Source organism: Danio aesculapii, chromosome 10 (genome assembly GCF_903798145.1).
Source record: "Danio aesculapii chromosome 10, fDanAes4.1, whole genome shotgun sequence".
NCBI classification, from domain to species: domain Eukaryota; kingdom Metazoa; phylum Chordata; class Actinopteri; order Cypriniformes; family Danionidae; genus Danio; species Danio aesculapii.
Genome location: NC_079444.1, coordinates 20,667,748 through 20,956,105, shown reverse-complemented (window position 1 = coordinate 20,956,105; position 288,358 = coordinate 20,667,748). Strand labels below are relative to the sequence as shown.

The 288,358-nt window shown below is 35.4% G+C and overlaps 12 protein-coding genes across 17 annotated transcripts in view; 9 read left to right on the top strand and 3 right to left on the bottom strand.

Annotated features, from left to right (window-relative positions):
- Positions 1-48,297: 48,297 nt before the first annotated feature.
- Positions 48,298-86,606, top strand: kcnip3b (Kv channel interacting protein 3b, calsenilin). 4 transcript variants are annotated; one of them, XM_056467541.1, is made up of 9 exons: positions 48,298-48,434; positions 57,926-58,106; positions 77,616-77,740; positions 77,820-77,889; positions 81,132-81,202; positions 81,458-81,565; positions 82,299-82,403; positions 82,487-82,549; positions 86,286-86,606. In XM_056467541.1, exons 1-9 carry the CDS (start codon positions 48,429-48,431, stop codon positions 86,331-86,333), a joined length of 777 nt encoding a protein of 258 aa, XP_056323516.1. In that variant the 5' UTR covers positions 48,298-48,428; the 3' UTR covers positions 86,334-86,606. The 4 variants fall into 4 exon arrangements, with proteins under 4 accessions (XP_056323516.1, XP_056323515.1, XP_056323514.1 ...); XM_056467540.1 differs by having other exon boundaries at positions 82,475-82,549; XM_056467539.1 differs by having other exon boundaries at positions 82,266-82,403.
- Positions 86,607-91,105: 4,499 nt separating this feature from the next.
- rassf2b (Ras association domain family member 2b) lies at positions 91,106-109,964 on the top strand. Its single transcript, XM_056466951.1, has 11 exons — positions 91,106-91,421; positions 94,881-94,982; positions 95,082-95,157; positions 95,236-95,387; positions 97,593-97,684; positions 97,777-97,925; positions 98,004-98,114; positions 107,656-107,698; positions 108,148-108,269; positions 109,368-109,465; positions 109,567-109,964. The coding sequence occupies exons 2-11, from the start codon at positions 94,927-94,929 to the stop codon at positions 109,631-109,633; spliced, it is 966 nt and encodes a 321-aa protein (XP_056322926.1). The 5' UTR covers positions 91,106-91,421; positions 94,881-94,926; the 3' UTR covers positions 109,634-109,964.
- A 1,909-nt stretch (positions 109,965-111,873) lies between these two features.
- sprn2 (shadow of prion protein 2) lies at positions 111,874-115,377 on the top strand. Its single transcript, XM_056467001.1, has 2 exons — positions 111,874-112,045; positions 113,899-115,377. Exon 2 carries the CDS (start codon positions 113,911-113,913, stop codon positions 114,319-114,321), a length of 411 nt encoding a protein of 136 aa, XP_056322976.1. The 5' UTR covers positions 111,874-112,045; positions 113,899-113,910; the 3' UTR covers positions 114,322-115,377.
- A 2,095-nt stretch (positions 115,378-117,472) lies between these two features.
- Positions 117,473-121,173, bottom strand: prnpb (prion protein b). Its single transcript, XM_056466702.1, has 2 exons — positions 121,078-121,173; positions 117,473-119,457 (listed from the first exon to the last, which is right to left on the bottom strand). Exon 2 carries the CDS (start codon positions 119,448-119,450, stop codon positions 117,801-117,803), a length of 1,650 nt encoding a protein of 549 aa, XP_056322677.1. The 5' UTR covers positions 119,451-119,457; positions 121,078-121,173; the 3' UTR covers positions 117,473-117,800.
- A 160-nt stretch (positions 121,174-121,333) lies between these two features.
- On the bottom strand, positions 121,334-141,697 carry si:dkey-81j8.6 (serine/threonine-protein kinase 10). Its single transcript, XM_056467319.1, has 17 exons — positions 141,414-141,697; positions 138,194-138,358; positions 137,867-137,915; positions 137,390-137,539; positions 137,215-137,287; positions 134,780-134,974; positions 134,527-134,701; positions 131,092-132,771; positions 130,872-131,002; positions 130,263-130,386; positions 127,601-127,780; positions 127,393-127,522; positions 124,794-124,918; positions 124,526-124,711; positions 124,296-124,421; positions 123,115-123,228; positions 121,334-123,032 (listed from the first exon to the last, which is right to left on the bottom strand). Exons 1-17 carry the CDS (start codon positions 141,561-141,563, stop codon positions 122,907-122,909), a joined length of 3,879 nt encoding a protein of 1,292 aa, XP_056323294.1. The 5' UTR covers positions 141,564-141,697; the 3' UTR covers positions 121,334-122,906.
- Positions 141,698-145,738: 4,041 nt separating this feature from the next.
- On the bottom strand, positions 145,739-162,115 carry letm2 (leucine zipper-EF-hand containing transmembrane protein 2). Its single transcript, XM_056466590.1, has 11 exons — positions 161,785-162,115; positions 160,398-160,467; positions 159,522-159,960; positions 157,386-157,529; positions 156,379-156,516; positions 154,706-154,909; positions 152,264-152,383; positions 151,842-151,961; positions 148,841-148,948; positions 148,630-148,695; positions 145,739-147,104 (listed from the first exon to the last, which is right to left on the bottom strand). The coding sequence occupies exons 2-11, from the start codon at positions 160,442-160,444 to the stop codon at positions 147,051-147,053; spliced, it is 1,440 nt and encodes a 479-aa protein (XP_056322565.1). The 5' UTR covers positions 160,445-160,467; positions 161,785-162,115; the 3' UTR covers positions 145,739-147,050.
- A 1,238-nt stretch (positions 162,116-163,353) lies between these two features.
- LOC130236316 (histone-lysine N-methyltransferase NSD3-like) lies at positions 163,354-196,077 on the top strand. The gene is given in 24 exon segments (XM_056466991.1): positions 163,354-163,682; positions 164,852-165,897; positions 165,990-166,149; positions 167,124-167,278; positions 167,357-167,986; positions 172,597-172,705; positions 172,812-172,903; positions 174,497-174,542; positions 174,746-174,876; positions 174,999-175,124; positions 175,553-175,679; positions 175,851-176,048; positions 177,696-177,875; positions 182,292-182,315; positions 185,456-185,612; positions 187,148-187,350; positions 187,452-187,564; positions 187,864-188,133; positions 190,590-190,706; positions 190,794-190,935; positions 191,015-191,121; positions 192,751-192,955; positions 195,707-195,784; positions 195,787-196,077. Coding segments are annotated over 23 exon segments (4,566 nt in total). The 5' UTR covers positions 163,354-163,682; positions 164,852-164,898; the 3' UTR covers positions 195,984-196,077.
- A 6,899-nt stretch (positions 196,078-202,976) lies between these two features.
- Positions 202,977-212,913, top strand: LOC130236748 (phospholipid phosphatase 5-like). The gene is given in 11 exon segments (XM_056467505.1): positions 202,977-203,215; positions 203,218-203,228; positions 205,005-205,117; positions 207,078-207,102; positions 207,104-207,187; positions 207,311-207,401; positions 208,263-208,326; positions 208,563-208,687; positions 209,909-210,103; positions 210,979-211,143; positions 212,891-212,913. Coding segments are annotated over 11 exon segments (1,116 nt in total). The 5' UTR covers positions 202,977-202,995.
- Positions 212,914-213,567: 654 nt separating this feature from the next.
- On the top strand, positions 213,568-240,338 carry LOC130236747 (histone-lysine N-methyltransferase NSD3-like). The gene is given in 24 exon segments (XM_056467503.1): positions 213,568-213,697; positions 213,804-213,895; positions 215,487-215,532; positions 215,731-215,799; positions 215,802-215,857; positions 215,980-216,105; positions 216,532-216,658; positions 216,830-217,025; positions 218,669-218,850; positions 223,136-223,170; positions 223,172-223,286; positions 226,442-226,498; positions 226,501-226,575; positions 226,578-226,596; positions 228,135-228,337; positions 228,439-228,551; positions 228,851-228,865; positions 228,867-229,121; positions 231,578-231,694; positions 231,783-231,803; positions 231,805-231,925; positions 232,005-232,111; positions 233,735-233,939; positions 236,688-240,338. Coding segments are annotated over 24 exon segments (2,760 nt in total). The 3' UTR covers positions 236,966-240,338.
- Positions 240,339-243,961: 3,623 nt separating this feature from the next.
- Positions 243,962-252,505, top strand: plpp5 (phospholipid phosphatase 5). 3 transcript variants are annotated; one of them, XM_056467517.1, is made up of 8 exons: positions 243,962-244,214; positions 245,991-246,103; positions 248,070-248,178; positions 248,302-248,392; positions 249,257-249,320; positions 249,557-249,681; positions 250,932-251,102; positions 251,983-252,505. In XM_056467517.1, the coding sequence occupies exons 1-8, from the start codon at positions 243,981-243,983 to the stop codon at positions 252,150-252,152; spliced, it is 1,077 nt and encodes a 358-aa protein (XP_056323492.1). In that variant the 5' UTR covers positions 243,962-243,980; the 3' UTR covers positions 252,153-252,505. The 3 variants fall into 3 exon arrangements, with proteins under 3 accessions (XP_056323492.1, XP_056323494.1, XP_056323493.1); XM_056467519.1 differs by having other exon boundaries at positions 244,061-244,149; XM_056467518.1 differs by having other exon boundaries at positions 244,102-244,218.
- A 3,042-nt stretch (positions 252,506-255,547) lies between these two features.
- ddhd2 (DDHD domain containing 2) lies at positions 255,548-271,368 on the top strand. Its single transcript, XM_056467383.1, has 17 exons — positions 255,548-255,677; positions 258,043-258,204; positions 258,305-258,498; positions 260,656-260,745; positions 260,833-260,947; positions 263,424-263,513; positions 263,635-263,776; positions 265,035-265,243; positions 265,344-265,408; positions 266,659-266,787; positions 266,872-266,958; positions 267,116-267,253; positions 268,577-268,732; positions 269,324-269,429; positions 269,530-269,670; positions 269,751-269,892; positions 270,914-271,368. The coding sequence occupies exons 2-17, from the start codon at positions 258,075-258,077 to the stop codon at positions 270,987-270,989; spliced, it is 2,010 nt and encodes a 669-aa protein (XP_056323358.1). The 5' UTR covers positions 255,548-255,677; positions 258,043-258,074; the 3' UTR covers positions 270,990-271,368.
- Positions 271,369-279,654: 8,286 nt separating this feature from the next.
- The window catches only part of tacc1 (transforming, acidic coiled-coil containing protein 1), a 37,091-nt gene continuing 28,387 nt past the window's right edge, over positions 279,655-288,358 (top strand). Inside the window, exon 1 of the mRNA XM_056466231.1 lies at positions 279,655-279,832. Within this exon, the coding sequence (XP_056322206.1) occupies positions 279,768-279,832 (65 nt within the window). The 5' untranslated portion in view covers positions 279,655-279,767. The remainder of the gene's footprint in view (positions 279,833-288,358) is intronic.

The window sequence follows — 288,358 nt, the reverse complement described above, 5'->3', positions numbered from 1 at the left end:
AAAAACTCTGGTTATTCATAATGCTTCCTTAATTATCTGATGGGTCGCATTACGGAGCTAATGAGGAGCCAGCCGTGTTGATCATAAGCACGTGATCCTCTCGAAATGAGTTTATAAATAAACCACACATACTGATATATGCTAAGCAAGTTCATTCACTTAATAATTTTAAGGCAACAGGTGTACATTTTTCTTTTTAAGTAAAGTCAACCAATCGCTTTAAAAGCATCAGGTTTAGTCATCTTTTTAAAGTAAAGTCAACTAATCACTTTTCACAGTGACGCCGGTTCAGAAACAGATCTTTTCGGTGAAGCCTTTCTTCTCTTTATCTTTATCTTATAATATTCACTTTTCTCTTTCGATGGTCAGCTGAAGCCTCTTTTGTAACATGAGCAATTTCTACCTCATCCTTTTGTTGATCTGCCACACTCCTGACACTCTCATAGCCGTTTCATTGGCCGCTGCGGTGAGTTTTATTGATTTGAAGTGTGCTTTCAGCATTATACGAGTGGAGAAACTCAATGCAAAGCTCATACGTTTGGAGTCCTCCATATGCGCTTGATTATAGCCTTTCATTCAGGCCTTCATCAGCAGCGCTATTATATGTGACCGAAACACCAAGCAGCTCCATAAAGCCGCGCACTCTTGCTTTCATTGCACGTTGTTGTCAGGGCATGATGTTATATTTCTGTATATTGTGAGATGATTGCATGTGCCGCCTGACCTAGATTTTAATATTGCCAAGAAGTTTCTACTTACTGTATGCCTGTCAAACATGCAGGCAAAGTTAGATTGCCTTCCAAGCGCTGAGAGAACTTTATTGAGAATTATGAAAGCCACAAGGCTTGCTTTATTTTATGCTACACTATGTTGGTTTAATTGTGGGTTTGAAATGTCTAAATGTCTAAACAAAAAAGGCCCTTTTTCCCTCACTATCAGCAACGCAAGAAGTTTCTGAACAGTGGCGTGAGTTTTGATGTTTGTTGTTTTTCAGTGTTGCTTTCTGTCCTTTGGATGTTTTCTTTTAGTTTGAGGCTTTTGTGTTTGGAAAAGAGAGACTGGAAGATCACAGAGCTCCAGTCTGCACCTAAATGGTCCAAAAATGTGACTTTCATTTAAAATCTGGCTTTTGTTTGGAGTTTTTTGTGTGCAGCAGTGTTTTTTTTTAAGTACAAGAACGGATGCAGTGTGGGATTTTGCAAACAAATTACTCAGATGCTTTTTTAGAAGTCAGAAAAAAATTACAATATGACGACAATGTTAACATGAAAGATATTTGTGTACTGATGATAGTAGTGTAACATCTCTGTTGACCCGAATCCACAAAAAGATCTTAAAATACTGTATTATTCAGGCCAATCATTATAAATGCTGTTCATCTGTAAATCTGAAATAAAAAAACTTCCCGAAGCTATGAACTAAAACACAGTGTTAAAGTACCTGGTGTACTTGGAACAGTGTCAGTTCTTGTACTTGGAACAGTGTCAGTTCAGTTTTTAGTGTTTAAGTTCAGTTCAGTTTAGCTCAGTTCAGTGTGGTTTAATAATCACTACTGAGAGTCCAAATACTGAAGAGCAAATCCAACGATGCGCAGCTCTACAGATCCCGAACCATGCAAGCCAGTGGCGACAGCGGAGAGGGAAAAAAAACTTCACTAATTGACGAAAGTGAAGAAAAAAAAAACCTTGAGAGAAACCAGACTCAGTTGGGCACGACCATTTTAATTTCTCCGCTGCCCAAAGGTCTTGTGCAGAGCTGCAGTCTCAGCGGCGGAGGCTGGAAGCTGGCCTCAGTGAAGACTCGTCTGTCCCTGGAGCGTCACAGGAATCAGTCTCATGTTCTCCACTCCTCCATGACCACCACAGTAGCTGCTCAGGATATGGCCCGGTCCAGGATATGAAAACCTTGGGATCATCTCGTCGTTGGTCTTGGATTGAATCAGTGACTCTGCATAGTCTGAGGGCCTCGGGAAGAGTATCCCCAGGTGGAAATGGAGAATAAAGAGAATAATTAGCGTAGCTGCTGTTCATAGTGTATATAAACAAGATGCAGAACCTGTGTGGAAGCCCGCTAAGTGGTGCACTGAGTGTATGCTTTATTAACAGATAGGTCTTTAATCTAGTTTTGAATTGGGAGAGTGTGTCTGAGCCTCGGACGTTATCAGGAAGGCTATTCCATAGTTTAGGAGCCATAAATGAGAAGGCTCGACTTCCTTTACTCGACTTTGCTATTCTAGGTACTACCAGAAGCCCTGAGTTTTGATTGTTTGAAACAAATGATTGTTTGTATCCGAAATAAGAATGCTTTTATTCTTTAAGTTGAGAACTTTTTAATGTACAGGTCTAACTCAAAATATCTGTTGTGGATGATGCTTAAAGACCCCCTATTTTGCATTATAAAAGGTCATATTTTGGTTTTGGGGGTCTCCAAAAACAGGCTGACATGCATGCAAGGTCAAAAAACACTTTCATTGTCTTATAATATGCATTTATTTGTACCTAATTATCACAACGACTCCAATATGATTTGTCCAGCGATTCATTTGTTCCCAGACCTCTCCTTGCGCTGACTGGTCGATGACCTAGTCTGTTGTTATTGGTCCACTGTGTTCAGCGCGAGACAGAGAGAAACACCCACCACGGCGATGAAGTAGCACAGAGTATGTGAGAGCCCAATGCAGGAGTGCAATAAAGCAATGCACCAGCATGTTACTCTACTCTTAACCCTAACCCCAAGTAATAACAACGACACACATTCAGTATTTATTCACACAGTGGCAAAAGTTGAACTATTTTGAAAATTGACCATGCCACACATGTGTAGGAACACAGAAACACATTTAACACTAAATCGGTAAAGGAAGAGGCACGCGTCGCATTTTTAACACAACATGAATAGCCCTATACAGATTTAACCTGAGAGATACAGTACAAGCACTGATCTATAATAGATAAGTGAAAACAAGCCACATGGAGTGATTACAAGTTACAACACATATTTTGCAAACTACAGAAGACGAGGCAACAATTTTAATTGCATTTACATGTTATGATCCAGTGGAAGAGGAAACTGGTCCATATGAAGTTTAACAGTTACTGACAAAGTCCCATAGTCTTTGCTGATCCTTCCTTTAATAATAAATAGCCGGCTAATCCCACGTTGCGGGGTAGGTTATTGTATCAATCATCATTATTATGACAGGAACAAACACAGCACTAGGTTGGCTATACTGTAGTATTGTTTTGAAAATGAACTTTAACCCTTTATTCCCCACAACCGAATCTTCATCTCTCAGTGATCATCATCTTCGCGTCTTGATCAGTCATGTGATCCCTCGCACTCTGCTAATGTCTGAAGGGAAAGGTGCGTTCACATTTTACTGGATCTGGCACTTCATATTTTGATATGTCTCAAATCTACAACAAAAGACAAAATATTCAAACACGACACAATTCATGTACTTGACTGTTTCCTTAAAGAATCAATAGTTTTAAACGCGGTACACTTTCAGATTTAAACCTTAGCTGGATATTTTCATTTACTTAGAGCTGTCACATACTGCATGGATGTCCACTTAATTTGCCTATATATCTGCTCACTTGAAAATCTTTGGCCTCGCTGCTGCATTTAACTGCGCCATTTTTAGTTATGAACCAGAAACCTAATATAATGCTCATACTCTTTTTACAATAAATACATTTGGCTGTTATTTTTGACTGTTTTTGAAGATATTTTGAAGATATTTTTTTCGTTTCTTTTTTGTCTTTATGGAGCGAATCCATAATTTAATTTTAGAAGCCAGTAGCTTTTCTCATCGCTTTTATTTTTGCCTGGAGCTCAGAGACCTTGCACGTCCTTCTCTTCTGTCTTGTCTTCTCCTCGACTTCCTCCTGTTTACTCCTTGTTCATCTTTAATCTCTCCCATCCCGCGTTCCTGCCTAAAGTGCCCTGAAAACTCTGTAAGTTTCTTGCCTCCGAAATGACCATGGCCTTCTTTGCTGTAATTGCTGGAAATGCTAATTGGACTGTGAGCGCAATCCCCAGTGATGCATCTGGGATTTCCCAGAGTCTAGAGACCAAAATAACAAGCCAAAAAAAGCTTTTAAATTCCAATTGCCACTAGACATCTGGATGGCCTTGCCCTGAATGCATTTTCATAATTAATACAAAGTCTAGAGGAAGGTGCCTTTCCTTGATTGAAAGGTCCTTATGCATTCCCCTGGCTAAATATGCAATGGAAAGTGTAAACTTGGCATGCAAGGAAGATGACATTTGAAAAAGAGCATGCAATATTCATTTAAATTCAAAGTAAGGCCTTAACACAATTTCTCTGCAAAGCTTCCAGCTGAATATGAAGGACCTGGTGCCCTTTTGGAAGCTGCGCACTTCTCGATTTGCCTGAATGTATGCGATATTTAGCTTTATTGTGCCGTTCAGAAAAAATTCACCCCAAATTAAGCCTCCTGGCTTTCAGGAATTTCAAACTAACAAAACCCTCTACAATCCTAACTACCGCCTTTACAAAACCCCCACAATCCTGCTGAAGACTGCATTTGGTGAGGGAATGAATGCAGGTCCTGACTCAGAAGAAATCATTTTTAATGGAATGATTCTGCAAACAAAGGAACTGGCAAATGTCTCAATGAGTCATTTATGTAAGAGAGTTGGTTTTCATTTGATTCATTCAAACAGCTGATTCATTCGGGAATTTTCTGAATGGGCAATTGAATCATTGGTTCACTCTATTCATTCAAAACTCATTCATTCAGAAATGAATTATCACTGTGCTGATCGCTGTCCTGCTGTTTCTTGATCATTCTGTTAGCAAAATTTTAAAAAACAGGAAATATTTTGTCAAAAATATCAATTTCTTATTTACAGAGCTGTTGTATAAGATCAATATCACATTTTCACTCATGATACAGAACTAAAAAGCACTTGCTTGGTATTGACCTTGCTGCTCAAGTCTATCATGTATAAATATGTGACAAAATCCTCATTCTGGTTCATTTTTGCCCCAGTATCTTGAATTTTAGGGCCATAGAACTGCATTCTACATCATGTTAGTACTAATCAACTATGAATGTAAGATAACCTATATATTGTAGGTCTGAAGGTGTGGCAGGGTTTAATTGGGTTAATATAAAAAAATAACTCGAAGAAATAAATCACCCTAAATTAAACTAGAATTTTAATGAAACAAACTCCACCACAATGCTAACTACAGCCTCTGCAAAGACCCATAAACCTGCACATACGATATCATGTATTGTAAAATTATGGATTTGATGTATTTACCTTTGTCATTCCAAACCCCTGAAACCTTTGTTTGTCTTCAGAAGGCAAATTAAGATATTTTAGGTGAAATCTGAGCCCTTCCTCATCTTCCGTAGACAGCAATGTTCCAGACTTTTTCAAATTCTAGAAATTGCGTGCAGGCATCTGGGCTTAGGGCAGAAATAGGGGGGTACATGTGTTATTGCATCATCACAAACATATGTGGTTAATCTTATAATATACAAGTTAAGCCTCATTCACACTACGAGCAACAAGCAACAGTTAATTTTAACAGAGAGTGAGGGACTTCCAGCGACCTCCGTCTTCACGAGCGACAGCGACCTTTGGCAATCAGGTGGGTGTGTTGAGTGCCGTGGCAAAGTTGCGAATCCTTCAAATTTATGCAAATAAAAAGCAACTTTTTTGAGCGACAGCTAATAGGAACACCATTAGAGCTCATGTGATCCTCTCTCAGCTCGCTCAGAAGGCGGTTGTATTCATGCTGTATATACCTACACAGACCTGCGTTTGCAGCAGGTCGCCACCCAGAGCGACAGGCATCAACAAAGTCGCTGTTAGTGTAAATGAGGCATTAAACTAAACAGAAGTGCTGAATAAGTTCAAAATATATCCCGCATTTTGTGTTCTGATGCACTGTGAACAGATAGCTGGCTAATATCTGCTCCTAAAAGCCCATCGCACATTGGACATAAGCGTGGCACAGCCAAATGGCTTCTACTCTCCCTGCCTTTCATTTTCAAAATAAGAGTCCTACATATATATTAAATTTAATAAGTTTAGACAAAAATAAGGGGGAAATGATCATAGTTGTAAACTTACTAGGAAATGTTGTAGCTGATCAAATGCAGCCTCGGGTGTGCATATTAATGATCCCGTGTGCAAGGTCATAGTCATCTGATTTTAAGCTGTGTTTGCATCAGAATAAATCACGATATTCCGGGGTGGGCAAACTCAGTCCTGGAGGGCCGGTGTCCTGCACAGTTTAGCTCCAACACTAATCAAACACACCTGAACATGCTAATCAATGTCTTCAAGAAACCTATATGCAGGTGTGTTTGATTAGAATTGGAGCTAAACTGTGCAGGACACTGGCCCTCCAGGACTGAGTTTGCCCACCCCTATGCTATTTGCACGTAAATAGACGCGTGAACATTTTGAGTTCACTCGCTTCATTCGCGTGTCAAATTCACTTCACAATAGACGCAGATTAGCATCACAGGCAGGGTTTCTGTCTGCCCGGTGACTCTAGCTTCATTGCTAAATGGCTAACATGGATTTTATTGAGAGAATAGCTGTGTTTATGTGCTTTAGGAAGGCTGATAAACAGCGTTGATTCCTTTGGAGCGTGTCTGAGTCCACTGGATCCATTCAAAGATGTACCCAGCTATGTGAGTTCATCAACTCCAGAAACTCTACCTGGATGATGGAAGCTTTCAGTGGTGCTTCCGACTGAGCCGAGCCCAGTTTGATGAACTCTTGTCCGATGTCGACAAGAGGATTTTACCCCAGGACACCAACAACAGCTACATCTAATCACTCCCCTGCCAGAACAAGCTCCTGATTGGTTAACGCGCCACAAATGTCCGATGAAGTTCAGATTTTCTGACTCAATCGATTTGTGCGTCAATCACACAAAACGTCTAACTCGCCACTTTATTCGCACAAATCATGTCATTTGCGCCACCTCATTCGCGCATATCACACCGCAGGATGTCTATGCACGTCTTTGCATTGATTTAACATGTAAAACGCTCAAGTTTATTCATGTTTATTTATATAGCACTTTTCACAATGTAGATTGTGTCTCGTGCTTGACGCGTTATCCGCGTCTGGTGTTCATGCAGCATCACACTCATGGGTTTAACACAATAATGAGGAAACAATGGTGTTTGAGGCTCACGGTATGCCATTTTCTATTGACTTTTTATTATTTACTATTTATTTAACTCTTATAAGCTATGCCTAGGTATACCCAGATTTTCACTATATGGCACCTTTAAAGCAGACCTATTATATAAATCACTTATAAAGAGATTTAGCACAGTTGTGTGGTTACAATGTAAATATAGCCAGCCTCCAATGGTTCAAATTAAATATATTTTTATAATCCCACTTCATAAAAACAGTCTGCATAAACAATAGTGACTAAACAGCCCTAAGTGAGAGGCAGCCGTTCGCCATTAGAATTTTTGAGTTGTACCTGCCGAAGATAATGTCAGAGATTAAGAGGCATTATAAATGTTGAGTTTATGTTGAGAAATGTTGAGAAAAAAAAAAGTTTCAGCGTAGTTTATCCTTTTCTGAGCCAGTTCTTTTGACATTTTCAGTTTTTCACAGAGATAATGTTCATCCTGTTATTGAAACTGCCGCTATGCTGACACATAGGCATTTGTAGCTCCACCCACTTTTGAAAAGAGGGCTGGGAGCACAATCTCATTTGAATTTAAAGTGACAGTCACCAAAACAGCACAATTTGGATCAAAGCCTAAAAGGAACTGTTTCAAAGAGTTATTCAAAATTAGTTGTGGGGTATTTTAAGCTGAAACGTCACATACACACTCTATGGACATCAGAGACCTATTTTATATCTTGTAAGAAGAGGCATAATAGGTCTCCTTTAAGATTAGGCAATGAGGTCTACCCTGTTTGATCACTTCAACATTGCTGGCCACACCACTGCATTTAACAGTGAGACATTTTCAGTTTTAAAAAATATTATTGGGTATTACTTTTGACTGTAATATATATTTTCCCTCTATTTTATGTAGTCTGATTATAAATAAGGATATATGTCTTATATAATCAGAAACAAAATTCACCCTATAACCCAAGACTTTCCAGAAAAAAACAAAATCCACCACAATGCTAACAACCAGCTTCAAAATAAAAAGCTCCACAATCCTGCTTTAGACTGTGGGAATGCATTGGTGAGGGAATAAACGCAGGTCTGGACTGCAGAGACTCAGCAGATGTCTGTACGGTTAAGGCAGAGCGTGTTTGGCTGTCATAAGGGACGGTGGCGTAACAAAGTGGGACCAGAGGTACAGTCGGCAACACAGTCTCAGCCGTCAGAGCCCCGGTGCTGATGGAGAGCGGATCTGTCCGCTTATACACCATCTGCCTGTTTGCTCGGAGCCGCTGGCAGCCTCATCTGCTGGATGGAGACCCGAGGCCCAGGCGGACGGGTCCCATAGTGTCGCCCACGAATGCTTCTGATTGAACTATTTAGAGCAGGAACAGGCACAGAGCCGTGTGTGTGTGTGCGTGTATGTGTGTGATTGTGATTTTAGCAGGAGAGTCTAAAGCAGAGGTGGATGGTTTGCAGCTTGTTTTGCTTCATGGAAGAGTTGGTTTCACAGACAGTGCTTTGATTTGAGAAGGATGGGATGTTCTTTGAAGGGGTTTCAACTTGTGCAGTTGTTGAATGAATGGAAATGGGGTCAGTGGTATAATACTGTGGATTGTTAAAAGATATTTTAAAATGAAAATTGGTCTTTTATGGTGAGCGTGTTTATTGTTTTTACAATGTAAAATTGCCTGGGTATTAAAGCTGCACGATATTAGAAAAATCAGACATTGCGATATTTTGTTTTCATGCGATATATATATTGCAATATAAATACAATTTCACCAGATATATTGAATTTGGAAACAGTTTATTAATTTTCAATCCATGGGTATGATTTTGTAGGAGAACAAATAATGCTTGAAATGTAATATAGAAATATTGACCTTACGTACGAGCGGGCTCATCTATTTGAATCTTTTTGGCTCAAGACTTCCAGTCACATTCACTTCCATTCATTTTTAGACATTAAAAACAGCTCTTTCTGCTGCTTGATGTTGCAAACTGATATTTGCTTATTATGATTCTGCTTTGTCTGTATAATCATGCAAACATTTGTTTGTAGAGCAAATAGTTTTACTGTTTTTTTTTTTTTGTTAGTTTTTTTTTTTTTTTGCGGTTTATTATTCCTAGTCATTTCTCCCATAATCAACTGAATTGGAAGTACTAAAACAATCAAAAATGAGCACACTTCCGCATTAAAGAATAAGATCAGTAAGAGTGTAATAAATAGTGATTTATGGTTTTCAGGGTCTAGTCAAATCGGGTACAGAATCAGGTACAGAAATTGAAAAAAAAAAGCCAAACCAAAAAATTATACTGCAAAGACTTTACTGTTTACATTTCAAGAAAATTATTTTCTATAAAATATTGTGTCTGAATGCTTTTAGCGCTTAAAATTATGTGCAAACGATAAACTTTTACCCCATTAAAGTTAAACTCAGCAGTAAATCCACAATGTCATGTATTTTGAACTGTGGTATAATTCTAATATAACAATATATATCTAATCCAAAACTATACAATCCCAACTCAACATTGCAGATCCTGCAATGTGACTATTGCAAATGAGCACACAATGCTGAAACGATATATTGTTCAGCTCTACTGGGATTTTAGAAAATAATGTTTATTTGAAGGGTACCAACAATTTTGTCCTCATCTGTGTATGTTTTTTAATTACGTTAATCTTTAATACCATATAACAGACACAAAAGTCTTTTTCGCTTAATATTCTTGTTCATTGGTTATATTGTACATTGTCATTCATTGCCAGTGCTGTAATGTAAGCTTATGTGTGCTATTTGTGCAGTTTCATAAATCAATTCCTGTAACTCATAGTGTCATTTACCATACCTGCACTCTGCACTCATAAATAATCAGAGGTCGTTGTTAATGCATTATGCAGGTAAGATCAATGCAGTGGTTAATGTTCAGAAGTATAAATGGGTTTTTTTTTTGGCCATGGTTCATTAGCTTGCCATGTTCATTGTTCTGCTACTTCTTTTTCCTCTGTTAATTATCTTATTCTCATTGAAATAATAAAAAAATAATAATAATACCAAGACAAATATTATCAAGATCATTATCAACATTAGTATCTCAAGCTGTTATAGAGCTAATTAACAAATTCAGTTCAGGCAAGTGAATCTGATGTTAGAAACGGTTTTGTAACGAGCCTTAATATAGGTGAAGGTGTAATATAATCATTAAAATGTTAAGACTCTTTCTCCCATCTCAGATTTAATATGCAGAGATAATCGTAAGCCATTCTCAGTCTGATTCTCCTGAAAACTGGAAACAGGCTGACAAAACCTTGCTTTGTTTTAACAGCCCAACGTGGTAACAAAGCCTCCGCCATTAGCATGAGTTTGGGGTAGATCTTTGTGCTTGGCTGACCAATAGCAGACAGGAAGTGTTGAGGAAACCTGTCTGAAAACCATCAGTATTTTATAAATTATGTTTGATAGTTTTGCCTTTTACTGCAGGACAGTTGAAATGCATTAGTGTTTTACAATTACAGATTGAATTCTTGGATCTATATATTGCACCCTTCTAGGACCCGTGATTTGCAATATATATGGAAATGCATTCTGCAATGATTTCTCAAACATCTTTCTTTGGTTTATTGTTTAGAGTAATTTGCCTTGTCCTGTTGACATATATCATTTTGAAGTAATTTTACATGCTCACATTTAATTACACATTTTACATATTTAACTTAACTTGGCAGGTTCAATAATAAAATTATAGAATTCAACTGGAACCAATCTTAAATTTAATGCAAGCCAAAAATTAAGAGGTCCAAAATGAAGACTTAATTGTTCTTAAACGTTGTACAGGTTTTGAATGACATAAAGAACAGTAATATATATATACCGTGTCTCAAAAAAAACAACAATAATATATCATACAAAAATAAGACTCCTTATACTATAGGAATAAGAGTGACTAAATTCCATACAGCAATAACAGCGCAATCTGTGCATTAGAATAATCGTTTTATTTACTTTCCTTAGTGATGACGTAACGATGCCGTAATAATGGCGTATTTATTTTTAGCTGCGTACAGTATACGAATGAATACGAGTTTGATCAAAGGTTTACGAGAACTGAAATCTACAGTGCTTCACGTTTTCTTCATGAATTTCCGACTAAAAACTGGACAAAAAGTGGATTGGATAAATTGTTGGTGAAAACTGATCGCACTGGATCAGTGTGTTGTGTGGCAGGGAGTGGTCGTCCATGCACTGCCCATACTGTTGAAAATATCACCACTGTTGACATGGTACTGAGACAAAAAGACACAGAAGAAGAAGGTAATGAAGTGATATAAATCAGGTGAGATGGAAAACATATACATATAATTATAGATGGGCGGATGGACAGAAGGACAGACAGATGGATGGATGGATGGATGGATGGATGGATGGATGGATGGATGGATGAATGGATGGATAGATAGATTTTTGTACTATACATGTTTTATTAAACATATAATTAACATATAACTTATAAAATTATAATCTTATATAACTATAATATACAGTATTACATATTTGAATTTGATTTCATCAATAGTTATTTTTAATTTAGTAAAAAAAGAACATCCCTAAAGACTGTAATATGTCACCCTGTTTACATGTTCATCGCAAAGTAATTTTACATGCTCCAAAGTAAACAAAATTTTAGCTGGCAGGTTCAGTTGTGGTCCAAATTTGCATCGTTCATGCAGTGTAAGCGAATGAGGTCCAAAACCAAAGCAGCTATAAAAACATCATTTGAGGTTCCAAGAAGAAATAAAGTCATTTAAGAACAACATGCAGGTGAGTAAATAAAAAAATTTGTGAAACCCTATTTTAAGATTTGGATTTTCTAAATGTATAATTTATTAAAAGCCTAAGTGGGAAAAAAGCTTGTGTGTTGTGAAATAAATTCTAATGCTCAAAGCCACTTTAAATTGCATCTGTTGGGTAAAATAAAGGAAGAAAAAAGCTTTATTAAAGTAAAATACTTCTGATAGGTGACATTTCTAGGTTTCGATTATATATATATTTTTAATTACTATTATTTTTTATTTTCTCTACTAAGACACACTATCATATGGAATGACTGTTTTAATTTCATGATATCAATATTTGCCTTTTATCTTTTATTATAATTTCCCCGCCGTGAACTTCAAGCACTTTGCATGTAGAAATCCAAGCCAGTTTCACATGCAATTTACTCCAACTCGTAATCTCTCTTTACAGTGAGTGCAGAAATTTCCCCAGTCTATTTGGGATTTTCAGACCCCACGTTTCCTTTCAGTGGGAGAAAAACAGCACACAGAAAAGGCTGGTCAAAATGTGTCGATTTTTCAGTCCCTTTCCAAACAGGGCGACTCCATGAAACATTGATGTTGCCTAATTCCTTGGCAGAAAGCTTTGAGTGGTAATAACGTGTTTCTTTCTGCTCTGCCGTGCCTGACCAGCGACAGGAAGACTGCAGGCCATAATTATCCTGTTTGTTCACAGGCCGACGGTTTTTATTATTTAAATCTCTTTGGGCGAGAAAGAGAGCTGGGAGGCGCAAGTCTCTACCATTTTCTTGTCATGTTGTGTTCGTCACTGTTAATGTCCCTCTCTGTAATTTGTCGCCGTTTTGTCCTCTTTACGCTCCTGAATGAAGGGAAGCATGCATTTCCCCGAGTGAGGGAAGCGACGCTTTGGTGTAAAAGTTGAAATTTGAGCAAATTGTTGGATCTCGCGGCCATGGAAGACCGGCGGTTTGGGCTGGGGAATAAAATCTAGTGTGCTTCAGAAACTAACAGGCTGTTTTGCCGTACCAGCAGCTCCCATGGGGAGTAATTGTGGGAAGTCCGGCCCAGTGCTCATTCAACTCTTCTGTTTCATTTCACCGCGGTGTTCAGATCTTGCACAGAGCGTGCCTTATATATTCTCTGCGTCATTACTTTGCTCCTGAAATGGTGGAAATGCTACATACATTGAACCATTTCATCATTTCTACACACCTCGTGAGGCAGTCAATAACCTCAGCAGACTAACATATACTGCTTGGTGCAATTTTGATCTCTCTTGCCAAGAAGGCCTGCCCTTCTGATGAATGTATATTTAATATTTAATTTGTTGGTGTGTGAAATAGATGTGCACATGTGTCATTACTATTCGCATGTGCTCAAAAACAAGTGAGCTGCTTACAGACAGAGGGTTTAGAGACATTGCATTCATTAGAAGCATTTCTTACATTTTAAATGAAACAGTTTAATATGTGGGAATGTGCAGTGTGTTAGGGATACACCATAATACAGGAGAGTGAGCAATCACAAGAAATCAACTACCTTTCAATTACCCTTTAAACTGTACAAATTGAAATTGAAAAGTTAAAATACATCCAATGGAATTGCACGAGGTGGTTCTTCAGGCAATTTGAGAAAAGTAGCATTTCACAAAAATGCATTGAAATCAGTTCACATTTACAGGTCACCTGCAGCAGAAGTAAAAAAAATCATTCTTTAAAACATTCTTATTCATTCTTTAAAAGGCTCCACTTTATAAAAATGGCTCATTTTACAACTCCCCTAGAGTTAAATAGATGAGTTTTACTTTTTTTTTTAAATCCATTCAGCCAATCTCAGGGTCTTGCAGAAGCACTATTAGCTTAGCTTAGCATATATCATTGAATCAGATTAGACCATTAGCATCTCACTCAAAAATGATCCAAGAGTTTGGATAATTTTCCAAGTGTTTCCAAAGGTCAAACTAGCAGACACTAAGACTAAAAAATGAATTTGTTCATCTAAATATTCTGAATCCACAGTTGTTCTGTAAAATTGCATATAACCTCTAAAGCTGCGGTCACACTGCATTTTTCTCCCCATAGACTTCCATTCATACGCACTCGAATTCGTCAGACAGGAAATGCAAGGTCGAGTTTCGCAGATTACTGCGTTGGAAAGTTCAAGCTTGGTGAACTGTTACCTGTGAAATCGCATCACTTGACTGCGTGAGACCAACTGAGGATCAAAACATGACATCTCTGGCAGAAATTTAAAACAAGGAGTTTTTTTTTCTAATCATCTTGTTTAATCCTGACCCTTTTCACAGTGCTGTACGACAGAATTTCGCACTCACAAACTCTAGTGTGACCGCAGCTTAAAACCCCTCATACATGGCTGCTCACAAGTTTATTTGATTAAAAGCATTGTTATTGGAGACACTCACTTTCCTTTAGATTAGTCCTTGGTTTTTCAGGGATCTCCACAGTGAGTGGAATGAACCGCCAAATACTCTGACGTATGTTTTTATTTAGCATATGCCCTTTCAGCCACAACTAAGCACTGTGGGAAAAAAAACAAAAAACAAATATATATATATATATATATACATTTATATACACAGAATGGGTACGGAAGCTATTCAGAAAAGTATTCAAATTTTTCACTCTTTCTTATATTGCAGCCATTTGCTAAAATCATTTAAGTATTTTCTTTCCTCAATGTAGAAACAGCACCACATATTGACAGAAAAACACAGAATTGCTGACTTTTTTGCAGATTTATTTAAAAAAAAAAAGATGAAATATCACATGGTCCTAAGTATTCAGACCCTTTGCTCAGTATTTAGTAGAAGCACCCTCTATTCAGCCATGAGTCTTTTTAGAAAAGATGCCACAAGTTTTCCCTTCTGGATTTGGGGATCCTCCGCCATTCCTTCTTGCAGATCATCTCCAGTTCTGTCTGTTTGGATGGTAAACGTTGGTGTATAGCCATTTTTAGGTCTCTCTAGAGATGCTCAATTGGGTTTAAGCCATTCAAGAACAGTCACAGAGTTGTTGTGAAAGCCCCCTTCGTTATGTTAGCTGTGTGCTTAGGGTCCTTGTCTTGTTGGGAGGTAAACCTTTGGCCCAATTTGTGGTCCTGAGCACTCTGGAGAAGGTTTTCATCCAGGATATCGCTGTACATGGCTGCATTCATATTTCCCTCGATTGCAACTAGTTGTCCAGTTCCTACAGCTGAAAAACACTTCCGCAGCATGATGCTGCCACCGCCATGCTTCACTGTTGGGACTGTATTGGACAGATGATGAGCAGTGCCTGATTTATTTTTCCATACATACTGCTTAGAATTAAGGCCAAAAAGTCCTATATTGGTCACATCAGACCAGAGAATTTTATTTCTCACCATTTTGAAGTCCCTCAGGTGTTTTTTTAGCAAACTCCATGTGGGCTTTCATGTGTCGGACCACTCTGCCATAAAGCCCCGACTGGTGGAGGGCTGCAGTGATGGTTGACACTCTACAACGTTCTCCCATCTCCCGACAGCATCTCTGGAGCTCAGCCACAGTGATCTTTGGGTTCTTCTGCCCTGATAGCTCAGTTTGGCCAGACAGCCAGCTCTAGAAAGGATTCTGGTCATCCTAAACATGTTCCATTTGAGGATTATGGAGGCCACTGTGCTCTTAGAAACCTTAAGTGCAGCAGAATTTTTTTGTAACCATGGCCAGATCTTTGCCTTTCCACAGGTCCGTTTCTGAGCTCTTCAGTTCCTTTGACCTCATGATTCTCATTTGTTCTGACATGCACTATGAGCTGTAAGCTCTTATATACACACAGGTGTGTTGCTTTCCTAATCATGTCCAATCAGTATAATCAAACACAGCTGGACTCAAGTGACGGTGTAGAACCATCTTAAGGATGATCAGAAGAAATGGAGAGCACCTAAGTTAAATATATGGCTGTTTCTCAATATGTGGCCCTCAGCGATCTTGCGTCCTTGTGTTCTTGTGTAACGTCATCATCAACTGCCAAAGTTCAGTTCCAAAACTCAAGGCAGCAAGAACGGACACCTGAAAGTGTGTCCCAGATGTGTTCCATCTCATTTTTTGTTTCCACATTACGAACTGCTTCCTTCTGGTAGAAGATATAGAGTCCCAAAGTGTAGGTTAAACCGTTATAAGAAATCCTTTGTACCGGTTTCAGTGGGTTTATTTAATAAGAGTCTATCTTAATTAGCATTATACATTTTGTAACTGTTGTATTTTGTATTGTTTTTATTGCTTGCTTTTAGTGAATGTCTGCAGCAATATGGCGATGCCCAAAACAAATTTCCTGTCAAGGACAATAAAGTTTTACTACTGCTACTAGAAGTCATTGTGACTAGTGGTGGAAAGTGCAGCATTTTATATATTTTTTATTAAAGTTCAGAGATTTGACTTATTTATCTCAGGAGTTTCCCTAAATGAGATGGTAAAAGTAAACATTCACATAAAAATCTCGATAAAGGCATAAACACATTTAGGGTGTTTATTTGCTGAAATTTCGTTTCAAAAATCTGTGTTATTTGTATTGTAAAAGTATATTTGTAAAGTGTTTATGCATAGTATACACTATATTGTGAAAAGGGGAAAAACAATAAATCATTGTATGAATGCTGTACTGTTTAAATATGTTGCTGTTAAAAACATGCGAAGGTCATGTAACCATTGGGAAGAATACAGCATTGCACTTCTCAGAGGATGCGTTCTCTGTTCTCATGGTCTCCAGTGTTCGTTCTTCCGAGATGACCTGGCAAGACCGGTCTCTGCATTCTTGGAATTGAGAAACAGCCTATGAGTGTCATCGCAAAATGTCTGAATACTTAGGACCATGACATTTCAGTTTTGCTTTTTTAATAAATCAACAATTCTGTGTTTCTCTGTCAATATGGGGAGCTTTCTGTACATTAATGAGGAAAAAGTGTCTCAAGGAAGAACTTAAATAATTTTAGTAAATGGCTGCAATATAACAAAGAGTGAACAATTTAAGGGGGTCTGAATACTTTCCGTACCACTGTGATTTTTTTTCAACATATTTCTAAACATAATAGTTTTAATAACTCATTTCTAATAACTGATTTATTTTATCTTTGCCATGATGACAATAAATAATGTTTTATTAGATATTTTTCAAGATTTTTAAGCTTCTATACAGCTTAAAGTGACATTTAAAAGCTTAACTAGGTTCATAAGGTTAACTAGGCAGGTTAGAGTAATTAAGCAAGTTATTGTATAATGATGGTTTGTTCTGTAGACTATCAAAAAAAATCTAGCTTTAAGGGGATAAAAATTTTAACCTTAAAATGGTTTTAAAAAAATTTAAAAACTGCTTTAGGTGAAATAAAACAAATGAGACTTTCTCCAGAAGAAAAAACATTATCAGACATACTTTGAAAATTTCCTGAATTTGTTATTCATCCTTTGGGAAATACTTAAAAAAGAAAAAAAAAATCATAGGGGGGCTAATAATAATTTTGACTTCAACTGTATATACAGGGTATACTTACAATTTTATGCACTCGCACAAATGCATCCAAATATATTTTGAGGTCGCATAGATAAAATTTTTGGCACAACCAAAACGATTGCAATTTCAAGCCTTTATATATATATATATATATATATATATATATATATATATATATATATATATATATATATATATATATATATATATATATATATATTACACACAGTTAATTAAAAAAATTGTATGATCACTTTTTTCTATTCTATATTTTATTTCAATATCTTAAGTACATATTGATTAAAATAAGTTTATTTCAAAACAAATATATCTGTAACAGAATGGCAGTGTAACAATTGCATTTTTATTTTGACATTTTATTCTCACAAATGTAATTTCGACACCTTGCATTTGGTATGCCGTTTAAATAAAATCCCTTGTGTAACCAAAATAATACTTTTTGGTACAAATTACATCTCATCTTCAGCCCATAAATATATATTTACACCACATGTATTGTATGCCTATTAGACCATCATGTCAATATATCAAACTATTAAAAATAATAAAGAAATATTCCACATATGTCACTTTTAAAATAAGATAATGCCACCCTATAAGTCAGCTCCGAGTCAATGCACACTATAGTAAGCATACCAGGGCTAATGCTTATCTAAAAACTGAAATACAGTGCAAGTTAAACCCATAAAATGTGTTGTCCCCAAAAAAAAAACACAGACTCTGTGTATTGTTTACAGCTAAACAGTATGAAATTGCCTCTCTTATTTGTATTCAGAATAGCAACATGAAAGCGAGTGTCTTTTAGGCAAAGAGAGGGAAAATATACTCAAATATTTACTGCACTGCGGTTGCCATCAGCTCTTGTTGCTAGGGAACTATATGAGTGTATTTTATAAAAGAAACATGGCTTTAACCAAAGCTGCTAAGTGTGACACCTTCGATAAATAAAGGCAGTTATATTTTGTCACGCCCACACACGAGCAACTTCAAAATATGATAAATTATTTTGTAAAACAAACTTCCACGAGACACTTTCCACCAATTTCCCCCCTTAATATGGTGTTATTAATCTTTAATAATCTCATACCTATAGCCTGCCAGAGCTCACGCGGTTTATAATTCCCCCGTTTTCGGATATGAAGATCACTGTTAAATAAGATTAAACGTTTGTATTACAGTTTTTCTGCTAAGCACTACAACTATGAGCAATATAATAGGCAATATGGGCTGCGGTTTTCTGACCTGGAGTAATTTATTTCATGCTGATGGCCGTGTAAATCTTTTAAGTTGTCAGACGCACCTGATGCAGTCAAAATGCTCAATGCAAATGGAGGAGCAACAGGATTTCTCCCCTCACACGGTCAACCTGCTTACACTGCCATCAAGCGATTCATGATGGAACTGCAGGCGTGTTTATGACGAAAAATTCAAGTATGCTGGTGTCTATAGAGATTTGTTCAGTGGATTGTTATTATTTGGTTTCTCAAATCTATTCAAGCAAAAGGGGGACGTCTCTCATTTAAAAATGCTATTAAAATAGTTTTATATTAAAAGTTTTAGTATACTGTTGAAGTCAGAATTATTAGCCCCCCTGAATTATTACCCCCCCCCCCCTTTTTTTTTTCAGAATTTTGTTTAACGGGGAGAAGATTTCTAAACAAATAGTTTTAATAACTCATTTCTAATAACTGATTTATTTAATCTTTGCCATGATGACAATAAATAATATTTTACTACATATTTTTCAAGACTATAGTATTTAGCTTAAAGTGACATTTAAAGGCTTAACTAAGTTAATTAGGTTAACTAGGCAGGTTGGAGTAATTAGGCAAGTTATTGTATAATGATGGTTTGTTCTGTAGACTATCGAAAAATATTGCTTAAAGGGGCTAATGATTTTGACCTTAAAATTAAAAACTGCTTTTATTCTAGCCGAAATGAAACAAATAAGACTTTCTCCAGAGGAAAAAATATCAGACATACTGTGAAAATTTCCTTGCTCTGTTAAACATCATTTGGAAAATATTTAAAAAAGGAAAAATAATTCAAAGGGGGGCTAATAATTCTTCAGCTGTATATAGGTTAAGATTGTAAAATTTCACAATAGACCCTTGCTTACAAATGCATTTCTCCCCCTAGAACAGAGATGCCCAGATAGGGCCTGCAGGCCAATGTTGGTCAATGGTATCCTTTGATGTGGCCTACCAACCAATCAGAGAAGAGATGAGGAAGGTTGGGGCGAATCCCTCAATCAGAGTTCGTTATTTCTAATTTTACATAACCTTTTGTTTATTTGTTTAATTGCTAAGCTAAAAAAAAAGAAATCAAATCAAATTAAATGTGAATTCATCAGATTAAAGGGTCATTGGTCATAAAACCCTAAAACATCTTTTTTTAGATGTTGACAGAGATATATATATATATATATATATATATATATATATATATATATATATATATATATATATGTGTGTGTGTGTGTGTGTGCGTGTGTGTGTGTGTGTGTGTGTGTGTGTGTGTGTGTGTGTGTGTGTGTGTGTGTGTGTGTGTGTGTGTGTGTGTGTGTGTGTGTGTGTGGCATGTTGTAAAACACTATTTGGACACGGATATTTCACTAGTCATTCTTTATTATAAATAAAAAAAACATTGAACTCCATTGTGTTATAAATGAGATTTATTATAAAAAGTACATTATAAAATGTAAAAAAAAAATAAATGTATAATTTTTGATTCGATTTTATATATATATATATATATATATATATATATATATATATATATATATATATATATATATATATATATACATACATACAAGAAGAACTCTGACCTTGCTGTGATGCGATCAAGCTACCCACTGCACCACCGCATCACCCATACTGTATATATATTTCTAAATACTATTAAATTAGGAAGTTTAACTGTATTACTTTATGGCAATTTGTTACATTTAGCTTTGGCCCACCACCCTCAATCAAGTTTGGTTTATGGCCCTTCAGTTGAAAATGTTTGGGCACCCCTGCCCTAGAAGATACCTTGTTTGGAAGAGTAAATATATTTTATATGAAAAGTATTATAATTTTAGTTTTTTAATGTCATATTTATAGATCTTTTTTATTCAATTAATAGTGTAAATTGGTGCAATAAATTAAATAAAACTTACGAATCCCAATATAACCTTGCAATAGCCAAAATTTTCTCAAAATTGGTTGTTTAAATTATTCCTAAAACACTTTGCTTTCATTGTTATAATTGTACTGTTTTCTCAGTTGTAATTTTGCTTATTTTTTATATTGTGCTTTAATGTTTCTTCAGCATTTATTCTATATAATAGAATCAATAAAATAAAATTTAAAAAAAAAAATTTTTGCCCTAAAATATACCTTTAAAATACTTAACAGTGGTTAGGTTAAAAGTTTTGCTCATTTTCACTCCCTTTCCCCTTTCTTTGGCTTTTCTTGTTATCATTGTATTGATTTATATCTTGTACTTTTTTTCTTGTGTATTATGTTATACTTTAAAGTAGAAGTTTCTTTTGTATTGATCTTACTATAGCATAAAAAAGAAAAAATGGACAAATCTCAAAATAGCCTTAAAATACTCCGAAAACATCTTGAAAGCGATTAATAAAAAAATAAAGAAACACACTTGTGTCTAAGTTGCACACAGAGCATGGCTTTCTGACAGACATGGATTTAATTAAGCAGGTCATAGCAGTGTATTAAAACCTTTAATGGTCCCTGTCCTCATATTCATCTGTCAGAGATCAAGGCGTTCTCATTCCCTGTCTAAATATCACAAAGGCCTCTGTTGGAATAAGACAGCATGAACGCCTCCGTCCTCTCGAACACTGGAAATGTCAGAATGGTGGTGCTCTGGGGTTTTGCAGAAAGGGGGAAAGGTCACCCACTGTAGTTTGCAGCTGCTGGATGATATTTGGAGATGAGCGAATGCAGCTGCAGATTGCCGGAGCTCAAAGGACTAATGAGGCCGTACTTCTGTCTCATTCTGATTAGCAGAATTATCTTAAGATGATCACAGGATTATTTGCTGGTGTTTGTAAAGCCGACGTTGAGGAAATCGATGATGCATTTGATATGATTTAGGATAAATTTATGTAATATTTAGGAAAAGAAAATCAGACTTTTTACTTTTTACTAGCAGTAAACGGATCACAAAAGTCATGGTTTGGAACTCATTTTGGTTTAGGAAAAAAATGTGATAAAAACAATTATTGTTTCCTTTACAATCAATTACAAGAGCAGGTTTTAATAAATAAAATAAAAAAATTAACAAATAATCTGCTTGATAAATAAAATGTCAAGTTAAAATATGCTAATACAAAACAACAGCAAAATAGATATACTAAGGACATTCGCTTTCATGTTGCCATTCTGAATACAAATAAGAGGCAATTTCATGCTGTAAACAATACACTGAGTGTGTGTTGTTTTTTGTTATAGGAGTAATATATATATATATTTATTGCTAATTTATTTCAGATTTATTTTATTTTCATACATATACATTTAAATATTACTATATATACTATTTTATATACTATTCATATAATTTATGCACACTGTAGTAAGCATACAGGGAGTTCATGCTTATCTAAAAACTGAAACCTATAAAATGTGTTTTATGGGACGACACATTTTCAAAAAATATTTAAAAAAATAAAAATAATGAAAATACTATTTAACAAAAGAAATCAAAGTGATTCCCTGTTTGCATTTGGTTGGCATTGGGTTTAAGACTTAAAATCAGATTTCAAAAGATGTTTTTATTGTTATAGAAATATTCTTTATATTTATTTCTTTGGGCATCTGCTGCGTAAAACATATGCTGGACAAGTTGGTGGTTCATTCCGCTGTGGCGACCCCTGATTATTAAAGAAATCTCTGATCATGTCTAATCATGTCTGATTAATAAAGAAAATGAATGGATGATAAGCAAATAAATAAATAGCCTAAATAAAATTAAATAAATAAATAAAAGGAAAAATTATTCAATAATAAAATTATTTTTCAATAAACATTCTTCTGGATAAATAAAATGTTAAGATTAAATAGGTTGTTAACAGCAACAACAACCAAAATAATAAAGGGCAAATAACGGAATAAAATACTATTTAACATTTTAACAATAAAATAATATTTATAAACTATTTATACATTGAAGATAAAATTAATAAAAATAAATAAATCTAATGAAATCAAACATATTCCTGTGGCACTACTACACTTGATTTTGGTTTTACTGGATAAAAAACAAGAAAACATCTTAAACAAGAATCTAAACATTTTATGGCATACTTCAAAAAATAAAGATGATTTGGTATTCAGAAATGTTTTATTTTGAATATTTACACTTAATATTTTTCATAGAAAATGTATTTATTCCAGTACTTTTACCATAAACCATTTGGTAGAGGCTGATATTTTTGAAATTATGGGATGTGTTTGCATTGAGTGTGTTTACTAATTAGGAGTTAAGAAATGCAATCCAAACATTTTTCTCTTGGTGGGGTAGTTAAAAGAATAATGTGTTACACATCTGATATTTCCCCCAAATTTGTATTAATGTATGTGTTCAATGTATTTCTTTATTTACAAAACAACAAAAACATTACATTATTTTGTACAGTATTCCAACTTTTATCTGCATCACAGATGAACATGGATCAACTACAATCTGCTTAAGCCTATACAACTATTTAGAAACCATAAACAAATTGCAGAATCAGACTAAAGAAATACTCCCAACACCTTAAAGAAGGCACAGCAATATCTTGGCCACCATTTTCCCTCAAACAAACTAGCATTGTGCCTTCAACTTACTTTTAAAAAGGGCTATCACCTCCCACGTTGTTTTCAGAAAACCTAAAAGATCCATTTGCAGCACTGTTACTTCAATATGTACAAACTTCACACCTCAGCCGAGTGTGATTTTAGCCTGATATTCTGGGAAGATTTGTTCAAGGTTGTTCAGGTTAGTCAGACACTGATTGTGCACCGTACATTTCAGACACTGCCTTGAATTCTCAATTGGGTTTAGATCAGAGCTTTGATTGGGCCTCGTTGGACTTTCGGCTTTTTGTTCTTCGGTGTTCATTCCACCTTGTTTTTGGGATCTGTGCCCAGTTTAAAGATGACCTTCTTTACTAGCTTAAGCTATTTAAGCCAACTGTTCTCAGTTCTTCCCTAAAGTATATTTTGGCACACCAATACCTCATTAAAGAATCTTCTAAAGAAACCCACTGTATCACTGTGTTTTAAAACCAGTGGTAAAAAAAAAATATTTCATTGCTGTACTTAAGTAAATTTGTATTTTCATGTTTAGTTTAGGAAATTTTTACTTTACTACATTCCAAAGCAAAATTCTGTAGTACTCCTTCATTTACATTTCATAAATAAGTTGTTTTGAACTGGAGAAATTGTCAACCGCTCAGAAATAGGAGTGTTTGACTTGTGAATAAAGTCTTGTCACTTAATCTGTTAAACAAGTTTACAAATTGAACTGATTAATGGGGCAGATCTGAACATCCAGTGCGTCAAAAACGAGTCTACTGTAAACATCTCGCTGATTCAAATTATTTATTCAAAGGAGATACTACTGTTAGCACCTCACCGATTCAAATGATCCATTCAGAGAAGAGACTACTGTTAACATCTCACTGATTCAAATGATCTATTCACAGGAGAGTCAAGTCTACTGTTAACATCTCACTGATTCAAATGATCCATTCAGAGGAGAGACTACTGTTAACATCTCACTGATTCAAATGATCCATTCAGAGGAGAGTCAAGTCTACTGTTAACATCTCACAGATTCAAATGATCCATTCAGAGGAGAGACTACTGTTAACATCTCACTGAATGAAATGATCCATTCAGAAGACAGTCTACTGCTAACATCTCACTGATTCAAATGATCCATTTAGAGGAGAGTCTACTGTTAGCATTTCACAGATTCAAATGATCCATTCCGACTGAGGTCTAAGGGAGCGCGGGTCACAAAGTAATGTAAAATAAAACACAGAGTTTTAAGGTATTTGCTCAGGGCTAACCATGGCATGCTTCCAAGGTTTTCACCTCAGTGTCTGCAGATGTCTTCCTGCCAATTATTGAAAAAGTTTGGCGAAATTTGGATGAGAAACACAGGAGAAACCATTTTTTGCAGCATAAAAGTATTTTTGATAATATATATTATATATATATATATATATTATTAATTATAGTTTATTATAGTTTTTTTTTTAATCTGTGAAAGTATATATGTTAAATCTTAAATTGCTGTGATCACCGTCTTCTAGGCTAAAAGATGAAACCATTTTGAAAGATGTAAAAAACACACATTGACTGCTAGTCAGTTTTGTAGTAAACACGACACAGCGGGATTACAGGGTGTTACAATTAAGCCACACACTGTTGGACACCAATTAAATGAACAAAAAAAAATTTTATTTTGACTGTAATGTTAAAAAAAATGTAAATAAAAAATGTTTTTTTTTTTTTTTTTTTTTAATAGAAAAAAATAATTTTATTGCTAATAATGCAAATAAATGCATTGTATAATAATGGATAATGATGCAAATGAATCAAATTGTGTTTATCCAATAGATAAATAAATAAATAAACATACTGTGCTATGTAGAATAAAAAATAAATTGAGGACTGAGGAAATATAGCTACTATTTAAAGTAAACCGAAATTAAATTAACTGTGTGAAATCTGCCTTTTTAAGCATGAGTTACAACTAACCCTCTGTGTGTTACAACCTGCCCCACTGGTGGGGTAAATAGTTACATTTTTACTCCTGGCACTTTTGGCAATACTGCACAGAAACCATAGGTCCAGCAATCATACAACCAGTGCTCATTTGTAGGAGAGGCTTGTGTGTTGTTGGTTAAAAAAAAATATGGTCTGTCTAACCCCATTACTTCGTTCATTATTTGGCCAAAACCAAAAAGTGTTACTTTGTGTCCCGCTCTCCCTTACTGTTAACACAACATCACTGATTCAAATGATCCATTCAGAGGAGAGTGTACTGCTAACAATTCACTGATTCAAATAATCCATTTAGAGCAGAGTCTACTGCTAACATCTCACTGATTCAAATGATCCATTTAGAGCAGAGTCTACTGCTAACATCTCACTGATTCAAATTATTTATTCGGAATAAATCTACTGTTAGCAATTAACTGATTCGAATTATCGATTCAGAGGATAATCTGCTGTAAACATCTCATTGATTTAAATGATCCATTTAGAGAAAAAACTACTGTTAACATCTCACTAGTTCAAATGATTCATTCAGTGAGTTCAATGTTAGCAATTAATTGGTTCAAATGATCCATTCAGAGGAGACACAAGTCTACTGTTAACATCTCACTGATTCAAATGATCAATTCTGGGTGAGTCTACTGTTATCAATTAACTGATTCAATTGATCCATTCAGAGGCGAGTCAAGTCTACTGTTAACATCTTACTGATTCAATTGATCCATGCAGTGAGAATCGATTAACATCTCACCAATTCAAATGATCCATTCAGAGTGTGTCTACTGCAATTAATTGATTCAAATGATCCATTCAGAGGAGAGTCACATCTACTGTTAACATCTCACTAATTCAAATGATCCATTCAGAGTGAGTCTACTGTTAACAATTCACTGATTCAGATGATCCACTTAGAGGAGAGTCTACAGTTAAATACTCAATAATTCAATTTGAGTCTCTAACCGACAATTCACTAAATGATCCAGTCATAACTCAACAATTCACTGATTCAAATTATCTGGTTAGAGCGAATGTCCAATTAATAACTTACTGATTTAAATGATCAGTTCTCAGTAAACAATTCACTGACTCAAAATGAGTGAAAATGAGAGATCTCCTCAGCTTCAGAGACTGCATGTGACTAATGGTGCACCGTAAAATGGCTAGTGCTAAAATTTAGGATTTATTGTTGTAAATAAAAATTGTATTTTGGTCATGACAGCTGCCATAAAAGGTCTATTTAAGCCCACTATAAAATGCATGAATGTGGATTTTCCAAATGTGTGCATTGCTTTCTGAATGAAGTAGGTTTGATTTAAAAAATGAATGATAGTCAACACAAATTAACACACACATTTTTTCCCCACTGCTGTAGCAATTAATAGATATAAAAAATAAAATGCTTACATAATGTTCTTGTTAAAATCATTACACATATGCCTGCTTATGTCTTTTTATGTTGTATGTTTATGTTAATTAGCACATATTTACACACATTTTGTGATGCACACTTGAATTATCATTAAGTATCATAAATGGAAAATATTCTGGCACAGTCATACATTCAAAGATGAAAACGTATTACTTTCAATGCTTAGGTACTTTCAAAATTTTATACTTGCAGAATCTGTATAGGTTGGACAAACTATTGACCAATCACCATTAAGGGTCAAAATTTCTCATTTTATAAAAATCAAAATAAACTTCCTCACTCAAAATGTTTCAACCACTAAAAATTATTATAAATATAGGCCAATTATATGTGTAGATGCAGCCACGCTTTGTTCTTTGGAAGCAGAAGTTTAGCGAATTAATAAACACCCACTTGGGTGTAATATGAACAAGCTAATATCTTCCAAAAACTTTGCTGAGTTGCTGGTTGCAATTTGCCAGAATTGCTGCAGCCTCCTCTTCCTGCTAATTGAACAAACACTGGGACATTCAAGCACTTCAATATTGCTTTGAACCTTTTCTCTTATTCATGCATTAACTGAGGCTCGGCTTCCCTGGAACAGTTTTAGTCTTCATTTTCACAGCTCTCCTTAATTCTCAACATGATTAATGAACACATAACGGTGGGATGTTTATCCGGAAAATGCACTAGTGATTAACAACTACAGCCCAATTGTGGGGTCATTGTGTACTTGTTAGTGTGATTGTTTTTCTTCTGAGTAAACTTCCGTGTGTATATATAATGGAATAGCTATGAAAAAACAAAATGCACCATATATTTTATGTACTCAGAATTAGAGTAATATAGAGCTTTGTTCTGTTGCTAAAATAATCACAGATATGACTATTTTCATTCCATGTAGAACCATCAGACTAACCAAAACATTGGCCTGCTTGCTAACTTTGGTTGTTGACATAACAATAATCAATATACTGTATAGATATATATGTGTGTATATGTACATGTGTGTGATGATGTTTATTATTTAATATGCTAATAAGTTCCAGCTATAAGTCCAAATTAGTATAAATAATTTTACAAAATGTTGTATGTGATATAGTTGACTGTTTTGGAAGTAATATAACCTTATTTTCGATTGTCATATACTCAGAAGTCCTTTCATCACAGCAGTTGTTGCAAAAATATAAGCAAGCTTCTCTCAATAAACTGAAAACACTTTTGAACAACCATCTTTATCAAACGATCCTATAATTTGACATCAAAATGTCATTTAGCTCCTAAATGCTTTATTTTAGAAAGCAATTGCTCCCTACAGTCATGTTTTGGAGGCTGGAGTTTCAAAATAATGCAACAAAAGTGTCTCAGCTCTTAGAAATAAAAATATCACAGGGAATATATTGTATGATGTATATGATGTGTAATTGGGTGTAATGAAACTAAGCTCTGTATATTTGCAAGGCTCTGAAAAAATCCACAGTGGACGGACAGACAGAGAGACAGACAGACAGACAGATAGACAGACAGACAGATAGACAGACAGACAGACAGACAGACAGACAGACAGACAGACAGACAGACAGACAGATAGATAGATAGATAGATAGATAGATAGATAGATAGATAGATAGATAGATAGATAGATAGATAGATAGATAGATAGATAGATAGATAGATAGATAGATAGATAGATAGATTATATATAACTTGGGTCTGATAAAACAGTTGTCAAGATACTGTATTGTTTGATCTGTTGTCGTGTGACCTGAATTATTATGGGATGTAGGCCTATTTGTATTTCTGACATGCAGGTCAGTGGCTGGACTCCTGAGAGAGAGTGTCCTCAACACAGCTCAGCTCCGCTCCTCCACATGACATTTGCAGCAGTTTGTTTAATGGTGGCCCTGTGGCAGTGGCTCCACTTCACCCTGCAGCTCCAGGCCTCACACAAATGTCACTGGGCTTGAATCCAGAGGCCACATCAGAATATAGCATATAGAAGCTTCCAGCCAATCAGGTGAGAGAGCGGGGGGCAGGAGCCAATCATACAATACGGCGGATGAAGTGCTGCCCGCAGCTGAAGATGATAAATAGCAATCATGCTAATGTCCTGAACACTCCTGCTCATCACGTTCACTTCAGCTCCTCAAATAGAAACCGACTTAATTACAACTTAATGTGCAACTGTTTAGCAATATTACAAGCGATTCTCCAAACATTTAAACATTAACCTCACTGATTATACCAGGGTGAGATCTCTTTACCTCTTGTTCACCTTTTATAATGAGTTTTTAAAACAAATTACGGTCCACGATCAAAGGTTTCATATCAATTTTTGGCTTTTTTTTCGACTCACAATGTTTCTGCTGATTCGATTTTAATGAATACATTAGTTTGAAAGCCAACAAATTTAATGCTGTCAGATGTTATTACTTTTTGCTTTGTACGTTTTTAAAAACTATTTAATGTATCCATGTTGCTCCCCTCCCATGTTGTCTTTTCTCGTCTGAAGTAATAAGCATTATAATGTAATTCGCCTTAATACATTTAATACATTCAGTGTTCTCATAGGCCTACTACTTTTGGTTTAATCATTTTTCAAGATTTAGAAATGATTTGTTCCTGCAGTCCAGCAGAGGGCACCAGTGCACTGATCATTTTATCTGCAAACATCTTTTTTTCTGTAAAAACTACAACGTGCTTAATTAGATCAGGCGTGCCCAAACCTTTTCTTATGAAGGGCCAAAAACCAAGGTAAAGTCTAGATTGATACACTTGCGGATATGCACATCCATATAGCAGCATTTTTATGACACTGGATAACAGTAATTAATATGTTTACAGTAGGGTAGGGGCAGACGTTAATAAAAAAAAAAACAATTAATGGGAAATTTAATTAATAATATAATTTTTTTTCATTAACTTCTGGCCACAACCGAATCTGGTCTAGCAATAACCAAAAACCTAACTTGATTGAGGCTAGTGGGCCGAAGGCAAAACATAGTTGCCATAGGTAATTTCCACATTTTTTAAAATAATATTTAAAAATAACTTTATATTAACTACAGCCTATTTTTACATTTAAAATGAACTTATTACAGTTAAAACAACAAACAATCTCATTTACAACAGAATGGAGTTACACTAGTTTTTACCTTGATTTGCTCACCGACGTCTTCTGCATAGTCCTTTATCCGTTGAGTGACATTAACATTTTTTAAAAATCTGATTTATTTACATTTTAATTAATTTCAGTTTGCTTTTTTGTAGCTCAGCAATAAAACAAACAAACAAAAAAAGGTTTCGTCAAATTACATGTCATGATCTATTTTAAAGACGTGCACCACCACCCTCTCCATCCTTCTCACCCTCTTCCCAGATGGAATGGTCGGCCAAATCTAAGGTTACAGTGGGCCTACTTTGGGCATTTCTGATATAGATAATCAAGCAGATCGTTTATGTAAAGAAATATCTTTATTTCAATAGAACTCTTTGTATCAAAACTACAGAAAAGATCAACAATATTAAGTTTTACATTTAAGTAGGCTGTAAAATGTGGTAACATTATTATTATTATTATTATTATTATTACTAATATTATTATCAGGGATTAACCGATACCACTTTTTACAAACCGATATGAGTATGGGTATTTTATCTTGTGGACTCACCGTTACCGAATACCAATTCCGATACTTATTTTGCCTGTAGCAAGGATGAACACAAAAATCTTTAACAAAAGGCTATTTCAAGCCAAAAATATTGTTGATAACCCTGTAAATCAATAGATCTTCTCGATCACCGATTAAGCATGGACATTTAAATGACGATGAAATTGAGCACTAGCTTGTTTCGCTGTGATCATTATGCAAGGATCATATTGCGTATTCGGTTTATTCTTCAGTAGCCTGTAGATTCGTTTATAATGTATTTTATAAACCGATATAACCTGTTTATAAGGACTAAGCTTTTAATATATAATACATTAATTAATACATTAGGAAATTGAAGTGAGGTAGGACAACAAATGCCATCCACATTACAGTGAATTATTGTTAAGTGGTATCCGTCCGTAGAATCAGTATTTCATGTACGATACAAGTATTTTAACCAAGTATCGACCTGATACTGGTATCGGTGCATTAGTATCCTATTATTATTATTATTATTATTATTATTATTATTATTATTATACATTAACATCAAACCAATTACAATAAATCCACATCTAAGTGAGTTAATTAGTCTCAAACGAACAATAGTAATTGGTAAAATAAGAAAGATTACAAAAACAAATCAAGAGAACTATATTTGATAATGCACAATTTACTTGAGGGCTAAATTACTTTTTATTAAATTAATCAGATATTTATAAATGTCCTGAGGGAAACCTTTGTCGTGGAAGGATTAATTAAGTTCCAGATTTTTTTTTTTTTTAATTAAAGGGTGACACAATGGCTTTATCATGAGTTTCTGGAAAGTGCAATGAAAGTCTCATATCTGTCATTAAGGCTTTCTATTTGATTTTCACCCTAGAATGAACACAGACGCACACAGGACTCTCACTTGTTAACTACAATCTTATTTACAGCACTTCAGAATGGTTCCAACTTCATAAAAATGTAAATATGTATGTGTTCTTAATTGGTTGCGAGAGACATTCTGGTAAATCATTTGTTCGTGCCTTTTTCTGGGTGGAACGTGTTCAGGCTGTTTAAAATGATTTTTTCCAAGCAAGTGTTTCATTTTGGCTGAATCTATAATAAGGTTTCCGATAAACTGAGCAAAGGATTGTACTTGACATTCATTTATTACCTTCAGACAGCGTGTTCTGTTATGCTCCTGCATCAGTAATAATAAAATAAGCAGCAAGGGGAAAACACATTTTTATGCCTCTTTCAAGCAAATCTAAATGAAAACTCTGTTGCACTTTAGAAAGGAAGTCCATGTTCTACATCTCTAGTATTAAGTGTTTGTAGGTCTGTGCAGAGTTAATCCTGTTCTAATTAAAAATAAGCAAAGTGTTGGAATCTCACATGCAGTGTTACAGCATTGACCTACAGCATGTGTAGATTTGTTATCACTCCAGTACATACTCTTTAATTAGTTAATTAGCATGGTGCCTCATTAACCTTTCACCATGAAGTCATAAATAGCACATGCACATGAACATTTTAATCACTAAATATACAGTAAGTACAGTTTTAGTTTCATATTCAACATTTATTCGGTGTGGGTAATTTTGACATTGTCACAGTTCATTTGAAATATGAATCGCATATTTATCAAGCTAAATATGGAGAATAATGTTTCCTTGCTGCATATGTGGTTTATATGTGTGGGGAAATACACTGCAATAAGCTCCAGAAAATCTAGCGTTAAGGTAGAAAGTATAAAAACTATAAATCACACTCATGCAAACACACACTTACTGGCTTACTAGTACCGTGTTGGACCCCCTTTTGCTTTCAGACTACCTTAATCCTTAGTGCCGTAGATTCAACAAGGTACTGAATATATTCCTCTGAGATTTTGGTCTATATTGACTTGATAGCATCACACAGTTGCTGCAGATTTTGTTGTCTGCACATCCATGATCCAAATTTTTTGTTCCACTACATCCCAAAGGGTTGAGATCTGGTGATTTTGGTGGCCATTTAAAAACACAGTGAACTCATTATGTTCAAGAAACCAGTCTGAGATGATTCACACTTTATAACATGGCGGTATCCTGCTGCAAGTACCATCAGAAAATGTGCACACTGTGGTCATAAAGGGATGGACATGGTCAGCAACAATCCTCAGGTAGGCTGTGGTGTTGAAATGATGCATAATTGGTACTAATGGGCCCAAAGTATGGCAAAAAGATATCCTCACAGCATTATACCACCACCACCAGCCTGAACTGCTGATACAAGGCAGGATGGATCCATGCTCTTATGGTGTTGACCATATTCTGACCCTACCATCCGAATGTTGCAGAAGAAATCGAGACCCATTAGACCAGACAATTTCCAATCCAATTTTGGTAAGCCTGTGCAAATTGTAGCCTCAGTTTCATGTTCTTAGCTGACAGGAGTGGTACCCGGCATGGTCTCCCGCTGTTGTAGCCCATCTACGTCAAGGTTCGACGTGTTGTGTGTTCAGAGATGCTCTTCTGCATACCACGGTTGTAAAAAGTGGTTATTTGAGTCATTGTTGCCTTTCTATTAGCTTGAAACAGTCTTGGCCATTCTCCTTGGACCTCTGGCATCAACAAGGTATTTGTGCCCACAGAACTGCCTCACTGGATTTTTTTCTCTTTTTCGGCCTATTCTCCATAAACCCTAGAGATGGTTGTGTGTGAAAATCCCAGTACATTAGCAGTTTCTGAAATACTCAAACCAGCCCGTCTGGCACCAACAACCATGCCCAGTTCAAAGTCACTTAAATCACCTTTCTTCCCCGCTGTGATGCTTGGTTTTAACTTGTCTACATGCCTAAATGCACTAAGATGCATTAACAAGCAGTTGGACAGGTGTACCTAATAAAGTGGCCGGTGAGTGTACGGTAGTTCTGTTTACTAGAATTCATAACAATAATACATTTATATAGCACCTTTCCAGTGTTCAAGGACACTTTACAAATAAAAAAAGTAGGAGAATAAAAACAAAACATAAAATGGTAGAGAAAATAGCAGATTTAAAAATGCATAAAAAGGAATAGCAAAGACAAGAAAATGAATGGCAAAAAAAAGACAAGCAACAGCTACAGAAAACAATGACTGTAACATTCAGAAAAATAAGTGAGTTTTAAGAAATTACTTTAAATATTATTAAAAAATTTAAAATAATAATAAAAATTAAATATTTTTGATGCAGCGAAGTGGGTGTGGGAGAGTTCCAGAGCTTTGGTGTAACAACACTGAATGATCTGCCTTCCTAGGCGATGTCGAGAGACAACAAGAAGGCCAGAGTCAGAGGATCACAAAGACTGGGTTGGAGTGAAGCAATATATAAAGGTATGAGGAAGAAAAGCCATGTAGTGTTTTTGAAGATAAGATAATTTTTAATTTAATGCAATGTGCTACTGGAAGCCAGTGGGGAGTGTGTAAGATTGGGGTGATATAAAATTGAATTCTAGCAGCAGTTTTGAATTTATTGTAATTTGAAAATAGGGTTGGCAGGTAAACCAATGAAGAGAGCGTTGCGCAATAAATGCACAAGCTCATTAAAGAAGAGTGAATTCTGATTGGTTGTTGTGTGTGTGTGTGTGTGTGTGTGTGTGTTTTTGTTTTTTTTTTTTCTTTTCTTTCTCTTGTGAAAAAATCCTTTAACAAACAACTGGTTGACCTTTTGTTGCCATTAAAACATAAGCTGTAAAGATGTTCAGTGTGGTGTCAGGAACACAATTTGTGCTTCCCCCAAAAAGGTAATTAATAGAGACCAGGTGTATGCATGCTTTTTATTGCGTGTCTCTAACCCCACCCCTCACAGTGACGTCATTAGGTCTATTGAGTGCATTTCTGAGATTGCACGTGCAAATCTACAGCCAGATACTGTTGAATAAATAATACAGTACTGTGGAAAAGTCTTAGTCTATGAATATTTTCACTAACAAAAATGCTTTGCTCTTAATTGTAACAATCCAGTCAGATTTTTGTACATGCAAATGTTCCACAGAAATCTAACCTCACCATCATCCAGTCCACTTGGAAAAACAAAGAAAAAACAAAGACTGATTGAATTTAGAGAAGTCAAGATTTTAACGTCACTTCAATAAATGTATGCCTGGAAAAATGCATGAGTACTTAGGACAAATTCCATGCATATCTATCTATCGTCAACATATGAAGTGGATTGAAAAAGTTTTTCAAAATTGTCAAATGAGAAAGGGTTGTTGAACAGCTTTAAGACAAATTTGATAATTTTTGACCACTTCAAATGTTGACTTAATCATGCTAAATATGCACTTTATTATTATTATTTCATTATTTCAAGATATTATTTCGATATTACAATTATTTCATATCACACTTAGATATTGCTTGATGATGATAATAACAGGTTTGGCATGCTGTCCCAGGAGAGAACCCTAAGCTCGGAGATAATTGAGCCCAGGGCTCCAGCCTGGTCAACGAGCATGAGATCAGGTAGTTCTTGAGAGCTCCCACTGGAAAAGGAGGAATAGGGGGGGATTCTTCAAAAAACTGAGATAAGGGAGTAATGCTAGACGGGCTATTTATAGTGAATTTGGAAAAATCAGATTGGCTTACTAATGATTACAGGTGAGAGACCGGCCATGGTAAATCATATTAAGTGCTCCTCTTGAAATTACTTTGTGAAACTTCACATATTACTATTTAATATTGAGAACTGGTGCTTAAATGTAATCTTTATGTACAGTAGCAAGCAGTCTTTTTTTTTTAAACCCACCTGTGTTGAAGAAACCATTTTTGCCATTCTCCATGATAATCTGACATCTTATTATAAGACAAATTTAGTTGTCAACCCCTGCTCTTCACATTTTCCTTACAGGCCTAAATTTGGAAATCTAATACCACTTCACCTTCCTCTAAAGATACTGACAGCCTAAAAAAGCACTTGGGTCCAGTTAAGCCGCCTATTGATCAGACTTGAAGTAAAAATCCATTTAATGGCCTGAAACGTGATCATACATCGAAAAACACCAGCATAAGATCCGCAAAACATTGCCAAAAGCAGTTTTAGAGAGTGAAAAGTGAGAATGAAGATTTCAGCTAAAGGTGATAAATGGTGATGTTAATGGTGCAGAACAGAAGGGGCTCAAGTTTTCAACCCCATTACATTAGCAGTCCAAGGCTAACTCGACCTACCAGCCATACAAATTGATTGAGTAATTTTGTCCACGAAAGGATCTCACCTTCAAGCCAACCTCCAGCAACCAAAAATAAACTAAAAAACCTAATTTATCTTCTAACTCTCGCTCTCACGCTTCACATACGCTGATTGTGGAGAGACTTAAGAGTGTTGCTCCTGCAGTCACGTTAAAGCACAGGGTGGTGAACTCATCTGGAAATGATTAATTAAGCCGGAGAAGCAGCGGGGGAATGGAGGAGATAAAAGCTCTTTTGTACAATCAGAAACAGAATGAGTTTAACGAGGAGACTTACACAGATTGGACCTTTCTCCTCCACTGAGTTAATTAGCCAATCAAATGAAGACGCCGTCTACCACTTTCTTAAACTCTTTTTCACCTTTTTTTAACACGCATGAAAATAACCGAGAATTACCGAGCACCTGGTTACCATTCATTTAATAGACTTAATCATTATCTGAGTTTGTACTTAAAAAGGTCGTGATATGGGGAAAAAAAATCTTTCCTCTTTTTCACTTATAGTTAGAGGTAATTGTACTCACAAAAAAAAGCACATTAGGATTTGTGATGTCATGAGCGACTGTATTTTGCATTTGATTTATTGTTGTTTTCATTCATTCATTTACTCTTCAGCTTGGTCCCTTTATTAATCTGTGCTCGCCACAACGGAATGTACCGCCAACTCATCCAACACGTTTTACGCTGCGGATGCCCTTCCAGCTGCAACCCATCACTGGGAAACACCCTTATACACTCATTCACACATACTACGGATTTAGCCTATGCCCAATTCACCTATATCATGTTTTTGGACTTGTGGGGGAAACCGGAGCACCCGAAGTTACTTCAACTTAAATGAAGTAAGTTTACAGTGCTCAGATTAGTTTTTTTTTTTAACTCAAATGGTTTGTAGCAATCGGTTTCCTCAAACGGTTTGAGTTGCCTTAATTTGAGTTTCACAGTACTCTGTTGGTTTCAGTTCTCTTCATTTATTGGGTTTTACAGTGTACATGGTGAACTCAACAATGGAAAAAGAGCAACAATGCACAATTAAGTCCATCCTGAATCTTACAAAGTATAACAAAAATACATCACAGAGTCATATAATTAATTTTTATTTTAAAATGCTTATTTTAAGCATTTTCTTATCTGCCATAAATATTGTTTTATATAGAGATGATAAAAGACATTTTAGAAAATGTTTATGATTTATCATTATGACTCAAACCATGCAATTGGACCGTTATCGCAAGTTTTGTTAGATAAGCTGCAGATTTGGCTTCAGTACTGACTAATCAAATGTACATACACAAATATAATATTGTATAGCTGCCTATTAAAAATATTAATTTAAAAGAGATTTGTGAGGGGTGTACTTATGTATGCTGAGCACTGTATGTTTTTCTCAGTATTTAATGTAGCAAATGTTATTAATATAAGACACAATCAGGAAGAACAACTTAGCTTATGAATGAAATCAGTATCAACAAAATGTGTCATGGAGTGGCATTTAGGTAGTTAAATGCTTTTAAATGCAAAATGACACCGTGTAACAACATACGTGATTTACTATTTTAAATAGTTTTGAAAATAAAATGTTAAAATAAAATATATTTATCTTTAAATTAAAACTATAGATTGCAGCTAGTCACAAGCTTTCACTGATTCATTAATTCAATTGTTTCATTCAAACAGCAGATTCATTAAAACCAATCACTTTACTGTAAATATGAATGGGCCCAACCACTTTGAATGTTATTACTCAATTGAATGGACATTATCAGTGATTGTTAGCTGACGGATATGGGCCAGTAGGGGCCTTCTACACCTACTAGTTCGGAAGGCTGTTATCATCCATCCACATGGTTAGTCAGCTATACTAATAAAGAAGTCTCCAGATCGTGATCTGTTTTTACATTAATGTGATGGTTGGGTTTAGGGTTGCGGTAGGGGTAGACATTAATAAAATACAACTAATGGGAAATGTAATAAATAATTATTGTTGTTAATCAGCTATACTAATAGAGAAGACTCTAGATCTGTTTTTACATTACTTTGATGGTTGGGTTTAGGGTTGGGGTAGAGGTAGTCATTAATAAAGTAAATGATATAAATAATTCTCTGTAACCTATACGCCCGCAGCTGTATGTAATCTATAGCTGACTAAGCATAGAATGGATAACAGCCTTCTGAGCCTCCTAGCAGATGCAGAACACCCCTTTTGGCCCATATTTATCAGCTGATAACGGCCATTCAATCAAGTGATGACCATTGAGTCGGCCGATGGGCCATTGGGCTATTGAGTCATTGATTAATTTGATTCATTCAAAACTTAAGATTCATTCATTAATGAATACTGTTATTGACTGAATTTCACACAGTACTGCATACATAATTTTGTCAGAACACCTTATTGTTACAGTGTTAATTCAATATAATTTGTAAAATAGTATTGTTAATTGACTTTCTAAAAATTTGGTTTGCATTACAACAAAATTGTGACTCTTACATTTTCTGTCAGAAACTGATTTCTACTGTATTGTCTATATGTTTGTAATTATCTTGTGCACTGAAGATGAGTGAGATACCTTTTACATCAACAGGACCCACCAACTTGTTTAATCTACATATAGTTTATACACTATATGCTTCACTCTCAACAACAGGAAATTTTGAAGAGTTAAGACATGTTAGCTTTGACATATCCAGTTTAAATAGTACAGTGTTTCCTCTAGGATTTTTTTCCAGCTGTGGCAGCAGCCTTTTACCCAGATCCATCAACTACCAATGGCGTTATTTCAATGACAAATGTCGTTAGCGCAGTAACACAAGTCGAGATCGCATTTATGTAATACAAGCATGGGGATCTCTGCTTGTGCACCAATTTCCTCTGTTCGTGCACAAAACTTCTTGCTTGTCCTCAAATATTCGTTGCTCAAGTGCAGATTTTCTTGTGCGCTCTCAAATAAACGCTGCTTAAGTGTTAAATGTCTCCGACATTTATTAGATTTGCTAGGAATATTTATGAATGTCTCCAATAGACCTACAGAGCGGTATTAATGCATGCTGAAGAGAAACTGCTATAAACTCCAGCAAGATAAAGTCATTGCAAGCAAAACCACAGACCTTTATCTATGAATAAATTAGATTTATATAAACTGTGTTCATCTTAACTAAAAAGCTTCGTCGTGTTTGCTAGCCTCATGCATTACGCACCTGTCAGTCAGCATGTCACCTTAAAGGGTTAAACAAATACAAAAGGTTTGTGCCGTTATAATCCACTTTTTAAAATATTTTGGTGCGATTATAACCCGCTATTAAAAAACAACTACTAAATGATTTGAATGAGAAGCTGTAATGTCGCCGTGGCGGGATGATTCTTGGTGTGGCGCCCTGCCACAGAAGAATGAATGTAGTGGAAACCATGTATATTAGCATCTATACAGCTAAAGGAACAGGTGGAAGGCTTATTTTTAATGATATCCTGGTTTGAGTCTATGGATTAGGAGTCACTCCATAAACCATGAAAACCATTAAATCAGCTTAAATAGCTCTCACAATTTCTATGGTATTAGTGATGTATGGTGCAGTATGTTGGTCTATGTATATTTAAATGTTTACTTTTATTGTTTATTACAGTTTGATAAGAAATCAAGTTAAAAGCTGATAAATTATGGTATATTTCTGCAAGTTTATCAGCTGCCTGTATGTGCTGCTGGCCATGAGGGTTTTGATTGGTGTCTTCAAATGACATGAAACAACAGGCAGGATGCAAGTAAAGACCTCAGCAGTGTGTTTTAAAATCTAAATACTGTATCCTCGCAGTTTCCTTATTTTCTGCAGTTAAGGTTTTGGAGTTTCTTGAAAGGTGGTTTAAATGGCATGTATTGTTGTTATTATTAGTGGGAGCATTTTCAGTTTAGCGTCGCAATAATTGAATCTAATTAGAATACCCCTCTGTGGTTATAGTTACACGGTCTATGAAGTCCAATGGAAAATGAAAAAGTGCTATTTTCTTTGTTGATATGACTAGGAACTGCTTTTACCATGGCATAACAAAGACTATAGAATACAAAATATATGTCACTCTTTTTGAATGGTGAATAAAGCCCCGCCTTCTATTTCAGTAGCCAATCATCAATTGCTATAGACCGACAATACTCTGGGGGAGGGGCTTGGATCAAGTTTCTGCAGATTTTATGTGATTTGGATGTTTAGAAATTGAACTAAAGAGTTGTTGTTTAAATTTATTGGTGATTCCTAATATGAAATTCAATGGTAAGCTTGGCAAGCAGTTTTGGAGAATTTGGTGTTTCCTCATTCAGACAGAATGGCCTGATACTGCCTGAAAGGTGTTTCAAAGATGGCCACAAAGTGAAATGACTTAAAGAGACCTTGATAATAATCAAGGAACTTTGTTTCCATGGCTGCAGCAGGCGCAATGATATTACACAGAAATAAGAGTAAAGTTACTAGCCATATCAGCCTTCAAAATAGCACCTTTTCATTTTCCGTCAGGTTTAGTCATGTTGTAACTAAGAGTAAAGCTTTAAATAGGAAAATTATCCCTAAATTATATAATGGTCTAATCTGATTCAATGCTAAGCTAAGCTAAAAGTGCTCCCACCAGACCCAGAAATCAGCTGAATGGATTAAAAATTTGTTTAAACTCAACTGTTTACCTATATTTGCAATTGTCAGTTGCACAAGTTGGCAACACAAATTATCTGTGCAAGTCAGAGACCAAACTGGGCATCATATAAATTATCTATACCCCCCCCCCCCCACCCCTGTTTCCCAGCCCTGCTGCTGGAATATACCCAACACTGCAGATTTAGTTTGCATTCCTAATCAAACACATGGTCATCTCGCCGATTTATTGGTAGAGCTGATAATGCTGCATTACAACTCAAAAAAAATGTTCCCACCCTCATTTAGAACATGATATTTGAGTGAAAGTTCAAGTCAGATTTGTAAACCTGGGGCAGATTGATCAACTCTGACATCAGAAAACTTCAGTTATTTGACAATTTCAAAGATTATGTGAACCAATAAGCAGAGCATCAAATTTGGTTTTCTAGAGGTGTGTTTGAGTATCATGAGTATCTACATTTTCAACATTTTACACCTATTTTGCTATCACCCAGAATGCTATTAAGTGCTAACATCTGGAAATTGTATATTAAATTTGACATTAAACAGTTTAACAGATTTAAGGAGTCAAGACCTGTCCCTGACTCCCTGCAAAAAATATAGTTTAATGAATTTAAAATGTGTACTTAAAATAATCATGGTGAACCCCTCTTTCCTTGCCTCACTCTGCCTGCTTTCCCACTGTACCTCCTATTTTACTCACTTTATCGAATGAAGTGATTACATGCATTTTTATAACATTGATGTGTCTAAAACATATTAGTTATGACAAAAAAGAAAACTAATGTATATTTCCACAATGGGGTAGCACAATTACCTCACAGCAAGAAGGTCGCTGGGTTGAGCCCCAGCGGGGTCAGTTATCATTTCTGTGTGGAGTTTGCCTGTTCTCCCCGTGTGGTGGGTGTGTGGGTTTTCTCCGGGTGCTCTTGTTTCCCCCACAGTCCAAAAACTTGTGGTACAGGTGAATTGGATAAGGTAAATCATCTGTAGTGTACAGTATGTGTGTGAATGAGTGTGTATGGATGTATCTCAGTGATGGGTTGCAACTGGAATGGCATCTGTTGCGTAAAACATGTGCTGGATAAATTGGCAGCTCATGCCGCTGTGGCGACCCCAGATTAATAAAGGGACTAAGCCGAAAAGAAAATGAATGAATGAATTTCCACTGTTCTTTTTATCTCCGTCACTGTTTGTTTGGTAGTGTTAGTATAAAAAAGTTATGAATTACAGCTTTAAATGTTCAGTAAATTGTCTCTATTTTGTTTTAAATCATTAAATTCATGCTGCCTTAAAGGTCTTTTACATTGTCTCAAGCTTCTAAAAATGTGTATTTTAATTTTTCAGAAATGTTCAGAATTTAAAGAGATTGTTCTCCTGAAAAATAAAAAGAATTCTCACCATTTACTCATCAATCAAGTGGTACCAAACCTACCATTCTACCAGAAACGTACATTTTCACTTATAAGGGCCTGACTTAAGCTTGTCGTCCTCAAAAAAAAAAGAATTAAAAATAAATAGAGTCATACAATTCAATGATAGAACCAGAATGCATCCTTGACCACTGTCAGCTTCTCCATCAAATTGTCACCTCCGAGTCATAGCCTTAAAGGGGTATTGCATGCATTTTGTTAAATTTAAAGCAAATGTGACAGGACTGAGAGAAACATGGGGACACTTGTAAAATAGTATTTATTTGTAGAATTTATTCATAATTTCATGTTATTAATCTATTTTTGTGAATGATAACAACTTAAACTGGCTATTTCTGAAGTTTTTGTTCTTCTAAATTAGTTTTTAACATAACAAAACTATTAAAGATATAAGTCCAATTAGGCTGAGAACAAGAACAATAACAGGGTTTGTACATTTGTAAAGTGTTTTTAATAAAGAGCAAAAATCTGAGAACCAAATGAATGACATACTCCTTTACCGAACAACTCGCAGAAATCAACCATCGGTCTCATTTATATATTTTTGGGATGAAATAATTTTATTCAGCTGGTTAGCACTGTTGCTGTTACGGGAAGCAGACGGACAAGTTAGGTGAGTATATAATGAAAGATGTTTATTACAGCAGAGGAGCATACGAGGATAACAAAGGGGATGTAATTGTAGTAATGTTGAGATGGTATTCCTTCTTCGGAGCAGGATGGATGACAGACACTGAGGGAGACCGAATGCACACACCAGAGGGCTTGAGGGGAAGACAGACTGAAGACACACTCGAGACAGACAGGACACCGGGAACACTGGACAGACTGGAACGAGACAGAGATCAAGTAAGTTCAAGCGATTAGAGAAATGTGATAGTGACTACCAGGAGGTACTCGCTATGAGTCCGCTTCGTGGGAACGAGACCGGACACTGACTGAAGTGAGGTGTGTGCTTATATAGTGAATGGAAGTGATTGGGTGCAGCTGTGCGTGGTTAATACTCAGGTGACGGTGATCGTTGCGTGATGCTGGTGGAAGAGCCTGGCCAATCCGTGACATTACCCCCCTCCCCAGGGCCCGCTCCTGAGGGCCTAGACCGTCGACGCCGTGGTGGTCTACCTCGTCCACGAGGTGCTGGGAACTCGGGGTGATTGGAGTGGAACTCCTCCATGAGTGCGGGATCTAATATATCGGATCTGTGGACCCAAGACCTCTCTTCTGGACCATATCCTTCCCAGTCTACGAGGTATTCCAGATGACCACCACGACGTCGGGACCGTAGAATGTCCTTGACCTTGTATATGGACCCTTCTTCTGAAATCAGTGGGAGAGGGGGTTCCTCTTCATGGCCAGGCTCTGTGGAAGGAATCAGAGGGTCGTGAAAGGGTTTGAGGAGTGACACGTGGAATGTGGGGTGAATTCTGTATTGTGGTGGTAGCTGTAACTTATAGGTGACTGGGTTGACCTGTTCCAGGATGGTGAAGGGACCAACAAATCTGGGACTAAGTTTTCGGGAGGGCAGTCGCAAGCGGATGTCTCTGGTGGAGAGCCAAACTTTCTGCCCCGGAGCATAGGCAGGTCCAGGAATCCTCTTCTTGTCTGACACCTCCTTGGCTCGGCGAACTGCCCTCTGGAGATGGTGATGAGCATCGTCCCAGACCCTCTCGCTCTCCCGGAACCAGTAATCCACTGCGGGGACGTCAGAAGGTTCGCCATCCCAGGGAAAGAGTGGAGGTTGGAAGCCCAGAATACACTGGAATGGCGTGAGTCCGGTGGTAGGTTGCCGCAGGGAATTCTGGGCGTATTCCGCCCAGCCCAGGAACTGGCTCCAGGAGTTCTGATGACCGTGACAGAAGGTCCTGAGGAACCGCCCCACTTCTTGAATTTTCCTCTCAGTCTGGCCGTTGGTCTGTGGGTGATAGCCAGACGAGAGGCTGACGGTCACACCTAGGAGTTTAAAAAAGGCTTTCCATAGTCTGGATATGAATTGGGGTCCTCGGTCCGAGACTATGTCTTCAGGTAGCCCAAAACATCGAAAGACATGGTTAAATAGGTTTTCAGCAGTTTCTAGGGCTGTGGGTAGACCCTTCAGAGGAATCAGACGACAGAATTTGGAAAATCGATCTACAATGACTAATATGCAAGTATTACCTTCAGACGATGGGAGGTCTGTCATGAAGTCAACTCCTAGGTGTGACCAGGGGCGGTTTGGGATGGGCAAGGGATGGAGTTTTCCTGCAGGTAGATGACGAGGACTCTTTGACATGGCACATTCTCTACAGCCTTGGATGTATCTCCTCACATCCCTCGCCATGTTCGGCCACCAGAAGCGTTGGGATAGCAGCGAGAGGGTGTTGTTGGCCCCGGGATGCCCTGTGCCCAGAGAGGTATGACTGGAGTGAATGAGATCTACCCGTTGATTTTCAGGGATGAATCGTCGATTGGGGGGACAGCCCGGCGGAGTTCTGGACTCTGGGGTGGCGACAACTGTTGGAGCAGACCAGGTGATGGGACAGACAGTGATCTGATCTGGGAGAATGTTGGCCGGGGTCTCACTTGTTTCCTGTTGGTCATGGATTCTGGAGAGTGCATCCGCCCGGATGTTTTTGGATCCTGGTCGATATGATATGGAGAACTGAAATCTGGAGAAGAATAAGGACCACCGGGCTTGACGAGGACAGAGTCTTTTCGCTTCTTTAAGGTATTGTAAGTTTTTATGGTCGGTAATCACCTGGAATGGGTGTTTAGCTCCCTCCAACCAGTGTCGCCACTCCTCCAGGGCGAGCTTGATGGCTAGAAGTTCACGGTTCCCGATGTCATAGTTCTTTTCCGCCGGGCTGAGCTTACGGGAGAAGTAGGCGCATGGATGGAGTAGTGAGGGATTCCCATGGAGCTGGGACAAGATGGCTCCTACTCCGGTGGTCGATGCATCCACCTCGACCACGAAAGGTAAGTCGGGATTGGGGTGAGTCAGGAGTGGAGCCTGCGTGAAGGACTTCTTGAGTCTTTGGAAGGCTGCGGCCGCTTCGGGTGACCAGGATAGTGTTTTGGGTTGATTCTTTAGGAGGTTGGTAAGTGGAGCGGTGATAAGACTGTAGTTGTTGATGAAACGGCGATAGAAATTGGCAAACCCTAGGAATCGTTGGAGTTCTTTGATGGTTTTTGGTTCAGGCCAGGAGATGACGGAAGTGACCTTCCCCTCGTCCATGCGAACCCCTTTTCGGTCAATGATGTATCCGAGGAACTGGACAGATGGTAAGTGAAATGAGCACTTCTCAGCCTTGAGGTACAGTTTATGGTTCCGTAGGGTTTGTAGGACCTCCGCAACGTGGTGGCGATGTTCGGCCTCACTCCGGGAGTAAATCAGGATATCATCAATATAGACAATGACGGAGATATGGAGGAACTCCCGGAGGACTTCGTGTATGAAGTTCTGGAATACGGAGGGGGCGTTGACCAGACCATAGGGCATGACCAGATATTCGTAGTGTCCAGTAGGGGTCACAAACGCCGTCTTCCATTCGTCCCCCTCGCGTATTCGTACCAGATTGTAGGCGCTGCGGAGGTCCAACTTAGTGAATATCCTGGCGGATCGGAGTTGTTCCAGGGCCGCAGGGACGAGAGGAAGTGGGTATCTGAATTTGATGGTTCCTTGGTTCAGGACTCGATAATCAATACATGGCCGCAGCCCTCCGTCCTTCTTGGCCACGAAGAAGAAGCTTGAGGCCGCGGGTGACGTGGACTGGCGAATATACCCCTGACTCAGAGCCTCCTGAATGTACTCCTCCATGGCCTTAGTTTCTGGAAGGGACAACGGGTAGATCCTACCTCTGGGCATAGGAGCATCAGGAAGCAGGTCAATGGCGCAGTCCCATGGCCGATGTGGAGGTAGCTGGGAAGCTCTCTTGGGGCAAAATACGTCCTCGTATGAGGAGTAGATCTTCGGGATCTGGATGGATTGTTTCTCAACTGGACTTTCGACAGACGTGACATAGACATTTATGGGTCTCTGGATCTGCAAGGGTAGGTCAGGAAAACAGCTGGAGACGCATTCTTTACCCCATCTTTTGATTTCTCCGGTGCCCCAAGAGAGGATGGGATCATGCTTCACCAGCCACGGGCGCCCTAAGATGATGTCCATTGATGCTCCCTCCAGAACCAGAAATTGAATTTCTTCTTTATGAAGTAACCCTACTCTGAGGGTGACGGGTTCACATTTACGATGGATACGTGCCTGGGAATGGATATCGGTGGTTATAGGTTGAATCTGGTAGACGTGCGTCGAGGCTTCGGTGTGGAGCTGGAGGCGGCGACAGAGGGCGTGCGAGATGAAATTTCCGGCTGACCCGGAGTCGATGAGAGCCGTGACTGAAATGGAGACAGAATGGGCAGTTAACTGAACATTGGTGGTGAGAGGGTGCATTTTTTCAACGGGAGAACTGAACACACTCACCAATGAACGTACTGGACGAATGGGACAGTCCAGCCTGACATGTCCTTCGGCACCACAGTACATACACAGACCCCGGGTCAGCCTCCTCTGTCGCTCAGTAATCGTAAGTCTACCAGATTCGACGATCATAGGTTCTGGTTCTGGAGGGACGACTGGCTCTGGCGGACGAAGGAGTGCTTGTGAGTTTGATGGGAGATCATGCTTGTAGACCTTCAGACGATCAGAACATCGAAGTGAGTGTTGGATGAATTTTTCCAACCCCATGGTATCGTCGAGGGCTGCCAGCTGTAACCTCAGGTTGGGCTCCAATCCGAGCCGGTAAGTGGTTAGGAGAGATCGCTCATTCCATCCACTAGCAGCAGCCAGAGTACGAAACCGGAGCGCATAGTCCTGGGTGGACATGGCTCCCTGCTTCAGATGATATAGTTGTTCTCCGGCTGCTACTTCTCCATCTGTACGACCAAAGACCTCCTTGAAATATGTGATAAAGTTATGAATGGAACTGGTTACCGGCCCAGCTTGCTGCCAGATGGTCTCTGCCCACCTGAGAGCCGACCCAGAGAGAAGGGAGATGATGAAGGCAATTTTGGACCGATCTGTAGGGTATAAATCTGGTTGCATTGTGAATATCAGAGAACATTGTAATAGAAAGCCATTGCACTCCTCCGCCCCGCCAGAGTAGGGCGCTGGTCGAGCCATGGGACTGGATGAGTGGGTGGACGGTGAAGAAGTGCTCGGTGCTGGTGGTGCTTCGGGAAGTGGAGTAGCTGGCATTAAAACTCTCTTCAGGGAGTCCACCAACTCCTGAATGGGATCCGGAGTGCTCATGCTGTAAACTGTAAGGTCCGGTCTTCTGTTACGGGAAGCAGACGGACAAGTTAGGTGAGTATATAATGAAAGATGTTTATTACAGCAGAGGAGCATACGAGGATAACAAAGGGGATGTAATTGTAGTAATGTTGAGATGGTATTCCTTCTTCGGAGCAGGATGGATGACAGACACTGAGGGAGACCGAATGCACACACCAGAGGGCTTGAGGGGAAGACAGACTGAAGACACACTCGAGACAGACAGGACACCGGGAACACTGGACAGACTGGAACGAGACAGAGATCAAGTAAGTTCAAGCGATTAGAGAAATGTGATAGTGACTACCAGGAGGTACTCGCTATGAGTCCGCTTCGTGGGAACGAGACCGGACACTGACTGAAGTGAGGTGTGTGCTTATATAGTGAATGGAAGTGATTGGGTGCAGCTGTGCGTGGTTAATACTCAGGTGACGGTGATCGTTGCGTGATGCTGGTGGAAGAGCCTGGCCAATCCGTGACAGTTGCCTCACAGCAAGAAGGTTGCTGGTTCGAGTCCCAGCTGCGTCATTAGGCATTTCTGTGTGAAGTTTGCATGTTCTCCCCATGTTGGCGTAGGTTTCCCCCACAGTCCAAAGACGTGTTATAGGTGAATGAATAAACTAAATTGGCTGTAGTGTATGTGTGTGAATGAGTGTGTATGCAAGTTTCCCAGTACTGGGTTTCAGCTCGAAGGGCATCCGCTTTGTAAAGCATATGCTGAATAAGTTGGTGGTTCATTCCATTGTGGCGACCCCTGATGAATAAAGGGACTAAGCCGAAGGACATGAATGAATGAATGCATACTATTCACTGTATTTATGTTTTTATTTCAGGGACAGATAATGTACATTTCTGGTAGAATGTTGTGAAGACATTTCGAATAATGTTGGAAGGTGGCCATTGATTTTTTTTTTTTATAGTAGAAAATAAAACACTGGAAGTCAATGGCTTGCGTTTTCCAACATTCTTCAAAATATCTTCTTTTGTGTTCAACAGAAGGAAAGGGTGTAAGTAAAAACTAATGACAATATTCTCTCTGGGATGAACTTTGCCTTTTAAAACTTGGCTTCAAAACATGAATCATAAGCTTTGGCCAACAAGGCTAATTGACGGTTTTTTTTTAATGTAGATCTTTAATTAATCGTTTAAACATTTGAAACGTGTGTTTTATGAACGTCTAAATGTGCAATTTAATTTTTTCATAAGTTTAATTTTATGAATACGATTATTTTATTTATTTATTAAGCATATAAACTCAGCTATAAAAATAGCAGATTAGGCTAATCTGTGATTTTAATAATGTCAGTTCATCTAATGATGTACTTGCCGGATGAAGATCTCCGCCGTCTCTCTCTCTCTCTCTCTCTCTCCCTCTCCCTCTCTCTCTCTCCCCCTCTCTCTCTCTCGCGTGCCTTTCTATGTCACTAGAGATCGAGGGATATTCTTCTGTTTTCACATCTGTCTACAGAACCACCAAAGCAGACAGTAAGTGAGAGCGAACGTCTGAGGATCCCTAAATTCATTCATTCATTCGGTCATCAAAACAGACACCAGGAACAACATGCAGGTAAGATGCTTTACCTGAGGCTCTGGAAAAAATATAATATTTCTGTCAATGTCCAACTTCGACGGCAATCGTTAAAATGATGCAGATGTAAGTGCTTTAAGTTTATTTAACCGCGTTTTGGTAAACGGTTTTGAACACGACGCTACTGTTAGTTTATATTTCCTTGCCGTAAACTTTAAGGTGTTTGGAAAGTTTAATCCAGCCCGCGTTATCTTAAAAATACTTTCCGTGGTAGGCTTTTAAACTTTTTGCATCTAACAACCATGGGTAATTGTCACGATTATTTATGTCCATTATAAACTATACAGTTTGCTGCAGGTTGATTTCTATGTAATTTTATTGTGTACATTTGATATCAATCTGATTTCAACAGTCTCTTCAGTCACTTTCTAAGAATTTTTGCTTATTTTATTCGTATCTCCCTCTCTGTGTCTGTGTAGGCTATGTGTGTGTGGTTGTGTGTATGTAAGAGAGAGAGAGAGAGAGAAAGAGAGAGCGAGATTTAAAGTATATTAAATTGTCTTGAGAGGAGCCCTGAGCCATTTTCATCTACAAATTTTGTCGGATGGTGACTTTTATAACCGGTAATCTGATTATTATGTAACACTCTGCCTTCTTTCGACTACTTTAGAACAGCCTGTGTCAGGAATTTGATATCATGCCCTTCATGCCCCTTGGCTAATGTAATATTAGAGCTTTTGGCAGAAACAGGGGAACAGCCAAAAATAAATATTTGAATATCTATACTAAATGTTATTTAGTTAGATTGTTCAGCCAGCCAGCGCTGTGAGAGGACTGTAAAGGAATTCTGAGAAACCTTATTCACAATTTCATTTAATAATTTACATTATAACACTCCATATTCCCACCACACATTATTTATAGTTGCATACACGCTTATCCACTTCATCAGATGTGCCAGACAAGAAAAAAAAACAGAGATGCTGATGACCTATGACAAGAGCAATGATGGTTTATGTAATCTCTGGCAAGGGAACTGTGCACTCTCGTGTGTTTCTTGATACTGTCATTTTCAGTTGACACCTTCATTGAAGAGTGTTTGGTGTTAAATAGCAGAATTTTTCTTCTTTTGATATGAAACATGATGATGGAAAAAAAAAATTAAGGTACGTTTAAAATTGAGACTTTTTACTATGTTATTTTTTGTAAATATAGCTAAAACACACAAATATTTTCCGAAATTTATTAGGTTTTATTGTTGTTTTTAAATTGTGGTGCTTACATGGCAGAAACTGTACATTGCTCATCTTGGCTAACTCCATGGCATTCTCATCTAATTCTCTGATCATAATACTGTCTGTGACAGAGAAAGAAGGATATTAGTTGTTTCTTCATCTTCTGAGATGCAGTTAACACTAGGGGGGCCTCAGAGTTTCAGTTGATGCCATGCTTGGAGATTGTTTTAAAATTTGAACACAACATAACTCAAAGTGGTTTAATAATTCAGTGAACATTTTGCCAAACAGGGAAATTAAATACAGGAAATCTTATTACTTTGGTCTCTGAGAATTTGTCACAAATAACAACCAAACAAACTACTGCTCAAAGGCATCACTTGTCAGACGGAGAACAAGAGAACTGAATAACATCATAACACTGTAGGGATTAAGACTGAAAATGTGTTCACATTGAAAAATATTTGTATTTTTTTTACTTCTATGTAGTCTGTTAAACTAGTGTTGCTCCAAAATATGTTCTGTTGTCTAATAAAGACAAGAAAAAGATCTCTGAAGTTTACTTATGTAGTGTTGCTTTAGTATAATATTTATTGACTGATATTATTGAATCTGGATCTAGAAATTAAACTCAGTAGTTTCTTGACTGGTGTTGTTCATTGTGACTGCTCATCTGGTGCTGATGCTTTAGCCTGTTGCACTGTTGATCAGATTATTTTGGTTTTCAGGTCTGTTGAAAGGCACAGTATGTAGTTTTCATCACTAGAGGGTGCTTTTTACAACTAAAAAGGCATAGTTTGATAACACCGTGACTGAGTGTGGAATCATGGAAGTTGTCATCTTCTTTACATCATATGGGACTCCTGCAGAAATTGTTCATTGATTAACTAATGTGTTCAAAACTTACTATGAAGCAGAGTAAGGCTAAAAGCTGCCTAAGTGAAACAAGAGTGATTGAAGTAATTGCTAATGAGAGACGAGCGCAATGTGACATGAAAGCAGTGGAGTTTTTTTTATTATGGCACATCGTTGTATTAGACTAAATGAATTTTAAAAAGTTCTCTGCAGTTTAATGCTGCTCTGTGCAGTACAGTGAAATGCACATCATGTTTAAGCATTGTTTGTGTTTCCCTGTTTCTATAAAATCAAGGGTGTATAAAGTCATTAGCATGGCAGCACAGAACAAAACTGAAATGCCTGGTTTTAGACCACAATAAATCATTAGGATGGTGTAGGGCCTCCTTTTGTGGCCAAAACCTCAATTTGTTTAGGGAATGACAGATACAAGTTCTGCACAGTGGCCAGAGGGACATTCTTGTTGCAGAACAGTGGCCAGGTGATGCTGGTGGAGGAAAACGTTTCATGACTCGCTCCTCTAAAACACCACGAAGTGGCTCTACAATATTTAGACCTGGTGAAAGTGAACTTCACTTTCATGTTCATCAAGCCTCTCTGTCACCAGTCTTGCTGTTTGTATTGATGCATTATCATCCTGATACAATGCACCACCTTCAGGATACAATGTTTGAACCACTGGGTGCACATGGTCCTTCAGAATGGTTCAGTAGTTCTTGGCAGTGACGTGCCCACCAAGCACAAATATTTGTCCAAGGTAAATCCATGATACTGCAGCCCAAACCATCATTGATCCACCCCCATGCTTCACTCTGGGCACTTAACAGTCTGTACAATTCTTTGGGGCTTCTTCGCACCATAACTCTCCCAGATTTGGGAAAGTCGGTTACAGTGGACTCATCAGAGAACAATACATGTTTTACATTGTCCATAGCCCTAGATTTTTTACTGCTGGCCTCATTGAAACCGATATTTGGCATTGGCATGAGTGACCAAAGGTTTGGATATAGCAGCCCAGCCATGTGTGTTGACCCTGTGGAGCTCCCGATGAACAGTTTTGGTGAAAACGGGGGAGTTTAGGTGCATATTTAATTCTGAGTTGGTCAGCCGTGGTTTTATGTTTATTGGATACAATCCAAGTTAGCACCTGGATATCCTTTCAGACAGCTTCCTCTGTAATTCCTCTATAAATCACGTTTTTCTTTCTACAATTCTGTATACATATATGCAAGGGGTTTTATATTTGCATGTGCATTAACTTTTCATTGTAAAAAGAAGGCATTTCAGTTTAAAAAGGAAGGTGTTTTATTTCTGCGTAAAAAAAAAAAAACACCTTCCTTTTAAACTGAAATGCCTTCTTTTTACAATGAAAAGTTTGTGCACATGCAAATATAAAACCCCTTGCATACAGTATATGTATACAGAATTGTATATATGTTTCTGAACTGTATTTTTTATGTTTTTCGTGAGTGTTATTTGGGTGTTTATGCACACTTCAAATTTATATTCATCATGTGTAAGGGTTTATAGGCACATACACATAGGTCAAGTTTATATGCAAATGTGAGTATGTACAGGTCTGTTTGCATGCAGCAAGTTTTTATGTATGTGTTTGTGTGTGTTGTTATGGATGTACTGTATATGCAAGGATCAGGTTTATATGTATACTGTAAGGGAGTGTATGTGGGTGTATGCATGCATCAAGTTTGTACACAGAAACGCAAGTTTCATATTTATTGTTTTGAACATCCAATTGTATACATGTATATGCGAGTACTTTATAGGTTTATATGCATGTGTTTTAATGTATGTTAATAAGCAAAGTTGGATTTTAATCCTACACGGTGCCTCATAGACTTAAGAGCAAAGTTACATCATTATCAGTAAACCTGGACCTGGTCTGTTTGGATAATGATAGAACTGTGGAGAAAAATCGAATTGCCAAATGATTCCGCGTGGATTCTGAGATATTCCAAATGCATTGTAATTCTCTCTGGAATTCATTATGAATTTAAGTTTTAACAGCAGATGGCGCTCTATGGTAGGTTGTTAACCGTAAACTGCTTAGAAAAAAAATAGCGCTTGAGTGTTTAGTGGCCAAACACTATAAAATAAACAAGACATGTTACTTGAATAGTTTGAGTGGGAAAGAGATACAGCAGTCAATATGGACACTTATTGGAAGGAAACCGGATTTCTCGAAAAGGAACCAATCATCAATTACTATAAACTTGCAATTCTCCTGGGAAGGAAGTCATTTTGGAAGATGCGTCATTAGGAATAAGTCAGAACAGCATGATCATAATCAACGTTATTCAGAGGATGATATTGTGTGACATGCAAGTTATTGATTCTTACAGAAGTCATTTCATACATAGTTGATAGACAGGATTTCATCCTCTATAAAGGTTGTTGGTGTCGTGGATTTGTATCCCTTGGGTGCACATGTGCATTAGCTTAAGAATTGCAGTTCTTAGTTAAGAATTTAGAATTGCATTCTTAATCTCAAAAATGAAATATAATTGTAAGCTTGGCAAACAATTTTATGTTTCCTTATTCAAAGAGAAAGGAGTTGCACTTACGTTTCAAAGATGGCTGCAAAGTAAAAAAGATTTAGATCTCATAGGGCTCTATTCTAACATTCTAAACCCACCCGCAGGTGAACTTGGCATGTCCAGGGCATTAAGTCTCACCTCCCATTTCCTTTAAGAATGAGTTGCAGTTGCACCATGGTGGGTTTTTACATTGCAGGTGGAAAGGTGGAAAAACTGAACGATTCACTGGTGGGGAAACAGATTTGCTCGTGCATGAGGTGTAAACCAAGCTAAATTCCTTAATTCCTTTATTTTTCATATTGAAAGATATTTGCTGATGCACATCCCTTTGTGTGGTGAATAAGCAAAGTGTATGCGCATTTTAGATGTGCCTACAAGCATATATCTCACAACCCTCTATTTAAATGACAAAAAAAGCTGTGCTATTGAACTTAGACCAGGGCTGCATCTGAAACCACATACTTCCGTACTATACAGTACGCGAGCTGAGTAGGGTCCGAATTCGAAAATCAGTATACCAGAAGTACACGGATGACTTACTACATTCAGCGAAATTCTGAAGTGTGCATCCCATGCACGCTGGGCTATCCCATGATGCCCCGTGAGAGAATTCATGAATGGGAGTGAAGTGATGCAACTGACACAGGTAGGTCATGTGACCATGACAAAATGGCGGATGTAGTACGTCCGAATTCCATACTTCTTACATCCTGTATAGAACGTACTTTTCTAACAGCCAAATAGTATGTTTGAATTCAAATGCAGTACCTACTGAGTAGTAGGCGGTTTCGAACGCAGCCCAGGTTTTAGTTGGTTAATGTCGCTTTCTATTTCAGTTGTGCCAACAATACACCTTTAACTCCCTCCTTTTCATACTACCATCCATGGGTGCAAATGCATTTGCTATTTAAACAACGTGGCGCAGGATGTGAAACCAATACCTGCACCAGGCTGAAACAAGTGAATAACACTTGCATCACTCCTGGCGCCGCATTGCACCTGTTGTATTAGGGTCCTAAAGTGAGTAATATAATTGGTAATTGTGAAGTAAATTAATTTGCAACCATTAAAATCAAGAATTATAATTAGATTCACCAAATTTACTTGCATTATATCATGCTGTTCTGTTTTGCGTCAATGCGGTGCTACTCACTCAGCTTCCCTGGTGTTCCTGCGGGGATATCAAGGCCTGTTTGTGCTGAAGGTGCCATATGTGGTTGTTTGGGACAGGTTGAGCAGTCACAGTGGTCAAGCCAGAGATTAATTGGAGCCTGCTGTGTTGACATTGCTTACTGTACACGATACACTCGACTGACTCACCACAGTCGTGTCAATAATAAGCAGGTGCTCAGGTCTGTAGGTGATGACATGACAGTACAGCACAAATACATACATGTCCACACCACAGCAATCATTATCATCCAAATCACGGTAAAACACACAAATACAGCCAGGAAAGAAAACTCTTTGTGATGAATTTACTGGTGTGATTACACAACATTATGCCTATCAGGACAGATGTGTAGTCAAGCAAATGAGTGCTTGTAGGTATTTACAACTCATGAACTGCTTAACTTGCATTTGAAGCAGAATTAAACATGTTCTTTATAGTTCTTAAGTTGGTAATACAGATTCTCTGTTGTGGAGATGTTTAACACTTGCTGGCCCTCAAAAATGAGTCCCCCAAGATGCTGGCCCCTGATGTTTTATTGATACTGTTTTTAGGGAGGTTGAATTATTTAGTGATGCTCTAAATGTTCAGAGCAAAGCTTACTGTCTTTTCATATTCAAATAAGAATTCAGGGCCCTCACAGGATTCCTCATGTTGTTCAAGGCGAACAATAGTTTGCACGAGTAAGCGAATTCTCGCCCATGTGCATTTCAGTGCATGTGAAGGTATGTTTTTCTTTTTTAAAGTTTCTATTCCTTAGACACTTCCTTGTTCTTACTTTTATGTTTTTATTCATTTTTCTGTTTATCTCTTTTATGGCTCTCTTACCGTACAGATATTAAAGGTGTTTTTCATTTCTCTGTTGTTGCTTTAGAACTGGCTGGAGAGTGTTGTAGCATGTAAACCATCCATTTAACCAATTAGAATTGTAAATATAGGGGTAAAATCAGACTAAACATACAGACTAAGATAAAAAATATATCTTTGCTATGTTCAAAAGCTACATATTTCTCAGAATACAAAAATGAATGCATCAATATCCCTTTTGGAGCATTAGTTATATGTAATTTGTAATACTTGAATGAGTACATACTGTAAGTTATGTATTGTGAAAAGATGGAGCTTGTGACCAGACAGCCACTTATAGTTAGATAGGGTTGCCATATTCAGAGTATGCTGGAAAGCTAAAGTATGTCCACAACCTGGAGGATTTTTCTGGAGAACTTGAAAGGGACAGTTCACCCAAAAATGATAATGTATTCGCGATTTACTCACCCTCAAGTGGTTATACATTTTTAAACCTTAATTAGTTTCTTTCTTCTGTTGAACACCAAAGAAGGTATTTTGAAGAAAGCTGAAAATGTGTAGCCCTTGACATCTATTCTAGGAAAAACGCATAATATGATAGTTAATGGTTACAAGTTTCCAGCTTTCTTCAAAATGTTCTTCTGTGTTTAACAGAAGAAAGAGACGGATTTAGGTTTGGAAAAGTAAGGGGTGAGTAAATGATGACAGTTTTCATTTTTTGAGCGATTCATTTAATCGTTGAACCAAATCATGAAACATTTAGGGGAAGTGCCAGTATTCAGAACCAGAAATAAAAGGCAGCAGCAGAAAGTTCACCTCAGATTTTGAAAATAAAATAAACCCTTTGAAATTGAACTTTAGAACTGTGACTCAGTGCAAGCCAACACATATCAGTGCTTCAGCATGTACATTTAATAATGTTAAAGAGGGTTAATATGTATTAATAAGATTATAAACCTTACCATTTTGTTGGTAGTGCAGTAAGTGCACTATTTTCTGCTTCTGAATGGTTGTATTTAAATTTCTGTCTGGTGCAAACAGCCAAATTGCTGTTAGGACATGGAGCTACAACCTAAAAGTAACCTGCTCACCTAATGTTTTTGTTTGTAATATTTATATTATTTGACAATTAATAACAATCTCATGTGGAACTCTGAATCTGCATCTCATTTCCTAATCTGCTACTGCATTTTGCTCGCGGATGCATACTTTGAGAGCCTTCCTGACTGAGTGAATCAAATGCATGGTTTTCAACCAAGGCAACCCAGGGTGCTAAACTGTCATTGGGCGAGTTAAAAGAACCAAAACAAAGACAGATGTTCAGGCACATAACAGACATTTTTTTAAAGCAGAACATCAGGCTCTAGCATTGTTTTTTTTTTATGAACAAGAATGTGTACTTAGCATGTTTCTTAAATATCTCCAAACATATTATGGTATTTTTGTGCATTACAAGAGTCTAAGGGTGCTTTCACAACTAGATGTTTGTTTCGGAACCGGTCTCATTTGCCCAGTTAGCATGGTTTGTTTGGCACATGTGCATCCAGCAATCGTGCTCGGATCTGCTCCAAAACAATTGGTCCAAGATCGCCTGAATGAGGTGGTCTCGGCTCGAATGAAACAAACTCTAGAGCGGATCGATTGTAGTAAGAAAGCAAAATGATCCAACGTACTAACGAACCAGGCTATATCACAGTGTATTATGGTGATGTATTAGCCATATATACAGCAAAACAGAAAATTATGAGTAGGGCAGGATGTTATTCCTATACTCTCAGAAATAAAGGTACAGGAGCTGTCACTGGGGCAGTACCTTTTCAAAAGGTATATATTTGTACCTGAAGGGTCCATAATGGTATCTCAAAGGTACATTTAGGTACATTTGGGTACTAATATGCACCTTTTAGGTACCACTGTGGACTATTTGGGTACAAATATGTATCTTTTAAAAAGGTACTGCCCCAGTGACAGCTCCTGTACCTTTATTTCTGAGAGTGTACCGGTAAATCTGCGTTTTATGACAAATACGAAAGTGAACGCATGCTCAAATATTACAGAATTTCTGTCAATTTTCCTTACAGATTAACAGCACTATCATGTGATAATTTTTACATATTTTAATTTTATAATTTTTTATATTAGGCCTATTGTTTTCATTTCTGCACATCATGAAAGAAAGATCAACATTGATCTGCTTCATGATCTGACTGCAAATAATGACGTATGACAGTTGAGTTGAATTCATGGGACTGAAAATCAAATCCTGAAACCAATGTGAGGAGAGTTTACTCGCACAAGACTTGTTTTAACTATTTTGGTCTGTTTAGAAACTTTGCCGTGTGAAAGCGAACTGCAATGAGAACAAAAATAAACATTGTAACAATTTTAATCCTTGTTTCGGAACAAAGCATTTGATCTACAGGTGTGAAAGCACCCTAAAACTGACATACAGCACCTTTATTTAAAAAAAAAACAAAAAAAAAACGAAGAGAACAATATGCAGATAAAATATTTCAGAGCTGAGCATAATTGAGCAAAAATTACATTTCACCAGAATTACATTACATTTCTCTAGAGTATTTGCATGGTTATTGACCCCTTTTGTGAAATCTGAACCCAGTATGACATGCCCACAGCCATCCTGAGGCAACAATGGAAGTTGTCAGAAAAATGGATGAGCAATAAAAATTAACATGTGTTTCACAACAAAAATGTTCATCAACATTAAAAGATAGAACTGTAAAGCATCAGCTTTCACTGTTAAATTGAAATACAATGTCCTCCACAAAAGCTTTAAAGCAGATTGTGAGTATTATAAAAGCAGCACGTTCCAGTGCACCAACCTCCTTGACTTCCTTTAAGAACAAGGCTCTTTTAATGTGTTTTCTCATTGTCTTTGTCCTCCAGGCAGATGGACAGAAGGGCGTCGATGGAGGTCTGCTTCCTGATGCCAACGGGCGGGATGGGGACCCCAGCGGGCAGAAGGAGAGCGACGGGAAGTGGCAGAAACCACGCATCACCCGCAAATCCCTCATGAAATGCTGTCTGGTCAAATGGATCATCGCCAGTGCGGCGCCCCAGGGCTCAAGTATGACTCCTAAAAACCCAGAGAGTGTTATGAACGCTGTGTGCTAGCCATGATCCAGATGGAAGAGCGGAGGGAGCAAATTAGAGAGGAGAGGTTTAATATAGCATTTATGAAATAACTTAATACAGGCCTTTTAGAGATATGCGGTATAGTAAAGACTTATAGCTTCCACCTTAAAACTAAAACTGACATCACTGCATCTCTACGGCATCTGAGCTTTTAAGAAAGTGCCTCGAGTTGCCTGCAGGTTGTCCTGTTTATGTATGATTAGATTATTTATAGAAACATTTATGACATGACTTGAAGGTAGCATATGCTCCACTCCGGGTTTTCCATTTCACGCTTTCTGCTTAATGGTGAAACAAATGCCGCTCCCAGTGATCCCGGTGTGAAACAAATCACATATTTAAAAAAATGCTGCATTTACAATCACTGTGCTGTAGTTTCCAGTCCACATCGTTCACATATTATGGTCTGAACTTATGTAGAACAGTAGAAACTATCAAATAAAACATAAATTTGTTGCATTCTATATTAGCTGACTTGGACCAGTGAAATTAAATATATAATGCAATTATGTATTATGACTGAATATATAATGCAAATCAATAGAGCCAAATAGTTGACTTACAGTTAAAAAATTGTTAAAAATATATACACTGGTCAAAAGTTTGGGGTCAGTTTTTTTTATTGCTATTATTATTCTGTTCATCACAGCAGCATTTATTAAATGTAAAAAAAAAAAAAAGGCTAAATTGGTAAATATTTTTTGAACTTATAAATAACTGCTTTCTTATTGTATGTAGTTTCAAATGAAATTATTACTCCAGTCATTATTGCTTTTATTACTACTATAATAATAATTATTATTATTATTATCATTATTATTATTATTAGAGTGATTTCTGAAGGATCATGTGACTCTGAAGACTGAAGTAATGAAGCTGCAAAGTCATCGTTAAAATCACTGGAATAAATGATTAAATAAATGATAAACTAGGTTTGAACAGTTATTTTACAGTGCAGTAAGATTTCACAATTTTACAATTTGTACTGTATTTTTGATGAAATAAATGCAGCTTTGGTGAGCAGAATAAGCTTACTGGCACCAAACTTTTGACTGGTAGTGTATATGCATATAGGATTTTGTAAAGAATGACTAATAAAGGTTGCATTAATTCATGTTATATTTAAACTACATTACCCATGATGCTATACAGAAAATTATTTTCGAAATCTGATTGGTCGAGCAGAATTTTATATAATATATAAATTATATTATATTATACTGGTATAATAAATAAACACACTTTTTCACGGTTCATATCACTGTTCAAAAAAACTCAAATATTTTTAAATATTAAAATCATTAAAAGTGCTGCTTTCTATATGTTAAAGGTGCGTTTTTTTAAAAAAAAAACATTTTTGTTGTGCTGATTGAAAGTCTCTTTACATTCCAATAGTAAGGATTAAATTAAATGATCTAAATGTATTTATATGTATTTTTATATTCTGGGAAAAGCATACGACTCAAATGTTTATCCAATTAAAATTTGTTGGACCGACAATTCCCATAATTCTGATAAGTAGCTCAAACTGTCGGTCAACAAATGTAGATTTGTACATCTGCGCACCCCTGTTCACAGACAGATCCGCTGTTTGCGCATGTACATGAGAGAGTGACAGCAGTAAAAACAAATGCTGAATCAAAACTTTTTAAAATCCTGAGTTAATATTGGAGTTACTTTTACACACTGGAGGAAGAATGACACCATGGCGGAGGTATTTCTTTTAGAAAGGTAATGTTATGTTTTAAAACTCTTTTAGTCACGCAATGCTTATGTAGATTGTTGTTTTATGAATGGTTATATGCACAGAAGTGTTGTTCAGCCACTGAAATCTTCCGGCAAAAGAGTGATGTGACTATTTTCAATTTCATAAGTTTTAGTTTAACAACAAAACATAAGTCAATAGCGCTATTCCACCTAGCCTGCTTTACTGAGCTGAAGTTGGTTTTATATTCACATCACATTGGTTCATTTTTGAACAATGACAACCTGTGACGCGCTCCCTATATTGTTTACCATGTTACTCTGAATATTCGGTCTGAAATAGCATGTAAGTATGACTTGGTAATAAGAGTAATTCCTGCACCCCACCGGCCAATCACTAAGCATACAGTAGTCGCTTTAGGACAAAGCGTGTGAGAGAGTGAGACCAGTGATCCTTGCATACATAAGATATTGCACATGACAAGTTTTGAAACCGAAAACATGCTAGATATAATACAGTTTTTCACTCAGAATTGTAGTATTATAAAGTGTACTATAAAGTTTTCTAACTGGCGGATGACATGATCTAGTGGGTTGTCTACTGTCATCTTTAAGGTGTGCGTTCGTGATTTTAGGAGGCGTGGCTTTGGACGGCAGGGGAGGGACTGTGTTTCAAAGATATACTAACCGGTTAGCATTTTGGCAGATCACCTACTGCACCTTTAAAAGGTAAATTATTGCTATGATGGAATCAGCATCACATGATCCATTAGAAATCATTTTAATATGCTGATTAGCTTTGCTGAAAACATTGGTGCTGCTCTGCATTACGTTTTCATGGCAACCACAAATAATATTTTTCATGATTCTTCAGTTGAATACATTTATTTGAAAAGAACATTGTAAATGTCTTTACTGACACTTTTGATAAATTACTATTTCCTTACTGAATAAAAAAATGCATTATATAACAAACAACTGTGTACTATCTAACATAGTGCTGCTTCTGCTTAAGGCAACACTGCCTCACTAGACACTCAATCTGATGTCATATTTTCCTGTCCTTACAGCATCTCTTTTTCCCTCCTCCTCAATTTTTGCTTTCATCCTCTTTCGCTGATCCTCCCCTCTCTCAGTAATATTGCGAAGTTGTGCTTAATGATCATTTTGTGATAACAGAGAGGTTGTTATTACAGAATGCAAGGTTTGTATGGTATTTAATTTATAACTTGTGTCAGGACACTCAGGGAGCTCAGGAAAGGACAGAGCGTGTCTGAGCTGCAACATCCGCTGTAAATAATTGACACAGCACCTCTCTTGTGTGTGCAGACAGTGAGTAATGTAGCGTGTGTGTGTGTGTGTGTGTGCGCGCCTACATCTGCAGGACTGAGACCCCAGTTCACTTCAATCCCTCCGTCCCATCAGCACTTCTCACCGCCTGAAGTGTCATCTAGTTTCTGTTTCTATATTCAGAAACACTTTACTAAAACATTCACCCTTCAGACTGATTGTCTTGTGCGTCTATTATGCTTTTTCAGAAAGTTCCTTTCATGTAATGATTAATATAACTGTTTGTCAATAGAAAAGGTCTTCAAATATCCATTTTTCACCAAGTTAGTTTGAGTGCTATATAGTTTAGAGCCAGAGCCTAGTTTTTTGTCTTTCAACACTCAAAGCACCAGCTCGAAACCAGGAAAAGTAGTTCTTGTACAAAACAAAACTAACCATATGAGCTCACATTGCTAGTTTTGTGGCGAAGCATTCATCTGTGCATGTCATTAAGGGAACAAAAATAGTTTGCCCTTGTAATCTGCCCTTGAAATTTTAAAATGCACTTCCTGTTTTCTTTTTTCTTCTTTTTTACAGTTAAATTGTCAGATTATGTATGTCTTAAGTATTGGGCGTGATTAACATAATACATTACTACTTTACTACATCCATTCAGCTCACAATAGAAAAAAAAGCAAGCCATGCTGACTATTTTCTCATCAATTTCATTTTGAGAAAAAAAAAAAAAATGTTGCAGATTCCGGTTCATGTGGACTTTTAAATAGCATTAAAACATTTCTGGGCTAGAAGTTGTGCTGCATTCCAGAAAATTTAGCGATGAGAACATCCAACACAATCTCTCGGCAATTCAATTTAGTGGTATTCGATTAACTTTGATTTTGTGGCTAATTTGTATGATTTCCTAGGATCTCATTCATACAATTTAGTATGATTTGCTTATCCCCTGATGACGGTTGGGTTTAGGGGCAGGGTTAAGTGTCACTACTCCTTTTAAAAATCATATTCAAATTCATACGAATTAGCCACTACACTGACAAAGCGTAAAAGAGTTATGTTTCCCCATGAGATCAGGCTGGAATATCAGCAGTGCAATATCCCACTTCTGACCTCAAGGCATAACAAAACAAAAAGAATGTGAGCCTGGCATGCTGCGGCATGATTACAAACCATTCTCAACATAGAATTCTGGTGCTGAACCATGTTGGTAGAGTTCATGCATTCATGATGACGCCACTCTGTTACATAGCTACCAGTTTCTCCATAGCTGGCTATGCAGAAACTTTATATTTAATTGTTTTTAGTAATATTTAGTGAAGTAAATATCAAAAAGAAGTCCCAAAATCCATAATATCTGATCATAAATTTGCTGTTTACATTACACTTGCTTTACAATGGTAACAGCTGAAGAATTTGTACATTTCATAGACACGTTAAAAGTATTGAACACTGAGAACCTTTCAGTACCACCGTAAAATATGAAATATGGTGACCCAATAGTGGAAAACCAGCTAGCATCTACTTTGACAATTATGCAGTGTAGTTGTAGCTGAGACCTGGAAGAGTTTGTTTTGTGTTGTTGATTGTTTTCAGCACTGTAAAGTAAATCCATTGTGTATGAATCTAATTGAGCTTTAATTGATATACTAAATCCAATGCCATTATTACTGTTCGTATAACAGTGTTGTGAAATGCAAGTATGATGAAGGATGTTTGGTTTCTGACTGTAGCCAGTAAACCAATTACAACAAATTGGCCAATATAACCAATCAAATCAGATGCGTTTTTCTGAAAGGTGGGGTTTAGCGAAACTATATCCATGAATGAACTCTTTCAGACACTGAGAAATGAGCTGATGCTGGGTAGTAATAATTATTATTGTGTTTTAATAAACTTGAGTGGATGTAAACTAATTACAGGTGACTCAAAAACAAAATTATGAACCTTTAGAATTGCATAATAAGGGCACTTTAAGAAGGGGACTTTTTTTTCCGGCAGTGACCAAAATATCCTGCTGAATCAGGTGCAGAAATGTGATTCCGCTTCACCCCATCTGGGACTCCTGACAGCCTCCAAACTTTGTCCTTGTACAAGTGAAATCAAGTATGAGTGGATGTTGTTAAAATCAGGCCAATTTCTTATTGCTTAAACCTTTAGTCTTATAAGCACTAAACGCTGTTCGTTGTTAGCCTACCATTTCGAATGGCCTTATCCTTTTTCTTTTATTAGTGAATTTAAAGGATTATAAGCAGTGGGATATTTGACTGATTGGTTTCAGTGGATTATAAGCACATAAAACTAATTATTTGAAAAGCTGTATAACAATTAAACATTAATTGCAAGAATCTAAAATGTACCACTATTGTAAACACACATACACACAATGCTAGGTTTAAGCAGACTCACACCTGAGTATAAAAACAATTTAGTTCTTTCAGTTTGTTATGTGCCTCATAAATGACAATTGAATGTTTAATTTTAAACAGATTTTGACAGATTCCTCATAAAAAGGGACATAAACGTTTGTTTTTTAAATTAAAAAGTAAGAATATAAAACATCTGGACAAGTCAAATATCGTTGTGGGCATCAGGTGAAGAAAAAAAAAAAACAATTGGGAAGGATATACTGTACTGTACATCCTCTATATGTGTCTGAACCCTTTTGACTTCAAAGTCCTCCAGCAGTGTCCAAAACAATAAATAATTTTTTGTGAAGGAACGAGCATCTCCCTCCTCTGATGGACCACCACTAGAAAGAATTCTACCTGATGTTATAGAAAATAAAAAAGTAATGTGTGTTTGAAGAAACTGTTGTTCGGGAAAGAGAGATGCCAGAAGTGGTAAAAATTCAGACTAGATCAGAGTCAAAAACCAGAGCAGAATCCCAAGTAGGCAAAATCTAGCTGAACTCCTTCGACTTTGTAGTTTGAGCCCAACAGATGGCAGTGTGTCTTTGAAGATGGCAAACAGACACAGACGCCCTTCATGAACACAGTTACTTTTGGCTGTGAGTGTGTGCTGAACTGCCACATAAACTAGTATACATTTCTACTTTGACTTTATTGTTATAATGTGAGGTGCTGAACAATTTTAGTGTGTGATTGATGCATACGCTTTAAACCAGGAGTATTCAGGTAAAACTGCAAAAAAATAAAAATAAAAAATCTGAGGTCCAGATAACACTTCACACCAATCTGGGCAGGCTGTAGGGCAGCAGTTAATAAAATAAAATAAAATAAAATAAAATAAAACTCTGAATCAGTCAATAACAATAATCATCAAAAATGAGTTTATTAAGCCCTGAGAGCAATAGCAGTTGTTTTTGACAACTTTTCTACAATTATACAAATGTAAGAGCCTGTTTCAACCGGCTATTGTTTTTTTTTTTTACATTCACAAGTGCATGTTTAGCTTTGTTTATATTTAGTGTAAAATGAGTAACAAAACAGCCTAATGATATAAGCATTATAACCAAAGAAGGATTTCATCGTGAGCAGAACACAAAGGCAACAAGTAATTTCAAAAGTTTTATTTGGACTTTGAAAATAAATAAAATAAAGGCTCTATACTTTTTTGTAATGTGTGTATTTACATTTATTGTGTATGGCCATACACCCAAAGCACTGACAGTAGTGTCCCCTTACTGGGGCATTAGGACTCACACAGACCTCAGGTTAAGTTCCCCCTGCTGGCCTCTCTAAAACCACTTCCAACAGCAACCTAGTTTTCTCATATGGTTGGCTTCAGTGAGTAACCAGTCTTTGGCTGCAAGGTGATATGGCATTTTTGACATTAATTTTCATAAAAGAACCATAAAATCCATGTTCATGCCTTCTCTACAGTTTCATCCAAACACTAAGTTCCATGTGCTTTTTATTAAAGCATTTAATTTATAGTTTATCACTGTCATTTTAATGCAAATTGTAATTGTGCTTATTTATTGTTTTTATTGATTATTGCTGTGAAACTTTTGCCTTGTTTAATTTTATGCAAGTTTGTAATTTTGGCTGTGGTTACAACTATCTTTAATCAAAGAAAATAACCTTTTTTGCTTAAATAACCAAATCTGCTTTAACACAATAACTCACCCTGAGCCACCTTGATATAAATCACACATGATAAGTGTTTTCAAACAAATAAAAACTTATAAGTACCAGCAAAATATAATATTATATGTTGATATGCCTGCTGATGTCTAAGGAGACCGTAATATTCATTCATTTTAAACATAGACAATGTGCCTTATTCAAATCGGATATACAGTGTTTAGGTCCTAGAACATTTACTCTATTCTTCACCCAGTTCAACAGCCAATTACTTTCATGTATTTTGTGAAAAGTTGACCAATTAACATGTTGTAAATCCAGCCGCTAATCTCTCCACTGCATCGCAGGCTAACATGTTCTTACACATATTTAAGAATCAGAATACTGACTACAACCTTTTTACACAATATTATTCAGGGAAAAAGCAACCCAAAAAATAATCATGGCTAAAATGACACATTGCCGTAAAACTTTAAAGCAACGTGTTCTAAATAATGGTCATAAAAAATGTATGCTGTAGGGTCAGCAGACCATTTAAACCTTTGAACCTTTAACGAACCCTATTGTAGAGGCACACCTTTCGTGCACATCCTTATGTACCACCTTTTGCAGCTAGTCCAACAACCAGTATTTGAAAAAACGCGAGTCAGACCGAATCTTCTTTAAAAAGGGTTTACTGAAGATATGCAAAACAAAAATACAAAGGTACAGTAGACTTGATATAGCTCGGTCAAAAAACTTGTGTTGCTTCCAACATCTATAGCTGCAATCTGACCTAAACATTTCGACATCATGACGTATTACTGTCAGAGGCCAATAAATACCAAAGTAAAAGTTTTTCAATTGTATTAATTATGAAATTATGCATTTTAGATAGTACAATCATAATGAATTCTTATTATATTTCAATATCAACTTTCACCATGTTTTAACCTTTTTAACTAAATTATCATCACAAATGGATTATGCATAACTGGCTCTTACACCTACTTTTAGGTGTGCATACTCAAGTCACATTAATATGAACTAAACTGAACTGAATCCATCCATCCAATAAAGCTTTGTTTCGCTTCTACCATCTGCCATCTACCATCTGTGTTTTCAGACAGATCTCATAGATGTATATTAACATGTACTCATCCAGTGATGCATGTTAGCAAATCTTTATATTGAATGTAGGAAGTGTAATTCAATAATCCTTGCAAACTATCTTAAAGTTTCTGTTTACTTACTGAACTAGTGTTTCTCTTTACTAACAACTATCCATTTATGCTTCTATTCTTTTCTTCATATTTTTATACCACCATTATTGGTTTTCAGGGTGCATTATTGATTACAGGCTAAATATTCTCCCAGGATCCCCACCAAAATGAAGCTCAACATTAAGATCCCAAGAAGTCTATAAGTAATCCCTCATGTTTGATGTATAATCATAGACTATAATGCTGTTTCAGCAACAAGGCCATTAAATTAAGAGCTGTGCTGGGTTTTAATCACTTATATGGAGACACTCCCCTGAGATAATATTCACCCTCATGCATACTATAAAGACTGTAATGCATTGCTCATGAAAAACATGCACAGCAGTTTCCAAATCACATTAAATAAATCCTACATGCTACATTATACACTGTCATTCAAATGGCCGGGGTCAGGCTGATTTAAATTGTGCTATTATTCAGCAAGGAATTAAACTGCTCTAAGTATGCAAGTTTCTATTTCAAGTAAATGCTTTTTTTATATACATTTATCCTGTATTAGTTTTCACGAGCAGCACCGATAATCAGAAATGTTTCACAAACACAAAATCAGCACATCAGAATGATTTCTGACAGGATGTGGCACTGAATACTGGAGTAATGATGCTGAAAATTCAGCTTTGCTTCACAGGAATAAATTACTTTTCAAACATATATTAAAATGTAAACATTCTTTGTAAATTGTAATAATATTTAAATACAATATATCTATTTTACTGTATTTTTATACAAATAAATGCAGCATTGGTAAGCACGTGCTTAAAATATTAGATCCCAGACTTTAAAAGTTCTGATACCGCTGATCATTTTTCTCTTGCTTTGCATTATTCTTTATACTTATCCATGTTGTTGTAACATCATTAAGTACTTAAGTATACCTAATTTATTAAATAATATAATATTAATAATAATAATAATAACAATGGGTGGCGCAGTAGGTAGTGCTATCTCCTCACAGCAAGAAGGTCGCTGGTTCGAGCCTTGGCTGGGTCAGTTGGCATTTGCATGTTCTCCCTGCGAATAAGTTGGCGGTTTTCATAAGTTCTCATGCTGGATAAGTTGGCGGTTCATTCCACTGTGGCGACCCCAGATTAATAAAGGGACTAAGCCGAAAAGAAAATCAATGAATGAATAAATAATAACAATATAATATAATAATAAAAATGTATATAATAGTATTGTATTCAGTACACTATTTTTCACAAATTCAAATTATTTTAATACTGATTCATTTTGATATGTTCTTATCTTTTATCACATATTTAGTATTAATCTATTATCTTTTAAACATTTGAGATACACACATTTTATTAAATGTAGACAAATAATCAGCCATACTGTACAACAGTGAGTGGAAAAATACCAAAATACATAAAGTTAGAACTGATTTTAATTTACACATATTTGCAGTGTTGGGCACATTCCTTTAAAATAGTTATTAGTTTTAGTTAGTTATTTCCTAAAAATAATAACTGAGTTACATAATATAAAAAACTAATTATCATGGAAAGTAACTATTGTGTTACTTTAAAAAAATATGTTCTTTGTTCTTTGCCTTCTACTTTGGTAGCAGAGCTCATGTTATCACTTGCGTAGCCACTAATTTTTTGGCCGCATATGAAGACATGAGTTGCTTCATTAGATTAGAATTTCTTGTCACCAACGCAGAGAGATTCTTTTTCCTGGGAATAGGTTGCACGATACATAAACATTCTTGCCTTCCACCTCAATGAGGGAAAAGTAGTGCTTATATTTCCAGTTTGCAAACACTACCTTTGAACTTGTTAAATTTGCCATCGTTTGATGGTCGGTGGTGTGTGCGACTGCTTGTGTGAAAACCTCCCTACTCTGCCTCTGATAGGCAAACAATGGAAATGAACTATAAGCCAATCATCACATTCTCAGTTACACCACGTTCACAGACACACCAATCATCATCACTGGTTATGTGTCCCGCCCCAGCATTTTATTGTCAGTAACGGTAACGGCGTTGTAATGGGGGAAAGAGTAATTCAATTGATTACTCGTTACTGAAAAAAGTATCACCGTTTATTTATAGCGCCGTTTTACCTGCAAATGTGTGAATGTCAAAACACACAGAAAACCACCGAGACATAATATGCAGCTAAATATACACAGGATTATACCTGTATATTTAGCTATAAACAGTTGAAGTCAGAATTATCAGCCCCCCTTTAATTTTTTTTTCTATTTCAAATATTTCTTAAATAATGTTTAAGAGAAATTTTCACAGCATGTCTGATAATATTTTTCCTTCAGGTGAAAGTCTTATTTGTTTTATTTCGGCTAGAATTAAAGCAGTTTTTAATTTTTTTTTAAACATTTTAAAGTCAATATTATTAGCCCCTTTAAGGTTTTTTTTTTTCGATAGTCTACAGAACAAACCATCATTATACTAACTTGACTAATTACCTTATTCTGCCTAGTTAACCTAATTAACCTAGTCAAGCCTTCAAATGTCAATTTAAGCTGTATAGAAGTGCCTTGAAAAATATCTAGTAAAAATATTATTTACTATCATCATGGCAAAGATAAAATAAATCAGTTATTAGAAATGAGTTATTAAAACTATTATGTTTAGAAATGTGTTGAAAAAAAAATCTTCTCCCCGTTAAACAGAAAATGGGGAAAAAAAATAAACGGGGGCTAATAATTCTGACTTCAACTGTGTATATATATATATATATATATATATATATATGTATTTTTATATATATATATATATATATATATATATATATATATATATATATATATATATATATATATATATATATATATATATATAATTTTTTTTTTTTTTTTTTTTTCAGAAATACAAGCATTGGTCATTTACTGTATTCCATGTACACTTTCACACTAAAAAAAGAGCAGTTGTTGATAGTAATTTTTATGTGTTTTGTCTTTTTTGTTTCTTTTTAGCCATTTGATGGAAACGAAAACTATTTTGGTAACAGAATTAATTATGACGAATAAAAGTATTATTGCAGTTAACGTTTATTTTAAGTAATAAAATGGTTTTTGATTTAAGCCCAGCATATACTTTAGTTTTCATGTGTGCATTAGTGCAGAATTGTTGTAGTTTTAATTAACTCCCAGATTTGTATCTTAAAGGTCACCTGAAATTAAATAGTGACTTATTTTGGTTGTTATTATCAATATGTTTTAAGATCATTAAGCTACTGAGATTCAAGACAGTTACAAGATTACTACATTTAATAAGATATACGCATATAAAACTTACTGAATATCACTTCTGCTGAAATGGATCAGTCATTTTTTGACATCACCTTATATGTAATCTTCTTATCAGTTCTGACCAATCAAATGCTTTCTAATATCTGATGCTGTTGCAATCACACATCTAACAAGTCCACTTCAGGGGACCTTTAAGATTTCTTATTTGCAGACAGACGTTTAAGACAGAGTTCAAAGAGTTTTGAAGTTAGTTTTTTCTGGCAGGCTTGAGGCTTGTGCCTTGTCTTTATGTATTGATTTGCCCCGACTCTCTGATGCCGGTGCCCGCTTTAAACTCATGCATTAATAAGTGCAAACTCATCAGCAATCATATTTCCCCTCCTGCACTCAGGCCTATGATGACTGAACTTTTTCATGTTTTAGTGATTAAACTCTGATGCACTGTTCACATATTAGGATAAACTCAGACCATTTTAAAAATTAAATGATAAGGGCCGTTCACACCAAATTTGATGACTATAAACATAGTTATAAAAATCATTCTGAATGTTTAACAGCAAGCTAATTTCACGCCACAGCTATAACTATAAAGATATAGGGAAATTATATCTCTGGGATCATTTTCAGAACAATTTATTCCAGCTAATACACTGATAAGCCAGTTTATTAAGCCAGAATCTACAGAAAATAACTGAAACACAGATGACATTGTGGAGAAAGTCAGTGCTTGATGTCCTTTTTTAAAGACTATTTAAAGATAATTTTGCAAACAGTTTGTTATAACAAAGAGGAAATCATACAAATTTACATGGAAGCTACGCAAGCCAAGCTAGCAAACTGAAGTATAAAAATAAAAGGATATCTGGTATCCTGTATAGTTTTGGTATCTTTGTGTTGCCTCCTTTGAAAACGGTGCTGAAAATAATTGATTCGATAGATTACAGGTATAAATGCTGGCTGAAAATAATTGATTAGATAGATTACATGAGCTGGATTCACTGGTCTGATGCATTAGAAACATTACACTCTGAGGACATCTGCTGGTTACATGGAGTGAAATGCCAAAAGCATAAACCTAAAGGGTGATTTATACTTCTGCATCAAGTGATTGGCGTGACCCACGGCGCCTGCCTTGCGCGTAGTCTGGCTTCTGTGTGCTGTTTGTGTTGCTCTGCTATAACATTTCCAAAACGCTAGCTGGCAGTAGGTTTTTATGTTCCGCTGTAATCAGTTAACTTCATGTGTGTTCTGTTTTTTCTGAATGCTACCTTAATGTACAAATAGCTAAAACTCGTTTATTCTGAGGTGGGAACCAACCAGAATTAACGACTTTAATCATAAGGTAAACACAAAACAACAGTTTCCATCTAGAGCTACTTTACAGGACTCGACACTTGTAAACACGGTTCTCGGTCCCGCCCACACTAGTCACAACTACCAAGCCAACCAATCACAGAGCTTGCCCTATGTGTTATAATGACGTGTAGTTACATTTTTTGAGAGGTGTGTGTCAACGCCGTCAGCCATGGTGAGGGCTATGCGACTGCGCGAAGGCTACGACTGAGCATACATGTTCGCTTGACGAAGTATAAGTCAGCCTTAAAAATAAACATAACCTGCATCTCATACTTCCATACTATATAATATGTTATAAACAGTATGCTAGCCGAGTAGTATGTTTCAACCAAATTCATAGTGTTCAAAAAACAGTAGGTGAGGAGTACTTGGATGAGGAGTGTAGGGGTGCAACTGACGCGGGCAGGTCACATGATGATATTAAATGGTGGATCGTCCCAGTTTCATTCATACTACTCACATTCATACTATATAGAACATACTTTTCTAACAGTCCTGTAGTAAATTCAAATTTAAATGTAGTACCGACTCGAGTAGTATGCTATTTCGGACGCAGCCATATTGTTCATCAGTAAAATGACAGGAACACAGCACAAGTTTGGGGATATAGTGTGGTACTGGTGTGAAAATAAACTTTAACCATTTATTCCTTACAGCCTCATTGCTAGGCAGTAAAAAAACGTCTTTTGTTTGTGGGAGGGGGGTTCAAGTTTCCCCAGGTTTGCGCTCACAACAAGTGGGTGTGGCACTGTTTCGTTTAGATGTCACAACGACATGGCTAAAGATTTGAATGAACAGCGATACATATAAACGAATCTGAGTCAACTCTCTTCTTTTTTTTGAGAGTGAGAACAGCTTTAAATGCAGTGCACTTTTAGATATAAACGGCAGCTGGAGAATCATTTGTTTTGTTGTTTCTGGAGTGTCAGAATGAAAGCATGTCAAGGCCCGCCCTTTCCTGTAAAGCAGCAGCTCATTTGCATTTAAAGAGACACACAGAAACATGTTGAGTTTTTAAGGGAAATTTTGATTAGCTACAGTATATTAAATGATTTGTCTGGTATTTTGAGCTGAAACCTCACAGCCACATTGTGTTAAGTCCAGTTATTTATTTGATATCTTATGAAGAGTGGCGTAACATGTCCTCTTTAATCAAAAATATTAAATAGTATTAAATAAGTGTGGCAGATGAGTTAAACATTGAACTTCCAGTGCTTAGCAGACAGCAGTGCATTTCAGGATCAGCGCCGTTTTAAACGCTGATCAGGAAAACAGAGCTGCAAACATTACAGAATGGCACAGTCAAGATTTTCACATCGTTTTTACACACGGAAGAGCCATAAAATAGTCATAATGGCCTTCCGCTAATGCATAAACACTTAAGAGCAGGTTGAGTGAAGCAGACTGAAACGGTAACATCACAATACCTTATAGAGGTTTTAATAGGAGACCTCCTCATAGAGATGCTGAGGATGAACATTATTAGGCAAGTTTAATTTTAGATGGTCTGGTCAGTCTGCCAGAGTCTGATATCTGATCAAGTTTGTTGAATGTCTTTTATTTACTTGCTATTATTTGTATGTTTATTAATTTATTTATATTGATCGGTTGATTTTTCTTGTAACTTTATAATATATTTTTGAAATGTGTAATAATGCATTTTTAAGTAAGTTTTGTTTAGGTGATTTATTCATTTTTACCTATTTTAATTGAGTTAATTTATTATAGGTGTTTTGAAAATGTGTATGCATTTATGTTTTGCAATTATTAAATAGTTTATTTGTATTTATTTATTTACTCATTTTATTTATTTATTCATTTATTTACTCATTTTATTTATTTATTCAATTATTTACTCATTTTATTTATTTATTTGTTTCTTTACTGAATTTATTTATTTATTTGTTTATTTAATTATTTATTTACTCAATTTATTTATTTATTTGTTTATTTATGTATTTATTTATTTAATCATTTTATTTATTTATTATTTATTTATTTACACAATTAATTTTTTTATTTGCAAGTTTTATTTATTTGTTTATTTAATTATTATTTATTTATTTACTCATTTTATTTATTTGTTTGTTTGTTTGTTTGTTTGTTTGTTTACTCATTTTATTTATTTATTTATTATTTATTTATGTATTATTTTAAATGATTACATATTATTACTTATTAACAATATATTTTTAATAACATTTGTTAATTGCTTATTTATTTTGTACATTTATTCCTATTATTATTATTATTATTATTATTATTATTATTATTATTATTATTATTATTATTATTATTATTATTATTATTAAACTGGCTACACTAAAGAATGCTGGGTCAATATAACCCAGTGTTGTGTCAAATGTGGACAACCCCAACTGTTTTGTTAAGAAGTGTAAATTAAATTGAAATTAAATTGTACAAAAATGCACCCTACATTTGGTTTGCAATATTTAACACAACATTGGGTAAAAAATAAGCATTTTTTATAATTTTTATTTTAGTTATTATTTAAAAAGAAATCTGTCTATTCATAATTTTTATTCATTTATTAATATGCAATGACAATATAACTGCAAAATATAAAACAGTTAAGAAAATTTTCCATTTATGCACCAATCCAACATTAAGATTAAAAATTTAATACATTTTTTTAACCCAACCCATTAGGTTGCTCAATATTATATCTAAAAATGGCTTCAAACAACCCTGTATTGTTTATCGAATGGCCACTGTAGAGTGCTTTAACTGTACAAGTATTGGTGTATCCTGTAAGTAAATGAAGATGCTCAGATTATGGCTGGCTCATCACCGCTGTACATTACAGCTGGAGAGAGAAGAGGGAGTGTCTGAGGCTTTCACAAACTCTGTGAAAAGCAAAGCTGCTGGACGTTTCCACATGGATGTGGAGAAACTCCTCGCTTCAACCGGTTTTAGTTGTAGAAGTGTCCATTACACAGACATTAGCGTCCCGTTTACAGCCGTGGTTTGTTTATAGCTGTCAATACACCTGCGAGTGTCCAGTTATCCATCGTTGGTTTGGGAATGAAGACTTTGAGAACTTGTTGCTGGAAGGAACACCACTGATCTGGCTTTTAGCAAACATAGCATGAGCTCTTGATTTCTCTGGGTTTTGTGTATTTTGCATTGGCTGTGATGGCGATTCAGGGTATGGAGTTGTTTGCGGTGGCAGTGGTGATTCTTATGTTTGTTTTGGTGCTCAAGCAGTTTGGCATGAGCGAACCGCTGGGGGACGGTAAGAATTTTTGTGTTGACATTGTTTTTTTTTTTTTGTTTTTTTTTGTTGTTTGTGAAAGTGGATGTAGTAGATGTTTATATCAGAGTAGATTATTTAAAATGACTTGCATTTGTGTAAGCGGATATGTGTACATTACGCTACTGTTTAAAAGTCTTGTACGCTCACTGCATTTATTTGGTCCAAAAATTCTGTCATATTGTGAAATCTGTGTTTTTGGATTTTTTGCTTTAATGCTTTTTAAATTTGACACAATTTGAATCATTTTAATACGCTCATTTGCAACTTCAGGAATCGTTTTGGATTGTTTATGTTAAACATATTTGCAATTATTTTGTGGAACCCATTTTAAGCAATATTTGATGTATAGAATAGCATTTATGTCATATAAAAATTCTTTGTAATATGTAAATGTGTTAATTTTAAAGCATCCTTGCTGAAAAATAGTGAACTCACTGACCCCATATTTTAAAAATGCTTAAAATTGGCCACATGAAGTTTGTTTTGAATTAAATAATAGTAATTAATTTAATTCATAGTTACAAATTGTATGTTTCAATTTAAATGACCATTTATAATCATTTAATTTAAGTTACAGCCAAAAAAAAGGAGTGCTAGGTGATAACTTTGAGCATTTCTTAATCAAAAAAGTAATATAATTAATAATTTAGTGTTTTTTTATTTACATTAATGAATTTAATAAACTAATAATTTAGTTTATAATTTACATTATATTTTTATTATAAAAATTTTATTTTAATTTGTATTTCAGTATAAAATTATCTCTTAAAAGTTAAAAATAAATAAGGTAACACTTAAGTTTAGGCAACAATTCACGCTATTAACTACTGGCTTAGTTGTTATAAAGTATGATCTTATTCTGCATCCCTAATCCTACTCAAAACCTAAAGCTAACTACTAACTGTCTAACTATTACAAAACAGTTAATTAGTAGTTTATTGAGCTAGTATATTGTTAGTTAATGTTTTGTTGATACTGTAAATTGTGAGCTAAACTAAAGTGTTACCAAATAAATAAAAAGCAAATAATAAAAGAAGAAAAGAATAATTAAATTAATTATTTAAAAATCTAAATTTATAGAAGTAGCCTAATAAAAGCCAGACACTTTCTAAATAACATTTTACCACCATTTAACAATGTACAGTTTTCAGAGTATACAATAAAGTGAATCTTACTACAAGAAAGCTTGGCGTCTATTTCACAGGAATGACCGTATTTGAGGTCTAATATATTGAAAACCCTAAAATAAACAAAACTCTGTGGTCATACAGGTTAATTTATTAGATTTAAACTGTAAATACAAATCTTGCAAGGTAACTGCTTGTGGAAGCATCTAACTGAAGAGGAAAAGTTTTGATTGTCAGAACAGACTGCGTGTAAACTGAGAATGACATTATAAATACTATGAACTAATACATTCATTTATTGCCATCTTTGAACAATCCAACTAACATGTTGTTGTTGTTGTTTTTTCCATTGCTTTCTCTTTGTTTCCTTTCCAAATCTCTTCCCATCCTTCTTTTTGTTGTCTTGTGTATCACAGATGGTGAGTAAATGTCAAATAAATCAGCGCTTCTCAACTGGCGTCTCTTAAAAGTAAAAATAATAATAATTGCTTGGTATTTAAAGTCAAATTAGGCAGATTTCAGCTAATTCGTTTGCACTATAAGTGACCTGAATTGGGTTCCAAACCACCATGAGTTTTTTTATTTATTTTTTAAAAGAAGATAATTTGAAGAATGTTAGCATTGATGTTCCTAGTAGGATAAAAAAAAAACATAATACTGTAAGTCAGTGGCTACCGGCTTCCAACATTCCTCAAAGTATCTTCTTTTGAGACATTCAGAAGAAAGAAACTCAGCAAGTTTGGAGCAAGTGGAGGGTGTGTATACATGATGACAGAATTTACATTTTTGGGTGAACTATCACTTATGGATATCTGATTTGAAAAGTTAAACCATTTAAATTGAGTGCTGGCTCACCACTTAAAAACAGATGAGAATCACTGATATCTGAATCCTCCCAGTCTCCTATTTGTCTGTCTTTTCAACCGATCCTCTCCTTCACTTTTGTCTTTCAACCCCAAATATGTGGCTGATTCTATGATCGAAGATACATTTTGCTTTTTAAAATGTAAGTAAACTATGGCATGGCAGCTCGTAACATGATTTAGTGCCTAATTTGTGTTAATTTGTACATTCGTCAGTCCAGCCTCTGTCTGATCCCCATGGCTCTGCAATGGTTGTGAAAATTCAAAATGAACCCAAAACAAACCATTACGATAGGCTAAGATTGGCAATGAAAATTCAGAAAAGTGGTTCGACCGGCTTACTAAGAGCTGTAAAAAAAACAAAAAAACATTTGTGGACACACTTTACAATAAAGTTTTATTAGTTCATGTATTTACTAACATGAAGTAATTATGAACAATACTTGTAATGCATTTATTAATCAGTTTAATATTTACTAATGCATTATTGCCATCTAAAGTCATGCTTGTTTACATTAGTTAACATGAACTAACAATGAACAACTGTATTTTCATTAACTAACGTTAACAGACATGAATAAATACTGTAATAAATTTATTGTTGATTATTTGTTCACATTAGTAAATACATTAACATTACCTTATACAACCACAACTAATACTAATGTTGCCACATTTGTTGTCTTGGCTTACGGTACAATAAAAGAGCTATTGTAAGATTTATGGATGCGTTTTTTTTATCAATTTACTATTTAGGCATTTAATAAATAAACAACGTTGTCAAAAGAAAAGTACAACAAAATATTTACATTCCACAATGATATTCGATGGAGAAAGTACACAAATAAAGACAATAAGAAATCATGATTTTCATCTACACTACTAGTCAAAAGTTTGTGATCTTTGGTTTTATGTTTTTGAAATAACTTATTCTGCCAAAAATACAGCTTTAAACACATTAATAATATATTTTCAACTACATTCAAAAAGGAAAATTATAAATTGTAATAAAATTGTGCAGTTTTACACTTTTTTTGTAATTCGAATCAAAACACAGACTAAAAATAAGCTTCTTTTAAAAACATTATCAGGTCTTACTGATCCTAAACATTTGCCTATAGTATACATAAGACATGATTTTGCATAAAAATATAATATTCTTAAGGCCTGTAACATATTGTGATGAAACAAAGGCCCTAGAAAGCAAATATACCTGCAGTCGTAAAATCAGCCATGTGTGTGTGTGTATCCCATGTGTTGTGCTTGTTTTTGGCTTTGTGTCAGTGGTCTCTCTCTCTGACAGACAGCACTGACAGTGAGCTGGAACTGTCCGCTGTTCGCCATCAGCCTGAGGGTCTAGAGCAGCTTCAGGCTCAGACTCAATTCACCAGGAAGGAACTGCAGTCGCTTTACAGAGGCTTCAAAAACGTAAGACTGCTCTGAAAGGAGTTTGCCCTGTCACTGGTAAAGAGTTCCCTCAAGCTCTTTTCTTGTTTGTGATGAACAGGAGTGTCCCAGTGGACTGGTGGACGAGGAGACCTTCAAATCCATCTACTCCCAGTTCTTCCCTCAAGGAGGTAAAAGGGGGGATTGCCAGATTTTTCAACTGTAATTTGATAAGTGTGGATGTAATGTGGGTTCATCTACATTAGTATTGAGACCTGACAGGAAACTAGTGAATAGTTTCACCGAACTGAACAAAATGACATGAATATATGCGTGATTCTAGAATTGCAGGAACATTTTTACCTCCTAGATAAACTTTTTTTTCAAACAAAAACTTTAATAAAGTAGTTTTGCATAATAGCAAATTATAACAAGTTTTCTCTCAAAGTTTGTGTGTATATTAAGGATTTTTTGTCTTTAATATTAACTTAACCCTCTACTGCATGCATTATGATAAATCTAAAAAAATAATAATAATTTGACAGTTTTTCTTTTCTAACTTAAAGTGCTGTAAAAAAATGTTTTGAACAATTAATTTTTTTTCAGGTACCTTATATGTTGCCATATAGCAAAAACGTCCAACAGTGGATCTAACTTGGAAATTTAAAATTGAAAACTTAGTTTGTTTTGATTTAATTGGTGTTGCAGTATTATAAGCTTTAACACAGAACTTATAACACATTATACATACTTTCCAACAACTCATATTCCAACAGCTTTCATTTATTCAATTTTTTTTGCTGAATATTATTAAAAACAAACCTAATATTGTATTATCATGTATAAAACATAGAGCAAATATATATATTTTATTCAGCAAATTTTATAACAAATAAATAACATCCAGATGCATCAGAATAATGAAGCTATTAGCTAACAATATTTATATATTATACTATATACTATACTAGGCCTGTCTTATCTGCCTCTGAGCTAACTTACCTGAACTGTCTCTATCAAATGTCCAGTCTTTTTGATCATTCTCATGGTCACTAAAAGCCATCTCATTCTCACTTTCATCTGCAGGAAGAGCCAGTTCTGTCCTTTTCTTCTTTCACTTACCACAGAACATGGTGGTGCTCACTAATACACTGTTTCCTGTATTCATATCTATTCAAAAGTAGTATTGCCATTAAAACTAGATCTTATCCATAATGCAAATGCCATTAACATACAAGTAATCAACATTATATTGCTAGCTTTCATGTTGTTATTGTTACAACTTAAAAGATCACAGCTGACCTTGCTAGCTAGCTAACCCATTGCAATATTGAACGTTCCAATATTGGACAGTGTTGCCATTTGGCAACATATACATTTAATCGATTTACAAAAAACTAATTTGATTTAAAAACAAATTGAGTTGTGAATATGTCATCATAACTTAATAGAGGTGATGTTTCAGATTTATTGGGTGATCTGACATAATTTGATCCTTTGTTTTTATTGACGTTTACATTTGCATTTAGCAACTACTCACAATAAACACCAGTCTGACAGAAATCACGCTCCAGAAAAACACTGCATGTCATGTGACTTAACCAAAGCACATCATTGGATAAACTAAGGTCTTCTCTTTCCAACAAATCCAAAAAAAAAATAATAATGTTGGTCTTAAAGAAACAAGGAAATGAACATAAGTATCATGTTGCCATTTGGTAACACCGTGCAGTAGAGGGCTAAAGACATTTTTTTTTTCTTAAATTTAAGTTGTATTAAAAAGACAAATTAAGTTTCAGTAACATAAAAATTAATCTGCACTAACTAGAAAATGTAAGTTGTAGTAACTAGGAACTGTTAAATTGTAGTAGCTAGAACAAATTAAGTTGTTGGAACTATAAAATTTAAGTTGTGCTAACTATAAAAATTTAAGTTGTGGTAACTAGTTTTAGTTGTCCGCTACTGCCAGCATTTTTTCACCTAAATTTGAGGGCTCACAGAAACTTTTCTGCTAGGAATGTATGAGCATAATATATCAAAATAAAGAACCAAGCCTCTGATTAAAAAAATAAAATCTATCTTCATGAGTTTATGTTTTATCCCCACTTGAATGCAACATTTGAATGCAACATTTTTGAGAAGAAGATATATAGTTAGCCATATGATCATTATATAAATATATTAGGTTTTAGTATCATTTTATTAACTAGAAAATTTAAGTTGTACTATTTAAAATACTTTGAATGTTTTATATTTTGTTACAGTCAGACAGTGTCATCCTGCAGCATATGAAATGTCCCAAACTGTATTTTAAACTCTCCAAAATGGGTAAAAAATTTTGTTTTTACTCCCCGATTGTCAAAACATGTTAAAAAAAAATTCTGTGTTAAATATGCATTAAAAAACATTCAGGAAAAAGTGTAATATGTAAATTCAGACCACGAGTCCACATATATGGACATAATTTTTCTATAAAAGTACATCGTATCAAAAGATGACACTTAGATTTTTATTCTAATTAGGTTCCAATAATCCCAAATAGCAAAGAGAAATAAAAAATGCATGTAAAAAAACACCTCGAGTCTTAAGAGGTAAAATGTGCTGTTCACGTATGTGGACACTCAAGCCCTAGGAGGTTAACAATATATATGGTGGCGCAGTGGTTAGCACTGTTACCTCACAGCAAGAAGCTTACTGGTTCAAGTCCCAGCTGAACAAGTTGGCATTTCTGTGTGGAGCTTGCATGTTCTCCCTCGCGTGGGTTTCCTTCGGGTGCTCCGATTTCCACCACAGCCCAAAGACATGCGGTACAGATCAATTGCGTAAACTAAATTATCCGTTGTGTATGTGTGTGAATGAGTGTGTATTGGTATTTCCCAGCACTAGGTTGTGGCTGGAAGGGCATCCGCTGCACAAAACATATGCTGGAATAGTTGGCGGTTCATTCTGCTGTGGCAACCTCTGAAATAGTTATTAAGCGGAAGGAAAATTAATGAATAACTGTAAATGTTAAGTTGCACTAACTAAAAAAATTGAGTTGTAGTAACTAGAAAAAGTTAGTTGTAGTATGAATTAGAAAGTAAAGTATTAATTAGAAAATTTAAGTTTCACTAACTAGACCAATTAAGTTACAGTAAAAAGAAATTTAAGTTGTGCCTAATAATTGTGAAAATGTAAGTTGTGGTAACTAAAAGTTGTAAGTTGTAGTAACTTGAAAATTTTAATTGCGCTAAATAGAAAAAAATAAGTTGTAGTTGAAAATTTGAGAAAGATCTTTCATGAAATTACTTTTTAAAATTTAATATAATTTTAAATAGTAGGAAGTCTAAATAATAAATGAATTGGTGTGTCTAATCTTTTAAATCGCAGTGAAACTGTAAAATCCAAAATGTTTGGTGAAATATATTTATTATTATCAGTTGCTGTTTTCCAGATGCGACCACATATGCACATTTCCTTTTCAATGCCTTTGACATGGACCGAAACGGCTCAATACGATTTGAGGTGAGGAAAATTAATAAACACTATATTTGTCATTTCAATGACTTCAACTTCCATGTTCTTTTATTCTATTCAACTCAAATATTTATATACATTTTTTTATCAAATTGGCAGATTTTGAGAGGATAGTTTTAGAAATTAATACTATTATGTTTACACTAACATCCATATGTTAAATCAAAATCCAAATGATCTTAACAAAATGCACATTTCAGAGAATATTTAGCTGAATGCAGTTTTGTACTTATGCTTTGGCAGGACTTTGTAATCGGCCTGTCTGTTCTGCTTCGAGGCTCAGTGACAGAGAAACTGAGGTGGGCCTTCAACTTATACGACATTAACAAAGACGGCTACATCACCAAAGAGGTACAGCAGACCAGCAGAGCTCACAGACTCATGACACATTCATTAGCCATTATTAAAGGGGTACTTCACCCAAACATAAAATAAATCTGTGATTGTTTATTTATCCTCCATTTGTTCCAAACCAGTATGAGGTTGTTGTTTCTTGTAGTTTTTTTTTTGTTCTGTTGATCACAAAAGAAGATATACTGAAGGAAATTGGTAACTATTGAGTTTTATAATATTTATTTTTCCTGTAGTTACGATTTAATAAGGTGTTAATAAGGAAAAAATATATTGCTGGATCTGGTTGATGAGTAGAAATGAACAAGGAGATGCCAAAGTTACATTTAATTAGTTAATTCCCATGTTCAAACTACCAAAGCCAACTAATAATAGTGATATGTGAGCTATTTGCAATGTAGGAACATTATATGGGAAAAGGTACTAGAATGGTGGCAAAGCAAAGAGGTGAACAAAACCAACAACCAAAATAAAAAAATAAATCAAAATGTGAAAAAGAAAACAAGATCTGATTGAGACAAACACAGAGAAGGCAAGAGATAGCAACAAACACCCAGTGAATGTAACACCTACTATGGATGTCGATGGATTCCAACATTATTCAAAGTATCTTCTTTTGCACAAAGCAGAACAAAAAACTCAAACTGGTTTGGAGCAAGTCAAGAGTTAGTAAAAATGATGAACAAGTTTTCTTTTTTAGGTGAACTATCTCTTTAATCCTGACTCTCTGCAGGAGATGTTGGCTATTATGAAGTCTATCTACGATATGATGGGCAGATACACTTCTCCTTGTGTCAAAGACGACGCTGCTTTTGAACACGTGGAGAAATTCTTCCAGGTACACACTTTATGAGTCGCATATAAAGCTTTTTTTTTTTTTAAACAAGTTTCTGAAAATCTGAAGAACAGTTTGGTTTACAGAAAATGGACCGAAACAGAGACGGTGTGGTGACCCTTGAGGAGTTCATTGAGACCTGTCAGAAGGTATTGGAGGACAGAGAATCAAATCAGAGCTTATATGATAGAAGATGTCATTGTTTGCTGTTTATTTCAAAGCTCAAATTCAAATATCAAGTTAGAAAAGCAGATTTTGTTCGGGGAAAAAACGTTTTGAGCATCTTCAATGCAAATGGGCATTTCATAAAGGGATGGAAAATTACCATGAGATATTAGGTTTGAATTTATTTGGCTGTAACTGGACTAACAATGTTAAGTATGTGGAAATTAGAGGAAATCAAGAATATATAATCGTTAATTATTGTTTTCATGTCTTCAGTGGTTTCAATTTTTTATATTATTTATTTAATGAATAAAAATGATTGAAAAGCATTCTCCAAAACAAGCTAATTATGACTTTTGAAATACTAACACAGGACAGCGGAATATAGCAGTTCGCCTTTGGGCACGAATGTATTATAAATCAGCTCATGAATATATTAATTAGATGCCAATAAGAAGATAAAAACTGTCATACTAATAGTCAAAATACTCAATTATGAGTTGTTTGGCATAAAGATCTCAGACAAAAGCACTGTTATAGACATCTGTCCGTTTTAAGATTTTAGGCCTATGGACTTTTTTATTTTTTTTTTCAGTCTAACAAAAAGAAAACATTCGCACAAAAAACTTGTATGAGTTTCTTCATCTGTAGATTTCAATTAAAGTACATGTTTTTAAAGGTAATTTTCTCAAAATGGGTTATTTCTCCTCTACTGAGTACTGTAAAAAAAAATCTTCTCTGAACGATCATATTTAACTCATTAATTTAATGTTAATATACAATTTTTTAAAGTATTAACATCTACATTTTACATTTGTAATACACGCACAAAAAACAGCACCCATAGCATAATAGTAACAAGCTGAAAATGACAATAATATGTGTTAATATTTGATATTTGTCGCTGCAGTGTTATTCACACAACTGCTTTATCAACATTACATGTAACATAAAACTCTAATATTCATGCTGTAAAATCATTCATTTTTTACTGTTAAAATCAGAGCCATAATTTACAAAGGGCAATAAATCTCCTAACACCAAACTACAGCTTGATTCATATTATAGGGTTTTTACTGAGAGATTTGTTTATACATAATTTACCTGATTATGTAAAACATTTTATTAAAAAAAAACAAAAAACTTTTTTTTTCTGGCTGTTTGCCGTATTTAAAAATTGAGTTATAAAATTAGATTTCCATAAAAAAAAACATTTGACATCAAAAATCTAAAATAAAAAATTCTCAAAAAATTTAAAAAAAAAAAGTTTAATCATCCGCTATTCAGATTTCGTTTTGCTCTAAATATATATGTAAAGTATTGCATAGTTAATTAAAAATCTCAGCATTTTAGAAAACTTGTTTTACAAAAAAAATGTGATTCTTAATCAATTAACCGGAGAAGTATGATGATAACTGTTGTTTCTTTTTTCCCATTTTCTTTTACTCCCACCGAAGGTATCTTCAATGCAGGCTCATTCTGAAAACGTACCTCTATATACGTTTCTGGAGTACGCCAAATACGTCCCAGGAACTACGTTTTTTTGCAGTTTTTGTTTTTGCGAATCCACCAGAGGTCGCTGTGTACTCTTTTTGAGATCTCAAATTTCTCTCGGGAGTGCCATTCGCGCTTGCTGTTCTCGTGTAAATCCACCAGAGGCCGCTGTCAATTGACTGTTTAACTAATTGAATGACTGATTGACTGTGCGTACCTACCATGAGAGGGCGCGAATTAATGTCGCTTTTTATTTATTTATTTTTTACATAATTTAAATTGATTATTAAACAGTATACACTACAGTATATTGACAAAGCAAGGAAGAATGAGAATCAATAAAGGTGTGCATTTGTGTGTTTTAAAGTGTGTATGAACTTGCATTGTGGGAGATGGGTAAAGAAATCTATTGGCTTTAGTTTTGCTGGTGGTTTTATCACACACTAAAAATTACAATTCAGATATTGTTTAAAACAAGGTTCAAAATGAGTAAACGCTATGTAAAACAGCTCAATTTAATTGAGACATATGGCAAAAGGCCTAAAATCAGTGAGACAACTATTGTTCCCCACACGGGGTGGAAACCGCAGTCTCATCAGCGCCTGCACCAGGGGAACTCCAGGCCCAGCCCGTATCTCTTTCATAGGACAATTCAGATCCAGCTGCATGGAACCGCTACCATTCAAGGTGTTTTAACCATTTTTATTTGACAGACTGGCACAAATAAGCAGACATTCTCACAACGAGTTTCTGAGTTCCCTCACCCTTTCAACCGAGTTTGTTCTTGCGAGGTAATCTGGAAACACGTACTGCTGCGAATACTTTGTAAACGTCTGTCCTGCTCATTCAAATTATTTGATTAAATGAATTAAATTGTAAGTGAAAGGGAAACAGCTTAAAATAGGCTTCTCTGAAACTGTGAATATTTCACTTTATTTTATTTAGACTAGATGATTATTTTATTTGACAATCCAGTTTGTGTTTTGGCATTGTTGAAGCATATCTCACTCGTGGCTAGTTCAGGTAAGGGAGTGTTTAAGCAACCCTGGCAGGAAAATATACATTTACATTTCAAAGAAAATATATTAGTATTAAAATGAAACAAATTATGTCTTAATGAATGCCCTTAAATAATGTAGCCTTTGACTGTAATCATCAGTGTTTCTTGAGATTGGAGATCAGGAATGATGGGGCGGGGCGGTGCTGGATATGTGCATAACTTGATAGAAAATCCTGCGGGCGACCCTGGACAAACTGGTAACTGTGGGAAAGCCGTCCATACGGAGGTATGCGGTCAGCTGGTAAGCGCGAAAAGGAATGCCGTCATACTGCCCCAAAGCGTTCATTTGAAAAACTAAATACAGCTATACGTTCTCCTGGCTACATAATTCGCGATCTCCTAAAACATTTATAGGGCTACGTTTTTAAATTGAGCCTGTGTTGGGTATCTTTCCTTGCCCAAAAAAATCTAATAACACAATTATAAGCATAGTAATGTCAACAACAACAAAAAACAAAATTTAAACAACTAAAAAAATTACTGTACAATTTTTCGTTTTAGTTTTGCTTGTGTTAAATTCACAGCCATTATTTTCAGTAGGCGAAAAATCTATACACCGAACTTTATGATTTAATTCATATTATTTACTCACACTGTATCCTTAGGGCAAGGGTGTCCAAGCTCGGTCCTGGAGGGATGGTGTCCTGCTGAGTTTAGCTCCAACTTGCTTCAACACACCTGCCAGGAAGTTTCTAATATATCTAGTAAGAGCTTGATTAGCTGCTTCAGGTGTGTTTGATTAGGGTTGGAGCTAAACGCTAAAGTTTGGACACCCCTGCCTGATTCACTTGCATATCTAAACATAACATTTTGGAAAATTTGTTTTACAAAAAAACTGATTCTTAATGCACTCAGTTCACTGGAGAAGAGTGATAACAATAATTGTTTCTTTTTCCCCATTATTTTGTATCCCCTCCAGCTGTGGCTTGCCTTAAAAGCAAAAAACAACATCAACGATAATACTAAACCCTTTAAAAAGCTCATATAAAAAACTGGCCATCATCCAGACAAACGCATGAGAGTGAATGTCAGATAAATGTCAGATTTGCGATTGAACAGAGGTTGTTTCTGTCAGCGTGTGACAGCCAGACATTTTCTAAACTCTCTCTCTCTCTCTCTCTCTCTTTAACAACAATCCTGGACTGACGCTGTTTCTTTTTCATCAGGACGAGAACATCATGAGCTCCATGCAGCTGTTTGAGAACGTCATCTAGAGCTCAGCATGAATGATCCTCCATCAAACTCTCCACACACACAGACACTTGTGTTTTCTGTTATCTCCAGCATGTGAATGAGTCTTTTGATTGATTGTAATGAATGCTGTGCACAGTTGTCTGCGAGAGGGGATACTGCTGTCGCCGTTTTGATGCTCATTTGTATATATGTAGATAATGTCTGTGCTTTTCAGTTTCCGCCTGGATTAATGAACGTTCGCATGTTTGCCTGCTGTTTGTCTGAGCCGTTGTCATTTTGTACAAAGGAATAAAGGCAAACTACATGATATGATGTGTGGAAGTTCTTACAGTGGTGTAATGTGGGATATGTTTATATAATTATACATTTAGTTTAAAATTAAACAAAAAAGTGATATTGAGGTCAATGCATCCCAAGCTATTTATTATATTATCATATTTTATTTATTTTATCACATTATGTTGTGATGGATGGAGTGATGAATGGATGGATAGATAGATAGATAGATAGATAGATAGATAGATAGATAGATAGATAGATAGATAGATAGATAGATAGATAGATAGATAGATAGATAGATAGATAGATAGATAGATAGATAGATAGATAGATAGATTAAAAAGTTTTGTTTGCTGGTTGTTCAAATTACTTAATTGCGAAAATGAGCTAAAACAACATAATTTTTTAGGTTTTTTAGGACAACCTTATTGTTTATGTTTAATCAACTTAAAATAGCAAATACTATAAATTTAACTTAATACCTTTATGTTGTTTAAACACAACTCATTTAGATAGAAAGAAAGAGGTTCAAAAATGACATTTGCTGTTTGTTCAAACTACATATTTAAAATGAGCTGAAACAACACAATTCTTGAGTTTTTTGCAGACAACTTAATTGTTTTATGTTCAATCAACTTAAATTTGTAAAAAATTTGTTAATGTTGTCCATATGCAACTTGACTGGATAGAGACTCAAAAAGGACGTTTGCTGTTTGTTCAAATTACTTAGTGTATAAAATGAGCTGAAATAACACAATTTTTGAGTTTTTTTAGGGAAAAATTTATTGTTTTATGTTCAATTAACTGACAAGTTAACTTAATTCATTCATGTTGTTCCAATACAAATCGATCGTGTGGAACCCAGCGTTTTTTACAGGATAGATAATTATATAGCTATTCATATTTAAATACAAAATAAAATATACGTTCATTCATTCTTTTTTCCCTTTGTTAATTATGAGTATTCCTGCTTATTTACTATGACGGTTGTGTTTGTGTGACGGTATTATTATTACAATTAATGTATTTGTCATAAAATATACATTTGAAGAGAAAGGCACAAACATTTATTATTTGCATTGACCCAGTGTCAATGTTGCCTATTATTATTTTATTTGTTTATTAGGATGGCTCTTATAGTTTGATTGTATTCATCATATGATATCTTAACGGTTAATATACTTTTGGTACGGTTTTACAATAACATCCCTCTTAGTGAACAAGAGATCAAAAATAACATCGTATTTATTTTAGCTTCCACTAGGCGGCGATGCTGCGCTCAACTTTTCTTTTCTTTTTACCACAGTAACTGATGAAAGTTTGATCAAACACGAGTGAAAGCAGCCTTTCCATCAAATCATTGTTCTTCCTCACGTACACGAACAAAGAGTCTTCATCTTCTTTCATTCAGCTCCCCTGTGCTTCACGAATAAGAACATACAGTGTTCATAAGTACAAGAGTGTCATAAACATTACAACCTTTAAACAGCTTCCTCTTTTCTCAGGTAGCTTCCTTTAGCATTAAAAAACCCTTTCAGTTCTCCATGTTAAACACTGGGCCTTTTGAAAATTTTGAGGTTTCTGAGGACAGGGATTCCTTTATTGTGATGAAATTATGATTTATGACACTCAGCAGATTTTAAAGATATGTCAGGCCACTATAGGTACACCTCCTAAGGAGACCTTTTTATCCAAAGCAACTTTTTTTATCAGTTCTTGCCTTTGCTGTAAATCAAACCTGCAAGTGCCATGCTCTACTATTTGAGATACAGGAAGGCTGATCAGCCAATCACACACACACACACACACACACACACACACACACACACACACACACACACACACATATACATATATATATATATATATATATATATATATATATATATATATATATATATATATATATAAAAGCAACTCTGTGAATTTAGGCATGTAGATGGAGCTGGTCAGGTTTAAATGGGCATCAGAATGAGGAGGTAAGACCATTTATAAGGCTTTGAACATGACGTTGTTGGTGCCAGACAAGCTGTTCGAATTATTTACCTTTTTATTTTGTTGTATGTGCTTAAGTTGATATAATTTATACATTTTTATATAATTATTTTGTCTTTTAATCACTGCTATAAAATCCATAAAGTTTAAAAATAGCTGAGGAAACATCTGATGTACTGGCATTTTTACACAAACCATCTATAGAGTTTACAGCTGAGAATGGTCTCACAAGAAGAAAATATGCAGTAAGTGGGAGAAAACGTCAAAGGTAATTTTCCAAACTGTTTCAGCTGATAGAAAGAGAACAGTAACTTTCCAGGTCGCAAAGAATTCTGTCCCAGATTTGCCTAAAAAAGCTGGCACAGCAGGCATTCATCCGTCATTGTAGGCCAAACATGGCCTGGGTTTGCAGAGGTGGCCTTTAAGCCTGGTCTTTAAGCCGGCACACAAGAATTGGGCTATGTAAAATGTAGTACTTGGCCCAGATGTTATAAATTGATATGTGGGCCACATAATTTTTGCCTATCTTGACCCACATTTAAAATACATTAAAATGATTTTTGAGTAAAGAAAACAATTCTACCAATCAGGTGGTTTCGAGAAAAAGTACACTCATAGCACCTAAAGCACAATGCATGGGTTTAACACACCAACATATCTGGCCCAGTTCAGGCCCAGTTATGTGTTATTAACAGCTGAGACTTGGCTAAGATATGGCCCATGTTTGGCCCTTGTCTGGAAGCCAGACTTGGTTTAGTCATGCACCGTAATTCACTGTGGCATGTGGGTCAAGCAAAGCTGATTGTGTGGGCCAGAGGTGGCCCAGAGAAATTTTGCGATGTCAGTTGAATAATCAGTTGTTACAACTGTAGAAGAGCAACACATTAAACCTTGAAGCTGATGAGCTACAGCAGCAGTAGCAGAAGAAGAAAAGACCAGTGACACTCCTGTCGGACAACAGCAAACCGAGCATTCAATTCACAAACGCTCATCAACAAATATACAATAAAAGAATGGAGAAAAGTTGCTTGGTCACAGTATTTTATTTTATTTTATTTTATTTTTAACAGCATGGCATATTGCTCTTTCATTAGTTAAATATGAGTATGGGCATTCATTTATTCATTTTGACTGGTTTTTGGAGGGTATGATCAGAATTTAGTGTAAACAATGTGAAAACAACATTCCTGCCAGGTATCAACAGATCAAGTTCGTAAAGTAATAGTGTGGGGAAGATTTTCAGGCAGTGTTGCTCTTTTGAAAATGCAGTTGTGGGGCTACTTTGCTAACATGCCCCAGCCACCAAAATATTTATACAATTAATACAAAATGACCCATAAAATGTTGCAAGTGAGCGACTGACAGCTTTTATTGCCACTTTTTTAAAATGAGTGGAACGTCAGTTACACCCACGTTTCAGAAAGGTACTTAGAAGTGTTGTGTTATGTGCAAAAAGGCAGTCAGTACTTTAACACACGGGTATCACAAAATATCAGATTAGATATGCTAAGCCTTTCCCTTGGGCTACTTAAAAAATGGGTTACTTTTCATTCCATTTGTGAGGGTTTTAAGTGTCATTGAAGTGGAAAATGTTCTTAGACCTGGCAACTCTGCCTTCTTGGCACACTTTGGGCCAATTAGTGCCAACCGCACATCATTTAAACACCACAATGATGCTTGAACATTCTTGCTGACCATGTTCATCTTTTCATGACCACAGAGAACCCATCTTCTAATGCTACATCCAGAAGGAAAACACACCACGCTCAAATCATCTCAGATTGCTTTCTTGATCATCACAAGGAGTTCACTATCCTCAAATGGCCTCCACAGTCACTCAATTCTCAGTCCAGTGAAACTCATTTTGGGATGTGCTGGAATGAGAAGTTCATGTCATGAATATGCAGCCAACATATCAGCAACAACTGTGTGACATCATCATATCAACAGTTTCCAGCAGCTTGAATTTAAAGCCGCAAAGAATTAAGGCTGTCCTGAGAGCAACTCAGTACTAGCAAGGTGCACCCAGAGGTGTAAAAAGTAAGGCAAAGTACAAATACTGAGCGAAAATAATACTCAATTGAAAGTAGAATATACTTAAATTCCCAAATACTTAAAATTCCTGTAATACTTAAGTACAGTAATCAAGTAAAACTTCTCAAGCACCTTACATCTCTTGGTCATAAAGTGGCCAATAAGAGTACATGTTTATTCCTTCCATGCATTTACATCAATCTATGATTCTCTTGTATTTATGGCATGTGTGTTGCCTTTTGAAAATGTAGACTTGATCCAAGGGAACTGCAGTGCTGCAGGCTTCATATACAAGTACTGACTTTCATAAGAAACACAGTAGTCTGGAACTACATGCATTTACATCTAAGATTCTCTTGTGGGACGATATGTTAACATCTGCCCCCAATCTACATTCCTGTTTATGTGTTCAGCCAAGCGCACTTCCTTTCTGGCCCAGCAAACCACCCGAGCTCTGTCTGGGTCTCTGTGCTGGTGATTATCTTGGCCTGTGTGCTGAATTGTGGTTGGGGGCAGCGTGTGCACATATATCTGCGGCATATGGGAGGAAGTCTGACCCTAGTCAGAATAGCAGTGACTTCCTGACTGAGCGTTTGCAACGAGGAAGAGTCTCACAGGGAGGGGCGAAGCTTCTTTAACTTGTCAACGGCACACTTTTATCCACGACACTACCGTTTTCATGGTGACCGGCTGACTTCCAGCACTTTCCTCACTGGTACCGTCATCTCCTCTGATGTCTGAGTCTGAGGCTGACTTGGTTCTGCGTACTTTGCTGGATTCCTGCACGTGCTGCTTGCACAGTAAGACACCTGCTTTGACATCCTGACCTTTACAGTTACGTTACCCAAAATATCAGCGTATAAATTAGGATCTTTTGCTGCATTTCAAGTTGAAAAGGTGGTTTAAATGTAACTTTAGCACTTCAGTTTATTGCTTGGTTTTGATGTACTAGTCATTTTTAGATTAACAGTAAAAAGCAAATTGATGCTTTAAGAATGTTATGCTAAACATGTTCTAGGAATGATTTGCTAAAACTCTGCTATTTCTCTGTTATGATGTACTCTGAGTCTGAATGTTCAAAATATCTTATAAAACTTTTATGCCTCGGTCATGCAAATATTATGGAAACATTCCATTTTATCAATCAGCAAACATTAAGGGGACTTTTGAATATTCTCTATATGAATATTCAAAAGAACTATATGAACTATATGAAACAAGTAGAAGCATTTTAAAACTGTCGCTTCGCATTAATAACAAACATTATAAAAATAACCATAATGATAACTGTATTTTTATGAATGTTTTTCTCTTTATTGTAAACTGAGATAAGTGCATCTGCTAAATGCTAAAGTTCTTCTGTTGTCAGTGCTTTTGGCATAAATCATCACTGTGCCATTGTAATTGACATTATTCTGTTCTAGTTTGTCATTATCTTTATCATTACAGCTCTTGAACAGGCCTTTAGAAGAGCATCCAACAAAAACATTTTAGACCAAAATATCTATAAATAAAATGTCAAAGAAACAAAATGTACTGTGCATTATTACACTCAATCTGGAAACACAACACTATTACACTCAGTGTGGAAAACAATCATTTCCACAGATATAGGACAGTGTTTTGTTTATAAAGCCACAGTTAGTACACTGTAAAAAATGATATCATCAATTAGTCCTGACAGCATATGTTTTTTAGGTCATTGTTACTTATCAAACTTAAAGTTAACCTAAAGTTAATCATGTTCTAACTTAACTTTATAAGTTATGCAAGCTGTTTTAAGTCAGTTTAATAAAATATAAGTTCAATGGACTCATAAGGTTAATTTGATTCAGCTTAAAAAAATTAAGGCAACCAGGCTTTTTTTTACAGTGTAGTAATGATGTTTAACTGTTTAATCTTCTCTAAAATAAAGCATTCAGTGTAGAATTCTAATAGATTCCATTTATTTTGTGGATCTGCACAGATACGCTCATATTTTCCTCATTGTGCACGCATACAGACTGTTTGTTTGCTAAGGATTGATGCAAATCCGGACTTCATTCACCCAAATGGAAAGCATATTTACTCCATGTGAATTTTTTGTTATTATGTGCCATTCACAACATAGAAAACAGTAAGTGTATATGTGAACATGTGACAGATTTCAAGCGCTGCTATAGCATCTTGTAGGAGTGAGATGCTTCAGGTTTTAGACAGCGTTTGATTGGTCATTTGATTGATGAGAAGCTGAAGTGCAGAGTAGGACTGCATGATGTTGGAGAAATCTGCCATTGTGATATTTTGTTTTGCTGCTCTATATATTGCGATATGAACATAATTTCACCAGATGATTTCAATAGCTCTATTTGGGAAGATTTCATTCATTTAGATTAACTGGAGTGATCAAGATTTGTATATGCAGTGCGTCTGCATAAAGTAAAATAAACTAGAAGTGCATGTAAATATGACAAAGCAAAAAATAAAAGTGAAATAAACAGTACTTTATGGTTTTCTGGGAAGTCTAACAGTATTCAAATACAGAAACCGAACAATCACATGTAAATTAACATAGTTATCATGACTGTATAAGTAATTGTGTACAATAATATTGTATCCTTTAATAAATAATCTAATCCTGCGATGTGACTTTTGCGGATACACACATTGTGATTTCGATGCTCAAATGATATATTGTTCAGCCCTAGTGCAGAGTGATGTCAGCAATATCACTGATGAACTTAAATGAGAGACTTTAACTTTAGAATGCACATAGCCATCTACAAATAGAAATCTGGAAATGTATGCAAATTACAAATATGACATATGAGTTTATATTAAAATGTTACATATATATATGAAATATGTTATCTATACATAACATATCTTTTCAAATATTGCTAAAATGGCAGCTTATATTTTTTTCCAAACGTTCACTGTTAACGCATTTAACTGTAATATGAACTGTATTTTACTCTAAGACATTATACAGTATGTTACTGTATTTTAAAGATTGGATTGTGGAAATTGCTTTATATTTTACAGTAAAGATAAACAATACTGTAAACACAAATAGCAAAAAAAAACTGTGCTGTAAGTACAGTATTTATGCTGTAATTTATTTACAATAAGTTACTGTAGATTCTACAAGAAAATAGTTGAAACTACAAATATGTACATACTGTATATACACAAAATTATAGCCGGTGTCCTGAAATTTTATCCTACCTATTAGATTATGCCATCAACACTGTATTTGAATGGTTCTGACGTTGGGGTTAGGGATTAGGTAGGTTAACACCACATTAAAATTTACACTGGTAGCAAAATCTGATGGGTAGCATATTGGGTCATAAAAAATGTGCTACCTACAGTTGAAATCTGAATTATTAATCCCCGTTTGAATTTTTTCTTTCTTTTTTTAAATATTTGCCAAATGATGTTTAACAGAGCAAGGAAATTTTCACAGTATGTCTGATAATATTTTTTCTTCTGGAGAAAGTCTTATTTGTTTTATTTCGGCTAGGATAAAAGCAATTTTAAATTTTTTTAAAAACATTTTCAGGTCAAAATTATTAGCCCCTTTCAGCTATATTTTTTATAAGCTATATTTTTTTATCTACAGAACAAACCATCGTTATACAACAACTTGATTAATTACCCTAACCTAGTTAACCTTATTAACCTAGTTAAGCCTTTAAATGTCACTGTTAAGCTGTATAGAAGTGTCTTGAAAAATATCTAAAATATTATATACTGTCATCATGTCAAAGATAAAATTAATCAGTTATTAGAAATGACTTATTAAAACTAAATTATGTTTAGAAACAGGTTGAAAAAATCTCTCCATTAAACAGAAATTGGGGGAAAATAAACAGGGGGCTAATAATTCAGTGGGTTTAATAATTCTGAATTCAACTGTACTTTTTGAATGGGAGGTAGGACAATCTGACAAAGTAGGACAAATCGACAGAACCGGGTTAAAAATGATTACAACTTTATTGTTCTTTATGATTTCTGGTGGACAACGAATGGTTTATAACTGTTACTTCTTTAAATTACCTATAGGAAGAAGAAGTTATACCAGTAAATTGCAGTATAATAAACCTAATTGTGTGTTTACTGACTTTAATAGATTCATAGTATGATATGAGCTTGTTTAGTTTATTTATTTTTATTTTTTGTCTAGTTTGAGTGTGTGTTTCTGTGTGTGGGAATCTTGCCTGAGGTTATTCTGCGATTATGAGGCTTGAAGTCATGAGTTTCTCTTCTGGTCGCAGTTAAACTTCATTCCTTCATTCTTCCGTGTTTCTCCACTGACCCGACATGGAAAGTGTGGATTCAGACAAGATCCAGGTTGGAGAAAAGAAATTTGTCAGCAAGTAAGTGCAGCTCGCTGTGTTACTGTAAGCTTTCTCACTTTCACTGTTCTTGTTAATATGACATCACTTCCTTTTCTTTCTTTCTTTTTTTGGTTGCAGGAGCGTTATTCTCTCACACCTCAAAACTTATAACGTGTATTTTGAGGGAGATGCCCTTCAGTTGAGACACAGAGAGGTTGGTTAATTGGCAAACTACAGTCAGTTGTTTTGAAGTGTTACACCACTAATGGCTGTGATGTTTTGTGGCTTTTAGGAGGAAGGAGAGCTGGTCATAGAGGGTTTGCTCAACGTTTTTTGGGGTGTGCGGCGACCAATCAGATTGCAGATGCAGGACGAGAAGGAGACTGGCAGGCCACGCCCCCTAGTGACACCTCTGAATGCTGAACTGGACATCAGTACAGTCAAGTCAGATATTAACAATATGCTAACATGAGACTAATGTGACACAAATGTATATTAGACTTGTCTTGTAAAAAAATACATAATGATTTATATGGTTGTTCTAAATTTTGGGGTTGGTAATATAATTTTAAAACAAGTCTCTTCCGCTTAGCATGTACATGATTTGGTTTAGCGTGTAGTTATTTGGTTATAAAACAGAAAAAATTGAATAAATAATATTTTGAATGTAATAATTTTCTATTTTGATTCATTTTTTAATTAAATTTAAATAATGTGATACCAAAACTGAGTTTGCTGGAGCCATTACATCAGTTACATGATCCTTTTTCATTTTGTTTTATAATTATTATTGTAGCAATTATTTAGTTAGTTGGTTAGTTGTTTTTAGGAATATTTACAATTTTTTATATAAATAACAATAGTTTTATTCAAAATGGAATAACTCTGTTCTGAAATTCATTTTCCATAATAATTAATCATTATTAAATTTGTACTGAACATATATGCTTTTATAATGTTATACATATATGTATTATTTATTTTATTATTTGATCAACCCAAATCAAGAGTCCATCTCAAAAAAAAAAAAAAATCACAGTTAACCCAAAATCTAGACGTTACTCAATAATTAATCTAAAACTTAAAAAAAGACACATTAAAACTCTTGTCCCCTGGATTTCCACTGTAAATGTGTCACTTTAGGTGTATTTTTTGTTGTATTTACAAAGTGATGGATGCAAAACAAACAAACAAATGAACTTTAAAGAGCCCATATTATGGGTTTTTGAAAATGCCCTTCCATGTAGTGTGTAACACAGCTCTAAGTGAAGTGAAATATCCAGCTAAGGCTTAAATCTGTAAGTGTACAGTGTTTAAAACTATTGATTCATCTATAAAAGAGTCGACTCATAGTGCTTCAAACGAGTCGTCTTGATAACGAGTCATTGGGTGTTTCGCGATGACGCAGCCACGAAACACAAGCCTCGCCAGTAGTTACGCGCGCAAACCAGGGAGATTTGAAACCTGCGGCCCCGCCCACTAACACAGAAAAAACACTAGACACACACACAGACGCCGCCGGTCGAATGAAGTCACGCTGTGCTCAGATGGATAATATTGACAGTCTCTACCCAAAGATGAGTTGTTAACCTGGTACAGTACACGCGGTTACTCTTTATATTCTCTTATCACATGTAAGCCACGTTAAAAACGCGACGCGTGCCGCTTTGTTTACGGATTTAACGTTAAAGGCTTTCGTGAGCTCGCGTTCCACTGCCGTTTGTCGTTGCTATGGCGATCGATCGTAAGCTAGGAGACAGGAGACTCGTGTCACTTTCCCTAGTTCTTCTGAGGAGCGTTGTGTGTGTGTGTGTGTGTGTGTGTGTGTGTGTGTGTGTGTGAGAGAGAGAGAGAGAGAGAGAGAGAGAGAGAGACTCGCGTCGCTTTCCCTAGTTCTTCTGAGGAGCGTTGTGTGTGTGTGTGTGTGAGAGAGAGAGAGAGAGAGAGAGAGAGACTCGCGTCGCTTTCCCTAGTTTTTCTGAGGAGCGTTGTGTGTGTGTGTGTGTGTGTGAGAGAGAGAGAGAGAGAGAGAGAGAGAGAGAGAGAGAGAGAGAGAGAGAGAGAGAGAGAGAGAGAGAGAGAGAGAGAGAGAGAGAGAGAGAGAGAGAGAGAGAGAGAGAGAGAGAGAGAGAGAGAGAGAGAGAGAGACTCGCGTCGCTTTCCCTAGTTCTTCTGAGGAGCGTTGTGTGTGTGTGTGTGAGAGAGAGAGAGGGAGAGGGAGAGAGAGAGACTCGCGTCGATCTCCCCAGTTCTTCTGAGGAGGGTTGTGTGTGTGTGTAAAAAAAAGCCTTACACTATGAAGCGCGTGTGCACTGTGACTACTTTTATATAGTTGATTACCAGCTGGGCATTTCACTCTGCCTCGTGCTGAAGCCTGTCACTGTCGACCAATCGCAGCAGGCTGTCATCGGTCCAATCAGCGCAGATTAGCTTCGCGCTGAGGAGGGGGTTGGGAACAAAGGAATCGCTAAACGATTCATATGGGAGTCGTTGGGATAATTAGGTAAAAATAAATGCAGATTATAAGACCATCAAAGTGTTTTATGACCTTGCATGCATATTAGACTGTTGTTGGAGACCCTTACAACCTAAATATGACCCTATTTCATGTATAATATGGGCTCTTTAATAAACCTTTTTACCTTATAGAAGTAACGAAACCCATCAGCCGTCAGTTTCCATTGAGGTCACGGCAGCAGAAGAGCGACCCAGAGACTCCAGTGAAGAGAAGCAGGAGGCAGGTCAATACTTTCCTCCATTTCTCCCAAAACCTCAGCAGTGTTCATTCATTGCCAACTGTTCCTCTGACTCCTCGTAATGTTGTTTTTGTTAGACGAAGGACAGCATGAGTCGACTCTTTCTGATCGGCTCAACAGAACCAGAAGTGATGTCGGTGGCAGGAAAATTGGCGGGCGACGACTCGGAATCAGGAGAGTCCAAAGACACCGTTGCTCCTTCAACGGACACTTTTATAACCACAAGGCAAGCTTTTTGTGAAATTATATACGCTTTGGTAAACATTTGCTCACATTTTCTGACGATGTTTTTTTTGTCAAACAGACGGCGGTTTTTACTCCTGCGGTCGGCTCTGTGACGAATGTGCGCGTCAACAGCTGTATGACGACATCACAGGTGATGCGGGTGTTACTGAACAAGTTCAAGATCGAGAACTATGGAAGGCCATTAGGGCCAAAACGTCTGCAACAAACGCGTTTACACGTTATTACGTGTTAACACGTAATTTACGCGTTAACACGCAATTACGCGTTAACACGTAGGTACGTGTTAACACGTGATTTACGTGTTAACACGCAATTTACGTGTTAACACGTTTTTTTTAAAACTAATGTCATTTTTAAAGCATTATCATTTAATAATTTCTCCAACCTGCTCATTTTAAAATGTATAATGTCATTTCACTTAAATCACAATAAATGTATTGCAGTCAATGATCTGTAGTAGATATTTTGTAATATGAAAGGCCAGACATCTTCTGCAATGTTATGTTTGATGGCCGGGGACATTTTAAATCTTGTCATTCAGCTGCTGAGATTTCTTGAAAAACATGTCCAGTGAAATCAGTACGAGCTTTATTTGACAAGTGTGGGCAAACACAAGAAACGTTTTGTGGTTGTTTTTTTCAGGAGCACAGGATACATACAAATTAACACAAAAACACAGAATGACATAAGTGGATATAAAATAAACAATAAAACATTTTGGTTACAAAAATCATAAACAGTAAGGGTTGTGTATATGTATGACCATAAAAATAAACAGGTAACAACTGATCTAATAATTAAGATCTATAGAGATTAAGATGTGTAGAGATCTGAAGGTTGGGCAGGTGCACAGCAATAATCCTCTCCGCTGTCCTGACAGTCCGCTGCAGTCTTATGTCTGATTTGGTGGCTGATCCAAACCAGACAGTAATTGAAGTTTTGTCAGATGAAGTGGCGGCAGATTGTGCATTCTCATACTACATGTAACAGGTCAATAATTACTAAACACATAAATGATTTAATGCAGAGTAACCTATCTTGGTGAGGTTTATTTCTGCAAATAATACACATATTGTAGAACAAACATTTTATAAAAATACAGTTTTTCTTTATAATTTTGTGTTATACATTTATGCTTGTAATATATATTTATTGTTTACAGAACTTTGGACTATGTACTTTTGTCTCTGTACTGGAAGCTCCAAATCACCAAGACAAAATATTCTTGTGTGCAAACAATTGAGGTAAGAAAAACCCAAATTATGATATACTAAATCAAAATTACAAGATAAAAAGCAGAAATTATGATTTAAGAACTCAAAATTATGACTGAATAAATCTGTAGAAATTACATTACATCAGTAGGTGGCCACAAAGCACCATCTAAATGTGGAACTTAATTCTCTAAAGAGAATTTTATAAAAAGTTTAAATAAAAAAATATTTATTGTGTGAAAATATAGATTTATTTTACATAAAACATGTTATTCAAAAACATTATATTTGAACATGTACATATTTGTAATAGTTATATATAGGCTAAGGGGCAATTTTTTCGATATTCATTTTCTTTTCGGCTTAGTCCCTTTAGTAATTTGGGTTCACCACAGGTGAATGAACCGCCAACTCATCCAGAACGTTTTCAGTTGTAGCCCAGCACTGGGAAACGTGTACACACACACACACACACACACACACACACGACAATTTAGCCTAATTCATCTGTACGGCATGTCTTTGGACTTGTGGGGGAAACCGGAGCACCCAGAGGAAACCCACACAAACGAGGGGAGAACATGCAAACTCCACACAGAAATACCAACTGACTCAGCCGAGGCTCGAACCAGCAACCTTCTTGCTGTGAGGCGACAGCATACTGCGCCACCGCATCACATTGAAATGCATTTTATAATACTAACTACATCCATTTTACATGTATCGAAAAACTACAAAATACAGCAGCCACAAATATATCTAAATAAAACACTTTTACAAGAGAGCATTGCATAGTCAGTCAATCCCTTCATTATTAAACTGACTAAGTTAAGTAAACAATGTTTGACAGCAACAGCATTTGAGCAAGTTTAATTCAGCTTCTGTCAACTTATTCACCTCTACATGAGGAGGTATTCATAAACTAGTTTCTTTCAAATATAAATTTCATACAGAAAGTACTGTCTTGAGGAGGTTCGCTGTTAAAGAAAAAAAAAATAGATAAAGAGTTAGACTATATTGCTTCATTGTGTTGTCATCCATTGAGTGGCCAGTAAAATGGACAATCTCTTAACAGTCTTAAATTTTAAAAGTTATATAAATAGGTTACTTAAATGTTTTTATTAATAAATCTAAACTCAAATGTAAATACCATTTTATATATATATATATATATATATATATATATATATATATATATATATATATATATATATATATTATTTTATTTTTTTTTGTAAATCAAGGAGCTCGTTTGAAATAAGATGTAACAGACTAAAATTTGGTACAAATATTGAATTAGAATTAAAGAAATGTGGAGAACACACTTCAATCCTCAGCCCAAGAGTGAGGAGTCAGCACAAGGTTAGAGGAGAGAAAAAAAAACAGAAAAAAAAATGGAATTTATTTTATAGAAATAAGATGTTTATTAGAAATATAGGAACTTTAATAGAAACTAGTTGTCAAGCTGAGGGAGTATAGCCTAACCACAAAGAGAAAGCAGCTAAATTTAGAGGACTAGCAATGCAAAAAATAATAATAAATAAAACAAACAAAACTCAAAGATAGAGGGGAAAAAAAAAAAAACCCGAACAGGTGAAAAGATATACAAAATAAAAGGCACTCACCCTTTAGTCACACTTGGAAGTAAATCTCAAATCAAGTACACAAAATAATAAATAGTAATGGACATGCAGGCGCAATAATATTAATTTGGCTTTAAGGCTTAATCCAACTACCACAACCACTAGTGACCACAATCACAAATACCAACTAAGAAGTGTTCCTCAACTCACTATAGCTTCAGAAGCCAGTATTTATAGCCAAACCACTCTGACTCAGGCAGGTTCAGCTGGGCAGAGCACAAGGGTGACATTTTTGGAAAAGGTCAAAGGTGGAAAATCAGAGTGGAGCACAATACAATATTCAAGGCTTACACATATATGTTTTGGCTGTAACAAATACAAAACATAAAACATGACAACCGTAAAAATGGACTCATCCTGTTGTATAGACTGGAGTAGTATTAAATATTTGTGCGTTATATATACTGTTTTATGACACTTTAACATCTTTAGACAGAATTATAATATATATATATATATATATATATATATATATATATATATATATATATATATATATATATATATATATATATATGATTAATTGGTATATTTGTATGTCTTGATATTTATTTGAAATGATATGTTTTATACTATATAATAGAAATTAACAATTTAAATCTCATTTTCAGTTAAAGATTCAATTTACTATAAAGATTTCATGTTTCATTAGATTAATCATTCACCTCCACCTTGGACCTCCAATTTTGATTTTTATCCAATAATTTCGACTTTTCTAAATCATAATCTTTATTTCTAAAGCATGATTTCCTGGCAGAAACTGGCTTCGATAATAACTGAACCAGACATTAAACAGCAGCGATACTTGCTGCTTTCGGTTTGTATTTCTTAACGCACTTCCGCGTGCGTTACTCTCCCGTCATGATCTTGGTTGATGAGGTAAGGCCACCGTAAGTGCAGCGTAGTGCTTCGGTCACTGCATCATGAATAATTCAAGTAAAACGTAGCTGTGGTGTCCCGATGACTGTGTCTGTCGTAACAGCTCGTAATCCTTCTCCTAAATATTAATGTGGTGATGCGCGCAATCGTTTTGTTACACAATGGCTACGTCGAGCCTATGTCATCTGGTCCACTTCCTTTAAAAGGAGCTCAACATATTTGGCAGCGAGGAATAAGGCAGAGATTGCGCTGAGACAGTTTTTTATTTCAATTTCCGATAGCCTGCTTCTTTACCAGTCATCTAACTGTAAAATAACGTTGGGCTGTATTCATACGAGGATAAAAAAAATTCGAGAGAGAGAGAGAGAGACTAGCGAAAATAATTTAAATAAAATAGTCTACAATAACAAACCGTATGCCTTTTCGGGGGGTTGCTGAATAAACTTATAGACCGTACTTTTTAGTACGAGCTCTTTTAAACCGTCATGAAATGCCCTTACTGTTCTCTCATCATTTCTTTTTAGCTCTGAAAAACTGATTTCTTGTCAAAATAAAAGTCCCGCATAAACAACAGAAGTAAAGTGATCCTTAAACATAAAGAAATGTAAGATAACTCTTATTAACGCCTGTTACAGTGTTAATTAACACATTAGTGGTAACAAGAACAAACAATGAACAAATGTAACATTAGATAATGCTGGAGTGTACACTACAATAAGGTTCATAATTACACTCACAAATGCTTTGTTAATGGTAATAGTAAATCATATTAATAAATGGTTAACAAGCATGAAAAACATGCAGGTTGAAGCTGAGAATTCCAATACTTTAAAATCTGAATGTTATTCATGCTTGTTCACTACACAAAGACATTTATTTCAGACAGATTCCTCTGGCATCCAATGTTCCTCCTGATGGATGTGGCTCTTCTTCTTCATTTGGTGATTTACCCTGGATAACGTGGCTCTTGATCATCTCAAACAAACACGTTCTGTCTTGGTCACAGATGCACCAGCGAGACGCACACCAACAGTTTACCCTTTTTTTAATTCTGATATGTCACTCATTATGTTGTGTGCATTGCGATATTTTAAGAAAAACTCTGTTACTAAACCTTATAAAATACATAATTTATCCAGGCCTAAACCGAATATGCAATATTATCCTTGCATAATTATCAAAGCGAAATAAGCTAGGGCTCATTTTATATATAAACTATACATATACATTTTAATGAAATTTTAAGTAATGGAACATTATACGTAAAAAAAAAATTTTATACAGTAGGGTAGGTTACAGGCTAAATAAATGCGCCTCATCAGCTGAACATCGCTGCGGTCACTGCACGCGCTTCTGTGTAATGCTTCATAAAGAACAGATGACAGACACAATCTCAAACACTTGACGCTTGCTGTCAACTAGGTAGGTAATTAAGGACATTTGTTGTGACAATAATAGGATCTGTTGTTGTCAAATATGTTTCCTCATATGTTATAATATTTTTGTTGAAAATCTGTAATAGTGTGCCTCAACGCCAGTAAAATAATTAGCCTTGGTATTTAATGTATATTTCCTGCCAGTTTATCGCAGGCAAACTAAATTGTGGTCAGTTTTACTTATTATACTGTGACTTGACTGGCTATATAGTTCAAAAGCAAAATTGTTGGCTATGTGGAAAAATATAATTCACAATGAAAAACCCTGGGCCTGCAGTTATCTCTCTCTGAAAAAAAAAATCTTATAGCCTATAGCCTACTCATTTCGGTTTAGGCTATGGGACTATGGGATTTTTTTAATACTTTATACTATTCTATTCCCTATACTGAACCAACATAACATATATATATATATAGTTTTATAGTTTTAAGGACATTTTAATAATTAAGCATTTTGATTTATTGGCTGCACATTGGGCTCATAAATACCGCACAAACTTGTGGGTAAAAAAATTATAATTTAAGCTTATTATAAATTAGCTTATATATATTTATTTATTAGTTAAAACCGACACGATTCTCCCTAACTATTCTTTTTAGGCTTACAGGACCTTGTCACAGCAATGAACAGAATAACTGGCTTTATCAACAACCTGCTAATAATAATAATAATAATAATAATAATAATAATAAATATTATTATTATTATGATAATATTTGATTACCTGACACTATAAGCAAAACCTCAAAATAGGTGTTATTATGTCCCAGTTTGCATAGCTGTTCCTGGCAGTTATAAAATTAAATAAATCGTACACGATGAGCCGCAATTTTCTGTTAATTTCTGTCTCACATACAAACTTTCATTTCATATATGAAAGACAATTGCAGCACACCTCGAGTGCATGCGTTTATTTATTTTTATAACTGCCAGGAACCATTTTGAGGTTGTGCCTATAGGCAGTTGGTCAAATATTACCATAATGACAATAAGTAATTATTAGGCTATTAATACAGCCAGGTATTCCGTTCATGGCTGTGACAACGTCCTGAAAAAATAGCTGGCGAGAATCACATTGGTTTTAACACTGAATAAATTAATAAGCTAATTTATAATAAGCTTAAATTAAATTTTTTTTCATTAGCCACACTTTATTATGTGTGTGTGGTATTTATGACCCAAATGTGTAGCCAATGAAACAAAATGCTTAAACATTAAAATGTAAGGTTTAGAAAATTAAAGTATAGAAAAAAAAAATTCCCAGGGAGAGACAGTACTGTAACTGCAGACCAGAGTTTCCTTGCATTGTGAATTATATTTTTCCACACTATTGGCTTTGCAGTGCAACAGGTAACAATTTTTCTTTTGAAATAGATAGCCAGTCTATATACACTTTTATACACATATACACTTATTTAACAACACACTTTACATGCCAATTTGCACATAACAGCTGCACATATAACGTTGTATATAGTAATAAACATGTACATACACTTGTCAATCTGTATATTTGCACTCACTACTTACTTCTATTTTTAAAAAAATATATTTATTATCTGTTTTTTGTCCTGTCTCTGTAATCCTGTTGCACTGTAGAAGCTCTGTCACGAAAACAAATTCCTCGTATGTGTGAACATACCTGGCAATAAAGCTCTTTCTGATTCTGATTCTGATTCTCAGTCGAAGCACAGCACATCCCAGTATTATGGAGATATTATTAGCTTATAATAATAATTGTCAGGAATCCTTCTGGACTGTCAGATTTATTCACTGCACCTGCACAGCCCCAATCACCAGAATACTAAATCACCTTCACCTGTTGCTCATCACCCTGCTCGCACTACATAAGCCTGGAACATTCACTCATTCTCTGTCTGATCTATTTGTTAGTACCCAGACTCGGTTCTCTTTGACTTGATAGCTTCTGCCTGCCTGCCTGCCCACCAGTTTGCCTGTCATCCCGTCTGTTATTTCGTGCTGTGAATCCTGTACTGTGTTTAACTCCACCGGCATCATCTTGTTTTCAGTTACCACCCAAAGTTAAGTTCTGTTTGTTTTGCTTTCTTTTATAAATCGAAGAAGATTCGCCTCGTGTGTGCTGCAACCAGATTTTATTATCGGTTAGGATTTTAAAACTCCTGCAGCAAGTGAGGAGAAAATGAAAGCACCATAATCTTTAAAATAATGAGAAATAAAAAATGTAGCAGACATATGACAGGGGTTTGAGACACAACAATTACAGTAGATTATCAATCAAACCCTTTTCCACACAACAAAAGAAATCATTTCTTGGAAAATTATCTTTTTGAAACATTTGATTTGATATAATTTATAATCTTAATTCTTAATTGTAATGTGTGGGTGTGTTTTTTTTTTTTGTGTGTGTGTCCGTTATCTACACCATAAACAAGAGAGAATACCATCTGAAGTGCACAAGTCCGTTATATGCTTCAGCGCCAAAACACTATTTGTTAAATTTTATGTGCAATATTTACTGTTTTAGAGAAGCCTGATTTATACTGCTTTGATTATTAATGACATTATCATTCATTGCGCAAGTCTCTTTGAATGAGCCAGGCTTTACAAGCTATTTGCAGCACTGACCTTGTTCCCAGATTACTTCGGAAGAACAAAAACTTGGTTGGATGATTGAACTCAGAAACTCATTGTGAGAACGGAGATGCTCTGTGCATGCCTGTGCAATGCGTTATTTATTTATTTAATTTGAGAGTCTACATGCTGAATTGTGCCAGTCTGTCAAGATAAAATTACTAACAACATCTTAATATTATTTATATATATATATATATATATATATATATATATATATATATATATATATATATATATATATATATATATATATATATATATATATATATATATATATATACATACATATACATACATACATACACACACACTATAAGACTTATTATGACTCCAGAATAATTATTTTTGTTGTATAGGACACTGTGACATAGATAATACTGTGAATTTCCTTTTGTTCGTTAAAGATAATGTGGGAAATATTATTTTAAATTAACTTCATTTTACATTTACTTAACTGCATGTGTTACCCACTAAAATGCAAAGTTACTTGTCAAGTAAATTACCATGGAACATTAATTTAAGTTTAGGTTATTTCATTAGCTTGTTTATGAAAACTGCATGCTTAAAAGTTAAAGATTTAATAACTCTCTAAAAAAACTTTGTTTTATTAGATTAATCCTCTTTAGAGAATTAAGTTCCAAATTTAGATGGTTGTTTTTCGCCACCTATTGTCATGTCATTTCTACAGATTTATTCAGTCATAATTTTGAGTTATTAAAACATTATTTCGACTTTTTATCTTGTAATTTTGATTTAGTATATCATAATTTAGTTTTTTCTTAAGGCAGAAAGGAGCTTTGTTATTACATAGTTTTATCGAAACTTGTCAATTATTTATTGTCAATTGTTTTCACACAAGAATATTTTGTCTTGGTGATTTGGAGCTTCCAGTACAGAGACAAAAGTACATAGTCCAAAGTTCTGTAAACAATAAATATATATTACAAGCATAAATGTATAACACAAAATTATAAAGAAAAACTGTATTTTTATAAAATGTTTGTTCTACAATATGTGTATTATTTGCAGAAATAAACCTCACCAAGATAGGTTACTCTGCATTAAATCATTTATGTGTTTAGTAATTATTGACCTGTTACATGTAGTATGAGAATGCACAATCTGCCGCCACTTCATCTGACAAAACTTCAATTACTGTCTGGTTTGGATCAGCCACCAAATCAGACATAAGACTGCAGCGGACTGTCAGGACAGCGGAGAGGATTATTGCTGTGCACCTGCCCAACCTTCAGATCTCTACACATCTTAATCTCTATAGATCTTAATTATTAGATCAGTTGTTACCTGTTTATTTTTATGGTCATACATATACACAACCCTTACTGTTTATGATTTTTGTAACCAAAATGTTTTATTGTTTATTTTATATCCACTTATGTCATTCTGTGTTTTTGTGTTAATTTGTATGTATCCTGTGCTCCTGAAAAAAACAACCACAAAACGTTTCTTGTGTTTGCCCACACTTGTCAAATAAAGCTCGTACTGATTTCACTGGACATGTTTTTCAAGAAATCTCAGCAGCTGAATGACAAGATTTAAAATGTCCCCGGCCATCAAACATAACATTGCAGAAGATGTCTGGCCTTTCATATTACAAAATATCTACTACAGATCATTGACTGCAATACATTTATTGTGATTTAAGTGAAATGACATTATACATTTTAAAATGAGCAGGTTGGAGAAATTATTAAATGATAATGCTTTAAAAATGACATTAGTTTAAAAAAAAAAACGTGTTAACACGTAAATTGCGTGTTAACACGCAATTACGCGTTAACACGTACCTACGTGTTAACGCGTAATTGCGTGTTAACGCGTAAATTACGTGTTAACACGTAATAACGTGTAAACGCGTTTGTTGCAGACGTTTTGGCCCCAATGGCCTTCCATAGAGAACAGCCCGGATGAATTCAGCTTGTATCTCGTCCACACAAGCGGAGGTACATCTAGACTCAGTTTAGATAGTGTTATCCACATCTGCACGTGGTTACTGCGTTTCAAAGTGTACATTAACTTTGTACTTTTGGCAGGGGTGGGTTTAGTTATTTGGGGACCCAAACAATTTCCAGCCATAGTGCCCAACAGTCCTATGCACTTTGTGTGTGCGCGTGTGTGTGTAACTTTTTAGCTTCACTACTCCTATTGAACATGTCATTAACATTGCTGTGGTAAAACTTATGTTTTAGTGGTTTTCATGGGTTACTGAAAGTAATTTGTTAATTCTAATAAATTGTCTTTTAATATTTGATGGATAAACCATGAGATTGACAATACCTCGCTTTAACAGAAGCTACTCCCATAATTTAAGCAGTCATGGTGCATAGGATACAAATTGTCTACAGTTTTCTTTCGTTTGTGCAAGAGAGCTCATTTTCATTTTGTTATTCAGAGAGGCATCAGCTGAAGCCCAATGATCATCCTTTGCTGGTTAGAGTTTTGCAAGGCCCTTGTGAACAAGTCAGCAAAATGTTTCTTATGGAGATGGACCAGGTGGAAGAGGTCACATATGATGTAAGAGACCAAATATCTATCTGTCTCTTTGTCTATCTGTCTGTCTGACGGGCTGACTGATCATCTAGTCAAAATTAATCCACATATTTATATAATCCAATAAGCACAATTCAATAATTAATTAACAATTACATTCTTTTTTTAAAGGAAAAACATATAACCCATTGCATTAAAAGAATAAACAAAAATAATAATGCAAAAATGTATGCTTATTTATTATTTTCTTATAGGGTCATGTGGAATGGGAAGCCAAATTACTCAAAATGTAATTGTTAAGTGAACATAGATATATTTAAATAAATAATAATGAAACACATAATTAAATCATACATAAAACAATTAATTATTAAATTACCAAACAAATGAATTAATGGCCATTTTATGCTGATGAGCTACTCTGTTTAACCTTGTCACTTGTGGCATACTTTAGGGGTTAGTTCACTCAAAACTGTAAATTATGCTATTAATTACTCACCCTACTCTCACCATTTTATTTCACTGAGCATTTAATTGTTACTAACATCTGGCTTACTTTTGCTCACATTTGTTTCTCAGAACAGACAATAAATTCAGGGTTGTTGTCGTTTGCATTTTTGTTTTGTTTTTGTTAATATTTTTAGTGTTATTTTGGAACTGATATTCACTTTTGCTTTTTCATAAAAGATTGTTAACACGTTTTTTTAATAAAATGGCATTCAGTACATCATTAATTACATCATTAAACCAATAAGTAGATATCATAAAAAGTAATGCAAACTATTAATAAAACTATTCTTAGTTTAATAATTAATAAACAATAATTTTATAAATTACCTAATTCTGCATAATTTGTCCTACAAAGAAAGTTTTTACCAGTCTGATCAAATAATACACATTGACACATTTTACAATGATATTGTGTAATATTCTACAGAAAGATTCTGATTGTATACTGTGCATGTTTGACTAAATTTGACAATCAAAAACAAGCCGTGAATCCTTACTCTTACTCCTGCAGGAATGTTAAGTGTGGTGTTTTATTTTAGTGTAGTACCCTCTAAATTCAGCCAAACTGACTAATTACTATATCTCATTGTAATACTTAATTTTGTCCTCAAGGTGGCACAATACATCAAGTTTGAGCTTCCTGTTTTACAAGGCTTCATTGCTAAGCTTCAAGAGGAAGAGGAAAGAGAGATGCAGAAACTGAAAAAGAGGTACAGGACGAGTGAACCTTAAAAAAACACATATGCAAGTCATTTGAAGCAATTGCATGTGCTCATTTGTGTTCTGTGGCTTTTATTTCCTGTAAATCAAGGTATGCTGAAATGCAGCGGATCATCAAGAGATACATGCAGACTTCAAAGTATAAAAACACCCGATGAAGCTTGTATCCTTCAACACCATCTTTAAAGTATTACTAACTGAAAGACAGTGCTTTCTCAGGAACATGAACATATTTAACCTATTAACATGTTATTTATATAATAATTTCTTATCTAAATTTATGATGGCTTCTATAAATTTGTTTTGATAAAAAGCAGCCTGTTATTTGCCTCTTTTTTTTACCAGGAAAGTAAAATGTGTCATGCATAATGCAATGAGGTTCAACTCTCACTCATGCACAATTGAATTTTTAGTTTTCTGGTTATTAAATATTGATTTAACGTTAAGTCCAAATTGTGAATAAATATACAATGTGAAATTAAGAATGAATAATTTATAAGTCGAATGTATTTTATTGCAGATTATTTGTAAAAATGTTTATTGGTGTTATAAATATTCAATATACTTGTTTTCTTGAATATTTTCAAATGTATGTGCACAGATCTTTGCTCTTGATAATAAAAACATTATAAACTACTGTAATTTGCTGATTAAAAGCTTGATTCTGATAGCTAAAATGGATGCACAGACCCAGGTTTTAACCGAATTACAGTTCTCATTCAACTAAATGATCTTACAGCACAACAGCAAAAGAGCCTAAACTAGACTGACTAATCTAATAAGAATGATCAACAATAGAATTGCTTTCCCATAAAATTACTTTTCATATCTTATATACACTCACAGGCCACTTTATTAGGTACACTTTACTAGTACCGGGCTGGACCCTCTTTTGCCTTCAGAACTGCCTTGATCCTTCGTGGCATTGATTCAACAAGGTACTGGAAATATTCCTCAGATGTTTTGGTCCATATTGACATGATAGCATCATGAAGCTGCCGCAGATTTGTCGGCTGCACATCCATAATGTGAATCTCCCGTTCACCCATAGGTGCTTCATTGGATTGAGATCTGGTGACAGTGGAGTACGGTGAACTCATTGTCATGTTCAGGAAAACAATCTGAGATGATTCATGCTTTATGATATGGTGCGTTTATCCTGCTGGAAGTAGCCAGAAGATGGGTACACTGTGGTCATAAAGGGATGGACATGATCAGCAACAATACTCAGGTAGGCTGTGGCATTGACACAATACTTAATTAGTATTAATGGGCCCAAAGTGTCAAGAAAATATCCCCCACACTATTAAACCACCAGCAGCCTGAACCATTGATACAAGGCAGGATGGATCCATACTTTCATGTTGTTGACGCCAAGTTCTGACCCTAACATCCGAATGTCGCAGCAGAAATCGAGACTCATCAGACCAGGCACCCAGTGAGGTCTTCTGCTGCTGTAGCCCATCTGCCTCAAGGTTCGACATGTTGTGTTTTCAGAGATGCTCTACTGCATGCCTCAATCGTAACGAGTGGTTATTTGAGTTACTGTTGCCTTTCTATCAGCTGGAACCAGTCTGGCCATTCGCCTCTGACCTCTGGAGTCAACAAGGCATTTGCACCCACAGAAATGCCGCTCACTGGATATTTTCTCTTTTTCAGACTATTCTCTGTAAACCATAGAGATGGTTGTGCATGAAAATCCCATTAGATCAGCAGTTTCTGAAATACTCAGACCAGTCTGTCTAGCATCAACAACCATGCCACATTTAAAGTCTCTTAAATCACCTTTCTTCCCCATTCTGATGCTAAATTTGATCAGCAGCTGATCGTCTTGACCATGTCTACATGCCTAAATGCATTGAGATGCTGCCATTTGATTGATTGGCTAATAAGAAATTTGCATTAACAAGCAGTTGGACAGGTGTACCCTATAAAGTGGATGGTAAGTGTAAAGTATATTCCTCCATCTCTCTCCCCCATACAAAAACACATGCATAAGCGCTGTGTCCTGTAAGGCAGGCCATTTTAACTTTTAATGTATAAAAGAGACCAGTATGCTTATTAATTTTAACACTACTAACTCATCTCAGATTAGCATAGTTCATTGAATCAAGTTAGACCATTAGCATCTCGCTCAAAAAGAATTAAAAAAATTTAAACAGCAAAATTATCTAAACTCTTTGGTCAGTTTTAGTGAGATGCTAATTGTCTAATCCGATTCAATGATTTATGCTATGCTAAAAGTTCTCCCAGCAGATCCAGAGATCTGCTAAAAATGGAAAACACCATTTAACTATGGAAGTTGTAATATTAGTAAATAATTTCTGTTTCTTTAACAAATGTTGCCCTAAAATGAGAAAAAACAGAGCAGTACCAGGCTGTAATTCACTCTCTGCTGTCTCTTTGTTCTGAAGTGGCTGGGGCTTTTGAGCATCCCTGATTGCTCATTCGCTCCCGGTGAATGATTGGCAGCTCCATAGGGGGCTTGTTTACCACAAAGAGCAGCTTCTCCCAGTGAGGCTGTACAGTTCAAGCAGTGAACAGAAGCCGGAGATCAGCAGAATCAGCAGGTAAGATGCTTGTTCATAGCAACAGATGGGGCTTTGGTAAAATAGGAATAGAAATTTTATTCATTTAATTTATTTGCATACATTGTGTGAGTTTGAAGTAAGCATGCTATCACTGGCACATTGACGGTGTGTAATGCATTATGTAACTCTTATATATTTATGGCACAACAGGTGTGTAATTGTGTGTGAATAAAAGCAGATCACAGCTTTCATTCTAGTTGAGCTTGACAATTGATGTAACAGTCAGGTTGTGTGCTTGTTGTCAGTGGTCAGCACTTGTCCTTTGAAGTCCAGTGATGCGGATAATGAGATTCAGATGACTCGTGCCGCTCATCACTTTACAACTCTCTAATAATGACTACGAATTTATGTAAAAAATGTTGAATAAACTGAAAATTGTAATATTAGAATGTATGTTACTGTAATAGGAAAACAATATCAGTAATATAATAATAAAAACATTTAATTTAAAAATAATTAATTAATAATAAAGGACATTAAATTATAAATATTAAAAGATTGTAGATACAAAAAGAGATTGTAAAATTCGATTTTAAATGTTTATTGTAACTATTTTATTACTCAAAAAGTAAATGAAGAAATCCGATATTAAATCAAATAAATATTATAGGATAAATTAGATTAAAAACTTACATATGTTTTGATGTTTAAACATTAAGAATAAGTTTGAGAAAATCTGCAATTATTAAAATGTATCATAGAATAATGAAATATGTTTAAAAGAATATCCTTAAGTATTTTGGATACAAAATATTATTTTTATTCATTCATATATTTTCTTTTCGGCCCTTTATTAATCTGGGAATGAACCGCCAACTTATCCATCTTATGTTTTTATGCAGCGGATGCCCTTCCAGCCGCAACCCATCTCTGGGAAACATCCATACACACTCATTCACACTCATACACTACAGACAATTTAGCCTACCCAATTCACCTGTACCGCATGTTTTTGGACTGTGAGGGAAACCGGAGCACCCGGAGGAAACCCACGCGAACGCAGGGAGAACATGCAAACTCCCCACAGAAACGCCAACTGACCCAGCCGATGCTCGAACCAGCGACCTTCTTGCTGTGAGACGACAGCACTATAGCATTGTCTCTAGTTTAGAATATGGTGGTTATATGGGTGTTGGATGCAGTAAGCCACTTATCATGTAAATACATTTTTTTATTTCTTATTTGTAGTCAAAACAGTCAACAATGTACATATCAAAACCTCTATAAATCTTATGTATATCATTTTATTGTTTACTTACTTATTTACTCACTTATTTAAATATCCTTTCTATTCTCTTGTGTGCATGTATTGTAACCTGAGCTCCTTTAAACCACTGATCATTTCTTTTGTGTTTTGTGCACAAATGGCGAATGAAGCTCAATCTGATTCTGATTATAAATGAGCCCAAATTAGACCTATGTTAATAAATAAACATTATTTTGTGAGCCAGGGTGTTTAATTCTATTAAAACTTAATGTAGAAATATAAAGCATATTTCAGCTTGATCATAAAAATCTAGAATTATTAAAATGAATTATTGATCTTTCAAACCACAGCTAAATTGCCTGCATCATCTGAAATGACCTCCAATATCTATGTAATGAGACCATAGGGCTTTTAGAGAGCTAGTATAAATTCGCTTTTAATAATTTCTTTATAATTATATTGTTAATGTTGTATTTATTTATCTGTTTGTTTTGTATAGGCCTTTATATTGTCTTTTAAAGCGACATGTTATTGTTTTTTATGGTTGATGACAAAATTGTATTTATTTCTTATATTAGCTTTTCTCCTATGTCATATTTTGAAATTACTTTCACGTCTTCTGAAGGAATCTTCAGTCATGCTGGGCAATCAGAAGCTCCTGATCATATGGGTGTGGATGTTGCTGTTGGCGTCACTGTGCCCTTGTTTCCACTGTAAACGGGGTATTGGTGGCAGGGGCATGAGCAAAGGAGCGGCACCGGCCAAAGCGCCTCCTTCCCAGAGCAAAGGCTCATCATCCAGACAGGGGCTGAAGCTGGCAGGCGCAGCGGCTGCGGGAGCTATTGGAGGAGCGGCCATCGGCTACGGGCTGGGCTCTCTGGGGAGACCGAGGTACGGCCACAACGGCTACTCCGGCGGGTATTACCAGCCCGACAGATACAACCAATCCGACTGGAGGTATTACGGGAACATGGCCAGCTCAGAGCATGTGGGCAGCCTTCTCCTCACACTGGGCTCGGTCGCTCACGTTATTATTATGTGGGCATGAATTAGGCTTAAGGTATTTCTTCTGATAGAAAATGTATTATTTTAAACAATAAGAAAGGTTTTAAAAAGGAAGATGCAATCATTTATCGGGTATGCTGTTCGATGAAATGTAGGCTAAAGACTTTTTTGTTGTGATTTTGAGTTGTTGCTATAATACAGCTCTGGCCGGAAGTTGACGAGAATTGTTTATTATAACTCATTACATTGTGTTTTATTACCACCAACTCCCACACTACACACAGTAACGTAAAAATAGCAATTGTTGTTGTACAGTGTCACTAAAATGATGCTAAATTAATGTGTGGTAAAGGTGTAAAAAAAGTGTAACCTAAGCCACAAAAATTAGAGGGTCCGTTAAATGGTATAACATATTTCAGCCGAAAATTTGGTGCATCTCTAATATCAACACACTTTTAGATTTCCATTGTTGCATATTTCTGCTGTGTGATTGGGTTCATGTAGAATAAAAAAGTCCAGAACTTATCATTGTCATTGACATAAATTTTTTCACAATTGATATAATATTACTTATCAGCCCAGCCCTATGGACAGTCATCTAAAAGCAAGTTTTCTCTTTATAAATATAATATTAGCAAATATAGTTGGCAGAACATTTATGTAGGCCTATTGTTCTCTTTTAAGTTGTTTAAACAAACAAAAAACTACAACAACATAGAGTGAATGATCCTAGAACCTTTATATCTGGTTTACAAAATAATAACTAATCTGGAACTATACAGGAATGTTAGTGGAGTGTCATGTTTGCTGGGTGGTGCTAAAACTTTGATTGCAAAAAATACAAAAAAAATCTGATTAAGCACCTTATATGCAGATATTCTAATTATAAACAGTTCATCAAGGTTAAAGTTTAGTCAATGTTATGACTAGTGGATTAGTACCTGTGCATTTGTAGTAGGGCTGCACAGTATATCATCTCAGCATCGATATCGCAATGTGTGCATCTGCAATAGTCGCATCGCCAAGATATGCAATGTCCAGTCTGAATTATAGTTGAACTGGTGCTACAGAGTTGTATTTAATCATTGTGTTTAAATGGGGGAAAAATTCAATTTTTGTCTTGTTTCTCGTCCAAATATCTACATTTCAAAGCGTAAACAAGATTATTTCACTTAGCCCACTGGCAGATAATTTCCTTAAACAAGCAAAAAACTCTTAATTTTCACTTCTTTTTTTCTGACGGTGAAAATTAACAATATTTTTACCTGGTCTAAGATTTTTTTTTGTTATATTTTTTGAAGAAATAAAACATAAAAAGTATAAGAAAAGCTTTTTTTTTTTTTGCATTGTGATAATTCAATTTCTGTACCCAAATACTGTTAGACCCCTGCAAATCATCAAATAGAGCTATTCAAAGCCATCGTCTGAAACAGTATTCATATCGCAAAATTAGCGCAGAAATTAGTGCAGCCTTAATCTGTAGGGTTTTTATCTTTTTAATTAAAAAAAAAATAGTAATTTGTCAATTTTTATTTTAGTGTTTATTTTAGGACACAAGGATAATATTCATTTGTAAAATGTTTAGGGTACATACATTATTAAAAAGAATGATCCCCATTCCACACACACACAAAAAAAAAAACAATTAAAAACACTGCCTGGCCAGTAGTTGGCAATGTCACTTTGCAAAGAAGCACTACACATCTGCGCACATGCTACTTTTTTAGTATAAAACTAGTTTTGAAAAGTTGTGGCCCTCAAAATGCTTTTCAATTATTAGGTTTTTAGTTTAGACCCATAGGACAGTGTAAAAATACCTTAATTGGGGGATTTTAACTAAAAATGTAAAAGCTTTGAATGTGTTTTGACTTCATTTACTGTACATGACACAAATGAGGATTTCAGTGTATTTAATGCATCAGTTTAATGTGCTCATTCTTTAGGTAAGTTTTGACATCCAAATCAGCCAAACTGTTTCCTTACAAAATAACATAGCCAACTACTGGCCTGGCATACATAATACAGCATTTTTATATTTTTTTTCTATGGAAACAACACAATTGTAGGTTGTTCACTGTTTCAAGGTAAGAAAAAGCATGGAAGTTGTGTGTAGATTTGAAAATTAAATGTATATACAAATGTTTTTTTTTTACTTGTGATGAATGTTTGAATGAATGAACATGAATGAACATTTAAGCATGTTGTGTTGCTAAAGACTGAAAATTCAGCAATCATAACCCCAATTTTATTTGCTGTTGTGTGTATTAACAAAGAACCAGTTTAATTTAAGGGCTAATATTTAACCGAATCAATTTTTTTGCAAGCCATGTGAGCTGGAGTACCCTGACGGGGGAAATAAAACAAAAGAGAGAACAGATTTTGCTTTTGCCATTTCTTTAGCACATTGGCATCAGTTAATACTCCTTCGTTTCAGGGTTTGATGTGTGCTTTGGCTAACCATGTCACTATTTACTTGTACGGTTTAAACGAATAAATAATTCACTCTGCTTATTGCCGTCCATGTTGTTTGCTGAACTGACAGATTGCTTTCTCCTCATCGTGATGTTGGATTGCTGGAACGCTCTGGTCTCCTAGCAACGTGTATCATGTGAAGGCCTCGGTGTGGGGCTCTGTGAACTTACAATGGCAGTGAGCTTCATTTTGTTTATACAGACCAGCCATTGTTTTGTCTGCAAAATATTGAAAACGTGGGCTTCACAGTGGCGCAGTGGGTTGCACGATCGCCCCACAGCAAGAAGGTCGCTGGTTCAAGCCTCAGCTGTGCCAGTTGGCATTTCTGTGTGGAGTTTGCATGTTCTCCTCGTGTTCGCGTGGGTTTCCTCTGGGCGCTCAGGTTTCCCCCACAGTTCAAAGACATGTGGTACAGGTGAATTGAATAAGCTAAATTCGTCCGTAGTGAATGAGTGTGAAAGCAAGAGTGTATGGGTGTTTCCCAGTGTTGGGTTGTGGCTGGAAAGGCATCTGCTGCGTAAAACATATGCTGGATAAGTTGGCAGTTCATTCCACTGTGGCGACCCCTGATAAATAAAGGGACTAAGCTGAAATAATATAAATGAATATTGAAAACGTATTTGTTCTCTTATATGTACTGTACCTGTGGAAACGAACTGCAGAGAATTGCTGAAAGGTTTGAATGAAGGTAACACTGATAAATAATCTAAATAAACAGTAAATGAATTGCTTAATGTTTTATTTATTCATGTATTAGGCAAACAAATTGGTTCCTTAGAAAAAATTATTATCCATGAAAATATAAATGGCATTTATATGATTATATATAAATGACATAATAATGCACACATAAAACTTGTTTTAAGATGTTGACATTATTATACAGTAGTAGTAGTAACAATAATAATATATGATGATGATTTATCATAACAAAATTCATTCATAAAAATGCATATGGCAAGTATGTGTTGTTATTTGGATTCCTATAGAGTGGAAAGGAAAGGCAATTCCATTACTCAATATATTAAATGTTCATTGTTGATAGTTCCATTAAGTGGTACTAAAAAGCATAGTGGAAGTAGTGAGCAACAGAAGCACTTCAGAGATACTGTGTCCATTAGGGCTATTGGAACTTCTGGGAATTTCCCCTTCTCTCCGACTCTCAGATTGAACAATGTACAGCTCAACACACTTTCGAGATTTCATCTGCTCAATAAGCGCCGGATAGCTGATCTGCATGATGCTCACTGTGTCCTCATTCTCATCCTCATTCTTATGAATCTCAGCAGCCTTTGGATAATCATGGGTGGTTGTAGTAGATGTTGTGTCATTCTTCTCTGGCCCACCTTTCTGTAAGGATTCTTCGTTCAAACCTGGAAAATCACTCATTGGTTCATCTCTTTGAAATTTGCTGTTACCTGCAGAATCTTTTGACCCTTGATCTCTTAAAAGATTTTCTCGCTTCATGCATGTGTTCATGAATTGGTCGTATGACTGAGCTTGAGCTGGTAGCTTCGATGTGTTGTCGGTTCCTGCTGTGTGACTGGGTTTTTTCTTGTTACCTCCATCTTTAAAACGTGTGTCCTGACGTTGGTACATGTGGTTGTTGTAGTAGCGTTCCTCCTGAGGGCTTCTGAACTGGAAGTTGGGGCGTTGAAAATTTCCTATTCCATAGCCTATAGCCATTCCTGCCATTGCACCAACTCCTGCAGCCACCACTGCCTTTTTCCCGAAGCCTTTGGATTTTGCAGAAGGGCCGTAGCCCATGTTTTTCACTGATTGTGAGAAAGGGGAGCCACCTGTCCCAAACCCACCACCTCCAAATGATCCTCCATATCGTGGACTGAGAATCTGATTGTTGGGGTTCCAGTTGGGATATGCTCCTCCAGCGGAAGGGTGTGCTCCTGGGTAAACTCCAGGCTGCCCTGCATTTCTCACTGGGTACGATCCAGCTCCTGGATACCCTCCAGGGCTGTACCCACTTCTACCTGGATGCTGGTTAGGGTAACCCCTTCCTCCAGGGTACTGATTTGGGTAGCCACCAGATGGAAAGGTTCCTGCTCCAGGATTCTGATTGGGATATCCTCCGGGGCTGGAGCCGCCTCTTCCCGGATACTGATTGGGGTAGCCACCACCTGGATTGGTACCTGCTCCAGGATTCTGGTTGGGATAGCCTCCGGGGTTGGAGCCACCTCTTCCAGGATACGGATAGCTGCCTCCTGCTGGATAAGAACCTGCTCCAGGATTCTGGTTGGGATACCCTCCGGGGCTAGAGCCGCCTCTTCCAGGATACTGATTGGGATTTCCACCAGCTGAAGGATAGCTGCCTCCTGCTGGATAAGAACCTGCTCCAGGATTTTGGTTTGGATACCCTCCAGGGCTGGAGCCACCTCTTCCAGGATACGGATAGCTGCCTCCAGCTGGATAACTGCCTGCCCCAGGATTCTGGTTGGGATACCCTGCTGGACTAGATCCACCTCTGCCAGGATACTGCTGGTTAGGGTAGCCTGGGTTACTTCCTGCACCAGGATTAGAGGGTTGTCTGGGATGGTTAGGTTGGGTCTTGGTCCCTTGTGATGGTTTTTCGGGTGGCTTCTTGGGAACAGTCTTGCTTACAGTGCCTTTCTTTCCTCCTGATGTATAGTGTAACACTGCCATCAAAACCAAAATGATGACTATAAGTTTGCATAACTCCCCCATTTTGGTCCTAACAAAAAACACAGTGAATTAAAGCAAACCTGACAATGAACAAGAAGGTAAAGACACAGAAAGAAAGCTTAATGAAATGCAGTTTATATTACTAATACAAAACAAGAGTCAAACTGATACTTAATACAAGAGAAAAGGCATTTTAAAACATTCTGTAAGCAAGGCTTTGGTAAACAGCTTCTTATTTGGAAAGACCAGCAGAGTTAGTGTTTACCACAGTTCTAATGGAGAAAGCTTTTAGTATTTAGAAATGGCACAGAGAGGAGACAAGACAGTAATGGACATGAAAGCGTTTCTATAGTGTAACATGGCCCTACAGCACTTTCAGCTCATCAATCTGGTCCATTATACACTATGAGATTAATACCCATAAAAATCATCTTCACATTAAAAGCCTAAAGCATGATGCTTAAGATATTATCAATGCTGTTTAACTATTCTTCAATAAAACATTCCAATAAAAACAAAATCAACAATAATTGCATTAACACTTAATCAAGATGTTTTGTTCATCACAAAATTAATTTTCTGTTATTAATTGCTCACTCTCATGCCATTATAATCACCTGAGACTTTTGTTCATCTTTGGAACACAAATTAAGTTATTTTAGATTAAATCTACACATTGTTATTCTTAAGGTGAACAATTAATCTAAGTTAATCCATAGAAAAAAATGTTTTAGAAATCTTCAAAGTCTGGCCATTTGCTTCTGTGTTTGCAGTGGCTGTCCTTCTCTGTTGACATCAGTTTGACAGCTTCCACCACAATATACTCAACCAAGCCCTACTTACTGTTAGTTTGCTTCCAGGGAACAATGTGCGAAGATAAACAGCGCCCCCATGCAATATTTCAAGGAAGAGAAGTAGGCATATTGAGTCATATTTACAGTTTGTTTGTTTTTTTGCACTAAAAAAAGTGTTTTTGTAGCTTCATATGAACACATTAAATGTTTTTGCTTCCTTTTGTTGACTTTAAGCATGTCAGGACTGTTTCTGTCTATGGATGATGAGGGAACTCTTGGATTTCATCTTAAATTGTGTTCTGAAGATGGACAAAGGTTTCATGGGTTTTTAATGACATGAGGGTGAGTTATTAATAACAAAATTTACAACTAACCCTTTAATGTATGCCACAAATGATAAGGATTATATAGAGTTGCTCTTCAGCATACAAACTCATACCAAAATCAATACAGTCAGAGATTACAATTTGATAGAAAGTGTTTATCATGCAAAATTCAAGATTCATGTTAGGGCAATTAACTTTAATATCCTTTAATTGGCAGCAATTGTGCTGAATAAATTGTTATTATGAGACATTTGCAGCAAATATAATTTAAATAATACATCAGTGTGACTATTTTTGTTTATATTTTAGCCAATAGTTAAAGGTAGCGTGTCTGCTAAGTAAACAAATATAAATGTGGTAAACAAGTAAAGACTAGATGGACACATTCATAGATATGCATATAAATGACATCACAAAACCAACAATCTCAATTCAGGATCCTTCATACAAATAATATCACCATAAACAACCCTTTATAGTACGTTTGTTTAGTTTAAATGTAACATATGTAAATACACTGAGTAATATGATAGTTTAGTAATGTCTTACCATAAAAAGCTTGAAGAAGTGTCTCTCCCGCAGCCCTCTCTGCTCAACAGAGATCACGCTGACTCTAGTCGAGACAGATAGTCGTCTGGGTGTGGCTTTGTGAAATAAGGTTCTTACAGAAAGCTAAAGCTAAAGGCTGGGGTGCTGTTTCTGTGTGCGTGACGATTCAAAGCTTCAAACACATCTAGCAGAAGGAATACACAACCACTGAATAGACGCTTTGTCCGAAATAGTTAGAAAATTTATTCACGCATGAATTCTTTTCTTTAGGCTATTAGATACTCTTACAAAGGAATTATATCTAAGCAGATATATTTTAAACATATTTACAAAAAAATACATAAACTCCAGGCAAAATATTTTCAACACTCATACCCAAATGTCAATATATAGTGTATGTGTCTGTTGTTTTAATTTTTTATAGGGTAAGCTTTTTTATGATGCAAATAAACTACCTGTTATTATCACTACACACTTTGCTAAGGGAAAAAGTGATGAAAGCTGTCATAAGCTATCTCTTACACATTATGTATGTTTGGAAACTACAATAAATCAAACTAAATTATTACTAAATTAGTTATTAAACTTTACTATTGTACGTTATAATACTATTGATCAAATTCTGAGGTCTGTAGTATACGCTACCCGACAATAAATAATAACCTGACTTCTAGTTGATCATTTGGTATCAGAAGTGCTTATATGAAAGGCAAAGGCCTTTAGATTACGCTTATTTTACCAAAATAAAATATAATCATGCCCTGATTTTTAATTATTTAATTAGGACAGTAAGGTCTGACTTTGCTTAGACAAAAGTCTTGTCGCTTAACAGAAATAATGCACAGTACAAAATATAGTCATGGTGCAGTGGAAAAAGAATTAATATTGTGTATGACTCCCATGAGCTTGGAGGACTGCATCCATACATCTCTGCAATGACTCAAATAACTTCTTATTAAAGTCATCTAGAATGGCAAAGAAAGCGTTCAAGAGTTCATCAAGATTCTTTGAATTTATCTTCAATATCTCCATCTTACCCCAGACATGCTCAATAATTTTCATATCTGGTGACTGGGCTGGCCAATCCTGGAGCACCTTGACCTTGTTTGCTTTCGAGAACTTTGATGTGGAGGCTGAAGTATAAAAAGGAGTGCTATCCTGCTGAAGAATTTGCCTTCTCCAGTGGTTTGTAATGTAATGGGCAGTACAAATGTCTTGATAACTCAAGCAGTTGATGTTGCCATCCACTCTCCAGATCTCTCGCACATCCCCATACTGAATGTAACCCCAAATGATGATTTTTCCTTCATAGAACTTGACTGATTTCTGTGAGAATCATGGGTTCATGCGGAATAGGTCTCTACAGTGTTTGTGATGATTGGGATGCAGTTCAACAGATGATTCATCAGAAAAATCTGCCACTTTTCCAAATGATCAACTAGAAGTCAGGTTATTATTTGTTGCTCTTACAATGTATCTATATGTACAGCTATGCAAAAACATATTATAAGACCACATAAAAATGATCTCACTGATTTATTAGGTAAGGGTTTGGGCAACATTGTAATATTTGTTTTATTCTATTTATTCTATAAAGAACTGCTAACATTTATTCCAAATCAAAATATTGTCATTTAAATATTTTTTTCTGAAAAAAATGAATATTATACATTTCATTATAGAATAAATACAGTTATATATTTTAATATAATTAATTTTAATATTTTAGCAATGCTTTAAAAAAACCTTTCTCACCCCAAAACTTTGAACGACAGCATACATATACTGTATATAATTGACATTGGAGTTTAGAGTATTTCTTCACTTTGTCAGGAGAAGCTTAGATTATGGAAGAACTTTGGGCGTCGAGATGCGAATCTGTTTTCCGGCTCACTCCCTCGTCTCCTGGTCCCTTCTTTTTCTCTTCGTCTGCGAGCTAGGTCTTCCTCTAACACCTGAACACACACATGCAACAGCCATGACACATTTTCCCAAACAAGAGGCTTTACAATTCAGTTTTACTCTTCTGTGCAATACCTCTTTCCTGCACGCAAGCTTATCTCTCCATTCATTGAGCTCAAGTGTGTGTTCGTCCTCAAGGGCTTTGATCTTTTTCTTCTCCATGTCCACAAGAACTTGAAGCTTCTCGTTCTGAAGTACAAAAACACAAACTTTAACACCTTGTCTTATAAGTGCATTTCATTAAAAGTTATTTCTTTTTATCTTTTACCTTTTTGTTCTAACCATTCATGAGAGTGATGCGGAAAATGTCTATTGTGGAAACTTTTTATTTCTGGCTAAACAACAGCATAAACTTCAATGACAATGATCACCTCAGGATCTGATTATGTGCTTTATCAAAGACTATAGAATACACAAGACGTGTCACTCTTACAGTTTTGAATGGGCAAAAGTGTAATGGTTAATATGCAAATAAAGCCCCGCCCTCTAGTACAGGAGCCAATAGATGCTATAGACTGGTGAGTCTCCAGAGGAGGGGCTTGTACCAGACGTAAATTTCTACTGATTTTGTGTGACTCAAACGTTTAAAAATGATACTAAAGAGACAGTTGTTTATTTTTAATTGTTGTTTCCTAATATGACATTTAATTATGAGCTGGGCAAGCAATTTTGGAGAATTTGATGTTTCCCCATTTAAACAGAATGCCCAAGCATACTGCCAGAGATACTGTTACCCATTCATACTGTTCCAAAGATAGCTGTCGAGAAAAATCACTTTCCTTAAAGAGACTTTGGCTTTATTCAGTATTAAATGCTACTAATGTGAGTTTTTATTAGCGTCCAGTATTCAGTTTCATTAAAACAAAACTCTTCCACCAGTCCTTACTTTATATTCTCATCCAATACCTCAGTTTGTCACAAGGCACATTGCTGAATGAAAGTGAAACTAGTTAAAGTCGAAAAACTAAAACTGAAACACCCGAAATGACATGGCTTAAAAGTCTAGGTTCAGGCACAGTTTTGGCACTGGTACCATTTTAAAAGTATCAGTTTAGCACCTGTATTGAAATAACCCCAAACGATACCCAACCCTACTCGTTACTGCAAATAGTAATGCCATTAGTAATACCGTTTTTTTATAGCGCCATTATTCCCATCACTGTTCACAATATATTTAGCTATTATACATATACTTTTCAAAACCTTATTAAGTGTGATTGTTTATTTAGGCTCTAAGCAAGCTGTTGCTGATGTACCTGAAGCTGCTGTAGTTCAGCTGTACTGGCATCACATTGTTCCTGCACTGCTTTCAATTGGCTCTCGTGACTTTCTTGAAGACTCTGTTTCTCTTGCTTCTGTTTGGCCTCCTCCTCAGACAAAAGCTAAAAAAAACACGAAAGGACCTGCTTATCAACAGTTTCATTTTAATCAAAGTGTTATTAATTAACCCCACATTGTTCCGACACGGAGGTTTCTGCATCCAAACCTGTGTGAGATGTTGTCTCTGCTCAGGGCCACTCAGACCTTGCTTTCTGAGCTCCATTTTCAACTGATTCAGACGGGACTTTGTTTCAGCTTTTTGGGTCTTCAGGAACGATGCTCTCTCCTGGGCCTGCAGTGACTTCTGCTCCTCCAGGAACGACTGCTGGAAGCGGGACGCTCTCTCTTTATCCTGCCAGAAAAGAGAAACTATGGTATCACTATGGTGGTACAAATAAATATAGAGGATAAACACAGATTCTTTTGGATGTTACCTTGTTGTGTCTCTTGGTCAACTGCTGTCTTTGTAAGGAATACTGTTCCTTCACCTGCTGTTTAAATAGATGATACTTTTCCTGTAGATGGCGCTGTTCTAACTCCCAAATCACAGCTTCACGAGCTTAAGGAAGAGGAAAATACATGTTTGGAATCGTATACTACCTGTAAGTTTTAATACACGCTGTTTATTTGGTTTTACTGTTTATAATACATGAAAATATAGTGTACACTTGGGTCAATACTGCAATACTGACCAAAATGTATCTTGATGGAAATTTAACAAGTGTGTATTAAACTGGGTATATTGGCTGGATTAGGATGGTCACAGATAAATAACCATGACATTCCATCAGCAGTTGGTATCGAGTTCTTGTCTTAATGAGTGAATCATTAAATTATTAGGTAAATTGCCCCAGTATAGTAAAGGGGACTCTTTACTGCTCAGTGAGCGCTGTCTTTCGGATGAGATGTTATACCGAGGCCCGGACTCTTTGTGGTCCTTTAAAATCCCAGGATGTCCTTTGAAAAAAAGAGTAGGGGTTTAACCCCGGCATCCTGGCCAAATCTGCCCACTGGCTTCTGTCCATCATGGCCTCCTAACCATCCCCGTATCATAATTGGCTTAATCACTCTGTCTCCTCTCCACCAATCAGCTGGTGTGTGGTGTGGTGCAAAATGGCTGCAGTCACGTCATCCAGGTGGATGCTGCACACTGGTGGTGAATGAGGAGATTCCCCCTTATGTGTAAGGCACTTTGAGTGCCCAGAAAAGCGCTATATAAATGTAAGGAATTATTATTATTAATTATTATTAATTTAAAAGGCTGATTCATTCAGAATCCTTTTTATGAAAAGATCATTCAATCACAGAGTTTCTTTGTGAGTGATAATAATATTAGCTCATAACTTCTGCTTGAAGTCCCACGATCAAGATACAAGCAGTGGGGTGATCGCTCTCTTGCAGTGGCAGTTCCTAAACTTTGGAATACCCTTCCTACTGAACTTCGTACAATCACTGACCTGGCACTTTTTAAAGCCAATCTTAAGACCCACTTGTTTAAATAGGCTTTTAATGGGTAGCACTGACAAATGTTCTAATGTTTGTTGTATTTTATTGATATTTCCTGTATTGTTTTTTTGCATTGTCTGCTTTTAATTGTGCTGTATAATTTGTTATTACTTGTGTAAAGCACTTCGGTCAACCTCAAACATGACAAACTACTGTGTACATCAAATATCGGAATAATGTTTAGGGTGTTATGAATGTGGTTGATCAGACACATTATTTTTGCTTTATTCAACAAATAATACACCATCAACCTCTCCTAGCCAGAAAAAGACTGGATGGTCAGTGTGTAATACAATTCCAAGGTATTTATGACACGAAGAAATGCTCAGAAGTGTTATAAGACCACCCTAACAAAAACTGATGACTGCCCAGACCAGAACAGGAAGAGAACCGACACAGACCCCTGGAGAGAGAGTAGTTCGGTTCCAGCTCAGGACAGCTTCTCTTCGGGTCCAGTGAAGACACTTGGACCCTGGCACAAATGGTTTAACAGCACAGCTCAAACATTCCCATCTCAGATACCTTTCTTTCTTTCTTTCTTTTCCGTCGAGAGTCTAGTTAGGTTTAGTACACCGCAAAACCAGAAGTCAACACAACTTGTCCTTTTGCCGCCTCAAAAACTTGAAATGACAGACTCCACCTCACTCCAAGCCTCACAGGACAAAGAGCCGACCACCAGCTAACCACGGAGGAACCCCCGCTCAACAGAGAGAGCTCTTCACATCACAAAGGAATGGTTTGGTCTCACAAAATCTGAGGTTTTTCCATCATTACACTCTTATTTTTACTCAATACATACTCTTATTTTTCTTCCTTTACTCTTTCTACAACCTGTATGAATGTTTGCTTGTGTTAGACTTTAGTTTCTGTTAGATTAGTCAATAACGTTTCATTTTGTATAAAGAAAGGTGCCTGTGCATATTTATGAATCTAATGTCCTAAACTTCAATCTTGCTAAACCTGCTTAAATGTAAAAGTCAACTCTCCATTCGAACGACCGCTGCATGATTAGTTTGTTCTGATTTAAAGAGTAGATTCTTTTGAAGCCCCGTTCAAATTAATCTTCAATTCACTTTGAGCTAATTCGCTACAAGGGTTTAAAAATTTAACTTAAAACTATTATTTTAGAAAATCATAAATTAACAGTCATACTGTTTGAAAATGAAAACTAAATACATAATATCAAACATACTTGAAAAACTATTTATTTAATGTTTAAAAATGCAGATGAATATGGAAAAAAAATTGGCAAATACGTGAAAAAAATCGTAATTGTTAAATTTTACTACATTTTCAGATATGTATATACGTTTTAGAGAAATATATTTGCTTTGATATAATTATTAATTTGATTATAAAGTCCTTTATTTCATCTCTTGAAATAGAGTAAATGTATGCATCAAGTCATCTTGAACCCCAAAATTGGCGCCAAACTTTATCCTGCCATCGATTGAAAAGTGTAAGAAGTTAAAAAAGACCACCAACAGATATGATAGGTATTTGGTCCATTACCAGTGGCATACATACCTCGCTTAAGCTGCTGAGATTTTACTGTAATCTCCCACTCCATCGACGCCACCTTCCTCTTATGCTCCTGAACACCCTTCTGCAGAGCTTCATTGAGCTCCTGCTGTTGCTTCTGCAGGAACCGCTGCTCCTACATCACAAACACACAGACATCAAACATCAGTGACTGTTTTCATGCATTTCACCCTAATTGTGAGTCGGTCTGTACCTCTTTGGGGTCTGCTTTGAGTGCACTGCTTTTGCGGCACAGCTCTTTCTCCTGTTGGGCCTTGAGTCTCCGTGCGTCCTCCCTTAATTTGGATGTGTGCTCAGCCTCCATCTGACCGCTTTGCTGCTGATATTGTTTCTCAAGTCTCTCCAGCTCACTGTCATAATACTGCTTCTTGCTCTGCAACAGGATGAACACTTGGCTGAGGCTGATAAATACTTGAATATTTAGCGCAAAAGTGCAATTTTTATGAATAGGTGACTGTGACTTCATTGGTATTGCATGTTCAGTCTGTAGACGGATACTTGACATATCAATCATTTATTTATTTATTTATTTATTTATTTATTTATTTATTTATTTATTTATATAGGGACAATGTAGAACATGCCATGTTGTTCTAGAGTTAGCTATAATGCTTTACATCTGTGGTCCCTGGGCAGGACGTTGTAACAAGTTTAACAATATTAAAAAAAAAAAGTACAATATACACTTACAGTACAATATATCATAGTCAATAAAATGAAATCAAATCAGTGGTTGCACATTTGATTATCTTTAACCCAAACTTTAAGGACAGTTTTAAAAATGTTAAAAGTGGTACTCTCTCTAATATGCACTGATATTATTATTCCATCTTTATGCTGCTCTGATTGAAAACAAACTAATTGTCCAAAAACACTTATCTCGAGTGTAACTGAACAATCACCTCTAATCGATCACTAGGGCTAGATGGAATCTGCGGACGTTTTTTCCCTATTTCTTTGCAGAATTTTGTAAAAAATCTGCAGATTTATGCAGAATGAATTTGGGAGTATCATAACTAAAACCTTAAATAAAAAATTATAAAAATACATTTTAACTAGTATTTAATGTTATAATGCAAATCCAAATAGATCCACTTTATTTGGTAAACAAAGCAAGTCTCTCATATACTATATCTACTAAAAGACAGAAGATATTACTTTACAAACTATATTGTAATTAAATCATATAAACATTTTCATACTAGTCAATAAAATTACTGAAATTAATTAAAAAACTGAATAAATATAAATTTACACACATTTACACAGGTAAATAAACAGAATCAATCATTGGCTAAAAATCTGCGGAATTCTGACTGCGCAGATTCTGTGTGGGCCTACCGATGACCTAGTCATTCTTATATTGTCTTTGCAGACAATCACACATTGTTTGAGAGATGGTGGTGCAAGATCATTAAATATTATATACATTAAACACACATCAGCATAAAATAAAATATTGTTGAATGTTAATCATTTATGTTGTTCAATGCAGTTACAGTAATGATAGCTCCTCTGCATTTAGCTAAAGAATCAGCTTGTTTATAGATAATATACAATGGTTTTAAAGTTGTAATGTTCATGTGGCACCAGCTTGAATAGCACAATAAGATAAATGAGGAAAAATCGTATTTATAGAAAGATTAGCAGCAGCCATAGGTAACTGATGCCTGATGTTTCTATAACTCCTCGGGCTTGCTCTAGCACTTTTGGAAACCTTCTTAATGTGTTTTTATTATTTCAATTAGAGTAAAAAATTATACATAAATATTTGAAATGATCAACAATATTTATTACTTCTCCATTAATAAAATATCTGAGCAATGCTCCTCATTTTTCTTAATGGTAATATTTTACCAATGGTAATAATGGTAAAATATAGGACTAAATGTGCATAATGTTTCTTTACAAAGTAACATCACAACTACTGGCCTGTCAGAATTATTAGCCCTCATGTGAGGCATTTTTCACAGTATTACCTATTATATTTTTTCTTCTGGAGAAAGTTTTATTTGTTTTATTTCGGCTAGAATAAAAGCAGTTTTTAATTGTTTAACAACCATTTTAAGGTCAGACTTATTAGCCCCCTTAAGCAATATATTTTCAGCTGTTTACAGAACAAACCATCATTATACAATGATTTGCCTAATTAACTTAATTACCCTAGTTAAGCCTTTTAATGTCACTTTAAACATATGTAGTAAAATATTATTTACTGTCATCATGGCAAAGATAAAATAAATCAGTTATTAGAAATTAATTATTAAAACTGTTTAAAAATGTGTTGAAAATATCTTCTTTTGGTTAAAATTGTGGAAAATAATATACAGGGGGTAATAATTCAGGAGGGCCAATAATTCAGACTTCAACTGTATGTTGCTCAAAGGAAATATGTATAATTAATCAATTAGATATAATTTTAGCTTTCATTATTTGTTAATATTTTATGAATATTTTATTTTTTATATTGGCTATTGTATCATGTTTAGTCTCATGCTGGTAAGCACAAGCCTTACATTGCTGGCTGCAGTACACTTACCAGACAACGGGGTGACTAAAAACAAGAAACTCTGAATTCAACATATACTAGCCTTTGTCCTAGATTCATGAACAGGAAGCCAGGACTAGGCCTAGTAAATTTAGGCCTAGTCAAATTTCTTTAAAGGGCATGTTTTATAAAAACGCCTAAGAAAACATATTACTTGAATGAATCTCTAAACAAAACAATGGGGTTTCAAGTAATTTACATTTAAGAGAGCTCAAACTTCAAATTTAGTACAGGACTCCCCTTACGCCTTTTCTGTGAAACTGGGGACTGATGTTTCAAACTATGATCTGTGGTGCGTGTGGCTTACTGTCATTTCTTGCTCTATATGGCGGAACATCTGCTCTCGCTGCTGCTGCAGTTTCAGCTCCAGCTGGGCATGTTCTCTCTGCTCTTCCCTCTGCAAGAGTTTCAACGCATGCAGCTCCTGCCGTCTATAAACACCCAAAAACACATTCAGAATGTGACGCTTTCCACGAACACCATAAAATTTACTTAAAAATTTACGTTCCTAGCAAGTTTTTTTTTCACAATGATGGCAAAGAACCATTTTTGGTCCTCTAAAGAACATTTCAGAGGTCAGAAGTTTTTCTTTGTGAAGAATATTTTATTAATCTAAAGAGCTTCTTCATTCTTGTGGAATGGAAAGTTTCCAAGGGAGTTAAAAAGTTCTTTGTGCAACCATTAGTGTTGCCACCAAAAGTGTAAAGCAGGGGTGTCCAAACTCGGTCCTAGAGGGCCGGTGTCCTGGAGAGTTTATATTGAACTTGCTTCAATACACATGCCAGGAAGCTTCTAGTATATCTAATAAGAACTTGATTAGCTGGTTCAGATTAGGGTTAGAGCTAAACTCTCCAGGACACCAGCCCTCCAGGACCGAGTTTGGACACCCCTGGTGTAAAACATAAATACTTGTTACCTGTTGTAGCGCATTAGTTTTTCTTTGCTGTCTCCCTCGCTGACCACTTTGGAAGTGGTGACACTGACTTCACGACCATCCACCATAAATTTGCGGGTCTTTTTAACGGTCATCCTGCTGGGATACAATTCCTAAATACCCCAAAATGAATGAAAGTTTGGTACATGTTGAATTTGACCATTTGCTAATGTCTTTAGCACAATGCTAGTTTCAGACTCACCCCTTCAAACCCAGGAGACATTAGAGGACTGGTGGGGGAAAGAGGTGGAATCATGTCCTCATGAGATTCCTTAGGTGTGGATCCATTTGATTCATGTAGTGGTATTGTGTCTGAATCATTCAAGCCATTTACAAGCTTTTCTTTGTTTTTGTCCTCTTGAACTACAAACACCACCTGCTTCTTCAGCTTTGATTCAGGAACATCTGTTGTATCTTCACCAACATCATTTGAGTCCTCTTCTGTACTGTTCTGTGTTGTATTAGATAATTTTGGAAACTCTTCTTCTGGTTCTTTTGAATCTGTCGCATCTTGAGCAACTCCTTCATTACTCGTTTCCTTTTCTGAATTATCTTCTTCCTTGTTTGACAACTCTGGAGTCTGTGAATCAGTAAAATTTGTTTTCTCATTTTGGATCAGTGTTTCCATCTCTTCATCTGATTTTCTAGAGATCTCACTGTTATCATTTCTTGAGTCTACATCATCATGATCGTCCTTCATGGTGTCTTCTTCCTTGCTTGTTGAACATTCCTTCTCTGTTGTTTCGTTATCTTTTTTACTGCTTTCCTCTTCATCAGACTTTTCATTGTTTGAGTTGACATCTTCATGCCTCACCACTTCACCGATGGCTTCAGTGATGTCCTCGCTCTCTACCTTCATGGCAATGTGATCTTCCTTGGTGATTGTTTGATCTTCTGTCTCTAACATCCTTGATTCTTCCTCTGTTCCTCCATCTGTCTCCAGTTCTTCAACAGTTTCTTCAGTTTCCAATGGTTCAGTTGACGGTTGTTCTGTCTTAAGGTCAGGAGCTCTTTTAGGAACAATACTCAAAGGAACCTCAGGAGTTTTAGTATTATCTATTGTGAAAGTAGATGTTTTTAAAGAACAGGCCAGATTAAGGTAGTCACTGGGTTTTTGCTCATTCCTGTCAGTTTTTGAAGCTAGTGGTGTTTCCAAACACAAAGCTACAACCTGTGTGCTATGTTGATGTGTTGCATCTTTGTCAATTACAGCAGGTATTTGGAGGGATTTCCAAAATGTATGGTCATTGTCAGCATTTGTCACAGTGCCATTTCTTTTTTCATCAGCATCTGTGTCCTCTTTGGTAAGATGTAACGTTTCCCTTTCAGAGGAATCTGTTGTTTGTGCTGGTGCGCTGGAGAGATTTAAGTTCTTGTCAGTTTCTTCTGTATCAACCTCATCTTTGATGTCAGCAACTTTGTTACTTGGAGCATCGACTACGTCAGGTGTTTCCTCTGTTGGTTTGGCAGTGTTTTCACTTTCAGTACCATCTGAAGGGCAAGTTCCCACAGTTTGAGCTGCACTTGAATCTTCTGAGTCTTTAGTTACCTGAACTGGTAAATTATCGCCCCAGAATCCAGATTTGCAGCGACGGGAGCCGCCAGACAGAAATGAAAGGAGATTTCCTGGAACGGAGAGTCGTCTTGCCCTCTTCTGAGCTTTGACCTGATTAGTGGCCTGGGAAGCCCTACGGGTCACTTTGACTTCAGGATTCAGCTCTACGTTGATGGAGGATTGAGGAACAGCATCCAGAACAGAGGACTTCTTTGGGGTCTTAGGTTCTTGTGATCCTTGTTCTACTGCTTGTTCTGGTTGTGGCACTGTTTTCTCAGACTCTGTGGTGATCGTGTCTTTCACAGAGGATTGGATATTAAACAAAGACTGTGGAAGTAAAGATGCAGAAAAAGATGCATTAATCTTTTACTGCTAAACTGTTTGATTGTCTGTTAATGTTTAACATGTCCAACAACGTGTGATGCATTCAGATGCAAAAGTGCCATCTAAAATATTCTTCTAAAATTAACATGTTTTTCTTTATGTTCAGTTATATTACTTTAAAGGTAATGAAAATAACAAATCTATCCATAGCCATTAAAGTTAGAGGCTTTTAAATCTGAACTCTTTGTTTTGAGAAACAAAAATAAATAGTCAACAAATGTGTCCATAATTTAAAAAAGAAATGTTCATATAATGGCGTCACGGTGGGGCAGTGGGTAGCACAATCGCCTCACAGCAAGAAGGTCCCTGGTTCGAGCCTCGGCTAGGTCAGTTGGCATTTCTGTGTGGAGTTTGCATGTTCTCCATGTGTTCATGTGGATTTCCTCCAGGTGCTCTGGTTTCCCCCACAGTCCAAAGACATGGTATAGGTGAATTGGGTAAGCTAAATTGTCCATAGTGTATAAGTGTGAATGACTGTATTGATGTTTCCCAGTGATGGGTTGCAGCTGGAAGGGCATCCGCTGTGTAAAACAAATGCTGGATAAGTTGGCAGTTCATTCCGCTGTGGTGACTCCAGATTAATGAAGGGATTAAGCCAAAAAGAAAATGAATGAATGAATGTTTATATAATTTCAATGTTTTCATTAAAGGTAGTAAGGTTGTAATTAATGTTCATTTCTTTGACAGACCCATTGTTTCACAATAGAAAAAATAGTAAAACAATAGTAAAAGCCACAAAAATCTTGAATGAGTTAAATAACGAAACATTTTCATTTTGCGGGGAAATATCATTTTAATTCATAAATGTGACCCTGAACCACAAAACCAGTCTAAAGTTGCAAGGATATATATGATGGAATAGCCTAAATACATTGTATAAGACAAAGTGATAGATTTTTTTATTGTATGCCAAAAAACATTGAGATATTAAGTAAAGACCATCTTCCATGAAGACATATTGTAAATTTATTACTGTTAATATATACAAACATAGTTTTGATTACTAATGTCCATTGCTAAGAACCTAATTTGGACAACTTTGAATTCAATTTTCTAAAAAAAAAAAATTATTTTATACCCATTAGATTCCAGATTTTCAAATGTATTCAGCTTTCAGGAGATGTATAAATCTTAATTTCCAAAAATGTACCCTTATGACAAGTTTTGTGGTCCTTGCAAATATTATGTTTTTTTAATGACTTAAAACCACATATTCTAATACCTAAATAAATATTTAATAATTGTTTGATGTATTCTGTGCAAAGAATAATTTCAAGTATTAAATACATTATTTATTTCTATTAATACCAATACACAAATAATACTCACTCACATTCCTTCTTCCCTCATTTCAAGGGTTGGCACAACAGAATGTACAACCATGTTAAAGGAATAATACATTAGTAATATTTAATAGAAAATTATTAATGATTTAGTTTTTTTTCCCTTTGAAAAACTCTGACTTTCTTATAGTAACACTTTTATCTATTCACTATTCTACTGTCTACTCTCTACAAATATATGTGTGTGTTATATACTACTTCAGCTGGAAGTTGTAATATTTTCTGCACGTATTTCTGTTCTAACTTTGCTTTGTTTAATTCTATTATCCTCATTTGTAAATCACTTTAGATAAAAGCAACTCCCAAATGATTAAATGCAAATGTAATCAATCAGTTATTAATTTCATGTTATTACCTCATTTTCTACGACCTCAGTGACCTCTGCTTTGGCCTCAGCGATGAGCTCTTTTAGTGCTCGTCCGTCTCGTCCAGCATAAGAGAACGGGTGAGCCATGAGCTGCTGAGTTCCCCATCGAGCCTCTGGGTTCTTCTGCAAGCTCCTTCGAAGGAAGTCTTGGAAATGTGACGACCTAGTGCCAGAAATCGGGATAAACCTTAAACGTAAACCACAGCGGATCTAGAAATGGGATGAGAAAGTGAGGACCCACCACTGGCGAGGATTGGAGAGTGTTGGTGGAGGAGATTTGGTGATCTTCAACAGGACCCTCATTGGGTTGAGTGAGTGGTGAGGGGGCTCCATCTCTGCCGCCTCAATTAAAGTGATTCCCAGTGACCAGATGTCTGCTTTAGATGTGTAGGGATTGTCCTTTGATGTTTCGCACATGATCACCTCAGGTGCCATCCTTGAATAACAGAATAGGCTGATTCAGTGTTTCTTTAATAGTGACAGAATGACTACTGATGTAACTGTTCAAACATTCTAACATTTGATCAGGGGTTTGTTAAACTATGAGCAACAAAAAAAGTGCTGAGGGGTTTCATGGAAATGGGTATTGAAATAAATAAATAAATTGGATAAATTAATGTTTTAAATGTTAAAAAAACTAAACGTACATATATTATCATAGAAATTAAACCATGAAAAATGTATTTAATTTATATGCTCAAAGTTCAATGCAAAGGGAGACATTGGCGTTTACCGAGTTAGCAAAGTCTACAGCGAACGAAATTTGGGGACTACAAAAAAATACATCAAGGCTAATGAGATCACAAGGGCTTCCGGTTACGTGCATTCACCTCGCGCACACACCCTGCGCAGCAAACGGGTGTGGCCAGAGGCGCTGTAATGTTAAAACAGTGAAAGCTAAAATGCCAGCCAAACGCTGCTATTTCCACAGAGCTTGTACTCTTTCTGTGTATGAGCTTCCAAAAAACATGGCACAAAGAGAAAAGGGCTTACAATTTAATTTTAATAATGTTCCAGAGAATTAGACATAGCTCTAGCATTTGACAAAGGAGAACTTCCAGAATCTCTCCCAGTTCAGTGCTGGATTCGGCTTAAACTCCTCAACCGACGAAGCTGTGGATTGTGAGCTACAACCTGTAAGTATTTTTATTTGTTAAAATTGATCAACTACAGGCACAGTTTCCAGCGTTTATGGTGTGTTGTAGCGAGGACATAAACAACAGAAAATGCTGTTTTGCACGGCTAACAATTTAGCTACAAATTCATATTTATCCGTCAAACCCCTGTGAACAGCCACAATCTTCACCAGTGCTGCAGTGTCTCTCCATGCAGCTGCTTTCCGTGTGTACTACATCTCAAATAACCAATTCGCTAAAGATATGTGAACATTTCATATTACTTACACATGCTTATACATCTGAATGCTTACATATCCGAATATATGTGAAAGACACTTGTCAGATTTTAATTTTAGAGAGCAGGCATGAGCTGTGTGCTCTTTATTTCAGTCTGATTTAGACAGCTAATGCTGCTAACAGCTGCTCTGACTGGACTGTTTACACAGCGCAAAAGCGTGCGTTTGTAGGGGAGTGACATGGACCCTTACGAAAAATAACTGCCGTAAACTGAAGTAAAACTGCAGTACAACAGCAATATATAGAAGTATAACTGCAGTAAAATTATGTACAATCGCAAAATTGCAATACAATGAAGTATAAACAGTTCAAATACAGTACAATAATGTTCAACAGCAGTATAAGTTGCAGTAAACTGGACTAGAAACAAGTAAACTCCGTCTTTACTGCACTTGTGCTGCTGTAGTCTAATATGCCAATGGTGTGGTAAGAACTGTACTGCACTTATGTTCCAAAGGGTTTGTTCTTCCACATCTTCAAGAATATTTTGTACTTTTTTCAGGGATATTTTTTGGATTCAAGTAATTTTATAATTGAATTTTAAGAGTTTAATTGCAAAAACGAATAATAAAAAATAACTTCAGTAAATGGAACAGTAGAACAGCAACTATAATGCAATAAAGTTCAACAGCAGTACAACTGAAGAAACATTAAATAAACTGAGAGGGCCCTTACAAAAATTACTGCAGTTTTTTAAAGGAATACTGCAGTTTTAGTTAAAAAACAGCATTATTTAAGTATATTGCAGTATTACTGCAATACAACTGAAGTACTACAATACAACTAACTGCAGTACATCTACAGCAATACAACTGAAGTACTACAACAGTACAAATGCAGTACAACTACTGCAATTCAACTGAATTACTACTACAGTATAACTGCAGTACAACTACTGCAATAGTTCTGAAGGGATACTACTAATATAATACAGTACGACTACTACAATGGTACTGAAGTACTATAACTACTATAATGCAGTACTGCTATTGGAACTAGGAAATATTACAGTCATTTTCATGTAAGCTGAGTAGCTGTATATAATCAAAGTAGGATTTATGAAAAATTTCGTGATTTTCAACAGGTGAAGCATGAACACACATTGCTTTGCATCTTATAAACACAACCAAGCCTTAAAAATACACCGTGGACCACCCCTTTAACCCCCACCAAAATAATAACAATAATAATTTTACTCACTGCCATGTTTTTTCATATGTATACAAATGAACAAATGTTGGCAAACGTAAATGAGTCTCACCAGTATGGCGTTCCAATGAAAGTTGAACGTTTTTGCAGAGTGTAGTCATTTTTTGCAGACACACCGAAGTCAGCTGTATGAAAAATATATATATAAACAGATACAACACCTGCTGTTTTATTGCGTATTTAGTCCTAAAATTGTGAAAGCTGAAGAACGGTCAGTATTTCTGTACCTAGTTTGACCTGTCCATCCATCGTGAGCAGAATATTGCCAGCCTTCAGGTCTCTGTGTATGATGTGATGCTGGTGCAGGTAAAACAGAGCCTGGAGAGTCTGCCAGCAAACCTCACTGATCTGCTGCTCCGTCAGGCCACGCTCCAGCTCTGAAATGCACACACACACAATATAGACCACTTTGAGGGATTTAAACATCAACAGTGGTCCCAACATATTTTCCGTTTTACATTTTTAACTTCTATAGCTTCTGAGAATGCAAAAAGAGTCACAGATTGAGAAATCATGTTATGATAGCTGTACAATAAGTTACGATTGAATTGCCTCCTATTACAGTAATGAAATAGTTTGATAACAAGCAAGAAATGTTCATGGATCAATGACATCACCACATTGAAATGGTCTATAAGATGATGATGATGATGACGATGATGTCATGCATATACTAGTGTAAACAGTATCTGATCAACACTCACCCAGCATAATATCATCCAGAGCTCCTCCGGGACAGTACTCCAGTAGGATCTGCACAGGGAAAGCACTTGAGATTATTTATTCAACATTTATAAGTTGAACACAAAAAGAAGATATTTTGAAGAATGTTAGAAACCGGTAACCACTTACATCCACAGCTAGAAATACAAATATGGAAGTCAATGGTAAACGTTTTTTCAAAATAACTTCTTCTGTGTTCAACAAAACACAGAAACTCAAATGGGTTTGTGAGAAATGAAGGGTGAGTAAACGATGACAGAACTTTCGGTTTTGGCTGGAAAGCAAACATTCAGAAACAGATTTCTTACCCACAGCCAGCTCTCAAAGAAGATGGCGTCCAGCAGGGAGATGATGTTCGGATGTCGACAGGCCGCTAAGATGTCTATCTCAGTGATGTAGTCGTCCAGCTGCTCCTCACTGCGCACTTCAATCACTTTAACAGCTCCCAGCACTCCTGTAGTCTGATTCTGGGCCTGAGATCAATACTACATACTGTAATACTTGCCTTTGACACTTAGAAGTGCAAGAAAACAATCAACAATGTTTAAGCTGTAAAAGGCCACAGTGCAAAGATGTGCGCAGTACAGAAACTGCAAAGTTGCAAAGGGACGTTCATTTTAAGAGAGGTATGAAGATGAGTAGGTTGATTACATGAGTATTCTAACAGGAAGCCATCTTTGAGCTTTACATTTTGGTTTGACAGGAAGTTCCAAACCGCAGCATAGCCCTAAACCCCCATTTTCTGTCACCTTGGAAACCTATAAATAAACAACAGCGTGCATGTTTTTCATATCTACCATAGCGAAATCTTAAGAGTAAAATTTACTCAGTGTAGATAGTATTTGGTCCATCTCGAAATTGAGTTAAAGTTACTCAAGTTAATGAGACAATGAAATGAATAATAAGGTGATGATTGAGCACTGATGAACACCTGCTGTTAATAAACAGACACACGTTAGAGAAACACAGAACTACAACTGACTTCAGTCACAACCTTAGATGAAAATCTGGTTTCCTTGGCATCTTTTCAAATTTAAATTATGCTGCTTGATATTGCAAACAGGCGTGTTGCTTTATTGTTTTTATTTATTATGGCAATCATAAACTTTTTCGTGTGAGCATTTAGCAAGTTAGTGTTTTCTATGTCTAATCTTAGAGGCATATTGTCGTTGCTAATGAATCAGAAGTCTTATAGCAGATTCAAAGAAAATAGTTAGCTTAGTGTCCCTTTTGGTGTTACATATTTATAAAAAGAAATATAACTTTTTTGGGATCAGTAGAATGTTTAAATGTTTTAAAATAAGCTTCTCTTGCTCACCGAGGCTGCATTTATTTAATCAGAAATACAGTACAAATTGTAAAATTGTGAAATGTTATTGCACTATAAAATAACTGTTCAAAAGAAGTTTATCATTTAATTGAATCATTTATTCTAGTGATTTTAAAGAGGAATTCTCAGCTTTATTACTCCAGTCTCAAGAGTCATATAATCCTTCTGAAATCAATCTAATGTTTATTATTATTACTATTATTATTATTAATGGTAATAGTAATAAAAGTAATAATGACTGAGGTAATCATTTCATTTGAAACAACATACAATGTGAAAGCAGTTATTTAAAATTTTAAATAAATATTTAACAATTTAACAATTATTTTACATTTAATGAATGCCGCCTTGATGAACAGAATAATTTTCTTTAAAAAAAATAAAAACTGATGAAATGCATACTGGCAGATTGTTTTCAGCAAAAAACATCTGTACATTATTGAAACAAGATCAAGTTTACTGTTAGAAATATTGAGAATTAAATGTCCATAACAGGCCCATTGCCAGGGTGAGTTTGGGTGGTTCGAAAGACCCACTTCCCTTCTGACAAAGTCCAGAAGTTGGCCCCCATATATGCTCATTTGTCCAATTTTTGACAGTATGCCATCATAAATTGTGAAAATAACAAATAAAATAAGGCTTTGAGAAGAATAACCAATAAAATAGCCAATAAAAGAAGGCTTTTATTATTTAAATGGCTAAATGAGCTGGTCAGTTTGTTTGCCTGTAAGATACAGTTTTTAATTTAGTTAAATTAGTTTAATTTTAATGTAATTTTTTATTTTAAGTTTTGACAGATTTCCATTATTTTTTTGTTTGTTTTTATGATGGATAATAAATTAGCATTTAAAAAAATTAATATTTTTTCATATTTCTGTAATTTTAATCTCAATACATCATATATAAAACTGTAAAAACTTTAAATACACATTTGTAAATAAAAATTTTTTTTGTAAACAAAAAAAAAGTATGATAAGCACTTTGACAAAAAATGTAGGAATTATTTTTGTTGCATCATACAGTGTGGTAATGATAACCATCTGACAAGCTAATCCAGCTCTAATTAGTGTTTACAATGGCACTAAAATGCAGTATTTGAACCTCGAATAACTGCGAAAAAAGAACCACCCCTTTTAATAGGCTGACTACGGCTTGCAGAATAAATTTTTAACTGTAAAAAATTGAGTAATCTTTAAAATGTAATAGCAGGTACGTTACTATGACAGTAGGTGGCGACGACAATTGACTCGACCATTCACTCAAACAATTCATTTTAAACGAACGTCAAAACTCGACGGAAGACAACCCAAGTGAATCCTGTCTCCACATCGTTTGAAATTGCTGACATTACAAAACAGACTAGGCAGGTTGGTTACACAGTATGCCTACTGACTAACAACACACCGGTTTATTGAACTTTGAGTAAAAGTAATTTTATATTACTCGTTTGCAGTCCTTGTGTTTATCAGCAGATGTGAATCAATTAGGCTTTAGACCTTCAGGAATTTTCTAAATCTCTCTTTAAAATCAGATTGTTGTTACATTTGTGTAGATTCAAGCTTTATAAACGTCAGTGTTGCCAAATCTGATCAAAATCTCCAGCAGAAAAAACCAACAAACAAAATAATACAAACTAACATAGAATATGTTATGGTTTTAATGGAATATGTATTAGGCTTTCAGGACTCACTATTGGCATTTATTTATTTGTTTGTTTGTCTTCTTTTTGTGGCATGTTAACTGGAATATGTGCCCAAAACACACTAGAGACCATAATAACTGGTTTTGTTTGTTAGAATTTGATGGTTTGGAATGTTTTTAAATATTATATTGTACTGGAAACCATTAGAAACTAATTAGAAAACCATTAGAAACATTTGTTGTTTTTTTTTTGCAGTAGGGTAATTTAGTTAATCCAACATGAGATCGAAAAAAACGTAAAAGTTTATGTCAGCTAAAATTGTTCAGTAGCTGAAATGCCAGTCTGAAGAAGGATTTTCTTGAAATGACAGACTAGATCAAACCATGCCAGTGTACCAACAAGTTTTATCTGTTGAAAAACATTTATTACTTTTATAAAAACTTTAAATCCAATTCTAGTTTTCAGTAAATAGCATATAATAAATATATAAACAAACATGTTGTTTTATTGAGCTGAAATCTGAATCTCATCATTCACCAACATCTGAATCCCTTACCTTATAGACCTTCCCAAAAGCTCCATCTCCCAGTTCTCCCAAAGTCTCCCACGACTGGTGCGGATCCACATCCCTCTTCAGGTTTTCATAATGCCTCACTCGCTTTTTCTCCACACCCATCCGAAAGATTCGCATCAGGAGGGAGGCCATCGCTCCCTCCTTACAAACTTACCCCAAATCCGTATGAAATCCCAGTCTCTTTAGTAAACTAGTGGTCCTCAACGTCTCATTTAACAATGGAACCTCATCAGGCGTGCCCAAAACTCAAAACAACACAGAACCTGAGTCTCTCCAAGGCGAAGATGCTTTTATTTTTCACGTCTGCCCTCACGCCTGCACACATCACAGCACGACAGGAAGCTGCAAGTTACAACCACATCCTTTACAAATGTGGGCCACAATAATGTATATGTGCACCTCGTATTTAGAAATGTAGTTTGAGCTCTCTATTGTAGTGCATTTGTGAGAAGCAAAACATATAGAGGCATACTTTTAGCAAACTGCGTACACATATCATGGCCCTGTGCTTACTAATGGTTTAAAAATGTGAACTTGGAGCAAAATTATTTGGGAAGTCCCCAAATTCTAAACACAGATACTAATTAAAATCACCCACGTTTTTCTTTTTGTTTTCAGTCTGGGTCAAGAAACAAGTCATCAATCAGTAAGATCATTTTCCACTGTAGGCTCTGTTTACTTACATGTGTAGGATGATCTGAGAGATGTAGTTCTACATCATCACCACAAGATGTCGCTTTGGTACCACATAATTAACGCTTAAAATGGAAAATAATATTCAAAAAATCTATCATTTTAGTTTAACTCTGTTGTTGGCAATTCTCAATCAGGTAGTTATTACAATTGAGGGAAAGAATAACCATAATACATTAATTTCACAATATTGAAGAAAAAATATCGGGCAGTAATTAAACGCATATTATCTGAAACATATTCAGAGGAAAATAAACAACAACAAACAAAACAATTCATTAATTAATTTACAAATGACATATACGTAAGCCATTTCTGTTAAATGTCAGATATTAGATAACTTCTGTTCCTAATGCACTCTTGGATTAGTTTTTATCATTCAAAAGCAAGAAAAAACACAGGGTTAGATATGTAAGACGGGTTACATAAAAAAAGAGCTATTTAAAAAAAAAAAAAAAATAACGACATGTTTTCTAAATTGTTTCCAAATTCTTAGAGTATGCAAGACGAGGGGGTTAGAAGAAAAACAAGAATATTTAATAGACAATGATGAGCATAGCAAGCAATGTAAGGAAACTGCTGCAAGAATCACATTCCATTTCAACCCATGCTGGAACCCAGAAAAATTAATATTTTTAAATTGAGCAATTTATTGAGCCTTCAGAAAGCCTTTAGAGAATCTACATATGGGTTGTTGTTGTTTTTTTTTTTTTGTTTTTGTTAATGTTTGATATATAAGACTTTTGTGATTCATTACCTATGCTATTGAACAGTAGTCTCCAAAGTTTAAAGACCAATCCTAACTCCTGCCTGGCTTAAAAGGCAACATCTCAACTTATTTGGTACAATTTCGAGTGAACCACTTTTGTATCGTTTTCGTAGAAATATCTGGCAACACTAAAATGCAGCTATCGAACTGACAGTCGGCGAAAAAAAAAAAAAAAATCCATGGAGTTTTACTGAGGAGAATGCATTTGATAGGACAGATATTATTATTATTATTATTATGAAACGGTCAAATGCTATCAAAAAAAGTAGCATAATAATAACCCTTGTACAACAACACATCTGTAGAAATAAAAACACTGAGCAGGGTGTAGGCCAGGGGTACCAAAAGTTTTTCTTATGAAGGGCCAAAAACCAAACTTAATTGAGGGTAGGGGGGGTTGGGGGGGTGGACCGAAGCTAAATTTAACAAACTGCATTACATTAAAGTTGTCATGGTAACTTCCTAATTTAATAATATTTAAAAACATAAAGAAATACTTTATTCATATTAATTTTTATATATAAATTTTACATTTTACAATGTAGGCCTACTTACAATAAAACCTTAAACAATCTCATTTATAATACAATGGAGTACTTGAGTGAAATATATGTCTTTATAGTGTTTAAGCAATGTGCCAAACATGTCAAAATCTAAAAAAATGTGTTTAAGCGTGTCATGACCCTTCTAATTAATTCAATTGAAACATTTCCTTTCAGTTTTGCTTTTTTGTAACTCAGCAATTGAAACAAAAGGTTATGTTAAATTAGAAATGACCATCTCTGTTTGAGGGATTCTCCACGACCTTCCTCGTCATTTGTCCTTATCTGATTGGTTGGTGGGCCAAATCAAAGGCTATGGGCCAACTTTGGCCTGCGGGCCCAGGTTTGGGCATTTCTGGTGTACGCTATGCTGTTTCATTAAGTTAAATAGTTAATCAATTAACTTACATTTGAAGTCGCCCAAAATTCATTAAATATTTGTATAAATCATGTAGAGCATAAGTTGTAATTTGTCATTTGTACACCGAATCTTATAAATGAAAATCTTTACAGCACTGAAAATGAATGTACTGCTGCATGGAACAAAACTATACATTTTTTTGCAGACATTAATGTAACATAAGGACATGCTTGTAAGACATCAAAAACTGGGTACACCATTTCAATGTACAGATTGGTCAAAGTTTAGTAGGCTTTCATACGAGACAGTTGAGAAAGTTCAGGAGTCTTATGACCAGCATCATCATATTACTGTACCAGCATGAGCGGCGAGTCCTGGCCTAATGCTCCACTGAACTAATCTGAGGAATGGGAACTTGGATGACATTCCTGCTAATCAGCTTGTTTAAACAGTCAAACTAAAAACACAGAAGACATTTCCAATCGACCACTGAACAGCATTCCAGAGGAATCATAGGATCTGCGTGCAAAGTACATGGTGGGAAACTGGCAAGACTTGCTTTTCAGCTTAAAAAAATGATTTTTAGCCTTTTTTTTTTCAGAAATTTTTTAGAACTTTTTGATAAAAAGTTTTATTAATGTTTTTTAACACAAAAAAATATTTATTTATGTTGGAAACCAGTAACCATTGACTGGTTTTCATCATTCTTCAAAATATCTTTTCTTTTGTTTAACAGAAAAAAAATGTAAGTCAACGGTGAGTAAATGATGACAGAATTTTCATTCTCAGGTGAACTATCCCTTTTAACAACTTTGCTTTTGCTCAGAAAAAATGTATTCTCCATCTGTGTTCTTTTGCAAAAGTTTATTAAGGGAAAATAACTCTTGTTTTGTGATGGATGTCAAGGTTTAAATGTAAAAAAACTGATGTTTGCAGCATAAGGTAATGCAAGACAACAGCCAAGCTAGAACAGCAAGTTTTTAGCAGTAGGAAATATATGCAAAAAATGTTGATCTATATTTTGCTATTTATAAATGTGCTATCTTTTTCTTATTAAAATTAAAGTTGAATGAGAGCAAAAAAATTGTAGTATTTATTTGTCTGCGCCAATAGCCTAGTGGTTAATGCGTCGACGTATGGCACTAAAGTGTCTACAGTGACCGAAGTTTGATTTCTGGCCTATTGCCGATTCTTACTCTCTTTATGCTTCCCATACTTTCTAGTCTATAATCTCCACTGTTCTTTAAAATCTCCATATATATATATATATATATATATATATATATATATATATATATATATATATATATACACACACACACACACACACACATACATACATACATACATACATCTATAAATATATATATAGTGCTCAGCAAAATTGAAAATTTTGTTCATTTCTCTGTGAATATAGGCAATGTATTTTGATGCATTTAAACAAAACAGATTTATTAAACAGAAATATTAAAATAATATTTCAAGAAAAATATTGGAAAAAAAAGACAACCTACAAAATTACTAAATTTTTTTTTTTTGCTTCTCTTGATTTTTCCTCTTTTTAAAATATGTATTTAATGTTTTCCTATACCATACATTTGGGTGTTCTAGTTTTTGGACCATTATTGTAAGTTAGATCAGCTCCAGATTTGGCTTCAGTACGGACTAATCTAATGTATATGCACAAATATAATATTGTATAGCTTCCTATTAAATATATGAATTTAAAATATGGATTTGAGAGGGGTGTGCTTAAATATACATAATATTTTTGGTAAATTGTTTTATTATATTTAATGTTTTTGTGCAAACAATTAGAGCCCCAAAAATACATTTAGCAAAAATAGTTCAGTTTAAAAACTCAGAAAACTTACTCCGCTTCATATTTACCTGCAACATTAGGATCATGTTCACAAAATAAAAACAAATTTCACATCAATCATTTTGATATCAGATTTGTTTTTTTAATGAAATGCTTTTAAACTGAACACAAATGTCAATTAATCCAAAACATGAGTAAATTTCACCGTCAATTTAGGAAACAAAAACCATAGCATTTGTTCAAATGACGCAAAACAAAATGGAGTTAATAATGGGGTTGTGTAACACTTGAAGATTCAAAAGAGCACCTTTACTTCTTGACTGTACAGTGGTCAAAGATGTTACTCTGGTTTATGCAACCAGAGGCTAGATTTTCAATTTTACACAATAGATCAACTTAAAAAAGTGCACCAGGACAGAGTGAGACTAGAGGTAACAAATTCAGTTAAGGTTACAGTCGACTTAAAGGCCAGGCGAAGGGATAAACAAAGCCACATCTGGGGGGGTTCAATGCTTTTAAAGTATTGCCATACAATATTGTTTCCCTCACAGTGGTTTTTATCCTGTGCAACATGAAAAGCAATAACAATCCAAATAATACATGAATCAAAAATATGTCTTCAAGGGAATATTTCGATATTTGTCAAAATTAAACTCAGGACTTCAACAGGTATTTAGGCTTTTCCGCAAAGGAAAATATTTAAATGCATGATTCAAACGGGGACACGGCATATCATCAACAAATTAAATACACACTTTCTGATAAAACGGTTTCGTGCCGGAGTCTGCCACAGGCAGGCCTGGCGTAAATCGCTACACCGCTAATCGCATCTCCTGAGGGAGTGAACGTAAAAATTCCCCTAGAAAAGGGAATCGAAACATTTTCAAATAAAAAATACCCACGTACTTTGCCATTTACAAATCATCTGCCAAACTCAATCCTGAATGCAACCGTACGCATTCCTCATATTAAAATAATCTTATTTTTCCAACTCATAGACTACATGTATGGCACAGTGACTGTATAAAGCGGCAGCACTTATATAATATGCAGGTATTGTACAATTTATTTACACATTTACATAATGAAGTTCAGAAAAAAAAGGCAAAGTTCCTTGTTCATTTTCTGGCCGGACAGAATCTTGAAGCCTTTTTTGTGTGCTAATTTACATAATCTGTCAAATGTTCATGGTTGTAAAAGTCAATGATGTCAAGCAGGAGTGATGGATCAATTCAAACCAAACCGTTTTGCTCTTATTTTCTTGTTGTTTTTTTTTTTAGGAGCAGATGTTGATTGAGGATGTGATGCGAGTAGCTGATCAGGTCTGAATGGAAGAGTCTCTGAGATCGTAGAGTGTACGAGAGACTCTTCCTCCAGCATCTACACACTTTCTCCAGCAGAATAAGGTGATGATGGTCACATGAAGCCACTCTCATATGCCATTGGCGCTCATCTTGGACTTCTGTGACAACTCTGCTTCTTTAGCCTGATGAGACACAACAAATGAAGGTGAGTTTCTAGAAAATACTGTTCTGCTTTGTATTTTTAAACATCACCAAATTCAAAAACATTCAAATTTAAGTTACATGAGCTGGTTAATGTAGTGAATATACATATGCTTTTACAGGTGAACTAACAAATGTTTTAATAATATAGAATATTAGTGTCCGCATTGAAAGTGATACACACACTTTAAATGTGTCTAGCGTTAATGTCTAGTTTGTTCCAACAGTGTAACATATGTTTATGCATGAATAATACATTTTCCTCACCTGTACCTAATAAATCTATACTAAGGAATAAATGATCATGAGCAATCCCAGCATTATGGATGTGACATTTGCAGTAAAAACTCAAAACATAAACTCACAGAGAAAGTATATGTTATCATTATATTAAAACATCTGTTTATATTTTCAAACAACTAACCACAGAGCTACATGATCAGAAAAATATCAATCTGTAAACATATTTGAGATTTTAAATGAGAAAAATAAACATGCCTTATGGATGTGACCAAAAAAGTATGCAAGTTTGCAGTCAACAACATACTTTGTAGAAATTTTGTGAATTAAACTGCACAACCCAAAAGAAATAAGGCTAATCAAAATGATAAGAGTTGGCTCACAATAGAACAAATATAATTTTTTTATTTTGCATTAATGAGGAAAACGCTTTGTTATGGATGTGACGTCTCCCAATTATGAATGTGACATGTAAAAATGGCACTTGTGTGAGTTTGGTAAATCCAATATAATTGTTTAAATACATTAACAGAGACATTTTTGAGGATTTCTAAAGTACTGTAAAATACTTGCTTACACAAATAACTTGGTAATGGTTTCGCTATTTTAACTTGATTTTTTTTCATGGCAAGGCTGACATTTGTATTTAATTGTTCTCATATTAAATTTATATTCTGGACTTTTTAAGACCTAGTGATTTGAAGTATATTAATATAATACATGTATACATTAAAATATTAGTTATTAAGATTTAGAGAGCAGTTGTTACAGGGAATAACTTTTTGAATGTGTCCCTCGTAAACATGGTTAACGTATGATTTTGTTGTTCAGAAAAAAAACACATAAATAAGACACACTAATAAAAATACAGCTGTGTTACATTATTATTTTGATTATACCTTTTATTGCCCCTTTTTGTCTTTAACCCATATCATACTTCTAAAAACATTTACATGTAAAAATAAAGGAAGCGTCCAGGAAAATGTGTGTAATAGTCCAGGGATAGAACAGTTAGCTAAAACTAAAATCATGATACAAAACAATATTTGTTACATGAAATTAAATGTATAAAATATTAAAAAACAAAATACTAAAAATGTAACAATAAAATGTAAATTAATAAAAATAAAAAAAAAAGTTCAATTTTAAAATTAGCTAAATTTAAATAACTATAAAAAAGAAAGAAAGAAAAAACATTATTGACTTTTCACCTTTCAATACAAATGTGATCAATGCGGTATCTTGTGTGATCTACTATATACTTACATGTATTAACTGAGCTTCAGGTGAAGGCATGTCCAACCCTCTGGGTTTCTCCAACAATTCTTCTGACTAAAATACATAGCCAAAATGTTCGTATCAGACAAAGGTTTTTGTAAATACTTCCTTTCCTGTTTTTTTAAACATGGCCTGATAGCCTAGAGAGACCCTAAAGTGGGGACTGATTAATTGATTGGTGATAAAACAAGATGTATACCTTTCTGTTTTTGATGACAGGAGCAGAATCCACCATCACCTCCACTGAGGAGGACAGGGGATTCCCTTTGGCTGACGTTTCGGCCTCCACAGGAGGAGGATTGGCTTTCTGTGGCCCAGACAGTGAGGAAAAAGGTCAGTTGATACCATAAGAAACATTAACCATGTTGTGACGTAGCAGTCTGCATTTCTGTCTGATATGAGAGCCAGACATCACTTTGTAAAGGTTTGAAAGTTAATCTGTTGTCAAGCACTATAAGCACTGTTACATTAGAAGAAACATAATCTGGATACATCTAGTCCAAGTTTTCAGACTAAAAGGTTAGAGAGGATCAAACTATTTATGGTTTATAACAAACAAAAGTTATTTAATTATATTCAAGTGTCTTCATTAGTAGGTGTGTTGTATTATAGTTCAGACAGGCCCTACAATGGTTTAAGTCATACTTAGCTGGCTGTTACCAGTTTGTGAATATTAATGGACAGCCTTCACAAATCAGCCCAGTAAAATACGGGGTGCCTCAAGGATCAGTTTTAGGCCCTTTGCTGTTTACAATATACATGCTACCCCTGGGAGACATTATTAGAAGACATGGGATCAGCTTTCACTGCTATGCAGATGATACTCAATTATATATTTCAACTAAACCTGACAAGACGTCTAAACTGTCCAAGCTAACTGAGTGTATTAAAGATGTTAAAGACTGGATGACCAACAATTATCTTCTCTTAAACTCAGACAAAACAGAATTATTACTTATTGGGCCTAAATCCTGTACACAGCAGATCTCACAACTCGACCTACAATTAGAGGGATACAAAGTTAGCGTTAGCTCTACTATAAAAGATCTGGGTGTCATATTAGACAGCAATTTAACTTTTAAAAATCATATATCCCATGTCACAAAAACTGCTTTCTTTCATCTGAGAAATATCGCTAAGTTACGAAGTATGCTATCCATCTCAGATGCAGAAAAGCTAGTCCATGCTTTTATGACTTCTAGGCTGGACTACTGTAATGCTCTATTTGCTGGCTGCCCAGCATCCTCTATTAACAAACTTCAATTAGTACAAAATGCAGCTGCCAGAGTTCTTACCAGGTCTAGAAAATTTGATCACATCACCCCAATTTTATTCTCCTTACACTGGCTGCCTGTTAAGTTTCGTATTGAATTTAAAATATTGCTTCTTACATATAAAGCTTTAAATAATCTAGCTCCTGTTTATCTAACCAATCTTCTGTCTCACTACAATCCAACTCACTCTTTAAGGTCTCAAAACTTAGGGCTTCTGGTAGTACCTAGAATAGCAAAGTCGAGTAAAGGAGGTCGAGCCTTCTCATTTATAGCTCCTAAACTCTGGAATAGCCTTCCTGATAACGTCCGAGGCTCAGACACACTCTCCCAATTCAAAACTAGATTAAAGACCTATCTGTTCAGTAAAGCATACACTTAGTGCACCACTTAGCGGGCTTCCACACAGGTTTCTGCACCTTGTTGATATACACTATGAACAGCAGCTACGCTAATTATTCTCTTTATTCTCCATTTCCACCTGGGGATACTCTTCCCGAGGCCCTCAGACTATGCAGAGTCACTGATTCGATCCAAGACCAACGATGAGATGATCCCAAGGTTTCCATATCCTGGACCGGGCCGTATCCTGAGCAGCTACTGTGATGGTCATGGAAGAGTGGAGAACATGAGACTGATTCCTGTGACGCTCCAGAGACAGACGAGTCTTCGCTGAGGCCAGCTTCCAGCCTCCACCACTGAGACTGCAGCTCTGCACGAGACGTTTGGCCAGCGGAGAAATTAAAATGATCGTGCCCAACTGAGCTTGGTTTCTCTCAAGGTTTTTTTTCTTCACTTCCGCCATTAGTGAAGTTTTTTTCCCTCTCCGCTGTCGCCTCTGGCTTGCATGGTTCGGGATCTATAGAGCTGCGCAACGTTGGATTTGCTCTTCTATATTTAGACTCTCAGTAGTGATTATTAAACCACACTGAACTGAGCTAAACTGAACTGAACTTAAACACTACAAACTGAATTACACTGTTCCTATTTACTATTTACTATGACCTTTTATGTGAAGCTGCTTTGACACAATCTACATTGTATAAGCGCTATACAAATAAAGGTGAATTGAATTGAATTGCTGCCAGAAAGCCTGGTTGTATTTCAGTTACACACATCACAATTTATACGTTGTAGCTAAAGCAAACACATACACAATTGTGCTGTTTATAAGCACTGATACATTAGAAGAAACATAATCTGGATACATCTAGTCCAAATTTTCAGACTAAAAGGTTAGAGAGGATCAAACTATTTATGGTTTATAACAAACAAAAGTTATTTAATTATATTCAAGTGTCTTCATTAGTAGGCATGTTGTATTATAGTTCAGATATTGGCTGATTTAACTGTACATTTCTTCATTTAACAAAAATGTAACAATCAAATCGACCTATTAAATTAAATATATAGCAAACCTTAGAATGGGTATTTATTATTACAAATTTGCTTTTACCTTTTAAAATATTAATTTTAACTCGTAGTATTTATTGTACATTTATTTATTGTACATTTAAAGAACTGCAAAAGCAAAATAATGCTAAACTAACATTTTTATAACTTGCTCAAAAATACTAAATAACCTTTTCTTGTGAAATGTGCGAATGTTCAAAAGCATAAACAGAAGTAACTGCAACCAGGCAAACACTATAGCCTTCCCTACTTTATATATGTATAAATAAAACTACATTCTTAGTTCAGATCTGGGAAGAATTATTGTGTCTTTACTTTTAGTAAAAATCAACATTAAGGTTTTCTTAAACGTTAGAAATAATATACTATTAAATAGGTTTAAATATTACATAAATTATTACTTGTCTTAAGACTGCAAACTGAATTTCTAATGCAGTTTGACATTTTTATGGGCATCTTAACAATCCACATTGTGCATAAAGACATGTGAGAGCTATATGGAGTTGAAGTGTTTACCTCCAGTTTGGGCACTGGTGGGATGACTGGAGGTTTAGGAGTGAGGTCCGTCAGGTACATTGCACGAGAGAGCAGCAAGAGGGACGGTGGAACGTTTTCTTTCAGGTGCAGATCCAGCCACTGACAGATGAAAAACACAAAACATTACAAACCCTTCATCAATTGTTCAAAAAAAGTGAGGTTACACTGACAAATAATGACCCGCGTCATTAATGTTCAATCATTTTCCACTGACATCCATGGCAACAGGAAATAACGCATTTAAATATAGGTGAATATTAGACGAGTAAACCAAAGTCTTTATATGTGTCACATTTGCAATGAGTCTAGCCTTTGGGTGGAAAACAAGTCATAAATATCTACTCTAACCAGCAGTTTTACAACCTGGTCAGGCTGGTTTTTGCATATACACAGACACACACCTGCTGTAGCTGCTGTCGGAGCTGATCTGTGGTCAGACCCAAAGATCTCATGCCACGACTCCTGCAGGCGGCCTGAAGCTCCGCCACAGTCATTGCAGACACACCTTCGGTAGCAATCATCTACACACACACACACAAACAAACATCCAAAAACAATGATTATACATGAGCTGAACCCAGAACAGTACTCTTAAGTCAATAGAGTTATAAAAACATGAAAAAGACCTCTATACTTGCATGTTTCTGCATAAAAATAAAAGCAGCACAGTAAAATGCAAAAGTGTGTCCTTTTAAAACTCTAATGGACCATTTACAGAACACATTGTGTTTGTCAAAAACTTTTTGCGTTTTGCTTGTTTGTTTACATGTCAACAGCATTTAGGGGGGCTGAAAGCGATTCATATTGAAAATGCATTCATTTTGAAAAATGCCACCTTTACAGTGTTTATGAAAACACAAAATGACATGCTCACACACACACACACAAACAGTATGTGTCCATTTTAAAAGCAAATGCGAGCAAACATCGATAACAGTGACGAAGTACATGGTAGGTTAGTTGCTGCTACTTTAGTGTGGATTTACGTCAATATTATAACCGATAGTGAAGACGCATCATATATACACATCAAATTCTAAACACAGATCAGCGCTGACGACATGTCTTTAGTACTTTACACAAAACAAAAAAAAATTTGATTACGTCTGCTGTATTGGATTCATAAAGATGTCGGTACATGCACATTCATGCGGTACGGTTAAATGAGTCTTCAATAGGGATGTCCCGATACAACATTTTAACTTCCGATATGATACCGATATTGCAGCCTTCAGTACGAACCGATACCGGTACAAATCCGATATCAGCACAAATCATGAATACTTTCGACTTGTTTCAATTTCACACACAGCTTTTTGATGAAATTTTGATCCAGTTTCGAGCTGAAAAATATCTTTTACACAGGGGAGCAGAAATAAGAAGTTATTGTTACAAGTTAAATTACTAAAAATGTGCAGTATGGTTAGTACAAACATTTACATTATCAGATCAATTTAATCTGTGTTTGTATCATAAGAAGATTATGGCTGTATCAATGTTCCCGAACAAAACATTATTAATTTTATAATAATATATATTGCACATATTATCTTTCTGCCCAAAAAGTAATACCATTCTTTCTTTTAAACTGTAATGGCCCTCAGCAACAGGATTTCTTATTCTTATTTAACAGACAATTAAAACAACAAAGATGTTTAGCATTTGACACCTTTTACATGACACTGTTTATTTTCAGTGTGTTCAAGTAAAAAATGAAATAAAAAAAATAAGAAATCCACTATTTCTCTCCTACTATCCATGTGCACCACTCACAGGTCAAATCTGCTCTCTCGCTCACTCCCTCTCTAGTCTTGGTGCTGCTGAAAGTTTGAGATGCACCAGCCAAAGTTTGCGTATAAAATAATGCAAAAACACAGCTAAAGAAAGCAGAATCCGGGACATGTTAGGCAATTTAGAAATCTTGGCTGAATGCATTTTTTAAGTCCCAAATAGAGGACGTCTGGGAAAAAGAGGATGTATTGTCACCCTAAATAATGAGCTGGATTAGTCCATTTAGTAAAAAGCCTTTTTTTCTCTGCGTGTCCTCACGCTCTTCTCAAAGCTCAAAGTCAGAACAGATGTCCAGCACGCCTCTGTGGGTCTGCATCAACAGAGCACGCGAGTCTGTGGCGGAGTATTCTCACGCACACAGAACCGCGCCGCTGAGGTAAAGTCTTCTGTGTGGGAAGCACTGGTGTTGAATTAGGTATCACACTGGATGCACCACAACATGCCATGACCGAATTGAGGCCGTTGCTTGGCAGCGTATACAAAACAATTTTAAGATCGCTTGACGTGAAGTAAATAAACCAGTAACGTTAGACATGTGCCGTTGTTGATAGCGTCAGCCTGTGCTACAGTCATAATAGATTTCTATCGTAATACACCATAACTTAGAGTGAAGAGCGTGTTAAATCTTAAAGAGACTTTGCTAGCAAGCAGTCTTGTGATCACATGGGCTTTGCATGCTGGCTCTGGCCGCTGCTGGATAGAATAGCTGTAATGGAGTTTAGAGCGCAACGGACTGCTTATATGCGAGACTCTTAACGCAGTCCGATATAGTTTTTTGGACTGATATCGGACCTATTTCCGATATCAATATCAGATCTGGACATCCCTAGTCTCGAAGTTGTGCCTCTTTGGAAAAGAAGAAACTCGACAAGTTACAAAAAAATGGCATGCACACTGCCACATGAAATGAAATTGTGCGCACTCAAACACGTATAAATCAGCATTTCCTTTCATCTGGTTTAGTCATCCGCAAATGTTGAATTTACATTAACATGTTAAGTCATAAATTTGGCTGTAAAACCCCATTTGAGGCTCATTGGAAGCTGTCTGACCTCATCGTCTGCCTTGATGGTACGCAGCTGCATCATTAGCTGAAAACGCAGCAGGTTATTGGTGCCGATGGGCTGCAGCTCCAGCAGTTTGCACAAGGCCACCAGCTGCGGCCGCTCCAGATGCTCCAACGTCAACTCATCCTCAAACAGCTTCGAGAACTTCACGATGTCTTTAGTGCTGGGCTGTTCACCGGTGTGCCTTACCTGAAACACACAAAACAGATATGTCAATCCAGAGGTGTCGCTAGATATAAAGCTCTAATGGGGCACGAAAAAATTGTTTACCCTTACATAAATATCTATACTGAATATTAGAAATAAAAGTATTGCTAAGATAGAACTATTAGAATTATACAATTATTTTTCTAAATAAATAACAGAAATCAATCCAAAGTAAAAGACAAAACTGGCATGAATATTAATTTCATATGACTATTCTAGAGAACACCAAAAAAATTTGTATAGAATCATCTTTTGTCTGAGACATGACACTGATGAACAAGAATTAATGTTATTAATGTTATGTGGTGCGTGAGGTGTGCGGGTATGTTTTCTGCATGCATGCATCACTTTGTTTTTAATTAAACTACGTTGCTTTTGCAAGCATTGGTTTGGTTGAAGATAGAAAATAACCTCTTTATTCTGGGATTACCATTCTTAATTAATACACTGACATACAAAGTATGTTACCTGACAAAAGTCTTGTCACCTATTCGAGTTTTAGAAACAACAAATAATAATTTGACTTCTAGTTGTTTATTTGGTATTTGAAGTGACTAATATGAATTATTATCTAGATTATTATCTAGAATCGAGATATTATCTAGATTACACTTATTTTACCCAAAAAAAATGATCATACCTTGATTTTTAATTAGTTATTTAGGACAGTAAGGTCTGACTTTGCTTAGACAAAAGTCTTGTCACTTAACAGAAATAATGTACAGTATAGAATATAAAGTCATGGTGCAGTGGAAAAAGAATTAATATTGTGTATGACTCCCATCAGCTTGGACAACTGCATCTATACATTACATCTCTGCAATTACTCAAATAACTTATTAATAAAGTCATCTGGAATGGCCTTGCAGGACTTCCAGAGTTCATCAAGATTCTTTGGATTCATCTTCAATGCCTTCTCCTTCATCTTACCCCAGACATGCTCAATCATGTTCATATCTGGTGACTGGCCTGGCCAATCCTGGAGCACCTTGACCTTCTTTGCTTTCAGGAACTTTGATGTGGAGACTGAAGTATGAGAAGGAGTGCTGACCTGCTGAAGAATTTGCCCTCTCCTGTGGTTTGTAATGTAATGGGCAGCACAAATGTCTTGATAACTCAAGCTGTTGATGTCGCCATCACTGAGTAGATCTCTTGCATGCCCCTATATGGAATGTAACCCTAAACCACGATTTGTCCTTCACCAAAATTGACTGATTTCTCTGAGAATCTTGGGTCCATGCGGGTTCCAAAAGGTCTTCTGCAGTATTTGTGATGATTGGGATGCAGTTCAACAGATGATTAATCGGAAAAATCTACCTTCTGCCACTTTTCCAAATGAACAACTAAAAGTCAAGTTATTATTTGTTGCTTACAACTGGGATTAACGAAAAGACTTTTGTCAGGTATTGTATGTATGGTAAGTTGGGAGCAGCTTCAATGACGAAACTCACCTGCTGCACATAGGTGGAGAACTTCTGAGTCTCATCTCCAACTGCTGCCTTATTCCTCCTTGCCATCTCTGCAATTGTCTCCTGCAAGAACTTGGCCAGTTCCAGTTTAGCAGCGAGTCCTTTCCTCTGTTTTTCCTCCTGTCAGAGAAACAAATTCAGCAGTTTTATTAGTATTAATGGTGACACGTGTTATGCATTCCTAATCTGCAGACTAAGATTACATCAGACCGATGATAAAAGTTTACAAATGTTTACATGTACAAGTGTTTCATGAATAAGTCATAATGAATCAAACGTAATCTACTTAAATTAAGTAGATTAATTTAAATGAGTAGAAACTTAAATTAATTTAAAATTCAGCCATTTTCTTAGTTCATCTGCTCTGAATTTTGCTTCAACGTTTTTAATTATGAAAACTTTCAACTCATGTTTGTAGACACTGAAATTATTTCAACTTGCTTCTGTTCAATGTATGGGACCCACGGAATCAAACTTAATTCATAATCACAAATTCTGAAGTTTCTTTAGTCATTATTCATCACTTTTGAGTTTAATCTTTAAACTGAAATGATTGACTAAATCAGGGGTCACCAATCTCTGTCCAGGAGGGCCGGTGTCCCTGCAGGGTTTAGCTCCAACTTACCTCAACACAGCTGCCTTGGTGTTTTAGGTATACATAGTAAGACATTGATTAGCTTGTTCAGGTGTGTTTGATTAGGGTTGGAGCAAAAATCTGCAGGACACCGGCCCTCCAGGAACAAGTTTGGTGACCCCTGGACTAAATCCACAACTTATGTAGTAAAATAAAACATTACTTCTATTCAACAGAAAAGAGTTTACAAACCATTCGTTCTCATTTTCCATTGATTAAAAACCCACTAAATCAAAGTGAAATAATTATGTTGAATTCAACAGGTTTATCAAGACATTTGTTTTTTTAAATGAATCCTAATAGAACAAATACATTTCAGCTTTGTTGTTACCTTTTCTTTAAAAAAAAAAAATACCTTTTTAGTCTCCGTCTCAAATGTGGATGGCAACATTTCTGGGAAGAGCTTGAGGAATACAGGGAGCAGAAACTCCATGAAGGGAACGATAACAAAGACTATGAAGGGCACAAGCCGGAACAAGTCAGCACATGTCCGCATCAGCTGTAAAGACAATAGGACAAGATTTATTTCAAGGTGCAAACACAAAAACTAAAGCAGTTTGGGTAAGTGAGAAAAACACTTCTATCCTGAACCTGGTGTACTTCCACTGAGGTGTTAAGCTTACTGGTTATGCAATCCTATTGGTGTCACAGTAAATTAGAAATCCTTGACCAAGCACTGGTTGTTCAAACATGATTACAAAACATAATTACCCTTTGAAACACCTCAAATCCTACAAAGATATTAATTACTTGCGACACAATTTCAAATGTCAAACCGCTTACCTATTCTTTTATTAAGATCATTTGGGTTAATAAACCACTAATTACCAAAGTATTACAATGGCACAATGGAAATTGGAGTAGGAGGAAAATGAAGCGAGTAATGATTTATATGAAAATAGCATCACAATTACTATATCATAATAGTGTTATAAAAAAAAGTAGACACAAGGCAATGTGTTCAGTTACTCACATAAAAAGTTATTATAAAATATAACATTTTATATAAAATATATAAAATATAAAATTCTAATAGATTTTCAGCTGAAACTGTGACTGCATGTAATTTATAAAATGCACATCAATGAGTAAGAGAACTTTAAGAGTAGAAAAATCATGTACAATCAAACTAAATTAGTGCTATTACATGAGCTTAGGACTATTCGCAGAAGCTGTGGATTAAAGCTTATAATGATGTAAATAATGATCAAGTTTCATGCACAGACTGACCGTTTCACTTCATAAGACTCTATAAGCCAAGGCTGTTCATTTTTATTTTGCCAGTATGTTTGCTTTCTTTATTCCTAAAATGCCAGAAGTCATTGACTTGCATTCTATGAATCCCCAAGTACCATGGTTTCAGCTAAAAGTCTTCTTGAATGCTTTACAGAAAACAAAAATAATAAATTCCCCTGCATCTTGGAGGCTTGAGTGTTAGAGAATTAACAGCAAATGTAAAAAAAGTTTTTGATGAACTATAGCTTAAGCAAATCTATGGTACATGAATATAACATGTTATACGGGTAGTCCAACATTTTTATATTTGTACCAAAGGTATTGGAAGAGCTGTAGGTTATTTAGTATTATGAATAATGTGAATTTCAGAAATTATAAACATTTCTAACAACGACATTGCTTCATAACCCTTGTATAATTTTACTTTATAGATCTCATATTCTTGTAATTTATATTATGATTTCGGCTGGGGTCTCTGTATTCTTTTAACTTTATTCATAAGATTTTGAAGAGGCCATAGGAGAGGGTAGTTTAATTGATACATGATATCATATAGTTATTCCAGTTTGTATAATGTTGTAAAACAATTATATAAAAAAAAACACATGTATATGTATGTATGTATGCATGTATGTATGTATGTATGCATGCATGCATGCATGCATGCATGCATGCATGCATGCATGCATGCATGTATGTATGTATGTATGTATGTATGTATGTATGTATGTATGTATGTATGTATGTATGTATGTATATATATATATATATATATATATATATATATATATATATATATATATATATATATATATATATATATATTTCTCATCATATGCAATGCAGTGTTGTTTTTCTCAGTGTTTGAAACAGTTCATTCAAGGATCTAGTATCTCTAAATCCCACCTTTCCGAGAGTTTACACTGCTCTGATTAGTCAAATTACATAATAGATAGATAGATAGATAGATAGATAGATAGATAGATAGATAGATAGATAGATAGATAGATAGATAGATAGATAGATAGATAGATAGATAGATAGATAGATAGATAGATAGATAGATAGATAGATACTTCAATTTGTAAAAACTGATAAGGTAACTTAATTCCTTCATGTTGTCCCAACACAAATCTATTGTGTGGCATCCAGCATTCCTTAAAGTATTGATTGATCTAAAATATAAAAATCCTCATAAAAAAATAATAATAATTTGAACTCCAAAATTTCCTAAACTTTTTCCTTCCACACATACCCTCCTCCTCTCCCTTCTGGTGAGCTGCTGGCCGTGCAGTAACCTCCACACCATCCTGCCAGCGATTTTAGTGTCAATGCCCAGAAGTCTGAAACCATGATAGTAATGCTTGAGCTCGTCCAGGACTCTCTGTCCCAGGGACTTCCTTGGCAACGCTGGAGGTGTTGGCGGTGGTTGAGCGGCAGAGGCGGCTGGGTTACTCTTTATGGGTTCAGAATCTGCAGGGGTGTCCTTCGCCTCCTGCAGCCACGAACAAGAGCTGTGGATGGGACGTGCAGATATGCAACCAGGGCGGATGTAGCTGGATGTGTTGGGGTACAGTTGTCTGGGGCATCTGGCTGTGATAGCAATACGTCCGAGCAATTCTGAATGGTAGCGTATGCATGCGGTTGAGGGGAGTGTAGCACAGCCATGTCTTTTAGAAAGCAAGTAAGATCCCCTGAGGAAAATCAAAGTCATAAAATCAATAAAATAGGTAATAGGCAAATTTTAAAGATCACTATTTTGACATTTTTTCTCTCACAGCAAGGGGGAAACAAAAGTCTAAATGTTACATTTTCTCTCAAATCTGAGTTTGCATGTTGCAGTTCTGGATTTATCTACATTTTGTCTATCTAAATGTTACCTTTTCTCTTAGTTCTGAGTTTGCATGTTGCAGTTCTGGTCATATCTAAAAATATTCTATCAAAATTGTTAAAGTTTTCATTGAATTTGCAGGAGGAAAAAAAGTCATAATTGTGTGCTAAATTAAAATAACTTTTATTATTAATATTTTGTCTGGTGGTAGGGACGAGAACACTGTTTACATCATACAAATAACCCATGTGAAGATCATAATAATACATAATTCAATAGTAATTTGGATAATGACCTTACCTTGATCTTGTTACCGCAAGTAGCACCTGTGAGCTGAAAACTGCCATTTTGTGATGGAAAATCAGGCGTCCTGCAAAGTGAACATAAAAATATATTTTTAAAAATGCATTTGTATTGTATTCTCTGTTAATAATGTATTATTACATTTTAATGTGAACAATTGAAGAAAATGTATGTCAATATGAGAATATCATATTTGTGACTATATCATATATATATATATATATATATATATATATATATATATATATATATATATATATATATATATATATATATAAATTATATATATGAGACTAAAAAAAACACCATATCATTAGGGAAGATTTTAATGTTTCAATGTTTATGAATAAGATAATATAATATATTCACAAAAATGACGTTTATCAAGGAAGACTACTATAAATAAAATAAATCTGATTTGCTCCAGTATTTAAGGAATAAATTATATTTTTTTCAAAATAATTTGTAGTTTCACAAATTTAGTTATAAATACTTACATTAACAAATAGTGAAGCCTTTTCTAAAACCTATTTAACTTGATAAATTGATACTAAATATTGCGTTATATAACTTATAAGGAAATTTTGCTGTTTACATCCGTTTCAGTATTTTTAAATCAATATTTTCTTTATTAACACAGCAGCAATAACAGCCTCGTGTCAGTACTGCAGGAAACTACGCTCGCGTGCACCTGCGGCCGGTCGCGAGAACTGCACAAAAACACCGACTCACGTGTTTATCTCCGCCACTCGCGTTGCTAAAACAGAACACAAACACCGGTCAAAGTCACCGGCCATATTTAACATAAAAACGAGTATCGTTTCATGCTAACATAAGGTTTATCTCTAATCACAACAGGCCAGTTGGATAACCGTTACATCACATCCGTGATCATTATGACCATAAACCGGGCATTTAATTAAAGTGCAAATACTTTTTATTTTTGTGTAACGTTATGTCAAAATGAACAACAACCATGACTTCCTATTACAATTCTCAAATATTTGGGCTTTTGAGCGTCTAAAGTGTAATAGAAAAAGTATTGTGAGTAACGTTAAATAAAAGCCGTAAAGTTTAATGACAGGCGCTGAAGGCCACAACAGAGGCCTGTGGATCCAAAACACAGCGCTTTCAGTTTCAGTGTTACAGTAAACTCAAACATACGGTTATTTATGGATGTACTGGTCAGATCATCGATTAACATAAGCGATCGGACGATTTCTTGTGTTTTACTTATGTTAATGTACAACTAAAGTTAACATAGAAGCGAGTGGAGGGTTAACGTTAACGGTTTACCAACAACAACCGATGGAAGCTTAAGGATTTTCATTATCCGGATGAGGTATTGAGGATCCGCGCGAATAGATATTAAACAACAACCAACCTGTCGAAAAAGGTCCGTGTGGTGCGGTGTGATGGCTGTTAGGCAGTAAGCATCGGGTATGGTGTCAGATCGGATGACGGTGGAGAAAAATGTTCGGCTCGACAGCGCTCCTCCTGCAGCTGAGGGTCAAATTTCCTCGGAGGCGAAGGTACGGATAATGGAGCTTCCACGGTATGAGATGCTCCATTCACGACGGTGTGTAACTCCTTTAATTTAAACCCAAATCGACAAATAAATGTACAAGTCCGTGCAGCTGCACTGGTTTAAAATGCACTGTCGGATTGCCTCTGCTGCCCGAGTTGCGCCGACTGCCCTGCCGAGGAGGATCATCCGATGAGAGGAGCGGCGTGATTGACAGCTGTGAGCACCAATAGGCGAGTCGTGCGTACTAGTGACGCTGGCCAATGCGCTGTACTGGGCGGACAGTGGAACTTCCCATGACCTCATCCGTGGTGACGAGGGCAGAAAGGCGTCCTTACGGACTGATCTGAGTTCAGCTGTAACTCAGAGTTGTCATGGGAACAGACGTATATGCAGTACCGAGAACAGAAACGGAGTAATAAAGTGGTGGTTCAAAGGGTGGTTATTAAGGTTTTTGAGCAGACGGTGTCGCTGTTATTCAGTCATTTTTTGATCAAAACCAACATTACGCTGAATTATTTAGTTTTTGTTGTTGTTTTCAGTATTTAGAAATTTTATACACTAATGATATAATTATACATTTTAATTTTAAAAAGCTAAACTGACCATATTAGATAATATTCTAGATATACACATATTAGGTATATATACACATATTAGGGATGTCCTGATCAGGGTTTTTTTGCCCTTGAGTCCGAGTCATTTGATTTTGCGTATCTACATTCAAATCTATATACCAAAACCCGATCCGATACTTCTCCAGTTCATAAAAAAGAGTAAAGAATTATAAACAGATTCAGGATGATCCTTATTTTTTATTTAATTCATTATAATACACCTTATTTTAACATTCAACAACTCTGGTAACAAATAACCATAGATATGTTAAAAAATAATGAGAATATATATATAGTCCCGATTGGGAGGTAACGTCCGATCAGATCTGGACATCCCTAATATATTATACGTGTGTAAAACTAAAAACAATATAATCGTATTGATTTAACAGTGTAAAATTACACATACACATGAATATGAATACATATTTAATTTTATAATAATGATGAGATAAGATTTATTATTTTACCTATTTTTCATTGTACTTATGTAATATGTGTGCGTGAAAATGATTTTACATATTTTTATCAATAATCTAATAGACCAATTAAAATAATGTTAGAACATTTCTTTAGGTATTTCATAATAAAATGTTATTAAAATTGACAATTAAAACAATATTACTTAGAAAAAATTGCATTATACGATTAAACTGTGTGATGCATTCATTACATTTTATGTTTTGTACTGTCACGCAGTAATATCTTATTAACTTCATTTATTTATTTTGGTTGTAATGATAAAAGAAAAAAAAAACACTGCTCATCCTAACAAACGGCTCACATCATGCAGCACAGCCAATAGGGGCGATTTTATTTTGGCGCTGAGACACAGGCCTTAAGCAGAGGGGCTTTTGTTACAGCTAGAGGGAGGGAGACGGCTATAATAAAATATATGGGAGCCAAATTTCCCTAGGTCTGCAGGAGCATCCCGCAAAAAAACGGGGCCTCTCCCGATTCACAGCCACACATCCTATCATGGGGATCGACACACGACTGATCTAGCCCCGTTTTTCTCCCAAACAGCGGATCAGATCTCAGAAACGTGGAGTCATAGGTCTTTGTGTTGATATATTTATGTTAACTGCAGCAGGGATCCAGTTTATTTGCTGTATTTGTTTAGAATGGAACACGCTGAAGGTACAGACGCTTTTATTCTACCGCTCTTTTCATGCTTCGTATCATGATTTCGCGTTGACTACAAAACAAGCGCTGCATGCATTTATGTTTTCGGTAACAATAAAGCAGTGGTTTTCATCACACCTTTTCCACGATGGAAATGCAATCTGGCCAATTTGATTTAAAGGGGCACGGGCAGCCATGTTGGCATGTTCGCATTCACTTCTTCAGTTTTTAAGCTTCACCGCATGATGCAGTTTACCCAAAAGCATACCGATTTGCATCAAATCGCCTATTTAAAAACCCCTGGTGATAAACATTAGAACTACGTGTGTTGATGTTTTTCCCTTATACACACACACACACACACATTAGCACATCCGCTAACGCCGCCTTTCATATAATGCAGCGACATTACACGGGTCCGCTTTACATTGCTGTTGGACGAGCAGGGTTTATTTTTTAATCACGAGTGCTTAATTTTGTTTACTCGGGTTTCATTTTGTATTTACTGTAAGATTGAAGCGTTTTTACATTGACAATATGGATATACTCGATCTGTTTTGTTATCCAGATAACGCTAGCAGGCTAATGTTAGCCAGCTGGTCGTTGCAGGTTTGTTTCTTTGAGATGAAACTATGTTTCAGTTTAGTGGGTTTAAAAAAGGTAATTGGTTGTTCGGTGGCATTGATCGATGTGTTTATTTTGCTACATGAGAATTCCTCAAATATTTGTTATATATTAACTTACTGGACAGACGAAATGAGATCAAACTGAAAAAATAAACACTGCTTTTCAATATAAATGTTTATTTTATTTTTTTACTGAGACAGATTAATAGGACAAAAACATATAAAATCAGTGAGAAATGCAAAATATGATTTAATCTAATTAATATTAATGCCTTATTGTGTGATGAAATAAACGGTGAATCGAAGAATGTAATGTGACGAAAATAACATTGCTCGTTTTTTGATTGGATCCCAATTTCAAAATCTAATTTATGCATAAGTTTTCCTCCTCAAAATCTGTAAAAGTTGGCATAACTTGAATCAGACTAGAGAAAACTTTATTTATCCCTTGGGAGGGAAATTGCAGCTTTGCAGAACAGCTTCATTTGCACATGGCATTAACCAAAAATGATATGCATGTTTTAAATATGTAATTAATGCACTCTGTCTTTATCTCAGCAGGCCCTGTAAGAAAAAGGGAAACTTAAGGATGCTGGAGCAGAACAATGGATTTCTCCTTCTCTTTCATGCAAGGGATCATGGGAAACACAATTCAGCAACCCCCTCAGCTTATTGACTCCGCTAACATCAGACAGGAGGATGTCTATGAAGCCATCAGTGACCCAGGAGATGATGGAGGACAGCAAAACTTTGATTCTCCTCTGGAGTCAGGCTTTTCATACTCTGCTGAAGACGTCCCAGTCATTACAAATGGTTACCCTACGGGTGTAGGTACCTATGAGCAACAGGCCAAGTTTGCCTTGTACTCTCAGTTCCCCAATGGTTCAGCTAATGGCTATGGTGCCATACGAAACTATGGCGATCACGGTTTGCTGCTTGGCGAGGGCACGGTATTAAGACCACCAGTGGTCCAGGAGAAACCTCAAACTCACATCTCACCTCCATCTCATTCCCATCATCATCACCAGCAGCCTCATCATCCTCATCACCACCACCATCAGCAGCAGCAACACCACCCACACAATCCCCCTTTGTTACCTCACCACCACCACCCGCCTCCTGCCTCGCACCTAATGCCTCAAGTCCTGCCACCTCCTCCTCCCTTGCTCTTGCCTTCATCTCCACCCCTCCTCTCGCCTCAAGAAAGCATCATCTCCAACCCTATTGGGCAACCCGTCAACACCATCATCACCACCACTCCTAAAAAGACCAGCTCCCCGGAGATCAAATTAAAGATCATAAAGACCTACCAGAATGGCAGGGAGCTCTTTGAGTCCTCGTTGTGCGGAGACCTCCTGCAGGAGTTTCAGGCCGGCGAGGATTCCAGGAGGAGGCATGAGCAGAAGAAGGAGAAGAGGAAAAAGAGAGGCAGCAGGCATGGCGCTGGTCAAGAAGAAAGCCAGCCGCCAAGCAAAGTTGAAGAGGGGCGGTCAGTTGTGGTGCACAACCCTTTACAGACCACTGAAAGTCAGGTCGCTTTCAGAGAAGAGCAGCAGCCACCGTCAAGCCTCAAAAGCCCCAAAGCAGAACCCAAGGAGCAGAAGGTGAGTGTCCTGTTTTTGACAATCATTTCCATTTTAAAACATGTAGTTTATGAGATTCTGTTCATCCAAGCATGTGTTGTCTTCTTGTTTAGGTGGAAAAGCACTGTCCCTCGGTCATCACTAGCACTGGCGCTTCTCAAGAGTATGAGATTGGTGACTTGGTGTGGGCAAAAGTTGGGACGTATCCTTGGTGGCCGTGCATGGTGTCATCAGACCCACAGACGAACGTTCATACACGTATTAATACAAGAGGTAATTAATCTGCGACAGTATAGTGCAAGAAGGGGTTCTTTTGGGGCCGTTCACATTGCATCTAACAGCATGTGGAAAGCGCGAGGCATGCCGCTTCTTTCACCATTTTCATTGGGCTTTGCACTCATGCTTCCATGTCATTTGTCGTTATTGAGTGACTGTCAAACATTTTGTCAGAGTATGACAAACTGACAACATTGCTGTAGCTCCGATACAAGTTTTATTAATGAAAAAAATCCACAAGCCACGCACCTCCATTGGAAAGAACGAACTTGTGCATACAGAAGACGCCAAATGTGAATGGCCACTAAGTCTGGTAAACACTACACAAGAGATTTTAAAACACTAGTGCCTGTTTTCCCTTAGTGGTACAGTATGGATTGGTACAGGTCAAACTTGCCTTTTTACTGCCAAAACTTGTGTGCCTCATAAAGTTGCGATCAAAGACATTCTCGCATGAAGATGAAAACCATAAGGACCAGTGACATAGCTTTGTGTAGAAGGGGCGTCTGCTAGTAAGACATGTGCCAGAGTGCTTGGTGGTTCTTTCTGCTGTGGCGAACCCCAATAGAAATGGATACGACAAATTTTAATTGCATCTAATGGTTAGGAAGTTGGACTTCAAAAAGTAACTCGAAAGGATGTAGGTTTAATTCCTGGGCCTGGCAGGAATTTAAGGTGTGGGGAATAAATGAACTGCACTTTCTCGATCTTCGATACTCATCAAACCCCTAATTGCTCACTATGATCTTGTGCTGGCACTACTCACTCAAAATCTGTATGGGTTGAAAAAAAGAAATTTCAAGTATGGGTAAAACCTCACTTGTCAAGGCTCACTTCACCTAATTGTTTAAGCGACTGTTGACAAAACCTGACTGACATTTTTATTGTAGATTCTGTAATTTATCAAGTTTTATTTCTTAGACTTTACTATCCTCATAATAATCACTTATCTTCTTGTTTCCTGTTGTTAGGTTGTAAGGAGTACCATGTACAGTTCTTTGGAAGTGTCCCTGAGAGGGCCTGGATCCACGAGAAAAGAACTGTGGTGTACAAGAGTGAGAGCCAGTTCGATGAGCTGCAAGCAGAAACGCTGCGCAAGAGTACCAACCCCACAGAGAAACAAAAGGTATGCATACCTCACCAAATGTTGTGACCTCATTTTTGTGGACGTCTCTATGATCTTCATCTGTGATTTGCATTATAGCTGCTGAAACCTCAGTCCCAAAAGGAGCGTGCCCAATGGGAAGTGGGTGTGGGTCACGCGGAAGCAGCTCTTCAGATGACAAGAGAGGAGCGCAATGAGAATTACACCTTCATCTACATTGACAAGGAACCTGGAGCTGATGCTGAAACTGCTGCTGCTCCAGCTCCAGCTCCTGCTCCTGCTCCTCCTCCTACTCCTGCTCCTACAGACACTGTGACCTCACCAAAAGCGACTGCTAAAAACCGTCCTGAACGTAAACAGAGACGCTCTAGAGGCAGTGCCGGAGCTAAAGAGGAGCCTGTGCCCCGTCGGCAGCAACCGCGGAGGCAATGCAGCATGAATAGTGCTGGAGAAACATCATCTCCCAATCAAGGAGAGGATGAAATGGAGCAGGAGCAACCCCGCAGTCCTCCCAAACCTGCCCCCCGGCCAAAGGAACCCTCTCCACCTCCCGTCCGGACGCCGTGGAGAACTGCCGCAGCTCGCAAGCTCCTCCCACTCTCCATTACCATGAAGAAACTCAATGTGGAGATCATCAAATGCGACTGGCAGCTCCCAAAGCAAAAAGTGGAGTTACCCAAGAAGACAGAGAGTGAGGAGAGGCCCAGCGGTCGTGTTAAGTCACCTGAGGTAAAGTTACAAACAAAATCAGGGTATCCGCAGGGTCTTAAAAAGTCTTAAATTTAATGAAATATTGTCTCGTAGATCTAAAATAATTTTAAATGGGTCTTAATTTTCCCTTGTTTATATAAAGCTACCCAATCAATCCAAAACGCATCCAATTACTAGGCCCACACGGAATCTGTTCATGCAGAAATCCGCAAATTTTTATCCAGTCATCGAGTCTGTATTTACTTGTGTAAATTTATATTTATTTCATTTTTAAATAAATTTCACTAATATTAGTGTGATATTATAGTAATATTAAAATGTTCATATGATTTATCTACAATAAAGTTTGTGAAGTAATATTTCCTGCTTTTTATAAGATATATTACACGAGAGACTTGCTTTGTTTACAAAATAAGTGGATCTAATTGAATTTGCACTGTAAACATCAAATAAAAGTTAAACATTTAATTATTTTTTATTTCCTAAATTGAGTTTTTAGTTTGATACTCATAAAATCATTCTGCATAAATCCGCAGATATTTTTTTTTCTCTAGAAATAGCAAAAAATGTCTGCAGATTCTGTCTGGCCCTACACTGTAAAACCCAACAGTCAACTTTATCAAATGAAATGAGTGTAGTTAACTCAAAGTTGACTGAAAATTAATTCTACTCATTTGAAAAGAGTTTTGAACTCAATGTTGGAGGTAATAAGTTAACTAAATACCTCATTACTTCAACTTAAATGGAGTAAGTTTACAGTAATCAGATAGATTAGTTTTTTTTAACTCAAATGGTTTTTAGCAATCAGTTTCCTCAAATGGTTTGAGTTGCCTTAACTTATTGGGTTTTACAGTATTCAGTTGGTTTGAGTTCTCTTCATTTATTGGGGTTTACTGTGCTCAAATTGCTTCATTTACTCAAATGGATTAAGTTCACAGAACTCATTAGGATTAGATTTTGAACTTAAATGGTTACCCTAAGTTACCTTAACTTTTTGGGTTTTACAGTGTACCAGTTACCAACAACATGTCTCAACTTTTAGCAAAACTACTTACAACTAATGATATAACTGTGTTCTGTTGTGCAAACATTTAGTTTTTAAAGAGTTTAAGTTATTCATTCATTTTCTTTTTGGCTTAGTCCCTTTATTATTAATCTGGGGTCGCCACAGTGGAATGAACCGCCAACTCATCCAGCACGTTTTACGCAGCGGATGTCCTTCCGGCCGCAACCCATCTCTGGGAAGTTTTTAAGTTATATTGAACAAAAATACATGTATACAACTAAGGTCTGCTTGTTTTGACACATTATTTAAGTTATATGGCTAAGAAATTAATAATTACATTTTTTTTTCTGCTGGGCCATTGAAAAAATTCTTAGCATCTAGCCCTACATAAGTGTGAAATTTTAATCTTCGTGGTCTTATAAAGGTCTTAAATTTGACTTTGCGAAACCTGCAGAAACCCTAATAATGTTTGCGGGTAAGAGATCATAAATGACTGCGACAATCATAGTTTATAAACAAAGCTGTAAAACTTCAATAAGAAATGAATGTATGTTAGGACTGAACTATATATCGTTTGAGCTTCGATAACGCAGTGTGTGTATCTTCCATAGCCACATCGCAGGATTCGAATATTTTATTAAAGATTAAAAGATATTATTAAATATATTTTTCTTTATTTATTCATACAATGATGACCAGGCTATTTTTACATTTGATTGTTCAATTTCTGTACTTCAATGCTGTTACACTCCCCAGAAATCCATAAAGCAGTGTTTATTTACTGTTTATTTGTAAATGATTATAATTTATGCAGATACATTATAAAATAGAGCTATTAAAGTCATCTAGGAGAATGATATAGACCATTTTTAAGGGATGTAAACAAAACAATGGTCCCAACGTACCTCCTGTTTTACTTTTGTTTTGTTTTTTTAATTATTATTATTTTTTTATATAGCTTCTGAAAATTTAATAAGAGCCACATACTGATAAATAATGTTATGATAGCTTTTTACAATTAAGTTCTGATTGAATTGTTACAGTTACAGTTATGCAATAGTTTGATAACAAGCAGGAAATGTTCATGGGCCAATGACATGACCACATTGAAATGGTCTATTCATACCGCAATGTATATCGCAGTAAAGCAAAATATTGTCAGATTTTTCCAATATCTTGTAGCCCTAATGTACGTATTCTATTCTGAACTAGCACTGTGCAGCAAAGTAAAAATCTCAATAATATAATAGTTGGAAAAACCCAATGACAAAGCAGAATTCAAGAGATTCGTCTAATAGAGAAAATTATTACCTGATTTCCTAGAGCCGTATGAATGAATTTAGTAGTCAGCACTAAATGATTTCACTCAAATTACAGGTTTTATTAAGTGATCAATTAAAGTGATATTCCTATTAATTTAAAATAAGTAATACATAATTACTTTAATAACAACCTGCCACTCGGATCTGTCAGTTTTGGGGTTGGCTATTCAATTTTTTACATTAATACTTGCAAGCTTTCTGTTATTTTAAGACCTTTGAAAGCTTCTAAAATTCTTAATTCACATTATTATTGACGTTTTTATTAAAGTGAATGAACTACAGAGAAAATTTTATAATATAGTTTTCTGCTGGATCCCAGGACCTGTTGGACTCTGGAAATGATCAGGCCGACAACGCTGACAAAACAGCCCTAACAGGAAAGATACCACCCACCTTCGGATTTAAAGTCACTAATAAAAGGCTACATTCTATAAACTTTTTAAAATCCAGCCTGAAATAGGAGTAAAATAAATTTTTTTAAAACTCGAGATATGATGAGATGCCGAATCGGACACATATGACGCACATGAACATTTACTCAAAGGAGAAGAGCCCCCAAAATATCAATATTGCAACAGAAACCAAACTGTTAAACATATTCTTGTGGAATGCCCTATTTTTAATGTTATTAGACAACAATTCTTATCTGGGGAGATATTAAATGAAACATTTTTGAATATGAATCCTTCTGAAATTTTATAATTTTTATCAAAAGTAAACCTTAAACTGCTTTAGTTTTTTATCTTATTATCATGTGAAATATATTTTATTTTGGGAAAAACATGAGGAAGAAAGAAATTACAAATAAAATTTAAAAAATGGGGAGGGGCAAAGCAGTTGTCATGGGGGTTACAAAATCAAGTCACAATACATTTGAAGCACATTGTTTAGAACGACATACTCCGTTTATTTTTGCCAATGCTTTTGAATCAAGTCCTAGGGTAAACGTCAGTCTCTCCATAAAGTGTATTTCCTTGACAATCGCTATCCATTGAGCCCTTGTTGGAGGATCAACCTGAAACCATATTCAAGTTTATGGCTTTTCTGCTATTTACCAAAAGTATTTGAATTAAGTATTTGTCAATAGTTGGAACAATTTCTGGCATTTTCCCAAGGTATAATGTCATAAATGAGAAGTCCAATTCTTCTGTTAAATGAAATCTTAATGAAACTTTAGTAGCAAGGGGTAAATCAGAGTAAAATGTCAAAAATCATGTAATAATATGTTGCATGCATGCAAATATAAGCATCTTTTCAGTAGTTTTCTTTTTAAATAAACGTCATAATCAGTGCATACAATATGAAATGAAGATATTAAGTACTTTTCTGAAAAATTATACAACGTTATGGGAGTTTATTCCTAAAACAAGAACAATTACTGTAGTTGTCACTGGTGTATTAAATTACTTTGCTTTGAGATGACTTGTATTAGTATAATAATAAACCCATTGGCAGATATTTGTTTTTGGTACAATTAAACTTACTTCATTTTGATCAGTTTTACAGAAAACAAATACATTTAATCTTAATTTAAAAATTTTAACATTTGCATGGAAACAAAACAAAAATGCTGAGCAAAAATATCACTTTTTATAGTGTGATCACAAGGTACAGTAAAAGCTATACAAACAGTAAGAGCTATTTAAACCTCAATCTTATTAATTGCGATCGATAAATTGAGTTTTTCCTCACCTTACAATTAAACTTCATTTTGATCGGTTTCACAGAAAACAAATACATTTAATTAAAGATTAATTTAAATATTCAGACATTTGATGAAAACAAAACAAAAAAATGCTGATGAAAACATCACTGTTTTTTTACAGTGTGATCACAAGTTACAGTAAAGGTGTTTTTCTTAGCCTGGTGTTTGGCAGCACAGTTATTCAAACTCTATTAATTGCAATCAATTAAATGAGTCTTTCCTAACCTTACACTGCCAGCTGTATGCAAGTGTATCTTGTATTATGTTGTTTTTGCACCCTGTTGTAAATATACTTTTTGCACCCGCTAGCAAGCTTTCCTATCTGACTCCTTTAAGCAAGGTATGCTAACTTGATAATAGCAATCCCACATGAAAATTTGTCAGTTAGCTACAGTTAACTTCACCAAAAAAGGCTTTAAATTCCTGTCTTATGCAATTAGTTGGCAAATGCTCACTGCGTACTTGCATTATAGCCTTCTACTTAAAAGTTAATTGCTAAGCTGCAGCTAGCTAATACATAGTTACATTAGGTTTCTTATGCATGTTGTTTAAGAAACTACACCTTCTCTTACAAATGTGGTTCTGTCTCACAAAGGCCTCCAGTAATAAAGCAGAAGCAGAGACGTGTTCGAGTGAAGAGGAGCGAGCTGCGTCTCCATCAGGATGGAGTGACCAGGAACACACTTCAGCAGAGCAGTCCACAGGTATGCACTGGATTAGTGCAAGCAGAGCGGAAGTAGAGATGTACAGATGTAGTTTTACGATGAAAGTCTGATCAAGGAAACTTCCTTTGTGTTTGTGTCAAAACAGAGAGAAAGCAGCAGCGACGTTCAGTTCGAAGCCGCTCTGAGTCAGAGAAGAGCGTGGAACCAGTGCCAAAAAAGAAAGTGAAGAAAGAACAGGTAGAGCACCAGAAGAAAATATTCAATCTGGAGACACCGATGAATCAGTAGATACTTCAAAACTGAAAATTTGTCAGGGCTCATTCACACCAAATGGGTCTGCTTCTAAAAACGCTTGATGTGGCGCTCAGGAACGAGTTTAAAAAAAGTACAGTGCAGTGCATGAGGTCCACGTGATGCGATATTATCAACGTGATGTAATAACAACCTGTTAGAAATAGGAAAACAATATGTTATCATAAGCATTTGAAGATACTTCCTATAACTAAAGATATTCTGGAAAAGCCACAATGAGTGCCTCATCCACCATGATGTGATGGTAAATAAAACTGTTTTCATGCCAACTTTCTACTATAAACCTAAGCTCGCATTGGTTGCCCCGCCCCTGAGCTCTTCTGATTGGTCTACTGCTTTTGGACCTGACCGTGATAAGCTGCGCTGCTTGTGAAAGTTGATGAGCTTTTAACTTGGCACGATGTCTAAAAAACGTGGCGCTCGTGTGTGCTATGCGTGAAAAGACATAAGATGTTAGTGTAACGGTCAAACACATCTGTCAAAGCATGTTTACGTTGAAAAACAATAGATAAGTAGCGTTTTGAAGAGGAAAAACAGATTCTTTGTGAACAGCCTGTCGAACGCAAAAGAAAATGTTTTGAATAAAGCTTAACCTCTAACCATTGACTTTTTATAGTATTTGGTTTTTCCTATTTCGAATGTCAATGGTTACTGTTTTCAGCTTTCTTCAAAATATCTGCTTTTGTGTACAAGAGAATGAAGAAACTCATAAAAGTTTGGAATAACTTGAGGGTGAGTACATTTTTGGGGTTGACTATCCCGTTAAGAAATTTAGTTTCAATTAGGAATTTTGCTCTAATAAATTAATGTTGACATAACATTCTTTATAATGCTGCACAGGAAAACTTTCATTATGCTCAGCTTGGATGATTTTTCCAGGTTCTAGTGTGTGGCAGTTGTAGTTCAAACCTCTTAAGCTTTCTGCTCCTTGTGGATTTATATTTTTAGAACATGTTGACATGTGGTTCTCTTCAAATTCAGTAAGAATAGATTTTTATTTGCATTCACTGCAAATGTGGTTTAAGTATCTGATTCACTGTATGTATTTGAAGCAAAATGTGAACCTGTTAATTTGAGATGAATAATATGTGTTATACTCCACTAATAGTGACAACATTTTAATAAAAATCAAACATCACTTTGGGACAAAAGTTCAGTGTTTTGCATGTATCAACTAGTGCTAACATGCAACTGGTCAGGCATGATTAAATAAGCTGCTGTTTGCACTTTGAAAGGATCACTTGTGGTTTGTAAAAAAAAAAAAACACAGGGGTTTGTTGCTGAAAAACCAGCAGAAAGTGAATAATTGTTTTTTTATTTATTTATTTTTTTATTAAAGTGTTTTGATTTGATTGCTATGAACTCTGTAATTTTTCTGTTTGAGTGGTTTACTTGAATATTAAATTTGATAACCTAGAGATCCAGACTGTGAATCTTGTTGGAAGTTTTCATGGCAAGTAATGCTGTTAAATAGGATATCAACACCTTAACATCTTTACATCTTTTCTTTGTTCACAGGCTGAAACGGCACCTCAAATGGATTTCAAAACCGGGTCACAAAAAGGTGCTCGACTCACTGCAAAATGAATTTTATTTAAAAAAAAAAAAAAAAAAAAAAATATATATATATATATATATATATATATATATATATATATATATATATATATATATATATATATATATATATATATATTGACATCTTGAGTTATGACTAAATTAATCTATAGTTCAGTGCATCTACTAATACTACTCCAAATCCTGTAGGAGCCAGTGAGATCTCAGACTCATGTAAACCACTAAAGAAACGCAGCAGAGCATCTACTGATGTGGAGATGGCCAGCTCTCTCTACAGAGACACTTCAGACTCCGACTCCAGAGGCCTCAATGACCCACAGGTCAGAAAGCACAAAGTTATGTCTGATTGGTTCATTTGAATGTCTAGCATGTTTTGTAGCCAAATGAGAAATGGGCTCTATCTGTAAATGTTTTTGTATTTTTTATTTTATTTTTTTGGTAGACGGGATTTGGGAAACGCTCAGACAGTCCTGCTACAGTGGATGCAGACGGATCTGATGCGCAGTCTGTGGACTCCAGCCTGTCCCGTCAAGGAGGAAGCGCCTCCAAAAAGGACACAGTTTGCCATGTGAGCTCTAGAAAATGAGTTTATTTAATCTTGAATAGAAAATGATGTATAGTATAAAAAATGGAAGCATATAAAAATAGTAAAAACGGTAGTGAAATATTACAATTTAATGTAACCGTTTCTATATTATTGTATTTTAAAATACAACTTCTGTAATGTTAAAGTTTTAGAAATATTTAAGTTTTGGCGATTAATGTTTTTGTGGATCCCCTTTCCTTTATGTCTGATACCACCTACTGTGGTAAATGGTTAATTTTTAGTGTTTATATTGAATCTAAAATGTCTTTGTTTAATTTGAAAGTTGAGTTCATATTGTTATTTGGTGGTATTAATAAATTGCAGGATCCACAGAAATGTAACACAATCATCAAACTTTTTTTTAGATGTAATTAAATGTCATGTTTTGTTTTTTCTGTTCAATCTCTCAGGTGTGTGAGACGTTCGGGGATTCTTTGGTGAGCTGTGAGGGAGACTGTAACGGGCTGTTTCATCCAGAGTGTATGGGATCCAACAGCGGAAAAGAGAGTGAAACAGTGTGTCAGGAGTGCAAGACAGGTGAACAGTACATCTGATTTGGGATCAGATTTTCAAAAAGCTATAATGAAACTGTTGTTTACATGAAAATTAAGCTTTTACAATGAACAGCTCATTGCTCTATATTTCTTAACGTGAGTACTGAGAATTTAATGTAATCTTAATCTGCTTGTTACTGTTTTTTTTCTTCAGGTTCCCATCCTTGTTTCTCCTGCAAGGTCACAGAGGGTGATATGAAGCGGTGCTCAGTGAACGGTTGTGGCCGTTATTACCATGAAACCTGTGTCCGGAAGTACACCGGCTCCGCCTCTGACACCAAAGGCCTCCGCTGCCCTCAGCACAGCTGTGCCACTTGCTGTCTCGACAGAGACCTTCAAAAAGCTGGCAAAGGTACACCCCAGATATAATAAATATTTAAAAAAAATTAGACTGTAAAAATGTGAACAAATTAGTGCTGGGCAAAGATTAATTGCATCCAAAATAAAAGTTTGTTCTGAGAATAATACAGTGCTCAGCAAAATTGAGTACACCCCATTTTAAAAATGAATATTTTTCTCCATTTCTCAGTGAATATAGGCAATGCATTTTGCTGAATTTAAACAAAACAGATTTATTAAACAGATATATTTATTATAATCATAAAATGTTTACAGGCAAAATATTGCAAAAAAATGACAACCTTCGACATTTCAGCTAAATTTTTCGTTTATTTTTTCTCTCTTTTTTTTGAAAACTTGTTATTAATATTTTTCTATAACATATACATTTGGTTGTAGTAGTTTTTGGACTGTTATCGTAAGTTATTTTATTTTGTCAGACAAGGTCCAGATTTGGCTTCAGTACTGATTAATCTAATGTATATGCACAAATATAATACTGTATAGCTTCCTATTAAAAATATGAATTTAAAAGAGAGATTTGTAAGGGGTCTACTTCGATATGCTGAGCACTGTATATGTGTGTATTTTATATATGGATATGTAATGCATACATAAACTACAAAACCTTTTTGTCACAAATATTTTAATTTAAATATAGTAATGTGTATCATATACATATGTACTATATCTACTTAAACATTTTTTCAAATATATTTGCATGTATGTGTGTATTTATAAATGCATATTAAATATACACAGCACACACAATGTCAAAAAAAAACATTTCTTTTAGATGCAGTTAGTCTCCCAGCCCTAGTAAAAATGTGCTTGTATGTTGCATAATTTGGAAGTTAGTAATTTTTTCCTCTTATTATTATTTTTTTTTTGATCAGCATGGGGAAAAAACTATTAAAAAAACCTATTATTAAATAGTGATTGACTAACAAATATTATGCCTTTGTCTTTAAACAAATAAAAATCTATCTCTTCTAATCCTGCAAACTATATGGGGAACCTTATTACTCATTACTTTAGGTGACCTATTATGCTTTTGATTCTTTGCAAAATGTAAATCGGAATGTGTCTGAAATTCCCAACAGCTCATGCCCATGCCATATGTGCCGATTTTTAAAATCAGGCAAAAACACTTTGTGTGTTTGTGTGTGTTTAAATGCAACTGATCTGTTAGGTAATGTCCCTATTAACAGGCTGTTTACACTTATTAACATAAATAAAATGCTAAGTAACCATAGTCCCTTTTACAGATACAGACCTTTTCTGGAGAATTACAGGTAAATTGCCATGAAGAGATCATGTGTAAACAGGCCTTTAAAAAATTCCGAAAATTTGTTTCAGTTGTAAAATAAGCAATAAATTGTCATAACTTGCCATGTGAACAGCACTTTTTTTTTTCTTTGTTTAAATACTATTTAATATTCATTCATGTTTTGTTATAATGATCACATTCTCTCGCACACTGCTGCTGTTTGAACTGAAGTGTCAGTACAGCAATCTGTCACTACATTTAAGTGATCAAATTTTTCTCATACAAAAGTAACTCACAGCCTCTTGATGTTATTGTATTTGTTTGTATATGTATATTGTATATGTTATTGTATGGGGACTGCATAATGTCTAATGATCTTTATTTCTTTAGGACGTATGATGCGATGTATCCGCTGTCCAGTGGCCTATCACACAGGAGATGGCTGTGTGGCGGCTGGCAGTGTTTTGATTACACCGCATATCATCATATGTAGCAACCACTCCAGTTCCAGAAAGAACGGACACTTTTCTTCTCCTGTAAACGTAGGCTGGTGTTTCATCTGCGCTCGAGGTACGTTTGACCTGACACACTTCATAATTACAGAGATGGTTCGATTTATGTTGTTTATCCCTCACACTTAAAATTATATTTAAAAAAAGTTGTTTTCAAAACGTGTGCGCAGTTAGTCTTCACACCACGTCAGTACTTCGATGTTCTCTGGTGTCGTCTTTTGCAATGCTCCTTCCTCTTTTTGAGCAGGATGCCTATTAATGTGACCCTCTGACCTTCTTTCTTGTCATCTAATCCTTTACTTTTAGATGTACTGTGTGTTCGTGATCCATCAGATCATGTTTGTTTCTTACTAATTTGTAACATTTTTAATTGTCTGTTTTAATTCTTCTGGGGAAGGTCTGAGATTGAATTACAATTTATGCCATTTGAACTTTTTAAAATGGAAAACAAAAAGAGTCATTTAATAATTTAAGAGACATCCTAGTGAGAATGTATTGAACAGTTATTTGTACTTAATCATGTAGCTTAGAGCTATCATTTTATATTCAATAAGGATGCATCAATATACACTACCTGACAAAAGTCTTGTCACCTATACAAGTTTTAGGAACAACAAATAATAACTTCTAGTTGTTTTAGTATCCAAATTGGCTTATGTGAAAGGCAAATACCTCTAGATTACGCTTATTTTACCTAAATAAATTATGATCATGCCTTGATTTTTAATGGTTTATCTAGGACAGTAAGGTCTGTCTTTGCTTAGACAAAAGTCTTGTCACTTAACTAAAATAATGTACAGTTTATAATATAAAGTCATGGTGCAGTGGAAAAAATTAATATTTTGTATGACTCCCATGAGCTTGGAGGACTGCATCCATACATCTCTGCAATGACTCAAATAACTGATGGACTCCCAGAGTTCATCAAGATTCTTTTGGATTCATCTTCAATGCCTCCTCCATCTTACCACAGACATGCTCAATAATGTTCATGTCTGGTGGCTGGGCTGGCCAATCCTGAAGCACTTTGACCTTTGCTTTCAGGATTTTTGATGTGGTGGCTGAAGTATTAGGAGCGCTATCCTGCTGAAGAATTTGCCCTCTACTGTGGTTTATAATATAATGGCCAGCACAAAAATCTTGATACCTTAGGCTGCCATCCACTCTGCAGATCTCTCGCAGGACTCCATACTGAATGTAACCCCAAACCATGATTTTTCCTCACCAAACTTGACTGATTTCTGACACAATCTGTGGTCCATGCAGGTTCCAATAGCTCTTCTGCAGTATTTGGGATGCAGTTTAACAGATGATTCATGGGAAAAATCTGCTTTCTGCCACTTTTTCAAATGATCAACTAGAAGTCAAGTTATTATTTGTTGCTCTTACAACTGGGATCGATGTCAAGACTTTTGCCAGGTAGTGTAGAGATGGATTTAATAACATAAAACTAAATCTTTTAAGTAAAATGAGCCATTACATGCAATTTTTTTAATATATGATATCAGAACTTAATATGTGCATTGCTATGCAAATAAATAATCAAACAGCCCTACTTTCAGTTAATAATTTGGGCTGATACCAATAAGATTGTGCATCTATGATTTAATGTTTCATTCTTTAAGATGCATTTTTTTCCCCCAGAAATTGTTTGTTAAACCTGACATGTGAAATCCTTAACTTTAATATTTAAGTTTTAAGACTTGCATGTTGCAAGTCACAATAAGATTTAATCAAATTAGTTGCAATACAATTTTTGATAGGTGCACATGGTTTGCTAATGCCAATGTTTCATTTAGATTGTAAGCAATAAGTCAGTATTTGTTGTATCTTTAGAAATGATCAGAAACTTTCCCACTTTAGTAGACAAGATCTTTAACACTCTAATTTCTCTTGGAACTAATTGGTAATGATTAACTGACTTTGGTCATTTCTTTAACCGTCTTTGTTGTTGGATAGTGTGTGTTGTTGGCTTGGGAGCAGCTTCACTTGTCCTTTATCACTATTTTGTCATTTAAAGGAGTAAAATTTGTCATTTACTCACCCTTGTGTTGTTCCAAACAGATATCGCTTTATTTCAGATCTAAAATGCAAAATGGGACCATTTTAAAAATCCTCTGGTTGTTGACTTTTTTTTTTTCTGAAGCAGGGCTGAAGTTTTCAAACTTAGATAAGAATACAAAAGCACCCGAAAGTTATCATGAAAGTAGTTTTTATGACTTTATGCACTAGGACTGAAACAATCAATGGAAATTGTCAGCAAATAATGCTATTGTTGAATAGTTCAGCACTGTGTGCTAACATTATGCAAAGCATCGCTGCGATTCGCAGTAATGGGTGTTTTTTTTGTTTGTTTTTTTTACTCATAAAAAGAGTTTTTGTCTTTACAAGAGCTGTTTCAGCATCGATATCGCAATATGATAATTCACAATAGTCACATTGCAGGATAAATGCAATGTTAAGTTTGTTGTATAATTTATCATTTGCATGTTTTTGATGCCTGTGATTGTATAATGATTTTAAAAGCATTCAGGTATAAGAAATTGTATCATTTTATTGAATTACTTTTATTTTTATCAATCAGTTACTGTACTTGAATACTGTTAGACTCGGCAAACGATAAAACACTTTATTTCAATACCATCTTTTTCTTGATTGTATTAATAGATTGTTATTCATGAAAATACTTACAACACATGCAAATAGAGAAATGCACTGCAAATAGCACAGACTGTAACGAAAATGTGTCGGGGAGAGCCAAACGTTTCATAGATTGTTTATTAGATTTTATGGAGATGCGTTCCCACTGCAGAATCATCCTGGTTGAGCTAATATAAAAAATATTTCCAAATAGAGATATTAAGTCATCTGGTGAAATTGTATTTATATCGCAGTGTTAGATTTTTTCAATATCCTGCAGCCCTAGTCCTTGCCATCATGGTTAAGCTTTAAGTGTCTATTTCTGTAACTGGAACAACAGCATAAACTATGGCAATAATCACCTGCGATTCTTTATTCAGTGTTATATGCTTTCAGTATGAATACAATTTTACATGATATATTGAAAGCAACAGGTCATAGTCTTGAAAATAAAATAATTAGCAAATATAGTTTAAACATGAACATACTTTTACAAATGTTAATGAGCTAAAATTTAGCTAATATTAGCTAGGGGTGTAACGGATCATGGTTGCCTGTGGATTAAGATAAATTTTATTTTACTTGTAGATTAATCCTAAGTTTGTAACTATTGCAGAGAGACCGCCTCTCGCTTCTTGTTTCAAATTACATGTATGAAAACATTTAGGCTTTCCTGTAAAATATAATGATGACAGAAGAAGTTGTGGTAGATTATTCGGGATGTGGTGGGTTTCTTTGCTTTTTAAAGGTGTTTTCTGTCACTACTTAAGAGCTGCACGGTTAATCATTAAAAGATCGGGATCTCAACACCCACGCAACATAAATTATAAGTGATGGTGATATGCATATGTTTATTAATCCTTCGAATCGCTGCATTCAAATATGTGTTTGAGAAACGCAGAATAGAATAGCACAGTGGGCTGAAACCTTGTCACGTGTGATTAAGACACTCACACATTCAAATTCAGATTTACACTTCTCACAACACGCATAAACATGCATGCAACATGTTACAATACAAAAGTTTGACACTTTGACACTTTGACACTTTTTTTTAAAACTTCAGTCACTTTTAATATAGAAAATAAAACCATGACTTGGAATTCTAGCAATAAATGTGATTTTTTTTTTTTTTTTTTCAGATACTGTGTGCTCCAATATTAATACTCCTGGAAATATATCAAATTAAGTACATGAATGAATTTATATAAAAATCTAATCACAAGCTTATAAATAGAAATTGAATCATGAAATTTGTCAATATCCAGTCCTAATAAAAAACACACACTTTATTGATGATCAAAGTTCAATTTTCAAAAGTTAATTCCATCGTTAATTATTTATTAGAAAAGGTATCTTGCAGCCCTGTTGTGCGCTATATTCCGATTTATTTATTGGACAAAATATAAAATGTTTTCATTCACTGAAAGTTATATTTGGAGCAACATTATGGTGAATAAAGCAATCTAGATTTTTCAATGAACTTTTAAAATTGATGATTGGCCAAATTTAAAAGCAGAAAATAATTCATTTTATCTCTTGAGCTCCCTCTCCAACACCACAGTTACTCCTCTTAAGCCTCTCGTTTTTTGTGTTCTCTTTTCAGGACTACTTATTTAATCACGTGTCGTTTTTTTCCTGATGTGTGTGTTTTCTGGAATCATGGGTAGTTTCATTACTCATGACCTTTCCTGTTTGTCTCGTGTAGGGCTTTTAGTGCACGACCATACTGACACCATATTAAGTTCATATACCTTTAAGTCGCACTACCTTCTGACTGAGTCAAATCGTGCTGAGTTGATGAAATTACCTATGATTCCTTCTTCTTCGTCAGCTACCAAAAAGAATATTGGGAAAGGTAAAATCATGTTTTCTTGGTTTATGTAGTTTGCCATCTGTATGCTTTCACAGCTGTCTTATTGCTACCTTTTTATTATTTCTTTGTTTTTGGGGTCATTTTATTGCTTATTTTACACCGTCGCGCTACTTCTAATGCATATAGTGGGCTTAAAATAACACGCAGCAACAAACATACATGTAAACAATTTCTAGAGCTGTTTAGATTCAAATCAGATGAGAGAGTTTTAAATTAGTTTAATATATTGTGCTTGCCGTAACACTCAAGTCCTGGGCTTATAAATTGCTCTTATTCCTTAAAATTTGTCTTGTAAACTTGTTATTCTGAGTCCGAAAATCGCTTAGCTTTAATTGCTTGGCTTGTTTCTAAATGACTTTGTCCCGTTTCTCTGTTTGCTTGAGTTATACCCCACCACCCTCTAAACATAATAATATTTTGGATGGCAGTTCTGATAGTCAACAGCAAGGGTCCCGGAAGTAAAACATCCTGTTCATTTTGTCTGTGAAGAAATAGATTTTTCTCCCAAAATGAGTGCTGATGCTTCTGTTAAAGGCATAATTCACCCAAAATATAAAACTGAGTTAACATTCACTCACCCTGGTGTTGCCCTTTCTTTTGTTTTTCAGAGCACGAAAAAGCTTAATTTTAAAAATTATTGTTATGTCCCGCTTACATTTTTTTAAACAACCGTGTGCAAAAATTTAGCTTGCTATTAAAAATGTAAAAAAGCTAACAAAAGACCAAAAATAAATTTGTAATGCACTTAATTTCAGTTTGTTTTACACGGAACACTACTGTATATGCCCCAGAATACCTGGAATATACATCAAGTGTGTCGCATGAGAGGATTTCTTTTCTTTTTTTGCATTATTATTACTTTTTTTTAGCTTGATCCTTTTGCTTTTAACTACAATTGTTTGGAACAACACTGGGGTCAGTAAATCATTGCTAATGCCAGGTTCAGACTATACAATATATACAGAGAGAGAGAGATTATGCTGTTTTGATGCCTGCGATATGTCATTGAGAAGGCAGAACTAGCAGCTGACATCTGCTGAGAAGAGTTAAAACAGTCATAGGGGTCACTGCACCAGAGGACAGAACAGTTGGAGTACCTATTTTTTGATGCAATCACACCACAAGAAATGGGAAAAATTGTAGTTTGAGCAGCGTCTTTTGGGCAAACTAAATTAGCTCCTTCGGAATAGGATCTACCTATACAATAGGAACTACCTGTGTGTTGATTTGTTGAATGCATTCGATATCAAATAGGGCTGGGCGATTAATCGAAATCGTCATTCAGAACCTATAATCGATCAAATTTTTTCCAGGTCAAAATTTTTTTTTTCCCTCTCCAATTACTGTCCCTACTGTGTGTTGAGTCACATGACCACTCTGTTAAGGGTGATTTATACTTCTGCAGCCACATCTTATTTCTGGTCAAGTAAAACGATAGACCCATTTTTGAGCCTGCCTTTGCACTACACTGATGATGAAGCTGCGCTGAGATGCTTTGAGGCGACACATTTTCCATCACATTAAAATTATTATATACATTAAAATATTTGTTTAAAGAAGATGCAAGAAATGCACTGCTTAAAATTTTATTTACAGGATATGCAAGAGTTATTTTATTTAGAAGAGATACTGCTTGCTTTTAATATGAGAAAAATTGAAAATTATTTTGATTCCAAAAGTTATTTATTTTCATTTAATAGGAAAATAATAGTTGGTTTTAGGCAATGTGTGTTTTAATTTCATTTGTTTAATATTGATGTTCAATAAATTATCAGAGATAGATGGTGTGCGTATTATTATTATTATTTTTTTCTCACTTATTTTAAAACCAAGTAATGCACCCTTTATTCAAAAATCTCTCGCTTGTAATATGTGAGCATATTTACTGTACAAAACATGTCAGTAAACTCAAAAAAGTAAAATAAATAAATAAAATAATTGTTCATTAATCGTAATCGAGTTATTGTTCAATTAATCGAGATTTTGATTTTAGGCCAAATCCCCCAGCCCTACTATAAAATATCAGCACAGTATTTTAAAATGTTACATGACATAAGACATAAGAAAGCTTATGTTTGCCTTCCAACTTTGTCTGCAGTGTTGTTCTTTTCTTAGCCTTCCTTTGTGCTTTTTTATTGCATAACTTGTATGTTTACAATCTATATTTATCACAAGACCACTGTCAACAAAAAAAACACTGCTTTGATCATGCCATCCAGCATCCCCATCCTCTTATTTTGATGAATGCTGCACGTAATGGAACCAAAAAGAAGCACTGGCTTTTTGGGCACTCTCAGTAAGATTTCCAATTAGACAATCTTTTGCTGTATTACTTAAATACTTGTATATATTTAAACATATTTTTGTCTAAACTTAAAATATGTAGTAGTTATTTCAGCTTAGTTGCTTTTTATATTATGCCCGTGTAATTTGTGATGGCTTATTCATAAATTAGATCTAGAGAGATTTGTCTATCATTTGGAGCCAGTTGGTTTGTTTTAGGACTAGACTTGTATTTATTATTATTATTATTATTATTATTATTATTATTATTATTATTATTATTATTATTACTGTTGTTTAATTCATGCTGAGAAAATGAATCAGAAAATACTTCCGGAACCGAAGCGTCTTGAAAAGTAGACACTCGATGCGCTCTTTCTTGTATTGCCCATCAGTGTTCTATTTGCCTTCAGTCAATCAGACCAAAGATTACAAGTAACACCATCCAAAATACTTGCTCCGTGTCTGCTAGTGTACTGCAAGTGATGTTAATGCGGACGATCAGTCAGTTTGCATCACTGCATGTTTCCCATAATGCCCCCCTTTTGATCATTCACTATTGGCTGCTTATTAAATCACACTGCGCGAAACAAGCACATTAACATGATGCATAAAAGGTGTCAGTCAACAAACCATGTCTTTGAGCATGTCGAATTGAGCTTTTATAATCTAGACATATTTCAGAGGCGCATGTTAATCTAAAACGACACACAACTGTCTGATTCTGACATGCTCACAAATGAGGTTTTTTGAATTTCGCCTTATTTTGGCATGTGGTGATTCTGTGGGTTTGTGTATTCGATTGTGTGTTTATGTGCGTGTGTGTGCTTGTCAAAAAGGAGGAAGACTGTTGTGTTGCGAGGCCTGTCCCGCCTCGTTCCACCCTGAGTGCTTGAAAATAGAGATGCCAGAGGGGACGTGGCTGTGTGGCGAATGCAAATCGGGCAAGAAGCCCCACTATAAGCAGATAGTCTGGGTGAAGCTGGGCAACTACAGGTACGTCTGTTATACCGTTGGAAGTCTCCTCAGATGCGTTTACCTAAACTAAAAGCATGTTCACGCCAAGTCTTATGTGTCTGAAGGGCTTTGTCACACTTGAAGTTGTTAACTGTGTCATTTAATCTGCATGTTAAAAAATCCTGGGTTTTCTTAGTTTCATACTGCTTGTGCTTTACTTCGTGTAAGCCGTGAACTTTTATTTTAGTATGTTGATGTACTTTCTACTAAAATGGAATATTGATTAGGGGGTGGGGCTTTCTTTATATAAGAGTATAAGAGTGTTATTAATATGCAGTTGCTATGGAAGTCCTCAGGTTGACGTCAACAGAAGGACCACCAATCCAAACACTAAAGCAAATGGTCAGAATTTTATTGGAGTTACCAAAACAAACTGTTTCTTTCTGTGGATTAGCTTGCAAGGGTTACAAATGAATAATAACAACATAAGCTAGCAAAATAAGTATTGTAAATTTAGATTTCTCTCTTTCAGTTTCACTTTTTCAGACTTTAAAATTAATTGAAGGTATTCGTGAGCAGTGTGAAAAGCCCTTAAAGGAATAATTCTCCCCAAAATGAAAATTACCCCATAGCTTATACATGCACAAGCCATCCTCAGTGTATATGATTGCTTCTTTAAGATGAACACAGTAGGAGTAATTTTCAATTTAATTTGTCTTTTCCATGCTATATAATGGTGTTAGGTAGTGGCCCTTTTTATCTTCCAAATAGCCCATATATTCATTGTAAGGCTAGCGCAGGGGTCAAAACAAGTCTTATAAAGCAGAACAATGTGTTTTTGTCGAAAAAATTCTTGGCTGGTCTCTCATTTAATGTATAGCGCATGACATAACCAACAAATTTAAAACTACTCCAACTGTGTTTGAATGAAAGATGAAAGTCAATGCATTCAGTTTTGGATGAACTATTCCTTTAAATGTCCCAAAAAATGTCAAATGAACTCATTTCTATTGAATATCTCATCTGTCTGTCTTGTACATTGTCAAATATCATTGTTAATTGGACCGAAAATCACAGGTAAGTAATTTCAAAAGCAGCACTGGGTGGTAACTGATTACTTGTAATCTGGACAACATAATCAGTATTTATAAAATTATTACTTGTCAAAAATTACATTAATAATGTAAAAAACTATTTTTTAAACGCTTATAATTGCATTACAATTACTTTTATAGATTACATGATTATGGCTTTAAACACTGAAAGGGTCATATCTTTAATTTAGTGATTCTCTATATTTTTTCTTTTATTTCTGTTTTTCTAAAATTCATATTTTAGTTCATATAAATTAGGTCATAATTAACCTTGAAGTAAATCAACTGTATTCAGAAAACATTACTTAAATTAGTTTGCTGATGATGTTTGATATTTATAGCCAGAATTCCCTTTCTAAATTCTGTATTGCATTTGACTAAGCAAATATTTAGACCCACTCACAAATTGCTTGGTTTTCCTTGATGACTAAGTTGCTGCCCCACCAGTGATTAAAGTAATAGATATTCCACCATGTGTAGATGGTGGCCTGCTGAGATCTGCAACCCTCGCCTGGTTCCCTCCAACATCCAAAGCCTGAAGCACGACATTGGTGACTTTCCAGTCTTTTTCTTTGGATCCCATGACTATTACTGGATAAACCAAGGCAGAGTTTTCCCCTACGTTGAGAGCGATAAGAACTTTGCAGAGGGACAAGTCAGCATCAATAAGACATTTAAAAAAGGTACCAGTGTATGCTGTGGAGTTTTGTTTGTTAAGGCAATGATTCCAATGATGAAGGTCAAGCAAAATTTCTTCTAAATGTATTTTTGTATGTGTGTAAAGCACTTGAAGAAGCAGCAAAAAGGTTCCAGGAATTAAAAGCACAGCGAGAAACCAAGGAGGCCCTGGAACAAGAGCGCAACTCTCGCAGACCACCACCATACAAACTTATAAAGGTAAATAATGAGGTTTCGATACTCCATGCAAACATTAATCAGTTGCATTGCTGATATTTGCATAACCTTGTTGTTGCCATAGTTATTACATTGTAGTAACAATATAATATTGTAGTAATAACTGATATTTTTTTGATAAATTTATAACTATATGAAAAAAGCTTGGTGTAAGCTGAATCATGAATTGGCTGCCACATTTGTTGTCACATGGTACCATAACATGGACCTACTTTTCATTTATCTTCTGTATCAATACAAAAGCCCAAAATGATTAAAACTCTTCATGTTTGTGACCTCAGTCCAACAAGCCATTTGGGAAGGTGCAGTTGCACGTTGCTGACCTCTCTGAAATCCCACGCTGCAACTGCAAACCTACAGACGAGCGTCCGTGCAGCCAGGACTCACAGTGCCTGAACCGCATGCTGCAGTATGAGTGTCACCCCCAGGTCTGTCCCGCTGGTGACCGCTGCCACAACCAATGCTTCTCCAAACGCCTCTACCCCGACACTGAGGTCATCAAGACCACTGGCCGAGGATGGGGCCTGAAGACCAAGCAGGATCTCAAGAAGGTGAGCGCTGCAGAAAGTTTAATAGACCATCTGACTTTCATTTGTTCTTTAACAAAACCTTGGCAATTGGTAGTCTTATTTGTAGCTCTGCTGTTAAAATTAAAATTGTTAAAAACATTTTTGTTTGATGGGAACTGAAATAAATTAATATTAGTAGATGTAACCTTAACCAAAGTATAAACACTGAAATAAAAATAAAACATAATAATCGTAATAAGAGTAATAGCACATATTTTGTAAATATAGGTTATACCTAGGGATGGGTACCGAAACTCGATACTTTATCATACTTTATCGGTATCGGTGCTACATTATAAAAGACCGAAGTATCGATAAACTCTGACATTAACGGTTCTGCTATCAGTACTGGAGAATTATTGCTGAATAAACATTACTTACAGCAGCATTATTTCACTGACCAACCTTTTCTAATTTACGATATTTGATATTCGTCAGCACAGTTGGCAATCTCACATGAGAAATTCTTGTGTTTCCTGTTCAAGTATAAAAGCCTTCACAGTTCTCGGGCTGTGCATACGCAGTCATTGGAGGCTCTTGCTAAGCGCACACACACAGCTTGCAATGCATGCACGCATGCCAGCTCGTAAGCTTGCGGAGTGAACCAAACGGGATGTATTTCCCGAGTGGACAGCGACAATGCAAAAACAAAAGTTGTTTTCTTGTATAAGCGGAAACGCAAGCAGTCTTGCTTGACCAAAGTGAAAGTATCTTTCAAAAGTTCTTTAACTGCAGAAAGACAAATGAAAAGTTGTTGACTGCCTAGCTACTAACGGTAACATTACATAATCCACATGGTTATGCCAGCAGTCAATCACCTAAATTAGTATAATATAAATAGGTAAATAAACACACACATTCGGTTGCAATGAAAACGGTATTTTTTTGTGCAGTAGCCTAAATAAATCTTGAACATTAAAAGCATTTTAATAAGCATAGTTTATTAAGAAATTATTTTTAAAAAAATCTATTTTTACAGTGCAAGATGCTCCAAAACTGTATTGAAAACACAGTTAACTCTCAAAACACCGTTAACTCATTTATGTTAATGCGTTAATGAAAAATCATAAACATTATCTCATTTAACTGCATTTTGCAACTCAAAGAGGGTATTTTCAACTGCAGGGAGCACAATAAACCACAAAAGATCCCGACTTCTGCTAGAAAAGGCAAACATGTTGATTTTTCTCTACATTTTTTTACAGGAAACAATTTATTTATTTGTTTTACAATTATTGGTTTAGTTTTTTTTTTACTTTTAAAAACTTAATAATAAAATAATGTGATGTTGTGTTCAATTTGTTTTGTTTTATTTTTCCTAAAAATAAAACACAACAAAACGTAACGATAAGAGAATCGTTAAAGTACCGAACTGATATATGGTATCAATAATAGTAAAACCGTTAAAACCTTAACGATATCCATCCCTATTTATACCAATATAAATGATAAATACATACAACTGTCTTAATTTTGATACTTTTTTTTATTGTTCACTTAAATTACAATCTTTCATTGAAATAAAACAAATAAAATGGATTAGAATTTTGTTTCTTCAATGTGTGCATTATGCTTTCTGCAACCAAAATAAGGTGGAGATGCTACAGTTCCAATCATGCCTTCAATAAGCTGAAAACAGATTTTGAATTTCTGTCTTCTAATAATTTTATCAAGTCAAATTAAAACTTTAGTCTGATTAAAAACTATATAAAACAAATAATTTTATAGACAAGTCTCAGATTCTAACATCAATCTCAATGCAAAAGATGAGACATTAATTAAGTTTCCTGAACATAAATTACAGAGCTCTACCTGAATCAAGAACTTCAATGCACATGCCTTATGCATTAATTAAAATCTAATATCATGGGTCATATTTAAAGGGGAACTTTTATTCCCCTTTTTACAAGATGCAAAATAACTCTCTGAGATCCCTTAATTATATCAGTTTCAGCTCAAAATACCCAACAAACATGTTTTTAAACTCTTTGAAACGGCCCTATTGGTGGATGACTGCTTCTCACTCAGGTCTGTCTATTTTAATGGGATTGTCAGTAATGGGAAGAGCTTTCCCCATCTGATGTTTTTATGAAGTGTGATTATAATATATAGAATTGATTGACTGTTACCATGAGAGACTGGCTATATTTACACACTGTTGCCACACTGCTGAGTTTAAACTCTTTATGAACGTGATTTTTTTTTTTTTGCAAAATAGGTCCCCTTTGAATTAAAATTAAAAAACAATGTAATTTATTAAGTGAAATGCCAAAATGGCAGGTGCTTGAGCATCACTCAACATCTGTTGCTATCAACTTCCTGCTTGATTTTCTTGACATCATAATCCTCCCTTATAATTCTGCATCCAGGAAAACCTCTGATTGTTTTGCATTATAAACTGTTTCTCTGATCTTGGGTCATTGTTACATCATTTTTAGGGTGATTTTGTCATGGAGTACGTTGGTGAACTAATCGATTCGGAGGAGTGCAAACAACGAATAAGAACTGCTAATGAGAACCATGTGACCAACTTCTACATGCTTACCCTGACGAAGGTACCGCAGTTTCATGCTCACTTTCTGTATGTCACATTATTACATCACCATAGCCATATTAAAGCAGACCCTCCTGTGCTTTTTCAGGACCGTGTGATCGATGCTGGACCCAAAGGGAATTTGTCACGCTTTATGAACCACAGCTGCAGTCCAAACTGCGAGACTCAAAAGTGGACGGTGAATGGAGACGTGCGTATTGGACTCTTCACTTTGTGTGATATCCCTGCTGGTAAGAACCTCTCGTGTTTTCTTTGGAGAAGAGTTTGTGTTTGTTTAGAAGCTAATTGATGCAATTATGTTTTCCTCAGACACAGAACTGACCTTTAATTACAACCTGGACTGTCTGGGTAATGGGAGGACATCCTGCCACTGTGGCTCCGAGAACTGCAGTGGTTTTCTTGGAGTCAAGCCCAAGGTAAAGCCTAATCAAATTAGACAGGAACAGATGAACTGCTTTCCTAAGAATTCCAGTTGCACCATTGACATTTCTTGGACTTTCAGAGGGCATGCTAATAGGCCAGGCTTTATTTAACGCTAGCTTCTATTTGTCTTCGATTTAGTTTTTTTTGTTTTCCTGGATCAATTTTTATTTTCATCGATCAAAAACGGGTGTAGATGGGGTTTACTGAAAGCACATCATATTGAATGCATTCTCAATGTAAACTTAAGAACTGAGACAATAAATCGACGCAATCTGTGTGGATTCCGAGATTTACTGAATGCATTGCAATTCTCTTTGAGTTGATTCTGAGGTTAGTTTCTACCTGTAGATGGCGCTGTATACTTTATAAACACCATACTCTGCCGATCCTTACACATACTGCCTAAACATTAAAATAATCATTATTCCAGAAATTCATCAAAGGTTTAAAGGGGACCTATTATGCCCCTTTTTACAAGACATCATATAAGTCTCTGATGTACCTAGAGCAGGAGTCTCAAACTCAAGTTGGCGGGGGGGCCATTTCAGTGACTGACAATTCATAGGAGGGCCCTTTTAACATTCAAGCACAAGAAAAAGTGGAAACCTCACGTAATTGATGCATCTTAAGACAACAGACATGAGTCATTCTTCCACAGAGTGTATGCAGTCAAAACTCTAGCTTTTTGTTTTGTTGTTGTACATATTGAAGAGTAGTTTAAATTGCTATGAGAATATAACAAATAATAGGCATGATAATTATTATACTGCCCCAAACAATTGTATTGTGCAATAGCGTTATAACAGCAGAAAGCAGTTTGGGTAACTTAAGTGACTTTACTGGCAATTGTTTTTCTCAATATCTTTCCTTTTTTGTAAAACTACAACAAAGAGGGGAAATGTATGTACATATTCACATTTACATTAACAAGTTCAATTCAACTAGCAGTACAATTTTACAAAAGTACCTAGTTTTTTATGCAAATCTTAATATGCATATGAGGAAAATCTATTAAAATGAGATCATTTCAAAATCAAAATTATATTTCTTACACCACCAGCATTACATGTAAGCCACGAAGAAGTGTTTGTACAACAAACAAGCGGTATAAAACTGATAATCAACCAACCCTTGAATATCTCAGAGAAACTCTCAGAGAAACTCTCAGAGAAACTTGAATACACTCAGAGAAAATGACAGTAAAACTAATCTGAATGCAGTACCATAAATGTCAGCTAGGTGGGTTAAAACCACAAGTGGCTAGATGCAGCTGCACAACAATGATAGCGGGCTGAATCTTGTTATATTTTTTTTATATCAATTGCGGGCTGGAGGGAGGAGGAGGGCGGGCTGTAAATGGCCCGTGGGCCTGCAGTTTGAGACTCAAAATCAGTTTCAGCTCAAAATCCCCCAATGTTTTAAAACTCCAAAAAAAATAGCCCCTTTTAGGCTTTGAACCAAATTATGCCATTTTGGTGACTGTTGCTTTAAATTCATGCTCCACAGATATAACTGTGATTAGGCTCTGAAGGTCATCACTGTGCAAAGACCGATACACGGACACTGGAGCATCTGTCAGCTGATCTTGAATCCTGTCTTAAACCTTGTTTGACTTCCTGTAGAGTGCAGTGGTTATGGAGAGGGAGGAGAAGGTGCGCAATGCTAAACTGAAGCCCAAGAAGCGCAAGCTGAAGACTGAGAGCAAGCAGACCCATGAGTATTACTGCTACTGCTGTGGTGAAGGAGGAGAGCTGGTCATGTGTGATAAAAAGGACTGTCCGAAGGCTTACCATCTCCTCTGCCTCAACCTGAGCAAACCTCCATATGGTAAGGGCTGTCCATTACTCCATGTAGCTTTTTTTTCTAGCTGATTTTATTGATTCATTTCATGGTGCTTGATAGGAATTGAGATTTCTACAGAAATAATGTTTACTTTTAGGATGTCACAATAAGTCTTAAAATTCATTAAATGTTGTTGTTGTTGTTGTTGTTATTATTATTTTTATTATTATTATTATCAGCTTATGTAGGAGAGCCTTATTTACTTGGACAGAAGTGAGGTATTGGAGTCCAAAAAGAAAGGATGGATGCATGCAAGCAAGAATCTATTATCAAAAATATTTACATTTACTCTTCGGAATTTTGAAATTAATTTTATTTAACAGGTATAATGCTCATTAATCAACAGTAAAACTGTTAATAAGCCAGAGTTAGTCACTAGGGCTAACTTTCATCTGTTTCCTCCTGCCACATTGTAAAAAATGCAACCTTAAATAACAAAGAACACATTATTACACATACAGAAACAGTAAGTTAGATACAAGACAAAACATATAATACGAATTTCTTAAAAAGCTGGAGAAAAGATTTACACACGATTACAAACTTGATTTGCTTTTAGCAATTTCTTTAACTTGTACTTAAATGTTGAATAATTTGCAATAGCCCTTAAGTCGAAGTGTAGTGCAGAAATGACTGGCTCTAACTGAGAAGACTTACAGGGCAAAAGTTTTATGTGGAAACTGCAGTGCACAGCACAGTCATGTTGTACAATCAAGATGTAAAAATATATATATCAGAGAGAAAACCTACATGACTGTGTATTAAACCTACTTAAAATGTCAGATAGTATTATGTGCTTATGACAAAATATCATGTAGTGCAAATCCAAAAACTTAAATCATAATAATTTGTGAATATAATAATAATCAAACTGTGGATTTTAAAGTATAGTTAAAGAAGTAGAAAATCTAAAACAACGATTACGATTTTCTCTCTCATTAATTCAAGTTGTAGGGAAATTATTACATTTATTTAATGGTCACACCACATGACATTTTCATTTATCTTTCTTTAGAAATTGGTGTGAGTCTGTCAACATCAACACAAATCCAACGAGCCCTTTTATAAGAACCTGGCGCATTTTGATCTGCATTTTTCTACATTTTTATTTACATCATAGCCCTGTTACTACGGGCCCTTTTCATAAGAATGTTTTGACCTGTTTAACGGTCTCCATAATCTTAAATCCTTGAAAGTTTTATATTTAGATTTTCTTTTTTAAAAAGCATATGAACATTTATAAGCATTTATGAATGTATTATATCATCTTTGTGTCAAATTGCAAAAAAATGAATTACTGCTTACGCGAGGTGTTTCTAATGCAGCATCTATGGGGTTTAGAGTAAATTTGACGTTATTCTCTCCTCTGGCTTCCATCATCAGTTTCACACAATTTTTTTTTAATTTTTTTTCTGAAAGTCTTGATAACACCATCATGGAGTTTTTCTTTTATTATTTCAGCAAATTGGATTGTAAAAAAATGATTTGTTGTACTCTGAGATTCACTGCGCTCTAAATTTACCAAACCATGACACCTTCCGCTACTGAGAACCCGGAAATGTGGCCCGTTTCCACTGAGTGGTACAGTACGGTACAGCAAGGGTTGGTACAGATCACCTTTACTAGTCTTGCGTTCCCACTGCTAAAAGTGAGCTAATGGTCAGGCAATGTCATTATCGCTCAAGGAAATTTCAAAGAAAAGCTGTACGGGTCGTTCACATATCATATGAGAAGCACTTCTCACAAAACAGAGGCTTTATACACACAATACCCGTATATAAACGTTCATTACTAAACTTTCTATGAACATGATTTGATTATAACTGCAGATCAATGGCAGTGTGAAATAACCTACTGTAACGTCTGCAATTACATCAAATAAATACCTAAATGCAACATATATGAACACATACAGACCCTTACCGTCTCCGATATGTTACCAATTACAGAAAAACTACACACAACATACATTTAGTCCTTATTTGCGTTCAAAAACAACATTCAACATATAGCTCACAGTCAGTGCAAACCTCTCATCTTTATCTTTAATCTTCACCAGCACATGTAACCATGTTAGAAAGTTATTCCGTCATTCTGAGTTCATAATAGTCCAAAAGGTGATGATAATAGTTAAACATGGCAGTTTGTTCATCTTTTAGGTTGCTAAAACAATCATTATGTGTGTGTGTGTGTATATGTGTATATATAATATATATATATATATCTTCTTTGTGTTGTGGCTGTTCATGAAGACGACAACAAGGTTTGTTTAAGCACGGGTTGACAATTGCTCATTATATATGTATATATTATTATGGTGCAATATCTCAGCTGTGTATTTAAAAAGTTGCTTTCTTTGTTTTCATTCTCCTGCTTGTCCACGAGCTAGTGACGTATCTCTGTAAACCATTAGCGTTCAGCTGCGCGTCTTGCTCCGCCTTTTGGGTACCCTTTTGTTGTGCTAGGTACCCTTCCGAAAGGGTACCCAAAAATAATACGGTATGGTTTGCTTTTAGGTACTTCACAGTGGAAACGGCCATAAAAGCGACCGTACCACTCAGTGGAAACCTGCCATTACAGTCCATTAATAATCCAAAACAGTCAAAAGAAGATGTTGAGAAAAAACAAACTACAGAATAGAGAAGGAATTGCAAAAATTAAGAGTACTAGAAGTTTTCTTAAGCTTGTTTCATGTTGTGATCGATCTGTTTTTTTGCGTCTCTCTTTCTCTTTCAGGACGATGGGAATGCCCCTGGCATCAGTGCAGTGTGTGCCAGCGCACCGCCACCTCTTTTTGCCACTTCTGTCCCGCTTCCTCTGCCGAGAGCATGAGAGAGGACAGCTGGTAGTGTCTGCGCTCGACAAGCTGCCCTGCTGCTCCAACCACGACCCCAAGAGACCCTTAGGACCCCAGTCGAACCGCAGCCAGGTCACTGTAAAGAAGGAGCCACTCGACGGCAACGCCAATGAGGAAGAGGAAGAGGAGGAGGAGGAAACAGGAGACGGGGAGTGATTTGGCCAAAGCATCAGAAAACCACATCAAGCTACACGAAAGTTCAAAGTAGTCGACACATGCAGCTCTCTGGTCCACTTCAATTAACCCAAGTGGATTTGATAACAGGTTTGATTCATTCCAAATCTGGTGTGAATTTTTCGAATATATCACAATTTACGGCCTCACGTCAATTTCATACGGGCTTATGTAACATCGTAAGCGACTCATTTCTGGTTTTCTAAGCAAAATTTCACAGCTAATTTTCTGACGTGCTTTGTTTCGGCAAAAAAAACACAAACAAAACGCCTCGGTTAAAAGACGCCTTCAGCGGCAAGGTCAGTTTCCATATATATGGTACTTAAAAAAACACTCTATAAACACTTTAAACCAAGAACTTTATTTATGTACCTCATGTAAATAGCAAAGACTGTTGTAATATGTGTCGGGCGCAACCGTTCGCCCCTCGCCGGTAGGATTTCACTACATGTCCGAATACGAGCCTGTCGTGTAACATCAAAATAAAACAACAAAAAAAAGATCGATTCAAAAGACATACGAGGTTTGTTCAACTGCCGCCCCATTCCAGTGAGTTTGTGATTTGTAAGATATATAATCATTAATATATTTATGTCGATGTTTACATCCATTCACAATGTACAGTATTATTCATCTGTATTAGTCAATTTGATATCACTAATCGTATTGTTGTATATGTGCCCTTTTTGTCAGAGAAATGACATTATTGCTTGGCCGGTACTGTATTGCCGTCATCTTCCGGTCCATCGAGTAAAGACACAGCGTAATTAGAGTTAAAAGTGTTAGAAAATAACCATCAGCCGCCGAGAAGATCAGTTCTGACGTGTACTAGCGGTAACGTTTGACGGTGTAGTGTTAAACCACATATACTACTCCAACACTGCCATGTGTCTTAAACAGATATTTACCATTGTGAGTATTGACCAGGTGCCAGTGCGTAATATCACACACACACACACACACACACACACACACACACGAGGAACCCATATCATTTTTACAAGCAGCGCAAGTTGTAAGACTGTGAGTACAATCTTTAATGTGATTTTGTTTTCATTTTCCCGAGTGTAAATATCAGACTATTCGGTTTTTGGTTTCACGCCTAGTATATCGCTGTACAGTCGAGACTCATTTCAAAGATTTTTGTTGGGTATCGTTTTCGGATTCTGTTCAGTTGTGATGACTTTGCTAAAAGCGAACTAACGTGGAAGAGGCTGTACAACTGACAGCAGAGTGTAGCATAATCCTCTGTGTGATTTGTACTTGATGTGAATCTACTCAATAGCTTTGCCTGTGCTGTAAAGTGGGAACTGTTACTCTCTTGTACTGGTAGCTGTGCGGATGAAGACTCGATCTCGACGGCTTCGGCACATGGGCTTCGTTTACGTAATAGTTAGTCATTTCAACATGAACTTTTTTTTATAGGCCACAGTACAAGTATTATATGTGAGACGCCACCACCAGTATGTTTGTCACTTTATGGAAAGGAGGGAAAGCGCTGCAAGTTTCATTTTACTTGAATCATAATGCCCATTCTGCCTTTGTTCATTTCTCTATTTATTCTTAGTTTTTTTTTGTCTCGAAATGGAGGGTTATTGGAGGATATCAGTGGAAGCATCTTTCTGCCACAGACGGTTATTGTGGTTTGGGTGCTCGCTGCAGAGCCACTTGGCTGGAGCTCATCTCCAATGAGGAGGAGTTTGAGCTCCAGCTCCTCCTCCTCCTATAAGCTGTTTTAATTTGTACGCCTACTCCGCCCCTAACCCCAACCCACAGTGACATCAGTTGTACAAAAAGGGCAGCAAGGAGGAGCTGGAGCTCAAGCTCAGCTCTGCCCATGTGGCTCTACAGTGAGTACCACTTGGAGATTTCACAATTCTAGCTTTTTTATTTATTTATTTTTAAATCACTTTATTTTGATGGTCCCTTTAACGCATTTTGTTGAATTTAAGTTACATTGCATCTACATGCCAACTAAATCTCAATAGATTATAGTAGACTATTAGGTTGGGGGTTGGTGTAAATTGACATGTACTTCCAAAGTTTCTTATAGTCTGTTGAAGGAGCAGTATCAGCATATTAAGCAGACAGTCTACTAATACTCAAATGACAAGTAAATGGCAATGCATCTTTAACAAAATGTGCAATGGGACCATCAAAATAGTGTTAACCGTTTTTTTCCTCCAACAAATCAGAGAAAAATGTTGATTGTGAAAAATAAGAGTAAACCTAATGACTTCAAATAAAAAATCTGAATTCACAGGTTGAAATTCAGATTTGCATCTTTAACTCTAGCATTTATGATTATTTCTTACATTTCTGAGGTTTTCACTTCATAATTCTGACTTCTTCATCTGAAGTTTACATCTCATATTGTTTTTTGTTCTGTGTAATTTTAAGTTTTTGTCTTGCAACTCAAATTTCAATTGTTTTCATGATCGAAAGCTTTTCACTATTCATCCTATTGCTGAGATTATATCTCATAATTCTGACGTATTGTTACTCTGCTCCCCCTCATAATCCAAAATTGAATATCAGTATTAGGAAAAACTTTTATAATCAGTTTCATTTGTGTTTTCCGAATTATTTGCAATTTTGAGGGTTTTTTCTGGAGCAAAAAAAATTGAATGAACAACAAAGTTACTTCTGAATTTATATCTCACAATTCCACATTTTGCTAATTTATCGGATTACTTGAAATCCTGAGGTTATGCAGATCTGCCGTTGTCAGTTCTCATTCAATTTGAGAAGCGTAAAGTGAAGTTGACTCAAATTTCAATTGTTTTCAGGGTTGTAAGTTTATTAGCCTTTTTCCAATTCATCATCATCATATTGCTGAGAATATATCTCGTAATTCTGACATTTTTCTCAATTGTGACCTTCCTTCCCTTAATCCAAGTTTTTCACAATTCAGAATTTCAATTTTGTTTTATATTCGCTATTTCTTTGGTATTCTTATAATTATTTCAATTATTTGCTTTTTTTCATTGCAATTTTGACTTTTTCTTTTCTGGAGCAAAAACAAAGTTAGTTCTGAATTTATTTCTCACAATTCTGAGTTTAATTTAGCAGATTTATTGATTACTTTGAGGTTGTTATGCTGATCAGACTTTAGTAAAGTCAGAGAGTAAAGTTAACCCAAAGTTGAAAGGAACTCAAATTTCAGTTGTTTTCAAGTTTGTAAGTTTATTAACCTTTTCACAATTCATCATATTGCTGAGATTATATCTCATAATTCTGACATTTTGTTACACCACTCCCCCTCATTCAGAATTTCAGAATTTTTGTTTTATATTCGCTATTTCATTGGTATTCTCAGAATTTAAAAATTTTTTGCTTTTTTTTTTTTTTTTTTTAATTATTATTTTTTTTTTTTGCTCCAGAAAAAAACCCTCAAATTGCAATGAAAACAAAGATACTTCTGAATTTATATCTCACAATTCTGAGGAAAGTAAAGTGAAGTTAACCCAAAATTGGAAGGAACTCAAATTTCTATTGTTTTCAGGGTTGTACATTTATTAGCCTTTTCTCAATTCATCATATTTCTGAGATTATATCTTGTAATTCTAACAATTACTCAATTGTGACCTCAAAATCCAGAGTTTCTCACAATTCAGAATTTCAATTTTGTTTTTCTATTCGCTAATAAATGTAATTTCTTCAAATTGAAATCAAAATTTCATGGGTTTATAAATTCAGATTTGCAACTTTAACTCTAGCATTTCTTACATTTTCTGAGGTTTTCACTTCATAATTTAGACTTTTTCATCTGAAGTTTACGTCTCATATTGTTCTTTGTTTTTTGTAATTCTAAGTTTTTGTCTTGCAACTCAAATTTCAATTGAGAAGTTAAGCAAAGTTAACCCAAAGTTGGAAGGAAGTCAGAATTTGAGCTTAAAGTCACAATTACCTATTTATTTTGAATTCCATCACAGAAACCAGCTTCCATTGATATCTGTGCTAAGATTCTTGCATCCGATGACAAATATTAGAAATTCTGTTGATTGACTGCCAAACTGAGATTTGTATGTTATGAAAATATCGTATGCTCTTACTTGCATCTGCATCTTTGAAACAAGGAAGGCATTTTGGGTCCTTATTCTTCTTTTTGCTTGTTTATCTTCTGATATGTGATATTTTTATAGTTTACATTTATTTTTATATAGCTTGCTTTTATTTTTAGAAATCGTAGGCACTTTTGTTCTTATAATACCAATGTTTTGCCCTTATGTTTATAACGTAAAATATCAAGAAAATGCAGTTGGCTGGATGCAGAGCGCATATTTGTTATGCCTGGTCACTTTTGGTACTATTAATTTTAGTTTTCTTTTCTTTGTATGTTTCATCCGACATGGAGAATCACTAGAAATTGCCAATGATATTTCAGAAGGGTTTTTAACCCATGCGGGACTTCTTTTTTTGTGACATTTTCTTCAATCACTGATCTGACTGTAACTGATTATCGATTTTTCTCCACATCAAATGTTAAAAAGTGTATTACCTCCATTGATTCCAGTGTTTGGTGTCAGTGCACTGTATTTCGTGTACATTTTCTTTCTGTGTATTGAAGGTGTCATTATCATTTTGTGCTATCCGAGCATGTTCTTTGTGTTAACTAAATTTACTAAAGGCGGTGTCCTACCAGCTTACACTTTGATTTCCGTGTACTGATTTCACATTCCTTTTAAATAGACTGTTTACTAATTCTTGCTACTGAGTTACAGAGTTTGTGTAAAGATTAATGTGTTTCTTGTAATATTTTTCACCACGCACATTGAAATACCATCACACACTCCAACTGAATAAAACGTATCCTAAATGATATGGCTTGGGTAGAATGTATGTCCTCTCCAAGTTTTCTAATGATGTACTTCATGGATAGCAATATCTTTGGCTATGTTATTTAGCCTGTGTCATTGCATTGTGTATGAGAATGATGCTTGATCAATTGTACATAGTCGGAGATGAAAAACAAAAATGAAAAAAAAAAAAACAACAACAGAACTCCATTGTCATTATATTGTAGTGTCATAAGAATGCTGTAATATTGCTTCTGAATGTTTGTGAACGTAGAAAACATTTTGTACATTTTCTTTTCTTGTATTTTATTTGACCAACTTTTCAGATGTATTTTCTTCAGAATTCATAATTTATTCTGAGAGTACTTTAAGCGACATTCCACAGATTTAAACGTTTTCAGACTTGCCTGGTTTGACTTCAATAAACTGTAATGATGTTCAAGTGTTTCTTTGAATCCGCATTTGAATCGAGTTTGTCTTGATTGATGACCATGTATTTCAGCTTGGCGTAATGTGTGTATTTATGAGTATTTATTTCGGTACAATCCAGTGCATGGGGAAATACCCACTTTATTTGGTCCACCTGTCCAACTCCTTGTTAATGCAAATTTCTAATTGGCCAATCACATGGCAGCAACTCAATGCATTAGGCATGTAGACATGGTCAAGACGATCTGCTGCAGGTCAAAACCGAGCATCAGAATAGGGTAGAAAGGTAATTTAAATGACTTTGAATGTGGCATGGTTGTTGGTGCCAGACGGGCTGGGCTGAGTATTTAGAAACTTGCTGATCTACTGGGATTTTCACACACGACCATCTCTAGGGTTTACAGAGAATGGTCAGAAAATTAGAAAACTGAGGTATGCAGAAAAGCATGTCTGAATCCACAACACTTCCAACCTTGAGGCGGATGGGCTACAGCAACAGAAGACCACACCGGGTGACACTCCTGTCAGCTAAGAACAGGAAACTGAGGCTACAATTCACACAGGCTTACCAAAATTAAACAATAGAAGATTAGAAAAACGTTGAAAAAACAAACCATCTCCTTGTAATGAAACCATTCTGCCTTGTATCAACAGTTCAGGCTGATAGTGGTGTGTAATGGTTTGCGGGATATTTTCTTGGCACACTTTGGGCCCACTAATACTAAATGGGTATTGTCAGCACCACAGCCTACATGAGTATTGTTGCTGACCATTTACATCCCTTTATGACCACAGTGTATCCATCTTCTGATGGCTACTGCCAGCAGAATAAAGCACTATGTCGTAAAGCACAAATCCTCTCAGACTGATTTCTTGAACATAACAATTTGTTCACTGTACTCAAATGGCCTCCACATTCACCAGAACCCAATCCAATAGAGCACCTTTGGGATGTGGTGAAATGGAATATTGGCATCATGGATGTGCAGCCGACAAATCTGCAGCAACTGCGTGGTGCTATCATGTCAAAAAGGACCAAAATCTTTGAGGAATATTTCCAGTAGCTTGTTGAATCTATGCCACAAATGATTTAGCCAGTTCTGAAGGCAAAAAAGGGTCCAACACGGTACTGGTAAGTTGTACCTAATAAAGTGGCCGGTGAGTATCTGCTTTTGCACGTTGTCGAGGGTTAAAGCAGCCTACAGGGTTTAAAATGCGTTCGAGAATCTCTAGAGGGCGCTTGAATCATGATGGTTTATGATTAGGATGTCCGATTCATATGAATCGATTCACACGGACCAATTAAAGTAACATTTGGTTATATTATTCAAATTGCAAGTAGGTTTGATTAAAATACCACATGTACATGTAACTTGTACAAAAAACAGTGGCTGTAGCCTAAGGCTGACTTTGTACCTTAATAAAAATCGTATTTTAAAACAGCAAATTTCCTTTATTTGTTCAATATATTCAGAAGTTGTAGCGTATTTTAAACTAAGTTTATTCCTAATTTCATGACTCCGGTGCAGTCAGAAACCATAATCAAAAACAATAATACAATCGTATGACCTATGATAAGACTGAGAACAACTTATGTAATATGGTGCTTTTGTTAAGAATATTATTGATGAATATTTTGCTTCTTTTTTTTTTTTTACAAACTAGTCTTTCGCCCTGCGAATCGACTCGATTGAGTCATTCAAAAAACCCATTCAACCAACCGACTCCATCGCGATTCGAGCATCACTGAGAGCACTGACGTGTTCATGTCAGTGTTCGCAGTGCCTCGTCAGAGCTGCTCTTTATCGCTGCTCATCTTCTGCTGCTGCTGGACATGTCAAATATATATGATAGACATTACGAGGTTCTTCTCCGGTGGCTGCCCTCAACAGCCGACGAGGCGACGGTTTAAGCGGAAAAGGAAAGAATCCGAAGGTCTGTATTCAAGCCCGCGCTGCAGACAATGGACGGAGGATGCGCGGTGTCGTGTTGCGGAAATGTTCGTAAGCAAATAATATCACAGATGTGCCGCGGTGGGTCGCGGCTGGTGTCGGCACATCTGCTCAGGGATTCACAGTTTACCTCTCGTGGTGCTCTGGCTGTTTCACTTGGACATATCAACCTTTGCTTTCTTTTTGAAGAAATAAAACGCTACATTTAGCTGCGATTTGAAACATGGTAGCTGGTTTCTTGTAGTTCTAAATGTCCATTTTAGACTAGTCACAAATTTGACAGCTTGTTAATGTTGTAGTATAGATCATCTTTAAACTATATCTGCCAGCTGTTCACACTCCCTTAACCTGGTAAAAACTGGTTTTTGGAACATGGTAGATGGTTTAAACTGATATGATGTGGTCATAACTTGATGATCAACTGCTATCTAGTAGTGCTTCCAAGTTAAAGTGGATTTTGCAAAGTGGTAGGTGTCAATTTATAACAAAGTAGAATATAAAAAATATAATCTGGACTTTCTTTAACAGTTCTGTACTGATAAGCTGCTGAATAATACACATAAGGTGGTAACTGGTTTCTCCTTGGTTTAATAACATGTTCAGCCCCAAACCTGGCAGTTACCATCTTGAGCTGACTAAACTGGTCTCTGGAACAAGTTAGCTGGTTTCTAGCACATCTAGTGTAGTCATTAGTTAGCCACCAGACTAACTACAGTAGCTGCTTTTACTTAGTTCTTAGGTTGATATTTCTTTTAAGCTGGTTTGTAACTTATTCCAGCTCAACCAGGTTGTAATGATACTGAGGTAAAGTTGGTTTTATATTCGCACATTCTTACTTTCTCAATAGTATCATTTCAGAAAAGTATTCTTTGCAAATTCTAAGCCAGGAAGTTATGTTATTAGCCAATGACTATCAAAGTACAATATTGTTTACAGTCAATTAAATAGTGCTAATGTTGTTTTAAAGTCATTCCAACATGCGATTTCAGACCGAATATTCAAGGTAGTGTGGATAAACACCATAGAGAGCATACCTGTCACTGTTCAAAACCGAACAAATGTGGGAATATAAAACCAACTTTACCTCATTTTTAATGATAACCATAATTAACTAGAATCTTTTTTTACTGAATTTAACATTGTGATAGCTGAAAAGTTGTAGCTCAGCAGCAAACCTGACAGATTGAGGGTTTATGCTGGTGTAAACTGGCATCTCCTGCACCTTTTTACAATACTCTGGAACAGTGTATAGTTTCTAGCTCATCCATGGTGGTCATTAGTTGGCAATAAACTAGCAACTATCAGGTCACTGATCCAAGATCGTCATTAGTTGGTTTTCAGCTATAAATCAACAATTAGGTGGATATAATTATTGGTCTGGCCAGTTTTTGGAATATAGTAACTTGTTAACTAGTTTGAAATGTCTGTCAGTGACCAACTAGAAACCAGATACCATCTCAAACTGGATTTTCTCACAGGCTTTTTTGCTTCAGGTGTAACAAACTTAACATAAAATCCCATTCGGGCACTCTAGTGGTTTGGGTTAATAATACTAACCAGCTTCCCCAATAATATCTCCTCAAACACATGTAATGTTGGTGGAAGGTTGTTGGTGATTAAAGAAATAGTTCATCCAAAAATGAAACTTCTGTCATCAGTTACTCTCCATCCATTTGTTATAAACGTGCTCAAGTTTCTTTCCACAAAATATGTTAGCTTTTGATGAACTGTCCATTAACTTTATCTTTGATTCTGTGTGTTATCCAGTGTATCCACATATAAACTTCAGATTAATACAACAATCATCCTCCACTTTCTTTCAGGTTTTAGGAGCAGGTGACTTCAATGACAAACCAAGACCAAAGATGAGGAAGACGATTGATAATGGCTTCATTGCTGAAGTTGCTGTACGGCTGCTGCTTTTGGGTCTTTTTCTGTAAGTACTCTTATTTTTTGGCTGGTATTATGAAATTTAAAATCTGATTTTACTGTACATTTGGCCTGAAGTATTTCTCTGGGTTTGAAAGATGCGTCATTCATAACCTGTTATGCTAGTCTTTTGTAATGTTCTCACAAGCTAACTGGTATATTAAAGTGAGTGATGGTTGTGTTTGTGTTGTAAAAATGAGGATTGTTTGAATGAATGAGCTACTGTAGGTTTCCATCCAAAGATGACAATTAAACTTATGCCCAAAACTGGAATATTGCATTAAAAGTTTGCAAATAAAGCACAGTTTATATACAATAGAGTAAAAGAGTTAAAAATGGTCACTTTCCTGATAAACCACCACCAATTACCATAGCCACTGTAGGCTTTTTTTCTTGTATAATAAATTACTTGCACCTCAGAAGTAGGCCTGTCACAATAATCAATATATCGACTTATCACACAACACATGGACATGACCTCAATCATTTTTGGTGATGCAATATATATTGCCCATACATAACCAATTCTAGCAGCTGTTTAGCTGATTGTGCAACAACTCTATTGAAGGTGTCAGTGTCAGTATGGTTAAAAACACCATATAGTATTTACACCATATAGTATATACTATATAGTATTTACTATAGTATTATAGTATTTACTATAAATTACTTTAGTATATTCAGTCTGACAACTGAAAATAGATCTGGTAGCAGATATTGCAGTCTCTTCTTTTTTACTTTTAACATTTTTGTTAACATTTATTATTATTTATTTAGGATATGCGCTTTTTGGGGGGGATTTTGCTGGCATTTATTTAGGATAATTGTTCAAATCGACTACAATTAAATTAAATAATCTAAGAATAAAATATGTGTTCTTTGGAAGAGTGTACTTGCATTATGATGCTATTATGTTGTCTTTCTGGCATTATATAATGAGTAGCATAAAATGGTCTTAAAATGACAATATCATTTATCACAATATATTTTGGTGCAATATATCGTACACAAAAGATAGATATTATGATAGGCCTACTCAAAAGATGAAGACGAAACGCAATGAACGCACGGTGATTTTGGAGGTGTGAGTGCGTTCTTATGGAGTGGCAGATTTAGAATGACCTAAACAACATTTCAGATATTTTACAATATGGTCAGATCCGTTGGTTTGTCCGGTAATTCCATTCCATCGCACTAGTGTTGCTTTCGTCAATGAAAATTATGACTAAATATAGTCATGAACGAACTTTTATCGCTTGACAAAAATGAGACTAGATGCGATGACAATGCTGATCATGTGACAATAACTACATTTATAATATTGTTGATGAATAAAAACAAGACTAATTGTCTCGTCATTTTCGTGACTGAAACATTTTTAATGAAACGAATAAAAACTAAACACAAAGACTAGACTAAAAATAAAATTAAAACAGGCTGCCAAAAACAATACTACATCGCACAATATTGGAAAAACTGACATTACAATATTTTGTTTTTCTGCGATTTTATATATTGTGATATGAATAGAATTACACACTATGACTATTTGGGAAAAAAAAATCTAAATTTTACATCGATTGTGATATATCTTTTGGGAAAGTGCATCTGCATAAAATATGATACAAAAATATACAAAATAATATAATTTTTATTTATATTTTTTACATGTAAATGTAAAATAACAGTGTCGTCATTGTATAAATATATAAACCCAATTAATCAAATCTCCTTTTTAAAGCAGAAACCTTTTTTATTGCTTGTGTCCAAATACTTGCGATGTGACTTGCAGATTCACACATTGTGATATCAATGCTGAAACGATATGTTGTGCAGCTTTACATTGCACCCATTATGTTATCCCATGATGATCTGTTAAACAAAATCACATTACTTTTGTTGATGCACATGCTGGAATTTGGTAAATGTGTGTCCATTGTAGCTTAAGTGCTTTTGTGTGTTGGCAGTGTGACAGAGGAGCTTCCACCATTCAGGCCGTGAGATCCAGCCGGAGGAGCTCTGGCTCTATAAGTTTCACCCTGTTAAAAAGGACCGTGTTCCTACACGCCTCATGTTTGTGAGTGCTTGTAACTCATGGTTCAGCTTTGATAGTGCATTTGAATATACAAAGCAGGGATGTGATGATGGTTATGATGAAGGGGAAATTACTTACTTATTTCCTGATTAATCTCCTTAAACGGCTATCGCCCTATTCACGCCACTGCTGGTTATTTTCTTATTTGCCTTCTTGAAACAAGGTGGAAAGGGAGATTTGAAAGAGGCGTCTCTGGGTAAGAAGTGCATGAAAATGGTGTTTTAATATAGTATAATAACATATTAAATGTAATAATTGTTTATATATAAAACTATAATAAAAATAAAATGTAAAGCATATAAAGGACATAATATGTTTGGGTTAATATACTTAATACATAATATAAAGTATAATGTATTTTGTCATGTTTAACTAATAATTAGGTGTAATTAAAAAATATTTTCATATTTATATGTTAAATCTATCATAGTACAGTAGTAATAAATACAATGATGCTATATATTTATATTTATCATATATAAAATGCTTATAATTGGTCATAAAATTAATTATTTATATGGTTTTATATTATTTACATGAATAGTAGTACTATTATAGTTATAATAATAATGTAATAATAATAATATAGTAATAATGAAATATAATATTTTAATATATTTAAAAATATTTATGGTTTATGAATTATTCCTATTTAAGTATAATTAAAAAAATAAAACAGGGGTCATAATCATAAATAAATATCACAAAAGTAAATATTTACTAATATAATTATAAATATTTACTAATATGATGGCTCTAATTCAAAGTTTATTTAAATAAATATATTAATTGTATAAATATAATAATATAATAATAATTATACTTCCACTATTATAAATATATAATAACTGTTGATTTAATCATAATAATTTGTCATTCATATAAAATTATATGTACCTTAATGTATGATTCTCAGTAATGTTTATTTATGGTAATGTAAATCATAGTGTAATATTGTGTAATGTAGCTGATAAAATTCAGAGATAATAATGTCATAATACTCCTGAGTGTTACTGTCGGCTAACGGAAGTCTCTCTGTGTGTTTTTTATGGCCCAGCTGTGACTTTGACCCTGGTGTTAAATGGAGTTTTCACTAATGCAATCAAGCTCGCCGTGGGAAGGTGAAAGAGTGTTTTCATCTTATTATAATGTAGACTTTGCACCAGATGCACCACAGAATACATACAGTGTACTGATGCACAAATCATTCTAACACAAAGAAATTCTGGCTTGGTAAATAACTTCAGAGAAATTTATTTATTTTTATTTTTCAGTTAATTTTGTTAATTAAGCTTTGACTTTCATAAAGGAAAAAAATATTAAGAGACTAGACACCTCAATTTCTCTCTTCCACCAGGCCTCGACCTGATTTCTTCTACCGTTGTTTTCCGGATGGCCAGATGAACCCAGAGCTTCATTGTAGCGGAGACCCGGATGTAGTGATGGAAGGCAGGAAGAGCTTTCCAAGTGGACACTCATCCTGTAAGGGTTCATTTAATTCTAGATTAAACTATTGTCCATCGCCCTCTTTAAATTCAAGAGCAATCGAGAATGTGTAGATAGTGCTAGATTTGACTGCCTTAGATGTAAAATTGTGAAAATCGTGTATTAGTTGTAGTAGCATGAATGAAATTTCAGTTCATTTAAAGCAGCAAGTTGTTGATTGTTTGCGATTGTATAAAGCTCACATAAAATTCTTTTCAAACTGTGAATTGTTTGAAATAAAACCAATAGATGTATAAAAAAAAAATTATTGACATGGTTTACAATCCAAATACAGTCAAAAATAAATCAAATACAATAACATCTATATAAATGTACCTGAGGTATAATGAACAGGTATAATGTTAACAGTCTTATTTGTGTACACTACTGTTCAAACATCTGCTAAGATTTTATGTTTTTGAAAAGGAGTACAGTATCTTACTTTCCCTAAACAATGCAGTCATTCTGTATCAAATGAAGCAAATTGCAAGCAAATTTGGTTTTCGACCACTCAATCTGGGTCATTTTCAATGGTTTGTGTATATGTAGATCCATTGCAATTCCCATATCGCTGAAAATGAACCGTACAGGGCTACAAAAATAAAGATTACAAGAGAAAAGTGTATAGAGAATGAGAATACTAAGGCTATTTAAAATTTTAAATTACTTCTTGACTACTTTACAGACTTGCAAACTTTGGAAAAGTATATATGGAACTTGGATATCCACTCACTGGCCACTTTATTAGGTACATCTTACTAGTTCCGGGTTTGGGCTCTCTTGCCTTCAGAACTGCTTTAATCCTTCATGACATAGACTCAACAAGGTACTGGAAATATTCATCAGAAAGGCGCATTATCCTGCTGGAAGTATCCATTAGAAGTTGGATACACTGTGGTCATAAAGGGATTGACATAGTCAGCAACAATGTGTTCAGAGATGCTCTTCTGCATACCTCAGTTGTAACGACTGGTTATTTGAGTTACTGCTTGCCTTCTATAATCTGGACAGTTGTACCTAATAAAGTGGCCAATGAGTGTATATACACTTTCTATAATTGTAATGTGGTCAAAAACCTGGAAGTGCAAAAAAAAAAAAAATTGCACACGTTAAAAGGTGTATTAGCCCATCAAAAACAATCATTCAACAGCTCCATACTCAATGGAGTACTACAAATATTAAGCTGTTTGGTGGTAGTAGTTTTGAAGCTGACTGTAGCCGTTTTTTTATTCTTGTCACAGTTTGCGTTTGCAGGTCTGGGCTTTACGGCTCTATATGTAGCAGGGAAGCTGCACTGTTTCAGCACAGCAGGCCAAGGTAAAGCCTGGAGGTTGTGTGCCTTCCTCACCCCGCTCCTCTTCGCCATCATGATCGCCCTCTCCAGAACATGTGACTACAAGCATCACTGGCAAGGTGACAATGTGATAGCACCGTCACTGTCCTACTGACATTCACCGCTTTAATGATTACAAATAAAGGGACAGTTCACCCAAAAATAAAACTATTTACTCACCCTTCAAGTGGTTTCCAAACATTTATAAGTTGTTTTTTCTGTCAAACACAAAAGAGGATATTTTAAAGAATGTCAGAAACCATTGGCTAACATCTTTCAAAATATCTTCTTTGTGTTCATCAGAAGACAGAAACCGAACAGGTTTGTGACAAGTAAAAGGAGAGTAAATGACAGAATATTCAGTCTTGGTGAACCATAACTTTAAGAAAACAATGATTTTTTTTTATTGCTTTCATCCAGCTAAAGTCAAACCCGAGTAAACGCACATCGCATTAAGACGTGGAGTTTTCCTAATTTGTTGCGTTTTCGAAGTGCAGTATCGACATGTACACAACTTAGTCATACTATTACTGTTGTGTAAGACTTTTTGCTGCGTCTTGCAATGGATAAACGCACAGCATTGGTCATTGACGTCAAACTAAATGGAAAGGCTTTTGAGGAGGAATTAGCATTGAGTTGTCTGTTTGCACATCCAGCAAGACAAATAATTAACTTCGCCTGAAGCTTTGCTAAATTAAAAATGAAATGCTTTAAACCGTATATGTATCATAACAAAGACAATCTGTAAACAAATAGTAAATATTTAAAGTCACCAAAGCCTGCATTTTATTTGATTTAAAATACTGCAAAACAGAAAAATGTAAATATTTGTACACCTGTAAAAAAAAAAATCTGTTATTTTGAACAAATTCAGTAACCTGATTTTTACCTATATGTTACCAATGTATTGGTTTGCATGTAAACTTATTCAACTTGTTCTCCTGTGTATTTCCAGATGTGCTAGTGGGCTCTCTCCTTGGCTTGGTCTTCTCCTACTTATGTTACCGTCAGCATTACCCAGCTCTCAATAAACCAGACTGCCACAGACCGCTCCGAATGAGAGAAACGCCACTTCCAGCAGCAGAACGCAAGCAGGCAAACCCAGGCTACCTCTTACCTTGTAGGAAAACCAGACCGATGAGTATATACTGTTTACCAGCCTCGCTGCAATCATGTCTAGTTTTTGTGTGTGAACCGACGAGCACTTCTTGTTTCTGCCTTCCTATACCATTTTAAACATTCACAATGAACGATTTGTGTATCGTAGAGCGTCTTTTGAAAATGTCTTTGTATCTTATCAAACTCTTTATATGTGAACTATCCCCTGTGAGAAAAAATATGCATTATGTCATGACTGCTTCTAGTCAGATTTACATATTAACCTGACATATTTATAGTGATCTCCAGTAGTACTGTACGCTACAGGAAATCCCCTGATATCTTTGTCAATAAAGTTTGTGATGATTTCTAATGTATCAGCTGGAGTTTGGTCAGCTCATTCGAGATTTCAGTAGTGAGAATGATCATTTGCTATGAGGAGACTTTGCTCCGTGTTATCTGTCATTGGGAGTTTCCTAGAGGCGAGTCAATGATGTTGGGTTTTGTCTGTTTTTATGTTTGTTTTGGGTTTTTCAAGCACTAAGGACTATCAATTATGATTGAACCTTTATCTGAACTATGGGATGCCCCAGTTGCTGTGGCCCAGACTTACTGATGAGGTCACTGAATAGGTAAGGATCTGCTGAGGAAATAAAGATGTACTAGAGGTCATTTATTTAATATGGTTAATTCGACCCCTCTAAACTGATACAATGATTAAAAATAAATAAAATTAAGTTTTAACAAAAACGAAAATGTAACAAGATATGGTGTTTATAACAGACATTTTAGTTTGTTCTTTTTAACTTCTGTTTTTGTATTAAATGTAGTCATGGCTATGCTTTTGTTACACACATTTGTCTAACAAATTATAGTAAGAAAAACGAAATAAATGTTTAATTTATGGAAAAATTAGGTTTATTAAAATACACTCACTGGCCACTTCATTAGGTCCACCTGTCTAACTGCTCGTTAACGCTCATTTCTAATTGCCCAATTACATGACAGCAACTCAATGCATTTAAGCATGTAGACATGGTCAAGACGATCTGCTGCAGTTCAAAACCGAGCATCAGAATGAGGAAGAAAGGTGATTTAAGTGACTTTGAATGTGACATGGTTGTTGGTGCCAGACAAGCTGGTCTGAGTATTTCAGTAACTGCTGATCTACTGGGATTTTCACACACGACAATCTCTATGGTTTACAGAGAATGGTCTGAAAAAAAGAAACTATCTAGTGAGCGGCTTTTCTGTGGGCACAAATGCTTTGTTGATGTCAGAGGAGAATGGCCAGACTGGTTCCAGCTGATAGAAAGGCAACAGTAACTCAAATAACCACTCGTTACAATCGAGGTATGCAGAAGAGCTTCTCTATATGCACAACACATCCAACCTTGAGGAGGATGGGCTACAGCAGCAGAAGACCACACTGGGTGCCACTCCTGTCAGCTAAGAACAGGAAACTGAGGCTACAATTCGCACAGGCTCACCAAAATTGAACAATAGAAGATTAGAAAAACGTTGCCTGGTCTGATGAGTCTCAATTTCTGCTGCGACATTTGGATGGTAGGGTCAGAATTTGCCTTCAACAACATGAAAGCATGGATCCATCCTGCCTTGTATCAACGGTTCAGGCTGGTGGTGGTGGTTTAATGGTGTGGAGGATATTTTCTTGATACTTTGGGCCCATTAGTACTAATTGAGCATCGTGTCAACAACAGCCTACCTGAGTATTGTTGCTGACCATGTCCATCTCTTTATGACCACAGTGTACCCATCTTCTCATGGCTAGTTCCAGCTGGATAACGCGTCATGTCATAAAGCGTGAATCCTCTCAGACTGGTTCCTTGGACATGACAATGAGTTCACTGTACTCAAATGGCCTCCACAGTCACCAGAACTCAATCCAATAGAGCATCTTTGGGATGTGGTAGAACGAGAGATTCGCATCATGGATGTGCAGCTGACTAATCTTCAGCAAGTGTGTGATGCTATCATGTCAATACGGACCAAAATCACTAAGGAATGTTTCCAGTAGCTTGTTGAATCTATGCCATGAAGGCAAAAGGGGGTCCAACCCGGTACTAGTAAAGTGTACCTAATAAAGTGGCCAGTAAGAGTATGTAAGCTATAAAACAAAATTTGTCACAAATTAGCTTGCCACTGCTGGGTGAAAGAGTCATTTAGGGTTTATATATTTAGAATAATTTTCCAGTATGCTAACTTGATAATAGCAATCCCACATGAAAATTTGTCAGTTAGCTACAGTTAACTTCACCAAAAAAGGCTTTAAATTCCTGTCTTATGCAATTAGTTGGCAAATGCTCACTGCGTACTTGCATTATAGCCTTCTACTTAAAAGTTAATTGCTAAGCTGCAGCTAGCTAATACATAGTTACATTAGGTTTCTTATGCATGTTGTTTAAGAAACTACACCTTCTTACAAATGTGGTTCTGTCTCACAAAGGCCTCCAGTAATAAAGCAGAAGCAGAGACGTGTTCGAGTGAAGAGGAGCGAGCTGCGTCTCCATCAGGATGGAGTGACCAGGAACACACTTCAGCAGAGCAGTCCACAGGTATGCACTGGATTAGTGCAAGCAGAGCGGAAGTAGAGATGTACAGATGTAGTTTTACGATGAAAGTCTGATCAAGGAAACTTCCTTTGTGTTTGTGTCAAAACAGAGAGAAAGCAGCAGCGACGTTCAGTTCGAAGCCGCTCTGAGTCAGAGAAGAGCGTGGAACCAGTGCCAAAAAAGAAAGTGAAGAAAGAACAGGTAGAGCACCAGAAGAAAATATTCAATCTGGAGACACCGATGAATCAGTAGATACTTCAAAACTGAAAATTTGTCAGGGCTCATTCACACCAAATGGGTCTGCTTCTAAAAACGCTTGATGTGGCGCTCAGGAACGAGTTTAAAAAAAGTACAGTGCAGTGCATGAGGTCCACGTGATGCGATATTATCAACGTGATGTAATAACAACCTGTTAGAAATAGGAAAACAATATGTTATCATAAGCATTTGAAGATACTTCCTATAACTAAAGATATTCTGGAAAAGCCACAATGAGTGCCTCATCCACCATGATGTGATGGTAAATAAAACTGTTTTCATGCCAACTTTCTACTATAAACCTAAGCTCGCATTGGTTGCCCCGCCCCTGAGCTCTTCTGATTGGTCTACTGCTTTTGGACCTGACCGTGATAAGCTGCGCTGCTTGTGAAAGTTGATGAGCTTTTAACTTGGCACGATGTCTAAAAAACGTGGCGCTCGTGTGTGCTATGCGTGAAAAGACATAAGATGTTAGTGTAACGGTCAAACACATCTGTCAAAGCATGTTTACGTTGAAAAACAATAGATAAGTAGCGTTTTGAAGAGGAAAAACAGATTCTTTGTGAACAGCCTGTCGAACGCAAAAGAAAATGTTTTGAATAAAGCTTAACCTCTAACCATTGACTTTTTATAGTATTTGGTTTTTCCTATTTCGAATGTCAATGGTTACTGTTTTCAGCTTTCTTCAAAATATCTGCTTTTGTGTACAAGAGAATGAAGAAACTCATAAAAGTTTGGAATAACTTGAGGGTGAGTACATTTTTGGGGTTGACTATCCCGTTAAGAAATTTAGTTTCAATTAGGAATTTTGCTCTAATAAATTAATGTTGACATAACATTCTTTATAATGCTGCACAGGAAAACTTTCATTATGCTCAGCTTGGATGATTTTTCCAGGTTCTAGTGTGTGGCAGTTGTAGTTCAAACCTCTTAAGCTTTCTGCTCCTTGTGGATTTATATTTTTAGAACATGTTGACATGTGGTTCTCTTCAAATTCAGTAAGAATAGATTTTATTTGCATTCACTGCAAATGTGGTTTAAGTATCTGATTCACTGTATGTATTTGAAGCAAAATGTGAACGTGTTAATTTGAGATGAATAATATGTGTTATACTCCACTAATAGTGAGAACATTTTAATAAAAATCAAACATCACTTTGGGACAAAAGTTCAGTGTTTTGCATGTATCAACTAGTGCTAACATGCAACTGGTCAGGCATGATTAAATAAGCTGCTGTTTGCACTTTGAAAGGATCACTTGTGGTTTGTAAAAAAAAAAAAACACAGGGGTTTGTTGCTGAAAAACCAGCAGAAAGTGAATAATTGTTTTTTATTTATTTATTTTTTTATTAAAGTGTTTTGATTTGATTGCTATGAACTCTGTAATTTTTCTGTTTGAGTGGTTTACTTGAATATTAAATTTGATAACCTAGAGATCCAGACTGTGAATCTTGTTGGAAGTTTTCATGGCAAGTAATGCTGTTAAATAGGATATCAACACCTTAACATCTTTACATCTTTTCTTTGTTCACAGGCTGAAACGGCACCTCAAATGGATTTCAAAACCGGGTCACAAAAAGGTGCTCGACTCACTGCAAAATGAATTTTATTTAAAAAAAAAAAAAAAAAAAATAAAATATATATAATATATATATATTATATATATATATATATATATATATATATATATATATATATATATATATATGACATCTTGAGTTATGACTAAATTAATCTATAGTTCAGTGCATCTACTAATACTACTCCAAATCCTGTAGGAGCCAGTGAGATCTCAGACTCATGTAAACCACTAAAGAAACGCAGCAGAGCATCTACTGATGTGGAGATGGCTCTCTCTACAGAGACACTTCAGACTCCGACTCCAGAGGCCTCAATGACCCACAGGTCAGAAAGCACAAAGTTATGTCTGATTGGTTCATTTGAATGTCTAGCATGTTTTGTAGCCAAATGAGAAATGGGCTCTATCTGTAAATGTTTTTGTATTTTTTATTTTATTTTTTTGGTAGACGGGATTTGGGAAACGCTCAGACAGTCCTGCTACAGTGGATGCAGACGGATCTGATGCGCAGTCTGTGGACTCCAGCCTGTCCCGTCAAGGAGGAAGCGCCTCCAAAAAGGACACAGTTTGCCATGTGAGCTCTAGAAAATGAGTTTATTTAATCTTGAATAGAAAATGATGTATAGTATAAAAATGGAAGCATATAAAAATAGTAAAAACGGTAGTGAAATATTACAATTTAATGTAACCGTTTCTATATTATTGTATTTTAAAATACAACTTCTGTAATGTTAAAGTTTTAGAAATATTTAAGTTTTGGCGATTAATGTTTTTGTGGATCCCCTTTCCTTTATGTCTGATACCACCTACTGTGGTAAATGGTTAATTTTTAGTGTTTATATTGAATCTAAAATGTCTTTGTTTAATTTGAAAGTTGAGTTCATATTGTTATTTGGTGGTATTAATAAATTGCAGGATCCACAGAAATGTAACACAATCATCAAACTTTTTTTAGATGTAATTAAATGTCATGTTTTGTTTTTTCTGTTCAATCTCTCAGGTGTGTGAGACGTTCGGGGATTCTTTGGTGAGCTGTGAGGGAGACTGTAACGGGCTGTTTCATCCAGAGTGTATGGGATCCAACAGCGGAAAAGAGAGTGAAACAGTGTGTCAGGAGTGCAAGACAGGTGAACAGTACATCTGATTTGGGATCAGATTTTCAAAAAGCTATAATGAAACTGTTGTTTACATGAAAATTAAGCTTTTACAATGAACAGCTCATTGCTCTATATTTCTTAACGTGAGTACTGAGAATTTAATGTAATCTTAATCTGCTTGTTACTGTTTTTTTTCTTCAGGTTCCCATCCTTGTTTCTCCTGCAAGGTCACAGAGGGTGATATGAAGCGGTGCTCAGTGAACGGTTGTGGCCGTTATTACCATGAAACCTGTGTCCGGAAGTACACCGGCTCCGCCTCTGACACCAAAGGCCTCCGCTGCCCTCAGCACAGCTGTGCCACTTGCTGTCTCGACAGAGACCTTCAAAAGCTGGCAAAGGTACACCCCAGATATAATAAATATTTAAAAAAAATTAGACTGTAAAAATGTGAACAAATTAGTGCTGGGCAAAGATTAATTGCATCCAAAATAAAAGTTTGTTCTGAGAATAATACAGTGCTCAGCAAAATTGAGTACACCCCATTTTAAAAATGAATATTTTTCTCCATTTCTCAGTGAATATAGGCAATGCATTTTGCTGAATTTAAACAAAACAGATTTATTAAACAGATATATTTATTATAATCATAAAATGTTTACAGGCAAAATATTGCAAAAAAATGACAACCTTCGACATTTCAGCTAAATTTTTCGTTTATTTTTTCTCTCTTTTTTTTGAAAACTTGTTATTAATATTTTCTATAACATATACATTTGGTTGTAGTAGTTTTTGGACTGTTATCGTAAGTTATTTTATTTTGTCAGACAAGGTCCAGATTTGGCTTCAGTACTGATTAATCTAATGTATATGCACAAATATAATACTGTATAGCTTCCTATTAAAAATATGAATTTAAAAGAGAGATTTGTAAGGGGTCTACTTCGATATGCTGAGCACTGTATATGTGTGTATTTTATATATGGATATGTAATGCATACATAAACTACAAAACCTTTTTGTCACAAATATTTTAATTTAAATATAGTAATGTGTATCATATACATATGTACTATATCTACTTAAACATTTTTTCAAATATATTTGCATGTATGTGTGTATTTATAAATGCATATTAAATATACACAGCACACACAATGTCAAAAAAAAACATTTCTTTTAGATGCAGTTAGTCTCCCAGCCCTAGTAAAAATGTGCTTGTATGTTGCATAATTTGGAAGTTAGTAATTTTTTCCTCTTATTATTATTTTTTTTTGATCAGCATGGGGAAAAAACTATTAAAAAAACCTATTATTAAATAGTGATTGACTAACAAATATTATGCCTTTGTCTTTAAACAAATAAAAATCTATCTCTTCTAATCCTGCAAACTATATGGGGAACCTTATTACTCATTACTTTAGGTGACCTATTATGCTTTTGATTCTTTGCAAAATGTAAATCGGAATGTGTCTGAAATTCCCAACAGCTCATGCCCATGCCATATGTGCCGATTTTTAAAATCAGGCAAAAACACTTTGTGTGTTTGTGTGTGTTTAAATGCAACTGATCTGTTAGGTAATGTCCCTATTAACAGGCTGTTTACACTTATTAACATAAATAAAATGCTAAGTAACCATAGTCCCTTTTACAGATACAGACCTTTTCTGGAGAATTACAGGTAAATTGCCATGAAGAGATCATGTGTAAACAGGCCTTTAAAAAATTCCGAAAATTTGTTTCAGTTGTAAAATAAGCAATAAATTGTCATAACTTGCCATGTGAACAGCACTTTTTTTTTCTTTGTTTAAATACTATTTAATATTCATTCATGTTTTGTTATAATGATCACATTCTCTCGCACACTGCTGCTGTTTGAACTGAAGTGTCAGTACAGCAATCTGTCACTACATTTAAGTGATCAAATTTTTCTCATACAAAAGTAACTCACAGCCTCTTGATGTTATTGTATTTGTTTGTATATGTATATTGTATATGTTATTGTATGGGGACTGCATAATGTCTAATGATCTTTATTTCTTTAGGACGTATGATGCGATGTATCCGCTGTCCAGTGGCCTATCACACAGGAGATGGCTGTGTGGCGGCTGGCAGTGTTTTGATTACACCGCATATCATCATATGTAGCAACCACTCCAGTTCCAGAAAGAACGGACACTTTTCTTCTCCTGTAAACGTAGGCTGGTGTTTCATCTGCGCTCGAGGTACGTTTGACCTGACACACTTCATAATTACAGAGATGGTTCGATTTATGTTGTTTATCCCTCACACTTAAAATTATATTTAAAAAAAGTTGTTTTCAAAACGTGTGCGCAGTTAGTCTTCACACCACGTCAGTACTTCGATGTTCTCTGGTGTCGTCTTTTGCAATGCTCCTTCCTCTTTTTGAGCAGGATGCCTATTAATGTGACCCTCTGACCTTCTTTCTTGTCATCTAATCCTTTACTTTTAGATGTACTGTGTGTTCGTGATCCATCAGATCATGTTTGTTTCTTACTAATTTGTAACATTTTTAATTGTCTGTTTTAATTCTTCTGGGGAAGGTCTGAGATTGAATTACAATTTATGCCATTTGAACTTTTTAAAATGGAAAACAAAAAGAGTCATTTAATAATTTAAGAGACATCCTAGTGAGAATGTATTGAACAGTTATTTGTACTTAATCATGTAGCTTAGAGCTATCATTTTATATTCAATAAGGATGCATCAATATACACTACCTGACAAAAGTCTTGTCACCTATACAAGTTTTAGGAACAACAAATAATAACTTCTAGTTGTTTTAGTATCCAAATTGGCTTATGTGAAAGGCAAATACCTCTAGATTACGCTTATTTTACCTAAATAAATTATGATCATGCCTTGATTTTTAATGGTTTATCTAGGACAGTAAGGTCTGTCTTTGCTTAGACAAAAGTCTTGTCACTTAACTAAAATAATGTACAGTTTATAATATAAAGTCATGGTGCAGTGGAAAAAATTAATATTTTGTATGACTCCCATGAGCTTGGAGGACTGCATCCATACATCTGCAATGACTCAAATAACTGATGGACTCCCAGAGTTCATCAAGATTCTTTTGGATTCATCTTCAATGCCTCCTCCATCTTACCACAGACATGCTCAATAATGTTCATGTCTGGTGGCTGGGCTGGCCAATCCTGAAGCACTTTGACCTTTGCTTTCAGGATTTTTGATGTGGTGGCTGAAGTATTAGGAGCGCTATCCTGCTGAAGAATTTGCCCTCTACTGTGGTTTATAATATAATGGCCAGCACAAAAATCTTGATACCTTAGGCTGCCATCCACTCTGCAGATCTCTCGCAGGACTCCATACTGAATGTAACCCCAAACCATGATTTTTCCTCACCAAACTTGACTGATTTCTGACACAATCTGTGGTCAATGCAGGTTCCAATAGCTCTTCTGCAGTATTTGGGATGCAGTTTAACAGATGATTCATGGGAAAAATCTGCTTTCTGCCACTTTTTCAAATGATCAACTAGAAGTCAAGTTATTATTTGTTGCTCTTACAACTGGGATCGATGTCAAGACTTTTGCCAGGTAGTGTAGAGATGGATTTAACATAAAACTAAATCTTTTAAGTAAAATGAGCCATTACATGCAATTTTTTTAATATATGATATCAGAACTTAATATGTGCATTGCTATGCAAATAAATAATCAAACAGCCCTACTTTCAGTTAATAATTTGGGCTGATACCAATAAGATTGTGCATCTATGATTTAATGTTTCATTCTTTAAGATGCATTTTTTTCCCCCAGAAATTGTTTGTTAAACCTGACATGTGAAATCCTTAACTTTAATATTTAAGTTTTAAGACTTGCATGTTGCAAGTCACAATAAGATTTAATCAAATTAGTTGCAATACATTTTTGATAGGTGCACATGGTTTGCTAATGCCAATGTTTCATTTAGATTGTAAGCAATAAGTCAGTATTTGTTGTATCTTTAGAAATGATCAGAAACTTTCCCACTTTAGTAGACAAGATCTTTAACACTCTAATTTCTCTTGGAACTAATTGGTAATGATTAACTGACTTTGGTCATTTCTTTAACCGTCTTTGTTGTTGGATAGTGTGTGTTGTTGGCTTGGGAGCAGCTTCACTTGTCCTTTATCACTATTTTGTCATTTAAAGGAGTAAAATTTGTCATTTACTCACCCTTGTGTTGTTCCAAACAGATATCGCTTTATTTCAGATCTAAAATGCAAAATGGGACCATTTTAAAAATCCTCTGGTTGTTGACTTTTTTTTTTTCTGAAGCAGGGCTGAAGTTTTCAAACTTAGATAAGAATACAAAAGCACCCGAAAGTTATCATGAAAGTAGTTTTTATGACTTTATGCACTAGGACTGAAACAATCAATGGAAATTGTCAGCAAATAATGCTATTGTTGAATAGTTCAGCACTGTGTGCTAACATTATGCAAAGCATCGCTGCGATTCGCAGTAATGGGTGTTTTTTTTGTTTGTTTTTTTTACTCATAAAAAGAGTTTTTGTCTTTACAAGAGCTGTTTCAGCATCGATATCGCAATATGATAATTCACAATAGTCACATTGCAGGATAAATGCAATGTTAAGTTTGTTGTATAATTTATCATTTGCATGTTTTTGATGCCTGTGATTGTATAATGATTTTAAAAGCATTCAGGTATAAGAAATTGTATCATTTTATTGAATTACTTTTATTTTTTATCAATCAGTTACTGTACTTGAATACTGTTAGACTCGGCAAACGATAAAACACTTTATTTCAATACCATCTTTTTCTTGATTGTATTAATAGATTGTTATTCATGAAAATACTTACACAACACATGCAAATAGAGAAATGCACTGCAAATAGCACAGGACTGTAACGAAAATGTGTCGGGGAGAGCCAACGTTTCATAGATTGTTTATTAGATTTATTGGAGATGCGTTCCCACTGCAGAATCATCCCTGGTTGAGCTAATATAAAAAATATTTCCAAATAGAGATATTAAGTCATCTGGTGAAATTGTATTTATATCGCAGTGGTTAGATTTTTTTCAATATCCTGCAGCCCTAGTCCTTGCCATCATGGTTAAGCTTTAAGTGTCTATTTCTGTAACTGGAACAACAGCATAAACTATGGCAATAATCACCTGCGATTCTTTATTCAGTGTTATATGCTTTCAGTATGAATACAATTTACATGATATATTGAAAGCAACAGGTCATAGTCTTGAAAATAAAATAATTAGCAAATATAGTTTAAACATGAACATACTTTTACAAATGTTAATGAGCTAAAATTTAGCTAATATTAGCTAGGGGTGTAACGGATCATGGTTGCCTGTGGATTAAGATAATTTTATTTTACTTGTAGATTAATCTAAGTTTGTAACTATTGACAGAGAGACCGCCCTCTCGCTTCTTGTTTCAAATTACATGTATGAAAACATTTAGGCTTTCCTGTAAATATATGATGACAGAAGAAGTTGTGGTAGATTATTCGGGATGTGGTGGGTTTCCTTTGCTTTTTAAAGGTGTTTCTGTCACTACTTAAGAGCTGCACGGTTAATCATTAAAAGATCGGGATCTCAACACCCACGCAACATAAATTATAAGTGATGGTGATATGCATATGTTTATTAATCCTTCGAATCGCTGCAGTTCAAATATGTGTTTGAGAAACGCAGAATAGAATAGCACAGTGGGCTTGAAACTTGTCACGTGTGATTAAGACACTCACACATTCAAATTCAGATTTACCACTTCTCACAACACGCATAAACATGCATGCAACATGTTTACAATACAAAGTTGACACTTTGACACTTTGACACTTTTTTTTAAAACTTCAGTCACTTTTAATATAGAAAATAAACCATGACTTGAGATTCTAGCAATAAATGTGATTTTTTTTTTTTTTTTTTTCAGATACTGTGTGCTCCAATATTAATACTCCTGGAAATAATCAAATTAAGTACATGAATGAATTTATATAAAATCTAATCACAAGCTTATAAATAGAAATTGAATCAGTGAAATTTGTCAATATCCAGTCCTAATAAAAACACCACACTTATTGATGATCAAAGTGCAATTTTCAAAAGTTAATTCCATCGTTAATTATTTATTAGAAAAGGATCTTGCACCCCTGTTGGTCGCTATATTTCCGATTTATTTATTGGACAAAATATAAAATGTTTTCATTCACTGAAAGTTATATTTGGAGCAACATTATGGTGAATAAAGCAATCTAGATTTTTCAATGAACTTTTAAAATTGATGATTGGCCAAATTTAAAAGCAGAAAATAATTTCATTTTATCTCTGAGCTCCCTCTCCAACACCACAGTTACTCCTCTTAAGCCTCTCGTTTTTTGTGTTCTCTTTTCAGGACTACTTATTTAATCACGTGTCGTTTTTTTCCTGATGTGTGTGTTTTCTGGAATCAGGGTAGTTTCATTACTCATGACCTTTCCTGTTTGTCTCGTGTAGGGCTTTTAGTGCACGACCATACTGACACCATATTAAGGTTCATATACCTTTAAGTCGCACTACCTTCTGACTGAGTCAAATCGTGCTGAGTTGATGAAATTACCTATGATTCCTTCTTCTTCGTCAGCTACCAAAAAGAATATTGGGAAAGGTAGAAATCATTGTTTTCTTGGTTTATGTAGTTTGCCATCTGTATGCTTTCACAGCTGTTCTTATTATGCTACCTACCTTTTATTATTTCTTTGTTTTTGGGGCTCATTTTTTGCTTATTTTACACCGTCGCGCTACTTCTAATGCATATAGTGGGCTTAAAATAACACGCAGCACAAACATACATGTAAACAATTTCTAGAGCTGTTTAGATTCAAATCAGATGAGAGATTTTAAATTAGTTTAATATATTGTGCTTGCCGAACACTCAAGTCCTGGGCTTATAAATTGCTCTATTCCTTAAAATTTGTCTTGTAAACTTGTTATTCTAGTCCGAAAATCGCTTAGCTTTAATTGCTTGGCTTGTTTCTAAATGACTTTGTCCCGTTCTCTGTTTGCTTGAGTTATACCCCACCACCCTCTAAACATAATAATATTTGTGGATGGCCGTTCTGATAGTCAACAGCAAGGGGTCCCGGAAGTAAAACATCCTGTTCATTTTGTCTGTGAAGAAATAGATTTTTTCTCCCAAAATGAGTGCTGATGCTTCTGTAAAGGGGCATAATTCACCCAAAATATAAAACTGAGTTAACATTCACTCACCCTGGTGTTTGCCCTTTCTTTGTTTTTCAGAGCACGAAAAAAGCTGTAATTTTAAAAATTATTGTTATGTCCCGCTTACATTTTTTTAAACAACCGTGTGCAAAAATTTAGCTTGCTATTAAAAATGTAAAAAAGCTAACAAAAGACCAAAAATAAATTTGTAATGCACTTAATTTCAGTTTGTTTTACACGGAACACTACTGTATATGCCCCAGAATACCTGGAATATACATCAAGTGTGTCGCATGAGAGGAATTTCTTTTCTTTTTTTGCATTATTATTACTTTTTTTTAGCTTGATCCTTTTGCTTTTAACTACAATTGTTTGGAACAACACTGGGGTCAGTAAATCATTGCTAATGCCAGGTTCAGACTATACAATATATACAGAGAGAGAGAGATTATGCTGTTTTGATGCCTGCGATATGTCATTGGAGAAGGCAGAACTAGCAGCTGACATCTGCTGAGAAGAGTTAAAACAGTCCATAGGGGTCACTGCACCAGAGGACAGAACAGTTTGGCAAGTACCTATTTTTTGATGCAATCACACCACAAGAAATGGGAAAAAATTGTAGTTTGAGCAGCGTCTTTTGGGCAAACTAAATTAGCTCCTTCGGAATAGGATCTACCTATACAATAGGAACTACCTGTGTGTTGATTTGTTGAATGCATTCGATATCAAATAGGGCTGGGCGATTAATCGAAATCGTCATTCAGAACCTATTAATCGATCAAATTTTTTCCAGGTCAAAATTGTTTTTTTTCCCTCTCCAATTACTGTCCCTACTGTGGTGTTGAGTCACATGACCACTCTGTTTAAGGGTGATTATACTTCTGCCAGCCACATCTTATTTCTTGGTCAAGTAAAACGATAGACCCATTTTTGAGCCTGCCTTTGCACTACAACTGATGATGAAGCTGCGCTGAGATGCTTTGAGGCGACACATTTTCCATCACATTAAAATTATTATATACATTAAATATTTGTTTAAAGAAGATGCAAGAAATGCACTGCTTAAAATTTTATTTACAGGATATGCAAGAGTTATTTTATTTAGAAGAGATACTGCTTGCTTTTAATATGAGAAAAATTGAAAATTATTTTGATTCCAAAAGTTATTTATTTTCATTTAATAGGAAAATAATAGTTGGTTTTAGGCAATGTGTGTTTTAATTTCATTTGTTTAATATTGATGTTCAATAAATTATCAGAGATAGATGGTGTGCGTATTATTATTATTATTTTTTTCTCACTTATTTTAAAACCAAGTAATGCACCCTTATTCAAAAATCTCTCGCTTGTAATATGTGAGCATATTTACTGTACAAAACATGTCAGTAAACTCAAAAAAGTAAAATAAATAAATAAAATAATTGTTCATTAATCGTAATCGAGTTATTGTTCAATTAATCGAGATTTTGATTTTAGGCCAAATCCCCCAGCCCTACTATAAAATATCAGCACAGTATTTTAAAATGTTACATGACATAAGACATAGAAAGGCTTATGTTTGCCTTCCAACTTTGTCTGCAGTGTTGTTCTTTTCTTAGCCTTCCTTTGTGCTTTTTATTGCATAACTTGTATGTTTACAATCTAATATTTATCACAGACCACTGTCAACAAAAAAACACTGCTTTGATCATGCCATCCAGCATCCCCATCCTCTTATTTTGATTGAATGCCTGCACGTAATGGAACCAAAAAGAAGCACTGGCTTTTTGGGCACTCTCAGTAAGATTTCCAATTAGACAATCTTTTGCTGTATTACTTAAATACTTGTATATATTTAAACATATTTTTGTCTAAACTTAAAATATGTAGTAGTTATTTCAGCCTTAGTTGCTTTTTATATTATGCCCGTGTAAGTGTGATGGCTTATTCATAAATTAGATCTAGAGAGATTTGTCTATCATTGGAGCCAGTTGGTTTGTTTTAGGACTAGACTTGTATTTATTATTATTATTATTATTATTATTATTATTATTATTATTATTATTATTATTATTACTGTTGTTTAATTCATGCTGAGAAAATGAATCAGAAAATACTTCCGGAACCGAAGCGTCTTGAAAGTAGACACTCGATGCGCTCTTTCTTGTATTGCCCATCAGTGTTCTATTTGCCTTCAGTCAATCAGACCAAAGATTACAAGTAACACCATCCAAAATACTTGCTCGTGTCTGCTAGTGTACTGCAAGTGAGTTAATGCGGACGATCAGTCAGTTTGCATCACTGCATGTTTCCCATAATGCCCCCCTTTTGATCATTCACTATTGGCTGCTTATTAAATCACACTGCGCGAAACAAGCACATTAACATGATGCATAAAAGGTGTCAGTCAACAAACCATGTCTTTGAGCATGTCGAATTGAGCTTTTATAATCTAGACATATTTCAGAGGCGCATGTTAATCTAAAACGACACACAACTGTCTGATTCTGACATGCTCACAAATGAGGTTTTTTGAATTTCGCCTTATTTTGGCATGTGGTGATTCTGTGGGTTTGTGTATTCGATTGTGTGTTTATGTGCGTGTGTGTGCTTGTCAAAAAGGAGGAAGACTGTTGTGTTGCGAGGCCTGTCCCGCCTCGTTCCACCCTGAGTGCTTGAAATAGAGATGCCAGAGGGGACGTGGCTGTGTGGCGAATGCAAATCGGGCAAGAAGCCCCACTATAAGCAGATAGTCTGGTGAAGCTGGGCAACTACAGGTACGTCTGTTATACCGTTGGAAGTCTCCTCAGATGCGTTTACCTAAACTAAAAGCATGTTCACGCCAAGTCTTATGTGTCTGAAGGGCTTTGTCACACTTGAAGTTGTTAACTGTGTCATTTAATCTGCATGTTAAAAATCCTGGGTTTTTCTTAGTTTCATACTGCTTGTGCTTTACTTCGTGTAAGCCGTGAACTTTATTTTAGTATGTTGATGTACTTTCTACTAAAATGGAATATTGATTAGGGGGTGGGGCTTTCTTTATATAAGAGTATAAGAGTGTTATTAATATGCAGTTGCTATGGAAGTCCTCAGGTTGACGTCAACAGAAGGACCACCAATCCAAACACTAAAGCAAATGGTCAGAATTTTATTGAGTTACCAAAACAAAACTGTTTCTTTCTGTGGATTAGCTTGCAAGGGTTACAAATGAATAATAACAACATAAGCTAGCAAAATAAGTATTGTAAATTTAGATTTCTCTCTTTCAGTTTCACTTTTTCAGACTTTAAAATTAATTGAAGGTATTCGTGAGCAGTGTGAAAAGCCCTTAAAGGAATAATTCTCCCCAAATGAAAATTACCCCATAGCTTATACATGCACAAGCCATCCTCAGTGTATATGATTGCTTCTTTAAGATGAACACAGTAGGAGTTAATTTTCAATTTAATTTGTCTTTTCCATGCTATATAATGGGTGTTAGGTAGTGGCCCTTTTTATCTTCCAAATAGCCCATATATTCATGTAAGGCTAGCGCAGGGGTCAAAACAAGTCTTATAAAGCAGAACAATGTGTTTTTGTCGAAAAAATTCTTGGCTGGTCTCTCATTTAATGTATAGGCGCATGACATAACCAACAAATTTAAAACTACTCCAACTGTGTTTGAATGAAAGATGAAAGTCAATGCATTCAGTTTTGGATGAACTATTCCTTTAAATGTCCCCAAAAAATGTCAAATGAACTCATTTCTATTGAATATCTCATCTGTCTGTCTTGTACATTGTCAAATATCATTGTTAATTGGACCGAAAAATCACAGGTAGTAATTTCAAAAGCAGCACTGGGTGGTAACTGATTACTTGTAATCTGGACAACATAATCAGTATTATATAAAATTATTACTTGTCAAAAATTACATTAATAATGTAAAAAACTATTTTTTAAACGCTTATAATTGCATTACAATTACTTTTATAGATTACATGATTATGGCTTTAAACACTGAAAGGGTCATATCTTTAATTTAGTGATTCTCTATATTTTTTCTTTTATTTCTGTTTTTCTAAAATTCATATTTTAGTTCATATAAATTAGGTTCATAATTAACCTTGAAGTAAATCAACTGTATTCAGAAAACATTACTTAAATTAGTTTGCTGATGATGTTTGATATTTATAGCCAGAATTCCCTTTCTAAATTCTGTATTGCATTTGACTAAGCAAATATTTAGACCCACTCACAAATTGCTTGGTTTTCCTTGATGACTAAGTTGCTGCCCCACCAGTGATTAAAGTAATAGATATTCCACCATGTGTAGATGGTGGCCTGCTGAGATCTGCAACCCTCGCCTGGTTCCCTCCAACATCCAAAGCCTGAAGCACGACATTGGTGACTTTCCAGTCTTTTTCTTTGGATCCCATGACTATTACTGGATAAACCAAGGCAGAGTTTTCCCCTACGTTGAGAGCGATAAGAACTTTGCAGAGGGACAAGTCAGCATCAATAAGACATTTAAAAAAGGTACCAGTGTATGCTGTGGAGTTTTGTTTGTTAAGGCAATGATTCCAATGATGAAGGTCAAGCAAAATTTCTTCTAAATGTATTTTTGTATGTGTGTAAAGCACTTGAAGAAGCAGCAAAAAGGTTCCAGGAATTAAAAGCACAGCGAGAAACCAAGGAGGCCCTGGAACAAGAGCGCAACTCTCGCAGACCACCACCATACAAACTTATAAAGGTAAATAATGAGGTTTCGATACTCCATGCAAACATTAATCAGTTGCATTGCTGATATTTGCATAACCTTGTTGTTGCCATAGTTATTACATTGTAGTAACAATATAATATTGTAGTAATAACTGATATTTTTTTGATAAATTTATAACTATATGAAAAAAGCTTGGTGTAAGCTGAATCATGAATTGGCTGCCACATTTGTTGTCACATGGTACCATAACATGGACCTACTTTTCATTTATCTTCTGTATCAATACAAAAGCCCAAAATGATTAAAACTCTTCATGTTTGTGACCTCAGTCCAACAAGCCATTTGGGGAAGGTGCAGTTGCACGTTGCTGACCTCTCTGAAATCCCACGCTGCAACTGCAAACCTACAGACGAGCGTCCGTGCAGCCAGGACTCACAGTGCCTGAACCGCATGCTGCAGTATGAGTGTCACCCCCAGGTCTGTCCCGCTGGTGACCGCTGCCACAACCAATGCTTCTCCAAACGCCTCTACCCCGACACTGAGGTCATCAAGACCACTGGCCGAGGATGGGGCCTGAAGACCAAGCAGGATCTCAAGAAGGTGAGCGCTGCAGAAAGTTTAATAGACCATCTGACTTTCATTTGTTCTTTAACAAAACCTTGGCAATTGGTAGTCTTATTTGTAGCTCTGCTGTTAAAATTAAAATTGTTAAAAACATTTTTGTTTGATGGGAACTGAAATAAATTAATATTAGTAGATGTAACCTTAACCAAAGTATAAACACTGAAATAAAAATAAAACATAATAATCGTAATAAGAGTAATAGCACATATTTTGTAAATATAGGTTATACCTAGGGATGGGTACCGAAACTCGATACTTTATCATACTTTATCGGTATCGGTGCTACATTATAAAAGACCGAAGTATCGATAAACTCTGACATTAACGGTTTCTGCTATCAGTACTGGAGAATTATTGCTGAATAAACATTACTTACAGCAGCATTATTTCACTGACCAACCTTTTCTAATTTACGATATTTGATATTCGTCAGCACAGTTGGCAATCTCACATGAGAAATTCTTGTGTTTCCTGTTCAAGTATAAAAGCCTTCACAGTTCTCGGGCTGTGCATACGCAGTCATTGGAGGCTCTTGCTAAGCGCACACACACAGCTTGCAATGCATGCACGCATGCCAGCTCGTAAGCTTGCGGAGTGAACCAAACGGGATGTATTTCCGAGTGGACAGCGACAATGCAAAAACAAAAGTTGTTTTCTTGTATAAGCGAAACGCAAGCAGTCTTGCTTGACCAAAGTGAAAGTATCTTTCAAAAGTTCTTTAACTGCAGAAAGACAAATGAAAAGTTGTTGACTGCCTAGCTACTAACGGTAACATTACATACTCCCATGGTTATGCCAGCAGTCAATCACCTAAATTAGTATAATATAAATAGGTAAATAAAACACACACATTCGGTTGCAAATGAAACGGTATTTTTTTGTGCAGTAGCCTAAATAAATCTTGAACATTAAAAGCATTTTAATAAGCATAGTTTATTAAGAAATTATTTTTAAAAAAATCTATTTTTAACAGTGCAAGATGCTCCAAAACTGTATTGAAAACACAGTTAACTCTCAAAAACAACCGTTAAGCTCATTATGTTATGCGTTAATGAAAAAAAATCATAAACATTATCTCATTTAAACTGCATTTTGCAACTCAAAGAGGGGTATTTTCAACTGCAGGGAGCACAATAAACCACAAAAGATTCCCGACTTCTGCTAGAAAAAGGCAAACATGGTTGATTTTTCTCTACATTTTTTACAGGAAACAATTTATTTATTGGTTTACAATTATTGGGTTAGTTTTTTTTTACTTTTAAAAACTTAATAATAAAATAATGTGATGTTGTGTTCAATTGTGTTTGTTTTATTTTTCCTAAAAATAAAACACAACAAAACGTAACGATAAGAGAATCGTTAAAGTACCGAACTGATATATGGTATCAATAATAGTAAAACCGTAAAAACCTTAACGATATCCATCCCTATTTATACCATATAATGATAAATACATACAACTGTCTTAAGTTTGATACTTTTTTTATTGTTCACTTAAATTACAATCTTTCATTGAAATAAAACAAATAAAATGGATTAGAATTTTGTTTCTTCAATGTGTGCATTATGCTTTCTGCAACCAAAATAAGGTGGAGATGCTACAGTTCCATCATGCCTTCAATAAGCTGAAAACAGATTTTGAATTTCTGTCTTCTAATAATTTATCAAGTCAAATTAAAACTTTAGTCTGATTAAAAAACTATATAAAACAAATAATTTTATAGACAAGTCTCAGATTCTAACATCAATCTCAATGCAAAAGATGAGACATTAATTAAGTTTCCTGAACATAAATTACAGAGCTCTACCTGAATCAAGAACTTCAATGCACATGCCTTATGCATTAATTAAAATCTAATATCATGGGTCATATTTAAAGGGGAACTTTTATTCCCCTTTTTACAAGATGCAAAATAACTCTCTGAGATCCCTTAATTATATCAGTTTCAGCTCAAAATACCCAACAAACATGTTTTTAAACTCTTTGAAACGGCCCTATTGGTGGATGACTGCTTCTCACTCAGGTCTGTCTATTTTAATGGGATTGTCAGTAATGGGAAGAGCTTTCCCCATCTGATGTTTTTATGAAGTGTGATTATAATATATAGAATTGATTGACTGTTACCATGAGAGACTGGCTATATTTACACACTGTTGCCACACTGCTGAGTTTAAACTCTTTATGAACGTGATTTTTTTTTTTTGCAAAATAGGTCCCCTTTGAATTAAAATTAAAAACAATGTAATTTATTAAGTGAAATGCCAAAATGGCAGGTGCTTGAGCATCACTCAACATCTGTTGCTATCAACTTCCTGCTTGATTTTCTTGACATCATAATCCTCCCTTATAATTCTGCATCCAGGAAAACCTCTGATTGTTTTGCATTATAAACTGTTTCTCTGATCTTGGGTCATTGTTACATCATTTTTAGGGTGATTTTGTCATGGAGTACGTTGGTGAACTAATCGATTCGGAGGAGTGCAAACAACGAATAAGAACTGCTAATGAGAACCATGTGACCAACTTCTACATGCTTACCCTGACGAAGGTACCGCAGTATTCATGCTCACTTTCTGTATGTCACATTATTACATCACCATAGCCATATTAAAGCAGACCCTCCTGTGCTTTTTCAGGACCGTGTGATCGATGCTGGACCCCAAAGGGAATTTGTCACGCTTTATGAACCACAGCTGCAGTCCAAACTGCGAGACTCAAAAGTGGACGGTGAATGGAGACGTGCGTATTGGACTCTTCACTTTGTGTGATATCCCTGCTGGTAAGAACCTCTCGTGTTTCTTTGGAGAAGAGTTTTGTGTTTGTTTAGAAGCTAATTGATGCAATTATGTTTTCCTCAGACACAGAACTGACCTTTAATTACAACCTGGACTGTCTGGGTAATGGGAGGACATCCTGCCACTGTGGCTCCGAGAACTGCAGTGGTTTTCTTGGAGTCAAGCCCAAGGTAAAGCCTAATCAAATTAGACAGGAACAGATGAACTGCTTTCCTAAGAATTCCAGTTGCAGCCATTGACATTTCTTGGACTTTCAGAGGGCATGCTAATAGGCCAGGCTTTATTTAACGCTAGCTTCTATTTGTCTTCGATTTAGTTTTTTTGTTTTCCTGGATCAATTTTATTTCATCGATCAAAAACGGGTGTAGATGGGGTTTACTGAAAGCACATCATATTGAATGCATTCTCAATGTAAACTTAAGAACTGAGACAATAAATCGACGCAATCTGTGTGGATTCCGAGATTTACTGAATGCATTGCAATTCTCTTTGAGTTGATTCTGAGGTTAGTTTCTACCTGTAGATGGCGCTGTATACTTTATAAACACCATACTCTGCCGATCCTTACACATACTGCCTAAACATTAAAATAATCATTATTCCAGAAATTCATCAAAGGTTTAAAGGGGACCTATTATGCCCCTTTTTACAAGACATCATATAAGTCTCTGATGTACCTAGAGCAGGAGTCTCAAACTCAAGTTGGCGGGGGGCCATTTCAGTGACTGACAATTCATAGGAGGGCCCTTTTAACATTCAAGCACAAGAAAAAGTGGAAACCTCACGTAATTGATGCATCTTAAGACAACAGACATGAGTCATTCTTCCACAGAGTGTATGCAGTCAAAACTCTAGCTTTTTGTTTTGTTGTTGTACATATTGAAGAGTAGTTTAAATTGCTATGAGAATATAACAAATAATAGGCATGATAATTATTATACTGCCCCAAACAATTGTATTGTGCAATAGCGTTATAACAGCAGAAAGCAGTTTGGGTAACTTAAGTGACTTTACTGGCAATTGTTTTTCTCAATATCTTTCCTTTTTTGTAAAACTACAACAAAGAGGGGAAATGTATGTACATATTCACATTTACATTAACAAGTTCAATTCAACTAGCAGTACAATTTTACAAAAGTACCTAGTTTTTATGCAAATCTTAATATGCATATGAGGAAAATCTATTAAAATGAGATCATTTCAAAATCAAAATTATATTTCTTACACCACCAGCATTACATGTAAGCCACGAAGAAGTGTTTGTACAACAAACAAGCGGTATAAAACTGATAATCAACCAACCCTTGAATATCTCAGAGAAACTCTCAGAGAAACTCTCAGAGAAACTTGAATACACTCAGAGAAAATGACAGTAAAACTAATCTGAATGCAGTACCATAAATGTCAGCTAGGTGGGTTAAAACCACAAGTGGCTAGATGCAGCTGCACAACAATGATAGCGGGCTGAATCTTGTTATATTTTTTTATATCAATTGCGGGCTGGAGGGAGGAGGAGGGCGGGCTGTAAATGGCCCGTGGGCCTGCAGTTTGAGACTCAAAATCAGTTTCAGCTCAAAATCCCCCAATGTTTTAAAACTCCAAAAAAATAGCCCCTTTTAGGCTTTGAACCAAATTATGCCATTTTGGTGACTGTTGCTTTAAATTCATGCTCCACAGATATAACTGTGATTAGGCTCTGAAGGTCATCACTGTGCAAAGACCGATACACGGACACTGGAGCATCTGTCAGCTGATCTTGAATCCTGTCTTAAACCTTGTTTGACTTCCTGTAGAGTGCAGTGGTTATGGAGAGGGAGGAGAAGGTGCGCAATGCTAAACTGAAGCCCAAGAAGCGCAAGCTGAAGACTGAGAGCAAGCAGACCCATGAGTATTACTGCTACTGCTGTGGTGAAGGAGGAGAGCTGGTCATGTGTGATAAAAAGGACTGTCCGAAGGCTTACCATCTCCTCTGCCTCAACCTGAGCAAACCTCCATATGGTAAGGGCTGTCCATTACTCCATGTAGCTTTTTTTTCTAGCTGATTTTATTGATTCATTTCATGGTGCTTGATAGGAATTGAGATTTCTACAGAAATAATGTTTACTTTTAGGATGTCACAATAAGTCTTAAAATTCATTTAAATGTTGTTGTTGTTGTTGTTGTTATTATTATTTTTATTATTATTATTATCAGCTTATGTAGGAGAGCCTTATTTACTTGGACAGAAGTGAGGTATTGGAGTCCAAAAAGAAAGGATGGATGCATGCAAGCAGAATCTATTATCAAAAATATTTACATTTACTCTTCGGAATTTTGAAATTAATTTTATTTAACAGGTATAATGCTCATTAATCAACAGTAAAACTGTTAATAAGCCAGAGTTAGTCACTAGGGCTAACTTTCATCTGTTTCCTCCTGCCACATTGTAAAAAATGCAACCTTAAATAACAAAGAACACATTATTACACATACAGAAACAGTAAAGTTAGATACAAGACAAAACATATAATACGAATTTCTTAAAAAGCTGGAGAAAAGATTTACACACGATTACAAACTTGATTTGCTTTTAGCAATTTCTTTAACTTGTACTTAAATGTTGAATAATTTGCAATAGCCCTTAAGTCGAAGTGTAGTGCAGAAATGACTGGCTCTAACTGAGAAGACTTACAGGGCAAAAGTTTATGTGGAAACTGCAGTGCACAGCACAGTCATGTTGTACAATCAAGATGTAAAAATATATATATCAGAGAGAAAACCTACATGACTGTGTATTAAACCTACTTAAAATGTCAGATAGTATTATGTGCTTATGACAAAATATCATGTAGTGCAAATCCAAAAACTTAAATCATAATAATTTGTGAATATAATAATAATCAAACTGTGGATTTTAAAGTATAGTTAAAGAAGTAGAAAATCTAAAACAACGATTACGATTTTCTCTCTCATTAATTCAAGTTGTAGGGAAATTATTACATTTATTTAATGGTCACACCACATGACATTTCATTTATCTTTCTTTAGAAATTGGTGTGAGTCTGTCAACATCAACACAAATCCAACGAGCCCTTTTATAAGAACCTGGCGCATTTTGATCTGCATTTTTCTACATTTTTATTTACATCATAGCCCTGTTACTACGGGCCCTTTTCATAAGAATGTTTTGACCTGTTTAACGGTCTCCATAATCTTAAATCCTTGAAAGTTTTAATATTTAGATTTTCTTTTTTAAAAAGCATATGAACATTTATAAGCATTTATGAATGTATTATATCATCTTTGTGTCAAATTGCAAAAAAATGAATTACTGCTTACGCGAGGTGTTTCTAATGCAGCATCTATGGGGTTTAGAGTAAATTTGACGTTATTCTCTCCTCTGGCTTCCATCATCAGTTTCACACAATTTTTTTTTAATTTTTTTCTGAAAGTCTTGATAACACCATCATGGAGTTTTTCTTTTATTATTTCAGCAAATTGGATTGTAAAAAAATGATTTGTTGTACTCTGAGATTCACTGCGCTCTAAATTTACCAAACCATGACACCTTCCGCTACTGAGAACCCGGAAATGTGGCCCGTTTCCACTGAGTGGTACAGTACGGTACAGCAAGGGTTGGTACAGATCACCTTTACTAGTCTTGCGTTCCCACTGCTAAAAGTGAGCTAATGGTCAGGCAATGTCATTATCGCTCAAGGAAATTTCAAAGAAAAGCTGTACGGGTCGTTCACATATCATATGAGAAGCACTTCTCACAAAACAGAGGCTTTATACACACAATACCCGTATATAAACGTTCATTACTAAACTTTCTATGAACATGATTTGATTATAACTGCAGATCAATGGCAGTGTGAAATAACCTACTGTAACGTCTGCAATTACATCAAATAAATACCTAAATGCAACATATATGAACACATACAGACCCTTACCGTCTCCGATATGTTACCAATTACAGAAAAACTACACACAACATACATTTAGTCCTTATTTGCGTTCAAAAACAACATTCAACATATAGCTCACAGTCAGTGCAAACCTCTCATCTTTATCTTTAATCTTCACCAGCACATGTAACCATGTTAGAAAGTTATTCCGTCATTCTGAGTTCATAATAGTCCAAAAGGTGATGATAATAGTTAAACATGGCAGTTTGTTCATTTTTTAGGTTGCTAAAACAATCATTATGTGTGTGTGTGTATATGTATATATATATATATATATATATATCTTCTTTGTGTTGTGGCTGTTCATGAAGACGACAACAAGGTTTGTTTAAGCACGGGTTGACAATTGCTCATTGATATATGTATATATTATTATGGTGCAATATCTCAGCTGTGTATTTAAAAAGTTGCTTTCTTTGTTTTCATTCTCCTGCTTGTCCACGAGCTAGTGACGTATCTCTGTAAACCATTAGCGTTCAGCTGCGCGTCTTGCTCCGCCTTTTGGTACCCTTTTGTTGTGCTAGGTACCCTTCCGAAAGGGTACCCAAAAAATAATACGGTATGGTTTGCTTTTAGGTACTTCACAGTGGAAACGGCCATAAAAGCGAACCGTACCACTCAGTGGAAACCTGCCATTACAGTCCATTAATAATCCAAAACAGTCAAAAGAAGATGTTGAGAAAAAACAAACTACAGAATAGAGAAGGAATTGCAAAAATTAAGAGTACTAGAAGTTTTCTTAAGCTTGTTTCATGTTGTGATCGATCTGTTTTTTGCGTCTCTCTTTCTCTTTCAGGACGATGGGAATGCCCCTGGCATCAGTGCAGTGTGTGCCAGCGCACCGCCACCTCTTTTTGCCACTTCTGTCCCGCTTCCTTCTGCCGAGAGCATGAGAGAGGACAGCTGGTAGTGTCTGCGCTCGACAAGCTGCCCTGCTGCTCCAACCACGACCCCAAGAGACCCTTAGGACCCCAGTCGAACCGCAGCCAGGTCACTGTAAAGAAGGAGCCACTCGACGGCAACGCCAATGAGGAAGAGGAAGAGGAGGAGGAGGAAACAGGAGACGGGGAGTGATTTGGCCAAAGCATCAGAAAACCACATCAAGCTACACGAAAGTTCAAAGTAGTCGACACATGCAGCTCTCTGGTCCACTTCAATTAACCCAAGTGGATTTGATAAACAGGTTTGATTCATTCCAAATCTGGTGTGAATTTTTTCGAATATATCACAATTTACGGCCTCACGTCAATTTCATACGGGCTTATGTAACATCGTAAGCGACTCATTTCTGGTTTTCTAAGCAAAATTTCACAGCTAATTTTCTGACGTGCTTTGTTTCGGCAAAAAAACACAAACAAAACGCCTCGGTTAAAAGACGCCTTCAGCGGCAAGGTCAGTTTCCATATATATGGTACTTAAAAAAACACTCTATAAACACTTTAAACCAAGAACTTTATTTATGTACCTCATGTAAATAGCAAAGACTGTTGTAATATGTGTCGGGCGCAACCGTTCGCCCCTCGCCGGTAGGATTTCACTACATGTCCGAATACGAGCCTGTCGTGTAACATCAAAATAAAACAACAAAAAAAAAGATCGATTCAAAAGACATACGAGGTTTGTTCAACTGCCGCCCCATTCCAGTGAGTTTGTGATTTGTAAGATATATAATCATTAATATATTTATGTCGATGTTTACATCCATTCACAATGTACAGTATTATTCATCTGTATTAGTCAATTTGATATCACTAATCGTATTGTTGTATATGTGCCCTTTTTGTCAGAGAAATGACATTATTGCTTGGCCGGTACTGTATTGCCGTCATCTTCCGGTCCATCGAGTAAAGACACAGCGTAATTAGAGTTAAAAGTGTTAGAAAATAACCATCAGCCGCCGAGAAGATCAGTTCTGACGTGTACTAGCGGTAACGTTTGACGGTGTAGTGTTAAACCACATATACTCCAACACTGCCATGTGTCTTAAACAGATATTTACCATTGTGAGTATTGACCAGGTGCCAGTGCGTAATATCACACACACACACACACACACACACACACACACACGAGGAACCCATATCATTTTTACAAGCAGCGCAAGTTGTAAGACTGTGAGTACAATCTTTAATGTGATTTTGTTTTCATTTTCCCGAGTGTAAATATCAGACTATTCGGTTTTTGGTTTCACGCCTAGTATATCGCTGTACAGTCGAGACTCATTTCAAAGATTTTTGTTGGGTATCGTTTTCGGATTCTGTTCAGTTGTGATGACTTTGCTAAAAAGCGAACTAACGTGGAAGAGGCTGTACAACTGACAGCAGAGTGTAGCATAATCCTCTGTGTGATTTGTACTTGATGTGAATCTACTCAATAGCTTTGCCTGTGCTGTAAAGTGGAACTGTTACTCTCTTGTTACTGGTAGCTGTGCGGATGAAGACTCGATCTCGACGGCTTCGGCACATGGGCTTCGTTTACGTAATAGTTAGTCATTTCAACATGAACTTTTTTTTATAGGCCACAGTACAAGTATTATATGTGAGACGCCACCACCAGTATGTTTGTCACTTTATGGAAAGGAGGGAAAGCGCTGCAAGTTTCATTTTACTTGAATCATAATGCCCATTCTGCCTTTGTTCATTTCTCTATTTATTCTTAGTTTTTTTTTGTCTCGAAATGGAGGGTTATTGGAGGATATCAGTGGAAGCATCTTTCTGCCACAGACGGTTATTGTGGTTTGGGTGCTCGCTGCAGAGCCACTTGGCTGGAGCTCATCTCCAATGAGGAGGAGTTTGAGCTCCAGCTCCTCCTCCTCCTATAAGCTGTTTTAATTTGTACGCCTATCCCGCCCCTAACCCCAACCCACAGTGACATCAGTTGTACAAAAAGGGCAGCAAGGAGGAGCTGGAGCTCAAGCTCAGCTCTGCCCATGTGGCTCTACAGTGAGTACCACTTGGAGATTTCACAATTCTAGCTTTTTTATTTATTTATTTTTAAATCACTTTATTTTGATGGTCCCTTTAACGCATTTTGTTGAATTTAAGTTACATTGCATCTACATGCCAACTAAATCTCAATAGATTATAAGTAGACTATTAGGTTGGGGGTTGGTGTAAATTGACATGTACTTCCAAAGTTTCTTATAGTCTGTTGAAGGAGCAGTATCAGCATATTAAGCAGACAGTCTACTAATACTCAAATGACAAGTAAATGGCAATGCATCTTTAACAAAATGTGCAATGGGACCATCAAAATAGTGTTACCGTTTTTTCCTCCAACAAATCAGAGAAAAATGTTGATTGTGAAAAATAAGAGTAAACCTAATGACTTCAAATAAAAAATCTGAATTCACAGGTTGAAATTCAGATTTGCATCTTTAACTCTAGCATTTATGATTATTTCTTACATTTCTGAGGTTTTCACTTCATAATTCTGACTTCTTCATCTGAAGTTTACATCTCATATTGTTTTTTTGTTCTGTGTAATTTTAAGTTTTTGTCTTGCAACTCAAATTTCAATTGTTTTCATGATCGAAAGCTTTTCACTATTCATCCTATTGCTGAGATTATATCTCATAATTCTGACGTATTGTTACTCTGCTCCCCCTCATAATCCAAAATTGAATATCAGTATTAGGAAAAACTTTTATAATCAGTTTCATTTGTGTTTTCCGAATTATTTGCAATTTTGAGGGTTTTTTCTGGAGCAAAAAAAATTGAATGAACAACAAAGTTACTTCTGAATTTATATCTCACAATTCCACATTTTGCTAATTTATCGGATTACTTGAAATCCTGAGGTTATGCAGATCTGCCGTTGTCAGTTCTCATTCAATTTGAGAAGCGTAAAGTGAAGTTGACTCAAATTTCAATTGTTTTCAGGGTTGTAAGTTTATTAGCCTTTTTCCAATTCATCATCATCATATTGCTGAGAATATATCTCGTAATTCTGACATTTTTCTCAATTGTGACCTTCCTTTCCCTTAATCCAGAGTTTTTCACAATTCAGAATTTCAATTTTGTTTTATATTCGCTATTTCTTTGGTATTCTTATAATTATTTCAATTATTTGCTTTTTTTCATTGCAATTTTGACTTTTTCTTTTCTGGAGCAAAAACAAAGTTAGTTCTGAATTTATTTCTCACAATTCTGAGTTTAATTTAGCAGATTTATTGGATTACTTTGAGGTTGTTATGCTGATCAGACTTTAGTAAAGTCAGAGAGTAAAGTTAACCCAAAGTTGAAAGGAACTCAAATTTCAGTTGTTTTCAAGTTTGTAAGTTTATTAACCTTTTCACAATTCATCATATTGCTGAGATTATATCTCATAATTCTGACATTTTGTTACACCACTCCCCCTCATTCAGAATTTCAGAATTTTTGTTTTATATTCGCTATTTCATTGGTATTCTCAGAATTTAAAATTTTTTGCTTTTTTTTTTTTTTTTTAATTATTATTTTTTTTTTTGCTCCAGAAAAACCCTCAAAATTGCAATGAAAACAAAGATACTTCTGAATTTATATCTCACAATTCTGAGGAAAGTAAAGTGAAGTTAACCCAAAATTGGAAGGAACTCAAATTTCTATTGTTTTCAGGGTTGTACATTTATTAGCCTTTTCTCAATTCATCATATTTCTGAGATTATATCTTGTAATTCTAACAATTTACTCAATTGTGACCTCAAAATCCAGAGTTTCTCACAATTCAGAATTTCAATTTTGTTTTCTATTCGCTAATAAATGTAATTTCTTCAAATTGAAATCAAATTTCATGGGTTTAAAATTCAGATTTGCAACTTTAACTCTAGCATTTCTTACATTTTCTGAGGTTTTCACTTCATAATTTAGACTTTTTCATCTGAAGTTTACGTCTCATATTGTTCTTTGTTTTTTGTAATTCTAAGTTTTTGTCTTGCAACTCAAATTTCAATTGAGAAGTTAAGCAAAGTTAACCCAAAGTTGGAAGGAAGTCAGAATTTTGAGCTTAAAGTCACAATTACCTATTTTATTTTGAATTCCATCACAGAAACCAGCTTCCATTGATATCTGTGCTAGATTCTTGCATCCGATGACAAATATTAGAAATTCTGTTGATTTGACTGCCAAACTGAGATTTGTATGTTTATGAAAATATCGTATGCTCTTACTTGCATCTGCATCTTTGAAACAAGGAAGGCATTTTGGGTCCTTATTCTTCTTTTTGCTTGTTTATCTTCTGATATGTGATATTTTTATAGTTTACATTTATTTTTATATAGCTTGCTTTTATTTTTAGAAATCGTAGGCACTTTTGTTCTTATAATACCAATGTTTGCCCTTATGTTTATAACGTAAAATATCAAGAAAATGCAGTTGGCTGGATGCAGAGCGCATATTTGTTATGCCTGGTCACTTTTGGTACTATTAATTTTAGTTTTCTTTTCTTTGTATGTTTCATCCGACATGGAGAATCACTAGAAATTGCCAATGATATTTCAGAAGGGTTTTTAACCCATGCGGGACTTCTTTTTTTGTGACATTTTCTTCAATCACTGATCTGACTGTAACTGATTATCGATTTTTCTCCACATCAAATGTTAAAAAGTGTATTACCTCCATTGATTCCAGTGTTTGGTGTCAGTGCACTGTATTTCGTGTACATTTTCTTTCTGTGTATTTGAAGGTGTCATTATCATTTTGTGCTATCCGAGCATGTTCTTTGTGTTAACTAAATTTACTAAAGGCGGTGTCCTACCAGCTTACACTTTGATTTCCGTGTACTGATTTCACATTCCTTTTAAATAGACTGTTTACTAATTCTTGCTACTGAGTTACAGAGTTTGTGTAAAGATTAATGTGTTCTTGTAATATTTTTCACCACGCACATTGAAATACCATCACACACTCCAACTGAATAAAACGTATCCTAAATGATATGGCTTGGGTAGAATGTATGTCCTCTCCAAGTTTTCTAATGATGTACTTCATGGATAGCAATTTCTTTGGCTATGTTATTTAGCCTGTGTCATTGCATTGTGTATGAGAATGATGCTTGATCAATTGTACATAGTCGGAAATGAAAAACAAAAAATGAAAAAAAAAAAACAACAACAGAACTCCATTGTCATTATATTGTAGTGTCATAAGAATGCTTGTAATATTGCTTCTGAATGTTTGTGAACGTAGAAAACATTTTGTACATTTTCTTTTCTTGTATTTTATTTGACCAACTTTTCAGATGTATTTCTTCAGAATTCATAATTTATTCTGAGAGTACTTTAAGCGACATTCCACAGATTTAAACGTTTTCAGACTTGCCTGGTTTGACTTCAATAAACTGTAATGAATGTTCAAGTGTTTCTTTGAATCCGCATTTGAATCGAGTTTGTCTTGATTGATGACCATGTATTTCAGCTTGGCGTAATGTGTGTATTTATGAGTATTTATTTTCGGTACAATCCAGTGCATGGGGAAATACCCACTTTATTTGGTCCACCTGTCCAACTCCTTGTTAATGCAAATTTCTAATTGGCCAATCACATGGCAGCAACTCAATGCATTTAGGCATGTAGACATGGTCAAGACGATCTGCTGCAGGTCAAACCGAGCATCAGAATAGGGTAGAAAGGTAATTTAAATGACTTTGAATGTGGCATGGTTGTTGGTGCCAGACGGGCTGGGCTGAGTATTTTAGAAACTGCTGATCTACTGGGATTTTCACACACGACCATCTCTAGGGTTTACAGAGAATGGTCAGAAAATTAGAAAACTGAGGTATGCAGAAAAGCATGTCTGAATCCACAACACTTCCAACCTTGAGGCGGATGGGCTACAGCAACAGAAGACCACACCGGGTGACACTCCTGTCAGCTAAGAACAGGAAACTGAGGCTACAATTCACACAGGCTTACCAAAATTAAACAATAGAAGATTAGAAAAACGTTGAAAAACAAAACCATCTCCTTGTAAATGAAACCATTCTGCCTTGTATCAACAGTTCAGGCTGATAGTGGTGGTGTAATGGTTTGCGGGATATTTTCTTGGCACACTTTGGGCCCACTAATACTAAATGGGTATTGTCAGCACCACAGCCTACATGAGTATTGTTGCTGACCATGTACATCCCTTTATGACCACAGTGTATCCATCTTCTGATGGCTACTTCCAGCAGAATAAAGCACTATGTCGTAAAGCACAAATCATCTCAGACTGATTTCTTGAACATAACAATTTGTTCACTGTACTCAAATGGCCTCCACATTCACCAGAACCCAATCCAATAGAGCACCTTTGGGATGTGGTGAAATGGAATATTGGCATCATGGATGTGCAGCCGACAAATCTGCAGCAACTGCGTGGTGCTATCATGTCAAAAAGGACCAAAATCTTTGAGGAATATTTCCAGTAGCTTGTTGAATCTATGCCACAAATGATTTAGCCAGTTCTGAAGGCAAAAAGGGTCCAACACGGTACTGGTAAGTTGTACCTAATAAAGTGGCCGGTGAGTATCTGCTTTTGCACGTTGTCGAGGGTTAAAGCAGCCTACAGGGTTTAAAATGCGTTCGAGAATCTCTAGAGGGCGCTTGAATCATGATGGTTTATGATTAGGATGTCCGATTCATATGAATCGATTCACACGGACCAATTAAAGTAACATTTGGTTATATTATTCAAATTGCAAGTAGGTTTGATTAAATAACCACATGTACATGTAACTTGTACAAAAAACAGTGGCTGTAGCCTAAGGCTGACTTTGTACCTTAATAAAAATCGTATTTTAAAACAGCAAATTTCCTTTATTTGTTCAATATATTTCAGAAGTTGTAGCGTATTTTAAACTAAGTTTATTCCTAATTTCATGACTCCGGTGCAGTCAGAAACCATAATCAAAAACAATAATACAATCGTATGACCTATGATAAGACTGAGAACAACTTATGTAATATGGTGCTTTTGTTAAGAATATTATTGATGAATATTTTGCTTCTTTTTTTTTTTTTTACAAACTAGTCTTTCGCCCTGCGAATCGACTCGATTGAGTCATTCAAAAAACCCATTCAACCAACCGACTCCATCGCGATTCGAGCATCACTGAGAGCACTGACGTGTTCATGTCAGTGTTCGCAGTGCCTCGTCAGAGCTGCTCTTTATCGCTGCTCATCTTCTGCTGCTGCTGGACATGTCAAATATATATGATAGACATTACGAGGTTCTTCTCCGGTGGCTGCCCTCAACAGCCGACGAGGCGACGGTTTAAGCGGAAAAGGAAAGAATCCGAAGGTCTGTATTCAAGCCCGCGCTGCAGACAATGGACGGAGGATGCGCGGTGTCGTGTTTGCGGAAATGTTCGTAAGCAAATAATATCACAGATGTGCCGCGGTGGGTCGCGGCTGGTGTCGGCACATCTGCTCAGGGATTCACAGTTTACCTCTCGTGGTGCTCTGGCTGTTTCACTTGGACATATCAACCTTTGCTTTCTTTTTGAAGAAATAAAACGCTACATTTAGCTGCGATTTGAAACATGGTAGCTGGTTTCTTGTAGTTCTAAATGTCCATTTTAGACTAGTCACAAATTTGACAGCTTGTTAATGTTGTAGTATAGATCATCTTTAAACTATATCTGCCAGCTGTTCACACTCCCTTAACCTGGTAAAACTGGTTTTTGGAACATGGTAGATGGTTTAAACTGATATGATGTGGTCATAACTTGATGATCAACTGCTATCTAGTAGTGCTTCCAAGTTAAAGTGGATTTTGCAAAGTGGTAGGTGTCAATTTATAACAAAGTAGAATATAAAAAATATAATCTGGACTTTCTTTAACAGTTCTGTACTGATAAGCTGCTGAATAATACACATAAGGTGGTAACTGGTTTCTCCTTGGTTTAATAACATGTTCAGCCCCAAACCTGGCAGTTACCATCTTGAGCTGACTAAACTGGTCTCTGGAACAAGTTAGCTGGTTTCTAGCACATCTAGTGTAGTCATTAGTTAGCCACCAGACTAACTACAGTAGCTGCTTTTACTTAGTTCTTAGGTTGATATTTCTTTTAAGCTGGTTTGTAACTTATTCCAGCTCAACCAGGTTGTAATGATACTGAGGTAAAGTTGGTTTTATATTCGCACATTCTTACTTTCTCAATAGTATCATTTCAGAAAAGTATTCTTTGCAAATTCTAAGCCAGGAAGTTATGTTATTAGCCAATGACTATCAAAGTACAATATTGTTTACAGTCAATTAAATAGTGCTAATGTTGTTTTAAAGTCATTCCAACATGCGATTTCAGACCGAATATTCAAGGTAGTGTGGATAAACACCATAGAGAGCATACCTGTCACTGTTCAAAACCGAACAAATGTGGGAATATAAAACCAACTTTACCTCATTTTTAATGATAACCATAATTAACTAGAATCTTTTTTTACTGAATTTAACATTGTGATAGCTGAAAAGTTGTAGCTCAGCAGCAAACCTGACAGATTGAGGGTTTATGCTGGTGTAAACTGGCATCTCCTGCACCTTTTTACAATACTCTGGAACAGTGTATAGTTTCTAGCTCATCCATGGTGGTCATTAGTTGGCAATAAACTAGCAACTATCAGGTCACTGATCCAAGATCGTCATTAGTTGGTTTTCAGCTATAAATCAACAATTAGGTGGATATAATTATTGGTCTGGCAGTTTTTGGAATATAGTAACTTGTTAACTAGTTTGAAATGTCTGTCAGTGACCAACTAGAAACCAGATACCATCTCAAACTGGATTTTCTCACAGGCTTTTTTGCTTCAGGTGTAACAAACTTAACATAAAATCCCCATTCGGGCACTCTAGTGGTTTGGGTTAATAATACTAACCAGCTTCCCCAATAATATCTCCTCAAACACATGTAATGTTGGTGGAAGGTTGTTGGTGATTAAAGAAATAGTTCATCCAAAAATGAAACTTCTGTCATCAGTTACTCTCCATCCATTTGTTATAAACGTGCTCAAGTTTCTTTCCACAAAATATGTTAGCTTTTGGATGAACTGTCCATTAACTTTATCTTTGATTCTGTGTGTTATCCAGTGTATCCACATATAAACTTCAGATTAATACAACAATCATCCTCCACTTTCTTTCAGGTTTTAGGAGCAGGTGACTTCAATGACAAACCAAGACCAAAGATGAGGAAGACTATTGATAATGGCTTCATTGCTGAAGTTGCTGTACGGCTGCTGCTTTTGGGTCTTTTTCTGTAAGTACTCTTATTTTTGGCTGGTATTATGAAATTTAAAATCTGATTTTACTGTACATTTGGCCTGAAGTATTTCTCTGGGTTTGAAAGATGCGTCATTCATAACCTGTTATGCTAGTCTTTTGTAATGTTCTCACAAGCTAACTGGTATATAAAGTGAGTGATGGTTGTGTTTGTGTTGTAAAAATGAGGATTGTTTGAATGAATGAGCTACTGTAGGTTTCCATCCAAAGATGACAATTAAACTTATGCCCAAAACTGGAATATTGCATTAAAAGTTTGCAAATAAAGCACAGTTTATATACAATAGAGTAAAAGAGTTAAAAATGGTCACTTCCTGATAAACCACCACCAATTACCATAGCCACTGTAGGCTTTTTTTTCTTGTATAATAAATTACTTGCACCTCAGAAGTAGGCCTGTCACAATAATCAATATATCGACTTATCACACAACACATGGACATGACCTCAATCATTTTTGGTGATGCAATATATATTGCCCATACATAACCAATTCTAGCAGCTGTTTAGCTGATTGTGCAACAACTCTATTGAAGGTGTCAGTGTCAGTATGGTTAAAAACACCATATAGTATTTACACCATATAGTATATACTATATAGTATTTACTATAGTATTATAGTATTTACTATAAATTACTTTAGTATATTCAGTCTGACAACTGAAAATAGATCTGGTAGCAGATATTGCAGTCTCTTTCTTTTTACCTTTTAACATTTTTGTTAACATTTATTATTATTTATTTAGGATATGCGCTTTTTTGGGGGGGATTTTGCTGGCATTTATTTAGGATAATTGTTCAATCGACTACAATTAAATTAAATAATCTTAAGAATAAAATATGTGTTCTTTGGAAGAGTGTACTTGCATTATGATGCTATTATGTTGTCTTTCTGGCATTATATAATGAGTAGCATAAAATGGTCTTAAAATGACAATATCATTTATCACAATATATTTTGGTGCAATATATCGTACAACAAAAGATAGATATTATGATAGGCCTACTCAAAAGATGAAGACGAAACGCAATGAACGCACGGTGATTTTGGAGGTGTGAGTGCGTTCTTATGGAGTGCAGATTTTAGAATGACCTAAACAACATTTCAGATATTTTACAATATGGTCAGATCCGTTGGTTTGTCCGGTAATTCCATTCCATCGCACTAGTGTTGCTTTCGTCAATGAAAATTATGACTAAATATAGTCATGAACGAACTTTTATCGCTTGACAAAAATGAGACTAGATGCGATGACAATGCTGATCATGTGACAATAACTACATTTATAATATTGTTGATGAATAAAAACAAGACTAATTGTCTCGTCATTTTCGTTGACTGAAACATTTTTTAATGAAACGAATAAAAACTAAACACAAAGACTAGACTAAAAATAAAATTAAAACAGGCTGCCAAAAACAATACTACATCGCACAATATTGGAAAAACTGACATTACAATATTTTGTTTTTCTGCGATTTTATATATTGTGATATGAATAGAATTACACACTATGACTATTTGGGAAAAAAAATCTAAATTTTACATCGATTGTGATATATCTTTTTGGGAAAGTGCATCTGCATAAAATATGATACAAAAATATACAAAATAATATAATTTTTATTTAATTTTTTACATGTAAATGTAAAATAACAGTGTCGTCATTGTATAAATATATAAACCCAATTAATCAAATCTCCTTTTTAAAGCAGAAACCTTTTTTTATTGCTTGTGTCCAAATACTTGCGATGTGACTTGCAGATTCACACATTGTGATATCAATGCTGAAACGATATGTTGTGCAGCTTTACATTGCACCCATTTATGTTATCCCATGATGATCTGTTAAAACAAAATCACATGACTTTTGTTGATGCACATGCTGGAATTTGGTAAATGTGTGTCCATTGTAGCTTAAGTGCTTTTTGTGTGTTGGCAGTGTGACAGAGGAGCTTCCACCATTCAGCCGTGAGATCCAGCCGGAGGAGCTCTGGCTCTATAAGTTTCACCCTGTTAAAAAGGACCGTGTTCCTACACGCCTCATGTTTGTGAGTGCTTGTAACTCATGGTTCAGCTTTGATAGTGCATTTGAATATACAAAGCAGGGATGTGATGATGGTTATGATGAAGGGGAAATTACTTACTTATTTCTGATTAATCTCCTTAAACAGGCTATCGCCCTATTCACGCCACTGCTGGTTATTTTCTTATTTGCCTTCTTGAAACAAGGTGGAAAGGGAGATTTGAAAGAGGCGTCTCTGGGTAAGAAGTGCATGAAAATGGTGTTTTAATATAGTATAATAACATATTAAATGTAATAATTGTTTATATATAAAACTATAATAAAAATAAAATGTAAAGCATATAAAGGACATAATATGTTGGGTTAATATACTTAATACATAATATAAAGTATAATGTATTTTGTCATGTTTAACTAATAATTAGGTGTAATTAAAAATATATTTTCATATTTTATATGTTAAATCTATCATAGTACAGTAGTAATAAATACAATGATGCTATATATTTATATTTACATATATAAAATGCTTATAATTGGTCATAAAATTAATTATTTATATGGTTTTATATTATTTACATGAATAGTAGTACTATTATAGTTATAATAATAATGTAATAATAATAATATAGTAATAATGAAATATAATATTTTAATATATTTAAAAATATTTATGGTTTATGAATTATTCCTATTTAAGTATAATTAAAAAAATAAAACAGGGGTCATAATCATAAATAAATATCACAAAAGTAAATATTTACTAATATAATTATAAATATTTACTAATATGATGGCTCTAATTCAAAAGTTTATTTAAATAAATATATTAATTGTATAAATATAATAATAATAATAATAATTATACTTCCACTATTATAAATATATAATAACTGTTGATTTAATCATAATAATTTTGTCATTCATATAAAATTATATGTACCTTAATGTATGATTCTCAGTAATGTTTATTTATGGTAATGTAAATCATAGTGTAATATTGTGTAATGTAGCTGATAAAATTCAGAGATAATAATGTCATAATACTCCTGAGTGTTACTGTCGGCTAACGGAAGTCTCTCTGTGTGTTTTTTATGGCCCAGCTGTGACTTTGACCCTGGTGTTAAATGGAGTTTTCACTAATGCAATCAAGCTCGCCGTGGGAAGGTGAAAGAGTGTTTTCATCTTATTATAATGTAGACTTTGCACCAGATGCACCACAGAATACATACAGTGTACTGATGCACAAATCATTCTAACACAAAGAAATTCTGGCTTGGTAAATAACTTCAGAGAAATTTATTTATTTTTATTTTTCAGTTAATTTTGTTAATTAAGCTTTGACTTTCATAAAGGAAAAAAATATTAAGAGACTAGACACCTCAATTTCTCTCTTCCACCAGGCCTCGACCTGATTTCTTCTACCGTTGTTTTCCGGATGGCCAGATGAACCCAGAGCTTCATTGTAGCGGAGACCCGGATGTAGTGATGGAAGGCAGGAAGAGCTTTCCAAGTGGACACTCATCCTGTAAGGGTTCATTTAATTCTAGATTAAACTATTGTCCATCGCCCTCTTTAAATTCAAGAGCAATCGAGAAATGTGTAAGATAGTGCTAGATTTGACTGCCTTAGATGTAAAATTGTGAAAATCGTGTATTTAGTTGTAGTAGCATGAATGAAATTTCAGTTCATTTAAAGCAGCAAGTTGTTGATTGTTGCGATTGTATAAAGCTCACATAAAATTCTTTTTCAAACTGTGAATTGTTTGCAATAAAACCAATAGATGTATAAAAAAAAAATTATTGACATGGTTTACAATCCAAATACAGTCAAAAATAAATCAAATACAATAACATCTATATAAATGTACCTGAGGTATAATGAACAGGTATAATGTTAACAGTCTTATTTTGTGTACACTACTGTTCAAACATCTGCTAAGATTTTATGTTTTTGAAAGGAGTACAGTATCTTACTTTCCCTAAACAATGCAGTCATTCTGTATCAAATGAAGCAAATTGCAAGCAAATTTGGTTTTCGACCACTCAATCTGGGTCATTTTCAATGGTTTGTGTATATGTAGATCCATTGCAATTCCCATATCGCTGAAAATGAACCGTACAGGGCTACAAAAATAAAGATTACAAGAGAAAAGTGTATAGAGAATGAGAATACTAAGGCTATTTAAAATTTTAAATTACTTCTTGACTACTTTACAGACTTGCAAACTTTGGAAAAAGTATATATGGAACTTGGATATCCACTCACTGGCCACTTTATTAGGTACATCTTACTAGTTCCGGGTTTGGGCTCTCTTGCCTTCAGAACTGCTTTAATCCTTCATGACATAGACTCAACAAGGTACTGGAAATATTCATCAGAAAGGCGCATTATCCTGCTGGAAGTATCCATTAGAAGTTGGATACACTGTGGTCATAAAGGGATTGACATAGTCAGCAACAATGTGTTCAGAGATGCTCTTCTGCATACCTCAGTTGTAACGACTGGTTATTTGAGTTACTGTTGCCTTTCTATAATCTGGACAGTTGTACCTAATAAAGTGGCCAATGAGTGTATATACACTTTCTATAATTGTAATGTGGTCAAAAACCTGGAAGTGCAAAAAAAAAAAAAAAATTGCACACGTTAAAAGGTGTATTAGCCCATCAAAAACAATCATTCAACAGCTCCATACTCAATGGAGTACTACAAATATTAAGCTGTTTGGTGGTAGTAGTTTTGAAGCTGACTGTAGCCGTTTTTTTATTCTTGTCACAGTTGCGTTTGCAGGTCTGGGCTTTACGGCTCTATATGTAGCAGGGAAGCTGCACTGTTTCAGCACAGCAGGCCAAGGTAAAGCCTGGAGGTTGTGTGCCTTCCTCACCCCGCTCCTCTTCGCCATCATGATCGCCCTCTCCAGAACATGTGACTACAAGCATCACTGGCAAGGTGACAATGTGATAGCACCGTCACTGTCCTACTGACATTCACCGCTTTAATGATTACAAATAAAGGGACAGTTCACCCAAAAATAAAAACTATTTACTCACCCTCAAGTGGTTCCAAACATTTATAAGTTGTTTTTTTCTGTCAAACACAAAAGAGGATATTTTAAAGAATGTCAGAAACCATTGCTAACATCTTTCAAAATATCTTCTTTTGTGTTCATCAGAAGACAGAAACTCGAACAGGTTTGTGACAAGTAAAAGGAGAGTAAATGACAGAATATTCAGTCTTGGGTGAACCATAACTTTAAGAAAACAATGATTTTTTTTTATTGCTTTCATCCAGCTAAAGTCAAACCCGAGTAAACGCACATCGCATTAAGACGTGGAGTTTTCCTAATTTGTTGCGTTTTCGAAGTGCAGTATCGACATGTACACAACTTAGTCATACTATTACTGTTGTGTAAGACTTTTTGCTGCGTCTTGCAATGGGATAAACGCACAGCATTGGTCATTGACGTCAAACTAAATGGAAAGGCTTTTGAGGAGGAATTAGCATTGAGTTGTCTGTTTGCACATCCAGCAAGACAAATAATTAACTTCGCCTGAAGCTTTTGTAAAATTAAAAATGAAATGCTTTAAACCGTATATGTATCATAACAAAGACAATCTGTAAACAAATAGTAAATATTTAAAGTCACCAAAGCCTGCATTTTATTTGATTTAAAATACTGCAAAACAGGAAAAATGTAAATATTTGTACACCTGTAAAAAAAAAAATCTGTTATTTTGAACAAATTCAGTAACCTGATTTTTACCTATATGTTACCAATGTATTGGTTTGCATGTAAACTTATTCAACTTGTTCTCCTGTGTATTTCCAGATGTGCTAGTGGGCTCTCTCCTTGGCTTGGTCTTCTCCTACTTATGTTACCGTCAGCATTACCCAGCTCTCAATGAACCAGACTGCCACAGACCGCTCCGAATGAGAGAAACGCCACTTCCAGCAGCAGAACGCAAGCAGGCAAACCCAGGCTACCTCTTACCTTTGTAGGAAAACCAGACCGATGAGTATATACTGTTTACCAAGCCTCGCTGCAATCATGTCTAGTTTTTGTGTGTGAACCGACGAGCACTTCTTGTTTCTGCCTTCCTATACCATTTTAAACATTCACAATGAACGATTTGTGTATCGTAGAGCGTCTTTTTGAAAATGTCTTTGTATCTTATCAAACTCTTTATATGTGAACTATCCCTGTGAGAAAAAATATGCATTATGTCATGACTGCTTCTAGGTCAGATTTACATATTAACCTGACATATTTATAGTGATCTCCAGTAGTACTGTACGCTACAGGAAATCCCCTGATATCTTTGTCAATAAAGTTTGTGATGATTTCTAATGTATCAGCTGGAGTTTGGTCAGCTCATTCGAGATTTCAGTAGTGAGAATGATCATTTGCTATGAGGAGACTTTGCTCCGTGTTATCTGTCATTGGGAGTTTCCTAGAGGCGAGTCAATGATGTTGGGTTTTGTCTGTTTTTATGTTTGTTTTGGGTTTTTCAAGCACTAAGGACTATCAATTATGATTGAACCTTTATCTGAACTATGGGATGCCCCAGTTGCTGTGGCCCAGACTTACTGATGAGGTCACTGAATAGGTAAGGATCTGCTGAGGAAATAAAGATGTACTAGAGGTCATTTATTTAATATGGTTAATTCGACCCCTCTAAACTGATACAATGATTAAAAATAAATAAAATTAAGTTTTAACAAAAACGAAAATGTAACAAGATATGGTGTTTATAACAGACATTTTAGTTTGTTCTTTTTAACTTCTGTTTTTGTATTAAATGTAGTCATGGCTATGCTTTTGTTACACACATTTGTCTAACAAATTATAGTAAGAAAAACGAAATAAATGTTTAATTTATGGAAAAATTAGGTTTATTAAAATACACTCACTGGCCACTTCATTAGGTCCACCTGTCTAACTGCTCGTTAACGCTCATTTCTAATTGCCCAATTACATGACAGCAACTCAATGCATTTAAGCATGTAGACATGGTCAAGACGATCTGCTGCAGTTCAAACCGAGCATCAGAATGAGGAAGAAAGGTGATTTAAGTGACTTTGAATGTGACATGGTTGTTGGTGCCAGACAAGCTGGTCTGAGTATTTCAGTAACTGCTGATCTACTGGGATTTTCACACACGACAATCTCTATGGTTTACAGAGAATGGTCTGAAAAAAAGAAACTATCTAGTGAGCGGCTTTTCTGTGGGCACAAATGCTTTGTTGATGTCAGAGGAGAATGGCCAGACTGGTTCCAGCTGATAGAAAGGCAACAGTAACTCAAATAACCACTCGTTACAATCGAGGTATGCAGAAGAGCTTCTCTATATGCACAACACATCCAACCTTGAGGAGGATGGGCTACAGCAGCAGAAGACCACACTGGGTGCCACTCCTGTCAGCTAAGAACAGGAAACTGAGGCTACAATTCGCACAGGCTCACCAAAATTGAACAATAGAAGATTAGAAAAACGTTGCCTGGTCTGATGAGTCTCAATTTCTGCTGCGACATTTGGATGGTAGGGTCAGAATTTGCCTTCAACAACATGAAAGCATGGATCCATCCTGCCTTGTATCAACGGTTCAGGCTGGTGGTGGTGGTTTAATGGTGTGGAGGATATTTTCTTGATACTTTGGGCCCATTAGTACTAATTGAGCATCGTGTCAACACCACAGCCTACCTGAGTATTGTTGCTGACCATGTCCATCTCTTTATGACCACAGTGTACCCATCTTCTCATGGCTAGTTCCAGCTGGATAACGCGTCATGTCATAAAGCGTGAATCCTCTCAGACTGGTTCCTTGGACATGACAATGAGTTCACTGTACTCAAATGGCCTCCACAGTCACCAGAACTCAATCCAATAGAGCATCTTTGGGATGTGGTAGAACGAGAGATTCGCATCATGGATGTGCAGCTGACTAATCTTCAGCAAGTGTGTGATGCTATCATGTCAATACGGACCAAAATCACTAAGGAATGTTTCCAGTAGCTTGTTGAATCTATGCCATGAAGGCAAAAGGGGGTCCAACCCGGTACTAGTAAAGTGTACCTAATAAAGTGGCCAGTAAGAGTATGTAAGCTATAAAACAAAATTTGTCACAAATTAGCTTGCCACTGCTGGGTGAAAGAGTCATTTAGGGTTTATATATTTAGAATAATTTTCCAAGGAGTTTATTGCAGCATTATGTAGTAGATTATGTTGACACTGAGCAGTTAAAACTGAATTCAGTCATATTGTCATTTTTGTTTAGGGAAATTGCAAGTCTGCCTGGAAAAATAAAAGCTTCAGTAAAAGATTTCAAGAGTGAAATATTTCAAGAGATAATTGAACCCAAAACTCCCCTCTGGTCTACAAGCATATGGGGGTCCAAGATCAGGTAGGTCTCGAGAGCTCCCCCTGGTAGAAAGGAAAAGGAGGAGATGGGGTGGAAGGGGAGATTCTTCGAAAACGAATACAAGGCAGTAGGAAAAAATCGGTCTATTTATTGTAGGCTTGGATCAACTGGATTATTGCTGATCACAGGTGAGAGACCAGTCATGATTAATCATATCACATGCTTCTCTGGAAATTAGTTGGTAAAACGTAACTTTGTGATTTTATACACTCAAAGAAATTGTTTGCTGTTTGTTCAGATGACTTATTTAAAATGATCTGAAATTACCCAATTCCTGAGGTTTTTTAGGGGGACAACATAATTGTTTTATGCTCAATCCACTTAAATTTGTAAAAACAATTCAGTTAACTTAATTCCTTCATGTTGTCCCAACACAAATCGGTTGAGTGGTTTACAATGTAGAAGGATATTAAATGCATGATAACTGTCTACTTTTAAAAAGAATTGGTAGAAAAAGCATTGAATGTGGATAAAATATTGGTCCACTGTGTTTATATAAAACAAAAATAACATTTCAGTCATTAAAATAAATGAAAGTGATACTTTTTTTTTTTTTACTTTTTGTTAATTGTTAAAAAACTTCTTGAATATGAGCAAGTGAGTAAAACAGTGGTGTGAGGGTCTTCGGGTTTTTTTACTTCATGATCTGGTTGTGGTAAGGGTTAATGTGTCCAAAATTAGCATTTAGCCAACTCAGTACAATTGTTTATATATAAAAATATAACCTTTTACATTAAAATGATAGTCATTCGCCACTGAGGCCTTTAACAAACATAAACTCAATTATTTTGCAACACGCTGGAAACAGATGCATATTGAGTCATTTGTTATTCTGAGATCTGTGCGTGTGATTATGAGCGCCATAATTTGATATTGATTGACTCATAATAACCGCCTCACTATATTGAACTGCAGCCGCTGTTGCAGGTCTAGTATCAAAATTCCCCATCAGTCGACCTTTAGACAGACTTTGGAAGACTTATAAGATGTTAGCTCCTGGTAAACGCATTTACTTCGGATTTGCTCACTAGAGTGAATAACAGCGTGAGGTTTGCTCTGTCAGAGATCAAGTTTGTCCTACGCGAGTTTCCGTACGAGCAGCCGGTGAGTACATGGCGATATATTTCTATGCTGTTTCCCCTCATTTGTTTACATTTTTCTCAGATGTTACATTCTAGTCATACTTACGAACGGTATGGCATAAGAGTGTGTTTTAAATGATTATAGACAAGCTTTTAGGTGTCATCTAAATAATTTGTCCTTGTTTGACAGACAGTTTAGTATTTTCTGTCATTTTTTTTCATTTATCGACTCGTCAAACAGAGCTGGATACATTTTGCTGTATATTTAAATTTGCACGAGTATATAAAACGGATTTCGTCTATGTGTGTTTGTCCATGCTGACTCGTTTAAATGCTGCGTCCTACTTTTCCGTTAGAATTACACGCCCAACAACAGAAACGTTAACACGCCCCACAATGTTAGTATGAACGGGAAAAAAATGTCGTTCGTTTGGGTATATAGTATTATTCACTCCAGCGTTTCTATTTGGCATTCACACTTAGACCGACTGAACATTTGACTTCTGTTTGTCATTTGTGCTGCTGCCATCATAAAGTATTACGTAACACAGCTGACATCACAGCAATTACGTAACCACCCTCTTTGAAGTTTGAGCTGTTACTTCGCGATTTTCAGTTATTTTATTTTATTAATAGTATTAGTACAATGCACTTTAACTCATTTGATGTACTTAAAAAGTGTTTTGTATGATATTTAAATTAATTACACATTTAACTTTTTGTTCAGACTAAAACTTCAAAGGCATAAACAAATACATTCATTCATTTTCCTTCGAGTTATTCCCTTTATTCATCAGGGATCACAACAGCGGAATGAACCGCCAACCTATCCAGCAAATGTTTTACACAGCGGAAGGCCATCCCGCTGCAACCTAGTACTGGGAAACATCCATACACACTCATTCACACACATGCACTACGGCCAATTTAGTTTATTTAATTCATCTATAGCACATGTGTTTGCACTGTGGGGGAAACCGGAGCACCCAGAGGAAACCCACGCGAACGCAGGGAGAACATGCAAACTTCTCACAGAACTGATTCAGCCGAGGCTCGAACCAGCGACTTTCTTGCTGCGAGGTGACAGCACTACCTACTGCGCCACTGCGTCGCCTGCCCTAAACATATACATAAATTTAAATGTGTTTTTTGTTTGTTTTAAATATTACAATTTAAATAATAAAGTAAATAACAAAACAAAAAAACTTAAAACCATTGCATTTCATATGATTTCTGTCAATCTAAAATCACAAACGTAAAATGAATGCAACGCAGACACTAAAATGTGACATAACATGCATAAAATTATATCTTTTTATTTTACTTACAATATTATTTCTTTGCCTCTTAGAATCTTAAGATAAGTTAAGAACTCATGATGGAATAGCCATAATTTTCAAGCACAACAATATAACAAATATTTGTTGTTCCTTAGATTGCATGTTGAAGACATGTTGTCAAAACTTTATAGAAAAAAACAAATGTTTAATAAATGATATAATGCATGGAATCTGCGCACAAAGAAATCTGCAGATTTCTGCTCATTTTTAGCTCATCATTGAGTCTATTTATTTACTTGTGTAAATGTGTGTACATTTGTATTTATTCGGTTTTTAAATTAATTTCACTAATAATATTGACTAATATGAAAGTGTTCATTTGATTTATTTACTATACAGTTTGTAAACAAATATTTTCTGTTTTTTAGTAGATATATTATATAAGAGACTTGCTTTGTTTACCAAATAAGTGGATCTAATTGGATTTGCATTGTAAACGTTAAATAAAAGTAAAATATGTATTCATATATTAAGTTTTGTATGTCATATATTAAGTTTTTAGTTATGAAACTCCTAAAATAATTCCACATAAATCCGCAGATATTTTACAAATTCTCTTCAGAAATGGCAAAAAATGTCTGGCCCAAGTAATAAGTGACAGATAAGAAGTTTGTGCAGAGGAGAAACGGTCATGTCCAACTGAGCCCGGTTTCTCTCAAGGTTGTTTTCCTTCACTTTCATCAATTGGTGAAGTTTTGTTCCTCACCACCATTGCCACTGGCTTGCTTGGTTTGGGACTTGTGGAACTGCGCATCAATGGATTTGCTCTTCAGTGTTTGGACTTTCAGCAGTGAAAATAAAACCCCACTGAACTGAACTGAACTGAATTTAAACTCTGAAAACTGGATTGACACGATTGGATTGTTTCAATTTACTAAAACGTCTATGTTAAGCTGCTTTGACACAATCTACATTGTAAAAGCGCTATCGAAATAAACATAAATTGAATTGAATTAATTCCAGAAACTGAGAATTTAGAATTTTTCAAGTGCTCTCTATATCCATATAGGCATAATATTTGAATATATAAAAATGTTATATTTCCAGTCCATAGGCATTGGCGTCTCATACTTCTCAGTATGAATATTGTGGAGCCGTATGAACCCATCCAGCACCACTGGTTCTTCAACCAGCAGGTGGACTCGAAAGACTCCTGGCAGCCCTTTAGCAGTGAAGATTCACAGCGGCTGGAGGAAGCGTACGCTCGAGGTACTCCATTAACTCCTCTTTATGAACTTACTGTAGGTCATACCACCAGCACACGTGTATGTTTGAATCATAACCATGAGATCTGGTTTATCTGCATCAGGCAAATATGATAAGGATGAAGTTGTAGTGGCTACAGATGGAAGGAGGTATGATGTTAAGCTACGTGAGCGCAAGCGTTACCCTGTATATTGGGAACAGAAGCCCACCGAGGTCAGACGCTGCTCCTGGTTCCACAAAGGCAGCAAAGACATGAACTACACTCCCTATACTGAAGATCTCAGTGAATTCCTAGAGGTGAGTTGCACAAATTTCATAAAAGCCAATGATACTTTTCTGGTATTCATTACTTGAAGGGGTCATTATCTTATAATTTCAACATAAAAAAACATCATAATAGGCCTTTTTCTGTCCATCTTTGAACACACAATTTAAATAGGCAGAGTAAATTGTAAACGTAGAATTATACACATTTGTATGATTGGCAGTTTTGTATATTTAATTAATTTTCAATGCTTTCATTGTAAGATAATTTTCCAAAGCTCACAGATGTAAACTTCTGATTGTGTGCTTGACAGGATACATCCTTAGAAAGGCGCTATTGTGATTTAGGTTAAAAACACTTAAATACTGAGTAAGTATAGAACAATCTTTAATAACACACAAAGCGACTGTGAAGATAATGAGAAGCAATATAGAAAGTGTAAAGTAATAAACGCAGTTACTCACGCTTGCTGTCAGATCCAATGTATTCGCCAGAGTAGTGTTTTAAGATCCAGTCTTTTTAAAAATCTAATGTTGAATTGTACATTCTGTAAACGAATCAGTAATAAAATGCCTGGAATGTCATTGGGCATGGGCCGGTATATTATTCTGACGTTATAATAACCTTGGATAAAAATGTCACGGTTTCATGGTATTGTGATTACTGCTTTTTTCCTTTTTGAACACAAAATATTTTATTTTGAGAAACATTTATAATATTTTGGGACGGTAAACATGTCAGGCTAGATAATTTAAAAGAGTCATTGGCTTCTGCTGTCTTTATTAGTTTCAAAAACTTTTCAAAAGATTTTTTTAGAATTTAAAACGACGTCTTTGGATATGTTGATTATCGTCCCATGCCTAAGTGTCATTTCAAATAAAGGTAATCTATTCCTTCCTAATATTGGAATCAGAAAGAAGCCAATGCAAAGCTAAAAAAAAACCCAGTTTAGCACTGCGCAGTGTCTTTTATTGTTGTAATTTGACGTATTAAAGGGCTACTGTTTTTGCACAGCTACTGTTTTTCAGCCAACAAAACACTTTCAGTGAAAGGTTAATGTGACTACTTTCAATTTCATAAGGTTTTTTTTACAGCATCAATGTTGTAGTGTAAATAAAATAAAGTCAGTTAAATAGATTTAGGCATTCGTTTAGTTGCGTAAAATGAGATGAAACAACGTGTAAACGCTAGCACCGTCAGCAGCAGCAGGCTAGTGCAAAAATTCCATTGAAATACTCAGGCAAAATATATTTTCATATTTTAAAGACATGGTGGAGAAAAATGGAATTTAATGCAGTGCTTCTTGTCTGGTCTGAGACTCAAGAAATTTAGGAAATATGAAACAATAAACATGGAGATTTTAATTAAAAGTTTGTATTCGTATACCATGAATCAGTGAGCGGAGATAAACAGGGTGTTTGTGGGGTCTTAAAATGTCTTGAATTTTAAAAACTTAAAAGGTTTTAAATTCACTGAAATATTGTGTTGTAGGTTATAAATCAGGTCTTCATTTAGCTTTGTCCATGGAAAGCTACCCAATCAGACCAACACCCATCCAATCACCAACAATCCATCTCAATAAAGTATTAAACAAAAACCAATATGGTTTAATATTCTTTCTAACAAAAAGATTTGCTTAAAAGTTCTCCTTGTATGTACAGTTTAACTTTATAACTATACAATTTTTTTCCCTTAAGAATGTTATATTGAATAAAAGTGCATGTACATTAATGCAATATTCAAAATATGTGGATAAGTAACTGAATTTGATTTAATCTATTTTTTGATGAGGCAAGTAAAAATCTTTTCCATTAGAAAAAAATCCTCAGCTTTTAGTCCTAAGTGAGCCTGAAATTTCATTCATATTGGTCTTAAAATGTCTTAAGTTTTAAATTTGACTTGATGAAACCTGCAGAAACCATGCTAAAGAGGCAGTGATTTGATCTTCACATGTGGATGCGGAGTTAAACTACACTGTTACATCATAAAACAGCACATTGAACATCAGCAACCTGTCAGACTGTCTTCAATAAAATCTGCTTTTAGATTAATAAGAACGTTTTTTTTTTTTTTTTATAACGCACAAGATGTTTTTATTGTACAATGACATTTAATGTGTCCAAAGATTAAGGCCACTTTGATTTCTCAGTTCATTACTCATTTAAAACCTTTTCTTTGATCAAAAACAGGATGCCTACATGATCGCAGTTACATTGGATGAATGGAAGACGAATTTGGAACTCCCAACAGGGGAAACTGTGATCCTTCACAATCCTAAGGTAGTGCCTGAGCGTGAAGCTCATGGGAAACGGTCATGTTTCTGTTCACAGTGACTTTATTGTCTATCTTTCTTTGCATCGCCACAGCTCATGACTCAGTACCCCATCAGCTGTAAAGACTTTCCCCCTTCCCCGACTGAACGAACTCAACCCAGGACACTGAAGAGAGGAGTTGAGAATATTTCAATCGAGATTCCAGAGGGTGAGTGAAGCGCTCTGAAAATATGTTTAAAGTGCTAGTGAGAAAAAAAAAAAAGAGTAATATTAAGCCTTTTTTAGGTGGCATTTGTGTGAAAAACAAGTTGCTTCACAGGGCCATGAAACCCCCCTCTTTCAGTGTAAGTCTACCTCAGAATTTTTTCAAAAAATGCTCGGAGATGGAAGAGGGAAGAGTGGCCGGCAGAGCATGAGAAAAAAGAGGAGCTTTTGTCAGTTGGCTCACCAGCTTAAGATAAAAAAAAATCAAATACAAAATGTGAGGAGACGTTAAAATGCAAAGAAATAAACAGTAAGTATTGTAATGCTGTGACTTTTACGATAGGCTATTCATAATTTCATATAATATATAACCACAATTTGTTATATCATTATAAAGATAATCATGTGTATATAAAGACTAAAAGAGGAGGACTTCTCTCCTCCTGAATCTCCGTGCCTGAATGCAGACAATGTGTACAGCAGTGCAGCAGGTCTCTTTCACTATCTATTCCAACCATTAGACCTGCCGGTAATCTAGAGGATTTTAAACATGCACGAACACAGCAGCACATATATAGACGATTTGTCTGAATGGTAACAAACTCAACTGATAAAAGACAAAGTCCACCATTCTCCAATTCTCGTACAGCTCTTCCGACAAAAATACGCACAAACAGGTTGGCTGTATCGGCCCTGACAGCATCACGAGGAAAGCAATGCAACAAACTTTGTGGATCATGGAAGCAAACACATACAAGCCTTCATGAACGGCTAAATACTGTGTGCTGTGTGCAGCTGTGGTCTCACAGCTTGGCGGGTCTGTGATCTCTGTCTATATTAGTCTATCATCGGAAAGCATGTGCGCTCATGAATAATTCAGAAGCAGGGTCTTCTCATAGGATAAGAAAACTCAGCTATGAATAATAATGAGAAACCGATGCGTCATTACTCCACAAGCAGATGCACGCTACAACACCGATTTTGATCCCACCTCAAAAAAGATCAAACCCGGAAGATGAAATTAGCTGACAAGCTCAAAATAATCCAGTTTTTCTCACTTTTAAAGCTAACAGGTGCTAACGTTGTCTTAATTGATGCTCAGCACAAACACAAATCTGTTGAATTCTCAAAAAAGGTACTCCAGGGTGTCTTGAACCTTTAACACTGTAAGAAAATCATGTAAAAACAGCTTGTTTCTGACACAAATGCCACTCAAAAAAGACAAAATGATCCTTTTTTGTTGAAAGTCAAAAACACTCGGCTTTCATGTTGCAGCTCAAAAATGCATTGTGAAAAGTTCATCATAGATGCTGACTTTATATTCAATAGTGAAAAATAAAACAATGCGATTCAGTATGAGTTACAAACTATTTTACCCAGTGTTTGTATAGTTTTATGTTTAAAATTGTCTGTTTTGCTCAATATTCAGTGTATTTCTGTGCTTGTTGAATTATCCATGTAATTTGGGCCAGAACTAGTTAAGTACATCATTCTAACATCAAACTATATTGGGTTATTTCACCCAGCATAGTTTGCTCTGAGCAGCACAAATATTGCATAAAATACTAGGTTACTTTGTTATTAAAGTCCATATGAACCTGAAGTTGCTGAACCTTTTATTTCATTATGTTGGTGCAGTTCTAACTGAAACAGAATATTGAGTAGGGGGTGGAGCTTCTTACTGCACATCATTCCCTCATAGCAAACTAACTGTTGGAGTGGTGTGGTTGGACCAGCGGTAGGGCCAAGTCGGAGCACTCACCCTGGTCCCCTGGGCTCTGTGTTGGTTAGGGAAGTTCCAAATTGTACCAAAACACTTCATAACAATTTGCTTAAGATTGTCAAGTTAAATTCGGGACATTGCAACCTGCAGAACCTGGGTAGATAAAAAAAAAAAAAATAGTGGTGTGGTTAAGAATATTGTCAAACTGACGTTAACAGAGAAACACTGCCACTCCAAACAAAGAAGAAACATGTCAGATTGAAGATTTCTCATAAACAAAAAAAAATTTTTTTAAGCGGATTACTTTAGCACAGATAAATTTTCACTTAAAGAGTAACAATGTACGCTAACGGAATAAACATTGTAAATTAAAGTTTTATATGGACATTGTTAACAATGTTATCATTTCATAAGCATAACACTATGCAGCATACAGAAAGAATAGGTACTGTAGTCCAGAGTTTGACTAAAGTCTTTGTTAGCACATGGTTAGCTTAGCAACTTGCTGATCAAGCTCAACCGAATATTTATGCTTAGTCTGTATATGTTTGCATATAAAATAATGCTAAACTCTATTACAGTCAATTCTTAGTTGATTCTCTCTAAAGGGGAGGACTATTTTCATGCTGGCTCACAAGTTCCAAGTTTATAGATTTATTATTTTTTTAACAGGGCACATTTTCAATCATTGCTTAGAATTAGCATGTTTGCTTACAATATCAGTCTTTTTATATGATTTCTTGCTGTGTTTTTGTAGGAGAACCAGAGATAGTAGACCACCTAGTGTTCATGGTTCACGGCATCGGTCCGGCCTGTGATATACGTCTGCGTGGCATTGTCCAGTGTGGTGAGCATTCATCAGTTAAAACTAAAGATGTGCACTTCCCCTTATTCTGAATCCCCGTAACTGTGTTGTTAGTAAGCAATAACACTTAACATCTTATTAACAATATTTTTTTCTACTTCAGTGAATGAATTTCGAAACGCCTCCAACAGCCTCATAACCAGCCATTTCAGGCCAAGTGGAGACTCCAGCATCATTGGACGGGTTGAGTACCTTCCAGTCAACTGGCACAAAGTATTACATGGAGAAACTACAGGAGTTGACAAGTAAGATGTTTGATACTTATTAGGGCCACACAAAATAATCATTATTGTGATAATACTATATGCAATATACGTATCGCAGGCATGTGTGATAAATTACATTTATTTATGCATTGGCTGCTAAATTTGATCAATTAGATGGGGCCTTACTGCATCTTTAGCCCCACCTCCCCAGTAATTGCTGGTCTGCTATTGGTTGAGTGGCCCAAAGGAGAACCCAGAACTGAAAATAATATTTCTAAAGACAACAGCCAATGAGAGTCAGAATATCTGCTGAGGTTTTCACTCATTCATAGTGTTTTAGACCAAATGTTTGCACATTGACACCATTTCTTTTAGGCTGAATTTAAATGAATTAGATCCGAAAAATATAATTTGCCTCTTTTAATATAATTCAGTAAATAAATAATTGAAAAACATCGCTAATAAAAATAGCAATTTTTAGTAAATGCTAAAACGCAATACTCAACAACATTGCACATTTTTAATTGAGAAGCCACTGGTATTCAATTTGCTTCGTATGTATTTTTTAACCACTAATTAGTAATTAAGCTTGTAGTGTTAGTTCATAGTTTGTTTATACTGTAAATTGTGACCCAAACAAAAGTGTTACAAAAAAGTCTTGTTTTTTTAGATCAATCCAGCATCAGCAACATTTCCGTATGACATTTTGAGTCCTCTTTTAAATTATAAACCTAAAACCTAGACGCCAAAACCTCACTAAATATTAATAAACAGCCAATTTTTAATAGTTTAATTGTAATTTTATTTTTTTCTAATGCCAGTAAGAGAGAGTTCACTCAAAATTGAAAAAAAAATGTATGCCCTTAAATGAATTAATACAATTTTAGGACACACAATATATGGGGACATTTAAAAAAACTAATACAGACCCAAATAGAATGGAAAATAATGTTTAGTTTCTTGCACCGACCGATTACACTGTTTTATTTCATAAAACCTTGTTTTATCATCAGAAGCCACTAGTATTCAATTTGCTTCGTATGTATTTTATACCTCTCAAAATACCAGTGCCAGTATTATCTTACTTGCATTTTATGAATCCCTAATAAGGACCAGCGTTTCAGCTGAAAATCTTCTTCAATGTTCTGCTGAAAAAAAAACAATCACATACAACTACTGAGATTAAGTAATATAACTGCATTTGTTTTGTGTGAACCTTCCCTTTAATCAACATCGAAATCCCCATTGTTTCCGTGTGGTTCACGCTATTGTACTATTTCATTTCTATTTTTATTAGAGACATCGAGAGAATCACTCTGCCCAGCATTAGCCGACTGCGTCAGTTCAGCAACGACACCGTGCTGGACCTTTTCTTTTACAATAGTGCGACGTACTGCCAGACTATTGTGGACACCGTGGCTTCTGAGATCAACCGTCTGCACAGCCTCTTCCTACAGAGGCATCCGCAGTTCACTGGACACGTTTCCCTGTTCGGACACAGCCTTGGTACAAAGATTTGGTTTAGTGATATACTAGTAATCCATATTTATAGATTGTGCAAATGATTTATGTCAGTTTTTCCAAATGTGTATTTTGTTTTCCACAGGATCATTGATCCTGTTTGATCTCCTGACCAATCAAGAAACCAGTGCAGATGTCACAGATCATGAGGTTTGCACCACTGTTGTTGTTAAGCAAAAGCAAATATTATTGAAATAAGATGAGATATAAATTTTATGTGGAAAGATGTTTCTTTATCAGCTAACCGAAATAAATAGAAATATTATTTGCAAAAATAGGCACATACAATTAGTTAAAATGCATAAAATAAAGATTGCAACAAAACAAATATGTATTAAATGGTATATAACAATTAAATGTTTATAGGGAATGTAAACAATACTAAAATATCCCTGCTATATTGATGTGCTGTATATAGAAAACTAGTCTTTTCCATAACATGCTGAAATTCTTTAGTAATAAACATTGCATAACTTCAAATGGTCACTTTGAGGAATATTTTGGGTAAATGTTTAGACATTAATGTTCCATTTTAACATGCAACCAAATGTAATATATTTATTGGGGAAGCACTTTACAATAAGGATATATTAGTTAAAATATTTGCTAACATGAACAAACTAGGAAAAATACATTCATTATAGTGTTCATCTTTCTTTACGTTAGTTATGGAAAATAAAGTAGTTCATGTTAACTCCCAATGCATTAACTAATGTTAACAAGCATGCATTAGAATTTTAATGCATTAATAAATAAATAATGCTGGATGCATATTGTTTATGTTAGTAAATGCACTAACTAATGAAACCTTATTGTAAAGTGCAACCATTTAGGGCTACATGACAGTCGCTAAAAACAATTCTGTTAATAAAAAAGGGTAATACTTTGGGTTAGGTCACAATTTTGCTATTAACTACTGGCTTAATCCCTGCCTATTATTAAGATATTAACTGTTCATCAGTAGTTATAAAGTATGATCTTATTCTGCATCCCTAACCAACTATCAATAAACCACTAATTAGTAATTAAGCTTGTAGTGTTAGTTCGTAGTTTGTTTATACTGTAAATTGTGACCCAAACAAAAGTGTTACCAAAAAAGTCTTGTTTTTTTAGATCAATCCAGCATCAGCAACATTTCCGTATGACATTTTGAGTCCTCTTTTAAATTATAAACCTAAAACCTAGACCCCAAAACCTCACTAAATATTAATAAACAGCCAATTAGTAGTTTATTAATCTAGTAGTGTTAGTTAATGGTTTAACACAGTGAATTGTGTCCTAAACTAAAGTGTTACCAAAAAAAAGTATTGTTTTTTTTTTTTAGATCAATCCGTCATCAACGACATCTTAGTATGATATTTTGACTTTATTAAAAAAATTATTCTATGCATTTCCTATAGCTACACAAGGACGCTCATGTTAACTCAGACTGTGGTTCTTATGAGAGCCTGGAGGTGGCGCTAAAGAGCCATGGTTTGGAGGAGCACCTCAGTTTACTGCACAAAGAACAAGTGGATCTGGAGTCTCTGGTAAGTTTTCTGTCCTCAAACACACACATCACACATCCTAAAAACACTCAGATTCATCATTTTCATCAATTGAAACCATTTCAGATCCTCTGCTCAGAGAAAGACCTGAAAGATATCGGCATACCTCTTGGTCCTCGCAAGAAAATGATGAACTGTGTGAAGAAATGGAAGGTAATTCCTGAAAGATTTGAAATGTGGCTTGACTGTGTGCAGTTTCCTCTCCACACCCATAAATGGAAAGGAAGACAGATAAGAGTCCATTGTTTAAGATGCTAATATCAAATGTTTTGACACTTTCTGGTAACTGTTTCCTTAATATATCCAACAGAACTCCAGAATGGGGAGTGGACGTGCAGCCAAAACTGAGACTAACTCCCCGAGTCTCGGGATGAGAAACCCTCATGACCCTCAAACCCCCACCACTAGTGCTGTTGATTATCAGCATTTTGATGTGGGCATTGGACAAGTAAGTGTTTGAGTTCAAAACAGACATATCAATATAGATGTCAAAGATGAGATGAGAATTTGGTGTTTGCATCAATTTAAATGAAGAAAGTATGGGTGAAATAATTTTTCATTCCGCATAACTCATATATTTATGTTAAAATGAGGCAACATACTTGTTTTCATGGCGTATTAAATATATAAAAGAATTAGCGGTCATACTAAATTTTATAGTCATTTATATAATTAAAAATGTTTTGCTGACAAATGTGTGAAATCTAGTGGTTTAAGATAGAAAGTATAGAGATTGAACGTTTTTTAGGATGCACTGTGATCATTATATAGAGTCTTAACAATTAATATATTGTCAAATAATTATTGCATAGTGACATTTTACTAAGTGTATTGGTGTGTTATTCCTGGGTATTATTTTTCTTTTTTAAATGAAACTTAAACAGGACACATTAATTTCGTCTTTAAACATCATATATAAAGTTTGTAATATACATATGTATGTATATATTTATTTGACGAGGACAGTGTACATTAATTAGCATTGCTGCAAACGCACCAGAATTAGCCAGAAGGCCATTTTTCATCCATTGTCCCTGGACATATGTTAAAATTGTCACCCTAAAAAACAATACAAAAATTATACAATCAATCAAGCATAATTAAAAAGCACTTAAAATAGACATAGTTAAGTAGATCCTAATAAAAAATATATGAACAAAATAAACTAAAAACACCAACATTATGGAATGGAAATAAGAGTATTTAAAACATACTTAAACAACAAATCATAATATAATATTATATTCATTATTATAAATCATTATGTATATAAATCATTTAATATTATATATAATATTAAACATTATGTATAATATAATAAATATAAATGTTTAATCTGTATATTAATGTACATAATACAAAATCCTTTTTTTAAAGCTGAATTTTCAGCAACAGTTACTTGAATATTTTATTGACCTTCAGAAATTATTCTAATATGCTAACATGATTATCATTGTTGCGCTATTTAATGTTGGACCCGTTTTTATTTGATGTACTGTATTGTGTGTGTGTGTGTGTAAATGTATGTGTATTTACATGTATGTATATATGTATGTGAGTGAGAATATTTATTTATACATCATTACATTTCGCATCAATCTCTTTATATGCATAAATATTTATTAAATAATTCATGTCTTATTTTTATCCAGTATATCATTTAAGGTTTAGGCTACTGTTGTCTGCTAAATTACCTATGCTTTGAGGAAAATAATAATTAAAAGCCCTGTTTAACTTACAGTTGCCAAATAACATTGTGTTTACTCCACAGGTATCCATTGATTATCCTCAGTTGGCCTTTCATCCTCAGGCATTCTTTGCAGCTGGTTCACCCATAGGAATGTTTTTAACCGTCAGAGGTTTGAAGAGGATTGATCCCAATTACAGCTTACCTACCTGCAAGAGTTTCTACAACATCTTCCACCCAGTAAGACAATCTCCAAAATACTGAGCGAAAGCCATTAAACCTTGTTAAAGGCATAGTTCAGCCAACAATGAAAATCTGGTCATCATTTACTCATACTTTACCCGTTTCAAACCTATATATGTTTCTTTCTTCTGTAGAACACCAAAGAAGATATTTTGAAGAAAGCTGTAACCATTGACCTCCATAGTAGAATCGTTTTTTCCTACTATGCAAGTCAATGGTTGCAGGTTTTCAGCTTTCTTCAAAATATTTTCTTTTGTGTTCAACAGATGATAGAAATTCATAAAGGTTTGGAACCACTTGAGGGTGACTAAATATCCCTTTAAAGCTTGTTGACATGAAGAACAATAACTGTACAATAACTGAAGTTTTGTTTTCTGCCTCTTTAAAGCAGAATTGACTCTTACTGGCTGTCATTGTTTATATAGGTCATCAATTGTGCGAAAAATAATGTTTTTTGTGTCGTTATTGTGATAATTGCACTATGTACTCTGCTAGCTATTTATTATATTAGAAGGACTTTTAGAACTTAATCATTATAATTATTGAGTAATAGAGCTCAGTTCTTATACCTCAAATGTAATTGCGCAGTTTGACCCAGTGGCGTATCGGATCGAACCTATGATTGTGCCTCAAGACGTTGACTTGCCGGCTATGTTAATCCCTCATCATAAAGGCAGAAAGCGGATGCACCTTGGTATTTACATTTATATAAATTATAGTCATATATTTAATTATAGTCATTTTTATATTCTAAAATAAGTGTGAAGCTAATTATAGTTGAATGATGTTTGCAGAGCTCAAAGAAGGGTTGACTCGAGTCAGTTCTGATTTGCTGGGTTCATTACGAATGGTTTGGCAGAGCATTTCTCAGGTACCAACACCAGCACTTGCAGAAGGTGGATTGAGTTCAATGACCCCCACAGATGAAGCAGAAGGTAACAAAACTTTCACTATGGAGATATTAATGAAGTATTTTTCAAATGACTCATCTTATATTTGAATATTTGTGCAAAAGCATGTCAGGTGGAGCAGGAGGAAAGGAACGTCAAGGTGGGAATGTTGAATCGTGGGCGACGGATTGACTTTGTCCTTCAGGAGACGCCGATTGAAAGTTTCAATGAGTACCTGTTTGCCATTCAGAGCCATTTGTGCTACTGGTAAGACAAAACCTTTCATGACTCTTGTTGAATATGTGACCCTGGAAAACAAAAGTTAAGCTGCACAGATATTTTTGAAGGAATAGCCAAAAATAAATTAAATTGCATTAAAATTATTATTATTATTTTTTGAGTATTAATTAAAAATCATGTTTCATATGAAGACATTTAACATGTATTTGAAGACATTTTTCCTACTGTACATGTTTCAAAATGTTCTTTTTTTAATAGTAATATGCATTTATAAGATTCTAATTTAGACAACTTTAAAGGCAATTTTCTCAAGTCTTTTTTTTTTTCAAATAGTTGTATCTCGGCTAATTATGGTTCTGTCCTAAAAAAAAATAAAAAATCAATGAAATGCTTATTGACATTTATAAACCACCAGAAATAAATGAGTTTACATTTATGTCTGGTTTTGCAGCCCAGGATCACATACATATCTAAATAAATATAATTCTTGTGTTGTTTTTAAGCCTTTATTGTTCACTTTAATGAAAATAATGTGATCTTTCACTCACTCTCGTGCTGTTGTAAACACAGAAGAAATTTGTTTATCTTCAGAACACAAAAATTATTTAAATCAAATCTGACAGTAAAGTTGTTTTTTCATTGGAAGACATATTCAACTTTGGTTAAGGTAGCTCATCAATGCTTGCTTGATGTTCGAGAACCAATGAGATTCATTTGTGCCTGTCACATGGCACATTTGAGCTTCCACAAGAACCAATGAGGGGCTTTCTCCAAATAGTTATTATTGTTTGCAGATTAGTGTTTCTAATGTGTAAAAGAATTCTACATTATCTCTGTTTATCATAGTGATCATGCCTCTTTTGTTGAAAACAGACTTTTAATTGAAGTGCTTGACTTGAAGTGTCAGATTTTAGGTGGTTAGATATTCAAAGAATGGGCATATTTCACTTAAATTTCATTAAAATGTCTTAATTTTGATGTGAATCCTTTATTGTGGTGTATTTTTATTATGCTCTGAAATTAACAATTCTTTCTGTCTGCATTGCAGGGAGTCAGAAGACACTGCTCTGTTGGTTCTGAAAGAGATTTATAAATATTTTCAAGTGAGAAATGCTCAGTTATAAATGTTATGCACATCATGTATAGTATTGATGACCTTTAAAGCCAGTCCAGTCTAATGTGTGTCACACATTTTTACCAAATCAGTGAACAAACTACCTAAAATAATTAGAATTATGAATCTGAACTGAACTGTTGGCATTTGGAAGGCATTATCGCAGTATTCTCAAGGCAGGCTTTGAGGCATTTTTATCCACACAACACTTTTTGTGCACTAATGTGCATTGTCATAGAAACTAATGTATAGGCCTACTTACTGTATGTATCTTTGGTCAGTGTTTTCTAATTTTCTGAATTAATTACTATTATGTATTAATGTTTGAATGTGTGTGATGTTTTATAATGTTGTTATTATTATTATAATAATAAACTCCTAATCCCAAATTTGTGATGGCTTTACGTCAGATGTTAGACAGACATTCTTCAGATACCAAACACTGTGTCTTTAAGACAGTGTCCAGATCACAGCCACCGGGAAGTCTGTTCATTTCCCATTTATCCGTCTGGAATAGTGCGCCACACATTACAAAACATCCCGTTTCCATACAGAGTCATGAACTGCCCTCCCATCCGACGCCAGGAATTACACACAGCCAATGAACACAACAGCAAAGTTTCACTCCGGCTCTTTAAATGCAGACACTCCGCTTCTTCAGAACACTCAAACTATTAAGACTAAAGAAGTAGATGTTGTTGAAAGATGAAATGAGTTGAAAGACGTCGGAAAAGGTGAGGAAACATTTTTATTAAGCAGGATTTTTACAAAAACGTGTCTCTTTTTTTTAATATGGCTGGAGGGAATTAAAACTCCTTAAACATGAAGCCGGCGAGTCACAATGTCAAAATTGTGAGAATAGGTCTCTTTTGAGCAAACATAGTACAGTTACATATTAGTTACAGTCTATTATGAAACGGGATATGGATCATATTAAATGTTTCCTTAACAGTAATGTTCGCGTTTTATTACTGGACACCTTTCTGTTGTGAAAAGAATCTTTTAAATGAATCATATTTCAACGAGTCATCTTCCGATGAATCATATTTGCGAATCAGAGCGTTCGTGGTTCTCGTGTCAACAGTTCTGTTACCTTGTTATCAAAAATGACATTTGAAGCAAATTAGCCTACCATATGGTGCATGTCGAGGGGGAAAGCTGTATTGTTTTGCTGGTTAATTAGAACAAACTGTTTTAAAGATCCGAACGAGTGAGTCAAACTTCCCATAAAGTGTGGAAAAACTTCAATGACAAATCAAGCATGACGCGTTTTGGACTGTTTTACAATGCTTCAAGTTCAACATGTATTTTTGTCATAATTTTGCAGGCTTGCACTTGTGTTGTTCCAGCTTCACTTCATTTCAGTTCAGTGGAAATCAAACAGAAAATTCAGCAGAATTTTGGGCTCTGACTGACTCCGACTCAATCAACATTCATTTAAACAAAATGTGAAGTAAAAATCAAGAAATTGTATTGAGGGAAAAGTAGTGTAGTTAACATTTATTGTAGTTTGTCATTTTTAAAAATATGTTTTTGGTTGATAAGTATACACAAATTCCTTTCCCTGCATAACCTACAACCTTTTCACATTTTTTTCATAGTTTGTTGGAAAAGACAACAATTTTCAGAAACTTGTACTTTTAAAGCCATTTTCAAAAGTTGTTGCCAACTTAAGAACATACGTGCGTGGGAACATATGTTACCCGATCCCTGTTTTTAGGCTAAAAGCAAGTCACCATTTTTAATACAATCCAAACTTTATCAAAATCCCCAATAAAAGAGTACTTTCATAAGTATGCCACCAAAATATAAAGAGCCAGTTTGTGCATATTTCACACATCAGTGCACAAATTTCATAATCAGTCCTGCGTTCCTTCTATAGTCACATGGCCACCAGTTCATGGAAATGCCTGTGAAATGTAAATCTCCGCGTAATCAGGGATGGAAGCTTTATTTGGGTTATGCTTAAGGAAATGTTGAGCTGTATGGTCTTGTTAGATGGTCCGTCACGTGTGTTAACCGCATGAGAAAACTGACCTCTACAACTGTGTTGCTTCATCCACTAATGCAAAGGTCAGTTCACTCTCCAGGCTCATACAAAGAAAGACATTCAAGTCTCCAAACAGCCCACGCTCAGAAAGCTTAAAGAGATTGTTCACCCAAAAATGAAAATTCGCTGTTAATCTACTCACCAAGGCCATTTAAGATGTGGGTGACATTTTTTCCCCAGCAACTACTGGCACTTCGAAAGTCCAAAAATCATATACACAGGCAAAAACAAATGATTACTCGTGGCTCATGACAATACATTGAGATGATCTCATTAAGCGAAAGACCTGTGCTGTGTTTGTTTTTGATATAAGAGAGGAAGTCTCTGGTGACACTGATTCCATCCTCATCTCCACAGTAATGGATTGCTAGATATTTAGCTCTTTGTAGATATTTATTTTAGTTTTTTTACATGCTCAAGTTTACAAAGACATACAGTAGAAGCACACACCACTTACTTTCACTATTTAACCAAAGTGCAGTGTCATCTGTTATTGTGAGAGCACACACATAAACAGAGTCTTTACAGATTTGAACAACGTATGAAAGATGTAAGACCAAAAATGATGGAGATTTTAGGAGCGACATCTCCGTCTGTCACACATGAATGTGCTGCTGTTCAGCTTCCAAACTCAATCTGCACAAATACATAAATGGTGCATGTTTTTATAAGGCTAAGATTGAGTAGCCTATTAAACTGAGCTCAATGTGCTGTTGCAAAACAGACCAGCCATTAATGATATGTCTCTCATAACCAGTGTGATTCACCTCACAACATCCTGTCGACTTAAACAAATAGTTGAACAATCCTGGTAGGGGAAGCCAAATTGTGGATTAAAAGGTAAATAATGCTCACTTTCTTGCACAGAATGATCGTTTTGAACGACTAAGGAGTTCAGATCAACACAATTTAGCTACCATTTATTATTTTCTCATACTTGCAAGTGTTGAAGTGAATTCACAATTTAGGTCCCCTTTGACGTGAATAAAAAGCGATTTCACCATCATCAATTTAGCATCTTAAATGGGCTGTATTAAATACTATAGAACATAATTTGATTGGTCATAAGATCTGACTCTTTAAAACGTTTATTCATAGTGTCGAAATGGCAAACCTAAAGATTTGAATGCTGATATCTTCTAAATGTGAATTGTGGTACTGTTTTGTAGCATTCTAATACCTTAAGTATCTTAACCTTACTAACATATTGGTACTAACAACGGAAAACTTTCATTTTGTTTTCACAGGGACTTTTAAAAAGTGGGTCACACTTTACAATAAGGTTCATTAGTTAATGCATTTAGGCAGCGCGGTGGCGCAGTGGTGAGCAATGTCACCTCACAGCAAGAAGCTCACTGGTTCGAGACTCGGCTGGGTCAGATGGCATTTCTGTGTGAAGTTTGCACGTTCTCCCCGTGTTTGCGTGGGTTACCCCCGGGTGCTCCGTTTTCCCCCACAGTCCAAAGACATGTACAGGTGAATTGGGTAAGCTAAAATTGTCCGAGGTGTATGTCTATGAATGGGAGTGTGTGGGTTTTTCCCAGTGATGGGTTGCAGCTGGAAGGGCATCCGCTGCGTAAAATTTATGCTGGATAAGTTGGCGGTTCATTCCGCTGTGGCAACCCCAGATTAACAAATGGACTAAGCCGAAAAGAAAATGAATGAGTTAATGCATTTACTAACATGAACTACATATGAACAATACTTTTACAACATTTATTAATCATAATTCAATATATGTATTATTATCATCCAAATTCATGCTTGTAAATGTTCGTTATTGCACCGTGAGTTAACATGAACTAACAATGATCTGTATTTTCATTAACTAACATGAATAAATACTGTAGTAAATGTATTGTTTATTGCTTGTTTATGTTAGTAAATGCAATAATTAACATTAACTAGTACAACATTATTGTAAAGTGTTGCTGAAAAGTGTTTATTATTATTGTTATTATTATTTTGAAGGCAATTAAATTGATTCTCCTATTTTTATATAAGCTGATTAGCATAATGCTGAGGCACTAAATCACTAAACCAGGACCTGGATATGCATATTTGAATACAAAATAATAAAATTCTGTTCATGGTTCTGTCCAATTCAACTTGAATTGAGCAGCTGTCTCAAAAGACATTTGCATGTGTATTGCATCATCTTGGCTAAGTATTCTCTGTCTTTCTGGTAAGTTTCTTGAGGTCAAAGAGTGAAGTCATATCTAAAACCAAAATTAAAACTGTCATTGCTTGTAAATGTGGAGTCTTGTGCCCATCAGTTGAGTTGAAGTGCTGGAGGGTAAAAGTTCTAGTCTTCTGAATCGGTTGTGTGTTCAAATATTTGGATCCAGACCCCCGCAGTGTGCAGTGGGCTATGTAATCGTCCCTTGTGGAAGGAGGATGTGGAAAGATGTTGAGTCAACAAAGGGAAGTTTCCCAGCCTGAGATCCTCATGGTTCTGTGCCTCCAAAAAGACTGACAAAAATAGAGAATGCCTACCGTGTTCAGTACACTGCAGTTATGCTGGCTATAAAACACACATCAGCTGCATTATATGTGGATTCTGACTGTTTATGTTTAATGGATTGTTTAGTTGTTGTTTTGAAAAGTGCTTCATTGTTGATGGTGGGGGCGTAGCAACAGGGGGAGACGGGGGGGATACGTTCACCTCACTTTTAGAGACAGACCATTTAGAAACAGGTAATTAATAATTATTTGAATGCATGATTCCCCCCCCCCCCACACACACACACACACTTTTAAAATGTCCGCTACGCCCCTGGTTGAAGGTTATTTATGGGGTTGATTTATGAATGCCTTGATTTGACATTAGATGTAAACCTTGGAAATCATTATGTGTTGTGAAGGAATCTCTATAGTGAGTTTCTCAGTTTTTCTGCTGTGGTGATTTCCGGCGTGATGCATTACTAAACTCTTAGCATGTTTGCTCATTACTGCCAATAGAGGGCAGTCTTTAACAGATTTAGTCAGTACTGCCACTAATATACACATCCTTAACATGTATCATTTCTAAGGACGCTATTCATTATTTTACATGACAGCAATCCAAAACATTGTAGTATTTTAATAAGCTTTAAGTAAGTTTTTATCACTATTGTAGTGGCTAAAAAGGTATTTTTATTAAAAAACTGCTATAAACAAATTCAATTAACTTTATTTCAATTAGCTTTAATAAATAAACAATTAAACACTTGTTTTGTAACTTTTATTACAGCAAAAGAATTCTAAAGCATACAATTAAATAGTTTTTTAAAAATAAAAATGTATAATATATTTTTATGTTTCAGTTTTAACTCTCTATTGAGTTCTCTTTGAAATATTCATTAGAAAAAGTCCTGGAATGTTACTGAGGGTTACAAGACTTTCTAACTTTTATAATATGTATAATATTGTAATCAATGTCAAATTAGCTCCTTTATATGATTCTTCACCCATTAAAAGGTTAAGTTTTTTGATTACCATAAATTGCTGTTGATTATTTTGCCTGATAATTGATCTCGTCTAAATATAGTGCCATCGATGAAGCTAAATAATGCAACATGAACTATTGTGTAAAGCTGGGTGCACACTGATTTTGTCCATGATTTGAATATCTGAGACAAATTAAGTAAATCATAAAAAATTCAAAAAGTCTTTTTGCAGATTGGCAACAACTCCGCTGTTTGGAGAGAGCTGTGTGTAGGTATAGTGTGTCCACAGTCATACTGGAGTGATAGAAACACTATAAGTTTCTTTTTTTTTATTTCCTGAGGTTTAAATAGGATCCAAATCCCTCCCAGACTGAGGCCCACCGCAACGTGACATAGGAGTGTGGTTTCCTCACCAACCAAATTGATTGACAGCCGCGAAATAACATGTCTCCGTAGTAACACGTAAAATCATATCAACAAGAAAGGACGTGCGCAAAGCAACTGAGTTTAAAAGATCTGTTCAGCTCTCTGTGATCATCAGTCATCATCAAATGTGATTAACAATGAGTTTTACAAGTTTAAAACGTTTTTAAAACAGTCCAAGTTCGTATTGAATTACAACGATTTTAGCGTCTTCATCATCACAGCTGCGTGTCATTAAAATGATAAAAGAAGACGCTTCAATGATGGTTTGTGGATGTTCAATCAGGTTTATTTTGTACATTCACATAATGGATATCAATAAAGCAGTGGATATTAATGTTTATTCTGTCACATTTGCTGTGCAAAACAGTGCAAAGTTAAAGTAAACTTTATAACAACATTGTGTGTGACTCATTGTGGCAGAAAGGCTTGAATTAACTCCACAGCAAAAACATCAAATAATCATTGAGAAAGTTTTTACTATAGTATTTCTCACAAATGCTTCCTTCATGTCTGTCACTGTGCTGTTTATCTGACAGGCACGTGGCAACAGTGGGCGCTAGAACACAAGGCACAGGCAACAAAAACAGCTACACATTATTCAGAGCAGAATATCTTAATATTCTGAAAGGTAAATTAAATAATCTGATGGGTGTTTTGAGCTGAAACTTTACAGACACATTCTGGAGACACAAAAGAAACCTTGAAGAAGGGGTAAAATAGGTGCCCTTTAAATTCTAAAAATTTAATTGTGTAATCTTGACAGGCAACAATCATAAAGGACTAAGTGTCCTGTTATCTGTATATATAAGCATAGTACATTTTATTTATTTGAGAAACCAGCTAAACAAATGTATGTGTCTGAGTAGCATGTTCAGACAAGTTGAATATAAGCAACTGTGTGAAATCTGCAAATGTGGGTAAAAATGTCTTGGGTATATGTGAAGGGGAACCTTCCCTAACTTGGTGTTTACTTTTTAGACTTTAAATTCAAAGCAGTTTAAACTCCTGTAGAATTGAAAATTAAACAAGTGAAAATATTTTCTGTATTTACCATATGTTAAGCTTCTGAAATATCAGCTTTGCTCCATCTACAATATATCTGCAAATATCGTATTCGGACCTTGTCATAAGAACATTATGGTGCTGCCACTCAAAATCTGGCTTAAATATCCTCTACAAAACTTGTACTATTTTGAAATGAAGACTCCATGAAAAAATTGCTATTAACTATTATTTTAACTACATGTTTCTGCATGACTATCTTTGGAAGCTATCCACAGATTATTCACATACATCATGCAATGGTTCCCAAATGATGTCATAAACCTATTTTTTAATCCGTTTATTAAACTTTTACAGATATAACAAAGCAATTTTACAGGGAAATTCAAACAAATATTATTCCCACCCCCTACCCTCTAAACTGAAATTACATTTATCTAAAAGAGAAAAGAAGAAAAATAAATAAATACAAATTTAAACAAGTGAATTACAAAAAAAATTAATAAATTAAAAAAAAACTGTACAGAATACACATATACCTTGATAACCCAATATTACAAACATTAATCCTCAGGTGTTTATACAAAGTACTTAATTAAAGGCCCCAAGATTTAGAGTTTGTGGAGATACTGACTTTCTCAGAAAAGAAAATTCTAAGTGGGTTCCATGTTATTATAGACCTATTTATTTATCAAATAAACTGTACAATATATATATATATATATATATATATATATATATATATATATATATATATATATATATATATAATATTTTAAATATTATGCAGTTTATTTGTTTATTTGAAGAGTTCAGATGCAAAAACCTCCAAGTGCCATCTGAAATATTCATCGACAATGAACATTTTTCTCAGCCTCCGTTGAGACATTTCACTTTAAAGACCAGAAAAAGAACTTATTCTTTGGCATAAAAGTTATATTACTGAACATACACACAGGCGCCTGATAAAAATGCTCATTTTAGAGAAAATTTTCAGATGGCATTTAGAGGTTTTTGCATCTGAACTAATCTGAATTCATTCATTCATTTATTCATTCATTTCATTCATTCATTCATTCATTCATTCATTCATTCATTCATTCATTCAACATTCTAAATTAGGCCTTATATATTATAAACTATAATATAACTATATTTTATAACTATAATAACTATAATTTTTACATTTTAGGATTGCCTCTTTTGTCCAAAGATGAAGATAAACTTTTGCATCTAAAGTTTGGTTTAAAAAGCATCTTATAATCATAAGTCCTGCTGTTTTTCGGTTTCCTCACACACACAAACTCTCCCACTCATCTTTTTTTAGCACATCACATCGTTTGTACCTTGATATGGTCTAAAAAAAGACGAGCTAATCAGATTTGACCCACATTTAAAGTTGAACTTTAATTAGTCAGTCTCAGGAGATCACAGACACATTTTTAGCTGCCCACAAGAAAAAGAATTACTGAGCTTAATCCAAGACCACATGTCAGTACATGTCCACATACATACAATCACTTCAGATCATCAGTGCAGGTTTATTCACAGCACAATAAGATAAACCTGTCTGGATGGATGCTGATCCCTCCCTGCCAAATTTCTATGGTATCTCCAAATGCCTGAGTGACAGCTTCTGTGTGTGTGTGTGCATTTAGAGGTCATTATGTATCTACTGTAGGAGTGTGTGTGTGTGTGGTAGGAGGAGCGAGCAGTGGAGAAAAAAGCAGTGTTTCAGCATTTCTGACACACTTTGCACCGTCACTGCTGTAGCATTAGGCTGTGTGACTCTTTAACTCTACGACAGGAGCCAGGATGGGCCACCTACTCAGACCATCTTAGAAATATACTAGAATATAAACACTGTAAACAGACCTGCATCATGGGGGGATCCCAGAGCAAGAAGAGCAATGGGACAAACTCCCTGAAACAGAACAGCATTAGCATGTAAGTTTGACTTCTTCACCTTCGTATATAAGATTTCATGTTGTTTTAGGTCATGGTATATACTATATAAGTTTGGGGTTGGAATGCTGCGCGTATTCATGTAAAAGCGTGGTAAAACCTGGTTAATATTGCACTTGTTTGGACATGAAACGTCAGCTTTACAGTGTCAGATGAACTTTCCTTGTGTGACAGTAAAGGTGTGGCTGTCATGCTGAAGTTTATCATGGAGAAATGGGAATTCTGGGATCTGAAATGAAGTTTTAGAAATGTTTTTATGAATTGCCTTTATGTAATGCAATGCTTTGTTTAAAGCAAACCTGAGCTCTTGTGCAAATATCTCCACGCCTTTTAGGTACACGGACAAGTTTCATATTTGAACATCTTTTATTTCGAGTGAGTGTGATTATATTGCATGTCTGCAGTACTGCAAATGTCTGAAATGTCTGCTCACAGCATTTGTTTATATCTAAAAGACCATCCATAAACCTTATGGCTGGTTGCATCATCATCTGTAGTGTGGTAAAGGTGTAAAAAAGAAGACACGTTAGTTGTGTGAAGGTTAGATGAGGAGTTTAACTCAGGCGTATGTTTACATGACAAAGGTGTTCTACTAAAACAGAAAGATGTCTCTTTGCGTTTCTAAAACAAACTTCACATACAGGTGACAACGATGCCTGTTTGCATGGATCCACAGTAATGTTGACTACAGCTTTCAGTAGAAAATGTTCAAGAACTTGCGAAAGTTTGTTGTTGTGTTAATGAATGGCCAAAATTAATAAAAAAGTTTAAATCCGTATAGTTTAAAACAGTGTTTTGCATTATTATAACTTATTACGTAGCTCTTTGGACTACTAATCAATGCAGTTCATCTTTATTTCTATAGTGCTTTTCAGTGCCGGCCTGTAGGGATGAGGGGCCCTAGGTGAGATAAAAAAGAATTGAGCCCACTGGTGTAACCAGTAAGAAGAAAGCACAAATAAATATAATTTAAATATTTAAGTGTATACCTTTTTATTAACTTTAAAATATTTAACCTATAATACATATGTAAAAATATTTAAACAAATAAGTTTGCAAGTATTAAAAAGTATTGAAAAGTACTACTAAATAATGTACTATGCAGAACATACTTGAACAGTCTTCGCTGAGTCTTCGCTGAGGCCAGCTTCCAGCCTCCGCCACTGAGACTGCAGCTCTGCACAAGACGTTTGGCCAGCGGAGAAATTAAAATGATCGTGCACAACTGAGCCTGGTTTCTCTCAAGATTTTTTTTCTTCACTTCCGCCTTTAGTGAAGTTTTTTTCCCTCTCCGCTGTCGCCACTGGCTTGCATGGTTCGGGATCTGTAGAGCTGCGCATCGTTGGATTTGCTCTTCAGTGTTTGGACTCTCAGTAGTGATTATTAAACCACACTGAACTGAGCTCAACTGAACTGAACTTAAACACTACAAACTGAATTACACTGTTCCTATTTACTGTGACCTTTTATGTGAAGCTGCTTTGACACAATCTACATTGTATAAGCGCTATACAAATAAAGGTGAATTGAATTGAATACTTTTACTTCTTAGCTTGCTTTTCTTCCTCTGCTTTTCTTTTCTTCTTATTTTTGGCTCCGGAAAGTTACCATTTGGATGCCATTTCATTTCAAATTGAAATTCAATTAAGATTGTTTAAAAATAGCAACAACGCTCGTGACGTTATATTACTTAAGACTTTAAGACACTTTTTTTGCGTTTATATCGAGCGATTTGGAGAAATATGTGGAATCTGTGTAGGATTCCATTCTGCGTCATTCTAGTTCACCAAATTACTGATCGTGGGTGGTGTTATGCAAAATAGAGTGTGGTGCTGCTGGGTATTTTTTAAAATATTTTCTGCATTTATTGACACTGTTGTTGTGTATTTATTATTGTTTTCAGCTATTTGTCATGTTTGAATTATACAGAGCTATTCTTTGAAAGAAATATAGAGGTTATTTTTTTTTCTCACTGTCGTTGTGAATAGGGTATATGACAAAGTATGCTAATAGGACTTTTAATTTGCCAATAACCTGGGTTAAGCGCTTCCGGTAAACTGTATGCCATTGCAAAATCGGCGCGTTTAAGGTCTGTTTTCTTTAAAAATCAGCGATCTCCACAGGCGGAGTGATATCTGATATAAAGTGGGTCTCAGATTGTACAAGAAGCACTGCATTAAATTACATTTTCCCCCACCATGTCTTTAAAATATGAACATTTATTTTACCCTAGTATATTCAATAGAGCTTCTGCGCTAGCCTGCCGATTCTGACAGGCGCGTGTGAGTAAACGGCCTTTTGTCTCGTTTTACGCTTAGGCAACTGAATGCCAAAGTCTATTTAACTGATTGTATTTAAATTACATTACAACATCGATTCTGTAAAAGGAATCGTATAAAATGGAAAAAAAACTCACAATAAGCTCTGCATATACCCTATTGTATCGTGTTTGATGCGGTTTGTGCAATGCGCATTGTTCACAATTTAAACATACGTGCTTGTGCTCGCACTTACATTCACAGTAAATATACAAGAGTAGCATTCGCGAGGCCCTCCGAGAAACGCAGGGCCCTAGGCGACCGCCTATATTGCCTGTTAGACGGACTGGCACTGGTGCTTTTACAATGTAGATTGTGTCAAAGCAGCTCAACATAGAAGTTCTAATAAATTGAAACTGTGTCAGTCCAGTTTTCAGAGTTGAAGTTCAGTTTAGTTTAGTTTATTGTGGTTAAATTTTCATTGCTGAAAGTTCAAGCACTGAAGAGCAAATCCATCGATAATAGAATCTGATTGGTCAGTCACAATATTCCAAGTAATGTTATTCCCAGGTAATAACAGATTAAGCTTCTAACACAGCTAACAAATTAGCCACTTGATCAAAAAGTTACGAATTGCTGTGAGATTGTGTTGATATATCATGATTTTTGTGATGCTGTACAACAATAATAAATATTTTTACATTACTTTGAGGGGTAAGTTTAATAAAATACAATTTAATGGCCAATTTAATACATAATATAAATAATTCTCATTATATTTAACAGTTTTACATTACTTATAAGTTTAGGGTTGAGGTAGGTGTAGATGTTAAAAAAAACAATTTAATGCCTAATTTAATACATTTTATAAATAATTCATCCATTCATTTTCTTTTCGAGTTAGTCTCTTTATTAATCCGGGATCGCCACAGTGGAATGAACCGCCAATTTATCCAGCACATGTTTTACGCAGCCGATGCCTTTCAAGCTGCAATTACTGGGAAATATATAAATAATTCTCATTATAATTAACATTTTTACATTACTGTGAGGGGTAAGTTTATGGTTGGGGGATAGACAACAATAAAACAATTTCCTTTTCATTGTCTTTACCACTTCGCTTTTGTTAAATTTTATAATTTTGAATTGTCCATTAAAAAAAACAAAGCCATAAACTTCACATGGACAGGGCCTAAAACACAGTTTAAAAATGAAAATGCACGCTGTGTACAGGGCACCAAGACTTAAGGACTTTTCTAGATGTACATTATCACTTACTTCATACTGAATGGCAAGTACCTACATTAGTCAGCTCGGCTTGACTTGTGGCGTAATTTGTATAAATGATTTGTATATTCAAATGTATGATTCATATCTTTAGGTTCAGCTTGTATGTGACGTGGATTACTCTTACAGTACGATATGTGTAGTGTTGGTGAGAAATTCTCCTTGTGTGACCCCTAGTTCATTGAGTTTTGTTGGAAGTTTCTGCATCTGGATCTGAAAATCAGACACACGACGCATCTGATTAAGTGCTATTTACATGACATATGAACAGCAGATCATGTTAGAAAGGTTCAAGGTTTTTTACTTGTCAGGTTTTCATGCTTATTGTATAAACACAGAGCATAAAAATAGCTTCTCCTCGCTGGTTGCTCTTCTTAGAAAGACACTCATCAATATTGTCTTTTTCCTCAGTCTGCAGGTCAAGTCTGTGTTCAAGTGGGGAATTTAGTTTGGACTGTGATTGGAGAAAAACAGACTCTGTTTGAACAAACATTGGGCTCTTTGTAAATGGATTGTTAATAAGGAGGTCGTGTGATGAATGTTTGCTTGTGTTCTGAGGGGGTCGACTCCAGGGGGTTTCGGGTCACAGGGGCAAGACTGAAATATATTCTGCATTTGTGCATATGATAAAGGGTGGGTTCGTGGACAATGGCATTCTTGTTGGTTTTGTGTATTGTAGGTTATTATGCATCGAACTATACAAATTAAAGATGTTTATGAAAGTGTGTGGTGCATGTATTAGTCTACCAATAGCACTACTGTGTAAAAGTTTGGGGATCAGTCAGTTTAGTTTTTGAATGGAAACTCTTGCTCATCAAGACTGCAGTAGTAAAATTGTGAAATAATATTATTAATGCTGTTTAATTCTGTTTTCTGGTTTTCTACTCAAGAAACAGTAGCTATTATTGTTATTATCATTGTCAGCTTTATATTTTTATGAGTAAAAGCTCAGAAAAAAACATTTATTTGAAATAGAAACCTTCATTGTCACTCAAATGTAATGCATCTATAATTAATATACAATAAGTATTCATTTATTGAATAAAAGATGAAAGAGATAAGCTTTAATGTATGTTTTAATAAATACATGAAGTAATAATTAAATAATAATTCTCTAATAATTCTTTTCGTGTCATTTACAGTATACTAAATAATTTAGTCATGTGTTCAGCTGCTTGTATGTTTAGTACTGTATTTGGCCAGCAGATGTAGCCTGTGTGCTGTATTTTTCATTGGCTCGAAACATTTTGTGAAGTGATTCATTCTAAACCAGGGGTGTCAAACTCAGTTCCTGGAGGGCCGCATCCCTGCAAAGTTTTGTCCCAACCCAACTCCAACATACTTACCTGTAGGTTTCAAACAAGCCTGAAGGACTTAATTAGTTTGATCAGGTGTGTTCAATAAGGTTTGGAAGTAAACTGCAGAGCTTCTAAAGGGAACTTTGAGTTTGACATCTGTGTTCTTAACCTATCATTTTAAAATAAGAGACAGTTTGTTTGTTTTTTCATCTGTAAAACACGTCATTTTAGCACCTTAGTAACAGGTAACAACATTTTTAAAAAGGTTTTACAAGTTATTAAAATGAAATGTGAGATCAATATTTGGATTCATGCAAGTGCTGTAGATTGTTGATTAGATTATCTGGTTTTATTAAAATGACTCTTACTTAAACTAACATCTTTATACATTTATGACCCTAGCTACTTCATACTTTACAAGTATAAGCTATAGATATACTTTACTTTTCTAGTTAAACTCTAAATATGAATACATAAGATTAGAACAAATTATCTAAATAAATAAAACAATTTCTGTACAATTTGTGTCAGTGTTGCCATATCATGATAAAAAATGATTTATGGAAGCATAATTGTTCAAAAAATTATATGACTATAATACAACTTTATAAATTGAATTGATTATAAATTATCAATATCTATAATTATAACATGTACTTTTTATAACTAATGACTGATAAAGCTGTGAGAGACATTTGTCCCATTTCCTAAGAAGCATTTAACATTTTGATAGTCCCATTTTGCACTCCTTTTATAAGTAGTTCAGGTTTTTACCACAAGATGGCTCTGTAAATTAATGAACTATGAGATGGGCATGGTCTACACTACCTGACAAAAGTCTTGTCGCCTATCCAAGTTTTAGAAAAAACAAATAATAACTTGACTTCGGGCTGATCATTTAGTATCAGAAGTGGCTTATATGAAAGGCAAAGTCCTCTAGTTTATGCTTATTCTACCAAAATAAAATATTATTATGCCTTGATTTTTAATTATTTAATAAGCACAGTAAGGTCTGACTTTGCTTAAACAAAAGTTTTGTCACTTAACAGAAATAATGTACAGTATAAAATATAGTCATGGTGCAGTGGAAAAAGAATTAATATTGTGTATGACTCCCATCAGCTTGGAGGACTGCATCCATACATCTCTGCAATGACTCAAATAACTTATTAATAAAGTCATCTGGAACGGCAATGAAAGCGTTCTTGCAGGACTCCCAGAGTTCATCAAGATTCTTTGAATTCTTCTTTGAAATCTTCAATGCCTCCTCCATCTTTCCCCAGACATGCTCAATAATGTTCATATCTGGTGACTGGGCTGGCCAATCCTGGAGCACCTTGACCTTCTTTTCTTTCAGGAACTTTATTGTAGAGGCTGAAGTATGAGAAGGAGCGCTATCCTGCTGAAGAGTTTGGCCTCTTTAGTGTTCTGTTATGTAATGGGCAGCATAAATGTCTTGATACCTCAGGCTGTTAATGTTTCCATCCACTCATCCCCATACTGAATGTAACCCCAAACCATGATTTTTCCTTCAGCAAACTTGACTGATTTCTATGTGAATCTTGGGTCCATGTGGGATTGACAACAAGACTTTTGTCAGGAAGTTTGTAATATACTGCTCAAAAAAATAAAGGGAACACTTGGAGTTACATTGTGTTGTTTAAGTGTTCCCTTTATTTTTTTGTAGAAGTTTCTGTTTCCTTATTAATATTCCATATAAATATAATAAGTTTAAATAGTTCAAATAATTTATATGTTATGGCAATGTTCCTCTTATTCATAATTATATTGTACCAAATCGATGCTATTTGATTGCAGTAATCTAACAATCAAACAGAAACCACCTGCTAATCTCCTAGCTTTTATTAACCCAAGATTAAATACTAAAAAAAAACGCTGTGTGTTTCTGGACCCGTGTTGCAATACACCCTTTATTTTAAAGGGAGTGGTTTTTCTCATGTGAGTTGATTTTGGACAGCTGTTCTCCCTGCCTTGTGACTCCAGTAAAAATAACAATGATTATTGCCCTGCTGCAAATAGACCAGACCTCTATACACATATAGATTAAAGAACACTATTGCTAGTCGACTGTTAATTGTCCATCATGTTCCAGTCTTTTCTGAAAATGTGAAGTGTGGCTGATTGTGCTATTTTTAGCTCCCGCAAATACACAATGAAGCATAGCCGTATGTGCATGCATTGGTCTGGAGACCCAAATGGCCTTATTACAGCTATTTCTCACATCACTGAAGATTTGTTACATAAAAAACCTCTGCCGCCTCATTTGTGTCCTTTAGCCTCAGTCTAGTTCTGTCTGTTATTATTACACCTCATCACAGATCTAATATTCAGAGGCTGAGATATAACACAGCGAATCTCCCTAGCAGCAGATGTCATCATTCACACTCTCGCAAGATTGGATGCTGGGAGCTTAGAAGAGCTCGTGCTGAACCTGGCTTTGAACACAGGAATGTCTTTGCCCTGAAGGTTGGAGGGGTGTCATTTTTATGATGTGATGATCTGGCCTGACGTTAAATTAAAGCCTGGGGCAGCTGTGTCCAGAAAATAATGGCATAAACAAATATAAATACGGAAGTCAAATACGTAATTAAACTAAACATGTGTCAGGTGTGGAAAGTGTGGGAAAAAATATGATTTATTTTTTATATATATAAGAATTTTTAGGGATTTTTCCATGTATATTGACATTAGTGTTGAGAGAGAAACAGGATCGGCAAAGGAGCTCGATCCAAGAATTGAACTTGGGTCACCGTGACCCATGACCACCTCAGTGCTATAGACCATTTCAATGTGGTAATGTCATTGGCCCATGAACATTTCCTGCTTGTTATCAAACTATTTTATAACTGTAACGAGGCAATTCAATCTGCTATTTAAACAGCTGTCATAACATTATTTATCAATATGTGGCTCTTTTTGGATTCTCGTAAGCTATAGAAATCAAAAAATGTAAAAAAGGAAGGAGCCATTGTTTTTGTTTACATCTCTCAAAATGGTCTATATGTACGCACACTTAACCACTAGGCTACTGGTGCCGACAAAAACATGGCAAAAACATGTTGGGCATGTTTTCATCCACTCTGGGGTAGTTTTGGTGATCTTAAATTTGCTACATCTTTCTCTGTGTTCCAGCAAATGGACTGATTTTTGGTGACAAATCTTATTTTGACATATTTTGGGAAAATGCTTTTTTTCAAAAATTCAACAATACATTCTAGGTAAATTTACTACCTTTCGTTATGTTTGTGGCTGTTGTTGATCCATTACTTCCACTATAATGACATTTTGATTGCAAAGACATGACAGCATATAATCATGCATTCTTTAATGTTCGTGGTTTTACATGTTGGGAAGACATAAAATCTGTATTTTTTACTGTTGATCATCAGTTGCGAAATAAAGCTTAGTTTCTGCCTCTATATGGAGTATAGTGAATATGTGTGTGTGAGAGAGACCTTTGCGCACTTATCATGATATGTTATTAAATAAATATATTTTGAATTACTCTTCTTAAACTAACATCTTTATACTTTTATGATTATGACCCTAGGTACTTCATACTTTACAAGTTTAAACTATAGCTTTACTTTACTTTTCTGGTTAAAATCTAAATATGAAAACGTAAAATTAGGAGAAATTATCTA

Bases quoted from the DNA above. Each gene is read 5' to 3' on its own strand.
- rassf2b (XM_056466951.1), top strand. From the start codon at position 94,927: ATGGAAAGTGTGGATTCAGACAAGATCCAGGTTGGAGAAAAGAAATTT. The intron at 107,699-108,147 runs GTACATCTAGAC...TTTGTTATTCAG, and splicing joins TCTCGTCCACACAAGCGGAG to AGAGGCATCAGCTGAAGCCC. The intron at 109,466-109,566 runs GTACAGGACGAG...CTGTAAATCAAG, and splicing joins ATGCAGAAACTGAAAAAGAG to GTATGCTGAAATGCAGCGGA.
- prnpb (XM_056466702.1), bottom strand. From the start codon at position 119,450: ATGGGGGAGTTATGCAAACTTATAGTCATCATTTTGGTTTTGATGGCA.
- sprn2 (XM_056467001.1), top strand. From the start codon at position 113,911: ATGCTGGGCAATCAGAAGCTCCTGATCATATGGGTGTGGATGTTGCTG.
- plpp5 (XM_056467517.1), top strand. From the start codon at position 243,981: ATGTCAGTGTTCGCAGTGCCTCGTCAGAGCTGCTCTTTATCGCTGCTC. The intron at 244,215-245,990 runs GTTCGTAAGCAA...ACTTTCTTTCAG, and splicing joins GGTGTCGTGTTTGCGGAAAT to GTTTTAGGAGCAGGTGACTT. The intron at 249,682-250,931 runs GTAAGGGTTCAT...TTCTTGTCACAG, and splicing joins TCCAAGTGGACACTCATCCT to TTGCGTTTGCAGGTCTGGGC.
- letm2 (XM_056466590.1), bottom strand. From the start codon at position 160,444: ATGGCAGTTTTCAGCTCACAGGTGCTACTTGCGGTAACAAGATCAAG. The intron at 151,962-152,263 runs GTGTGTGTCTGT...TTCATCTGTCAG, and splicing joins TCCGACAGCAGCTACAGCAG to TGGCTGGATCTGCACCTGAA. The intron at 148,696-148,840 runs GTATACATCTTG...TATGTATTTTAG, and splicing joins CTGTCATCAAAAACAGAAAG to TCAGAAGAATTGTTGGAGAA.
- si:dkey-81j8.6 (XM_056467319.1), bottom strand. From the start codon at position 141,563: ATGGCCTCCCTCCTGATGCGAATCTTTCGGATGGGTGTGGAGAAAAAG. The intron at 137,288-137,389 runs GTACAGAAATAC...TTTTTCATACAG, and splicing joins GGATGGACAGGTCAAACTAG to CTGACTTCGGTGTGTCTGCA. The intron at 134,702-134,779 runs GTGGGTCCTCAC...TTCTGGCACTAG, and splicing joins CTCTCCAATCCTCGCCAGTG to GTCGTCACATTTCCAAGACT.
- ddhd2 (XM_056467383.1), top strand. From the start codon at position 258,075: ATGAATATTGTGGAGCCGTATGAACCCATCCAGCACCACTGGTTCTTC. The intron at 258,205-258,304 runs GTACTCCATTAA...TATCTGCATCAG, and splicing joins GGAGGAAGCGTACGCTCGAG to GCAAATATGATAAGGATGAA. The intron at 267,254-268,576 runs GTAAGTGTTTGA...TTTACTCCACAG, and splicing joins TTGATGTGGGCATTGGACAA to GTATCCATTGATTATCCTCA.
- kcnip3b (XM_056467539.1), top strand. The intron at 77,741-77,819 runs GTAAGACTGCTC...TGTGATGAACAG, and splicing joins TTTACAGAGGCTTCAAAAAC to GAGTGTCCCAGTGGACTGGT. The intron at 81,566-82,265 runs GTACAGCAGACC...TTTCTTTTTTAG, and splicing joins ACGGCTACATCACCAAAGAG to GTGAACTATCTCTTTAATCC.